Source organism: Lissotriton helveticus, chromosome 9, assembly GCF_964261635.1.
Source record: "Lissotriton helveticus chromosome 9, aLisHel1.1, whole genome shotgun sequence".
NCBI lineage: Eukaryota > Metazoa > Chordata > Amphibia > Caudata > Salamandridae > Lissotriton > Lissotriton helveticus.
The window spans coordinates 446,789,261-447,077,618 of record NC_136070.1 but is presented as its reverse complement, the minus strand read 5'-3'; positions in this window follow the sequence as shown (position 1 = coordinate 447,077,618).

Below are 288,358 nucleotides of genomic sequence, written 5' to 3'. Positions count from 1 at the left end.
TCACCCTCACACCCTCACCCTCACACCCCCTCACCCTCACACCCCTCACCCTCACACCCCTCACATACCCTCACACACCCTCACTCATCCTCACACACCCTCACTCATCCTCACACCCCCTCACTCACCCTCACACCCCCTCACCCTCTCACCCTCACTCACCCTCACACCCCCTCACCCTCACACCCCCTCACTCTCACACACCCTCACCCCCTCACCCCCTCTCACCCTCACACACCCTCACTCACTCTCACACCCTCACCCTCACACCCCCTCACCCTCTCACCCTCACACACCATCACCCTCAAAAACCCTCACACACCCTCACCCCACTCACCCTCACTCACCCTCACACACACACTCACACACACACCCTCACATACCCTCACCAGCATAGCATAACAAAACATAGCATAGCATAACGAAACACAGCATAGCATAGCATGCCAAACAAAAGCATAGGATAGCAAAAGCACAGCATAACAAAACAAAGCATAGGATAGCAAAACAAAACATGGCATAACAAAACAAAACATAGCATAGCAAAACACAACATAGCATAGTATAACAAAACACAACAAAACATAGCATAGCATAACAAAACATAGCATAACAAAAAAAGCATAACATAACAAAGCATAGCAAAACAAAACATAATAGTAAAACAACCATACATAGCATAGCATAACATAACACAACAAAACATAGCAGAACAAAACATAGCATAACATAACATAAAACAAAGCATAGCATAACAAAACATAGCATAACAAAACATAGCAAAACACAGCAAAACATAGAATAGCATAACAAAACAAACCATAGCATAACATAACAAAGAATAGCAAAACAAAACATAGCATAGTAAAACAAAACATAGCATAGCATAACATAACACAACAAAACAGCAGAACAAAACAGCATAACATAACAAAACATAACATAACATAACATAAAACAAAGCATAGCATAACAAAACATAGCATAACAAAACATAGCAAAACACAACAAAATATAGCACAGCATAACTAAACAAAACAAAACATAGCATACATAACAAAACACAGCATTGCAAAGCATAGCAAAACATAGCATAGCATAGCATAAGAAAACAACAAAACATAGCATAGCATAACAAAACACAACATAACATAGCATAACAAAACAAAGCTTAGCATAACAAAACATAGTATAACAAAGCATAGCATAACAAAGCATAGCATAATAAAACACAACAAAACATAGCATAGCATAACAAATCATAGCAAAACACAACAAAGCATAGCATAACAAAACAAAGCATAGGATAGCAAAACTAAACATAGCATAGCATAACATAACAAAACAAAGCATAGGATAGCAAAACAAAACATAGCATAGCATAACAAAACATAGCATAACATAACAAAACATAGCGTAACAAAACACAACAACACATAGCAGAACAAAAAATAGCATAACATAACTTAAAACAAAGCATAGCATAACAAAACAGCAAAACACAACAACACATAGCATAGCATAACAACACACAACAAAACATAGCATACATAACAAAACATCGCACTGCAAAGCATAGCAAAACCTAGCATAGCATAACAAAACACAACAAAACATAGCATAGCATAACAAAATACAACATAGCATAGCATAACAAAACACAACATAGCATAGCCTAACAAAACAACGCTTGGCATAGCATAAAAAACATAGCATAACAAAGCATAGCATAACAAAGCATAGCATAACAAAGCATAGCATAACAAAGCATAGCATAACAAAACATAGCATAGCAAAACAAAGCATAGCATAATAAAATGAAACAAAACATAGCATAGCATAGCAAAAAATAGCATCACAAAGCATAGCATATCAAAACACTACAAAACATAGCATAGCATACCAAACACAACAAAACATAGCATAGCATAACAAAACAAAGCATAGGATAGCAAAACTAAACAGAGCATAGCATAACAAAACAAAGCATAGGATGGCAAAACAAAACATAGCATAGCATAACAAAACATTGCATAACATGACAAAACATAGCATAACACAATACAACAACACATAGCATAACAAAACATAGCAAAACACAACAAAACATAGCAAAGCTTAACAAAACACAACAAAACATAGCACAGCAAAACAAAACATACAATAGCATAGCAAAACATAGCATATCAAACACAACAAAACATAGCATAGCATAACAAAACATAGCATAGCAAAACAAAGCATAGCATAATAAAACACAACATATAGCATAGCATAACAAAACAGCATAGCATAACAAAACATAGCATAGCAAAACATAGCATAGCATAACAAAGCATAGCATAGCATAACAAAACATAGCATAGCATAACAAAACATAGCATAGCATAACAAAACATAGCATAACAAAACATAGCATAGCAAAACAAAGCATAGCATAGCAAAACATAACAAAGCATAGCATAACAAAGCATAGCATAACAAACACAACAAAACATAGCATAGCATAACAAAACAAAGCATAGGATAGCAAAACATAGCATAACATAATAAAACAAAGCATAACAAAACATAGCATAGCAAAACACAACACAGCATTGCATGGCATAACAAAACACAACAAAACATAATAGTAAAACAACAAAACATAGCATAGCATAACATAACACAACAAAACATAGCAGAACAAAACATAGCATAACATAAAACAAAGCATAGCATAACAAAACATAGCATAACAAAACATAGCAAAACACAGCAAAACATAGAATAGCATAACAAAACAAACCATAGCATAACAAAGAATAGCACAACAAAACATAGCATAGTAAAACAAAACATAGCATAGCATAACATAACACAACAAAACAGCAGAACAAAACAGCATAACAAAACATACCATAACATAACATAAAACGAAGCATAGCATAACAAAACCTAGCATAACAAAACATAGCCAAACACAACAAAATATAGCATAGCATAACTAAACACAACAAAACATAGCATACATAACAAAACACAGCATTGCAAAGCATAGCAAAACATAGCATAGAATAAGAAAACACAACAAAACATAGCATAGCATAACAAAACAAACCATAGCATAACATAACAAAGAACAGCAAAACAAAACATAGCATAGTAAAACAAAACATAGCATAGCATAACATAACACAACAAAACAGCAGAACAAAACAGCATAACATAACAAAACATAACATAACATAAAATAAAGCATAGCATAACAAAACATAGCATAACAAAACATAGCAAAACAACAAAATATAGCATAGCATAACTAAACACAACAAAACATAGCATACATAACAAAACACAGCATTGCAAAGCATAGCAAAACATAGCATAGCATAGCATAAGAAAACACAACAAAACATAGCATAGCATAACAAAACACAACATAGCATAGCATAACAAAACACAGCTTAGCATAACAAAACATAGTATAACAAAGCATAGCATAGCATAACAAAACATAGCATAGCAAAACAAAGCATAGCATAATAAAACACAACAAAACATAGCATAGCATAACAAATCATAGCAAAACACAACAAAGCATAGCATAACAAAACAAAGCATAGGATAGCAAAACTAAACATAGCATAGCATAACATAACAAAACAAAGCATAGGATAGCAAAACAAAACATAGCATAGCATAACAAAACATAGCATAACATAACAAAACATAGCGTAACAAAACACAACAACACATAGCAGAACAAAACATAGCATAACATAACTTAAAACAAAGCATAGCATACCAAAACACCAAAACACAACAAAACATAGCATAGCATAGCATAACAACACACAACAAAACATAGCATACATAACAAAACATCGCATTGCAAAGCATAGCAAAACCTAGCATAGCATAACAAAACACAACAAAACATAGCATAGCATAACAAAATACAACATAGCATAGCATAACAAAACACAACATAGCATAGCCTAACAAAACAATTGCTTGGCATAGCATAAAAAAACATAGCATAACAAAGCACAGCATAACAAAGCATAGCATAACAAAACATAGCATAGCAAAACAAAGCATAGCATAATAAAACAAAACATAGCATAGCATAGCAAAAAATAGCATAACAAAGCATAGCATATCAAAACACAACAAAACATAGCATAGCATAACAAAACAAAGCATAGGATAGCAAAACTAAACAGAGCATAGCATAGCAAAACAAAGCATAGGATGGCAAAACAAAACATAGCATAGCATAACAAAACATTGCATAACATGACAAAACATAGCATAACAAAACACAACAACACATAGCATAACAAAACATAGCAAAACACAACGAAACATAGCATAGCTTAACAAAACACAACAAAACATAGCACAGCAAAACAAAACATATAATAGCATAGCAAAACATAGCATATCAAACACAACAAAACATAGCATAGCATAACAAAACATAGCATAACAAAACAAAGCATAGCATAATAAAACACAACATATAGCATAGCATAACAAAACATAGCATAGCATACCAAAGCATAGCATAGCAAAACATAGCATAGCATAGCATAACAAAACATAGCATAGCATAACAAAACATAGCATAACAAATAATAGCATAACAAAACATAGCATAGCATAGCAAAACACAACATAACATAGCATAGCATAACAAAGCATAGCATAGCATAACAAAGCATAGCATAGCATAACACACACAACAAAACATAGCATAGCATAACAAAACAAAGCATAGGATAGGATAGTAAAACATAGCATAGCATAATAAAACAAAGCATAGCAAAACACAACAAAGCATAGCATAGCATAACAAAACACAACAAAACATAGCATAGCATAACAAAACAAAGCATAACATAACAAAGCATAGCAAAACAAAACATATAATAGTAAAATAACAAAACATAGCATAGCATAACATAACACAACAAAACATAGCAGAACAAAACATAGCATAACATAACATAAAACAAAGCATAGCATAACAAAACATAGCAAAACACAGCAAAACATAGAATAGCATAACAAAACAAACCATAGCATAACAAAGAATAGCAAAACCAAACATAGCATAGTAAAACAAAACATAGCATAGCATAACATAACACAACAAAACAGCAGAACAAAACAGCATAACATAACAAAACATAGCATAACATAACATAAAACAAAGCATAGCATAACAAATCATAGCATAACAAAACATAGCAAAACACAACAGAATATAGCATAGCATAACTAAACAAAACATAGCATACATAACAAAACACAGCATTGCAAAGCATAGCAAAACATAGCATAGCATAAGAAAACACAACAAAACATAGCATAGCATAACAAAACACAACATAGCATAGCATAACAAAACAAAGCTTAGCATAACAAAACATAGTATAACAAAGCATAGCATAGCATAACAAAACATAGCATAACAAAACATAGCATAGCAAAACAAAGCATAGCATAATAAAACACAACAAAACATAGCATTGCATAACAAATCATAGCAAAACACAGCATTGCAAAGCATAGCAAAACATAGCATAGCATAGCATAAGAAAACACAACAAAACATAGCATAGCATAACAAAACACAACATAGCATAGCATAACAAAACAAAGCTTAGCATAACAAAACATAGTATAACAAAGCATAGCATAGCATAACAAAACATAGCATAGCAAAACAAAGCATAGCATAATAAAACACAACAAAACATAGCATAGCATAACAAATCATAGCAAAACACAACAAAGCATAGCATAACAAAACAAAGTATTGGATAGCAAAACTAAACATAGCATAGCATAACATAACAAAACAAAGCATAGGATAGCAAAACAAAACATAGCATAGCATAACAAAACATAGCATAACATAATAAAACATAGCATAACAAAACACAACAACACATAGCAGAACAAAACATAGCATAACATAACTTAAAACAAAGCTTAGCATAACAAAACAGCAAAACACAACAAAACATAGCATAGCATAACAACACACAACAAAACATAGCATACATAACAAAACATCGCATTGCAGAGCATAGCAAAACCTAGCATAGCATAACAAAACATAGCATAGCATAACAAAATACAACATAGCATAGCATAACTAAACACAACATAGCATAGCCTAACAAAACAACGCTTGGCATAGCATAATAAAACATAGCATAACAAAGCATAGCATAACAAAGCATAGCATAACAAAGCATAGCATAACAAAGCAAAGCATAGCAAAACAAAGCATAGCATAATAAAACACAACAAAACATAGAATAGCAAAAAATACCATAACAAAGCATAGCATATCAAAACACAACAAAACATAGCATAACAAAACACAACAAAACATAGCATAGCATAACAAAACAAAGCATAGGATAGCAAAACTAAACAGAGCATAGCATAACAAAACAAAGCATAGGATAGCAAAACAAAACATAGCATAGCATAACAAAACATTGCATAACATGACAAAACATAGCATAACAAAACACAACAACACATAGCATAACAAAACATAGCAAAACACAACAAAACATAGCATAGCGTAACAAAACACAACAAAACATAGCACAGCATAATAAAACACAACATATAGCATAGCATAACAAAACATAGCATAACAAAGCATAGCAAAGCATAGCATAGCATAACAAAGCATAGCATAGCATAACAAATCATAGCATAACAAAACATAGCATAGCATAACAAAACATAGCATAACAAAACATATCATAACAAAACATAGCATAGCAAAACAAATCATAGCAAAACACAACATAACATAGCATAGCATAACAAAGCATAGCATAGCATAACAAACACAACAAAACATAGCATAGCATAACAAAACAAAGCATAGGATAGCAAAGCATAGCATAATAAAACAAAGCATAACAAAACATTGCATAGCATAACAAAACATAGCATAACATAACAAAACATAGCATAGCAAAACAAAACACAACACATAGCATAACAAAACATAGCAAAACACAACAAAACATAGCATGGCTTAACAAAACACAACACAACAAAACATAACAAAACATAGCATAACAAAACAAAACATATCATAGCCTAGCAAAACATAGCATAGCATACCAAACACAACAAAACATAGCATAGTATTACAAAACATAGCATAGCAAAACAAAGCATAACACACACAACCACACACACACAACCACGCACACACAACCACAACCCAACCACACACACAACCACAACCACACACAACCACACACACAACTATCTATCTATCTATCTATCTATCTATCTATCGCCCTCACTCTATCTATCTATCTCCCTCACTCTGTCTATCGATCTATCACCCTCACTCTATCTGTCTATCTATCTATCGCCCTCACTCTATCTGTCTATCTATTGCCCTCACTCTATCTATCTATCGCCCTCACTCTATCTATCTATCGGCCTCACTCTATCTATCTATCGGCCTCACTCTATCTATTTATCGGCCTCACTCTATCTATCTAATCGCCCTCTATCTATCTATCTATCTATATATCTATCTATCTATCTATCTATCTATCTATCTATCTATCTATCGCCTTCACTCTATCTATCGCCCTCACTCTATCGCCCTAACTCTATCTATCTATCTATCTATCGCCCTAACTCTATCTATATATCTATCGCCCTCACTCTATCTATCTATCTATCGATCTATCTAACACCTTCACTCTATCTAACACCTTCACTCTATCTAACACCTTCACTCTATCTAACACCTTCACTCTATCTATCACCCTCACTCTATCTATCGCCCTCACTCTATCTATCGCCCTCACTATCTATCTATCGCCCTCACTCTATCTATCTATCTGTCTATCTATCTATCTATCTATCTATCTATCTATCTATCGGCCTCAGTCTATCTATCTATCGCCCTCACTCTATCTTGCTATTGCCCTCACTCTATCTATCTATCGCCCTCACTATCTATCTATCACCCTCACTCTATCTATCTATCTATCTATCTATCTATCGCCCTCACTCTATCGCCCTCACTCTATCTATCGCCCTCACTCTAACTATCTATCTATTGCCCTCACGCTATCTATCTATCGCCCTCACTCTATCTACCTATTGGCCTCACTCTATCTATCTATCGCCCTCACTCTATCTGTCTATCGCCCTCACTCTATCTATCTATCTATCGGCCTCACTCTATCTATCTATCTAATTGCCCTCACTCTATCTATCTATCTATCTATCTATCGCCTTCACTCTATCTATCGCCCTCACTCTATCTATCGCCCTAACTCTATCTATCTATCTATCGCCCTAACTCTATCTATCTAATCGCCCTCACTCTATCTATCTATCTATCTATCTATCTATCTATCTATCTATCTATCTATCTATCTATCTATCTATCTATCGCCTTCACTCTATCTATCGCCCTCACTCTATCTATCGCCCTCACTCTATCTATCAATGTATCTATCTATCTATCTATCGGCCTCACTCTATCAATCTATCTATCGTCCTCACTCTATCTATCTATCTATCTATTGCCCTCACTATCTAGCTATCGCCCTCACTCTATCTATCTATCGATCTATCTAACACCTTCACTCTAACACCTTCACTCTATCTAACACCTTCACTCTATCTATCGCCCTCACTCTATCTATCTCCCTCACTATCTATCTTTCTCCCTCACTCTATCTGTCTATCGATCTATCACCCTCACTCTATCTGTCTATCAATCTATCGCCCTCACTCTATCTGTCTATCTATCGCCCTCACTCTATCTATCGGCCTCACTCTATCTATCTAATCGCCCTCACTCTATCTATCAATGTATCTATCTATCTATCTATCGGCCTCACTCTATCAATCTATCTATCGTCCTCACTCTATCTATCTATCTATCTATTGCCCTCACTATCTAGCTATCGCCCTCACTCTATCTATCTATCGATCTATCTAACACCTTCACTCTAACACCTTCACTCTATCTAACACCTTCACTCTATCTATCACCCTCACTCCATCTATCTATCTATTGCCCTCACTATCTATCTATCACCCTCACTCTATCTATCTATCTATTGCCCTCACTATCTATCGCCCTCACTCTATCTATCTATCTATCTATCTATCTATCTATCTATCTATCACCTACACTCTATCTATCGCCCTCACTCTATCTATCGCCCTAACTCTATCTATCTATCTATCGCCCTCACTCTATCTATATATCTATCTATCTATCTGTCTATCTATCTATCTATCTATCTATCTATCTATCTATCTATCTATCTATCTATCGGCCCCACTCTATCTATCTATCTATCTATCTATCTATCTATCTATCTATCTATCTCCCTCACTCTATCTATCTATCTATCTATCTATCGCCCTCACTCTATCGCCCTCACTCTATCGCCCTCACTCTGTCTATCGCCCTCACTCTGTCTATCGCCCTCACTCTGTCTATCGCCCTCACTCTGTCTATCGCCCTCACTCTGTCTATCTATCTATCTATCTATCTCTCTTTCTATCTATCGCCCTCACTCTATCGCCCTCACTCTATCTATCTATCTATTGCCCTCACGCTATCTATCTATCGCCCTCACTCTATCTACCTATCGCCCTCACTCTATCTATCTATCTCGCTCACTCAATCTCTCTATCGCCCTCACTCTATCGCCCTCCCTCTATCTATCTATCGCCCTCACTCTATCTATCTATCGCCCTCACTCTATCTATCTCCCTCACTATCTATCTTTCTCCCTCACTCTATCTGTCTATCGATCTATCACCCTCACTCTATCTGTCTATCAATCTATCGCCCTCACTCTATCTGTCTATCTATCGCCCTCACTCTATCTATCGGCCTCACTCTATCTATCTAATCGCCCTCACTCTATCTATCTATCTATCTATCTATCTATCTATCTATCTATCTATCTATCGCCTTCACTCTATCTATCGCCCTCACTCTATCTATCGCCCTAACTCTATCTATCTATCTATCGCCCTCACTCTATCTTGCTATCGCCCTCACTCTATCTATCTATTGCCCTCACTATCTATCTATCACCCTCACTCCATCTATCTATCTATTGCCCTCACTATCTATCTATCACCCTCACTCTATCTATCTATCTATTGCCCTCACTATCTATCGCCCTCACTCTATCTATCTATCTATCTATCTATCTATCTATCTATCTATCACCTACACTCTATCTATCGCCCTCACTCTATCTATCGCCCTAACTCTATCTATCTATCTATCGCCCTCACTCTATCTATCTATCTATCTATCTATCTATCTGTCTATCTATCTATCTATCTATCTATCTATCTATCTATCTATCTATCGGCCCCACTCTATCTATCTATCTATCTATCTATCTATCTATCTCCCTCACTCTATCTATCTATCTATCTATCTATCGCCCTCACTCTATCGCCCTCACTCTATCGCCCTCACTCTGTCTATCGCCCTCACTCTGTCTATCGCCCTCACTCTGTCTATCGCCCTCACTCTGTCTATCGCCCTCACTCTGTCTATCTATCTATCTATCTATCTCTCTTTCTATCTATCGCCCTCACTCTATCGCCCTCACTCTATCTATCTATCTATTGCCCTCACGCTATCTATCTATCGCCCTCACTCTATCTACCTATCGCCCTCACTCTATCTATCTATCTCGCTCACTCAATCTCTCTATCGCCCTCACTCTATCGCCCTCCCTCTATCTATCTATCGCCCTCACTCTATCTATCTATCGCCCTCACTCTATCTATCTATCCCACTCACTCTATCTATCGCATCACCACAGCATCACTCAGCACCACCACAGCATCACTAAGGGGCACAACAACATCACTATGCGCTACCACAGGATCATTAAATGCCACATATTGTTCACAAAAGTTATTTACAAAAGTTTAAGCTATTGCCATTATAAATTACAATAACTTTTATTTAAGTATTAATTATTAAAAAAATTAAAAGCCATTGTTATTTGTAATATCAATACATCTAAGTCACATGAATACAACACATATTGCATTACAAATGCTATAGGTGTCACAAATTATAACTATTGGCATTGTAAATGACAAAGCTATTATTTTTGCTATTTTCAAAACCAACACATAAATAAAAAATGTGTCATTTACAATACCAATAGCTCAAACTTTCCTAATGCGAGACCTTACGCATTGCAAATGCTTGTTTTTTAAAGGCACTGCTGTCTTTTTGAACTAGGGGGCTCCTAGACACAAACATCCCGCAAGGTCTGAACAGCTGCCCTAAATAAAATCTAACATACAGATTCCTAAAAGCAGGAGTGTTCAAGTCAGAAAAAAATTGCTAATACACAGCTATGATCTCAGACTTGAAGTAGGTCACCATGTGTTCTCTGCACGCTGCCTTTGTTTCTAATCATGCTCTTCCCTGGGATCCAGATTCCGCCTTCAGCTCACTAAGCTCCTCCCTCCTCACCTGCTAGCGTGGATTGTTATATAATACCACTGCATCATGTTCAGATATATTAAAGCCAGGAATGTTGAGGTAACTGGCACAGCTGACACCTAAAAGAGCATTTTGGAAAATAGATACCATTGGTGTTAGACATAATTTAAGCCAAATAGGAAAAAGGCTTACAGGCCATGGCTAGTGCCCCAGCTCAGATTTTAACATAAACATCAAACAAGAAAGTGCATGCATCTGTTTCCCTGCACTGCGATGGGGATCATGCTGCGGTGCCCCCAAACCCCTACTTTATAAAAGTCTGCAGCTCCTTATTCACCTTCCCCTTGTCTTTTATTCTGGACCCCGTAATTGTACAACATGTTCTGCATTGATTGGTTCGGGATCATCAGGCTCTCCCCTTATGCCCAGGTGATCAGGGCTATTTGTAGACATCTTTGAGCCCCAACAAGTCTCCAGCTCTCGCGATACCGTTGTGTTTTTTATTTGCTGCTTTTTCTACAGCAGCAAATAAAATAAAATAAAATACATTTTGTAGCAAGATGTCTACAAGTATGCTATCAGGACTCAAAACCATGTCTGGCACATGTATCATCTCCTGGGCCGAAATTGGGGGTCCTTATCTGTGTTGATATGTGCTGCTTCGGGTGACTTTCACATTTCCAGCTGCGCCTTTATCTGTGGACAAACCCGAGGTATTGAGTTGAGATATAATGGTTATTATATGTCTTCATGTCCCCCTTATAGGGAATGAGTTATGTCCCTTGTTAACGCGGGTATTTTTAGCCTCACCTAAGAGATTTCTTGGTTTCTGTTTGCTACAGTATTATCATAGAGCCCATCCATTGAGGGCTCCTGACATTTTGTGACTCTCTGGGGAAGTCACTGCTACACATTTTAGATTTGTATCAGATGAACTTTCAGCACGCAATAGTAGGCCCCTATCAGGGGACTCTGGGCCAATAGCACAGTTTGTCTAGCGCCCCCACTCTAGATAAGTACCTACGGGCAGATTTACTAGTAATGTGGCAAAGCGTGTTGTTAAGCCAAGAAGGCTAACGAAACGCTCAGTCACTTTAGAACTGCAGGGCTGCACCATATTTACAAAAATATGGTGCAGCCTTGTGTTTCCCCCTGCACTGGTGCTAACTTTAGCTGCCTGGCGCTAACACAAGCACCCTCTCACCATAGTGCAAGGGAGTCTGCGTTGTGGCGGAAGATTGTCTATGTGCAGGAAGGTGTCCCTTCCTGCACATAAACAATATTTAAATGGTGTTTTGTAACTTCTATGTGTGCTGCTCAATGCAGCACACACAGAAGTGCAAAACGTCTTTTTTTTTTTTTAAATGATTGTTTATGTTCAGGAAGTGACACCTTCCTGCACATAAACAATGATTGGCGTTTTGCTGTTTCGATGTGTGCTGCACAACGCAGCACACATGGAAACAGAAAATACAAGGATAAATTAAAATGTCTCCTCTTTTCTCGAAGGGTAAGACCAGGTTTTACCTGTGGTCTTAATTTTGGCACTGCCCCATATTTACGCCACCCTTGTAAATATGGGGCAGAATCAAAATCAATGGGTGTTGCAGTGGAACGCCCACAGCAACACCCATTGCCCTCCCCTTTCAAGCTAGGTATAGTGTGAAATGGGGCCTTATTTACAATGCAGCGTTAAGCCACATTAAGTGACTTAACACTGCCTTGTAAATAAGGCAAAGCCCCTATCGCCACCACAATGTCCTGAAAAGTGACGTTGTGGTGGCGATAGGGGCTTGTAAATATGCATCCTAGTGTCTTATGAATCTTATACCACAGCTATTTTTGTAGTCCCCACATAAGCCTAATGGGCTTTTCTCTCCTCCCGTTGCACCAGAGGCCGTTGTTCCATGAGTGGCCCCACCTGGGTTGCTTGGCATCCAGGGCTATCTTTGTTGGTAATATACTCTCTCCCTACACCTCATCTTCATTTGAATCTTCTTTGGCATCCATTTTCTACTCCATTGCCTTCTCCAGTTGGTGCTGCAAAGCCTCCCCTTACGCATCCATTCTATGAACTAGTTCATGCTTTTGAAACTCTATCTCCTCCTGTTGCAATTTAAAGCCAAAAGCATGTACTTTCAAAACAATAATTAATTAATGCAGGTGAAATATCACCTGCTAACCATCATCCCAATAGTCGTTCACAATATGGGTCCACTCCAATATGGCCCTTCCTCCATCTTTCTCTCATTAGACTTCTCATCAGCTGGGTCAGCCATTGTCCCAATTAGAACTAAGTCTAGTACTGGTGGTGACGAAGGGGGTGCACCATCATTTTCACTTCATGAACCATTGCTGCTGCTGCTGATATGCGTGCTGCGGATGATACCCCTTATAATGGTGTCTCTGATGGTCGTGATCCTAGCCATGCTACAGACTCTAAAGGAGCATTTAAAAGGAGTGAAAACAAGACATACCTGCTGCATTCTCATATTTTCCTAAGTCTCAGTTTGCTTCTTAAGTCTTGCTCCTCCAGCACATTATTTTACTCCGAAGGTATACTTCTTTACACTCAACCTTCATTTCCTTAGCTTTCAAAGGTCAGATCACAGAAATCAGTGATAAGGAAAATAAAGGTCAGATCACAGAAATCAGTGACAAGGAAAATAAAGGTCAGATCACAGAAATCAATGATAAGGAAAATACATTGTTAATATGTTGCAAATATAGGGCACTGTTAGGAGATTGGCAGAGTGGGTTGCAGTGGTGACAGCGTACCCTCTCCACCAAACTGAATGTCTGTGGCCTCAATCAGAGTCAGGCAGACCTTCAGTGTGTTGACAGCGGAGACGACTCCATCTCCACCTCTAAAACATACACCACTAACGGTCCAACAGAGTAATGGCCGTCAGCGGTTTGGCCCATTGTCTGCCCCCTATTTTGAGTGGGCGGACAAAATGCATGTTTTTACTTTCTGTCACCACCAGGTAAAACCTGGCGGTAAGAAGCAGTAAAAACTGCACAATGACCTCTGCGGTCATGGGGGAAAACTTCCCTGGCGAGGGAGTCAATGCTTATTTATTTTCAAAAACAAAATCCCACTTTGGGGTTTTGTTTTTGAAGACAAACAATATTGAGAGTTTGAAGTGTGGCTCCATCAGCTGCCAGAGCTGTCTGTCAAACTTTTAATGCAGTTACAGGGGTTCCTGGATATACAAGAGGTGTCCCCTGGGCCAGCAGACATGTCTAAATTTGGCGAGAGAAGTACCCTTGCCATGAGGGGAGTAAAGTAATCTCCATGGTGAGCAGGGTTGGATTGAGATCAAAAATCGGCCTGGGCACACCAAAAAAAGTAGCCCACATTTGCGCATTGCCTTTCTACACCTTTCTGAAAAACACTGCTTCAGCAAAGTGTTATGAAAAGAAGGGGATGGGGTCATGTTTTATGAACTACACTTAGATAAAAATAATTGTACAGAATAGTTCACACTGCTGAGCCACACATGAATGCAAGTAAGGCCACTTTTGCTCAGGTCCCCTGCCCCGTTCAATCAGCATATATTAATGGGCCGGCCCAGCGAGAGAAAGGGAGTGATACCTCCGCCCATCTGCCTCTAGAAAGGCCTCTCAGGCACCCACTGGGCCGCTGGCGGAATCCTAACAGCACAGACAGCCCCAAGCTGCCCAAAAAAGCAGCCCACAGCCAGGACTCGGCTACCGGCCCTTCGGCCATTTCCCGAGTGCTCACATTACCAATCCGACCCTGATGGCGACGGTATATAATCTGTCTGCCAACGTGTAAATCAGGCTCTTAATCCACAGCCTTCAAACCAAATACATGGCCATGAGAAAGGTGAAGAAGAAACTCTTCACGTCAAGTAAGTCTGTATCCACTCTAGTAAGGCCATGCAAGGGAATGGTCAAACATTCCAAACAAAATCGAGCATATGGAATAAATACCCAACTTTCTTTTCCAACCCTTCCCTCAAACCCTAGTCTGGGCAAGATCCCACCTCATCTACCTTTATTTTTTTGGTTCACAATATACATGGTTTTGCAGGAGGAAATGGTTTGTGCGGAGGCCTGAGTTTATCACCTACCTCTAATCAGTAATCAGGGCATCAGTGTTTTGAGTTCAGAGATATACAACCTATTTTTTAATAAACTCATAAGAACACTTAGCAGATGCGAAGAACTAATTTTTGAGATAGTTTTAGCAGATGAACTTATTTACAATAAACACATTTGTGAAGCAGTTGCAAAGACATCACAGCTAAACCGGGTCCAACCTGTAAAGAGGAGCAAACGCCATTCTAACTTCTTTATCTGCCATCTGAGGCCGACCTGCTAAACAGGAATGACAGACGAGAGGACTGGCTGACGCGCAGCCAAGTGTCGGTGCAGGAATGCGCTATGCGAGGCACGCCCGCCACTCCTAGAGGGCGGATAGCCATGTCATAACTACCAGCAGTGTGGCGTGAGGGTGGCAACATCTTATTCGTCAGAAAAAACATTTGTCCGGAGAAAACTGAATACATTATCTTAATTATCCCTTGAAGGGATGCGCGCACGCAGGTGAGCAGTAAACATGCAGAAAGCAGCAGTAGACAGTATGGTCGGTGAGCGAAAATGTGTGCTACTTTTACTCCTGGCTATAGTCGAAAATATATTTTACCCTTAATTTGTAAATTTCGAACTGTTGATTTTTATACGGCAGTTTGTGCCACATTTTTCTGTTCTAAGCGTTGTAAATAACACTACATAGTGTATTGGTACTTAATCTAATGGTTCCAGAACGGTAAGACTCAGTTGGCCTTACCAGGAGTCAAACTCTTGACCTGCAGGTTACACCACGTCAGTATCACCCACTTAACTCGCTAAGCTACCCTGCTGGCATTTTGTGCTCTTTCCCTTTGAGGTAGATGACGTGTCTCACATCTTTAGTGACAGTAAGTATGGTGTAGCTGCTCATAACAGCTACAGGCGGGCCCAGCGGCCTGCACAGCGACCCCACAGCCTTCACCGGGATACCATTGCCCATGCAACACCTCCACTGTCTTCACAAACCTTCTTCTGCCAAAAACGTCCCGTTGTCAAGCCAACGATCCCACTGCCCGTCCAAGGATCCTACAGACTGTACAAGGATGCACTGCCCAACCAAAGACCATACTGCCCTCACAGTTACCCACTGCCTGCAGAATTACTCCCTGGCCTCAGTGGGTACCCAGCAGCCTGCATCCCCGCTCTGCTGCAGGCACCACATCTCAGATACCCTTCAACTACCCCTCAAACTGCATCATTACTTCCCTTCATGTGAAACTCCCACACTGCTTGCACACTTACCTCACCAGCCGTTTCCACTCCTGGTAAAGGCTGGTGACCTCCCCAGACATTCTCTAAATAATATTATGCATCCTGTAAGTTGTACCCGAAGCTCTTGCTTGCTTATGCCCATGGACATCATTACAAGGTGATTAGTCTTCACAATTTCCATAATCCCCATTCACCTGGTAACTCTAGTTACCAGCACAACTGGGACATTGTACCAGTTTATAAAGTTGACAGCTGAATCGGATCTGCAGTAACTTCGCAAATCTGTGCCGCTTCATTCCGAGACCTCCTGAAGGCACTTTAATGGCAGGGAAATGAAGAATGACTGAGGACCAGAATTGCCAGTTCATTCGTCAATCACCCATCTCTAATTGGAACCCTAGGTTCCAACTTGTTATTTCCCAAAACTCCACCCCCAATGTTATCTTGGATCCTAGCGTCGGTAGCTCCATGGGGTCAATAGATTCAGTAAAGAAACACTTCCCTGCAGTTGAAGCTACATCATGGCCAAACGCTGGCAGTATTTGAGACAATGCAGTCCAGTCTCCAGTATGATCTCACAGCCCTGCCAAACACTGACAGTATTTCAGATGACAGAGTCCATCTTCCTCCATGATCTCACAGCCCTGCCAAACACTGAGGGGCATATTTACAAGGTCATATTGTCACTTTTAGTGACATTCCTGTGGCGATAAACCCTTTGTCTTATTTAAATGGCAATGTTAAGCCACTTAACGTGTCTTAACGCCCCCTTGTAAATATAAAGCCCCTTTTCATGCTACACTTAGCGTGAAAGGGGAGGGCAATGGGTGTTGTGGTGGATGTTCCACTGCAACACCCATTGATTTTGACGCTGCCCCCTATTTACAAGGGAGGCTAAGTAGGTGGCAGTGCCAAAATTAAGATCAGGGAAAACCTGGTCTTAACATGGCGAAACGAGGAGACATTTTTATTTCTCTCGGTTCTTGCGGTTTCTGTGTACTCCATTCTGCAGCACACATAGAAACAGCAAATTGCCATGAATGATTGTTTATGTGCAGGAAAGTACACCTTCCTGCTCATAAACAATCATTCCCTCAATGCAGGCACCCTTTCACTCTGGTGCAAGGGTGCCTGCGTTGACACTAGGCAGCTGAATTTTGCACCAGCGCAGGAAGAAACGCAGGGGTGCACCCTTTTATTGTAAATAGGGTGTATCCCTGCGTTTCTAAAGTTATGGAGTGCAGCGTTAGCAATTTTAGAGCTATCCCACGCTCCACCACTTTCTTATACATATGCCCCTCACAGTATTTCAGACAATGCAGTCCAGAATGCTCATGAATTTCACAGCATTTTAGATGACAGAGTCCACCTTACTCCCTGATCTCACAGCATGGGCTAACACTGACAGTTTCATGCAATGGAGTCCAGCCTCCTCCGGGATCTCACAGCATAGCCAAGCAGGACAGTATTTCAGAGGATGGCTTCCAGCCTGCTGCCATGTCACAGCATGGCCAAACTCTGACAGTATTTCAGAGTCCATCTTCCTGCATGATCTCACAGCACGGCCAAACACTGACAGTGTTCCATACAATGGTGTCCAGCCTGCTCCCATCTCACAGCATGGCCAAACACTGACAGTATTACAGATGATGGCGTCTAGCCTCCTCCAGAATCAAACAGCATGGCCAAACACTGACAGTGTTTAGAGGGAGCAAGAGTTTGCAATTGGAGCATAAAATATAAAGCTGCAGTGCCTGAAATCAAGGCAAGCGTCGATCCCTGGGAACAAGACACAAGGAGAAGGTGAGTAATTAAAAAACTGACACACACAGGCACTAATGTTCCTTTTGTGACTTTCTATTACTTTACCTTACTACAAAAATCATTGCTTTTATATTTTAATGTGATTTTTTTTAAACAAAATATTTGTATTCTGTCAAAGAAATGTGTTTTTCTATTTACACGGGTTTCTTAGTGCACAGCCTACTTCAAATGACCAGTGAGCAACGATATCCGAGGGAGCAGAAAGGTACCAAATAGTGCAGAGCAGATGTCAGATGCCCATGTGCACACAGCTTGCTGTCAGTGCCTCTCATAAACCCTAGTTGCAAGCCTCCTGCTCACCTCCCACAAGAGGACGGCGGATTGTTACAAAGTAACCACTCTGATTTTAAAGTGGCAATAGACCAAAAGAAAAGAAGACGACAACTACCCAGGGTGTGCTTAGCGTATTCACCAATCTCATAACCACTTGAGCAGACTTTGTATACTCGTGCATTCAAGGAGAATATGTGCCATTTTAGTATCGAAGGAATGCTTTTCCTACCAGAGACATCTGCCAAGGCTGCATTGAGGGGTTACACTTTGTAAATCCACACATGGAATGTCCACAAACTTGTGATGTAAAAGTATCAAAAGAGTTCATTTGATCTTGGGTTTTGGCATGGTATGTTTCATGTAGATTTGTCAAGTAGAGGCGAGTGGAAATAAAGGGAGGGTCAGTAAAGTGTTGTTTCAGTTTTTAAATCCAATAGGAATATTAGCTCTTCTTTATAGGAAACAATAGCTGAACTGAAGTACACACAATGTGACATAAAATTAGAAATTTACTATGGGACGTGTCTTTACTTGATTGGGTGTAAATTCATTCAGCAGTTTTTTGAGAAATTACCATTACAAAAATGTGCTGTGTGTGCTTGAGAGGGTTTAAAAGTTAGTGATATAATTACAGTTTCAGTTTTTTTCCATTTGTCCATAATGTTAGCTCTATTTGACAAATGTGCATGGAACTTGTGGGCACATTTAAAAGGGGGTCAAAAAGTATCCGTTTGCTAAGAAACGTGACTGCATTTTACAAACCATATGAAATGTGGCAGACGTTTAGCATGTGTAATTTTCTGTGGGTTTGGCAAGTTTAGTGCACATCAATTAAGTGAGCTAAAGGGGCAGTAGAAATATTTTCATGGATTAATACATTTGGTACTGTTTACTGAATATACATGAAGTTTGGCACGCTGTAAGCAACTTAAGCCCAGTTCAGGAATTTCAGGTTTCATGCAGGTCTGCAACAGCAAGCAAAATTGAAGGGAGGGGATAAAAAAAATCTTTGATCTGCTAATAATCTCGCTTCAGCTTTACAGATCTGCACAACAATTGGCAGACACTATGCTTAACTTACTCTTGGTATTTACGGGCCCTTGCGTCACTTTTGCGCCGCCGGTGCATCACTTTTTGTGACGCACCAGTGGTGTAAAAAATGGGCCAAGTTGCGCCATTTTTACAAAGTGACGCATCTAGGTAGATGGGTCACTTTGTAAACCACTGCGCCATATTATACTTGTGCCAGGTATAATGCATGCAGGAGGGCGTTCCGACGCAAGAAAGGGTCGTAGAAGTGACGCAGTGAAATCTATGAGATTACACTGCGCCACTTCTAGGACCCTAATGCGTCAATATCTCATGCCTGCCTCATGGTAGGCGTAACTTTGACGCAGGCACATTTAACATAGGACTTGCCCATGTGTAATGACCCACTGCTCGAGTTGCGTCACTTTTGTGACACTCTCCAACAATGCGTCATTTTTGCACCTACATATACATCAGAAATACTGACGTATCTGTAACTCCTTGCAACGTGATGCGTCATACTGTAAATATGACGCATCATTGATGTCGCAAGGAGGGTGCAATGAAAAGTGATGCATCGCTGTTTTCTTGCAGCGATACGTCACCTTTCATAAATGAGGGCCCTAATGCTTAAATTAACTTGACATTAGCCCAAGATTTTTTTTTTGATTAGCAGAAACCAACATCCACTATACACGCTGACATTACTACTTGCAGTGTGATCACTGGCTGTGAGCATCTCAGCCGCCCTAGCACCAATCACAACAAGAGAAGTACTGTTGAAAAAAATAGATGCTACCCTTTTCTGTGGTACATCTCCCTACTGGATCACTCCTTGGGGATCACTGCAGGAGGCTAGACTATGAGTTGGGTCGGCGAAGCGTGTTGATTGTGGAATTTTAACCCCAATTTACCCTCTGCGGGTAAAAGCCTACAGGACACCACTGATAGATTTATTTTAGAAAAAAGTATGGGGTGGGGGCCAGCCTATTCTGACATCAAGCAGCACCCACCGCCCTCAGATTCATAACAGCCTTTCTGCCCACCCCAGGAGAAAACACATTGGAAATGCAGTTTTTATAAGATTTAATGCAAAGGGGGGGGGGGGGGGCTAACCCTTCCTGACATCGGGCTGCATCGCCCCAGTGCCCAGGCAAACTTTCTGCCCTCCAGTGGGCTGATGAGAATCGGGGATTAGCTCCTAATCTGCCTTCTCCATTGAGTAGAAAGCACACTTGTTTTATTGAAGAAATAGAGAGGCAATTTGACCATCCTGACACCTGGACCACTATCCCCACCCCTGGATGACTACAGTCTTTCTGCTCTCTTGGGGGTATGAAGATTTGGGTATGTACCCTCATTTTGCTCTCCAGGTGTCAAAAAGCCTGATAGACATAAGGGCCATTTTACAGAAAGTATCTCAGGGTGTTTGCATCCTTTTCCTTAGGTCCCGTGGCACTTTGCCTTTATGCCAGAGCTATATCACAGACATGGGTACAGATGCAACAATCTGTGGGGAAGCACATTGCCTGTGTGCCACATAGAGGTGGCGCACCCTCAAGATTTCCCCTGAGAGTGCCCATTGGGAGGCAGCTTTGGAGACCAAGGGACTCCCCGGTACCTCCCTGTTCATAGAAAGGCCAGTTCACTTCCAGTGAACGATGGAGACACGGTTTAAATCTGTAGCCATACCTCTCACTAATGCACTCTCCTCAACTCAGAAACAAACTCTCAGAGCTCATGCCTGTGCCAAAGACACTGTTCCAGACTGCTCCAGGCACACCTGATTACGTACCAAACAGTGGCAACATATCTAATGTTTTATTTGGGTCCAGAATTATTATCATTTTTTTTTTAACTGGGTGGAGGCTTGTCCATCCTGGCATCGGGCCGCACCACTCTCCCCTGGAGCACATCAAGTCTTTTTGCCTCCCCTCCGCCACGGGCCCTTGATCCCAAATACTGCAGTCATCCCGATGGCAAGTAAGAGGACACTTGGATTTCTTTGGGCATAGTGTTGACATATGGACCAGAAGAGAGATTTTAGCCTAGTCCACTTTTTTGCCTCCACTGGGTGAAAAATGACTTTCTGGTGCTCAAGGTTAAGGCCCAATGCCAAGATGAGCTGAAGCTTCACAACATTCCTCTAGCAACACCATGCTGGCTTTCTGCTCCCAAGGGCAAGAAGATTTGGGATGATCCCACCAGTCTTACCCTAAGGTGGCAGAAACACTGATTGATGCCCGGGTCTGAATTCCAGTACCAGGATGGACAAGCCCTACACCACTTTCTGCTTCACACTTTTCTCGGTGGGCTCTCTCACCCTCCCCCACAACCAAGGATGGGGATAAATATCCCAACCATCCCATTCAAGGTGGAGGAAAGCCCACCAGACTATTAGAGAAAAAAGTGAGAAAAGAAATGGGTTGGGGCTCTGGACTTTCTATGCACTGAGTCCCAGAGAGTATATTTACCCCCCTCCCTCCCCGAGGAGGCAGAATCGGATTTGTCCTGTCTGCCAGTCTATATAATGAAATCACGCCCCAAAAAACCCTTATTTCCTCTCATTTGTAATGGGTAATAGCTTCTGTATTCAGGCTCTTGGTCAGCTGGCAGCCAGGGAACCCTACTATTGATGGCCATTTCTGAAACCAAGAACCTCATCAGAATCCAGGATGGTGTGGCTTTTATGGATCCCACCACATTTTCTTACCCAGAATGGCCCTGCAAAAGTCAAAACATGGATGTCCAAACCTCAATCGTTATCATATTAATATGACAGAAAACTCTGACACTACAAGCCAGTGGCCAAAGTCTTACCACTCTGCGTTCTCTCACTTCTCCTGATTGAAACACTGCCCCCATCTGTAGATGATGTGATGCATGTCAGAGAAACAAACTTAAATTGTAACTCATAGGCAGCAAACCAGCTTCGCATTTACCAGTTTCTGTTACGAGCAATAGGTGCACTCACATCAGTGGGATATTATTTTTATTGAGACAAGTATGAGAATTCTGGGTAGTGGGACTTTTGTTGATCTCCACGGACACCGGAACTTTGCCGGATATAAATGTGATTTTAGCCAAAGTTTGACTTTTGCAGAGCATTCTGTGTCAGAAAACATAGTGAGATCCATACAAGACACACTACCATGGACTTGCGAGGAATGTCCTGGGATGGTTAGGTTTTTCGTGGGCGGGCTAATACCACAGCAATCCTCATTGACAGAATGAGTGAATTTCCACTTAAAATCTTGATGTTTCCATGTTGTGTTTTGGGGATTCTCATATACAGTCGAAAGGCCTACCCAAACAAGTGGGGTACTGTTTTAATCAAGAGTGTGGGAACTCTGGCTGGAAGGACTTTTGTAGATCCCATCAGATTCTGGAAATTTCTCTCAAGGAATTGTGATGAAAATCTGTAATTTTTGCCACAGTTTTGTGCTTGCAGACTATTTTAAGTAAGCAAACCAATTGATGTCCATGCAAGCCACATAACCCTGAATGTCTAGTTTTCATAAATGTCTGGGCAGCGTAAGTTCCCTTGGGTGCCAGCTGATTGTGGACCCTAATACCGCAGCAACCAACATCCTAATAATGACTACATTTCAAAAGAAAAATATTAGCGTTTCCATGTTGCCTTTTGCTACCTTTCCTGTCATAGGCAAAAGGCTCACCCTCACAAATTGGGTACAGCAGGTTTTTTCAAGTAAATTGTGGGAATGCTCGGTGGTATGAATTTTGTAGATTCTACAATGTTCCCTCTCAATAATATGAGGTACATCTGTGATTTCAGCCAAAGTGAGATGTTTTAGGACATTCAGAAAACATAGTGGGATTCATGCAAGTTCCACAATTTTGGCTTCCCATCAGTGTCTAGTTTTCAGAAATGGCTTGGGTTGATAGGTTTCTAAGGGTGCCAGCTAAGCCCAGGCTGAAATACTGCAACTAACCACATTCTCTTTTTTATTTAAACAGAATGTTCTTGGCATTTATAATAAGTTAAACAAACATTACAGGACTTTATCCTTAACCCCCGCCACCCCCTCTCACATCATATATCACTGCGTTACTGCCGTGGCCTCCACTCCCAGTTCCTGATTCACAAAGTACTTTTCATATCTGCTACTACAGATACTCTATTCCGGGCCTACAATTTCAGAAGTTACTTATGTAGCTTTTGCATGCTTTCTTTCCCTGATTCATCAGTAATATCCGGATCTTTTAGACAATCCAATACATGATCCCATGCTTGTACCCTGTTAATTGATACTCTCCCTTTTCTCATTTCTCCATGCAACAATGCACTCTTGTAGCCTCCCCACCGATTCAGCTCCTCCTTCCATTTCTCAACCCCTTAGGGGCCTAACCTCCTTCCAATGCATTGTTATCTTCCATCTGGCAAGTACCAAGGCCAAGGAAATAAAACCTGTAGTGTTTTTATGCCTAGCAGATCTAGGAAATCCCCCTAGAAGGCAGACCAAGGGCAAACATTTAATAATTCTTTGGGTCACCTCACTAATATAGGACACTACCTTTCTCCAAAAGCCCACCAATGGTGAACATGACCACATCATGTGAAGTATCTCTGCTCCTTGTTCACAGCTAACCACATTGTCACAACAAGTGAATTTCAAAGGAACAATCTTGATGTTTCTTTGTTGCGTTTTGCGGTCCTAATAGTTGCTGTAATAGGTCTACCCACACAAGTTGAATTTCTCTTCATTTTTGGCGAACAAAAATTCCCTGGTACAAGGGGAAAAGGTTCACATTTACCACATGCTCTGAGCTGGAATAAATGTGAACTTGGGGGCAGGAGCTTGGAGGAGGTGGAGGAAGGGAGATTGTGAGGGAAGAGAGAAAAGGTGGCCCAGTAGGGAGGAACATTACATGCTCCTATCTGACCAAAAATGATGTTCAAGCAGGGAGAGCAACAGGCTTTGCTGCTATTGTAACCAAATCTGTGTGCAATTTCACTCGCTGAAATTATCGGCCAGTAAAACCAGGTCTGATGTTCCCACACCAGGGAAAACTGGATTTTGGAACACTTTGTGGGTCATTATCAGGCAAAATAGCATCCCACCTGGCATACCAAGGTCCTAAATGTATAACAAAAAGACTTGAGGCCTGATTCTCAAAGGTAAACTTACACATTTGTGTAAGTTTAAGCTTTTCGGTATTCAGAAGACTGCATTTTAATCATAGGTTTGCGAGTGAGGAGACTTTTCAGTCAGGCAGGGAACTCTGCACATAAAAAGATAGGCCAAGGCCAGGCATGTGGATGCTGCCTCTGACTGATTTTTGTCTGCCTCTGATTGTCACTAGTGAGTTATATATATCAGCTTCTTGGTGCAGCCACTGTACTAGATTAGTTCTGTCTTTGTGCAGTGCCTCACTTGTTTCACCATGTTTTTCTCAGCTGTCTCTTAAATGAACTAAGTAGTTTATTGCCTCAATCGGATAAAATCATAGCAATGTATGCACCTGTACATAAATGCAGTTATACTAAAACGACACCTCAAAAACCTAACATTAGTTCTTTGACTGCACTGGTCTACAAAAACAAAAATTGTGTTATTCAAGTCAAGGCACTCAAACTGCACAATACAAATATAAGAGCAACTGTAGCCTGCACTCTTTAAATAAAAGTGAACCAGTTTATTCGAATTCATAACATAAAATTATAGCAAGGAAAGCGTTTAGTCTTGCTCGGGCACTGCTTTGGAGAGGAAAAGTCTATATATATTTTGCACTTTAATTCATCTTTTCGCTACGTTGACAATAAACTTGCATACACAGGCAATGAATTGTAGGTCTGCGCCCTCTTGACAAGCCCATAATGCCTCAGTAACCATCCTTACTGATAGTTGACTGAAATGTTAGGTGCTCTGTACAAGACCACAATGTTATGATGCAGACGTGTAGCAACATTAGTCATTCTGTGTTAACACATCACCCTTAAGGTACTGGGCAAACAAATCAACACTTCATCATCAATATTACAGTGCAGCAGATGCACAACGCCAGTTGGTGTGGGAATGGGATTTTAGAGCTAACATGGTAGTTAATATTTTTTATGTTCCAGTTGTATTTGATTGTAATACTCGATTGTTTGTATCTGATATTGCAAACTGTTGTCTCCTGTGTAAACTGCACACAATTACTTGATAACAACTCTCCTTTGTATTGATGCATCCACCTCAATAGCCTGTATAACTGTCTTATGCCTGTCACTTCTAAGTCGATTCTACAGATAATGTACTTGATGTTAACAGCCTGTACACTACACTACTGCCAGCACAGTTGTACTGATATTACTATACTTGCCATCTCATAATGTACCACAGTCAGCCGCTATTGCTAACGTATTGTGCACACCCAAAAAAAAATCAAAAAAGATTTAAACAAAAAAATATATATTACAGTGTAGTATGATTGTTGTAGCCCAATCTCAATACATGTGTAACAAATCAAATTGGCCACATTACACAACGATGATGATTCTCAGCTTTTTAACAATCACATGTACTTCCATTAGGACTCTCATGACTGTTAATTTGGATTCCTCCAACCTCAAGACCTTCTTTCAGGTCTTCCACTCCAGACATGTTGAAGATGGTCATAATTGGTTCTCCCCACAGCTTGAGGTAGAGCTGTGGTGGAGTACTAGCACCAGTTGCCATTTTCACCGCTTGTTCTCGGCAACTCACTTAAGTATCTTGCATTTCAAGGTTTAGAACCTTTTTGAATGTTCTCTACATCATGTGGATATGTTGATTCAGTATTGATTTTGACCATTAACTCCTTCAGAAAGCATGTTTTTCTTTGTTTTTTTGGTGGTATCTTCAGCATAAGATGGCACAGTAGACGTTCATAGAGTCATACTACCTCTTAGGCCAAGCCTTCCCACTCAGGATCTGTAAACTTGTACTTCTTTTCCCTACCTGGGTCCATGTTGAAAAAACTTGGCAGGTGTGATGACTGAGTGATATCAGAGGATGGCATTGGATTTGTTTCAAAGCGCTTAGTCCACCCAAAATGTCTGTACACTCCCACACAGGAAGAAATTGTTAGTGTACTTTTAAAGTGTCCTAAGGTCCTTTTGAGTATAGTTTTGGCTGTTTCTGTTCTCTATGGATTAATGTCCACACACCAGGAACTTCCAATGCCTGAAAATGGCCACTTCTTAATGTTTTGTGTTTATGCTATTCATCCAGTGAGGTATTCAGGACATACGCTAAATAACACATTCAGTAATTATCACATGTGACAAATAGCACATGTGATAATAGCTCGTGGTATTTAACACGTACTAAATAACAATTCTGTAGTGCATGGTAAGAATCTCATAATTAGTGTTATTTATTAACACGTGTTATTTACCTAACCCTGTGTTATCTGCATTTATTCTATATGCAAGTTTGCCGGTATTTACCGTGTTAGACTTGGCACCATTGGCGTGAGTCGCCCTTCCATATTTGCTGTTGCCTCCTGTATTTTTGCTGGTCTAGATGCTTTGGGGACTTTTCCACTGCTGTTCAGTGCCAAAGTGCAAGTGCTTCTGTTTGTAAATTATTGTTATGGATTAGTGATTCCATGATTGGTTATTTGATTTACTTGTCAGACCATAGTACAGTGCACCATGTGTGCCCAGGGCCTGTAAATCAAATGCTGCTGGTGGGCTTGCAGCACTGATTGCGCCACCCACAGAAGCAGTCTGCAAAATGTGACTCAGGCCTGCCATTGCAGAGCCTGTGTGCAGTTTGGGTCTGCCATGTCGACTTGGCAAGTGCACACACTTGGCAGTCCCCAAACCTTCCCTTTCTGCATGTTAATCACCCCTAAAGTAGGCCGAAGGTACCCCTGTGGGCAGGGTGCATTGTATGTGAAAGGTAGGACATGCCCTGATGTGTGTGGGATGTCCTGATAGTGAAATACTGCCAATTTTGTTTTTCCCTATTGCATGTCTATCTGCTCCCATGGACCAGAATGGGCACTTTGTTTATAACATCTTATAAACATAACTGACCCTGGGAGCAAGATAGGAAAATAAAGTTTAGTATGCCTGAACTCAGAATGTCAAAGTGCATCTTTTAGTGTGGGTGATTGTTACATTCTGTGTTTGAAAATACCACTTTTAGAAAGCAGGTATTTTCTTGCCTAACCATCCAGTGTGCCTCTGCTAGGTTTGTGTTTTGCATGTCTGGCTTGTGAGTGACGGGGCTGGAGGAGGGCAGCGGCTCCGGCAGTCTGATGATTCAGGGCTGGGCTGAATGGACCTGGTTTGAATTTAGAGTAGGGGGAGGAGATTTCCATTCACCTGCCTGGTCCAGGTCTGCGTTCAACAATGCTGTCTCCCCCCTCCTGCCAGGAAGCTGCACCAGTGAGGACAGAACTGGTTTTGGCTGGGTACAGACACCCTTTGCCTTCAGAGAACAAAGGATTTGTGTGTTTAAAAAGTGGGACCCAGACCCCAGAACTTTAGATCACTGCTGGGAAATCAAGAGGAACCTTTGATAAGGAGAAGAACCGGAGAAGCTGAGGAAGATTACTACCCCTGTGCTGTTAGCTGTTTGGGGTTGGCCTGCAGTGATTACTTGTTGACAAGGGAAGGAGAAAAAAGACTTTGCTGTTTGCTTAGTCATCTTGAAGAAGATCTCCAAGGGCTTGAAACTGAGCTTGCCTCCTGTTCTGAAGTCTCAGGGACACAAACACTTCACCACCAGCTCCCCTGAATTTCCTTGCTGGGAATTCCAACCTGCACAGAGGTGCCTGCTGCTGTTTAGAACTTCTAAAGGCTGTTTCTTGTTGGGAGCTGGAAGATCGACCTAACAAGACGAAGCGTGTTGCATCCCCACCGATTCCCGACCCATGGCCGAGCTATGGGGAAGAAGCGTGCCGCATCCGCATTGGGTTCCGACGCCTTGCCGAGCAACCAGGAAGAAGCGCATCGCATCCACACCGAGTCCTGATGCATGGCCGGGAAGATCGTTGCAGCACCAGCCGTGTGGCTGCAAACGTTCACACATCGTACTGGATCATCGCATTGCATCGAGCTGCCATTTTGTCACATTGCACCGGATCGTCGCCACACATCGAGGTGCCATCTTGTTGCATCGTAACCAGAATGCAGTAAGAAACAGACGCATCGCCTCCTTTTCAGTAAGGAACAGACGCATCGCCTCTCCTGCGCTGCAGTAAGGAACAGACGCATTGCCTCCCCCGAAGCAAGGAACTGATGCATCACCTTCCCTGTGACCCTTTTGTTTATTTTGCGTGATGCATCTAATGTTCTTTGTGGGAAAAGTGTTGCATTTACAACTTGCATTGCACTGAACTATTTCTACCATTTAAGAACCTTATTTTTGATACTGTATTGTGGATTTTTGCAGTTTGGTTTTGTTTAGATAAAGATTACTTATTTTTCTAAACTGGTTTGTTGTCCATTTGCTGTGTTTTCACTGTATTACTGTATGTGTTCACTAATGCTTTACAGACTGCCTCTGAGATAAGCCTGTCTGCTCATGCCAAGCTACCAAGGGGGTGAGGAGAGGTTATTTTAGGAGTATATCCCCTTTTACCTGACTAGGAGCAAGGGTCCCTATTTGGACAAAGGTACCTTCCTCTGCCAACTAAAGCCCACCATTTCTAACATACCAGCAAACACATGCAGTCCTGCCAAGTACCGCACATCGCCGCACTTAAATACATTGTCACGTATAGCCCCTCAGCTGTCATTTAAGCTAACACTGCCTAAAACTAAACTGGAGTGGTAGCAGGCAGCGTGTCGTGACATGTGCCCGCTGCTCCAACAGGCCTGGGGCTCGCTGGTAGAGCTAGCAGCTGCTGCTGCAGGTATTGCTACAATGTATTTCATGAAAAAGATTGATTCCCGCGGGTGACGTCACAACCTGCTGCCGGAGTTGTGGGAGGCTGGCTAGTGGTATTTGTGGCAAATTATGGCGCTTGCAGAAGCGCTGCCTGCTGGCACCAACCGCTGCATCCTGGCTAAAATCAATGACCCCTCACTGACAGCACCGCTGACAATTCATTTACCAATGGAGACCGTTCTCACCACCGAAAGGCAAGCCAGGCCGTTCATCGTTCTTGACTCAATCCCTGCAGAAGTTGGTTGCACTCATGCTTCCGATTCATGCCATATCTGTTCCAGTGCCAACGACAATGAAATGTATCCTGAGGAATGGCGTTAGGCTTCACAGCAATGAGGTCACGTGGTGTGCCAAATTATATCAATGTGAATAAAACCATAAGAGTTAGTTTATGCTTTGCTCACCCGAAAGTGCTAACATGGACTGTGCACGTTGTAAACACAGGAAGCTGCAATGTCCTTACTGAGCTGCATCCATAAAAAGTTATTAGTACAGAAACACAAAAAGCATGATCAGTGGTCCACTGCAGGTATCAGGTTTGTTCTCCTCACTGCTGAATATATGATCTTAGAGGCATGCTTTCCTGAATTAAGTTAGAAAAAAATGTGTTCTGTGGATATTTAAAGACTTTTTAATTCAGGAAATACTAAATAGCTGGATAGGGGTTAAATGTATTTATCCGCAGTGAGGTGCTCTTCTCGCACTTTGAAAAGTACGGAGGATGCTGGCGTCGCATGTAAAGAAATACAGCTGCATATTCATTTTAAGTAAGTGTGTGCCTAGGGCTATATAAGGCGCTCTGAGACCCATAGGGTATTGTGACAGTGTGCGCTATAGAAAGTAGCAAAGATAAATAAACATGTAACTTGGAGACAACCTCAGAATGCTAAACTCAAACACCATGAGGCCTGCTGCACTAGATAGCCCAAAGCCTGGCTGCTGAGCAGTGAAAGCCTAAAACTGGTACGAGCAGCCAGACAGGGTCTTGTACATGCAGAGTTTGAGCAATGTTTTGAGGCCAAATCTGAGGCGTGCTGCACACAGAATTTAAGGCCTGGACGCGCAGTGTATATAGCTATAGACGGGCGGGGGAATCGCATGCATCTACAGGAGCAACCTCGTTGTCACTGTAGGTCCCTCCCCCTCCCTCTCCTCCTGCGAACTCATCTGCCTTGATATTACTAGCGAGGGAAAACCTGTGTGCTCCCTTCATGTTATCTACCGCCCACCCAGAGACAACCTCACCTTCTCCCAACAACTCATGGACACGATATCCACCAACGCCGGTCGACAGATCAATCAAATCTACTTGGGAGACTTCAACCTCCACTGGAACGACCAGAAAGACGCTGTGGTGAATAGCCTTAAGACGTTCCTCAACGCGCTTGACCTCACCCAAATCTGCAACCGTCCAACACATGAAAAAGGCTTTTTCCTTGACCTTATCATCACCAAAGAAGACTCTACCCAGCTGGAGGCAATCGAACCCTGTGACTGGTCAGACCACCACATCATCACCTTCTTCATCAACGAAAAGGTCAAACTTAACCCGGCTCAACCTGCCAAAACCAAGATCTGGAAGAGGGATTTGAGGAATCTTAACCCAAACTCCTTGCCTGCCCACACAGGCAGTCTCCTTCTTCCCCCGACGGGCGTCTCTGATGTGCATTCACTGACCGACTTCTACCTAGACACTATGTCTGCAATAATCAATGAAGCCGCACCCCTGCAAATGAAGAGAGTCGCCACCAAGAACTCGAACCCTTGGTATGATGGTAGACTCAATGAAGACAGACGTGCTATGCGCATGGCAGAGCGCACGTGGAGAGCTGACCCCTCAGCACTGCACCTTCGAGCGCTTAAGAGTAAAAGAAACGCTTACTTCAGAAAAATCAAACGCTCGAAATCAGTCTTCTTTAGCCAACAGCTGGATCAAGCAAAAAACCGACCAAGAAAACTGTTCGAGTTAGTAAAAACCCAAACCAAGACGCAACCTCGGCAACCTAACAGCTCAACAAAGGATATTCCAAGTTGCGAAGACTTTTCTGCTTTCTTCAAGCAAAAGACCGACGATATAAGAAGTGATCTCCTCAAGGATGTAAGTCGATACTCCTGCTCCATATGCATAACTAACACTCAACCTAAAAACAACGCCTCATGGACGTCCTTCGACACCTATACTGAAGAATCAATTCACAAGCTGCTCGGCACCTTGAAACCCGCCAATCACCTCACAGACCCCCTACCTGCCAACGCTGTTAAAGCCCTCACCCCCCTGTTCCTCCCACTCTGGACTAAAATCATCAACTGTTCCTTGCAACAAGGACTCATCCCAGACTCCCTCAAGATAGGGCAAGTCACGCCTATACTCAAGAAACCCACAGCTGACCCGGCCGACCTAAACAATTACCGACCCATCACCAATATCCCCACTCTGGCCAAATTGCTAGAAAAATGTGTACAACTCCAACTGACAAAACACATTGAGCAGTTTGACCTCCTCAACCCTCACCAATCTGGATTCAGAGCAAAACATAGCACGGAAACGGCTATGACTCACATAATTGATGACGCCCTCCAAATCCTTGATCACAATGAGTCCTGCCTCCTCATCCTCCTCGACCTCTCCTCAGCATTTGATACGGTCAAACACGAGAATCTACTGGAGCTGTTAAACACCAGAATGGGCATATCCGGGACTGTTCTCAAATGGTTCACTTCCTTTCTGCACAACAGGTCTCAAAAGTTTAAGATCAACAACGCATTGTCCTCGCCTGTACCCGTAACACTAGGAGTCCCGAAAGGCTCCTCCCTATCCCCCACATTGTTCAACCTCGTCATGGAACCACTCACCACCTTGCTTCAAGCATCAAATGTACACTTCCATATGTACGCTGATGACACTCAGCTCTACCTCAAGCTTCAATCCCCTGAAGACATCAAACTTTTGAATGCCACACTAAGAAACACCCAGACATGGCTGGCCGACAATCACCTTAAACTAAATGCTCTGAAAACTGAGTTCCTTCTGATCTCACCTCCTGCGAAAAAGGCCATCACCCAAACATGGCTCAACCATCTAACCGCTCTAAATGTCCAGCCCACCATCGTGGACTCGGCGAAATCCCTTGGCATCACACTTGACTCCAATCTCGACATGCAGCAGCATATTAGCAAAGCAGCCAAGGGAGCCAACTTCCAAATCAACACACTGAGAAAACTCAAACCCTTCCTACCACCCAAAGACTTCCGAATTGTTGTACAAGCCCTAGTCATTCATCGCATAGACTACGGAATTATGGCTCTCAGCGGGCTCCCCCTAACAACAACGGCGCCCCTACGAGCCTCCTTGAACGCGGCCGCGAGACTCATCACTGGTTCAAGAAAACACTCGCATATATCCCCTGACTTAAAAGCCCTGAACTGGCTGCCTTTTGAAGCCAGAGTTCAGCTGAAAATTGCCTGTATGACACATTCGGCCTTACACCACAAGTCACCCAACTACCTCACTCACAAGCTGACTATATCAGGAGGCTCAAGATCCAACAGAAGCACAAAGAATCTCCTCCTGAAACCTCATAGATTCCGGAAGGAAAAAACATACAAACGCTCCTTCTCAGGGATGGCACCTAGGATCTGGAATGCACTCCTGCCAGAAACTAGGCTTATCCCCTCCTCTGTACTCTTCAAGAAAGAGGTAAAAGCCATCCTTATGGCTAAGTTCACCTGAACCCTATTGCTACCGGAACAATGACAGTACATGGCTCCTATATTATCGGCTACCTGAATGCTTAACTATGTTAGACTCTTTTATGGCTGCTACTGGACCAAATTCACTGCACGGATGCCATATTATTGGTTTCCTGATTGTTTATTAAGGCTGTACACTATGACTTGATTGCTTTACTAACTTGCATTCCACTCACTACTGCCTACTATGTTCTCAACAGTGTGTTTACTCACCCTCTGGGGTGCTATAATCTTATTCGAGTCGACATTGCACTGCTTCTATATTATTGCTTATTGATTGTTATTATTGTGCATACTCTTGTGCGATTTCTACCCTAATTAGCAAATCACTCCCTACCGAATTCTATACTGTTGTCAACAGTTTGTCTATCCTACCTACTGTTTCTGTAAAGCGCTCTGATATCTGCAAAGATCTTGTTCGCGCTATATAAAACTTTAAAAATAAATAAATAAATAAATAAATAGCTTGAAGATTGCTACATACTGACATCCAGCCGCATGTAGGCCGAGTCTCAGTGGCGGCTCCTTGAGGGAGTGCTGCGGGGCTGGCGGGGGAGGGGCAGGGTGGAGGGTAGTAAACTTCAGAATACAGCCGAACACAGTTAGGTAAATATATAAATAAATACAACTAATTAAATTACGTGTGCTGCAACGCCGTTTAGCAGAAGTACAGAAGGAGTCATGAGGGGTGCAGAAAGACGGAAGAGGAGGTCAGAAAGAAGCAGCAGAGGTGCTGAAAGAGGCACAAAGGGTGCAGAAAGAGGCAAGAGAAGTGCAGAAAGAAGCAACTGAGGTACAAAAAGAGGCATGAGTGGTGCAGAAAGAGGAAAAAGAGGTGTAGAAAGAGGCTAGAGAGTTGTACAAACAGGGAATACAGATGCAGAAAGAGGGAAGAGGGGTACAGAAAGAAGCAACAGAGGTGTAGAAAGAACCAAATAAAGTGCAGAAAGTGCCAACTGAGATGCAGAAACTGGCGACAAAGGTACAGAAAGAGGGAAGACGAGTGCAGAGAGAGACAACAGGGGTGCAGAAAGAGGCAATAGATGTGCAGAAAAACCGACATAGGTGCAGAAGGAGGCAAGAGAATTCCAGAAAGAGGCAAGAGATTTGCTGAAACAGGCAAAAAGCTTCAGAAAGAGGGAACAGAGGTGCAGACAGAGGCAAGAGAGGTGCAGAAACAGGTAAAAGGGGTGCAATATCTCCCAAAAGGTTCTGTTTTAAAAATTGATCCTGCTCACAAACAGCAGCGGTTTCTTCATGAGGGTGGGAGAGCGTCGCCCCCCGCACGCTACGAGCCACACTATGGGGCTAATTAGGATGACGGGTGGACTTTTGTCCCCCCGCCACCCTAGCTGTGCTGATACCGGCCGCCAGACGTGCGGCGGTCCCGCACCACTGATTAGGATGCAACCGCCACCCTGGCGGTCACATTCCGTATTTTCAACATTGCGGTAGGTCGCAATGGTGAAAAGGCATGATGTGCATTCCCATGCACATTGTGGCAGGCACCATACGGTGCCTGCCACCTTGTACATGGGAATGCAGGGGGGTACCATGGGTACCCCTCAAATGCACCCCCCACCTCCCCAATCCACCCTGGGGGCCCGCAATGGGCCCACAAAGCACATCCCCGCGCTGCCATGGAAAGGCCTTTTCAAACAGGCATCATAATGGATCATCATATGGATGGCGGTGCCTTCCAGGCGCCCCCAACATATTATGCCCCAGCTCTGCCCAGCTGGCAATCATAACAATTGCCGGGAGAAAAGCGGCAGACGGACTTTCCGTTGGCCGCGATACCCCTGCCATAATAATATGACAGAGGGCAATTCAGGTGGAGATGGTGATCAGCCCGACATCATAATCACCTCCTAAGTGTTAAAAATAAAATGGCAGTGAATTGATTTCATTGCCATTTTATTTTTCTAAAAGGCGCACCACAGCTGTCAGCCTCCACCGAGCCAGGAGTAATGGGAGGGTGTCCTCTGCTGCCAATTGGCAGCATTGAGGACTGGTGCAATGGTGTGGCTGGATGCTCCAAATTGCATATCACTTTGGACGGCAGACTTGCGCTGGCCAAAATAACATGAGCACTTTGAAGCAATGCACAAAACTGTCTTAGACAGCTGAGTGGAGACCAAGCACAGACCTCCAGGGTGTAAAGGAGCGTCTAGCCAGCCAGCTCCATCCAATCCTGGTGCTGCTCTCATGCTGATTAACAGCATGATAGCAGTATCTGGATGGCTTAGGGAAGTTAGCTCTCTGACTCCTGCTCGGAGCAAGAGACTGAAAAGGATGCAGCTTGAGTAAGTAACATTAATTTTATTAATAATGTTACTGTAACGCATGCCATGTTACTGTAACGCATGCCAGGATTTAGTGTATATTTATTGTGCATGTTTGTTTTATTTATATCTTTTGTGAAGCGGTAAGGCACTTCGTTCGTCTCACCACTTTCAAAGGATACCGGCCACCACTGCTCACAAGTCCCTCAATACTAGGCCAAGAGTGTAAACTGACCTAGACCCTTTTTGTTGTCTTTTTGAAATTTCAGGTTTAAAGAACTAATTGTAAGAAAGACCAGGCACAGGTTTCGAGACATTCTACTAGGAATGTTTCTCCTAAATACATATTGTTTATTACAATGATACCAAAGTTTAAAATATTGTTTACTATAGTACTGATTTCTATTATGTTGTTTTATTGTATTATTTTATATTATTATTTCATTATTTATTTTAATGTGAAATTGATTTCTAATTATTTTCAATTGAAGATTTTTTTGGCTTTTATTTGTTTTCAGGTTTAATCAGGGAAGCCTTTTTTCACTGGTTGCCGCAACCTACCTGCCCGCCATTGGACCTGAGAGCTTAACCACCTGGATCCTACATAAGCCACAGACGAATTCAACCAGAACACAACTAAGGCCTATGCCTGGCTGTACCTGCGGTAGGAGTCGTCAATCATTTGCAGTAAGTGTTCTTGATGAATTTACTCTCTGTGCACACTAGCTACTATGTACTGTGTTCTTGTAGTTCGCTTCTTAATCCACCAATAGGCTGGTTGTGACTTGGTGACTAGCATTGGGGGCCCCTATTGATTTTTAACTGGTGAGCAAGAAAGGGGAAACGGCCCAACCATGACAAGCAGCAAGCTCAGCCCAAGATATTGCCCCCTTCCCTTCCGCAAACTTCAATTGATCGGATGCTTCAGAGGGCACTAGGAGTAGTGGTTACTGAAATAGAACTCACAGAAAGACGCCTGTCTCTAACCCTAGATCTCCGATGTTCCCCTACTGCCTTTGTTCCACCTCTAACCACTGCTGCTCTGGAAACCATCCCTCCGCTGTCCTGCAAGCTGCATGTAGGGAAACTGGAGCTGTACCGAAATCATGCATACGGAAGGGGGGCGAGGGCAAAGGTACAGTCAAGAACAACAAAGTTAAGCAAACAGCAAGAGCTGGGGTAAAGAGGAAAACATCTAATGACTGGTCTTCCGTAAGCATAGAGCCACCGAGGACCCGAGGAGCCAGATTAGAATCATTGTAAGAGACAAGCTTGCTCCCCTGGTGGCACACTTAGATAAGATTGCCGATCTGTGTGCAACCAGGGTTGGAAATTCTTATGAAAGGCCCGCCTCAGCAAGTGCAAGTGGAATAAATTTTGCTTGCCAGATAAACAATGTCAGCGTATTGACTGTAGTAAACACTGATCTATCCTCTGGGAAAGAAACCAACATGATTTGGGGCAAAGATGGAATTGACTGGAAGGTTAAGAAGGGGGAACTGGCACTACTAAACAAGGACGCTATGAAACATAGCATGCATACAGATGGGCCTCAGAACAGCAGCGAAGGAGGGGTCAGGGAGCTGTCCAAAGGCTGGGGATGACCTACCTATGATAAATCTACCCCTTGCATCATCGCTGTATGTTATTGTATTGGTGGGTGTACCGGAAATTAAATTAATGTAGGTCAAAGGGAAACACAGTTAGAACTAAAAAATAAATGCCTGTTTTGGTTGGTTAGACACCAGCAGTTTGCTTATGCAAATGCAGGAGAAATCCTTATGACCCGCAGGTTCAGCTGGGTGGATAATAGACCAAAAGACATGTGAGGGGATTGTGCAGTGATCAATTTAAAAAACCCTACGATTGTTCAGCACCTCGTATGCATGAATTGTTCTGCCCAAGATGTAAACACGTTGATCAGGTCCTACCGCTAACCTATTTTTATTCACCAAACCAATCAATTCTAACGAGGGCACGTAAGAGCTTTGTTGGACTTGGCCCTTTTTGCAGGGTCATCCCTTAACTTTTGGCCCCCCTCTTGTATTTTGTCTGACCTGTTTTTGTTGGTTTTATGACTCTGGGCACTTTACCACTGCTAATTAGTGGTAAAGTGCATATGCTCTCCCTATTGTAAGTTGATGTATGGATTAGTGATTCTATGATTGGCTGGTTTGGTTTACTTGTCAGACCCTAGTACAGTGCACTGCGTGTGCCCAGGGCTTGTAGACCAAATGCTGCTAGTGGGCTTGCAGCACTGGTTGTGCCACCCACAGAAGCAGCCTGTAAAAGTGTGTCTCAGGTCTTCCACTGCAGAGCCTGTGTGCAGTCTGGTACTGCCATGTTAACTGGGCAAGTGCACCCACTTGCCAGTCCCTAAACCTCCCCTTTTCTTCATATCAGTCACCCCTATGGTAGGCTCAAGGGTAGGGTGCATTGTAAGTATAAGGTAGGACATGCCCTTGTGTGTGTGGCATGTCCTAATAGTGAATCACATCCATTTTCGTTTTTTACTATTTCAAGGCTATCTGTTCTCCATAGGCTAGAATGGGCAGTTAGATTATTACATTTTATAATCCTAACTGACTCAGGGAACATGGTAGAAATACAAGTTTAGTATGCCTGAACTCAGAATGATAAAATACATCTTTTAGTGAAGTTGGTTTTAACATTCTGTGTTTCAAAATAACACTTTTAGAAAGTAGGTATTTTCTTGTCTAACCTTCCAAGCCTGCCTCTGCTAGGTTGTGTATTCCTTGTCTGGAGTTTGAGTGACAGGGCTGGGGGATTCCAGGAGACAGGGTGAGTCCGCCCAGAGGTGAATAGAGAGATCTGCATCTAGATGGGAGGGAGGAGTTGTACCTGGGACCTGAATAGGACAGTGCCTGCCCCCCACGGTGCTGGCTCCACCCCCTGTGGTGCATCTGATGTCTCTGCTCTGCACTGTGAAAGGAGAGAAGGAATCATGTCAACAAAGTGCCCCAGGGCTGTGCTTTCTCTCCACAATGCTGGCTCCACCTCCTGTGGGGCATCTGATTTGTCTGCTCGGCACTGTGAAAGGAAAGAAGAAGTCATGTAAACAGAGTTCTCCAGAACTGGTTTGGACTGGGCAAAGGCACCTCTGCCCTCAGAGGACAAAGGATTTTGGTGTATAAGTATTGGGACCCTAATCCCAAGAATTTAGATCAATTTTGGACTACAAGAAGAAACCTTTGCTGAGGAGTGGAACCAGATGAAACTGAGGAGAGCCTACCCCTAATCTGAAGTGCTGCTTGGGGGATTGGCCTGCAATGGTTGCCTGACAGCCAAAAAAAGGGGAAAGAACTTTGGGTGCTTTATTTTCAACTTGTAAAGGATCTCCAAGGGCTTGGAAAAGAGCTTGCCTCCTGCTGAAGTCTCAGGGCCAACAGACTTCAAACCCCAGCTCTCCAGAGTTCTTTGTAAGTGCTTGCTGCTGTTTTTGGGCCTTCTGAGGGACTGGGTGTCGCAAGGAGCTAAGGCGCGACTTAATAAGGAAGAAGCGTATCGCTGTCGCTGCTGCTGCCGTCGCATCGTGAATGTCGGCACTGTAGCTGTCGTATTGCACCGCAACGAGAGAAGCGTCTCGCAACAAAGAGGAAGCGTGTCGCCGTCGCTGCTGCTGCCGTGGCATCGTGAATGTCAACGCTGTAGCTGTCATATTGCACCGCATCATGAGAAGTGTCTCGCACGAGGAAGAAGCGTGTCGCCGTCGCTGTTGCTGCTGTCGCATCTTGAATGTCGGCGCTGTAGCTGTCGTATTGCACCGCATCGAGAAAAGGGCCTCACATCCCCGGAGAAGCGCGCCGCCATCAGAGCTGCTGCCGTCACATCGTGGATGTCACTTCTGTAGTTGTCGCATTGTGCGGAAGCTTCTCACAATGTCGGAGAAGAGTGTCGCAGCCGAGGCTATTGCTGTCACATCGCTGAACAAGGGTGTCGCCGCTGCAGCTGACGCATCGAATCGAGACTTCTCGCATCATCGGAGACGCGTGCCACATCTGGAAGATCTTCATGTCTTTATTTCTTTGCACCGGAACTTTGCCACATTTCCATCGCTGCAACATTGCTTGTTATGGAAGCGCTACACATCGTAAGGTACATTGACACAAAGTTTCGCATTTTAATAACTGAACTGAACTAAGCTAAAACTACCATTTTTAAGTATAGTATTGTGGATTTTTGTCGTTTGTGGTCTTGTGTTTAAGTCTATATAAAGAATACTTATTTTTGATATAAACCTTGTGTGGTGTCCATTTGTAGTGTTGCCACTGGGTTACTGTAGGTGGTCACAAATGCTTTCCACACTGCCTCTGAGATAAGCCTGTCTGCTCATGCCAAGCTACCAAGGGGGTGAGCAGGGGTTATTTTGTGAGTGTTCCCCATTACCCTGACTAGAGGAAAGGGTCCCTATTTGTCACAAGTACCTACCTGTGCCAACTAGAGACCCCCACATCTAACAAGCATGTTGCAAGATGAGTGGTACCCAATTCAACCGTAAATAGGACAGTGGTACCAACCACCTGACCCCTACTATTCAATCTACCTGTAGCAAACAGATTTGGGGTTTTGGAAGAGGTAGATTGACTAATGGCAAAACATGTCTCTGACCAGGTGTTCTTTCAGCAAGGGGTCCAAATGGACCTGGATACTTCGACTAACGGGAAGTGTAGTGTGGCTATCACACCTAGGGCAGGGGTGGATTCAAGGAAGTTGGAAATGGAAACAATCTTAAGAGGTAGGGATGAGGGAGCCGCAAGGGCTAGGGCTTTGAGCTTGATCCCAAGCAATAACTCAAAGAGTGTATTCCCAAGATCCTCGAACCCCCACCCCCATTCCCAGGCTGCTCCACTAGGTTCATCAGAAGCCCCCAAGTCCACTGGCTAACCCTGCACAGCAGGAAACAGGCCAGACTAGGTCAAAGAGTGCACATCCAAATTCCCTGGACCCCCACTCTCACTTTCAGTCTTCAGTACTAGGATTACTAGAAGCCCCAAGTTCACTAGCTAGCACTGTACACCAGGAAGAAGGCTAGACCAAGTTATTGGGAAATTGCTTCAGTGCTTATACTAGGGAAGAACCGCCCCCAAATCTCCACTCTCACTTCTAGGCTGATGCATTAGGATCACCAGAAGCCCCAAGTTCACTAGCCAATACTGCACATCAGGAAGGAGGCCTAACCAGGTCACAGGGTAATTGCCCAATTATCAACATCAGAGAAGAAATTCCCCCTGGTACCGACATCCAGGCTGTTATCCCAGCAAAACCTAATGAACTGACCTAGCTGAGGATACTATCCTGGAATGTGGCTGGTCTCAAAAGTAAACTAAACTGCCCAGACTGGGGGGTTTTCGTGGACCAATTTGATGTATGCATGTTTCAGGAAACCTGGGCAATGGAGGAGGTACTGTGCACAGGGTTTGCTGCTTTTAGAATAGCACATCAAGGGGAAAGGGAAGACCATCTTGGGGCCTGTGCATCTGGGAAGGCTCCCAATTGGGTTGCACGGCCAAGCAGCTGGAGGCATCCTCCGACGATATCCAGGGTATCCTACTTACTTTTATGACAAATATTAGGTTAGTACCGGTAACTGTCTATTTCAGGCCTGTGAGGCATAGCCAAGACTCCATGACCCTAGACCAATTAGCCCGTTTAATCCCCACTCTCAACAAAAATGCTGTCATGGTTATAGGGGGCGATTTTAACTGCCAGTTTGAACCCCTGATTGATTCTAATGGTACACCTTCCCTCGAAGAAGATTTGTTATGGGCCATCCCTGAGCCTAACATCCTACCCATCAGGGCATGGAAACCACTGGCCCGCCAGATAAAACTGTTCACCTTAAATTATGCTCCAAGAGTCTGTAATGGCTGCACAAAATCTTATTCTCTAGGGAAACAAGCTTTCAACAGGGTTGGTCAATTCTCCATTTTAGATTACATCATGGTAGAAACTAGAATGTGGAGTAGGGTTGTTGACTTTGCTGTTTTGCCCTGATATGATAGCGATCATAAAGCTTTGACTGTGGAGCTGGAGCTGCCAGTCCTGGGAAAAAAATTCCAATATAAACCCACGAGTGGATGACGGATTATTGTTTACCAACAACAGGAGGAAAATTAGATGGGCGGCGATTTAACAATCGCCCAAACGGTTGGCTTCCCTGTATGAAACCATTATCCTGACCCTACTGGAAATAGAAACATATATACAAGTAGATGGTACTTTGACCTCTTTAACTGGAGTTGCTAAGAACCATGAAACTCTGGTATCTAATCTGGCAGACTTGTTTTGGCCAGTGGGCTCTAGGATGGGGGGGACAAAGGCAAAGCTGTCTTGGTTTGGTGATCGCTGTCGGGCGGCTAAGCGAACCCTGATAGATGCCATCAAATCTAAGGATAGGACCCAAATTAAACTTATGAGGGCATCCTATAAAGAGAGTACTAGCACAACCTCCATACATTGGGCCCTGAGCTAACATTGACTGAAGTATTCAGTACCACACACAGAAGAGAGGGAGGAGGGGAAATTCCTACTTCGATCTCCTCTAAGGCTCACACAAAAAGAAGTAGGAGTGAGAAAATCGCTTAAAGAGTTTTTTTGGCAAAGTCAATATGTTGGAAAAACTGCCCACACCCACAAAATTGTGACATGCTTCATCATTGGGCTGCTAAACACACCCCTGCACAGACCAACGCATGGGATGGAGTAATCGCCCTCCTTGACAACCTCGCCAACCTCATACTGAAGCAGCTCACACCACCCTCACCCACAGATCCAGACACACCCTCGACCCCATCTTCGCAGAAGGGACATACATCCACTTCAGCCACACCATGCAGCCCCTCTGGACAGACCATCACTGTGTACACTTCACCTTCAACACCACCACCGCACCAAAAACCCACCCGCGCCCACCACAAAGGAACCGGAGCAAGATCACAGAGGAACACCTCAACACCGCCGTCCTCCACGACCCCCTCCGCCACGACAGACGCCAACTCCACAGCCAAAGAACTTCACTGCTGGATGTCCAGCTCAGCCAACAAGCTCACACCCCTCCATCACCCAGTCAAACAATGCCCCCTGAAGGCCACATGGTTCACCAACGATGCCACGAAGCCAGGCGCTCCTGCAGACGCCTTGAGAAACTCTGGCGGAACGGGAAAACCACTGAAGACCAGAACAACTACAGGAACGCCCTGAATGAATACCACCAGCGCATAAGAGTCACTAAGCGGAACTTCATCAAGAACAAAATCCACACCAATGCAAATAACGCTAAAGAACTCTTCGATTCGATTAGCTTTATTCGATTTTAGTTAAAATCATAAAAGCAGCAACAATACAAAAAAATACACACCTTAACATTTCATTACGAAATTAATATCCACTTTTAAAAAACAGAATTAAATAAATATGACGGATCAGCTAATCAATAACAGCTCTAAAAGAAACAAGAAGGGTTATGCATAAAGAGCAGCAAAATAACTAATGTACAGGGGAAAAAACAACGGGCGAACCTATGTCGGCACTTTACTTGTTATTTGCAATTTGATTATCAGAAAATACAATTTGTACGCCATGGTTCGAATCTTTTAAAGGCTAAATGATTAGTGGCACTAGGTGCACGGGGTCCCCTACCCCAGGGGTGATATTTCTTATCCATTAATCTGGGTATCGGATTGTATGGGATACTTGGGTAAAAGTCATACAAGTCACAAATACAAATGGGGCCATCTCCTTCGTTGGGCAGGCAAGATCGTAAGTATGGGGTGGTGTTCTGGTTCTTGAATTTGATTAACACCAGGCCCCCAGAGGTGTTTTTGGGCAACATACCTAACCACCCCACCCTCCTGACGCTCAGGATACCACCGTCTAAATCAGGTGGCAAGGGTCTATTGTTCTGTAACCAAAAAATAGCCTTATTTAGCAGGTCCTGGTATGTTTCCTGTTTTCCCTGGCAAAGTGAGGGAACCTCAGAGAGGACAGTCACATATGGGGCGGCTTCAGGGGGTAAGCTAATATGTGGCGGTTTTACTGGAACGGCTCTGGCCACTGTGTAATTAATTAGCGGAGGTTTCGGTGCCACTTTTGCACCTGTTGCGGTTGGCAGATTAAGAGGCAATATGTTGGTTTGGGCATTCTTACTTGTAGTTGACTTAGACTTTACAGGGGTAATGGGAGGATTAGGATACGCAGGTATTGCCGACATAATGGTTGGTGAGGAATTCCTTTTGATTTGTTTCTCAATGGTAGTTAGCCTGTCCCCCAGGTCATTAAGTTTTGTTACCAAAGGTGATAAGAGAGATAAAAACAGTTGCTCGAGCTGTGCCAGCAAAGTCAGTTGGAGGGGCGGTACTGGTTCAACAATTTTGGCCGCGTCCATATCCGCCATTGGTGTGGTTGGATTAGAGGGGGAAGAAGTGGGGCTGGTGCATAACTTTAGAGTTTTTGGTTGATTCTCGTAGACATTTGGCCCATCATGCTTCCTTTTAATATTGGGACCTCGAGACAGTGCAAAAGAATCAATTTTGTTGTTGTTTAGAGGTAAGGGTAGCTCCCGTGAAGTGCCATTTAAATAATCAGATTTAATGCTCATAGTTGGGTGGGGTGATGCAACCAGAACATAGTTGGTGCTGCACAGGGCATTGAGCTCCTCCCAAACGGACATATTTAGTAATCAAAACCCCCCGAAAAAGCGACAATAGGCAGTACAGCGCAAGTCAGTACAAAAAGTGCGTCTCTATACCTTGTCCAGCGGGTAGGTCAGGTGGAGTGGCCCGTCCCGACCTCTTTTGGCCTCTGAGGGCCTTAGAGGGCCCGCCCTTTGCCCGGGCTTAGCCCGGCGAAGTCCCGCGCGCGTCCCGCGACGCGGGGGCTCTCGGTGCACTAAGAGCACCTCCGGGGGCGGGACTAGGTGTTCGCGACTTCCGGTCGCAATAGGGCCACTGGGGGATGTAGTCCCCGGTCCTCGTCGGGCTGTCTGGCAAGATGGGCGGTATGGCGCTGTGAGGCTGCTGCGAGGCTGCTGCCCACGACAGGAGAAGAGCGCTGCTCCCTGGCTCTCCCCCGGTACACCCAGTACACCCAGGTCAGTTGTGCAGAGTTCCCCACTCCCCCGGGGCTCTCGGTGCACTAAGAGCACCTCCGGGGGCGGGACTAGGCGTGCGCGACTTCCGGTCGCAATGAGGCCGCTGGGGGATGTAGTCCCCGGTCCTCGTAGGGCTGTCTGGCAGGATGGGCGGCATGGCGCTGTGAGGCTGCTGCGAGGCTGCTGCCCACGATGGGAGAAGAGCGCTGCTCCCTGGCTCTCCCCCGGTACACCCAGGACACCCAGGTCAGTTGTGCAGAGTCCCCACTCTTCAACATCATACAGCAGTTCACCAAACCCCCCTGCTAAGCCACGGACATCACATCATCCCAGGACCTCTCCAACAAGCTCAGCTCCTACTTCCACCTGAAAATCAAGGCCCTCTAGGACAACTTAAGCGAACAGACTCCGGACACCACCCCCCTCCCCACCACCAACAACCAGCTGACCATCACCACCTGCAAAGCTACTACCACTGAAGACACCACCGCAACCATGAAGAAACACCCGCTCAGGAGCCCCCATGGACCACTGCCCACCTCACATCTACCAGAGATGCTGGGGCCATAGCACCCGAACTAGGCCATATCATTAACGCCTTCTTCAAATCCGGCATCTTCCCCACGACTGGAAGTGGGCAGAGGTCAAACCCCTTCTCAAGAAGTGCTCAGCCGACCCGATGGGCCTGAAAAACTACCGGCCCATCTTTCTCCTCCCCTTCGCTGCAAAAGTCACCAAGAGATTCATAAACGCCCAACTGACTGCCTTCATTGAAGAGAACGCCATCCTATACCCCTACCAGTTCGGATTACACTGCACCCACAGCACCAAGACTGCCCTCCTCAATACCACCAATAACATCTGCATGCTACTCAAACAGGGCCACACTGCGGTCCTCATCCTACTAGACCTCTCCGCAGCCTTTGACACCATCTCACTTTGACTCTCGCAGCCAGACTCCACAACGCCGGGATACGAGGAACCGCCTGCAACTGGATCCAATCCTTTCTCTCCGGCAGAACCCAGAGGACCAGCCTCCCACCCGTCCTCTCTGGACCCACAGAGATCAACTGCAGAGTACCCCAAGGATCCTCGCTCGGCCCCATGCTCTTCAACATCTACATGGTCCCCCTCGCGGCCATCATCAGACAGCATGGGCTAAGTGTAGTATGCTACGCCAACGATATCCAGCTCATCCGCTCCCTCACTAAGAACCCCAAAGACACCAGACTCTGCTTCCAGGAATGAATGAAGGACGTCGCAGTCTGGATGAACAACAGCTGCCTGAAGCTCAACCCAGAGAAGACAGAGGTTCTCGTCCTTGGACCCTCCACCACCGCTCGGGACAACGCATGGTGGCCTTCCGCCCTTGGGAGCTCACCCACCCCATTAGACCACGCAAGGAACCTCGGCATTACCCTAAATTCCTCCCTCACCATGACCCACCAGATCAACTCCGACACCTCCACTAACTTCAACTGCCTCCGCCTCCTCTACAAGACTTTCAAATGCTTCCCCCCGAATGGAGAAAGACTGCCACCCACTCACTCATAACCAGCAGACTGGACTATGGCAATGCCCTCTATGCCGGAATCAACAGAACTCTCCTACACAAGCTCCAAACAATCCAGAACACCGCAGCCAGACTCGTCCTCGGAACCCCATGTCACAAACATGACACAACACCTACAAGACCTCCATTGGCTCCCTATCAAGAAGAGCGTAACCTTCAAACTACTCACCCACTCCTACAAATTCCTCCACAACATCGGACCCAAATACCTGAACGAGAGAGTCTCCTTCCACATACTCAAAAGGAGCCTCCGCCCCTCCGACCTCGATCTGGCAGAAACCCCATGCATTCACAGAAATAGAGCAGGCAGAGGAGCCTTCTCCTATGTTACAGTCAAGGCCTGGAACGAGCTCCCAGTCAACATCAGATGCTCCCCTACCCTGCACACCTTCAGGAAGGACCTCAAGATCTGACTCTTCCACTGAACCGGAGCTGCACCCTCCCTCCCCAGAGCAGTGAGACCCTCACGGGTGAGTAGCGCACTTTATAAAACCCTGATTGATTGATTGATTGACTTATCCGTAATCAAGGTGAAACAAACACACCTGTAGGAACACGTCTCAAAAATACTTTAAAATAACTATTTGCTGGTGCAAGTGTCCATTATCATGATGTATGCCTGTCCCTAAATTTAAACACTATGTTAACCAGTGTATGCACTTAACAAAGTAAACATTACATATTTTGTATTTCCTGCCATCATGGTAAAGATAAATATGTACTTCAGATTTTAGTCAGAACTATTTCTAGGAATCAATCAATTGCAAAGGAAAATTAATGCCAGGACAAACTTGGTGAAAAAAACTAGAGATTTATTTAAAACAATGAAATATATCTCTGAAAATATTAAAGAAGTAAATGGCTGTCCATGATTTTCAAAAAGTACTGTGCACTGTTGTGCTTTGGCACAAAACTTGCCTCTTAATTCACTGCCAAGGGGAACATCTTCAGGAAGGGACATCTAGTAGGCAGATCAGGCACATCAAGGTCTTACTTTGGGAGGATGGGTTTGAGAGGAGTTGTCTTGCGTTTGGAGGGGTTGTTTTGAATTTGGGAGGGGTAGTTCTGGTTTTGGGAGGAGTGGTTGGATTTTAAAGGGGTTAAGGCGAGGGAAAACAACAAACTCTCCCAAGGAAAATAGGTAAGATATTTGGCAAGGATTTGGGTTTGGGAGGTAGAGGAAGTGGCAGTGGCTGAAGTGCATGTGTCTGTTGAGGATGCCGGTGCCTGTATATTTCGTGTATGCCATGTACATTTCAGGGTGTGTTGCTTCCTAGGTGTCAATCAATCAATCAATCAAAGGCATTTATAAAGCGCACTACTCACCCGGAGGGTCTCAAGGCGCTTGGGGAGGGGGGGTCCGCTACTGCTCGAACAGCCAGGTCTTGAGCTTCTTCCTGAAGGAGAGGTGGTCTTGGGTCAGGCGCAGAACGGTCGGGAGGGAGTTCCAGGTCTTGGCGGCCAGGTAGGAGAAGGACCTTCCTCCTGTTGTCGTTCTTCGGATGCGGGGGACGGCGGCGAGGGCATGACTGGTAGATCGGAGATGGCGTTTGGGAGCGTAGAAGTTGAGGCGGTTGTTGAGGTAACTCGGGCCTTGGTCGTGTAGGGCTTTGTGCGCGTGGGTGAGGAGACGGAAGGTGATTCTCTTGTTGACGGGGAGCCAGTGAAGGTCTCTCAGGTGTCCGGAGATGTGGCTGCGTCGGGGGATGTTGAGGACGAGTCTGGCTGAGGCGTTCTGGATCCGCTGGAGTCTCTTCTGGAGCTTGGCGGTGGTTCCGGCGTAGAGGGCGTTGCCGTAGTCCAGTCGGCTGGTGACGAGGGCCTGGGTGACCGTCTTCCTGGTCTCGATGGGGATCCACCGGAAGATCTTCCGTAGCATGCGTAGGACGTTGAAGCATGACGAGGAGACGGCGTTGACTTGTCTGGTCATGGAGTGGGAGGAGTCCAGGATGAAGCCCAGGTTGCGTGCGTGGTCTGTAGGTTTGGGTGCGGTGCCCAAGGCGGGGGGCCACCAGGAGTCGTCCCAGGCGGAGGGCGAGGAGCCCAGGATGAGGACTTCCGTCTTGTCTGAGTTCAGTTTCAGGCGGCTGGTCGTCATCCACTCGGCTACGTCTTTCATCCCTTCGTGTAGGTTGGTTCTGGCGGCGTCGGGGTCGTTGGTCAGGGAGAGGATCAGCTGGGTGTCGTCGGCATAGGAGATGATGTTGAGGTTGTGTTGGTGTGCGATGGCCGCAAGGGGGCTCATCTAGACGTTGAAGAGGGTGGGGCTGAGCGAGGACCCTTGGGGGACGCCGCAGATGACTTTGGTGGCCTCTGACTTGTACGGTGGTAGGCGGACTCTCTGTGTCCTTCCGTCGAGGAAGGAGATGATCCATTCCAGTGCCTTCTCCTGGATTCCGACGTTGCTGAGGCGCTGCACTAGGGTGCGGTGACAGACAGTGTCGAATGCTGCGGAGAGGTCTAGGAGGATGAGGGCCGCTGTTTCTCCGTTGTCCAGCAGGGCTCGGATGTCATCGGTGGCAGCGATGAGGGCGGTCTCGGTGCTGTGGTTGGCTCAGAAGCCAGACTGAGAGGGGTCGAGGGATCCCTTCGTCTCGAGGAAGGCGGCCAGCTGCTTGTTGACGGTCTTTTCGATGACTTTGGCTGGAAACGGGAGGAGCGAGATGGGGCGGTAGTTCTTGAGTTCGGTGGGGTCCGCTGTTGGTTTCTTTAGTAGAGCGCTGAGTTCGGCGTGCTTCCAGCTCTCAGGGAAGGTGGCGGTGTCGAAGGAGGTGTTGATGATGTCCCGCAGGTGGGGTGCGATGACGGCGTCGGCCTTGTTGAAGACGTGGTGAGGGCAGGGGTCGGTCGGAGATCCGGAGTGGATAGAGTTCATCGAGCGGATGGTGTCTTCTGTGTTGATCGGGGTCCAGGCGCTGAGGGTGGTGGTGGGGGGCGTTGGTGGGGTCGTTGGGAGCGTTGGTTGTGTGCTGAAGCTGTTGTGTATGTCGGCGATCTTGTTGTGGAAGTAGGAGGCGAGGGAGTTGCAGAGGTCTTGCGATGGGGTGATGTCGTTGGATCCAGCGTTGGGGTTGGAGAGCTCTTTCACGATGTTGAAGAGTTCCTTGCAGTTGTGTGCGTTGTTGTCCAGCCGGTCTTTGAATGCTGTTTTCTTGGTGGCGTGGATCAGTTGGTGGTGCATTCGGGTGGCGATCTTGAGGGTGGTCATGTTGTCCGGTGTTGGCTCCCTTCTCCAGGCTTTCTCGAGGGCTCGGCAGTTCTTCTTGGAGCTCTTGAGTTCGTCTGTGAACCATGGGGCCTTCTTGCTGCCGGGTCTGCTGGGCGGGGTCTTCAGTGGGGCGAGTTCGTTCGCGCAGTTGCTGATCCACTTTGTTAGGTTGTCGGCGGCCTGGCTTGGGTTCGCTGAGCTGGCGGGAGGGTGCTGGCTCAGGGAAGCGGCGAGCTGGTCGGCTGTGATCTTGTTCCAGCTTCTTCGTGCAACCTGTTGCTGGTGGTGGTGGATCGTGGTTCTTCTGAAGGTGAAGTGGATGCAGCTGTGGTCCGTCCAGTGGAGTCCGGTGGCATGGCTAAAGGCGATGTCTTTGCTGGATGAGAAGACGGCGTCGAGTGTGTGTCCGGCGAGGTGGGTGGGGGTCGTCACCAGCTGCTTGAGTCCGAGGGTGGCGAGGTTGTCAAGCAGGGTGGTGGTGTTGCGGTCATTGTCGTTCTCCAGGTGGAAGTTGATGTCCCCCAAGAGGATGTAGTCGGCGGAGGGGAGGGCGTGTGGGCTGATGAAGTCGGCGATGTCTTCGCTGAATGGTGTGCGTGGTCCCGGGGGTCGGTAGATCAGGGTGACTCTGAGGGTGGTCTTGGGGTCGGTGTGGATCTGGAAGTGCAGGTGTTCGGCGATTGTCAGGGTGTCGTCGGTGTTGGTCGTGATGCGGATGGTGTCCCTGTGGATGATGGCGATGCCTCCTCCAGTCTGGTTGTCGCGGTCTTTCCGGGTGATCTTGTATCCGTCCGGGATGGCGATGGCGATGTCGGGCGCTGAGGAGTCGTTCATCCAGGTTTCCGTGAGGAAGGCAACGTCAGGAGCTGTGGTGTCGAGGAGGTTCCAGAGTTCGATGGCGTGTCTGTGGACGGAGCGGGTGTTGAGCAGGATGCACTTGAGGTGGTTGCTGCTGGTGTTCGGCTTGGTCGGTGCTGGTTTAGTGCAGGTCCGGATGCAGGCGAACTTGCAGGCGTGGCAGCTGAAGGGTCCGTGGGTGCGTCTCGGGGTGGCTCGGTAGCATCCCGGGATTCGGCCGGTGTTGAGTGCGTTGAGGGTGGCGGCGTCGTACGTTCGGCGGGTGGGGTGGCCTCTGCGGGGGCCAGGGGTCTTGGCACTGGGCGCGGTCCAGGCGCGGACGGGCGCAGACGGGCTTACCTTTGGCGCGCCTTCGGCGCACAATCGGCGCGCCCGCTGCGCGTGCACGCTGCGCGTTCGCCACTCTGCCATATGAGGAGAGTGGGGGGGCGGAGCGAGGGAGGGGCAGCTGGGAGGGGGAGCGGGGTGGCGAATGGGGAGGGCGAGCGAGGGAAGGGTGCGGGGCCGGAGGGGGGCAGCGGCGGGGAGGTGGCGGGAAACGCGGCCGGGGCTGGGCGAGAAGAGGGGGGGGAGCCCAGGGGGCTAGGGCAAACGGCGGGAAAAGACGAGAAAAGGCGGCGAAGCAAGCTGGTGGCAGGGGGCACAGGAGATCCGCGAACCAAGCAGATCCGGCGGTCGGGGCACAGCAGAGGGCACAGCTGGTGGCAGGAGGCGCAGGAGACCCGTGGATCAAGCGGATCCGGCGGTCGGGGCTTCAGTAGAGATGCACAGGGCACAGCTCAGGGCAGAGGCGGCACCAGGGGACGGGCTCTCTCGCGAGGAGTGTGCTCGGGGGGTGACCTGCCCGGAGGGTCAGAGGTGTCTGTTGGTTGGGTGAGTGTGGTCATTTGTGTTTTGTGGGTGTGCTTTCTAATGTATGTGTGTGTGTGTGGATTGGTGTGCTGTGGTGGTGCTGGGTGTGCTTGTGGTGCATGTGGGTGTGGTGGTAGTTTCAGTGTCTGTGGGTGTGCTGGTGGTGGGGAGGTGCATGTGGGTGTGGTGGTGGTGCGGCATCTGGGTGTAGTGGTGTTGGTGGTGGTGCATGTGTGTGTGGTGTCTGTGGTGGTGATGGTGGTGCATATGGGTGTGGTGGTGGGTGCGGTGTCTGGGTGTGCTAGTGGTGTGGGTGATGCATGTGTGTGTGGTAGTGGCTGTGGTGTATGTGTGTATGATGGTGGGTGCAGTGTCTCTGGGTGTGTTAGTAGTAGTGCATGTGGGTGTGATGGTGGGTGTGGTGTCTGCATTTTTGGGTGTGTGCCTGTGTTTTTTGCTGTCTCAGGGTTTATGTGTGTGTATGCTGCTTTGTGTGGGTTGAAGTGGGTGATTGCAAAGGTGTGAGTGTGCTTGGGACAGGGCTGGGAATAGGGATTTTGGATGGGGAGGGCAGGAGGCAGGCACAAGGCTGGGATATTTAGAAGGCTGCAGTCAGTGGGGAGACCAGACCTTGAAAAACTGCTGTAGGCTAGATATACCTATATGAACACCTTCCAGATAAGCTACCATCTGTTGCATATGGCAGCTAAGCCCCTGGATGGCATTCAGGAGTGCAGTCTGGCCTACAGCGATGCTGCAGAGAAGGTCAATAGTCTCCTCACTCAGTGCAGCTGGGGGGGCCAGGGACAGGGAGTGAGGTGCCTGCAATTAAAGAACACCCAGCACTTTTAGGGGGGCAGGATTTGCCAACTGGGGAGCAAGAGGGAGGGTTGAGATGGTTATCTGGGTGGCGGACAAGGATGAAGGTGTAACTGGAGCAGTACGGTCTGCCACGACTAGGGACTGGTCACTTGTGGAGGCCTCTGACGCCGATGTTGAGCCGGTGGCTTCCATGCTTGGTATCAGTGGTCTCACCAGCTAAGACACAGTGGCCAGCTGCTTCCCCACCTACGCCTTCGCCTTCTGCGGATGATACAGACAAGACATATACAATAGTTTTATTGTAGCTGTGTGAATAGAACTGTTCAATAAGTTTGAATACAAAACATTTTCCTAGTTTCCATATTGCACGAGCTAAAAGGCTCACAAATGTTGCTTCTTTACATCATCATCTCATGCATGTAGGAAATATGTTTTGAAACCGTTTGGTCACAGTTTTGTAATTCCCTATGATAGCTGCTACATCATATATGATCTTGTCTCTTAATAGGTATTCATTTCTCTAAAAGAACTGTTGAACACCTCTGAATGATTGCTATTTGTTCTCCAGACTAGTGAACTTATGTCACCAATAATGATATACACCAAAAAAAACTTTGGACACTGTGTGTAAAAGGTAAAAAAAAAAGCTGCCTTAATGACATACACTAAAAGTAAATAATGAATCCATGTGTGTCAACAAACACTGCAATGTTGTACCAATATTTGTATAAACTGAAAGCATGTCTCCTTTGTTTGGCCGTTTCACAATGGTAACACTTACCTCAAATAACTCAAGTATAGTTCTAATGTACAACATTTTATATGGTTTAAGTAGTGAAGTAGCTTATCGGTGTATCATACACTATGGGGTCATTACAATGGCGGGCCAATCGTCACCGACCTAACGGCGGTGGCGATCCACCCGCCATAATACACCGCCCGCAGGTCATTTACCCCCAGCCATATTATGATGGCGGGGGTACCGCAGCGGACGGAAAGTCCGTCCGCTGCTTTTCCACCGGTCAATTTGTCGACCGGCAGAAAAAGGACACAATATGGTGGCGGTGTCTTGCAGACACCTTCGTTCATATTATGATGGCAGCGGAAATAGGCCTTTGCCATGGAAAGGCATGCAGTCTTTGCAATTGGGGGGTATGTTGCGGGCCCCCATGTTGTTGGGGGTACACATGGAGGGTGCTGGATGTGACCGCCAATGTGGTGGTCGCATCCTAATCTGCATGCCGGGACCACCTCACCTCTGGCGGGCGGTCCCGATTAATAAGCCCCTAAGTATTTACCTATGCTGCTGAAGACATTTAGACATATTGTTATTGTGGATTGGGAAATGACTTCAATAGCATAAGTAAATACATAGGGACTGATACATTTCTAATCTGCTTTAGTACAGAGAAACTACTTATTCAAATTTGACTCCAAAATATCTCAAAGTATTTCAAGGTTGCCTCACAATTGTGAAATTGTTAAACAAGGTACAGTGGCTTTCACCTTAGGCAAAACAAGTGGTACCACATCATAGTAAATATGACATACACCGATTTAAATATGATACCCACATCAAAGAATCAAATGCGGTTCACAATATGAAACAGATCACACCTTGATGCATTTCACTATTTTCCAAATAAGGTATAAATTGGGCCGGAATACGACTCTTCAAGATGAGATACTCCAAAATATATGTGATGGAACATGCATTCTGCCAAAATACCTTCAACTATCCCATTTTTCTCCATCATTGAGTTCCCATCTGGACACAAAAAAGGACATTGAGAAATGGTTTGGGGTATGTGTTACTCTCTCACCATTGTATACACATTCCTGTATGTGCTTCTACAAAATGGTATGCCTATCAAAAGTATTTGTACAAAAACACACTGGCTTACATACACATTTGTGAAGGAGTAAGTCATCATGCAAATCTCTTGATTGTAACATGTATGAAAGAGTATATCTGACGTAAAACACAATTGGGATATGTGTAGACTCCAAAATGTAGCAATTAATTCTGATGTGACAAGTGACTTTGGCTCACATGCTCACTCTTGTTTGTGTTAAATCCCAACTTACCAATGTGACGTTTGAAAAATCCACTCTATCATAAGTGCATAGTATGCTATTTCACATGTAATAGGTCTACCAATACAACATCCACAATGGGGAAGGAGCATCACACCTGACAAATCAAAGACTAGTAGCCTATTTGATACAACTCTCCCTCATGACACCAAACTACCTGATGTACATGTGTAGTTTGGGCAGCCATGTGTCTGCACAGGAATTAGGTGGGATCCTTTCCAACAAATTAACAGACAAAGCACATAATCATAAACATTGTACAAAATGTACACCTTCAAGAACTCTTCTTGTGCATTCAACATGGGCCTCCCTTAATGTTAATGGGGAAAGTCCTGGCTTTAACAAAAAATTTGTTATGTAACACATGGAACTCAAATAAGAACTTACCCCTTTGATGCTGCTGTTCGGATCTCAACTGCCCATCAGTCTGGGGATAGGCACCACAAGAATGCAAGCCATTAGAGGGGTCAGGGTGCCGTGCATGGGCTTCCCATCTTGGGAGAACTGCCGGAGCTGGACCTTGGCTGACTTTCTGGTCCAGTGTCATAGGTCCTTCCACCTCTTCCTGTAGTGGAGCCTGTGCAGCTTGAAGACCCCCAGGGTCTGCACCTTCCTGGTGATGGCCTTCCAGATATCCCGCTTCTAATGGGCATTGACCTGTATGGATTCAAGAAATTAAAGAAAAAAAGAATGACTTTGTGACATTTTATTTGTCTGCAGTGATGTAACACATTTTACTACATCTATCACAAGCAAGACCCATAAGTTACCATACAATGTGTATTTTCACATGCTAACCAACGCAAATATAATAATACAAACCTTTGTAGTGACCTGTTGACTAACCCTCGTCACTTGTCATGTCCTAAACTCACTAATCCAGGCCAGTGACATAATGTAGCCCAAGGGGCTCCTACATTTTCTGTGATGTGAGGTACTCCAGATCAGTGTAAAACATTGTGATCTACTGAAAGCTAAACAACTTGTGCATTGATACCAGACACCCTCACAGCTAGTGTGATTGACTTGATACCTAAAGTCCATAAAGCCAGATACTATGTTTGAACCACAAACCGTGACTGAGGGCACGATGGAAGGGCTGCTGTGTCAGTAAGATTGTGCTCTTTGGGGATGTATGAAAATGTGTACATATGAATGGAATATAATTGTACGGGTGCCAGAGTCTGTGTATATGTACTTGTAGCACAGATCATAGCTTTTGCCATATGTGACTCAGCTACCTGGATGACTCAATTTAAAACTGCAGAGAAATATTCTAACAAACATTTCATATCATGGAACATTTTTATGCACTTTAAAATTTTCACTTGTAAAAAAGAGCTGTATCTTGCATAAATACTTATGGCACAGTAAATAATGGCCACTGTGAGTAAGGGACCTGCAGTTTGGAAATTAAACACTTTGAAATCAGTGTAAAATGAAATTAAGTGTTAGCTCAAGAAGTTAGGTAACTCTCCATTTCAACGTTCGTCCATTTAAAAGTACGCAGGGGCATATTTTTGCTTACACCTCCAAATTTGAGTTGACAAGGAAATATTGTTATTAGAGATATGCCTCTGTACTTCAATTGTTTGCAGCTGTGACTCACCCCAGCCTAGCTCATGATTCTGAATGACCACTGCTCATTGTCAGGCACTCCTATCTGTAGCCTGATGATCATGATGCCAAATAAACACAGCCTTCCCTTAACTTGTATATGAAAAATTCATCTTGCACCCATCTAATAACTGACCTCAAGGCTGTATGCTGCTTTGAAGGGGTCTGGGGGCTACTGGTAGCTCCTAATCAATTGTTTGGAGACCCCTGGATTTGTGGGCTGATACAAATAGCAAACATCATTTTCATTTGGTTTGTACAGAAAACATAAATATGTACAGTTGTAAAGACGATATAATGTGTTTTCTAATGTACATGATAAGAGATTTCTATATTTCAGGAGGGGCGTGGTTTGGGCGCCGATGGCGGAGGCGGCGTGAGCAGCTAGCTCCGTGCCTGATCCCGCCAAATATCCTGAGAATTGCCTAAGGTGCAGTTATTACGACAGGAACGGACGTCGGAACGAGTCTGGAGGCCTTTCTGCCCACCGGGACGCGGCCTGGTATGTCGGGGCACCCCTAAAACTACAGTTTCGGTGCAGCAGGCGAAACCGGCAGAGCGGCATCAAGATGGCCGCCGGGCTCGCTGGGAGGAGCTAGCCCGCAGCCCATTGTTCACTGCCTGTTGGAGTTGGCGCTGGGGGAACGATTGCGGAGGGAGCGCGGCAGGCAATCCGCCGCTCCGCACAGAAATGGGTGGGGGCCGCTGGTTGGAGCAGATAGCAAACCGCCACAGAAGCGAAACGGCCGAGAGGACGGAAGATCTAAGATGGCGCCCGCGCTGGTGGTGGCCTGGGCTCCGTGGCCCTGACCCAGTAGCGCTGAAGTGTCCGCGGCGGCCCAGGAGCAGGACAGCGGTGCAGCCCGCGGTAACGCTGAGGGCGCTAGAGAGGACCTGCGGTTAGGAGCGGCTTTGTGGCACTGCGGGAGCTGCGGCAGCAACGTGCAACTACGAGGCTCCTGACACAGACGCTTGGAGACCAGAAGGGAGCCGGACTGTGAGGCGGGTGCAGCAGAGCTCCAGGGCCGGGTATACGGTGCTGTGGCAATTGAAGGTCCTTTCCTAGGGCCACCGGTGAGTGCGGTGCTGCGGGCCTGATCTTGGCGCTGCGGAGGTGGTGGCGGGATCGGGCTCGTAGCGCTGGCCAGCCGGGGGCCGGGGAGGGCAGAATGGAGCGCCTCACAGAGGGAGCAACCGCGGTGACGCCTGGGAGAGGCAGCGGCGGGCTGTGGGGAGCGGCCTCAATGGAGCACGACCGCAGAATGCACTGGTATGCACAGAGGACCTGTCAGTGACCGGCTGGGGAGCACCGCGCTGCTGCCCCGGAGACGAGGTGAAAGCACAGTACAGTGCAGTTCAACAGGCGCTGTTACGAGGGGCTGGAGTCCTTCACTGGGGAGTCGAGGGGGGCGCCCCGGGAGCGGAGTGGCAATTGATACGGCCGGTACCCAGGAGGGAGATGACGGGGCCGGAGTGACAGTGTTGGCCGGCTAGGAACTGCGTGCCTGGGAGCTCCTGAGAGAACCAAGAGAAGAGGCAGAGGAGTATGCAACCCCGTGCACAGGGAGAAGAGGAGAGGCTATAGGGGGTTCACTTGGTGTTGTGGTTCTCCGGTGGAACGCGCAGATCTCGACCCTGATCTGTAACTTGGGGAAGTTGGCATGGGCCTTGACGCGCTGGACGAAGTTGGCTGGCAAGGAGGGGTACCGCGTGTCTATAAGGAATGAAACCCAAAGGCAGGAAAGAAGAGACAATGGACCCCGCGGGAGGACACGGAGACGACGGGGAAGTCATGACTGCGACCTCGGAACAAAGACTGAACAAGCGCCTTGATCAAATCCTGGATGCCATAGCGGCGACAAAAGAGTCCCTCCATCAGGACATTTCTCAGGTGGCGACAGGGCTGGGGCTCTTGAAAGCGGATCACTTGAAGTTAGTGGACAGGGTCAAAGACACTGAATCGCTTCTTCAGGACCTCAAACCAGCGGTGGTCACGGTAGAACGCAAATTGGAGGATGCCCTGAGGAGATTGGAAACACTGGAAAAGAAGGCTGAGGATGCTGAAAGTCGTAACCGACGCAACAACGTTCGGGTTGTAGGCTTGCTTGAAAATAAGGAGGGGACAGACATGGTTGCTTACCTGGAAAATTGGTTCAAGACTGTTGTGGCCCCAGAGGGACTCTCTCCTTTCTTTACACTCGAGAGGGCTCATAGCGTCCCAGCCAAGCCGCCTGCACCGGGCCGACCCCCCCACCCTGTGGTGGCCAGAGTCCTTCACTATAAAGACAGGGATTTATTGATCCAAAATGCACACTCGACGGGTCCCTTCCAGATAGATAATAGCGCTGTGACAATCTTCCCGAACTATACTCAGGAAATACAGCGGCGTAAGGCTTCGTACTTGTCTGTTAAGAAAGAGCTTCGGGAGGAAGGCATACAATATTCACTGCTGTTCCCAGCAAAACTGAGAGTGATACTGGACGGGTCGCGCAGTTTTTCCTGACACCTGAAGACGCTTGGTCCTGGCTCGAAAGATATAGGGCAGAAACTGATCGCAGGGGCAGGGGTGAGGGGGGAGTACCCAAGCCGGTGCGGATGCGCCAATCACAGCACCTCCGCAAGAAAAACAAAGCACAACGGGCATTGCAACATGCACAGATGGAGGCTGAGAAACAGGGGGCCCTGGCGGCTACAGCGGCGATCACTGGTTCTCAGCGGGAGGACTCGACCAAAGGGACGGAGTCCGAGGGGGACGGGAGACAATCTGGTACAGAGGTGTCGGAGGACGAGAGCACCAAAGGCCCAGAGGTGACACCTAGAGCAGCTGACAATCTATAAATACCTTATCTCTGCCCAGGACTCACTGCTGATGAACTGAGCGTGGGGGTACCAGAGAGTCCGGTACCAGCTGTGAATTTCGTAACTGTGCCTTATTATTGTGGGATGTTGAGGGCGGGGGGCTGGCGCGGGAGCTGCCACCTGTCGGAGCCGGATCACCAACCCCATTGCCCTTAAGGCACCCTGTAGTGGCTACTGCAGGATAGTATTGTGTGAGTTGTTAGGGCAGTTTGGATGGGGACTGATAATGTGTTATTGGGACCTGTTCTGGGGGGGTGGACAGTGGAAGTTTGTGGGGATGTTTTGTGTTTAGGGGTTGGCAATGCTGGTGTGGGCAAACGACCTATGAGGGAGGGGGAAGACTGGGAAAGCTGCAATGGGGACATTACCTGATTTGAAGTGTATCACGTGGAACGTTCGCGGATTATATACCATGTCATGGCGTTACAAGGTGCATGCATATCTGATAAGGAGAGGAGTCCAGATAGCGTTGCTGCAGGAGACCCATCTCACTAAACAAGAATGTATTGCGCTGCAAAGGAGGTGGAGAGGTCAGGTGTTTGGCACTGCTTATTCTGCGTTTGCCAGAGGAGTGTTAATATGGGTGAGGGCTGGGACCCCGTTCCAAGTAGCACACACTGTGATAGATTCTGAGGGTAGATATGTGGCGGTAGCAGGGAGATTGCATGACACAGAGGTGGTATTATGTAGCGTATATGCACCAAACACAGACCAACCCCGATTTTTGAATGTCATATCTGGAAAACTGGCACATCTTTTATCAGGTCAAGTGATTATGGGTGGGGATTTTAATCACAGATGTAACACTAGATAGGTCACACCCTCCGTTGGCGGAATCCCAGGTCCGCAAGATTGCGGGGAAGAGGATGGAGTGGCAGAGCGGATGGGGGTTGACTGACGTATGGAGAGTGTACCACCCTGAGGATAAAAAAAAAAAAAAGAGATTTCTATATTTCACATGTAATTGAAACATATACATAGATATATCTCTACAAGCGCATCAAATGGAATCAGGGCTTTAAACACTCAACCCATACTAATGTTGTTGTTTTCTAAAATTGTAGGGTGCTTACAAAGCCCCAACATCATTGTCCTATATAAGGAACAAAATACATGACACTTCACATCAATCACTCCACTTAACTTCACTCAGGAACTCAAAGGGACATTGTAGCCTGTATTAATGGAAAAAACAGGTAGATTCACAAATATATATCAAACATGTACCTGTTACTCTGGTGAGTCATAGAGCTGGCTGTACAGGGAGAGGACCTCATTTGCCAGCACACCAGCTCTGATTACAGATGTCCTGATGGCGATGGCAAACACCTGCCATTTTAGAAGGTCAAATATTGTATTTGTGACTGTTAAGTGCACCACCACCACTCAAAATGGTGGCTAGTTTGTTTACATATTCAAACTTTGACGGACACTCGTATTTTAAAAAAAAACGTTTATATGTAGTGCGTTACTGTGATTAAATGCGATAGTTGCACAGTGGTGTTTACACCTCTTTTGACGGTATTTTAGATGAAAATGTTTTAAAAAAAGAATGTGTAAATAATATATTTAAAATGTATTATTTACATCTTCTTTCATATTTAAAATATTGACAGCTATAAAATGGCATTTCTGAAGTAAAAATTGCAAAAACAAATGTGAGATTAAAATATGATGTGATCTCTATATATACAACATGACAATTGTGTTAATAATCAAAAATAAATTTGTGGGAAGTGTTTAAGAATGTTCACAATTTTTCCAATGCAGACATTTGAATCGTGGGAGAGTGAGGAAACAGTCTCAAATGTAATGCCCATTTCTAGACCTTGCCACCATGGAAGAGCTGGATTTATCAAAAAGTTCAGATTGAGTAGGTAAACTGGATTGATGTCATCAGCTGGAGCCTGATCTTCTGCCTCACAACAGAAATCCTACATCTATTACACCAATTGTCAAACTAATGGCAGTACTTCATTTTGGGGCCACATGATCATTCCATTACACTGTGGCAGTATCTGGTGGATTGTCACAACAAACTTTCAGTGTTGTGCTGCAGGAAGTTCTTTCATCAATGATGAGACACAGCAACAACTTCATCCAGTTTTCACGCCATGAGGATTTTGCAAACGTGAAGGGCGATTTCTATGGTTTGGGTCACCTACCGCATGAGGTTGGAGCAATTTATGGCACACATATTGCTTTAGTGCCACCACACACCCCTTTGGGTGTGCATATGTTATAATGAGATAACTTGCACAGTGATTAAATGGAAGTATTGAAGATTGCATTGGACTTGTTTTATGTTGAATGTTGGCACCAAGCTAATATATGCTGCTTGAATTGCTGTAACCACATATGGTACTCAACACAAAGCATATTGATCTCTCTTCACATTGCCAAAATGCTCATATTGTGTTATGTGTCTGAAGCTGTTGATGTGTTTCATCATTTTTAGAAGGACTCATTGTAGCACATCACTTAAAGCCAGCCGCGGCCGGTGCAGGTAAGAGCGGTGAGGCAAGGGGGGGAGGTGACATAAGACGACGAGGGAGAATAATATTTTTTTTAAAAACCACATACCTTGCGTCCGCCGCATCGTCAAGTCGGCAATGTGGCGAGCACAAGATAAGTGTTTTTATTTTATTTATTTAATTCTCCCTCGTGTCATATGTCAACTCCAATGAGTTGTTGTAAGCCAAAAATGTAGCAACCTAAAAGGGAAAAGGAAACCAATATCATGAATATACGATTCTGTGGTTTTGCAATTATTTACACTAACAGTTTAAATTTCATCCAAAACAACTTCATTTAAAGGTATGAAGATGTCCTGAAATGTAAAACATTGCATGATATGTACCAACCATTCACACAACACAGTAGAGAGGAGAATTGGGAAATTAACCAATGCAAGGCCTAGCAGTCTACAAAACAAACATTTACACAAATTAGAAGGATGTTTAGCATTAGTCATCATTTTTACAGTGCAGAGTAAATGTTTCACATATACCTCTTATATTTAACATACAAATTGACATACCGCGGAGTTTTTTGCTCAACAAAATTTGATTTGTGAAACTAATGGCATCAATGCAATCACATGACAAGAAATGGACAACATACCAAACTTCAAGACATGCAATTTTCAAAAGAGAGTTTGATCTACAAATGCCACTTTACCATATGTGAAAAAAAGTTTGAAAAGGGAGATTGAGCAAAATTAGATTGCAATATGGTTTTAACAAAACCGAAAGCAAGGCATCATGGTTGTTGTAGTTATTTCAATGATACATCACACCACTTGCAAAATTTAACTTGAACGTAGCTAGTGAAAATCTGTGGTACAAAGAGAACAGACATTTACTATTTGAAATACATATATGTTATTTGGTGAACAAACACTTACAAGCAGCATAAAGTCATGTGAAATGTAATGGAGATTGAAACCTGTTATCTTACATACAACACAATACATTCAAACAAATACGCCAAACAAGATGGTATTGATATATTTAGGCGTGTATGTTAAAAAACATTTCCAAAAACACATTAGCAGCAGCTAACCTCAAAGCAAACATGATATTTAAGTTTAATGACACTTTCAAAAGTCTAACTTGCCAGTCTCCACTCCACCAAAGATTCATGTCAAGCCTTCAGGATGTAGGATCTGCAAGACCTTCTCCTCCAGAGAAGGAGTTGTAAGGAGACTCTGGGAGAACCACCACCAGTCCTCTGGCCCTCTAAGTGATGCTTGGAGGCCAGGGACCCCCCGACTGGTTGTTCCATCTCTTCCTAATTTACACCTGTGTGCACAGGTTGTTTGCTACAGTATTCACTCTGTCAACTATTCCGGTCCACATTTGTATTTTCTGAGCTATGGTTGTATTTTGGACTGGGCTCCAAACAATTGTTGTCCTATTCTAATAATTTCATCCACCGTGACTGGCACTTCTCCTTTTGCTAAATGGGGATTTCTCCTTCCTGCCCTCATAAAAAAAAGAAGTAATAAAATACATTTTTAGACCCACGAGAGAATAAATGAAAGAAGAAAAAAGGGTTCAAGAAACAGAGGAAGCAAAAACAAAAACCTGACTTCACTGACAAAAGTTCTTTTTGTCTATGTTGTGCTGCAGTAGGGTGGCAAAGGATCATGGTCTGAATTTGAGTGTGTTTTATATGGTGGTATGCAAGTGAAAACAATTAGCCAAAACACATCAGATGTGTGATGCTAGAATCCATCCAAACATCACAGGAATATTAGAATGTTGAGCGCATCCCATGACAATCACTCTGTTGGCAATCCGCTGCTAGAACAACACCAGCACAACAGTGAATTCTAAATAGGTGTGAAGAATAGCAAATAGCACTAACTAGAGTGGGAATAGTAAATTCTAACCCTCAGAGGTCAAAGCTTTCCCTACTGTTGCACTCATTGGAGTGAGAATAGTAAATTACACCCCTCCGCAATCCAACACTTTCCCTAGTGGTGCACTGACTGGAGTGGGAATAGTAACTTTTACCCCTCTGTAATCCAACACTTTACCGACTATTAAAGTTATTGTAGTTGGACTAATACATTTTACCCCTCCACAATACAGCACTTTCCCTACTGTTGCACTGACTGGAGTGGGAATAATACATTTTACTCCTTCGCAATCCAACACTTTCCCTACTGTTGCACTCATTGGAGTGAGAATAGTAAATTTAACTCCTCCACAATCCAACACTTTCCCTACCATTACATTGATTGGAGTGGGAATGGTAAATTGTACCCCTCCGCAACCCAACACTTTCCCTTTTGTTGCATTGACTGGAGTGGCAATAGTAAATTTGACCCCTCCACAATGCAACACTTTCCCTACTGTTGCATTAACTGGAGTGGGAATAGTACATTTTACCCTTTCGCAACCAACACTTTCATAACTGTTGCACTGAATGGAGTGGGAATAGTACATTTTAGCCCTCCGCAATCCAACACTTTCCCTACTGTTGCACTCATTGGAGTGGGAATAGTAAATTTGACCCCTCGCAATCCATTAATCATTAATCACTCCTTAGCTGACTCCAAAGTCGACAAGGGAGGAGCATTAGTAATCATGAATGCCATCACGTATGAAACAAAAGTCATGGAACAGATACTGGATGCAACCACCTACATGAGGCTTGACAAAAATCCCACTACTGAATACATGAGAACGCTGAAAGAAGTCATTGAAAGGGCATATAAAGAAGGAGTGATTAATGAAAGAACAAAGAATTTCCTACTGAAACAGAACCCAAAGAGTCCGACTTTTTATATGATACCAAAGGTTCAGAAGAACTTAAGGGACACACCGTTAAGACCGATAGTATCTACACGAGGGAGTTTGCATGAAGAAATTGGGCAATATCTAGATAAACATTTGCAACCAGCGGTTAAGAACATGCGAACCTAAGTAAAAGATATGACTGATTTTCTTTTGAAACTACAAGCAGTTGAGTTTAAACAAGAGGAAAGTCTAGTATTGTGCACAGCTGACGTGAAGTCACTCTACACCTCAATCCCTCATTCCTTAGGTATAGAGGCAATGGAACAGGCCATAATGTCTACGACTTTGGATATATCTATGCAAACATTCTTGATGGAGCTCATATTATTTACCTTATACCAAAGTTATTTTAAATACAAAGAAGATTTGTACCTACAACTCGTGGGTACTTCCATGGGCAATTGCGCTGCACCAGTGTATGCGAATATATTCATGAAACAATATGAGGAGGAAAACATTTTAACAAAACTGAAATGGCTTGAGAACACAAAATTAATAGTGAGATACATTAATGATATCTTTTTAATATGGAAGAATTCAATGGAAATGTTGGAAGAGGCACTAATGCAACTGAATTTAAGTGATGAACATATCCAATTAACATGGGAAATTTCAAAAGAGAAAGTCACATTTTTAGACGTGAAAGTCACTCTCACAGACAAAGGATTGGAAACTGATATATTTAAAAAAAACTACAGATAAAAATAACACACTTCACTATATCAGTTTTCATCAAATGTCACTTGAACAGCATCTTCCGACCTCTCAGATGACAAGGGTAAAAAGAATCACATTGGATCCCATTAAAGCAATACAAAGAACAGAAGAAATGGGCACAAGGTTCAGCATTAGAGGATGTCCAGAGAGCGTGATTGAAGCAGCAAAACAACAGGTTCATGGAATGAAGAGAACTGACCTTTTGCAGGAACAGAAAAAAACAGAGAATACCAGGATGGTAATTGCATCAAAATTTTCAACTTCAAGTACGAATTTCAAAAAAATAATAAAGAAACATTGGTCCATTCTTAACTTGGAGCCGGATTTCAATTCAATATTTGACTCACCACCTTTGTTTGCCCATACTAGGAGCAAGAATATAGAAGAAATTCTTAAACATAAAACAATAACAACTACACCATTCAAGGGAACAAGACCGTGTTTAAACTGCGGCAATTGTAACAACATCATAAAAGGGCACACAATAACACATCCTATAAGGGATATAACATAAAACTCAAGGTCTCTGCTACATGTGACACGGCTAATGTAATTTATCTATTGAAGAGCCCATGTGGGAAGGTATACGTGGGGTAAACTTATAGAAAAATAAAGACACGCATCAATGAACATAAATCGAACATACGCACACGGAACATGAAATCTACTGTGTAAACACACTTTACCGAGGAACATCATAATATCTCACAATTGAAGTTTTTGATATTAGAGACTGTAGAAAAGACAGAAGGGAGAGACAACAATAAGTACTTGTTGCAACGAGAGAACGTCTGGATACATAAAATGAACTCTAGTAAGCCGAATGGTCTCAATGACCGTATAGAGTTTGCATGCTACCTATAACTGAACTGATAACAGTAATTAATAAATGTTTGTAATTGTATAGAACCTATGGTCCACTTGGTGATGACCTGTGTACATTTATCATCTTATGTAAGAGGATTACCATGAGCAGTCAACACAATGGTTGGAATGCACACATAGTTCACACACTTAGGACATTCAGTTTTGTTTTATGAGCTGGTCTTTTTGAAACCATTCTTTTTTAATCCGTTTTTTTGGCACTTCATTGTACTTTGTCTTTTTACTCCGTTTTTAACAACGTTTATTTCTATACCTGTTAATATTGAGCAGAGAGGTTATTTGATCACTCCGTGAATTCCTCCACTGGGGTATCGATTGGGAACGGCGGCTGTTTTTTTTAGCATCACCCCGTAGAAGTCTGTTTACTAGTTCACTTGCATGTGACCTATAGCGTGTGTTTAATACGGGAAGGTTTCAAGGCAGAAACACGGAAGCACTGCCAGCGTTTGTTTGCGGAGATGGGAAAACTGGCTCTTATACATATTCAGTGAGTTTATTAAGCGGATTCACAACTCGATTGTAATGGTTTGTTTACATTGTACGAAAATGATGTTTTTACATTCTGATTACAGAATCACGATTTAAGGAATCGAGGCACGGCAGGTAAGTTTTGACGTTGTGTCATTTTCTTTCGGAAAACGCGAGCACTTATCTGCTTCGCTAATACTGCACAGTGGCACAAATTTCACAAACACGTGTATTTTTTCACAAAATACACACAGGGTTGTTCGACTCTGAATTACTTCAAACAATGTTTTTTTTGAGGATGCTAATCACGAGTAAAATGATTTGACAGCAGGGTTGTTTCTCTTTTGAATTTGTGACATGTTTTTGACAATCCATACCTGATGTTGTATGAATAGTTATACTGTCATTTTTTAATTATAGTGATGCTCCCCAAGGAAGGGCTTTATGCCCAAAATGCATAGGAGCAAAGTAAATCATACATGCAATTTGTGGAGTTCTAGTTTTTGGGAACCTACAGGAGTGCCCAGGGGGATGCAACTAATGGCTAATTAGAAGCACTAATAACAGTTTACGGACAGACGTCCAGGATGGAAGACGTCACTCGTCGAGCACCCAAATCACTGACAGAACTTTTTTCAAAAATAATCCTTCCACAACTTTAAGGCTGTGCACAAATAATAGTAAAATCCAATACTACAACATCTATTATTTTTGCTGTAAGTAGGTTTTTGATGAGGGTCTGGTTTAGGCGACAGCAGTTTTTGTCCCAGGCTAGCCGAGAGGTTTTAGTTCAATCTGAGTTGCAATCTTAGATAGCATGAAACAATTGTTATTGCTGGAACCCCTATTCAGGATTGCATGACCTTCTGAGGCACCCAGCACTTTATGGATATGAAAGTATGCTATTGACATGTTTTATTTATAGGAGTATGTTTGCTGGCCCGGGTGTACAATTCTGGCTATTTTATTAATCCTGATAGCTTTTTATTTACTGTGCATGGCCCGAATCAAGTGATGGAATTTTTATATTGCTGCAACCGTCTTGAACTTTTTAAAAAATATGACTTATTTGGTCAGTCAGGCTCTGACAATTGGGGGTACAAGTTGTATTGAGTTCACTGAATGTATAGGGGCCAAAGTACATGATCATCCTGCAATTCCCCCGAATCTTGTATTGTGTATCTATTTGGGCTGTTATAAACTTACGTACTGTATGCATTTATTAATATGCGTGTTAATGGTGTTTTTATTATGGTTGTTATATTTTCTATTATTGTTTGTATGTATTTTATTGATATGCACTTTAATGGTTGCAGGACCAAAGCTAAGTATGATGATGATGAAACTGAATACCCTCGATGTCTGTGGAGTTTAAGTGTCGAAATTTAGGGTGAGTGGCTAAGAGATTGACTATATTCCCCCTGTTCAGGATGTCTTTGACCCTTCGGAGATATACTTCGAATGCACAATTGTTGTTGTAGTGGCAATCGGTGGTGAGGAATTGTTTTGGGTTGAGACCATGGTTACAGTTGGCAGGGGTGTTACTGAGGTCTCCTGTTGCATGCTTGTTATCCAATTGTTCTGTTGTTTACTTGAGTGTCGATGCATGCTTTCAGGCAACTCACTGATCCAGTTTAGAGCTTGCCAGGATTTGTTTCCCAGAGGGTTGGTCCCGTTTAAAGCTTGGCCAGATTTATTTCTCTGAGTGGGCAGCCAGGACCTTGTTTAATGATTGATAGTTAATGCGCTGGAGATCATTAGACTGGGGTCTTGGGGAGTGATGGAAGTTTGAGCTATAATCTCTGTGGTGTCCAAAGGGTGTTTCTTAACAGTAACTTGTAAAGTAGTGAAGTTCATGGGTTGCTCAATGGTGCTTTCGATGCGAGATCTAAAGTGTGTCTGGCGTGTGGTTGGGCTCTTGTCTTACAGGGGGAAGAGGCTCCTTATCTTGGCCGCATAGTCTTCTGCTTTCTTGATTTTGTTATGTTTTTTGTTTTGTTTTCTTAGATGTTTTTTCCCGCTTAGTTAGTTGATCAGCAGGGGAGCTAGAGGTGCTGCTGAGCATGTTTCCTGCTGTGCGTTATGAGTTGAGTTCTGGAATTGCTTGTCGACTTCCATCTAAGGTCATATGAAGTTTCAATGTATTATTAATTGGGGGGCTTGGCCACAAGGGTGCAGGATGGACTTCTACTTTGAGGTCTTTCATGTTATTCAAGTGTCACCTTGATTGAGGCAGCAGCATGGGTAATGACCTTTGTCTCAATGGTGCTGGACGTGAATAATTTGTTGGTGTTGTGAGTAACCTTATGCTTGTCAAATAGTTTAACTACCTGGAATAGATCACTGACTATCACTGGTAAGGAGTATAATTTGTCTAACAAGATGGCACAGACACAGTCTTGAGAGTTTTGTTTGTTGTTGCTCGATGATGTAGGATTACTAGAGTTTTGGGGGTTTGATGTAAAACTGCTATCTGTGGTGTTCAGACACTCAGAGCATGAATCAATGGATGATGTATACTGAGCTAGTACCTCTAACAGGGAAAATTGGATATTAAATGTGTTCGGTTGATACTCCAGTGCTCTTACTGTAGCTTCTAAGGTGCTTAACAGTTGTTGCCAAGTCCTTATATCAAGAGGTGAATTTAAGCTTCCATTTTTGGTATGGTGATTCAACGCGAAGGCCGCTAATAAATGATGGTTAATGCAAGAGAGAGGTTAGAGAGGTAGAAATGGGGTCGTTCTCAGGGGAAACTAGTGACTTAATCGTGGGCTGGTTTGAATTTATGAAGCAAACTTCGGTTTGTTGTGAACAGACTCAGATTGCAAGAAAGGGTGTTCAGATGATGAACCAACCTCGGGTGAAGCGACCTCGGGAATGACAATTTGGATGCAGTTTCTTGGTGCCTCTGGAGTTTTAAGAGGGCGTTGAGTCAGCACTTGATTTCAAGGGTAAGTGAGATGCCTGAACCATTTGAAAAACAGTTTGTGCTGGTGTTTGAGAGATTGGAGAGAATCTGGGTAATTGCTGCTCTGTTAGTTCATTCGAGGATGCTTGGCAGGGATGGGAGGAGGATTGCAGGTCAGTTACGTTTGGACTGTTTATTATGTGAGCCTGTTGGGTCTGTTGTATTAACTCTGGTGTTGTATTGATGAGTAGATTGGGGGCTTTTTCCAGAGTGCCTAATTGTAGGATCATTGGTGTTTAAAGAATCAGAAGTACTTCTCTGATAGGTCCCTTGCTCACTTTGCCACTGGATTAAAGCTAACAGTGCCATCTATCATCTCCTTGTGTTTTGCGATGGGTAAAGAATGACGCTTTCATCTTTCATGTAGGTGAATTTTGATAACTTGTTTTCTGAAGTTTGGACCATAAATCAAATACACTACAGTCATGCCCTTAGAGCTGTGATAACAAAGGGTTGTCCTTTTAATAGTGTAGGAGAAGTAGCCGTTTGGGGTTTGTCTTCTGACTTTGGTGTCTGGGCATTGGTTGGGGCACATTGGTGCCCCTTTTTTTTTACGTTGCCGCAGGTGGGGGGGTCCCTTTTGTTCTCCCTGGCCTCATTATTTTGAAGGAATGTTCGAATACTTATTTCACTGTCACTGGATTGAGGGCGCTTGTTGACTTCCCTTGCAGAGTCTATGATAGGAAAATGAAGCACGTTTGCACTTTGTACTTTTATACACTGTATTGTGGTGCCTAGCTAGCGGGATGTACCTAGCAGTAGAGTAAAACCTCTTCAGGGGGGATTGCCTACGTTGCACCATTGCTATATAGCCTTGTATCTCGGCCAGATGACAAATGACAGCTGGGTGGCAGACTGGTGTTAGACGGACCTCTGTGCTGAGGCATGGGTCAGCAGACAGGCTAGCTGGCTGTAGGGGAGAGTGGGGGTCTCCTAGATGCCTGGCTGGGCCGCTTCTGTGGAGGGAATCGGGGCACTCTGTGGTGACCAACCTACTGGTCACCACACTTACCCTTTGCTGTGGGCTATGAAATTTCAGCTGTGGAGTTTAAGTTGTAGGTTTCAGATGTAGGTTGAGTTGGACTTCTTACCTACTTGATGCACATGAGTCTTTGGATCTTGAATTCACGGAGGCTTTTAAAACAAATTGCCCCTACACCTGGCCTGCAACGGATTGGCCTGTTTGAACAGTTTAAGAAGTTCTGAAGGGTGCTGCACCATGCTGCGCCATTTGTTGGTTTGTTGAGGGGAGCTGCTTAATACTGCACAAGGCGGTGTGGGCACTATCAAAAGTCCTCAAGGACCATTGCGGAGAGTTCGGAGGCAAATGAGTGAGCAGGCTGCGTGAGGTAGGAGCAGGATGAGCCGGGGGGCTGAGAGCATGAGCGGGATTGGGGGATGAAGGACAAGCTCCTCGTCGGGGCAAGCCGCACCGGCCTAATGCCGGCCGCCTCCGTCCCGAGGGAAGCACCGCAGGCCTACCCTTACCTCCGCACTGGTTGGAGACCGTCTCCCTCTCCTACATAATGCTGAAACGCTGCTCCACACCTGCCTCTCCCGAAGAGACGACCACCGCCGGCAGAAAGCGGACAAAGCTGTGATAAAAGGCAAGTGGAGACACCGAGAAACAAGGCAGCCTCCCACGGCTCAGCTGTATTTCTTTCAATATTTTTGTACTTACCATTATAAGTATAGGATGACGATATTAATGATATTGATATTTGGTCACAATTTTTTGGTATTGGGATATTTTTATAAGGGATATTTTGTGAACCACATTCAACACCTTTGGTGTAGTTATTTATTATTGTATTTTTTTTTATGTTTTGATTTCAGTATTCATTTTACTGTGGCCACACATGTCTTATGCAGAGATGCCTGTAGCTTGGCCTGCTACTCACAGAAGGATCATCCTAGCACTCCCTTATTTTATTCCTCTGGCTGTTTTTTTTAGCCTCGTTTTATCTCATATTTCTGTCAACACTTGAGACACTTTTCCCTTCGTCATGAGATGGGAGCAGACTCTCCACTTTCAAGGAAAAGCCTCAGTCAATGAACCTAAAGCGTACAAGGACAAATGCTCAACAACCATTGCTAGGAGGACAAAGTGGTTAACTACTGTTTGATTCGTCTAAAGAAATGTAACAAAACAAGCTATCAACTAAGGTGGATACTCATTACAGTGCAGTCTTTCCAGATGACCAAGATGGACATTCCGATCAAAACGATATATTACTATGTCCTTTTTTAGTTATCGAAAATCATATTCTAAATCCATCAAGCGTGGATATGGGAGCAGGTATGTACTGTCAGCTTAGACACATGAACTGATAAAAATAGGATCTCTCAAAACTGAACCAGCAACACACATTACAGTTCGCTGGTGTCAAGATTTAAAAAAATGTGGGTGTGTTTGCGTGCTAACAAAGAACAGTCTTTCGATTGCATGCAAGTCAAAGTTTCAGGCACTTTGGAATAAGAATAAGGGATTGGTTTATAGTTTGGCGGGATGGCTGGGCTGTCACAACTTGGCAGTGCTACTTGCCCACCAAACGTACAGATCTCATGTCTGTTGTAGAATCAGGGAAACCAAACAATCACCACACGAGCAGTGAGAAAACTAACAGTGAGCCTGAGTTTATTTTGTTTGTTTTTGTTTTGCTCAGAGAACCTTTCACTTTGGGGGCTTGCTTCATTAAAATTACTTTTGATCTGGCAAAACAAATACGACAACCAATCGGCATTCAGCTCTGCTTTTAGTGTACCCACTGAACCACAAATTCAGAGGAGGCATAGAGAGCCCCCAGGTGAATCTCTTTTGAGAAGAATGTCAAAGTTTCCATCGCCTGGATGGGCTTGTGGGGCGGTCACCTCCCTTTAAATGAGCAATCTAAATCCTTAGAGTTGCATGCATCACTGCAATGATGTGAGGTTGTGGGAATCGTTGCCTATTCAACATGAACATAATTCTAGTTCGAAAGAATTGAGCATGAATGGCTCCAAACTGTAGAGATCCTGCATAATGCGCTGGATATTAAATTAGCTGCTACACTGTACTGTTTCTGGTGTTTGCTTGACCGTCACATTCTCTTCCTTGGATGTTTATTGTCGCTGTGCTTACGAAATCATGTTTCTATATCGAACTAATCTTTAGAATTCTTTTGGGAGGCAAAAGTATGATTTTGTCACTGGTCGCTCAGGACAACAGAACAAAGAATGACAGGAAAAACAATGGAGGAATGGTACACAAAAAAACAGCAAAGCAAAATAGTAATGAAGATAATGCCACCTTGAGCAGCAGGATGGAGTGAGACTAGTCTACAAACAGCCTCAAGGAACACAAATCGGTCCCTCTCTTCCTGGAGGCAGTTAGGAACAATAAGTGGGGTGCACCTCCTCATCTCCTCGTCCTATGATTGTTTTGCAAGAATGCAACCTGCATTTTTTATGCAAGAAGCAGAAGAGTGGGTATTCTTCGGTTACTGCACAACATTGATTGTGGCACATGTAAATAGTTACACGGAAGAGAGCTGATTGTTATATTTCTGGCGTGGACTTGATGACTGCTCTGGTAGGAGGTGTTTGTAGTAAAATGATGAGACAGTTAAGGGGTAGAAAAAAAAGGCATAAGAATTCTTCAAGAGGGCATGATGGTCTGGTTTGGGCCAGGAATGGAAAAGGCTGGTGGCCAGCAAGCGGATATTGCGGCTACAGGAGGTGGGCTAATTTGTTTAGTTGATGTGGAAGTTGTATAAGAGCAATTACTTTCTATAGGAGCAATCAACAATGATATGTATATTAGTTTGCTGTTTGTAAAGTGTAAATTTGCAATTGTATTTGAAATAATGGAGCTTTTACTCATTTAGGCTCTGTTTTCTTGGGTCTTTCACAATGATATTTAACTATTACACACAAAGCTGGATCCAAGGGAGGGCTCAAACTATAGACATTGACAAGGCTCACCATTAAAGAACTTGTACAAAATGTAAACAAGGCTCATCACAACAACAACAAAAACAGGGTTTTCCTGTTTCCAATCAGAACGAGGAAAGTCATTCAGAGTCTTCTTATAAGTGCCCAGTTATTCCAATGCGTTACCGGGTCCAACTGAATCTTAATGCAGGCCCAATGCTTTCCTACTGGAGATTTCAATGGTGAAAGCAGGCAAAATCTCCATGAGGAAAACTGGCAGAAAATGATGGGTTTTCGGGAAATATGGAAGATTCCCCCATCACTACCTAATTTCTCAAGGAGAGCTCATGGTTCTCTGGTATTTCCCAACCTCAGGATATATTAAAACCCATGGTATAGGTAACTCTGGGAGTGTGGTATTACCATCTGAAAATCCAGGGCACTTGTCAAAGGCCCCTTACCCTTGCAGTATTATATAATATAGATGCAAAAGTACAGGTCTCACTCTCTGCAAACCACGGATGCACTGTTGGGACCACAAATTACATATTAATATGAAAGTTGTGCTTTCCCTTTCTTAATCTAAGCTTCCTTTTTCCTTTCTACGTAAAGATTGCTCAATAAGGAACAAGGAACAAGGCAAGCAACTTGAAAAGAAATCATATTTTTTGTATTTGTACATTCAAATCACCGTTCCTTCTCACCAGGTATCATGGGACGGATCACTGACATAATATCAAATTCACAAATATAGAATTACTAAAATATAGAATGCAAAAATATCGAATTCGTATCTACAAACAGGTAAGTACAAAAATATTGAATCACAAATATAGTTTTAAAAAATATAGTTAGTCAAAATATCGATTTTATTTAAATGTCTTAAAAATAATTTAAAATTAATGAAATCTTAAAAATAATTAACTAAAATATACTTAAACATACTTAAATAACCTTAACATTATTAAATAATTAATTTAAGTTATAAAAACGAATACAATTTTATTTTTCAAAACATATATACATATTAACATAATATTAATAAAAAATATACAATATTTTTACCGTAGGATAGCGGGAGGGTAAAATTTACTATTACCACTCCAGTAAGTACAACAGTAGGGAAAGCGTTGGATAGCGTAGGGGTAAAAATTACTATTCCCACTCCAGTGAGTGCAACAGTAGGGAAAGCGTTGGCTAGCGTAGGGGTAAAAATTACTATTCCCACTCCAGAGAGTGCAACAGTAGGGAAAGCGTTGGAGAGCGTAGGGGTAAAAATTACTATTCCCACTCCAGAGAGTGCAACAGTAGGGAAAGCGTTGGATAGCGTAGGGGTAGAAATTACTATTCCCACTCCAGTGAGTGCAACAGTAGGGATAGAGTTGGATAGCGTAGGGGTAAAAATTACTATGCCCACTCCAGTGAGTGCAACAGTAGGAAAAGCCTTGGATAGCGTAGGGGTAAAAATTACCATTCCCACTCCAGTGAGTGCAACAGTAGGGAAAGCGTTGGATAGCGTAGAGGTAAAAATTACTATTCCCACTCCAATGAGTGCAACAGTAGGGAAAGTAAATACTTCATATATTAATAAAAAAAAATATTAATACCAATAAAAAGTTATTTAAAAGTAATTACCAATTTAATATAATATAATACTTAATCAATTAAAAATACAAATAAAAATTAATTATTACAATTCATTACCTATTCATACAAATTAATTACAAATTAACAATTAAATAATTAGCTATTGAAAATTAATTAACAATTAATTCAAAATAAATACCAATAAATAAATTAAAATATGTAATTAATTACAATTAAATTACTTCCCACCCTATTCCCCTATAAACCCACAACCCACTACGGAAAATAAATTAATAACATTAACATAATTATCAATTAATCAATTAAGTAAAATTAATTGCCAATTCAAATTTAATTAATTACCAATTAAAAATTCATTAACAATTAATTCAAAATAAATACCAATATATAAATGTAAATATTTAATTAATTATAATTAAATTACTTCCCACTCTATTCCCCTATAAACCCACAACCCGCTACAGAATTAAATTACGCAAAAATTAAATAACATAAAATTCATCACTTAAAATAAATTATAAAATAAATATACAATTTTCACACATATACTAATATACAAAACACTTTATTATAAAAATTCGATATATTTAATACCTATATTATATACTTCGATATTTTGACTTTCTATATTTATCAAAATCGATAATAAATTACTTACCTTAAATTAGATATTTTTGTTGACTATATTCTGTCCATTCGATATTTTGTCCATTCTATATTTTGACTTCGATATTAGTGCTATTCTATATTTTTGATTCGATATTTTGTCTGTATACCCTTGGCACAATGGCGAGCTGAAGATCATTAGATAAAAAACTTCTCTTACATATAGGTTATCTACTGAAACTATATCGATCGCTTATGTATATCTTTGAAAATGAGATCCTTGAGCTAAAGAAAACACCTCATGCATCAAGGACATTTTATCTGTTGGTCTTGGAAATGGTCCCACTTTGCTGCTTTATTACCTGAATTCATGATAGCAGTGCAGCCATGCTACCAATGCATCATAGACATTTTTCTCTAGAGCAGTTCCCATTGTGTACGCAGGTTCCTCTACAGTGGAAAAATGCCCAAGGCACAGGTGGAGGCCCACAGGTGGGCCGGCTCTGCTCCCACCAGTCACTGTCACACTTTTGTGAATAGGCCCGAAATGTCCCACTCCATATTAGGAAACCTTAAAAGAGGCCACAGTTCTTTCCTTCTGTGGCAATTGTGCATGGGTATTCCTATGTTATTCTCGTTTTACATCCATTTTAGAGTAATCTGTGAGTTTCAGAAGGGCTGGTCTGACAGGTCAGTGTGTGAAACGTTTTTTGACTGTTTGTAGCCCAGTTTTATGGTTTGGTGGGCCGATTTTTACTGTTGATTTCCCAGATATTGCTACAAACATTGCCTGCAGCACGCACAAATGCACATCGTCTCCCATTCCTTGCAAAACACCTATTCAGCGTGTCTTTACACGTTCAAAACTGCCCGATTTGCAAACTCGGACCCTTTTTTAGCTGTCTGATTTGCTAATGGGGGACCACTTTTATTTTGGTGGCCGAACCTATTTTCTGTCCCAGTCCGACGCTGCACAGGCATTTAAGAGCACGTAAAAGAGTACTCCAATAGTACTTCTCCCAGTACTGATATATGGTGTTGGGAATAAGTCCCCATATATGCTCACTTGATTCTTGCACTACCACTAATCTTCTGTAAAATAGACACAAATATTGTTTTCATGCTAGTTTATTCTGTATTTTGTGCGAATCTGTGAATCAGATGCAAGAACATTAGTGGTGAGTTGCTATTGCTCCCGATTTCGTAACAAGTTTGCCCCCATTAAAACTATGGTCCCACAGTAATTAATACAAGATGACACCTTGAGCTCCATTCTCAAAACTATGTGCATGTCTAAGTCAGACTACCAAGTGAAAATAGCCTAATTTATGGGGGCAAAAGCACTTTCGAAAAAATGGTTTCACACTCGTAAGGAGATCCCTCACACAGTGTTTTAAGTGAATGCATGTGTGACTAGAGGCATGGAGTTAGTGTTACAGGGTGAGAATATCCTGTGATTTAGTGAATTCCCACAAATTCAACCCATTCCTACCATATAAAAGGTCTCCTATCAAACACATGAATAAATGCCTAGCTGGAGTAAGCAGGAAAGGGGAAATTCTGCAAAAGCTGGTGAGGGTGTAGGGGAAGGAGTTTCTCCATGGGGAAAAATATTCGCCCCAACGGAGTGAAAAGACAAAATATTATCGGCAATAGCATTTGGCACGCGCTACCCATTTTTTAGTACGAAAATATATCCATGTGGATTTTCATGAGGGAAAATGGAATATGCCTGGAAAGCTGTCATTTTCAAAGAAAGACAGACGTGTCCATCCATGTGAAACCAGAAACCCGGAGGTGCATATTTCCGACTTTTTGGGGAATTAGACCCAGATTGTGTCGTTAGGTGACTGACAGTTTTCAGGTGGAAGAAAGGAGGTGTGTACTGTGTGTATTTTTAAATGGGATAACGTTAGTCATCACAGCTTGGCGGTGTTTGATGAGATGTGACACCACTGCATTTGTCTTTTAAAATCAATTGATTTGACGGTGAAGTCAACGGGAAATATGCAAAAGTTATTAAAACACCTTTCAAAATTGTAAAATTTAAAGCTGTGGATGTACTCAAAGGTAACCTAATTGCATATTAAATAAATAGATTTTTAAAAAGTCACTTGCTCTTGCAGCGTGTATGCAGAGAAACAACTCGCAAGTAAAGGAACCGATTAAAAATAGCTGCTGTAATTTAGAACAGTCTGTTACAGCCAACAATAGGACACAAGAATGCCAAACTTGCAGTACAATTTTTTTTTGCACTTTGCTCCACCCTTGACAAGACATTCCTTAACTGAACGGACTTCATTCTTTCCCACCCGTGCTGCTGAAACAAAACACAAAGGTAGCCAAGCAACTCTGATGTCTCCTCTGGAGGGACGTAAGGAGCTCTCTGTGGACAACCATCACACCACTGACACCACAGTTCGAAGGAATTAAATTATATAAATCAACTGCCTACACTGTACAGAGAGTTTGTTGTTAATCCTCAAGTATTTTTTTTAAAACATTGTATTTATTGATTCTGCTCAATATCACATTAAAACACACACATATATATATATATGTATATATATATCCAAATCCAGCCCGTCTCCAATGTGCTTGCCGCACAGTAAGGCACGCAGACAACGAAATTAGCACGTCGAGGCAAGTTGTTCTTAAAGCTGCTAAATTTTATTTTACAACATGTGGATAAAAGCTGTCATCAGACGCGTTTCGGGCACGTCCGTGCCCTTGCTCATATATATATATATATATATATATATATATATATATATATATATATATATATTACCTACTGGCGGTCGCCAGTAGGTATATATAGTTAGGATTTTTTCTCTATGGGATTTTTGAAAATTCTATGTCTAATAACTTTGGCGTTTGTGGACGGAATTGGCTGAAATTTTCAGGAAAATGGCACATTTTGTTTCTGAGCAGCCCTTGAAAATTTGGGGGGGGTTCGTCCAGTGGGGGCCGAGAAAAAAGGGGGGTCCCAAAACGTGTTTTTAACATTGAGTTTTCCATAGGGCGGTTGGCCTCACTTTCAGCCCGAACGGCTGAATGGATTTGCACGAAACTTGGCAAAATTGTAGGGACTGGTAGCCCGATGTGCCTTTTGTAGGTCTCAATATATGTGCTCCAGTGGATTTTGAGAAATTAACGTTTAAAAAAAGATATATATCTGTAACAGCGGACCGGTTAGCGCTCTGGTTCGCGGACTTTTCGCGCAACGGAGCTTTGTGAAGCGAAGCTGATTGGTTCTCCGGCGTCTGTCAACATTCCAAACAGTCCGTAGCGGCCGCCATCTTGTCTCTCGGTAGGATCGAGAGACAAGAGGAGGTCAAAACAAAGGGGGAAATAACTATAAGGGGGCATAGTAGATCCTCGCTGACCCCCTAGGTTTGATGTGGAGGTTTTAAAAGGGCCCCGCGGGGCAAAAAAAAATAATAAAAATAATAATTGAACGGCTGAATGGATTTGCACGAAACTTGGCAAAATATTAGGGACTGGTAGCCCGATGTGCCTTTGCTAGGTCTCAATATATGTGCTCCAGTGGATTTTGAGAAATTAACGTTCAAAAAAAGATATATATCTGTAACAGCGCTCCGCTTCGCGTAACGGAGGTTTGCGAAGCTGATTGGTCATTCTGTCACTGGGCTATAGTTGGGCTACATCTGGCTGATATTTGGGCTACATTTGTTTTTTTGTGTGTCTGGCGGCCATCTTTGGGCTACATTGGGCTACATTGGGCTTCATTGGGCTACATTCGGCTAATTAGCAAATAGCTCATCGCAAACTAGGAATGGTAAAGAATCGCTATTTATTCCTTAAAGTTCGCTATTTAGGAAATGCAAATACCTTTGATGATACATATGGCGGTTCATCTCTAACAAGATAAGAAGCATAGGGATAGATTTATGATGACTGGCGCATCACCAGGGATGTGTTAGTCATTCTGTGCCGCTGTTCCGTCACCTATGGTGTGCTGCATTTACAATGCGGCGCATCACGGGGCAAAAACAGCACAGATGCGTGATGTATCTGTGCCGTAAAGGTGGCGCATTGCTGGAGTTGTATCGCAAGTGTGATGAAGGTCCAGCAAGGGTCGGGGGTGCCCCTGTCGCAGGGTTTCTGTTCTCACACAGAACTGTGGACAGAGGATTGGAACCTCGGCGAATTAGGGTGTCCCAAAACTCACGTTAGTAATCAAAAACTATTTAGCAAGCTAGGTACAGTGTCACATTGGATATAACAAACTCTCAATGTTTAGACAATCCAGAATATGAACTTATAGTACCTCAGGATACGTGGAACTCATGAACAGTCGGTCGTTATATATTTCTTAGAAACCAGAACATGGAGTTAAGAAGAACACATGTGTATTTGAAATGTTTATTTACTAATGCCGTCTTCTCAGGCGTAGTACCTTAGATAATAAAAGTACACATATTATCAGTAGCAAAATTACCAGCATAGTTACTAGTACATAAAAAGTGAATGGTGATAGTATGTTAACATGCTGTAAATGAATAAGAGTTAGCAACACTTATAAGCAGCCGCGGGCCGTGGAGGGAGTTACGGTGAGGCAGGGAGGCGGGGAGGGGGAGAAGCAGGGTGGAGAATACAAGTACACATATTATCAGTAGCAAAATTACCAGCATAGTTACTAGTACATAAAAAGCGAATGGTGACAGTATGTTAACATGCTGTAAATGAATAAGAGTTAGCAACACTTATAAGCAGCCGCGGGCCGTGGAGGGAGTTACGGTGGGGCAGGGAGGCGGGGAGGGGGAGGGGCAAGGTAGAGAGGGCTCCACCCTGCTTCTTCCCCTCCCCGCCTCCCTGCCTCACCGTAACTCCCTCCACGGCCCGCGGCTGCTTATATCTCACCCTCCCTAATACACATATTATATTATTTGCTAAGAAGGTCTCTTTGTGTTGGTTTAGGGCGTGCCCATACTTTAGTGTCTTAGATTTGAAGGAATCACATCAGCATACACCAGCTCTCTCTTTATGTGAACCGCATCAACTGTTGTGTATGTGTGTTCGGCAAAGCAATATAAAACCCGCCTCATGCCCAGAATTGGCAGAAGTTGCACTTATGTTATGAGTATGAAGTCGTGGAGATCAGACCTCATAACAATTCTGTATCGTGTTGTTCTTGAAACTTTAGCACTCGCTGTACAGATATAGTTTAACAAGCAAAGCAGATAGTAGAGCAATAACATATTATTCTCATGTAAACCACGATGAACTACTAGGTTGAAAGCTAAAGCAACAACTAAATGTCGTGTGCAGAAGTTGCAAAAAAGGAAAAATGGCGTTTAAACCGGTAATGAGCCCATGCTAACTTAACACGGTGTAAAGATATCCAGGACCTAGATGACACCTCCTCATGATCCGGAAACGAACTGAATAAGATAATAGAAGTGCCATCTCATGAGAGCAGATTGCAAGTTTATATGTGGACGGTCCGCAAGGTAAAGCATTAAAAACTAGGAAAATTCAATGCTAAAGAAAAATAAAACAGCCAAGTACTTTATCGAGTCTTAAGCCAATAGGCAAGGTAAATAATAAAAACTTGACAATTAAGTCAATGAATTGTCAATGAAATGCTAGTACTCAGCATATGAAACATGAAAAAGGTCTATGACATAACTGTGTATGCAAAATAAGCTGCAACAGCCTCCAACAGGAAGTCACCGTCTTCATCCGAAAACAGTTCAGCCATCCAATTTAAAAGCGGAAAAGAACATACGTGCTCTCCCAGCACCGGATCCTCTATCACCATCAGAGGACAGCTCGGTGGGTTTTCAAGAAAGCTGTGTTCCAAGAAAGACTGTGCTGCCGCCAGTAAATTCCAGGGACCAAGTAGTCCATGCATCAATGCCACAGCCATAATCCTTTCGCCAGGACAAATCAACTCGTGAGTAATGATAGGAGTCATCAGCTGATTAAAGTCGACGTCAGGAGAAACCGGTCCGCAGAGACACAAATCAATGGCCCAATCGAAATCACAGGTCAGGCAGTGAAATACAGGCTGGACACAGGTGAAGTAGGAGAACCGAAAAGATAATCCATATGCCGTGCTTAATATCGCCAACGGCATTGTGCCATAATATTCTAGCATGCGATTGCGGAACAGTGTCAGCAGCTGCAGGGTCGGAGGTTGCATAGGAGGGACATCCATATTTAAAAATGTAAAAAAGTACAAGAGCGTCCGCTGGTAATGCAAGTAAAAATGCAATCCACGAACCAGAGTGGAGAAAATGGAATGAAAGGGAGCAGGGATGACTCCAAAGATTTTCTCAAATGAAGTCACGAGACCACTGGTAACAACTTTAAAAAAGTGTGCCAGGGATTTTGTGGAGGATGCGTTAAAGATAGTCGGAAACATGTTGCTGAAATTGAAAGGCAAACCTGTGTACGGGTGTTCGCTATGTGAAGTACGAAAGTTTCACGGGCCGAACTCAAGGCCACCTCTCTCTGAGACAAAAGAGCTCTTATTCTTGTCATGCCGTTGAAACGTGTCCCAAGGTTGGTATTTGTGGCCAGATTGAAAACTCCCTATGTTCATGTGTGGGAGGAAATAGAACATTTCTGCAGCAAATAACCCGTTCACTTACTGTTACGATAAAAGGAATACTTTTAATTAACTCAGAACAATCTTCATTATTGAGCATCAAATAACTACCATTTTCCAACAACTTGAACGTGGGGATGATAGCAGGAACTGGCGTGCCTTGCATCACGCAAGCCATATTTGGTCGCTGTTTGTTGCATGAATCGTGTAACTGTATGTGCCTACACATTAGTGAATGATCTGGCGTCTCAGTGCATTCCTCTCCATTCAGATAAACTTCTTGATCATCTTTGAAACATCTGTATGTGTATGGAAGTTACCAGACCTCATGAACAAAAGCACTACCTAAAGGTTCATAAAGACCTATTGGTATATATTTCATACAATTTGAAAACTTATATAAAGCAAAAGGCAGCGTTATTAAACCGTCGATAAGGCATGGTGCCAAAAAACCCGCAATCCTCTGCTGATGATGTCACTGAGCATGTCATGAATGATGTAATATGTGACATCATCAGTAGTGGATTATGGGTAATAGTATCTCTAGTTTACTCCCCTATAGCTGTCTTTCTTTTAACATAAGTGTGTGTTTCCTTCCCTTATACTTACTGTTTTTGGTTCGCTTCCAGTTCGCGTACCAGCGAGCGAACTAGGAAGCGAACTAAGAGAAATAGAGGTTGGCACAGTTCCAAATATTGTACCAATTTTTTAATAACGGGGAGGTAGTTCTGAAAAGAACTTTTTTTTTTATTTTTCTGAACATTTTTTTACTGTAAGGTTCCCGATTCGCGAAGCGGGAACGAAGAAAAAAAAATATTTAAAAAAATAATTATTCATAAACATATAAAATATATTTTTGGATTTAAAGAAGAATAAATTTTACAGCTACAGATATTAGCTGTTAAAAAACCAATGAAATTCACTGAAAAAACCATAGGTTATAGACCATATATAGTTAGGAATTAGCATTTACAAAACCTTGAAAATTCACTGAAAAAACCATAGGTTATAGACCATATATAGTTAGGAATTAGCATTTACTAAACCTTATTTTACTCACACAAAACCATTGAAATTCCATATATAGTTAGTTGCACTAACTATATATCGCGCACCCGCAATCCACTGCTGATCATGTCACATATTACATCATTCATGACATGGTCAGTGACATCACTGATGACATCACTGATGACATCTCAAATGACATCACTGATGACATCTCACTTGATATCAATGATCACATCACTGATGATATCATTCATGTGATAATACAATGCATCTCCTCACACTCTAATATAACCTCCGTTACACCCAGTGTTAAATAGAGAGTATCATTTTTGAAACCATTGACACACCAATACTAGTTACTACATACGCACTCACTGATTCCTATGTCTACACACACATTCACTCATACAATCATTCATACATACAATCACTCATCTTTACAACACTATCATATGCACTCATACACCTATACAGACACTCACACTCTGCCACTCATCCATGGAGTTACTCACACACCTAGTCAGTCCTGAAAAGAATCAATCACACTTCCATTTTCTCATCTATACAGTTAAACACAGAACACCTTACATTTTTGAAACATATACTAACACATAGTTACTCTCTTATAGAATCACTGATACAAGTACACATTGATCTGCACAGAGTCACACACCTCCCAGCCAGCCATACACACACTCAGTCTCCCATACAAATACTTGTGCAACCAATCAATAACCCATATAGCTACTTATATAGCTACTGATCAACACGTGCAGCAGCTTGCACAACAACAGACATACTGATGCACACTTTTAGACAGTTTAGTCACTAACCCGTGCATTCAGTAAGACGCATTTAATCACTCACTCATACAGTCAATCACGCACCTACTAAAACCTTCATTCAGACACTTATACATCCACTCATTCTTCAATATGTAAAACATATTTAAACTTTACAGAAACACATAATCACTGGATGTTGTCATCAGTGATGTCATCAGTGATGTCACTGACCATGTCATGAATGATGTAATATGTGACATGATCAGCAGTGGATTGCGGGTGCGCGATATATAGTTAGTGCAACTAACTATATATGGAATTTCAATGGTTTTGTGTGAGTAAAATAAGGTTTAGTAAATGCTAATTCCTAACTATATATGGTCTATAACCTATGGTTTTTTCAGTGAATTTTCAAGGTTTTGTAAATGCTAATTCCTAACTATATATGGTCTATAACCTATGGTTTTTTCAGTGAATATATATATATATATATATATATATACATATATATATATATATATATATATAATTTATTTAATTATTTATATATATATATATATATATATATATATATATATTCTCTGAAATAAATGAAGGTTATAGTAATGTTATATTTAAGTGAATTTCTCAGTGACAGCATCAACTTTTTGAACTAAACCTCTACCACAGACAGTTGAGAGATACAATCAAAAATACCTTAGCCTCACTCATCAAATCAAGCTCCAATGACAGCAAAGAACTCTTCAGCATTGTCAAAGAATTCTCCAACCCCTCAGCTGCAACAAATAACATTACTACCACACAGGAACTCTGTGGCAACCTTGCAAACTTCTTCCACAACAGGTTTGCCAACACTTATTCAAGCAACACAACAACCCCAATGCCACCACGCACATCCGACTAACCGAATTGAGCCAGTTCACGCCACAGGACACCGCCTCCATCATGAACTAGGCCCACTCAGGAGCCTCAACCAACCATTGCCCTCACCAAATCTTCAACCTAAGCAAAGCCAAAGGAAACCATGTACTAACCACCTTGTATAACTCCTCAATTGCCATGGGCACCTTCCCTGAGCACTGTAAACATGCAGAAATCAATGCCCTACTAAATAAACCATCTGCAGACACCAGCAAACTCAGCTACTACTAACCGATCTCCATGTTCCTGGCCAAAGTATTAGAAAAACTCATCAGCCAATAACTCTCCTCACTCTGGAATGAAACCTCCCAATTGACTTCCCAATCCAGATTGTGCAACAGCCACAGCACCAATACAGCCCTCATTGCACCTACTAATGACATCCAAGCCCTACGACCAAGGAGAGACTGCGGCTCTGATCCTCCTAGACCACTAAGCAGCCTTCAATTTGGTCTCCCGCACACACTCATCGCAAGGTTGCAAAACATAGGCATCCAACGATCCACTCTCAGATGGATCGTCTCTTTCCTCACTGGGAGAACACAAAAACTCTGCCTTCCCCCCTTCACCTTTGAACCCATGGAAGTAATCTGTGGAGTATCCCAAGGATCCCAGCTCAGCCCCACCCGCTTCTAAATTTATATGACACCTCTGGCCAGCATTGCCAAAACCCACAAACTCAATATCATATCCTACGTGGACGGCATACAACTCCTCCTCTCCCTCTTCGAAGACACCACCAAGACCAACTTTCACAACTGCATAACAGACATCGCCAGCTGGATGAAGAACAACTGCCTAAATCTCAACTCAAAAAGACAGAACTACTGGTTTTTAGAAAGAAAAGCTCCCTATGGGACACATCCTGGTGGCCCACAGAACTCAGCCCTACCCCTAGCCCTACTGGCCATGCTAGGAACCTAGGCATCATTCTGGACAACAAGCTAACCATGACAACACAGTTCAACTCCATCTCCTCCTTCTGCTTCCTCATTCTCTGCATGCTTGGTAAGATATTCAAATGGATACCCCAAAGCTCAAGCCTCACTATCACCCAGGCCCTCATCTCCAGCTGACAAGACTACAGCAATTCTCTCTATGCATGGATCGAAGCTCACCTTCTCTGATGACTAGAGACTATTAATAACCCCACAGTCAGACTCATCGTGGATCTCCCTAGACGAATCCACATCACCCCTTACTACAGGGATCACCACTGGCTCCCTGTACAGAAAATATGCCCATGCATAAACGGCCCTACACAACAGTAGACTTGCCTACTTGAACCACTGCCTGCACTTTCATCAGCCCACCAGACACCTCTACATCCCTTTTTCTAACCCTCACCACCGCATCTATCAAGGCAAATGCGGAGGTCGCTCCTTCTCCAACTTAGCAGCAAAGACATGGAATGCACTACCCTTTCATCTACGGACCTCGCATTACTTTCAGAGTTCTGAAAGGTACTGAAGACCTGGCTATTCAGCTAATCAAATGGACCCTGCCAACCCCTGGATACCCTCGCCGGTGTCAAGAAGCATTCTACAAATCTACAGATTGAGTGATTGATTGATTGGTAAAACTAAAAAAAGCAGCTGAAATTCAGCAGTTATAGTTAGCAGCGCCCCTACCATGCATTGCTAATGAGCCTCACATAGGGCATCACTCATTCCATTTTCTATCACATAATTTGACTAAGTATAAACTCTGAATTTCTGTCTTTTTTTTGTTCAAAACTTTAACACTGTCACTGAGAAATCCACCTAACCATAATGTTACTTTAATCTTACTTTTTTTCAGAGAACTGCTAACAAAAACAGTGGCTTTAGCACACCTAAGTATAATGTTACTTTAACCTTTAGTTTTTGGGTAAATTTCTAATTTAGTTTTTAAGATTTTTATTTTTAAAGTGTATGTATGGTAGAATAACTTATTAATATATCCTGTGTGTGGACATTATTCCAAAAGGGAATTGCTTTCATATTGTAACTTATCAGGACAAAGTACACACTTTGTAAAATGTTTCTAAAAAAGTATGTTTGAGAGTAAAACAAAGTAATACAACAATATTTGTGGTGGAAATGTCTATCTCCTCATTTCGTCTGATTCTCATATTGAGATATTTTCCAAACAAGTCCATTATTATTGTAATAGCTATTACAATATTAATGGACTTGCTTGGAAAATAGCCTTTTCATAGCCCTTGTATGTGTTTTTAAATTAAAGTCGTAATTACAATTCAGAAAGAGAGTAATCATTTTTTTAATATTGTATTGCATTACGTTTCATTATATAAATCTATTTTTTTAAGGGTGTGATTACTCACTATGGTTCTATATTTCGTTTTAATTAATCTACTGTTTAGAGTTCTTTTCCATGTGTTCTGTAATAATTTAATATTAGTCTGTAAAATGAGAGTCATTAAAATATGGTTGTAATATTCTTTTTTTTTTTAAAGTTGGTAACTCTTGTGAGTCGCTCATGAGAGTCGAACACACAATCCCCTGCATGGATTCCAAGGGGGATGTACTTTCTGGTCAAATCTCGCAACTCTCTTGTGAGATCGTACATTTGGGATTAAGTTAAGAACAGTGTTTTCCTGTAATTCTGAACAAAGTAACAGATTACAGAAGTTGATTATGCTAGTAAAATTGATTATGATTTGTTCCATTGAATATATAAAGCAATAATATTTTTACAATCTCATGAGACACTCGTAGGAGTCGAACAGACAATCCCCAGTGTGGATTTCAAGTGGATTGTGCCTCCTGTTTGGCTCTCGCAATCGACCGCGAGATCATGCATTTGGAATTAGGTTAATAACAGTGGAATCTTGTCATTATGAACAAATTAGGATATTAGAGATGATGACTAGCTTGGAAAAATTATTATGAATTGTGCCATGAAATATATAACAATACTCCAATACTGATAACTTGTTTATCCTTTTTAACACATCACATTGAAACCAAACAAAGTGACCACTAGACCTTTTTCATCTCAGTTTTTGAATCTATTAAAGTTTATTCATCCACAAAATCATTTGAATGGGTTATTAAAGATCGTTAAAAGTATTCAACATGCCAAATTATTCCCAAACATCACATTTCAACATCTTTCTCACACTACCAGTCATAAATTTTGCAAACTTACTGTTTTCATTTTTGCGCCGTTTCTCCAAACTTACTACATTCACTCCAGCAGCCATACAACCATTCTTTCTAAAATACAACCACACTCTACAGATAACAGCACTTTTTACACAAAAATATTTTCGACAAAAAGTCCTAAGGTGCATGAATTTAACAAATAATGCAAGAATCGAGGATAATTCACACAATTTATAAACACTCAATAGATCAAACACAACAGGTCCACGCGTTTCAAACACCCAAATTCAATTAACAGCGTTCGCCTCATAACCGACAAGCTGCAAAAAGAACAAAAACAAACAACTCACAGTTACTTTGTACCCTAAAGTGCAACCTCCTTCCTCCCTCTCTAGCCCCCACCGGGGGCTCCAGGCCTCCCTTGATTTCTTAAAATAGATCAGCCGATCAATATATCTACTGGAGAAATGATTCATTATCTGAAAAAACGAATATATGGCACCTACTGAGTACCTCCACTATTAAATTGGCTCATTATAATACAACAGAGTTCTGGCAAAAAAATCACTTACTCTTGAACCAGAGGTAGGCAGCTTTTAAACGGTGATTTTGTATGAAAAAACCTTCTTAGTTTGCATCAGACCACAACATATTCCTGTAACAGAAGGAGAGATCTCTAAGTTTAGGAAACTCTCACACTTGTTTGATATCAATATCGGGTCGAATGGCAACCATTCCCTAAGTTTGCAGCACTTACTTCCCGAAGAGTTCCACAATTACGCTCCCCTTCTGCAAAAGCGGATAATTTTCTTTGTGTCCATTCTGCAAAAAGACGGGAGGATTCTACATAAGACCTTTTTGCTAACAGGGTTTGTGAGGTAACCAGAACCTCAAGATGTCTGATTGCACCGTACCTTTGTCGCTCAGGGAATTGGCCTCTTCGTGCTCCATGGTGAAAGTTCAGCCAGGGGAGCAGAAATAACCAATATAGCCTGAGTATCACAGGGATGTGGAGACACCTGAGGTCAATGTATATACAAAGGCTTGCACAGGCAGAGTTGACTCATACTATTGAGCTAGACAGCTCTACAGGGGATTCAATCTTATTTGCTCCAGGAGTAACTCTGCCTGCACTGGTTCTAAGTGCACAAGTGGATAATAACCCTGCTTTTTTTAATAAAGCGCTTTTTTGTTGCTTGTGTAAGCAGATCATTTTTTCATAAAAGACAAGCATGTCTGCCTAGGAGAAGCTTGTCCAAGAGCAAAAGTGCCCCCCTAGGCAGTAGTTGTTGTTATTATTAGTTTTTTAACAGATTTTCTCCTTTTTGTTTCAAGTAGTATGTTTTTGTTGTACCCTTTAAAAAATAAATTAAATACCCAAAAAAGTAAAAGGTTTTCAAAACACAAACATTTTTTTATAGTTGTTGAACACTGTTAACAAAATGTCTCTTTTCAGTGCTAACCTATAGTTTCATGATCTATGTTGTTTGTACTATGTCTCCCTTTATTTCCCTTCTCTAAAGCTCTCACAAGAGCCAGGGAGGCCATCCCTCACATGCAGTCCCATGGGGCAGTGCTTCCTGGTTTGCATTTGCGTGCCTCTCTCAAGAGCGTACTTTTTATAATGGACTTTGCATTTACACTGAATATATCCTGATGTAGTAAGGTATAATTTACATACACCAGAAGAGTCACTGTGTGTTTAGTTTAATGAAATGAAATCCATTATATAAATTGTGAAGAAAACAAAATCACTTAGATTTCTGAAAATAAAACACTTGTCTTATCTGCATGAGATGAACATTGATACATAGCACACATTCATATATTTACTTTAAGTCAATTTATTGTTATTAGAAAAGGTTAAATCACTAAATTTTTCACAATCCCCGAGTCTCGTAAGATCATAAACTTTTGTTTAGAGGAAGAATGTAAACTTTCCTTTATTACAGTACTTATGTCTTATAGTAGGGTATGGGGAGAAAGTAGATTCTCAAATGAGACCTTTACACAGTATACCAGTGCACAGTAGGGTGTAAGGAGATGCTGTGCTCTCAATGACACCTCTCCACAGCCTAACCACTGTGTATAGTATACCACAGGGAGAGACGGGCCTTTCTAATGAGACCTTGCATGAAGGTGACCAGTATGTAGAGTAGGGTGTAAAGAGACACTGCCTCTCTACTCATACATTTCCCGAGGCTCAGTAGTGTGCATAGTAGGGTGGGGAGGGTACACACCTCACATGTAAGACCTTAGTATTCCATAGTAAGTATAACAAGTACTCACCTCTCCACTGAGACCTCTACCCAGGAAAAAAACATATATATTAGGTTGTGGGAATGTATTTGACTGTACAGTCACAACTCTCCCCAGGATGACAGGCATATGCAGAAGTGTATAGGGAAACATTGTCCTCTCCACTAACACCCATGTCCAGGACAACATGAATGAGCAGTACAGTGTGGAAAAGCAGTGTATCTCTACTGACACCTCTCCATACAGCAACAGGGATATGCAGTGGTTTCTGAGAAGGGAGTGACCTATCCGCGAACTGATTTTACCGGGTGTTTGTAATAGGCTTTCAGAAAAAGTTATCTCTCGCATACCTGCTCCCATGCTGACAGGTATGCATAGTAGGCTGTAGAGAGGAACTGCCCTGTTTGCTTACACATCTTTCTTGTATGATAGGTCTGCATAGTAGTGTGGAGAGAGACTTGCCTCTCTCCTGTAACCTGTGTCTTGGATAATCTCTGTGCAAAATGGGGTGTGAAAAGCCACTCACCCTCTGTTCATAGCTCTCCCCAAGATGGCAGATGTAGAAGTAAGGTGTGGGGATGAAAGTACCTCTATGATGACAAGTCTGTCTTGCATACAACTATACAGACTATGCTATGCAAACACACTGGCCTGTCAGTTGAAATATCTCCCCAGAGTAACATATGTGCAAAGTAGGCTGTGGGTAGAGACTGTTCTCTCTGCACATACCTCTCTTCATAGTGATGATTGTCCATAGTAATGTATAAAATGGAGTATCCTATCGGTTGATAACTGCCAGTTTTAGTCAATATTGCAATACTATAATAAAATGTACATTTGTAATAAGTGTTAAACAAAGAAATCAAACGTAACTTTAAATGTTTTTATTACTACAAGAAAACAATATAACAACAATAAAAAACTACAACAACTATATTAATAAACTATATCAACAACTAGAAAGCAAACAAAACAAACAATTTTAATGCCCATCAGCAGGCGGTAATGTCTCCTCCCTTCTTTGTTTCATTTGTGTACTGGATTTTGGTGTAGGTAGCACTGCTTTTTCTGTCTTTTAGCCACCATAGCCTGCTACAGAGTCTTCAGTTTCCTACTGTTTCATAAAAGGGTAAGTGGCAAAATTGTGTCAGCTAAATAGCATATCTACAAATTACAGCTTTTAGAAGTAGTTCACAAGGCACAGCTAATGCGGAGTTAGCTTGTTCTGCTGAACAGGACAATAGTTGAGGTGCTTCCACATGCGCTTTCACATGCTTCCAACTTGAATAGATGGCAAAGCCATCCTGGTTTTATTAGATATCTTGGCCTCTTTTGATATGGTCTTTCATTCCAGGCTACTTGCCAGCTGTCAGACAAATGCAAAAAGAGCGATTGATGGACATAATGCAGAACAATGTCATACATTCACCTCAGGCTGATGACAGCTGATTAGCCAGAAACCTGTCCCAGGATGCTTATTTCCGGTCCAGGGAAGACATGGCTTGGCAGTGGGGGCTGGACTGTTCACATGAGGCACAGGGTCAGACTGATTTGCATATGGCCATGTCTGAACTGGGGTGGCGTTGTGAGCTAAAGAATGATGATGGATTAAACCCAGACCAGTTGACTGGGGTGAGTGCTTGCAATGTTCAACACTCCGTCCATCATCCCCTTTGGATTTGCTTTGTTCGCCCTAAGTTGGCAGGGTATGCCCAGATGTGGGTCTCTTGCTCACTTTGCCACTGGATTTAAGCTAGCCTAACTGATGACAGCTTATTAGCCAGAAACCGGTCCCAGGATGCTTGTTTCCGATCCAGGGAAGACATGGCTTGGCAGTTCGTGCTTAACTGTTCCCATAACGGTGCAAAAGGGGGTGGTGATGGACGGAGCATCTGAACCAATCAAACACTCACACCCAGTCAAAATATCTGGGTTTAATCCATCACCGTTCTTTAGCCCAATCTGCCACCCCAGTTCAGACATGGCCATATGCAAATCAGTCTGACCCTGTGCCTCATGGGAACAGTCCAGCCCGAACTGCCAAGCCATGCCTTCCCTGGACCCGAAACAAGCTTCCGAGGACCGGTTTCTGGCAATACAGCCGTCTTCAGCCCGGCTTGCTTGAATCCAGTGGCAAAGTGAGCAAGGGACTCACGTCTGAGCATACCCTGCCACACTTATGGCGGCCAAAGCGGTACAAAAGGGGGTGGTGATGGACGGAGCATCTGAACCAATCAAACACTCACACCCAGTCAAAAGATCTGGGTTTAATCCATCACCGTTCTTTAGCCCACTCTGCCACCCCAGTTCAGACATGGCCATATGCAAATCAGTCTGACCCTGTGCCTCATGGGAACAGTCCAGCCCGAACTGCCAAGCCATGCCTTCCCTGGACCAGAAACAAGCTTCCGAGGACCGGTTTATGGCATTACAGCCATCCTTTTTTTCTGACTTTTATTTTCCTTGTAGCATCGGGGCACTCCTCTGAATAGCCATGCACTTTAGAAATCCCTTCATTCATTCATACACTGTGCCTGAAGAGGTACTTAATGCGGAACAGCACAATAATCTTGTTTGTCTGAACAAGGCTCTTTTTTGCTGCTCATGTAAGCTGATAATTTTTGCCTCAGAGACAAGTTTTCATTTTCCTCCTAAAAAAAGACAAAATAACCAAAAACATAATAGTTACATACTGATCAATATTTTATAACAGTGATACATCACTATACCGTTCAAGCATTACTTCATTTTTCACACACAATCACATAATCACTAATATACCAGACAAGCATTATTCCTTTCTAATGGAAAATTCCACACCCTCAACCACTCTCTTTTCATATTTTTGCAAGTAAATACCAACATGCCATGAACTCTGCTTCCATACCAGTTTATAAAGTAACACATTCATCTTCACACACATTTGCTAACACTAACCACAGTGTTTCACAGTAGAAATAGCAATAGCACCACTTAAACACCTCATAGGACTACAGTATATGTACAGTGAGGTTCATAAAAACACTAGGGCTTGTATTAACACATTCCATAATCTTTCTTTTATAGATTGAGAAACACTGCTTCCCTTACAAGTAGTTACAGTGTAAACACTTGGGGCCATACATATCATTCCAAATTGCGATCGCAAATGCCGAAATTATGAGAATTTCGGCATTTGCGATCACAATTTGTGTCAGTGGTATGTATGAAAGCAAAACTGCAACGCAAAATAAGGAATCACAAAATTTGCGATTCCTTATTTTGCGATTGCATTTAAGGAATCGCAAATTGCTATTCCTTAAATGCAAAGTAAGAAGCACAGAAAAAGTGCAATTTTGCCTTAAGGAATCGCAAATTACCACCAATTTCAAGTTGGTGGTAATTTGCGATTTCTTTGAAAAATGCACTTTTTTGCATTTTTCAAAGTGCCATGTGGCGCACATACATGCCCTTAGTGCATGTATGTGTGCCACATGTGCACACATGCACATTTCAGGGGTGCAACAGGGTGCCCTTTTGACACCCTGGCACCCTTGAAATTGCATTCTCAATTTGCGATTCTCTAATTGAGAATCGCAAATTGAGAATGTCTTCCCATTCATTCCTATGGGCCTCTAGGCCCATAGGAATGAATGGGGAGGTATTCCTTAATTTCGAATTGCAATTTGCGATTCGCAATTAAGGAATATGTAGGATTTGCAAATCCTACATACACAGCATTTTGCGATTCTCATATATATGGCCCATCACAATCTGCTATACTTGCTGATATCTCTCTACATTCTAATGTCTGCCTCTCAAAATTAAAAAGAGAAATCTACAAACAGCTTTTGACTCAGTAAACATTGTGTAGAATAAGTTTACCAGAAGTAGAACACTTACTGACATTTCACAACAAAGTTTATAAAATACATTATTTAATACCTGAACTTGAAGTTCTTTCTTTAATACACATGAACACACCAATCTCTTTCAGCTCCACATACATTTACATCTGCTGAGCACAACTTAAACTGACTCCTCCAAAGCACCAAGGAGAAACTGAAATTGATCTGTCTCTGGGTCTCCACCTAATCACATCAAAGCATTTATTCAACAATGTAATAAGAATGGTAACCATTGGTTGAGCATTGGGCATTTTTTTATGTCTCCTCATGCAATCTGTGAGATCGTGAAACACCTTGTGACTGGCCCAGTAATCTTTCATTCGGGTCTCGCAAGAGCACCCTACTCTCACAAGACTCTTGTGGGATCACAACACAATTGTAGAGAGATAGTAGTTTATGGGAAGCACTAGCCTCTCCACTAAAAACCCTCTGTTGGATAATGGGTGTGCATACTGGAGTATAAGGAGGGACTACCCTCTGCTTTCAAACCTCTCTCTCAAATAACAATTATGCCTAGTAGGGTGTGTGCAGGGACTGGCCTATACGTTGAGACCCCTCTCTTGCATAACAGGTGTACTAGTAGGGTGTGTCATAGGACTGACCTCTCCTTTCAGATTTCTCTCTCAGATGATGGGTGAGCATAGTAGGATGTGTAGATGGAGTAAACTATCCTTTGAGACCTCTCTCTCAGATGAGGGGTGTGCTTAATAGTTAGTGGGGAGGTACTCCCTTTCCTATCAGACCTCTCTCTGAGATGACAAGTGAGTGCAGTAGTGAATGGAGAGGGACAGCCATCTCCTGCAAGACCTATCTCTCAAATGATGGGTGCGCATGGTAGGGTGTGTGGAGGGAGAATGGTCTCACCGGGTGTGCATAATATGGTGTGTGGATGGACTGGCCTTTCCTTTCACAGCTCTGACTCAGATGACGGGTGCTTGTAGTACTGTGTGGTGAATACCTGGTCTGTCTTTGCACACCTCTCAGATGACAGGTGTGAATACTAGTGCATGAGGAGGCTCTGGTCTCTCCTTTCAGACCACTGTCTCAGATGACGACTGTGCATAGTAGTGTGTGGAAATTGACAGGCCTGTCCTTTCAGCCTTCTCTTTCAGATGACAGGTGTGCATAATAGTGTATGGGGAAGGACTTGCCTCTCTGGTCAGACCTCTTGCTCAGATGATGGGTGTGTATAGTTGGTTGTCTTGAGAGAAACTTCCCTCCCCGCTGACACCGCTCTCTCAGATGACAGATGTGTGTAGTAGGGAGTGAAGATGTGATGTGATGTGATGTGAGAGGGGATTTCTATAGCGCACTATCACTCCGGGGAGCATCTTGGCGCTTTGACTTGTGTACTCAGAGATGGTAAAAGTTGCTATTCTCGCGATGCCGTTAAGATCCTAGACCAGTGTTTTACAGGTTGTGTCTGCCAGACTGTAAATCCATGTTTTAAGGGATTTTCTAAATTTACTTTCACAAGTGATTGCACGAATTTGATAAGGCAATTTATTCCAAGCTTTAGCCCCTCTGACTGCTAGAGTTTTTCCTCCTCTTGTAGCAAGTCTGAACTTTGGAACGACCATCAAATTAGCTGTTGACTAAGTTCTCGAGTGGTGTGATAGCGATTGAAATTTTTGAGCAGATATTGTGGGCCTTGTTTATGGAAGGCCCTAAAAGTAATTATTAGGACCTTGAACAGGATACGCTTTTGGATGGGGAGCCAGTGAAGCATATCCAGTGCTGCAGAGGCTGAAGTTTTTCTGGGCCATTTAGGTACTAGTCTTGCTGCAGCATGTTGGACCATTTGCAGCCTATGCAGGGATGCTTTATTTGCCTCTACATACAGACTGTTACAATAATCCAGCCTGGATGTAATTAGTGCCACTGCTACAGTTCGTCTGGCTGATAAGGGGAGAAGGTTAAAAAATGTCCTGAGGCCCTTTATTATATTGAAGCATGACCCTGCTACTTCTCTTGCCTGTTGTTTAAAGGGTAATGTCTCATCAAATTTAATTCCCAGGTTTGGCACAGCTGTGATGGTACTAGGCGGGGCCTCTGCCTCTATCGGCCAACAGGTCTGGGGGGAAAACAGATTGTTTTGACCAAAAGGTAAAATTTCTGTTTTTGCAGTATTGTATCTCAAGTGATTATTATTCATCCAATCAAAAGTTGCCTTCAGACAATCCCTCAAAGAGCACTCAGCAATCGCCGGGTCCTCATCTAAGATTAGGACTAATTGGGTGTCATCGGCGTATGCTATTGAGCTGATGTTAAAGGAAGAAATGAGCTCAATCAGGGGGACCATGTAGAGATTAATTTTGAGAGTTTTACTAAGGGGTTCAGGGGTTTATGGAGGGACAAGCGCCCACCCACAAAAGCGTAAGACCATTGCAATTTACAAGCTCCACTTCTAAAATTTTTACAGCCATAAGATAAGCATTCCAAAACAGTAGCAAATTAAATCTTGTTCAGAGCTTGAGTAAGTCCAGCAACATACATGGCCAACCACTGGTATTGCAACACACTCCCATAGAAAATAATTGGGAATAGGGACTTAACATAGAACCCAATAGAATATAATGTCAACATATATTAATTAATCTAAACTTGTCATAAATATATATATTTATTTTAATGTTAAAAAATAAAATATAAAGTATAAATACACATTATTTTGCATGTTAAATATTTTAATTACCTTTTGTAAATTTAAATATAAACGGCTATTTATTTATTTTTAAATTAACTAAACTAATTAAAAATCATTTTATACATATCTTTAGGTAAGAAATGAATCAATATCAAAGCACTCATAGGCAGTCCAAGAAAATATATATTCTGTTCATTAAAAGTAAGCATTCTGTGAATTGGGTCCAATTCGATCTTTATTTTGCAATGTTTAGCAAGATACAGTATGCACGTCATCACACAACAGCCGACACTCGTTTCATCACACAGGTGACTTCACCAATGCTGTAAAATCATATAATACAATGTCAGGCAGCATACTCTGTAATTGTGGCAGGGACACAAACAAAAATATATTTCAAAGATTGTAAAAAGAAAATTCCCAGAAAGTTCCCACACCATAACAGCATGCAAATTAATCAACAAAGTGACACCAGAAAGGATCAGGACATCGCACATGCACATCATACGTGCACATACAAGATAAGCATTTCATGCCATAAAGAACAAAGATGAAAAACTTCTAGGGCCCCTGTGGCTGGGCCCATTAAATAGTGCTTTAGCAACGTGAAAACAAACAAAGGGGCTTAAGTGGCTAAAAAGCTGGATCCCAAGAAGGTAACCAAAAGAAAAGAGCTAGAAAGCACTGGGAACCAACCTGAGATGATTATGCTCAGGTCCAGAAAGCGTAGATCTACCCTCTTAAATAAAGTAAAGGTCAGGGAACAATATTTCCATATGTTAGGAACTGCCTGGGACCAAGTATGGTTGACAGCAAAAATAGAGGCCTAAAATAGATGTATAAACTGGTGAACAATGTAGCCCTGGTAAGTATTAATACAAAAAATGAAGACACTAGTATGTAAAATGCACTTGTGTATTACACAAGACCTAAGCAGTAACGAACTCTGAAACGGGTAGAGTTGAAGGGGCAGTTTTTCAAGTTAAATCCTTCCAATGAAGTAGGAACCTTGATCTGAAGTGGCACTCCAAGTAAGAAGATATCCTTGCACGTATAATTTGAATGAACAGGACATATATCTCAGCTAGAGTCTTAACTATAGCGCACCCCTAGGATATTCCCTAATTGAATTGTCAACAAATAACTAGTGACCTACCAGCAAGTTTATTTTTGGAATAATGTCAGTCCTGTGTAGTTTAAGATGCCTAGTTAAAATTGGGGTGACCTGTCTTAAGTATGAGTGGTCAAAACAAAAAGCAAAGTGTCAAAACTGTCCAAAAATAAATATATTACCAGAGCAGCATACAGTACTTATCTTCAAAACGCAGATGTACACATAGAGTGCTTAATGATTTCTAATAACAGTAAGGTGAAACAGGAGAAATATGAATTATGATAAACTCCCACATATGAGATATGTGGTAAAAATATATGCATAGCACATACTCAAAGAAAGATGCCTCAACCTATACAGCTAAAGGAGCACAATTGGTAGTGCCTCAAAGAGAGGGATTCATAGGTTCAAATTGACAACATATCTGTGATCGCAATTAAAGGCTTATACAAGACATCAATGATGTTGAGTAAAGTAGAGCAGCAATAAGTACATTTTGTGTAAAATTAACAATTATTGGGCTTTATTTTTGTACAAAATTATCCACGTTGAAAGTTCTCAGTCGTAAGACCATATGGAAAGTATAACAGTCTATTTGTCTCGTAAATTAAAAAAGAGATGTGGTATTTTTTTTTATACATGATACCTGTGGTCAGAATTAAAGGTTGAAACCAAGACATAGAAGACTTTGGGTAAAGTAATGTGACACCAAGTAGACAATAGATGCTGTATGTAAACGCAGTGAAAATCGCAGACAATTAGTGGGGCTAATTGTTGTAATCATGTGTATGTTCAAACAGTGTTGCATCTCTTGTTTGAAGACCCCGCTCCAGTGAGGTACACATGTATAAGGAGTTAACATCCAGAGTTACAAATTTGAAGTTCTAGCCAAATCCATATCTTCAAGTTTGCTAAGCAAGTCTTTAGTGTGTATAATGCTAGATTATGAACAAATGAGTGGAGAAAGGCATCAATTTATTCTAAAATGCGTTCGGTGGGTGAACCAATGCCTGAGATTATAAGCCGGCAGGGGGGCAAATCCGTTTATTTGTGCATTATGGGGAGTGTGTAAATGCATGGATCCCATGGAGCTGGACTTAACCTATATTTGTATTCAATGTCATTGATCAAGCACAGGTCACACCAGTGAGTGAGTTTTTGCTCAGTATTTTTTTATATCTCTCAGTGGACTGTTGGGAAGTTTGATGTAACCTCGTACATCAGAAAGTTGTCTGTCAATTTCTTTTATATAGACCGAGTCTTGAATGATGACTATATTACCCCCTTTGTCTGTCGCTTTGATAATAACATTAGAGGCAATAGATAGGGTGTGAAGGGCTTTACATTCCTCTCTTGTTTAGATTCTCATTTTTGGGAATGTGCAATCTGTCCTGTCTATCCTCCAAGTTATGTAGATCCTGTATTACAGCACAATAGAAAAATATCTATCATGTTGGCAGCTGGTAGTTTCGGTACAACACTGGACATGGCTTTCAAGCCACTGTCAGATAATAGGTCTAACATAGCAGGTAGGTGTCTACCCATGTCATCCAGAGAGAGTAAAACCTGTAGGACTTCTATGTCTTTGATTGTTCTTTGACATTCAGGTGGGGGAGCATAGCTGAAATTGTATGTTTTCCTCAATTTCTTTTTTTATTTTATATGAGGTACACATTTATATTCATCTACATTTATTTGAACAAAATGTGACATAGCGGTTGAGCAAAAGCTGGGTCTTTTCATTTCACAAACTTTGAAATATATTTTCTCTCATGTCCCTACCCCAATTACAGAGTATGTTGTCCGATATTGTATCATATGATTTGACAGCCTTAAAGAAATCACCTGTGTGGCGAAACATGTGTCAGCTGTTGTTTTGATGAGGTACATAGTGTATCTTGCTGAATACTGCAGAATAAAGATCGAATTGGACTCAATTCACAGAATCCTAACTTTAATTAACATGGTATAAATTTTTTCAGACTGCATATGAGTGCTTTGGTATCAATTCATTTCTACTTTGTGTAGTGGATCTTTGGACCCAGTGCTTTCTGACACCTCTGGCAGTAGGCTGTCTGATATATGATAGCACCAACAACTTTAAAGCTGATGTTTTTGTATACTTACAAATACTCTACGACTAGACGATGTAGGGTCTACTGCTGTGTGCACTAAAAGGCTATCCAATTTAATAACGTACTAAAGAGTTATATGCTACAGGAACATGCTCAACCTCATAGGGGCACACCGTCCAAACCCCTGGTATACTCTACACAAATTCAAAATATAGAAGGAGCATGAAAATATAACATGAATTGTTATGATTCCAATTTCACATTTTCATTAAGTAATCAGTTCCAAGAAGCAATCCTCCAAGCGAAAGTTGTAAAGTTCATTTTCTTTATTCTGAAACATATGTCGATGTTAGTCAGTTTCCAGAAGGAGCATTATTATTTACTATACAAAGTTAACAGCCAACATGTTTCGTCCCCATCCGGGACATCATCAGGGCTATATTTAAGGGAAAAAAACATAAAGTCACCATATAATAGTCAATTAGTATACACTGTACACTTAAAATAATAGATAGACCATTTAATATTTGTACCTAATCGTAAAATTACAAATATACATTGAACAGATGCCACTCTGCCTATTGAACAATCTAAAAATATTTTTAGACAGCAACATATATCATAAAAAAATTATAATCATGACTTTAGCATGGAGAAACCATCAGTGTTCAATTAAAAAATATTGAAACATTAACATGTCAAGTAGTTCTTGTATTACAAGTCATATATCTCATCAAACAACAAGATCTTGTAACCATTCAACCTTAATATACGAAAAAGGAGTATTCAGAAAACAACTTGGCACCTCCAATTATAGGGGGAACTACCCCAGCAACAAAGGCAGCCGTAAAGACCTCCCCCAAACTATCAGGAACAGCAAGCTCCAAATTAAAAATGGAACAAGCAATAAAGGGTGGCCCAGTTGGCCCTTCCTCCCTTAACACGGGGTGGTGGAAGAAAGGGATAAGCTTTGAATCAGGAGACAGAGTGGGCCCTGTAAAACAGCCACCCCGTTCCCCAGTTGGGGAGGGAAATGGTCCAGCACCACGCTACCCCTTCAAATAGCCTCCGACGGGACTCCAGACAGTCAATTCTGTTTATCCCAGAATATAAATCTAAAGGTCGGGGCGATATCCTCAACATAGGCAACATTCTTCGAATACTAACTGCCATTAGCAATTTGGCAGGGATTGGTTCACAAGACTTAGCATCTGTTCAATTCGAAACATTTAAAAATCTTTCTGACCAGGAGGCTACAAAAATAACCTGGGTAAATCAGGAAATAACAGAGAAAATCCTTTAAGAGGAGCGCCAACTGCAAGCCTGGGGGATTCGCTTACAAGCTCACTGCGAAGCGGGATATCCAGAAACCCTTCTCCGACTGCACCAAGACCCTCCTGTCGACAAGACAAAAAAAATCGATTCCGGACCCTGTAACTCTGTGCTTAAAGGAGCACGAAGCTCTTCCGTTGAGTCCACACAACACAGCGGAGCAGCCGCCCTGAAGGAACGGGACGAAAGAGGAAGGGAACTAGCAATCGACTGGTTATGGATTTAAAAAACTATAAACTGCAGACTTGAGGCTCAATGACAGAGTGCAGAAAAAGTAATAAGCAACTCGAAACTTAAATTCTGCTCCTGGAACATAAACGGTTTTGGTGTGAAAACTTCTGACAAAGGATTATTGATGTATCTCCAACAATTTGACATAATCCTACTACAAGAAACATGGTTGGAAGAGCCTTTTCACTTACAAGGATTCACATCATACCATCTCCCTGGGACCAGAAGCTCAAAATTTGGGCACTTGAAAGGCGGTCTCACAACCCATGCTTCAATCAAATCCATAACATCGGTGAAGGAGCTAACAAGCAAAAACACTGCAACAAACGGAATAAAAACAATAAAGATAGAAATATCAAGCCCCAGAAATAAAGAGCACTTAATACTCCTCAAAACACCTACATTCACCCCATATTAAAAAAAAACTGCGCAAATTCTCTGGTAGCCGAATTAACAAAACTCATTACCGAAGAACCATCTTCAAATTACATCGTTTCAGGGGACTTCAACATGTCCCTTACAGGGGGTATCTCAACCTGGACTGTCCGGCAGGAGAGCGTCATGCAGCATGGGGCATCCCATGCCAGGACAATTGCAGATGGGGCAAGCCATCCAAAATTTCAAGGGATCTTCTGACCGAGTTGATGAACCTGTCTTTGGTAGCATTAAACGGCCATTTTGCGGGAGACCGCCCTCAAGCCGCCACTTTCCACACAACCCTCTCCAATACTACAATAGATTACACTTTCACTTCTCTATCTCTCTTCAGTCTAATAAAAGGGTTTAGGATTGGAACGCCGGATTAAAGTGACCATCTACCTTAAGAGTTTATACTTGATGCTCACGGAACGGCACCCACCTATCCAATGGAGGATCCAAACTTAACGATCACAGTAAACCACCAGCGAATCAAATGCAACATGCGTGATCCAGAAAAACTTCAGGCCCTTTGTAAAAAAAGATGGGAGGAAAGCAAGAAGCTGAGCACGAGCTGTTAATGGCATGGGAGAACTTCATGGGAAGCTTCGACCCAATTAAGTCCAAAAATAAGTCAACAGAAGTAACAGAAAAATTAAAGAATGACGGGGTCGCCTTACGCAAGTCGGCAAGTAGCGAAAGACTTTACCTCTCAAGACATCAGGACGCAGAACTAAGGGAGCTAAAAAACAATATAAACGGGGCATTGCGCAGTCTCCGTATACACGGCCCAGTTGACAACATCTAGTCCGAATTAAGGAGGCTTAAGGCCAAAGAAAAAAAATCATCTGGCTCACCAAAAAAGAAAGCGCCGAATCAACATGGGCAAAATTGACATATGACGCAAAAAACAATAACAGCGCCAGGTGTTGGTAGACCGTCAGAATCTTAGAGAACCCATCAGCTCCAGGAATCAACTCGTATATAACGAGGATATTTGGGCAAAATACCTACTGAGCCACTTTAATACAGACGTCGGCGAAATCGCGGAAGACTCATTGGTGCGCCAAAGCGACCAACAGCATTTCAGATTCGAAGGATCGGATCTGCCCATCTCTTTTTCAACCAAGCAGCTCGCGGTTAGAATCATGAAATGTCGGAAAGACGGAGCCCCTGGGCCCAATGGCCTACCGCCAATCATATATAAGCAGGACCTGAACTACTGGGCTGAAGCTCTACTACCCCTGTACAACAACATCCTGGAACTCGCGAGAATTCCCGACTCCTAGAAAGGGTCAATCATTTCACCGATACACAAAAAGGGCGCCATGATCAACCCAAACACTATAGGCTCATTGCTCCAATAGATATAGAAGCCAAATTCTACGCAGGGCTTTTATTAAATGAACTTACGGTATGGGCTCAGGAAAAAACCCTAATTCCCATCAACCAAACCGGCTTTCAGGGAGGCCTGGGGACCACAAAAAACATTCTTGCCCTTTCTCTCTTGATAGACGCCACCAAAAACATCAACAAGCCGCTATTTGTCTGTTTTATTGATTACAAAGCCGCTTTTGATAGCGACGATAGGGGGATACTCTGGGCCAAACTTGCAAGGTGGGGAATTCCTACAAATCTCCTGATTCAGCTAATTTTGCTCCACTCTGAAACGTGGGTCCAGATTAAAGTTCGAGCAGGAGATACCCTGTCTAGGAGAATACCAACTACCAAAGGGCTGAAGCAGGGCTGCGTTCTGGCCCCAACCCTGTTCAACCTTTTCGTCTCAGACCTCACCACCGAGCTGGACAAGTGCAACCACCATGCCCTGAACCAGGGGGGCCTAACCCTATCAAACCTCCTGTATGCAGATGACCTGCTTCTAATCAGTTGTACTCCAGTCGGCCTCCAGCATTTGATAAATACCACAAGTATCTTCGCCGACAAGAACGGGCTGAATATAAATCTGGAAAAATCCAAAGTGATGGTATTAAATCAATGGACTAACAAACGCTATCCACGATGGACAATGGGGGAGTAATCTTTGAGAGAAACGACTCATTCACTAAACAGAAACAAACCATCAAAGGTAGAGGGATCGCACTGGCAGTTGCATTAAAAAACATCAAGCAAAAAATAACTGGCCCTAGTCTTCTTCCATTATTAGAAGTGCTTCGAGCGCCACTGCTCCCTACGATCACTTACGGCAGTGAACCAATGAGAGGAAGAGACGAGGTTACCTTGGACAATGTGGTCGCCAAGGCGTTTAGAATAATATTCAATCTTCCTCAATTTACTTCACCAACCCAAATAAGGCTAGAGTTCGGGCTTCCAAAGCTGCAAATCTCACGGAAGGGTGCCTACGCCAAGTGCTGGTTCAAAATAAAGAGAGCCGAGAGCACACTGAACTCATACCTGTGGAAGGAAATTACAAGGAAAAACGACAGTCCAGCTATGAGTTACCTTCAATCAGCAATCAGGCTGCTAGCTCTACTAGACCTAGGGGATTCCAGCTCATCCCAAAATGTTTTCAAGGCCCTGGTAAATAAATCAGTAAAGATTGCATCTCTCGTAGAAGACAAAGCTGCCCTCAGTAGGAGGGCCCACGGCTGGTTCGTAATTCAGAGTTACTTGGCGACAAAGCCCCAATCATACTTAGGAACAGATTTTTCAAGAATCACAAAAGAAAGGTTCTTGCTTCTGAGGCTGGGAATTCTACCTGCAAAAGGCCACCTTCCACTGTGGAAATTCACAGACACTTCAAACCACTGTAGATTGTGCGGAGACCTCAATGAAGACGAAATACACCTATTATGCATCTGCAATGGCTTGGGAGCGGAACGAAGATAGCTTTTAAAGCCGCTCCTGATCGCAAGCCAGGTTCGATCATACAGGGAGGCGGTAAAGGCCTGTTTTGCAGGCAGCAACATCCGGATGGCCTGTAGCCTTGTCCAGTTCATGAGTGCAGCAAATGTAAAGTTAAGCCTGGAAGCACTCCAACAAACTGGTCTTCAGCCCACGTCTATTGGTTTATGAGGGGAGTACAGCTACATTGACCTTAAGGACCTCGTCTGGCAACTCTGTCTATTGCCATGGTCCCTATGCTCTCCTGCAGCCACCTCGGGCCGGCAGCTAGCTCAGCCGCATAACATTTTCATACCCATTTTTTTCACGGGGCGCAACGACCCAGAAGAGCTAGCGTCACGTCGAACTACATTCCGGTACCGGCAAAAACTGTCTGTCACCCGTCCAGTAATATTTCAAAACATCTTCAAGATCCAATTTTTTACAATGAACTTCAAAGGAATTGGGACTACACAGGTGCCCCCCCTGATTAGCACTATGTCTAATGTTGTAGTTCGCCCCATCTGATCCCTGCACTGGCTGTCTAGCACACTAGTTTTTATTCTCTTGCAATTTTATGGAACTACTGTACATTTGCAATTTTTAGCATTATTTAATGTAGTTGTTTTTTGATCACATGTTTTACTTGTTTGCAAAGGTTTTAACTAATCATGCAATAAAGCGATTATATATTATTATTAGAGGTCAAATGATAAATAGGACTTGCTACACCAAAATTCAAGAAAAGCTTTTGGGTTTGAAAGATCCATCTCTTGAAAAGGCTGTATTAATTGCTTGTAGAATCGAGAACACATCTCGTTATGTCAAAGAATTGAATCAAGATGTGAAGAAAAGTGAAGCTGAATGTGATTATAAAGCAGTTAATGCAGTACGGTATTCTGAAAAAAAATCCAAAAATACAGAGTTCAAGGGAAGGGAGGTCAATGAAGAGCGTAAAGGATCAGGTAGTAAAAAATGTTTCCGATGTGGAAGCTTTCGGCATGTGGGCGAGTCCAATGTTTGTCTTGCCTTTAGGTCCAGATGCTTTAAGTGTAAATGATTTGGGCATTTTTCAAGAATGTGTAAAGATGGTGCATTTCACAGGAAACATAATGTGAATCTAGTGTAAAACTGTGGTACTAGGTATGTACATTCTAGTTCGGATACTGATGAGGAGGTTGAAGAGATGGTGGTCAGTGAAGTGGAGGAAATTCTCAAAGGTGGTAATTCTGTAACAAATCCGTATAATGCACCTGAATGTGTGGTAGTTATGATCGGAGTTCAGATACACATGGGGGCTGATTTGTGTTCTCCATACACTCTGATTGACAAAACTGTGTAGAAAAGTATTGGGGCACCTGTTTTGATTTGTACTAGGATTGAACCAGAGGGGTATTGTGGAATCAAATTGCCTATTTTAGGGTGTTTTAATACTGATTTGAAATACAAGAGTAGATGTTTTAGTGGTAGGGTGTATGTTGTTGAAAAAGGCAAAACGCTTCTAGGATGGAGAGAAAGAAATCATTGGGTATTATATTGGATTCCAATCACCCCGACCAGGTGTTGTTAATGACTCCTAAAGGGGAAGAAAAGTGGAGTAGGCAATTTCCTGGTTTATTTTGTGATGATTTGGGTTGTTTAAAAAAATGTGAACACCGAATTGTTTTAAAACAATGGTCTGTACCTAAGGTTCATAAGGTGAGCAATGTACCTTTAGCGCTACATGGTCAACTCAAAGGGGAATTGAAACATTTATGTAAGGCTGGTGTCATTGAGCCCATTGAAGCATCAGAATGGCTTTGTCCAATTGTTTTGGCAACGAAGACTAATGGAAAACTGTGCATGTGTGTAGACTTAAGGGATCTGAACAGTTGCATTTGGGTTGATCTGCTTCACCTGCCCCTTATACGTGAAATCTTAATGACTGTAAGAGGAGCAAAATATTTTTCAACATTAGACCTCTCCAGTGCATATCATCAGATACGATTGCATGCAGAGTCTAAGCATCTAATATCATTCATTACTCCTGAAGGGGCCTACCAAATTGTGCGCATGCCTTTTGGCTTGGCATCAGCGTCATCCGTTTTTCAGAGAGTTATGCAATCTACACTAAAGGGGTTATCTAAGGTATTATGTTTTCAAAATGACATATTGGTGTGGGGTAAAAACAAGGAAGAGCATGCTATGGGATTACAGGATGTTTTGTCAAGACTGGAGAGAGCTGGTTTGACAATTGCTTTGGAAAAGTGCAATTTTGAATGAATGAAGTTGACTACCTGGGGCATACTTTGGCGTGTGACGGAATTAAACCAAAATTGAAACTAGTGGAAGCTATCGACAATGCACCTTCACCACAAAACAAGGATCGATTGAGATCATTTCTTGGCTAGCTTAAATCTATGCTCATTTTGCCAGGAAGTTTGCTGAAAAAGTGCATATTCTACGAGAATTGTTGAAAAAAGGTGTGCAGTTCATGTGGAGGGATACGTGTCAAGCTGCATTTGTGAACATAAAAAAATCCATCAGTGAAGCTTTGGTATTAAAACCGTTTAATCACAATGATAAAACTATAATTGTTACTGATGCCAGCGCTTACGGTTTAGGTGCTGTGTTGATGCAGGAGTGTAGTGGGCATGAAAGGGCTGTCGCATTCCCGTCCCATACTCTGAAAGGTGCAGAGCCCACGTATTCCACCATTGGAAAAGAAGCTGTACCGTGTTGGTGGGGTGTACAACATTTTTGCACATTTGTGTGGGGAAATCAATTTGAGTTGCAGTCTGACCACAAACATTGATAGACTTATTTGCCACTAAAGGTGCTGGCAGAGCCACACCTCACATAGCCAAGTGGTTATACAAGCTGCAAGAGTATACATTCAACATGTGCTATGTGCCTGGAAGTAAGAATTTAAGTGCAGACTATTTATCACGGTTACCTCTGGATTGTAAGGAAGTGGTGGAAGATGAAAAGTGGGTTGTGGCAGAAGTTAATAAAACGTGTAAAGAAGCTATTTGGGAGAATGAGTGGAACAAAAGTTGTTGGAAGATCGACTTTTGAATTTAGTGGCGGAGTTGATTCTAAGTGGGACTGATGTAAGTGGAAAAGAAAAGGAGAATATTAACGAATATGCTACTGTTTGGAGTGAACTGTCTGTGTTGAAGGGTATTGTGAGAAGGAATGACAGAATAATGGTTCCTGAAGGTTTACGTTTTCAAATGTTGGAACTGTTAAATGTGGGTCATGGTGGAATTCCTGCCATGAAATGTAAGGCAACTGTTGATTTTTGGTTGCCAGGAATGGATGGGGCGATTGACAGATTTGTGAGAAATTGTGTACCTTGTACTTGTAGTGACAAATCTCACACTGTTATGGAATCTCCGATTGTTTCATCTACGTTTCCCAAGCGGGCATGTAAAAAACTAGCAATTGATATTTGTGGGCCTTTTTTCATTGTCGTGGACAGGAGAGCAGATTTACTTTGGTAATAATTGATTCTTTTTCAAAGTGGCCGGAAGTGGCTTTCATGAGGGAGGTCAATGGGTGTCATGTTATTCCATTTTGTGAAGAGATTTTTAGGCGAGAAGGATTTACATCTGGTGACTTCACAGCCTTTTTGAAAATGGAGATTTAGCAAAATTGCACTGCTGTGTATCATCTAAGGGAACATGGTTTAGTTGAAAGGTTTAATCGTGTTCTTATGGAGTGTGTAAAATTGGCGTGGAAAAGAGAGATAAAAAACATGTTGTGGAACTACAGGAATAGTCCACATTCAGTCACTGGTGAAACTCCATTCTTTCTTTTAAAAAGAAGAGTATCTTGCATCACAGTAGTTCCTACATGGATGAAAAGAACAGCAAGGGAGAAAGTGAATTTGGAGCAATTGGAGAATAGCGTGTATAAATATCAAGATCGTTATGTGCACATGTACAATGATAAGATACCTAAATCTAGAGTTTTTAAGGACGGAGAGTGGGTCAGAACTTTGAGGGAAAACCATAAAAAGAGGTTTTCCAGATTGTCCTGTCCTAAGGTGGGCAATGATGTTAAAGGGTCAAAAGTGTTGGTGGATTTCTTGCTTAATGTACAATCTAAAGACGGAAGTGGGTCAATTTCTGGTCTACACAGTAACAAGGATTTTCCTGTGCGTAGTAGAAGAATGCCCAAGTATTTGAAGGATTATGTTGTTACCTAACACTGTTGTTTATTGTGTTCAATGCTTTAAGTTTGTAATGTTTACTATGTTGTAATTATCTCTTCAACATTTGTATGATGTTTTTATTTCCTGTGCATTTTTTGTATGTTTCTTTCTTTAAATTTCTGTATAAAAAAGGGAGATATGTTGTCATCCTTTTGCGGATGTCATATGGCGATGGTTGCCATCTGACATCAGATAGAATCTCCACTGTGTTCTGCTGGTGATAGTTGGAGGATCTTGCCTGGAGTTGATGGTGTTTGCTTACTTGAATAAAGCATCTCCTTTAACCACATGAAGCGTCATCTTCTTTTTAACACTAATGTTGCTGTCTTTAATCTCTGGGGCTTTAGGAAGTATGTTTATTACCTGAAAAGGTTCTCTAGCAGAGTTCTTGGATTGTTCTACTAGCTGCATAAAATAGGTAGACTTTTCCTTGGTAATGGCTGCCTTATAATTGGCCAGGGAGCGTTTATAAATTAGTTTGTCAGAGGAGTTGTAGTTAGATCTCCATTTTCTTTTGAGCTTTGTGCACTTTTGTTTTTTAAGACGAAGAGTGTCTGTGAACCAAGGTGCAGATTGTTTAAATTTGTGTTTGATACCGCAATTTTTTGGAACAGCTTTAAAAATGGCGGAGTTAAGCCAATTGCTGTAATCAGCTGTGGCCTGATTCGAATCGAACAGCTGGGCAGGGTTAGTCTGAGACAGGTGTTGTCTTGTCCCAGAATGTCGAAATTAGTTCTAGACCAGAGATAGAATGGCAAGTGGCTGGGATCTACATTCCTGCTTTGAGTAGGAAGTGAGACAGTCAGTTCAAAGATAAAACTCATAATATATCCATGATAAAAAATAAAAAATAAAGTGACAACTGCTAAGCACAACACATATCTGACCAGTAATTCCTCTTCTGCACCATATTATTCTGAGCCCACCAAGCAGGAGTTGGGTGTACCATGTGGACATGTATTTACTAGCCCATATTCCTGAGTGTTTTTCCACATTCAGCCATCTTTCCGATCACTGTTTCTTGCTGCTTCCAGTAGAAAAATTCTGTGCACAGAAACACAGGGGATTTACACCTGATGAAATTCGGAATCAGGCATGGAGGTTTATCTACCAGTGAAACTACTCTCTCAGACTCGTGATCGAACCCTTAGAGTGCGAAACAAAATATGGATGTAATACTACAGTGATAACTGTGATGTTCACTATTCCCTTCAGATTTTTGCACACATGAATGGAAATTAAGTTGCATGTGTTCACTACTTGTTTCGAATGGCACGATCCCGGTGGATACAATTGGTAGTATTTCTGTGATTTAGCATGGAAATACAGCATCATGTATTCGTCATTACTGCATCACTCTCCCATCCTGTTTATGACCTCAAAACAGTGATAATGGCTGTGGGAGTTGTAGAATTACCTCCTGCTTTTAACATTGTGTTTAAGAGAGGCCCATAAAAAATAGGGCATTTGCAGATGCAACTTTGGACCATCAGTCAATTCTGCATTCTCAATTAAGTAGCAAAAGCCTGCAAAAAACCTATGTAGTGAATTGTAGAGGTGTGGTATAACTGTTACTCCTCCCAATACTTTCTGCACTTGTAGTAATACAATGGAGCAGAAAAAATGCACTAAATGTGTTAACAGTATTACAAATGGTACTACTGCTTCTTGAATCAGACTAGGATATTCAAGAGTAACTCACATCTAAAACTGGAGTAAGACTCAAACATCTTTGTGATTTGGGTTCATAAAGTTACTACGATTCTAAAAAACTGCTGTGGCATCCCTGCAGGGTTCCAGCTTGGTGTACAGGGAAATGTAGCATTATTGATTGAATATGGGTGAATACAGCGTTCTTGCCCCCACACAGTTATTTACAGGTCAGTCACCAAATTGCAGCTCGTGGGAGGGTGATTCACAGGAGCCGAGATGCGGATTGATTCATTTTAGCATCAATGTGATTTTTTTTGTCGGTTTTTAAAGGTACTAACTACAACCAGAAGGTTGCAGTGAATAAAACGGTGTTTTGGTTTGAAATGTCAAATTTGCCCAATTATGTTCTGGCCATGTACATACGCTCACATTGACTTGCATGATTTTGAGTGTTTTGTACATCGAGGGAAGCTTATACATAAACGCTCCGGATTACCGTATCCTAGAGTATCTTCTGCGCCTAGACACCCTCGGGTATTAGCTGCGCAATAAAAATCTTATAAATAAATAAAAAAAAAAATAAGTATTTCAGTTAAAATACTTACCCGGGTGAATTTCACATGGAGGGTTAAACCCATCACCACGTCATTTGCTTATAAGTTTGGTCACTTGGAAATTGACATTTTTAGATGTTTTATCAAGGTGCCGCCATGGAATTCAGATTGTAATTAGGGTCTCACGTTTTTAAATGTTCTTTATGCCCAAAACAAGGAGCAAGTGCATTAAATACATGCGTGCACCTATTCAGAATGGCCATGTGTTCTGCTTTAAACAAGAAAAAAACGGATAAAAAGCCGACTAAAAAGACCAATCCCAGTTTGTAAAAGTGAAAACTGTAATTGCCTTTGCTATACGCCCAGCCACAAATTAGGAAAAACAATGTCAAAATTAACTATGGGGCTTATTTACAAGCCCCTTGCGCCGCTGGTGCGTCACTTTTATAACACTACGTGGTGCAGTGTGCAGACCCATAACTACGAGGCCAAGCAAAGCCATGGGGCTTTTCATGGCCTAATAGATATGTTATAAGGCAAGTCTGCGTTGCCTTACACTGTGTCAGGGAGGCATTCTTGGAGGCTCCCACACAACACCCATGGGTTTTGATGCATTCCCAGATTTACAAGGATTTATAAACCTAGAAATGCGTCAAAACTGTGCACCTCCCCAGGGCGTGCATAAGAAGGAGAAATATCATTATTTCTCCTCATTTTTTTCTCTTTCCATGTATGCTGCATTCTGGATTTTTTTTCTGCAGGAAGGTATCCCTTCCTGCACAAAAACAATCCTGCCAACAACGCAGTCACCAAGTGCCTGCATTGACGCTAGGTGCCAAATTGTGCACTGGCGTTGGTTGAAAGGACAGGAACGCACAGTTTCTTGTAAATGCGGTGCATTCCTGCCCTTTTGATTTGATGTAGGGCGGCCAGAATGGTTCTTAACCCCTTTGATGCTTGTGACGGAAGGGTTCCATCATGAGCGCCGGTTGGGCTGTGCTTATGACGGAACCGTTCCGTCACGGCCCCGCCCGTTTTTTAAAACCTTCAGAACAGCGCGAAAATTCGCGCCGCGCTGAAGGTGTTAATCTTCCCAGACTCTCCTCAGCCTCCTCAGCCAGAAAGATCCTACACTGGCTTCCCATCCAGTCCAGGATCTCGTTTAAGATCCTGTGTCTCGCCCATGGGGCTCTGTATGGGTCAGGATCCGAGGGCATTAGATCCCTCTTACATGCTTACTCTCCCTGTAGAACCCTTCGATCTTCCAGTAAAAATCTTCTGACAATCCCTCGATTTCGCAAAGTGAGGTGGGGAGGGAGAGCCTTCGCTTCCCTGGCGCCTAGGTTGTGGAATACTCTTCCACCTGATTTGTCCGGACAACCCTCTATTATGCTTTTTCGCAAAGCACTTAAAACCTGGCTCTTTGTAGAGGCGTACCTGTAATTCCTGCTCTAGAAAAATTTACCAGCTGCCTGATCTTTCAGGCGCCTTGATGCCCCTGGGCTAAGTTGCGCATTATAAGACCCCCATTCATTCATTATAAGACCCCCATTCATTCATTCATTCATTCAGCTCAGCAAGAAGACTTGTTGCGCTACCCTATGCCAAATTATTGTAAATTAGGCCCTAACTCCGCATGCAGGTGCAAACCAGCTCATGCTCTTTAGTATCCAGCACAAAAGCTGTTTAGCACTGAAAAGGGGCATATTTAACAGTGTCAAAACTGTTTTGCATCGTTACTGGGCAGGTCAACACAGACACCCATAGGTTTTCATGCAACGCCCAATCTACATCAGACTGAGTTTTGCATCAAAAACTCACGCCTCCTTGAATCAGCTGTAAAAACAAAAGGTAGAAGTGTTCATCTTTCAAAAAAAACGTTTGCCTATGAATACAAATGTATAGGACGAGTATGCCTCCAATACAAATCCTATGCTAGCCAGTGCAAGATCTCCTCTACTGAGAGGCTGTGCATCGCATAAGGCAGCCTGTTTGTGCACCAGAGCAAGCAGCAGGTTGGTATCTTTAGAAATGGAGCTTCACTGTATTTTTCCCCTAGCGCAACTCAGATCAGCAACTTTGATGTCTTGCATGAAAAATGTGTAAAACTGGGCCCTGTAAGCAAGGATGGGAGTAACACGTTAAGGACAGGGGTGCCAAAGCAATGCTTAAATTCACAAAAATATGGCCAGGGTATAAAGGGTTTTCTTAAAAGCCAAATACCAAAGCTGCCTTGTCTCCATTCCACTTACTCTTTCTTGTACCACCCTACACTTATCCTACCACACCCAACTCCTGCAGATTCCTGTTCAATCCCGCCTTCTCCTTTTGCCACTGTTTTCCTATCTTTTTCTTCCTCTTTTTTTCTCTCCTTTCTACATCTCTGTCTCTTGTCTGGGCTAAAGTCTGATGAGCAAAATAAGTACTGGTTCCCAATAATACAGCTCAAATTAAGCACTCACTCGTCTTCCCCCACCCCACCCCGCCACGCCTGTTCGCTCAGTTTCTATATCCATGCCTCACCAAGGCATAGTGGGGGAGAATGAAAAATAGCAGCATCCCACACTTAAGTTCTTGGTGGTTCTGAAGTGTGAATTTCTGACAGTTACCACAGAGCTACCAATACATACTCCCTTGGGGAGGGAATATCGGCGGATTGCTGACACAAGGCAGTGCTTAATTTGAGCCAGTGGTTGCCGGTGAGGGGCACCAGCACTTATTTTTCTGCACAAGGCATTTACTGCGAGCAAAAGACACATATCAGAAAGACGGAGGAAGAGAGAGATGGAAAAGCATCACTAAGGGAGAAACTGAGCTGAAGGGGCAGGGAGTGGCTGTAAATGGATTAAAGAGGCCCGAGATGGCTTTAGGATTACACTGCCTCAGTATTCTGTGTTCGCACATTTAATTGCAGCAGCCGCGTGTTTCAGAGGAGAGATTTGAGCACCGGCACATTTTTATTGACAAATTAAGTACTGGACAAAAGAGCTTCGCTACTGCTAATAAATAGGCTGAGACAGTATTATTTACCATGTTTGTGGCATCACAACAGCAAAAATCACGCTTCATTATCCACCCCCTCTCTGCGGGCAGGAAGGCAAGCCCATACAATAAAGTATGATTTGTTGGGAGGAAATAGTTGCATTAAATAATGGAATACGTGTGTGCTCAAGTTTAAAGCGCACAAAGCAGAAATGACAGTCCAACTCAACGCAAGGGAGTGGCAGCCGAGCAAGAATCTCAACAATAAACTCCTGTGAAATTCCTCAGGCAGTAAAAGGGTGTGTGACTGCTCAAGAAAAAGTCAACCAACTGCCTGACTTGCAAGTTTGGCTGGCGTGATTGTCAGGTGCCTTCATTCTGTGCAAGGGTCAGCTCTCTGCGGGTAAAAGGCCTCGAGAAGTTGAGGTTTTTTTTATGTCACCATTTTGTTCAAAGAAGCTATCATTTCTTGTGCACCCGGCACCTCCACGTTTCGAAGAATTAGGCTCCGGATTGTTTTGCGTTGAACTACAGTATTTCTTAGAAAAAGATCTTTAAAAACGTTCCCAGCCATCGCTGTGATTTGCTCCTAAAACAAAGTCTTCAATGATTTTAAAGGTCGTCCTTTTATTTATATTTATCTTTTTTTGCGGTAAGCCCTGTTGCAGTCGTTGCACACTTTCTCTAAGAGGTATGGTACCTTAAAGGCCTAGGATGAGAGCTTGCCTTACATGGGGAAGGCACTTCAGAGGCAGTTGGCCATCAAGCTCATCAGACCCGAAAGTAGTGTTGGGAAACCTCCCTGATACCAACCAACCAGGCACTCTGAGTGCCAGGCAGACCTGCTACTACCAGAAATCCACCATGCTTGTAATCCCAAAACTATCTTTCCAGTGCCTGGTCTGAGAAGGCAGAACTCAAGTCTCGTGGGCCTGCAGCAGACCAGCAAGGCATGCCAGGTGTTATGCTTTGGGCATACCAAACTCTTTGCCATCCATTGCAAAAAAGGTCACCATCATGCCCAACAACATTTAGCTTGCCAACCATATCCAGCTGGAGAGAGCGGGGAACGCCATTTAAGATTCTCTAAGGGTAGCAGACGCCACCCAGACCATCAGCTTACTACCCCTGCCACTGCCCTCTGGTTCAAAGCATATAGGGGTAGTGTTCACCACAAAAGCAGAAACAACACAGAGCTGTCAGACAGGGCTTCCAGTTCTACCCCATCACAGATCACACTGTAAAGTATCAGTATCACGCTGTCATTCAGAGAAATGAGGTGCACAACAGAGATTGGAGAAAAGGAAGAGGAAGATGTATGAGCCCAGGGTCCTTGAATTAGCACAGGTGCAGTAACTTAACAATATCATTGTTCATTCATTGGCTCCTGGGAGCTTGTCTTTCATCTCAGTCTCCTGGCGTCGCGACAGCCCTTGAGCTGGACCCCCACCGAGGTCAGTAAGATTAATGGTCTATGAGAGCATAGAGAGAGACCAGAGGAACCAATAGGAAGCGTGGATTCTAGTCGAGAGTGAAGAGCAAAGAAGCCATTTTGGAGGACCCACAGAAAACCTTAAACATCTAATGTAATTAGGATGTATTATTGACTTCATATATGTCGATGGTTTGATGATTTTAATATTATATCGAGAACATTTAAAATGTACTGTAATTTGAAAGAATATTCAAAATAGTCAGCACTCACATGCATGTATAATGTGCAAGTGTCTGTCAGCTGCTGAATTTGCAAGACACCAAGCCAGTAGAGGAGGCAAGAAGGGCAGCTCACTCCAGGATTGTTAGTTCAGCATTTAAGCTGAAAATATGTTTCTATTCATAATTGGAACTTTCGGCCCGATTCACAGAACTAACTCAAAACAAAATCCTAAACTTACTACCATTTTGGTATTCACAGAAGGCACTTACTCATTTCGGTATTCACAGAAGTTAGGAGTCCTAACTTTAGGACTCCTAAATGCCTTCTGTAAATACTGAAAGTCTTAAAGTTAGGATTTTTCTCAGTTTTGGAGTAGTAAAGTTAGGACTCCTAACTTTAGGACTCCTAAATGCCTTCTGTGAATACCGAAAGTTTTAAAGTTAGGATTTTTCTCATTTTAGGAGTAGTAAAGTTAGGACTCCTAACTTTAGGACTCCTAAATGCCTTCTGTGAAAACCGAAAGTCTTAAAGTTAGGATTTTTGTCAGTTTAGGAGTAGTAAAGTTAGGACTCCTAACTTTAGGACTCCTAAATGCCTTCTGTTAATACCGAAAGTCTTAAAGTTTGCATATTTCTCAGCTTAGGTGTAGTAAAGTTAGGACTCCTAACTTTAGGACTCCTAAACTGAGAAAAATCCTAACTTCACAACTTTCGGTATTCACAGAAGGCATTTAGGAGTCCTAAAGTTAGGACTCTTAACTTCTGTGAATACCGAAATGAGTAAGTGCCTTCTGTGAATGCCAAAATGAGTAAGTGCCTTCTGTGAATACCAAAATGGTAGTAAGCTTAGGATTTTGTCTTAAGTTAGTTCTGTAAATCGGGTCCACTGTGTTTAATACTTCCAGGGAGCCAGCAAATGCTCTTCAGCAGGAGATTCAGTGTTTTCTGCCCATTTCTTGTATGCCCTCTTTCCCATGCACATTGAGTCAGCAGAGGTAGCGGAAGTCAGGGTTGGATTGGAAATGAAAATCGGCCCGGGCACACACAAAAAAAAATCGCCACACCTTTGCATAAACAGTCACTCCTCATATCACTGCGTTGGTGTAATCTTATTAAAAAAAATTAGGAGGAGGGGTAAAAAACTGCACGCGTTAGTTTAGACTGGTTAAACAAGTGAGGCCACTTCTACTCAGGCCCCCTGCCCCCGCTCAGTATGTGCAGACATTAATGGGCCAGCCCGAGGGACAAAGGGAGTGACACCTCTGCCTGGTGCTAACCGGAGGTAATGAGCGCCCATCTGCCCCTAAAAAGGCCACTCAGACACCCACTGGGCCGCTGACTGTATCAGAAGAACAGAGACAGCGCTCAAATAGCCCCCCAGACTGCTAAAAAAAACAGCCCACAGCAGCTCTCGGACACCGCCCCCTCGGGCATTGCCCGAATGCCCGCGTTGTGGTAAATAAATAATTAAATACCTGTTCTATTTTTGACTGGATACGATATAAACAGATAGCTCAATAAATAAGAGTCAAGATTCGAGGTAGCTGGAGTTTGCAGGTTTTAATATAGCATAAAGGACAGGAGCAGGACAACCTGCATGGGAAAAGGATGACAGGGCCCAGCAGGGGGGCCCGACAGCTGCCGGGCAGGATCTGGAATGAGCGCGCTAACTTTAATAACAGTACATAACATATATATACTAAAACAATTACATTGCATTCGGTACAGTAGGCGTAGCAGTAGGCGGAGTTTGTAGCAGTCGCGAAAGATAAGGCATAAAGTGGGTGTAACAAGAGGCGTGTACAGGGCGTATTCATAGACATGTGATGTAAACGTAACAGAATATGTCATAAATGGGGCGGAAACGTGGAGGGAGCTACCTGAGGAGCCGGGACCTTTAACCTAGTGGTGCGCGCAAACTGGCAATGACGTGTTACTAGGGAGAACTGGGGGCTATGACTTCTGCACTACAAGAGGAGACTAAAGTCTGGAGTGTCAGAGCGACATGTACCTAAAGACTATCTAGTATCTGATGTTTAGAGAACGTGTTGATAGAATCCAAAAGTTATCAGGGTAAAGGCTAACAGACTCTAAGACTGGTGCATGCATTATTCTACATGTAGTGCGTGTTGAGGAATATTCTATGAACATTAATACAGTATTTCTCTTACATGGAGACATAAAGGCTAGACCATGACGGAAACTATTGATGCGATTCAGTAGCTTAGGAATGCAGAGAAGGAGGGCTGGACTGATAACTAGAATCATAACATATTCTTGGCAGACTGGCAGGCAGAGCCAGGCCGAGCCGGGCACTGTGAGGCAGGAAGTAAGTGAAGGGTCAGGGATACAGGTGGGGGCTGTATCGCTCCTCAGCGAGGGTTCAGGAGACAGGAGCTGAATCTGGTGTCCGGGCCCTTTTGAGGCCTAGAAACGGGGACTTTATTCTGAATTAACGTGCACACTGTGAAACGTGGCAACATAGGTTTACATAGGCCTAATACTCGTAGCTTTCACGAGAACTGGAAACTAGCATACTAGAGTTGGACACAACTAGAATTGTGTCTTGAATCGATCATAAGGGAATACATATGCATATCGATCATGCACATATAACATAGGATGGGGAACACGTAGGGACACAGAACATGGCAAAATTTACTTTTCCACATTCCCTCCTTGTCACTACGTTTTCCATCAGGAAACATCAATATTCATGATACCATCTATCATTTCATACAGCATCATTTGCTCGTCTCGAATTGTCTTGGAACGGGACTTAGGACTAGGAATACAAGAGGTAGCACAAATGCCGCAAATCGCAGGGCCACATTGTATACAGAGGCAGCAACTGAAAATGATCATTACTGCAATACCTAGGAATGACAATATTTTCCATCCCCATGCAGAAATTATACTCCAGAGCCAACCGGACCATGTCCAGGTGCCTGGATTCTGGTGTAACTGATGGGCAATTTTATGAAGTCTGGTTATAGCTGAATAAACAGACGGCGCGTTATTAGGAATGAAAATGCAGCAACTAGATCCGATGACTCTACATGCTCCTCCTCTATCGGCCAGTATGACGTCAAGAACGAGACGATTTTGGAGCACGACAAATCTCATAGCAGATTGCTCTTCGGTTAAGTTACCTAGAGCAGAAGTAGTCTCATTCACTACTGCTTCAAGGGTTCTGGTTAACCTACGTATTAACTTACTATTCTGGACAGGTCCTATAAAGAAAAAGAAACCTTTATTAAAGTCTTGATATTGTTCTAGAGTAGTTTCAGTTTGATCGACTATTGGGGACTCGATCTCCCTTCTAGGTCTGACGTGTACTAGATGTGTGTTTCTATGATAATCAGATGGGGCTAGAAAAACTGGTGGCAGTAGGAAGGCAATGTAACAGGTTCCATCCCAATCGAGGGGCAGACGAACATATGCGGTCTGACCACAAACAAAATAAGAATGACGTGAGGCTTTGAAAATAGATTTCCCACTGTCACTATACTCGACAGTAGTAGTACAATCACTATGTCCTACATGTGCGGAACCATTCTTTCTGACACATAATTCGCCTTTGACTGGTAGTACTGAAATAGCAGGTAAGTCTGGAGTAGTATCAGACTGAACATTCAGGACCATAAAATTCGAAGAATAATTACCTAAATTGTAAACTTCATTTTCTAGATCTAACCCTGTTCTATGGGAGAGACCTTGCTTGTCTGGAAAACATGTTCTATTCAGAAGGGACATATCATTTGAGGATGACGTTAACATGGACCATGCTCCACACGAACCATTATATGAAAACGGATAAGGAAAGAGTGGCAGAACTCCCTTCGGTGTCTGGAAAGGGGGGAGTCGACCACACACCCAACAATTAGTAGCATTGCTGGTCTGGTGTGAATAGTGTAACATTCTAATGAATGTATTATTTCTCATAGCAAGACGATAGGATAGCTCGTGAGGAGGCAGATCACTAAATGTGTGCTCTACTGTAGCATTAGAAAACTTATTTACATGAGAACTTGGAAAACATAAGTGCAATGCATAACTTGTGCAGGTAACCATGAGACTTAGAAACAATATGAAACTTAGAAAAACGATACATCTGATAGAGTTTTGACTAACTCTCTCACTATGGGGGTCTATCTCATACATGTCAGATACCTGTCTAACCGCTTCACCCGAGGGGGACTTAGACAATTAAACTGGCTGACTTATTTTACTAGACCGGAGCTTACTTTTATACTCCTGCTGCGGAGTTTCCTCTAACAGGGGAGGCTTGGAATCATAGTCACTTTTTAGGCAGTCCTTAGAAATGGAACAGTCCAATGTTTTTATGCGACATCCATGGAATTTCTTGACGTGGGACAGGTGCACCCAGCCCTTGCGGCCTTCCAGCTTCACGGCCGTGCGGGTGGTCAGAAGGACAAGTTGAGGTTGTTTCCAGCGGGGCTCCAGCGGACTTGAACGATCAAAGTTCCGGACAAGTACAAGATTTCCTGGAATGATTTCATGCGGTTTCACCTCGGTATTGTCTGGAAATGCAGCGGCAACCTGTGAACGACAAGAGTGTAGGGCAGACATCAAGGAAGCTAGGTAATCTGTCAGCATATTACTGGAAACATCTGTAATACTTCGGGGTCTAGGTGTACCCCACATGTTCGGGGGGCGGCCGAATACGACCTCATAAGGGGATAGACCTGATCTGGAATGTGCGACCATGCGCATATAAAATAGGGCGACTGGCAGAGCTACTAGCCAGTCTACACCTTTCTCTTTACGCACTTTGGCAATGCGGATTTTCAGAGTCTGGTTATGTCTCTCTACGAGACCGGCTGCTTCAGGATGGCGTACACAATAAAACTTCCACTGGTACCCTAACAGAAGGGACACATGCTTCATTAGTTCAGATGAGAATGGCTGGCCGTTGTCTGAATACACGACCCTAGGGAGTCCATAACGAGGAAAGAATTCACGAACCAACTGCTTGGCAGTGGTCGCGGCTGTGTAATCTGGGACTGGATATGCCTCTGTCCACCTGGACAAAGCGCATATAACTACAAGGACATACTTGAAACCTCGACATCGCTCCATCTGAATATAATCCATTTGGAGGACTTCAAAAGGGTGGTCAGGAGGCTGGAATCCCCCTTGTTCCACCGGGACACTTTTACCTGGATTGAACTGACAACATATCATACAGGTACGGACTTTCTGCTTGGCTGCAGCTCGTAAATGCTTGTTGAACCAAATGTTCTGGATACTGTCTAACATGGCTTTTTCTCCTAAATGTGCAGGACTATGCGCGGTATTGATAATGACTTGAACCATTGAGTCGGGGAGAAACCATGTGGCTTTTCCCTTCGTCAACCATCCCTGATCTGTCTGGACCCCTCCTTGTTCGGACCATTTCTTGATTTCTTCGGGAGTAGCATGTAACTGGATATCTATGACATCTTGAGTAGGGTCCTTAACTGTCATACAAGTAGTCGGATCTGGAGTGTGTGTCTGTGTCGTGTTAACTGGAATGTCTGGAGTCTGAGCTGTGAGCTTGGCTGTTCGGTCTGCTAGATCATTACCTTGGGAAATGATATCAGTGATTTTCGTATGTGCTTTGCACTTCATGATAGCGATAGCTGTCGGTAAATGTATTGCATCTAACAGAGCTTGAATAAGAAGACCATGCTGAATCTTGGTTCCGTGAGAAGTCATAAAACCTCTTTCTTGCCAGAGCACTCCAAAGTCGTGTACGACTCCGAATGCATAACGTGAATCTGTGTATATGTTAACTTTCAGGTTCTTGGCACGTATGCAGGCTTGGGTCAGAGCGACTAGCTCTGCTGCTTGAGCGGACAGGGTGTCAATACGATGTGTCTCTATAACTTCAGTCTCAGTAGTCACTGCATACGCGGCTACTAGTTCTCCTGTACTTGTTCTCATACATGAACCATCCACATAAAGTGTCAGGTCGGGATCTGGTAATGGAATATCTGTCAAGTCTTGTCTTGGCTTTGTCATAGTGTTAACAACTTCCACACAATCATGTGTGGCAGGATTTGAAGTAACTGACGGTAACAGTGTAGCGGGATTTAGAACGTTGCAGCGTCTGATTTCTATGTGTGGCTGGAACAGTGTCAGTTCATAACCTGTTAAACGTGCGATTGTCAAGTGCTGAGTCTGTGTTCGGTTTAAAAGAACTTCCACAGAGTGTGGAACTTGTACTGTCAGGGAATGTCCTAATACTATAGAATCACTTTGTCTGATAGCTAGTGCTGTGGCTGCAACTGACTTGAGGCACGCAGGCAAAGCCTGGGCTACTGGATCTAATGTGCTCGAAAAATAAGCACAGGGCTTGTACTGTCCGGCTTGATCTTGTGTGAGAACAGATAATGCAGTACCATCACGTTCTGTGACAAAAAGTGTAAAAGGCTTACTGTAGTTCGGTGTTGCTAGAACAGGAGCTTGGCATAAGGCTTTCTTTAATTCATTAAAAGCAAGTGTATGTTCAGATGTCCAAGGGAGGACAGTCGATACGGCTGCCTCCTGTGTCGTTAACTGTATCAGTGGCTTGGCTAGAAATGCATACTGAGGAATCCATTGTCTGCAATAAGAAGTGAGGCCGATAAAAGCTCGTACCTCTTTCTGTGTCCTGGGCTGAGGAAGACTCGCTATTAACTGGATACGGTCAGGTGTCAACTGCCTACCCCTCTTGGACAGTAAGTGGCCTAAATAGACCACTTGCTGGACACAGAATTGAAGCTTCGAAGGGGACACCTTGTGCCCCATCTCGGCTAGGAAATACAGAACTGTAAGTGACGCACGCTCGCAGTCACGTTCAGAACGGGCTGTGATCAGTAGATCATCGACATACTGGAGTAGGGCAGTGTCAGTTGGCATGTGAATATTGTCTAGTTGTCTCTTAAGTGCTTGACTGTAAATACTAGGACTTTCTGTGAAACCTTGAGGAGCTCGTGTGAATTTATAGCTCCTTCCATTTAAACAGAATCCGAAAAGGAACTGGCTGTCTGGATGAATTGGGACACTGAAAAATGCATTCTTGAGGTCTATGACGGTGAAAAACGTGGCTTCAGAATCAATGGCTGTCAATAGGGAAGAAATATCTGGGACTACTGGATACTGGGGTATGATACATTTATTAAGTTCTCGAAGGTCAATCACTAATCGATATACTGGAGGTGCATTTGGATCAGTACGTTTCATGACTGGAATGATAGGAGAATTACATATATTGGAGTCAGTTTCTACAACCACTCCTTGAGCAATGAGCTCGTCAATAATTTTGGATAAGGCTGCTACAGCCTCAGGTGGCAATCTGTACTGTCTGATTCGTGGTAACACTACACCTGGCTTGAGAGTCACCCGATGGGGTGTGATTTGCATAAAACCAACATCAGTTGGACCTTGTGCCCATAGATGCTGCGGTACATTCAGTAATCTTGGATCAAAATCTCGTAATACATAGTGACCTTTAAAATCCCTTAAAAACATACGTATTCCTTCTGGGGAACAGCAAATAACTGCACCTAATTCTTTCAGTGTCTTAATGCCTAACACATTTTCTGGACATGACTTCGTAAGTAACAAATCAGTAGTTCGGGACAATGGACCAACTTCTAGAGTAACTGGCTTTGAAATCTCGTTAACAATAGGCTTTCCTGAAAATCCAAGGGAAACATTTCTAGAGCCTGAGAGCGGAGCCCCTGGAACCTCGTCATGACTGATAGTAGTCCTACTTGCCCCTGTATCAATCAGAAACTTTCTGTCTTTCCCTAATACTTGACTGTGAACATAGGGACCCTCTTGATCTACAGGTATCTCGATGAGAGGCAAGCCTACCTCCCTCTCTAGGCTGTTTCATGAGTACTGTTGATACTCTGGATACTCGGACTGTGCATACTGGTACATCTGCTGTGTAACATGCTGTGTTGCAGCAATAGGCTGCGGTGCTGTAACTGTCTGTTGTGCCTTCTGTGGTGACTGAGAAGTCTGTGAAACTTGTTCTTGTCTAGGCGGACGTGGTCTTTCTTTAGTCTTACCGGTAGCTATGTTGTGTTTCAGAACTGCACACTCGTTTATAAAATTACCTGGCTGTTTACAATAATTGCAGGTCCCTTTAACGGGAACTGCAGGATGACTGGCTTGATTCATACCCCTCTTCTGACTGTCCTGTGGAACAGATTGTGCAACTAATACTTTCATTTTCGTGTCTTTCATACGTTTCCTTTCATGATCTTGCTCTTCCCTGATTCTATTCTGGTGATACTGAAGCATCTGAAGCATTTGGGACGGAGTATTAGCTTGCCAGGTACTTTCGACTTTCAAAACTCGATTTTTAACTTGTGGACTTGAATTCTCGACTAGTTTGGTAACAAAAAGATGAGGGTATGACTCACTACTCGTCTTCAAACCACTGTTAATACTAAAACATTTTTCAAATCTAGAATAAAAATCACTAGTATCTTCGTCTGGTTTCTGTTTACAGGCTGAGATTGCATCCCAGTCTTCCTTTTTCGTGGCTAGTAATCTTGGCAAAACTTGTATCAATAGCTCAGGTAATTCTTTACATTTGTCTCCTAGACCGGTACCTGGTACACGTGTATTTTCTTCAGCTTCTAGAGCTGCCCAATCTATCTTTTTCTCTCCCACCTCCCATTCTTTTTCTTTGAGTTTTTCATATATGCCCGCAGGCAACAGGACCTTTAACATTTTAATGATATCTGGATATGTGTATTCTCCCATACGGAGCATGTCTTTTAATTCACGGTGGAACCCTGCTGGATCTTTATCGTGACAGGGAATTAACTTTTTCATCTCTAAGAGTTCCATCTTTGTAATCGGGGTGTAAACAAATACTCGTTGCATTTCACCACCCGCTGTTCTAACTGGGTGTACTTCTCGTAACGGATGCTGTCTATCTATGTAAAACGGTTTACTTTCTGGAGGTGAGACGTGAACAAAATGCGGATTCAGAAACGTTCGGTATTTGTGGCGCTGTTCTAGAATGATACTAATTAAATCGGTACCTAGACCTTTCCATCTATACTGTAGTAGCTCGTTTAGAACATCATGTAACGGACCTGGATCGGAATGCTGACCCTCATACAGTGTTATGAGGTGATGGATCATATACATACCCACCAGTCGCTGCTCGGCTGGGGGCAGTTTCAGAAACATTTGTGCCACTATTTCGTCTGGAAAAGTGGTAGAATCAGTAGTCCATCGGACTGCTGATCGGGCTAGTTCTTGTTCATGCATGGTACTTAGTTCACTATAACCGATTCGTGATTTCAGAATGTGATCGGTAGCTTGAAATACTTGCTCAAGAGAACCTTGTTCTGGTGCTGGAAGAGAGAAAACTTTCTTGTGTTCTAGACGTGAATGTCGGTCGGAAAGTCTAGTTCTACCTACATACGCTATTCTGGAAGGATTCTCGTCGTCTACCTCTTCGGTAGGAGAGTCGTCTTCTTTCTCGCTTACTTGTGCTGCTTTGCGTTTCTCGTGTAACCTTATTATTTCCTTACGAATTTTCTTGTACATACTCTCTATACTACTGAGTGTCTTGTGTCTTCCCTCGGCTATATGATCACTCCATTTTGTCAGAACTCTCATTTCGGTCGGATCTTTAGTCGGATAATCTTGTTCCCTTATTAGACAATTAATTAGAAACTTTAATAGCATGAGCTGGGTCTCAGCTTTCCTTAGAGACATGATTTCGCCAATACTTTCTGGATCGTCTCCTGTACGGATGAAACGATATATTCTGTCTAAATCTTCTTTCATATTCGGTAGGGTGTCCAAATACTCGGTCACCCGTCTTACGCGCAATGAATATATAACCATACTATTATCGCCTGGGACTGGATCATAACGGCATTCGGTAAGAGCTCGCTTGATATCTGCAACGGACTGATGTTTGGGCGTACGCTGTAACGCACGTTCATGTAACTCGACTAACATTACACGTTTGTGTGGCGGCGGGGTACCAGGAGGACCTCCCCCCGCGGCCCCTAAACTGGAATCGTCGACTGATACTCTTCGTGCTGGCAGAGTGACCGATGTAGCAGGTACTTGTACTGTAGGCTGGACCGGGGGTACCGTAACAGGTGCTGTAACAGGTGCCCCGGTGGCTGGAGGAACAGAAATTACATTATTTACGGGAGCAGGCGGAACAGGATTTGCATATTCTGGGACTGTATCGTCCAAATAGGACGAGAGAAAAATATCAGCTGCGGTCGGTTTATGACGTAGCTTGGTTGGAACTAATGATGGCGGGAAATTACTGGATGCCTCCGGGGTTGCCTTTGGCAAGCCCTCGGCAAGAAGAGGGTACATACCCTTAATAAGGGCATTCCTCTGTCTGTCTGACTGTTCGGCTTCAACTCGTTCACCTATTTCGATTAATTCCCTTTCCTGGGCTCTTTCTGAGGATTCTCTACTTAATTCTGACTTTCTGATTTCTTTTTCAGTTCTTTTATGAGATTCTTTGCGCCATAACTCGATGGCATCTTTCTGGGACTGTCTGGCTTTCTTTTTCCATAATGCTTCTTCTACTCGCATGATGCACTCGGCATCCCACGTACCTGATACGGGCCATCCATACTTCTCCTCTAATTCCTTGGTGTACTCCACCCATAAATCTAGATATAATATGGCACTTATGCCATGCTTATGATACATAAAATGACCTGGACTGTCCCTAGGTGGGACAGGAACTGCTTCCTCGAGCAGACCTTTTCTAGTTCTTAACTGACGTAGCTTCGTGAACAGAGGCATGACTTAAACTGGAGTCCGGACACAATACAATACACGATAAAAACACAATAATAATAACTGAAACAAATCACTCATACCACGACATTGAAAACACATGGAATAACATTTAAAATGACAGTTCGGACAAAATACTACCTGGAATACTGAAAACAGAGCACATGAATTTCTCGAGAACAGAACTTACTGGAACAGAAACTTACTAGAATGACTAGATGTACTGCTAAAACAGTACGAAACTTACCGGCCTCATAAAGAGACACGTCAGGACCCGCATCCACCTAGGTGGACACTTCGTGTTGGATTTGCGTACCCAAACCCACTGACCAGAGACAAATTAATTGACCCTGTCTAGATACTACCCCAGCAACGGTACTCACCGGGCAGCAAGAACGGAAGGCCTCGGACTGGACTGGACTGCTACGACGACGGACTACGAACTTCGGACTTCAGTTACGGGTGGGCCTCCGGATACCTCGGACCTTGGACTCTCGGCTTGGGCTCTGGTCGGGACTCGCCGCGTTCCTCCACCGCCTCGTCTGGATGCTGGACCGCAACCTCCGTCTCCTCCGTGGGCCTGAGGGATACTTGAAGCAGAAATATCTGCACGTGCACGGTATGGTTCCGTCACGGCTGCAGAGGGTCAGGGGGCTGGCGTGGCTTCTCCGGCGCGTGGGGAAAGGGCAAGTCCCTATTCGGGCGCCATTATGTGGTAAATAAATAATTAAATACCTGTTCTATTTTTGACTGGATACGATATAAACAGATAGCTCAATAAATAAGAGTCAAGATTCGAGGTAGCTGGAGTTTGCAGGTTTTAATATAGCATAAAGGACAGGAGCAGGACAACCTGCATGGGAAAAGGATGACAGGGCCCAGCAGGGGGGCCCGACAGCTGCCGGGCAGGATCTGGAATGAGCGCGCTAACTTTAATAACAGTACATAACATATATATACTAAAACAATTACATTGCATTCGGTACAGTAGGCGTAGCAGTAGGCGGAGTTTGTAGCAGTCGCGAAAGATAAGGCATAAAGTGGGTGTAACAAGAGGCGTATACATAGACATGTGATGTAAACGTAACAGAATATGTCATAACTGGGGCGGAAACATGGAGGGGGCTACCTGAGGAGCCGGGACCTTTAACCTAGTGGTGCGCGCAAACTGGCAATGACGTGTTACTAGGGAGAACTGGGGGCTATGACTTCTGCACTAGAAGAGGAGACTAAAGTCTGGAGTGTCAGAGCGACATGTACCTAAAGACTATCTAGTATCTGATGTTTAGAGAACGTGTTGATAGAATCCAAAAGTTATCAGGGTAAAGGCTAACAGACTCTAAGACTGGTGCATGCATTATTCTACATGTAGTGCGTGTTGAGGAATATTCTATGAACATTAATACAGTATTTCTCTTACATGGAGACATAAAGGCTAGACCATGACGGAAACTATTGATGCGATTCAGTAGCTTAGGAATGCAGAGAAGGAGGGCTGGACTGATAACTAGAATCATAACATATTCTTGGCAGACTGGCAGGCAGAGCCAGGCCGAGCCGGGCACTGTGAGGCAGGAAGTAAGTGAAGGGTCAGGGATACAGGTGGGGGCTGTATCGCTCCTCAGCGAGGGTTCAGGAGACAGGAGCTGAATCTGGTGTCCGGGCCCTTTTGAGGCCTAGAAACGAGGACTTTATTCTGAATTAACGTGCACACTGTGAAACGTGGCAACATAGGTTTACATAGGCCTAATACTCGTAGCTTTCACGAGAACTGGAAACTAGCATACTAGAGTTGGACACAACTAGAATTGTGTCTTGAATCGATCATAAGGGAATACATATGCATATCGATCATGCACATATAACATAGGATGGGGAACACGTAGGGACACAGAACATGGCAAAATTTACTTTTCCACAGCGTTACCAATCCGACGCTGGCGGAAGTAATATAGAGAGCGCTCCAACTCTTTGTGATATCACAGGAAATGACATCACTTGATCCTAATGACATCTCAGGAAGTGGCATCACATGGCCTTTGACTGTTATGTTGTGATAATACAAGAAGTGACATCAAGCTGCATTGAAACACCAGAAATTACACGATGTGGCACATTAGATCAAATACTATCCTAAATGAAGTAAAAACAATTGACATTTCCTTGGAGCACCTGCAAACACCAGAAAATAAACTCTATTGAATATAACGATTCAAGAGGTCTTTATTCGATTTACATCATAAAAGACAAACACATAATAATAAAAAACAGTTCATACGCTATTACATAAAAGATAATAAATACGTTACATATTAAAACCATGTTAAAAAAGTATTAAATTTTTAGACAATGATGTACCGGAAGACCCCTTACTACATAAAAACAATGCTACATTGGGACTAAGAGTCATAAAAACATATACAATGGGAACTTCATTTACCAAGGTAGCAAATACGAATTGACCATGCCCAGCTCACAAATTTTGCTGCACCAATGGCGATAGGGGGGGAAGTATCAGTTTTGAGAATCCTAATCGCGGCAACAGCAGATCTAGTACCTAGTAAGCGGCAGACTGGTAAAAGCCATACTTTTCTGGGTAACAGGTACTTAGGGCAGCCGAAGAAAAGGTGTTCAATATTCTCTACTGCTGTTACACAGAAGGGACACTTATCGCTACCACCAGTTAACCAGGAGTGCGTAAGCCCCCGCAAGGGTAACGAGCCTACTCGTAATTGGTGATACAGTTTGCGATCATTTGGCTTAGTAATTAAGTCCCAGTATGCTTCATATTTAGGGACATCCTTTACAACCAAGAATTCCAATGTCATGGTAGGACCAACAACCATAGTGGATCTCCTCTCAGCGATCCAGTGCCAATAAATATCTTTAAGTGCCTTTTTAGATGGAAAGGTCGCATGCGCTGGATCAACCCACAATTCCTCCAGGCTCAAATTTTTCAAAAGCATCCTGAGGTGAGAGAACCAGGGAACCCTATGGGACCCTTCAAGCCCCCTCACCTCAACGATAGCCTCAGCAAACAGAGTTAATTCAGGTGTAGTCCACAGACGACGCCAGAACGCCAGTGGTCTGTACCGTACCACATCCTCGATGGATTTAACACCTAGGTCAAGCTGCAGGGGTAAGCAAGGTGTTGATTGTGGGAGACCAGTTGCCATTCTGAGGCACCTATTCTGAGCCACCCTCAAAGTGGATAAATCACTATACCCCCAAAGTTCTGCCCCGTAGGTAGTTGCAGGGATTATCTTGGAGCCATAAATTTTTACCAACGGTGCCAGGGGTTTAGTGAGCCATTTTGCATGCTCCTTCAGTAAGGCTCCCCCAAGTTGGGCATGTTTCAGGGTCATAACATCCAATTGGGGTTTCCAGCTCATGTTCTCACTTAATGTGACACCTAGATATGTAAAAACCTCCGTTTGGTCCAGAATGGCTCCGCTCATTGACACCTTGGCCTTCACAGCCTTGGGGCCTCGCAGAACCATAAATTTGGTCTTATTGACGTTCACCTCTAACTCGTGCTCGCTGCAGAAACACTCAAAACGGGCCAGTGCGGACTGGAGGCCCTGCCTCGTTTTAGAGATAATAAGAGTGTCGTCCGCGAACATGAGGAGGGGGATTTTCCTTCCAGCAAGGGAGGGCGCGTCCGTTGGATAGTTAGAAAAATATTTAGTCACCCCATTAATAAACAAGGAAAAAAGTGTGTGGGCCAACACACACCCTTGTCTAACCCCCTTGGCAACTTTAAAACTGTCAGTGACCTCCCCTGGACCACCCCATCTTACTTTGGCATAGGTGTTTGAGTGCAGATTAATCAGTAGCGCCACCAACTCTTTGGGCATGCCCAGATCCAACAAGACTTCCCAGAGCTTAGTCCTGGGCACTAGGTCGAATGCAGACCTGAGGTCCACAAATGCCGCAAACAACAAACCTCCCCCAAGATAGACCACCTTCCAATAAAGTAACATAAATCTAAAAACTTGCTCTAAAGTCCCCATATGTTGCTGAAAACCCACATGGAGAGGGCTTAAAACATCGTAATCAGAGATCCAAGTCTGGATCCTACCCAAAAGAAGGCGAGCCACAATCTTTTGTACCGCATCAATAAGGCTAATAGGTCGATAATCAGCCGTTACCGAGCGATCACCCTTCTTGTGAATAGGGAGGATCTCCGCCCCTAACCATGAGTCAGGGACTTTCGCACCCCTTGCCAGAGCATTGGCTAAAAGAACAATGTATGGGACCCAGAGGTCCTGTTTCTGCTTAAACATATCAGCTGGTATGCAGTCAGGTCCTGGTGCTTTACCCCCAGGGATAACCCTTAACACTGCTCTCACTTCTGAGGTTCCGTGACAATTTTAAGTGATGTTTTCGACTCGCACGAATATGGTCGAGTCTGGTATCTAAGAACCGCAAATGACGAGTTTAGTAAGTGTGCGCAGTTTTCGCTGTGCTACCTTAAACCGTTCATTTGATATGTGAGTTTTTCATCTGTACCCACGGGTTCCATCTTAGATACGGCATCCATTTTGTCTCTTGCCCTCAAGTAGCCAGCGAACGGACACTGTCCGCTTCGTCACCCTGGGACTCTCAGGATATTTGTGGAAGACACATGTACTTTGTAAATATCTTTTACGATGAGGGGGATGATACTGTAAGGCAGATGGCCCCGCTCGAGGCTCATCTTGCCGTCCGGTTTATTGTCTCAGCCGTGCATCTCATTAGGCACGTCCCTTTGATGCCTGTATCTCGTGTTTCCCGATACCTCCCCTTTTACACCCTTTTCAATTTCCCCACTGTCTCCATCTCCCTCTGCACCTGTCTTTGTCCCTATTTCGATCTGTTTTTACTGCCGATTGGAATTCACTAATGTTGGGAAGATGGGTTTTTACAGTTGGGAACCGCCAAATGTTTCCGCACTTATGTTCCGGACCTTATGTGTACCAAAGTGACCAAAGCGACCCCTCTGGGGGATAATTATGGGAACCAGGTTGTAAACTTTTGTGTACCATGTTGTCCTATGAGTTAATTTTGTATAAAAGGAGCGATCCACAGAACCAATTTGAAGCAGTCTCCCCAAGTTGCACGTGTTGTACTTGTCGTGACTTCTGTGTTCCCTGCAGTAATAAACCTTGAATCTCTGACGCCGAAGGAAGTGTCCCGTGTCTCTGTAGTTTGTGCGCCGAAACAGGTATCCCATGAAGGTTATAGGTGTTGTTCCCTGGCACCGCTGGTACTGTTAAAAAGTCCAGTCCTTCAGTTGGCGCCCAACGTGGGGCGACTTCAGCGGTACCGGTCCGGTCCAAAGCCTGATGATCGTGAGGAACTTCGTGTGAAATCTCCGAGGGAAGGTGCACCCCGCTTCATCGATCCTGTTGTCGAAATAAGTGGCCCGAAGTTTTTCCCCGCGAAGATTCCCGCCTCCTGACGGCTGCGACGGACCGATGCCCTGACTGTCGACCTGTCTTCGACGCCCGGCGTAGACCTTATGTACAAGCGAGACGATAGACGGGCCTTCCTGGTGACGCCATTGAAGTTCTGAGTTAAGTATTTGTGGGTCGCTCCCAGTCCTTAGTGGTTGTTCTAGCTTTTTGAAAGCTTTGTGGTTAGCCTTTAAGGCTTTGTGGTAATAGCTCTCCGAGCTTTGTAATAGCCTTAAAGCTTTGTTGTATTGCATGGTTCCATTGCATTTGTGGTTCTTAGTATTGGTTCTTAGTATTATTTGACAGTTGCAATTGCCAAAAACCGAGGGTTTTGACTTACACGAGGTTTTATTGCTTCGGTAATCCTTGAAGTTTGATACTAGGTTAGTGTGCACGATGCCTAGCCATAGTGGTTTGTTTCGTATTTTCAAATGTTGCGCAATGGATTCCCGGTTGGAGGACTCATGTCCGATACCTCCAGTTGGAACTCCTATTCATGATCTTTATAGTCGACACGGTGTGGGTCCCATAATCTATAATGATTACTGGATCCGCTATACAAGGAAAGACGGTGACCTTAGATGGCCACCACACGGAACTTTTGAACTTTCGATTTTAGATAATCTTGAGGCTAAATTATTTTTAAAGAAAGCTAGGCCAGCTATGTTTGATTCCTTTCGGATATGGCGTAAAGAGGCCAAACAGAAAGAAATCAAACAACTTAAAAAGGATAAAAAGCAAGAGTTTGTTCCGATAATGCAAGCTATAAAAGAATGTAGACAAGACAAAGAAGAAAAAGATATGGAAATCGCTACTAGATTGCATCACATGAAAATAGATAAATGTTACCCAGTCTTACCGAATAATCTAGAAAAGAAAGAAGAAGATTTAAAGGAAGATTCCTTGCTATCATACTTGATGAAATCACCACCTCCTTATGTACAGGGTGCTATTGCTCCTGTAGCTCCTCCTATAGCTCCTCCTGTTGTTCCTCTTGTTGCTCCAGCGGCTGCGGGCCAGCCCGCTGTTAACCCTACGTTTGTTCCACCACCTGTCCTCGTTCCTACTGCTCCTGTACCTGTACCTTTGCAGACTGTTGTTTCTGCTACTCCGACTATCTTGTCCGTTCCTACTATGCCTTCCTTCACCTCTAGTGTTGTTGCTCCTGTTTTTCTTTCCCCATCTGTTCGTAAGCGTGTACCTAACTCTGTTGCTACCCTTTATTCACCTCTTCCTGGTCCGTTATTTTCGTCGGATTCCTCTGATACTCCTCAGAGACGGAGTCAGATCCCTAGTGGTAGGGAGAAAGAGACGTTAGTAACAATGGCACATAGGTGGATAAGACATCCTGCTAATTACACTTCGCGTGTAGTATTTGATACGTTTTCTCAGTTTAATGAGCCAACGCAGAGATTCGTATTTGAGGAGATGTGTAACTTTTTGAGAGAAGAATGGTACAATAATGATGTAGATGATGTACCGCCCGACATAATTGAACTCCAGAGTCACTTTTCGAACGGTATGATTATAGGAGACGATGTACGACGTGCAGTGGAACGCTTATTAGCATTCAGACCCACAGCACATTCTCGGGTGTCATCAGATGATACCACTGAGAATTGGAAAGCGGTTCCTGGTCAGTATCCTATGAGAGAGGTTCCGCCGCTATGGGTACCTGGTGACCCCGGTGCAAACCCTCCGGTGTTACCACATTTTCGAAGGGTGTGGATACATCTTCCATGGAAACGATCGGAAGTTTTGCAAGTGAAGCAATCCTTACCCGATCCGCGTAAAAATCCGGCTGGTTATTATAAGGAGTTATCACAACTGATAGAGGCTTCTATTATGAATATTGCCGACATCGACATGTTGTTTGGCAATGTTGTACCGCAACCAGTTTGGGCTAAAATTCGTCAAGCCAATCACGCAGCTGAATTAGGGGGTGATTGGGCTGCACTGCTAGCAGCTGATGCATTACAAGTTGGTGGGGCTAAACCTGAACAGTTGATCTTGGATTTGCCTCAGAAAATCATTACGCTCATGAAAACTCTCATGCCAGCGATGAAGGTGAACTGGGATAAGTTATCAGCTTGTAAGCAAAAGAAAGACGAGAGTGTCTCAGATTTCTTTACTAGGTTTGAGGAAGCGTTTGTTGACCACAGCGGCCAGGACATGGGCGCTGAGGGAGGTCAGCGGTTATTCGTTGACAAATTTGTGTCAAATTTGCTGCCTGAGCTATGCAACAAATTAAAGAATTCAGAAAGTGCGTGGGCAGTTTCAACCCCTGCGCAAATATTAGCAACGGCTCAGTATTATGAGAATAGGGAAAAGGAAGAAAGTGATCGTGTAGAAAAGAAAACTAAGGAGCTCAAAACGAAGGTTTTGTTGCAGCAAGCATACCCTCCACGATCAAATCAAAATGATGCACAACAGCAGTATCGACCACGAGCACAGCTTGATAGAACACAGCCGCGCTCTGACAACTTTGATCCCAGATCTTCACTTGGGTACAATCAGTGCGCATATTGTAGGAAAGAGGGACACCTAAAATATGATTGTCTTGCTTTACGGGACCGTCTGAATGGTGTGTCGACACGAGGAAATCGTGGCGGTGGTCCTCAGCAGGCACCACGTGGTAGAGGTCGTGGTTCATCCCACAATCAGATTGATCGTCATCAAAATCAATCGGATGCCAGTAATTATTTCGACCAGCGAAATGCGGGGTCAATTCGATCTGCACAGTATAATGTTGATGACTATTATATAGACCACGAGACTGTTGTAAATGACCACTACTAGGACAGCCAACGACAAAGAGAGGGAGTAGTGTCAGTTCCGGTCGATCAGAGTGGGCCTTACGTTGCAGTGACTACATCGGGTGTAGTTGAGCCTTTTCTGTTAGACACTGGTGCGACGAAAAGTTCCATCATGCATTCAAAACTCCCTGGCGCACCTTTGTCTGGCTTAACGAATGTTTCCGTTGGATTCTCTGGCGCCCCTGTTAGTAACCCAGTCTCTAACCCTTTGCCTCTTATGATTGGACCACGTGAGCTAACGGCTCCACTGATTCTATCTACAGGTTGTGGTGAAAATCTTTTAGGCCTGGATTTGTTGAAGCGATTATATGCAACATTGTATTGTTCCCCCGAAGGAGTGGAGCTTACATTGGGAAGGAGAGTGATCTCTCCCATGTATTTATCGGTTGATAAATTCCCACCGGAATTGAATTCCCTCCCTGCGTCTTTATGGGCCACAGGTCCCAATGACGTGGGCCTGTTAGACATTCCACCCTATGTGATTCAATTGAAACCAAATGCGCGATTACCGCGTTTACCTCAATATCGTATTTCTCTTGAGGGCGAACGAGCGCTGTTAGAAATCGTTCATGATCTCATTGGAAAAGGTGTTGTTGAAGAAACTCGTGGAAACGTGTGCAATAGCCCTGTATTGCCAATTCTGAAACGAACTGACCCAACTAAATCTCCTGTGTATCGTTTTGTTATAGATTTGAGAGAGGTAAACAAAATAGTGGTTCCGCAATTTCCTGTGGTCCCTGACATTACGGCTTTGTTAACAATGATTCCGGCATCTGCCTCCTGGTTCACAGTGATCGATCTAAAGAATGCTTTCTTTAGCATTCCGATTGCAGAGGAAAGCAGAGACCTGTTCGGATTCTCATTAGGAGGTCGCAGTTTTAGGCTAAAACGCGCTCCACAGGGTTACTGTGAGAGTCCATCAATCTACAGCCAAGCACTTAAAGGTCAGCTTGATGCCTTTGTATTACCTAAAGGTGCAGCTTTGATTCAATACGTTGACGATCTTTTAGTGGCAGCTGATACAGAAGCTATTTGCAAAACGGCTACAGTATCATTATTGCACTATCTGCATGACTTGCACCACAAGGTATCACCTCCAAAGCTACAGTATTGTTGCCAAGAAGTTACCTATTTAGGTCACTTATTGTCAAGAGAAGGGAGAAGGTTGACCCCAGAGAGAATTGCAGCGATTTCCCGAATGACTGTGCCAAAAACCCAGAGAGATGTTCGTGCCTTTTTAGGTATTACGTCCTACTGCAGACAATGGATTCCAAATTTTTCATTGTTGGCGAAACCATTGATAGCCCTTACGTGCAAGGATGTTTCATCCCCAGTACCTTGGTCTGAAGAATGTCAGAAAAGTTTTTCTGAATTGCGTGATGCGCTGTGTTCGGCTCCTGTGTTGGGTACCCCTGACTACAGTAAGCCGTTTACACTATACGTTCACGAGAGGGATGGTTGCGCGTTGAGTGTTTTGACACAATCTTTTGGTGGTAAGCAACGCCCATGTGCCTACTTTTCTTCGACTTTAGACCCAGTAGCAAGGGCTTTGCCAAGTTGCTTAAGAGCAACAGCGGCAGCTGCGGCGTCCATTCGACAGTCTGCAGGTCTAGTCATGGATAATATACTCACGGTAATGGTTCCGCATGCAGTCGACACTCTATTGAACCGAACGAAAACTCAACATCTGACAAGTGCAAGATTGTCCGGATATGAGTTGACGTTGCTGGCCAGCCATATACGGATAAAACGATGTAATGTGTTGAATCCAGCAACATTGCTGCCGATCGACGCAGAATCAAGTGGTGAAGCAGTACATGACTGCTATCTCAAAACTGAAGAGGAAACCAAGGGTCGCATTGACCTAAAAGATACTCCATTGACAAATCCCGATGGTACTTTGTATGTGGATGGTTCTTGTTTCAAGTTGCCGAACGGTGATGTGACGACCGCGTATGCTGTAGTTACATTGAGAACGATTGTGGAAAGTGCAAGATTAAATCAAAATTCGGCTCAGGCTGCTGAGCTAATTGCTTTGACGAGAGCGTGTGTATTGTCTAAAGATAAACGGGTGAATGTGTTTACAGATAGCCAGTATGCATTTGGTGTGGCACATAGTTTTGGACGACTGTGGAGAGAGAGAGGATTCCTTACGTCACATGGTACGAAGATTCAGCATGGCCAGCTTGTAAATGATCTTTTGGATGCACTTACGTTGCCTAAGCAAGTGGCGATTGTTAAATGTAGTGCGCATCGTAAAGTGATGGATGATGTTGGTCGTGGTAATGCGTTTGCGGATGAGACTGCTAAAGAGACTGCCCGGAACATTAGCACTCGAATGTTTGTGACGAGTTCGGTTAGGTGGCCTGCAGAATCAAGTATGTGTGAAAACACTATCGAGAGTGTGAAAGCAATTCAGAATGAGGCCACCGAAACTGAAAAGACGAAGTGGAAAGAAAGTACGGGAAAGTTGGATGCGAATGGTTGTTGGACTGACTTATCGGAACAGAAAAGATGGATGTTGCCTGATGCGTATGTGCTGGCTATTGTGACTATGGCACACGGGTTAGCACATATTAGCGCGAAAGGTATCTGTAAATTGCTGTTTCCTGTGTGGAAGAATGATGGTATTACGAAATGTGCTGAACGTTTGGTTAAGAATTGTATGGTGTGTTTGATGCACAATCCTGGTAAGGGCACTCCCACTCCACCTGGTCATTTTGCCCCTCCTGCGTACCCTTTCGAAGTTATCCAGTTGGACTTTATCCACATGGAGAGATGTAATAATTTGAAGTATGTGCTGGTTGTGGTGTGTGCATTTTCTAGGTGGATTGAGGCCTACCCCCTTAAGGATAATACGGCTTTATCCACGGCAAAAATTTTACTCAAAGAGTATTTTTCCCGCTACGGAATGCCTCGGGTTGTATGGTCAGACAACGGAAGTGAGTTTGTTGGGAGCGTGATGAAGAGTGTGTGTCGCGGGTTAGGGATCGTACAGAAATTTCATAGTGCCAATCATCCTCAGTCAGCCGGTTTGGTTGAAGGGTACAATGGCACCCTTAAACTAAAACTAGCAAAGATTCAGGCTACGACAGGTCTTTCGTGGCCTGACGCTTTACCCTTAGCATTACTGTCAACAAGGACAACTGTACACTCCCGAGTAGGGCTCAGTCCCTATGAAATAGTGTTCGGTCGTCCTGCCAATGTTTGGGGGGTCCCTAGACCGGGTGCCTTTTGTGAACTTGAGTATCCAATGTTAATCGATTATCTTCATGACTTGACTGCTAAACTGAGGTTAATTCACCAACAGGTTCACGAAGCATTGCCAACACAGACGGAGGGTCCAGGCCACCAGCTCCAGCCCGGAGATTGGGTGGTAACGCGCAATTTTTCGCGCAAGAACAATTTGGATCCCAGGTTCACTGGACCCTATCAGGTCCTCCTTGCCACGAGAACTGCAGTTCGTCTTGAGGGGCGGAAAAATTGGGTGCATGCCACCCATACCAAGAAAGTCCCCATTCCGTTGCCAGCAGACTCGTGGGTAAGGAAAGGCATTGCATCAACTGAAACCGAAGGATTGCCGGCGTTGGTACCTTTCAGCGACGCGCAACCTGTCGGAGAATCCTCAGTGCAGCAAAAAGGCATTATTGAACACTTGTCAACAGAAAACTCAAGACCAGAACATTCAGCTGATCAACAGGGCGTTGTCCCTTCAACGGATCTTTTGTTTAACGAACAGACACGTCCTGGGAAAACCCGATATTTTTTAAGATCCAGCACTAAAGACTAATAAAAAACCCCGTTCTGTCCCTTGACAAGTGCATTATCCCGTTTTCCATGATCAGTTTGAACACTCATACCATTGTAATTATTTTGTATATATTCATTGAGCTTCGTTCCTTACACTTTTTGTTTCCACAGCTGAGAGACATTTGTTTTTATACATATATATATATATATATTTGTGAAATAAAGGCCGTAGGGCCGCGCGTGTACTTCCTCCTGGTTAGTAGGTCTTGACGCTAGGTTAAAGACCGTCGATTCCTGGGAACTCCTAGGAATTGACTATTGCTACACAGAACGAAGTGCGTCAAGAAACGTTGCGGACGGTCATAGGGAATGGCATTTTTGAAGCTGATGGACTTGGAAAAAGCTCAAGCACAAAGATTCAAGCTGCAGCAACTCAGTCGTACTAAATGTTTTGTGTTCCAAATATTTGTACTGTTTGTGACTGTTTCTGCGTTATTTGCGGGTGGGGTGTATTACACAATGACTTACTTTTTGCCTTCCACTATACCTACTCCTACCCCTGACCTTAAACTCATCTCCACTGACTCTCCTCATTCTTTTCACATCTTACCTGAACACGAGCAGGCTAGACGTGCAGAATTCCGCAACAATTCCTTTATTCAACTCCTTCATCAGCATCAGTTAGTGGTTAACACTACTAATTGTTGGGTGTGTGGGTTGATGCCACATACTACGGATAAGGGAATTCCATATCTGGTGTTACCGTATAGCTCCCAAGGGTCTGCTCGAGCATTTCAAACAATGTTTCGAAGCGCACTGGGTTTCCACCCCATTCGAGAACCACGTTCCCCTTACTCTGGTCCTACCTCGTACCAAAAATCTTTGTCTATAGCAATAGAGGATTTAGATAGCGATATCTATGATCCCTCGCTTATCCCTGAAGAAGAGGTACAAGCCTATAGGGTCCTGATTAGAGGCGAATATAGTGTGTTCACTGGTGAAAAACAGCTTAAAAGCTCGCCTCCGATATGGGTCGTACCCCACATTGGTAATTTTTGTTTAATAGGTCGCGGCCGTAGATCGAAAGCCCGACTTGGAGAGAGTGCTTGCACTGAAAATTATATATTGCCAATGGTCTCGTCCCCTGTGTTTTTGGCTGCCAAGGGTACATACTTTATTTGTCATGATCGTGCATATGCATGGTTGCCCTCTGACTTCATGGGCTCATGTTTTATCGCAAACTTGTTGCCTCCGACGTTTACTGTAGATGCAGATTATCACAAAACTAGAGTTGTGAGGGGCGTAATTAGCGAAGAGGATACTGCCGGTCAAGAGGCAGGAGACTTTTTCAAGGGTTTCCTCCCATTCTGGGGACCTATGGTTAATAGTAGGAACCTAAGACAGTTGACTCGAGTGGTAGAATCGACAGCTAATATTACTGCCAGTGCCCTTGGTAATATAACCACAGAACTTCAGGCGGATAGACTTATGACGTTACAAAACCGTATGGTGTTAGATGTGATCTTAGCAGATCGAGGTGGGGTATGTAAGGTGATCCATTCGAGCTGCTGTATTTTCATTCCTGATAACGCCCCGACTGTCTATCAAGCCATCTCGAAGTTGCATAAGATTTCCGAATCCATACACGTGGATGTAGGGGATTGGACGCTACTTGGATGGTTTTGGGGCCTGATGTCGACTTGGGGTTGGAAAATTCTGACGATCATTGGAGTCGTTGTAGTGTTCCTGTTCACGTGTTGCCTTTGCGTGCAGTGCGGTCCTGCCTTATGTGGCCTCTGTGCTACAACGTGTATGAGACAGCCACCTGTTACCAAAGGGTCTCGAGTGGACAGAGCTATGCTACAACAACATCTCGAGGGTCTGATGAATATCGAATATGATTCCGACTAGTGCTTGCCTACATGAGGGCAAAAGGAGCGTCTGAGGTTCCGTGACAATTTTAAGTGATGTTTTCGACTCGCACGAATATGGTCGAGTCTGGTATCTAAGAACCGCAAATGACGAGTTTAGTAAGTGTGCGCAGTTTTCGCTGTGCTACCTTAAACCGTTCATTTGATATGTGAGTTTTTCATCTGTACCCACGGGTTCCATCTTAGATACGGCATCCATTTTGTCTCTTGCCCTCAAGTAGCCAGCGAACGGACACTGTCCGCTTCGTCACCCTGGGACTCTCAGGATATTTGTGGAAGACACATGTACTTTGTAAATATCTTTTACGATGAGGGGGATGATACTGTAAGGCAGATGGCCCCGCTCGAGGCTCATCTTGCCGTCCGGTTTATTGTCTCAGCCGTGCATCTCATTAGGCACGTCCCTTTGATGCCTGTATCTCGTGTTTCCCGATACCTCCCCTTTTACACCCTTTTCAATTTCCCCACTGTCTCCATCTCCCTCTGCACCTGTCTTTGTCCCTATTTCGATCTGTTTTTACTGCCGATTGGAATTCACTAATGTTGGGAAGATGGGTTTTTACAGTTGGGAACCGCCAAATGTTTCCGCACTTATGTTCCGGACCTTATGTGTACCAAAGTGACCAAAGCGACCCCTCTGGGGGATAATTATGGGAACCAGGTTGTAAACTTTTGTGTACCATGTTGTCCTATGAGTTAATTTTGTATAAAAGGAGCGATCCACAGAACCAATTTGAAGCAGTCTCCCCAAGTTGCACGTGTTGTACTTGTCGTGACTTCTGTGTTCCCTGCAGTAATAAACCTTGAATCTCTGACGCCGAAGGAAGTGTCCCGTGTCTCTGTAGTTTGTGCGCCGAAACAGGTATCCCATGAAGGTTATAGGTGTTGTTCCCTGGCACCGCTGGTACTGTTAAAAAGTCCAGTCCTTCACTTCAGTAGGCGTGAAGACCAAGGCTTCATTGGAAGTAATGGGCAACAAAATTGCAGAACTAGTGACATTCGCTTTGAATTGATTCCCATAGTATTCGACCCATTCCCTTGGCTCGACACAATTTGAGGGGGATCTATCCTGTGGGAAATTGCCCCATTTAAGCTGCCGCCAGAATTTAGTCATGTTATTACTCTGGCAAGCCTCCAACAGTTCCTTCCAACGGGTCTCATCCCAGTTCTTCTTGGCGGTGGCCTGCACAGCTTTGTAGGTGGCCCTGCAACTTCGGATTAGGCTATGGTCTCTTAACTTTAAAGCCGCATGCAGCGCCTTTTGCGATTCCCTGCAAGCACTATAAAACCAGGTTAAGGGCTTCAGCTTGTTTCTTCTAGGGCCAATGGATTTAATAAAATATAATTATTCCAAATCATATGAAATTGTTACCAAACAAGGCCAGGATAAAGTGATAAAAGTGCATATGGAATTCAAAATTAATATGCAAAGCTGTCGATAAATACTGTTCTCACTTGTAAAATATGTGTACTAGGTAGACAGTGGCAGCAAATCACAACAAAAGTAGAATCCGAAATTCTTTGTTACTAGTGGTAATGATTGTTTAAAGTATGGCGGTGACACTTTGCAGTGCACATGCAGTAATCGGCTTCTATGCAGTGCACGGCATGTATAATCAGGTGAAACAAAAGTTGGAGCAGAAGGGGCCAGATCTTCTTGTGTCTCAGGACTAGTAAGAAACCATGCAAACATCTTTCGTTAATGTCCATTCATCTTCTCCTGAAAATATAACTTAAGTAATAGAATGGAAAGGAGCTGGGTGCACATGTTAATATGAATTTATTAAATGAAATTAGAAAAAATCTATGGCTGGCTTGCTTATACCACAGCCTCCCACAGACAACACCTTCTGGTAGGTCGCTCCCCCCTCCGCTGCAGCACCACCAACTCCTGTGCCAGCCTTGCCACCTCTCCTCTGCTCCCTGCGGCTCCCCTCACCGCCTCCACTGCCGCCTTCACTCCCTGAGTGCCTGTGCCCTTACCCCTTGCTTCCCTGTACCCCGTCTGCCTGTGACCCTTTTCTCCGTGTGCCCCGTCTGCCTGCCAGTCTTGCCTGGTGCCCCCTGCCACCGAGCGGGCCTGCCCGGTTCCCTGGCCTCGCTCTTCCTCCGCCGTTTCTTTGCCGTTTTTCCAGCCGTTTTCCTTCCCGCCGCTGCCTCCCCTGCGGCCCGCCCCCCCCTGTGCCCATTCGCTGCCCTCTTTTCCGCCTCCCAGCTGACCCTCCCTCCCCACCTCTCCCTTATATGGCGGCCGCTGTGCGGCCACGCCGAATGCGCGCCTAAGGCAAGCCCGTCTGCGCCCATCTGCGCCTGGACCATGCCCAGCGCCAGAATCCCTGGCCCCCATGCTAGCGACGAAGCAAGACTCCACTACGAAGCCAACACCCTCGCCGCACTCAACCATGGACGGCCCTCCAACTTCTACAAAGCCACCCCCAAGCGCACCCACGGCCCTTTCACCTGCCGAAACTGCACCTTCACCTGCACCAACGACGCCAAAGTACCAACAGCAACGGGATCCAACCAACTGCGATGCATCCTGCTCAACACCTGCTCCGCACGCAAGCACGCCGTCGAGCTCTGGGACCTACTCACCACCACCTCACCAGACATCGCCTTCCTGATCGAGACCTAGCTGAACGAAACCTCCGCCCCAGACATCGCAATGGCCATCCCCGACGGATACAAGATCTCCCGCAGAGACCGCGCCAATGGAGTCGGAGGAGGAATCGCCATCATCCACAAGAACACCTTCAAGGTCTCCACTAACACCGACGACACACTCACCACCGCCGAACACATGCACTTCAAGATCCACACTGACCCCAAGACCACACTCAGAGGCACCCTCGTCTACACACCACCTGGCCCACGCCCCCAATTCTGCAACTCCATCGCCGACTTCATCAGCACGCACGCATTGACCTCCGCTAACTACATCCTGCTCGGCGACCTGAACTTCCACCTGGAAAACTACAACAACAGCAACTCCTCGACCCTGGTCGACAATCTCGCCACCCTCGGACTGAAACAGATCGTCACAACCCTGACCCACACCGCCGGCCACACGCTCGATGCCATCTTCTCCTCCAGCCCACACGTCTCCTTCGGCCACGCCTCCGAGCTCACCTGGACCGACCATCACTGCATCCCCTTCACCTTCCAGAAACCCGTCACTCACCACCACACCCCACAGATCCCCCGCCGACGCTGGGGCAAAGTAACCAAGGAATTGCTGGAAGATCACCTCGCAATCAACTCACCGACCAGCCCCACTGACCCAGAGGAGGGGGCCCGCACCCTCAGACTCTGGATGGAAAACTGCTCCAACACCGTAGCACGGGTGCGACTACCCGCCAACAGAGACACCAGCAAGAGAGCCAGCTGGTTCACCCCGGAGCTCCTGGCTTCCAATTTCTTTCTCCACAAATTGGTACTACTTGCTCCGAAAAATGAAACTGGCTTCTAGTGGAGCAGCTTCAAATCATGACAAGATAAACAAGCTTTTTAACCAATATAGTGTTGCATTCTGTGTAATGTAGTTTTGCTTATCATCATTGCTACTATGGTGAGTTGGCTAAATTTGCCACAATGCCTGAAGGTATCAATCATTACAGCTGTCTATGCTTACCATAAATAGGTTGCTGAACTTAGTATACCGGTAAGCATGTGGAGACTGTGGTTTGTTCTGCCAAGGAACAAAGGGGCATATTAAGAAAGAAATGACACAGGATGGCGCTGCAAGCAATTTGGCAGTGCCGCGCTGCGTTATTTAAAAATGCAGGGATGCGCTGTATTTACAAGAATACATCGCACCCCAATGTTTTACCTTGCGCAGACGCTGAAAAAGCTGCCTATCGCCATCGCAGACACACTTGCGTAATGGTGCAAGGGGGTCGGCATTGTAAGGGTGATTGTTGATGTGCAGGAAGGTGCCCCCTTCTGCACATAAACAATAATTGAAGGAGATTTGCTGCTTCTATGTGTGCTGCAGAATGCACTCACCTTAGATCAAGTCCTCTGCAGGATAATGGTGGTGTTCTGAAAGCTGGGCTTTCAAGTGATGGAACAGATTCGCCCGCTGCCCTGTGGATCTGTGACTAGCAGAGGACTGTTAGCGAGCTGGGCACATTCTGCATTTGAAAGAAGGACCACGACTCTGCAATGGAGTCAATCACAGGCACCACTCTCTCAGACAGTGTGTGAAGTAGGGAACAGAAATGTCTGAACTACAAGGGGAATTGCAATAGCTGTGCAGCAATTGCAGTAGCACAGGGGTCCAGAGGGACACTTGGGTATGATTACTTCTGAACTTTACCATCCATACAGCAGTTAAAAGGCCAGTTTTGCTTGCATGCCCCCGGGCCCTTAGCACAATGGCTTCATCACTGGTAAAATGTTGTGTTTTGAAAAATGTAATGCTACAGCAACGCAAACTAAACATGCACTGTTGTAAATAGAAACAAAGTAAATGAAAGCACCACTGAGGGTGGCTATTTACAAGAATTGTGACAATACATAAAGTTTGCACAATGACAGCAGGGGACTGCACACCTGAAAACCGAACTCTGTCCTGTACAGACCAGTCTGGAGTGGAGCTGCACACCAACAGTAAGAGCTACCCGGCCAAACATGCCCATTATTGGGTTGGAGCAGTCTGTGGCCTGGGAGGCCCTAGGAGTATGTTGCTGGGTGACACCCCCGCTGTTCAGGCTGAATTGTAATTGTTACAAGTTGCAACAGCTATAATCTCAGCTACCAGCTTCCAGGAGCAGCTCCCGTTTCTGAATTCTGGAGCATTTTGTTGAATAAAAAGTTCATCTATTCCTCTTGCTGTCTTTGCCCCTCAGAGGCCAGGGTGCAAAAGAAAGCTCAAACACAGGTTTCTTCTTATGTTTCTCTTTATTTTCCTCCCATCCCCAGCACAACCGTCCTATCTACATTCCATCATCTCACTCCCCTCTCTGCATTCCAGATGATGTCACCCACATAGCTGACATTCCACCCCTCACTAACATTCCAACCTTCATAACTCTACATCATTTCCCCCTTGTAATAACATTTTAATAAACAAAGTATTGTTAATACCTAAATTCTTAATATGATCATCAAGCCTAGAAAATGTCAACCACATAACAATTCAACTGGTAAGATAAATATGTATAATGAAAATGCCAATCACATGCAACACCTGTGTATTATACAAACTGGTTGTACATCTCCATGCACCAGACCAACTACCTTCACTGAGCGCTGTTGATTTTACACACGTTTCCAAAATTCCGCGTAGTCCCAGCACATTAAACCACCACATTACACTTCACTTCTTTAACTTTAAGAGGTTCAGAGTATTTACTTTCACCCTTCTGGACAATTACTCCCTTCCTGACAACCACCCAAACTCCTTCCTTCATCTACAAACTCTTCACATTTCGTTTCATATTGTAATGCTTCTTCGCCTTATCTTGAAGAGCCCGTCCTTTAATTTCACCACAGGCAACCCACACATTTTCTGTTTTATTCAACAAGACAGGACACTCTTTCCTTCCGAGCTCTCTCCCTTTCAGAGACACGAACGGGGACACACCAGTCACTTAATGGGGAGTCGTCCTGTGTGCCCACACCATTTTACTCAGTTCTTTCATTCATGGAAGCTGGTTAATCGAGAGCTGTATGTTTTCCATGACCAACCGATTAACCCTTTCCACCAATTCGTTGGCTTGTGGTCTAAACATAGTAACCTTCTTATGATTTTGAATCCACCCAGTACAGCATACAGCATGTCAGCCTCCTTCATCCATTGGTTGTCTTGCACTGTGAGTGACAGCTTATTTTCTGGTCACGTGCTCAGCTGCCTGAAAAGGAGTGTGCTTCGATGTGAGGGCTACTGTGACTGGGTTGCCAAAACACCCATCATTTTTATTTGTTTACCACGTTCATTGCATGTTACATGTGTATTCAAAAAATACCTTTTTCCGTTGACAAGGTCAGACATATTAATTTGGCCAATGATTGTTTTCCTGGGTATAGGGGAAGGAGGAGTTTTCTCACAAAAGAAGCTGTTTTGAGGTAAAAGGTACATACAATGTTAGGGCATATGCGCACCTTAACCCTGACCACATACAGTGAATGTTGTGCCTGCATGAAACCCACTACTTAGTGATTGTTTATATTTAAATCAGCTGTTTACATATACTTTCGTGAATATACACTGAATCGTTGTCTATCCCCAAAAATTTGTACATTTCTGATTACTGGAATTGTAAGCCCAGTAATCGGAAAATTACTCATAAATGTACTCCTTTTTATGGTCTGACTTGACAGTGAAGCTGTGTCCAGAAATTTATGTGAGTCTCACTAGAGAGGGGCTTTGGACATTTCCACATGTTGGGAGCCATGAGTGCGTATTTACATTGGGCAGAAGCTGTCTGCTTCAACAAAAAAGTGCTTGTCCTCCACACAGCTGGGATAATTTGTTTATTTATCCAACTTCCGAAATTTCAGGGGCACACACATGTCATTGGACTGTTATTAAAGTGTCTTAGATAACTAGATGCTTTATGTTGTTTTTCTCTGTCAGCAACACAGATAGGAGAAGGACAGTCATTAACCTACATGAATTTTTAGATCTGGTTTGATAGTGCAACTGTCACCTGACCTTTTAACCTGCACCAGTATTATTCTACAGTTCAAAATATATCTAATCACATGCTATGTACTTGTAATGCTGCATATTACCATACAACATTCCTTTGAAGCCAGACCTATTAGCATTGCCAATGCTTGTTTAATGAGTCGCTGAGGTTAACAGGAGTTGAAGCTTTACTTTTCGCTAAGTATGCACTTTCAAGATTTCTTGAGCATGGGGGGACCTTAGCTGCCAAAAGGGCTCCCAAAGTCTCTGAGGAAGTTTTCAAGCAATCATAGTGCCCACACCGTCAGCGCTTACTCCGCCCTACACACATTACACTTACATACCAAGGAAACTCATGAGACATATTTGTGGGAAAGCAGTGATGCAGGTTTATTTCGCACAACAGGTATCAGATAGGTGGGTCATCTTACAGGCGATCCAATGCGGCAGCCCCTCGCTGACCCGCATGCCTAAGGAGCCATCTTGCACGGCGAGGCGATGCTCTGACGGTGCAGTACATTATCACTTTATTTCGTTACACTCCCGCCCCCCCTGTCAGGGCGGGGAGATGAGGCACACCCCCGGTCGGTTCAGGCCCCCCGACCGCCCGAAGGACTAACGGGGCGCCGACGCTGTTTCCTGGAACCCCCTCGGCTCCAGGTTCTTGGCTCAGGCACCCTTACTGTCCCAGGCAGAGGTATTTAGACTGTATCCTTCTGCCGCAGAGGTACCCCTACTGTCCATCTGCTTCCAGATCGCCCTGTGACTCCGCCTGCAACATAAAGCATGACCATTAAGGGATACACAACAGCGCCCGCCGCTCTGCAGCTGGGTCAGGGTTCAGGGTGGGAACAGCGCAGAGCAGCCCAGGGAACCAGACGCGGGAAGGAGAGGCCGAGCAAAGTTGCTGGGCCTACTATATATCCCCGGGAACGCCTCCCCCGTCCCCAGGAGAGCCCTCCCTATTGGCTGTGGCGAGGAGGGCAGCTCAGGGGGGTGGCGCGCTGCAGGCTCCGCTCGCCCGACGTGTGGGATTAAGGCGCTGTCCCGCCCATGCTCCCCTTCGTGTCGCGCGGCCAGCGGCATAGTGCCCACACCGTCAGCGCTTACTCCGCCCTACGCACATTACACTTACATACCAAGGTAACTCATGAGACATATTTGTGGGAAAGCAGTGATGCAGGTTTATTTCGCACAACAGGTATCAGATAGGTGGGTCATCTTACAGGCGATCCAATGCGGCAGCCCCTCGCTGACCCGCATGCCTAAGGAGCCATCTTGCACGGCGAGGCGATGCTCTGACGGTGAAGTACATTATCACTTTATTTCGTTACACTCCCGCCCCCCCTGTCAGGGCGGGGAGATGAGGCACACCCCCGGTCGGTTCAGGCCCCCCGACCGCCTGAAGGACTAACGGGGCGCCGACGCTGTTTCCTGGAACCCACTCGGCTCCAGGTTCTTGGCTTAGGCACCCTTACTGTGCCAGGCAGAGGTATTTAGACTGTATCCTTCTGCTGCAGAGGTACCCCTACTGTCCATCTGCTTCCAGATCGCCCTGTACTCCACCACAGCTCTGGAGGAGGCTTCCGTCGATGACAGAGCCCCCCACCCACCTAGCTACTTTCGGTCGCTGTTTGGTGCACCTCTATCATAGTACCCTTCACCACACCACTTATGGATATTTTTTAGGTCGGTTCATAGGACACGCCCTTGGTTACATAAGCCGCACCTCTAACGGGGAATGCTTAGCTACGGTTTTAGGCCACGCCCCTAGTTACATAAGCCACACCTCTTACAGGCACATAGTGGTTGCCTTCACTTTTCGTCTGCCATGGGGCAAGCCGCTAACGAGTCCACATTCTGATGTGTGGTGGGTTTGGACTCATTCCCAGAATATTGGTGTAAGGTTCCTATTTACGGACTGCGCTTGTGCCCCTGCAGCAAGCATAATGCACTCCTAATTCTCTTCTAGGCGAACATCAAGCTTTACACTGTTAACCTGAAGCTAGGAGGTTATACATGTTTTCGATGTTGAGAATGTGTGCTAAAGCAATCCCATTATATGTGTAATGCACTGTATTGGCATTGGCTGTACAGTAATTTAGGGCTGACATGCCATTTATTGCACTTGTTACCTCGTGTTCGGGTATATGTTTGGCCCTATTCACTATAAGGCAAGGTATTCACAATTGTGACCCTTCATTCTAATTCTACTTATTCCTCCCGGTTGTCACTCCCATCCTTCAGTAGTATTTCGCAGTGGAATTCCCACACTAGGGATAGGTCTGTGTGCTTAAAGGTGTGTTCGGCTTGAAGCTGTATGAACCAATATACAGAAGTACATATTTACCACACATTTAAACGTACTTCCAATTAAATCGCTATCTTTATCATTTCATAAAGAATCTTGCGGTTAATGTGAAATTTTTGTGTGCAGATACTACCGTTATCGCTTGTACTGGGAAATGCTGTGTGTACACCTTTTCAACATACCCTAAAGAGTCATTACCTGATACTCTTACAGTGCCCGCACATATCTATAGAGTGAACAAGTCGTAGGCATGCCTTCTTGAGTCCCTGCGGAGTATCTGCCATTTATTGCAGCATTGTACTGTTTTGAAACATGCGCCCGCCATTTCCTCTTGTAACACACTGTTTGCTGCTTCTCACATGTTGTTTGCTTTTGCTGCTTGCATAATGCCACCATCGCCTACATTACGTTTGTTCTAGGCCTCAGTGTCTAGCACATATTGCAGTATTTTACCTCCACTTGTACTGTGTCTCTCTTGCAACCTGCACACTTATCACTTAACCTTCTGTAATGCACTGCTTGCTCCCTCATGTATTTTCAAATAGTAGAAGTCTTAGCAATTGTGTTACTGACATTGGTATAAATTATACCAAACTTAACTTTATGATGCCTTTAAAACATGAATAATTACAAAACAGTGAGCGACCCAATAAACCCTTGAGGGCTTGGGTAATTGAATAGAAAGGTAAGAGTGCCGTCAAGGGAATTTGTTTAAGTAATATTTAGTAATTCAAAAAAAATGACTTGGTAGGATTAACAAAAAATCCCAATATGAACTTGATTCATCAACAAAAATTAAACCAACACAAAATATTACACATAAAACATGAAGGACGAACACAAAGGTGTATGTGAAAAAAGAATTTATCAAAATATTAAATGGTCAATGCTTTGATATACAGCTGAAAATATTTAGGTTTGCAGGTACATAACAAATTAATTGTGAAAAGACTCAACAAAACCTAAATACACCTATCTAAAATCAATATGAAATAAAACAAGAAATAGATGAGGTGGAAGTCGACGTTTCGGTCTCCTAAACGATACTTTGTAAGACCATCTTCAGGACAGAAGTCATATGTGTACTGTATAAAAGACCAGCGTAATCTGAAAATATAAATATTTACAATTACACATCCATAATTAATATGTACAAATTGCTAACACCTTTGTGGACACACAATTAACACTAACTAAACACAATTATAACAAACGTAAACAAATTGTAAATGTTCATTAAGATACTATTACATAGATGTTATAATTTATCATCAAAACAACTCATTGTGCATGGTTGTCTGGGTGGTTTTCTGAGATTTCATATATTGCATATTTTCACACACCCCTAGATAAACTTGTATCCAAGCGAAAATTCGCGTTTATATGAATCAATTGTTGAAAGTATATTTCGGTATTTCATTGATATATCTAACCATGCAAAAAATTGGCATCACATACAGTTTGCACTTTACTAAGAATTTGAGACAGAGGCAAAGGCTTTCGTCTAATAGAGGTTCACATTTAAAGCCTAGAACCGGTTCTAATTATTTCTCTCTATTTAGGGTACAATTTTCAAACCATGGACTGAATTAATACGGATGTCGCAATAGCAACTAATGGATGTACCTTAATCAATTTGATGATAAAGTGGTGCCTTCTGAGTGGAGGCGATCTGTTCTTTACCGCTCCTAGATAGGGATCGTATATTGGGTCAAAAACATAGCTATGGAGATAGTTTACCGACATAGCGATCCAACCGTTGCATTTAATTAGGGTCAAAGTCATGAAAATTTATGACCAGCTGTTATTTAATAGAGAGACCTCATTTTCACTGACTAAATTGACGATATTATAGGCATTTGTGAGTAAAGACATACCTATTATTTTACGTAGACAAGCTTCTTAATGGATTCGGTAAAGACATGGGTTTGTGTTCATATGCAGATAATGAATATCAGGTCGGACGTGCAAGAATCTAAAACGAAATACCAGTATAAGGTAATTTTTGGTATATAGCAAATAGTTACGTTCGTATAATATATGGCGGAAATCAAGGGGAGCATACCTAGCGTTTTGATATGATGAGCTACCCGGTAACTTTTCAATGCAGTTTCTGGTGGCAGTTATGGCGATTCAGCAGTCTTTTTTTAAAAAGGAATCTGGCCAATGCTACAGCGTCAGTTGTAGTCAAGAGGAATCAGGAAAGTATTCGCTCTAGAACGGAAAGAAAAATCCTATCAGTTTACAGGGTCTGAGTCCAAGGAACTCTGACCTAGAGACGCCTGAATTACGTAAGCTTACCTCGTATTTCTATGCACATCGGTCATAGCATGGGAGTCAGAATGCAGCGAGTGTATGTGCGTCGAGTTCGTTCAATTTAAAGCCGGTTTGGAGTGCAAAATAGGACTATAGATTGGCCGCCATGTTGGATAGGGAAAACAACTTCATGGAACGTCTTGAACACATGAGACGAAATATTAAGGCAATGAATTCGATCGTAATGTGAGAGCATTTATAAACGAACCGAATGACCACATTTTTTGGAAGTAGCTGGGGCCATAAAACACTAATTGAGTGAGGGCCTAAATAGGTCACTGTTTGGTCAGCACGGGGGCCGCCATCTTGGAAGGGGGTATTCTGGTGTATATCAGATATGGGGCAAATGGAAACTTGCTCAGCTGACATCCGCAATTAATTCAAACCATTTACAGTAATGTGAATTCACAATTGCAAGCATATAAACATATAAACACATAGGTCAATGTAAGGTTGCCTGACAAACAATAGATTCATATAAAAAATAACCATGACACATAGTTTGCAAGTATTTTGTATAGATATGGCCATACTCATCCTGAAGGAATCTAAGGGTTTTCTTTGAGATGATAAGGTCAAGCAAGCCAAAGCATGCCATTCACTCGCCGAATTCAAGCCACATTTAACAGTGTTGGTGAGGCAAATAAGTTTACCCTCTCTTAATGAGAGAACTTTATCAATGTTGTTTTGGCGTTTATTCGGTTTGATAACCTCCAAAACCCACCATGTCATCTCAGTTTCTTTATGACCGAATCGAATATAGTGTTCAACTAGAGGTGCATTTTCTTTTTTACACCTAATCCGCAATTGGTGTTGCAAGATACGTTTCTTTATGGGCTGAATAGTTTTGCCCAAATAATGTAACAAGCATGGACATTGAATGCAGTACACAACATTTGCAGTGTTGCAATTTGAAAAGGTCTTAGCTGTAAACGTAATGTCATTGATCCTGCAGGTTTTGACAGTCTTTGTGGTGGCACAGGCTGCACAGTTATTACATTTGTGGTGACCTACTAGTGGAACTATTTGTCTCATATTGTCCACGGTGTTGTCCAGAGAGGTATCTTGGTAGGCATGAATTAGCCTATCTTGCAGATTTGTGACCCTTTTAAATGCAAACAAAGGTTTTTGCACAAATTCAGGAATGGATTGTAGTAATTTCCATTGTTTGGATATGATTCTCTTTATTGCATTAGACTGCGTACCGAAGGTGGATACACACACAATGTTTGGATTATTCTTTCGTTCTTTGCTCGTTAATAAGGCATCACGGTCGTTGTACCAGGCCCTCTTCATTGATTTTCTGAGGAGTCTGGATGGATAGCCTCGACTCTGTAATTTGTCTTTTAGTTTTCTCGCTTCACAAAAGTAATCATCCTTAAATGTACAATTTCGACGCAGACGGAGGAACTGCCCGAAGGGCAGTCCATCCTTCAACGCCTGAGGGTGGTGACTTGTGTAGCGCAGGAGGGTATTCCTGGCCGTTTTTTTAGTGAACAAAGTAGTATATAGATGATGTTCAGAGTCTACTTTAATGTTAATATCCAGGAATGGCATCTCATCTGTACTATGGTCCAATGTGAACTGTAAATTGGTATTCCTGGTATTTAGCCATAGATGGAATTCAGTAAGTGAGTCAACAGTGCCGTGCCAGACCATAAACACATCATCTATATAGCGTAGCCACTTATAGATGTTAGCAATAAATGGATTAGTGGACTGCCATATAAATTTATCCTCAAAAGAGGCTACATAGATGTTCGCTATGTCCGGGGCAAAAATTGCCCCCATGGCCACACCCTTCTGTTGTTGGTAGAAGGTGTTCTGATAGAGGAAAAAATTCTCACATAAAGGAATTCTAACACATTCCAATATAAAAGATGTTGGGACGACATGAGGACTTGGTCGTGACTCCAGAAGTACATTTAGGATATCCAATACCTCCATTTGGGGGATATTGGTATACAAACTTTCTATGTCCATAGAAACTAGTATATCGGTGGCTGGATCGAACTGAAATTTCTCTATTTCATTAATTACAGCAGTGGTGTCTCTGATATAGGTTGACCGCTCAATTGCAAAGGGCCTGATAAAATGGTCAGAATATTGAGCGAGAGGCTTCAAGATAGAATTACAGCCGGAAACAATTGGGCGGCCTGGTGGGTTGTGCAAATCTTTATGCACTTTCGGGAGCATATAGATCACAGGAACTGTGGGTGTTTTATTCACTAGGAATGCCGCTTCTTTATCATTAAGCCAGCCACCCTCGAGACCCAATTTACTTAGGGCCATAATTTCTGTGGTGAGCCTTTGAGTAGGATTGCAAGTTAGTTTCTTGTAATGGCTCACAACAGATAGTTGTCTTAACATTCCTGCATCATATTTTGATTTCTCCCATAAGACAATCCCCCCGCCCTTATCAGCTGGTTTAAATAGGGCTTGTGGTAAATTTTGAAGATTTTGAAGGGCCTGTTGTTGATCTTTGGGTAAATTAGATTTAAATTTACATGGATTCTTAAAGAGATGTTCAACCTCAATAAGGGTGGCATTCTCAAAGGTAATAACATCCTTATTGACCATTGTATTTGATGGATAAAATGTTGACGGGTTTCTCAATCCTGAGAAACCATTTTTTGGATCAGAGACATGATTTGCAAAGAAGTTTTTTAGTCTGACTGTACGGAAGAAACGGTACAGTTCGAGTTTGGTTTGGAACAAGTCATTCTTGTATGTAGGCACAAAACTCAATCCATTAGAGAGAACTGCCACCTCTTTTTCTGAAAGATTGTATGTGGACAGATTGAAAATGGGTATAGTAAGATCCTCATTTACCATTCGTAGTAATGGTTCCGTGTTTGTCTGAAACCCGGGGTGTATTGCTTGCGAACCCATCCCCGCTTCTGCTGTTGAGGTCTCCCTGGTAGTCTGGAGCCTCGAGAGTCCTGTCCTAAAAAAGACTGATGGGATGTAGATGGTTGTTGATCGTTCTGGCGGAAGTTGGAATTGAGTGATCTATCACTACCAGAGTCAGAGCCTGTGTCAGAGAAGGTTGTTCATTTCGTCTGTTGCTGATTGTGGCCCTGAGAGGTATAAAAGTCCTTTCTTAAATAGGGATAGGTTCTCTCTTTGTTGTATCTCCTGATGTCACTTTGGAGTTTCTCGTTTTTTTTATGGGAGTTAAACTCCTCAAACTCCTTCACAGTCTGTTGGATTTTGTCAAGGAGAAGTTTGCTGTTACTTATTGTGCTATCTCCTGAAATTTTCTTCTCTAAAGACTCTATCTCTTTAGTTAAGATTTGGATTTGACGTAATGCTGTTTCTATACTGAGGACCATCCAGGTCCGTGAGCATCGATTTGCAGAAAAGCTAAACCCAATTTTAAATTCTTCGTCGTCTACGAATATGATGGGGATATTTCGTATTTGTAGCCCTGCCGGAATGATGTTGGCGTTAAGGCAGTCAGTTAAGAACTTCGCATGCAACTCAGTGCGTACGAGTTTCTTTTTCAGTCTTTCTAATTGATTTAAATCTGGCTCACAAGGTAGATTAGTAGCCGGACCTTTGTTTCCTAATAGAGAGGGGCCAGAGGCAACCTTGAGAATATACTCATCTGAGTAGACTAGTGTTTCAGCCTCAGACATTGATTATAAACAAACTTTGAGAACAACCACTGGTTAAAGCGGCTCACAACAAGCTACTGCCTGTGCAAGAGTAATTACAAAACAGTGAGCGACCCAATAAACCCTTGAGGGCTTGGGTAATTGAATAGAAAGGTAAGAGTGCCGTCAAGAGAATTTGCTTAAGTAATATTTAGTAATTAAAAAAAAATGACTTGGTAGGATTAACTAAAAATCCCAATATGAACTTGATTCATCAACAAAAATTAAACCAACACAAAATATTACACATAAAACATGAAGGACGAACACAAAGGTGTATTTGAAAAAAGAATTTATCAAAATATGAAATGGTCAATGCTTTGATATACAGCTGAAAATATTTAGGTTTGCAGGTACATAACAAATTAATTGTGAAAAGACTCAACAAAACCTAAATACACCTAACTAAAATCAATATGAAATAAAACAAGAAATAGATGAGGTGGAAGTCGACGTTTCGGTCTCCTAAACGATACTTTGTAAGACCATCTTCAGGACAGAAGTCATATGTGTACTGTATAAAAGACCAGCGTAATCTGAAAATATAAATATTTACAATTACACATCCATAATTAATATGTACAAATTGCTAACACCTTTGTGGACACACAATTAACACTAACTAAACACAATTATAACAAACGTAAACAAATTGTAAATGTTCATTAAGATACTATTACATAGATGTTATAATTTATCATCAAAACAACTCATTGTGCATGGTTGTCTGGGTGGTTTTCTGAGATTTCATATATTGCATATTTTCACACACCCCTAGATAAACTTGTATCCAAGCGAAAATTTGCGTTTATATGAATCAATTGTTGAAAGTATATTTCGGTATTTCATTGATATATCTAACCATGCAAAAAATTGGCATCACATACAGTTTGCACTTTACTAAGAATTTGAGACAGAGGCAAAGGCTTTCGTCTAATAGAGGTTCACATTTAAAGCCTAGAACCGGTTCAAATTATTTCTCTCTATTTAGGGTACAATTTTCAAACCATGGACTGAATTAATACGGATGTCGCAATAGCAACTAATGGATGTACCTTAATCAATTTGATGATAAAGTGGTGCCTTCTGAGTGGAGGCGATCTGTTCTTTACCGCTCCTAGATAGGGATCGTATATTGGGTCAAAAACATAGCTATGGAGATAGTTTACCGACATAGCGATCCAACCGTTGCATTTAATTAGGGTCAAAGTCATGAAAATTTATGACCAGCTGTTATTTAATAGAGAGACCTCATTTTCACTGACTAAATTGACGATATTATAGGCATTTGTGAGTAAAGACATACCTATTATTTTACGTAGACAAGCTTCTTAATGGATTCGGTAAAGACATGGGTTTGTGTTCATATGCAGATAATGAATATCAGGTCGGACGTGCAAGAATCTAAAACGAAATACCAGTATAAGGTAATTTTCGGTATATAGCAAATAGTTACGTTCGTATAATATATGGCGGAAATTCATGACTTTGACCCTAATTAAATGCAACGGTTGGATCGCTATGTCGGTAAACTATCGCCATAGCTATGTTTTTGACCCAATATACGATCCCTATCTAGGAGCGGTAATGAATAGATCGCCTCCACTCAGAAGGCACCACTTTATCATCAAATTGATTAAGGTACATCCATTAGTTGCTATTGCGACATCCGTATTAATTCAGTCCATGGTTTGAAAATTGTATCCTAAATAGAGAGAAATAATTTGAACCGGTTCTAGGCTTTAAATGTGAACCTCTATTAGACGAAAGCCTTTGCCTCTGTCTCAAATTCTTAGTAAAGTGCAAACTGTATGTGATGCCAATTTTTTGCATGGTTAGATATATCAATGAAATACCGAAATATACTTTCAACAATTGATTCATATAAACGCGAATTTTTGCTTGGATACAAGTTTATCTAGGGGTGTGTGAAAATATGCAATATATGAAATCTCAGAAAACCACCCAGACAACCATGCACAATGAGTTGTTTTGATGATAAATTATAACATCTATGTAATAGTATCTTAATGAACATTTACAATTTGTTTACGTTTGTTATAATTGTGTTTAGTTAGTGTTAATTGTGTGTCCACAAAGGTGTTAGCAATTTGTACATATTAATTATGGATGTGTAATTGTAAATATTTATATTTTCAGATTACGCTGGTCTTTTATACAGTACACATATGACTTCTGTCCTGAAGATGGTCTTACAAAGTATCGTTTAGGAGACCGAAACGTCGACTTCCACCTCATCTATTTCTTGTTTTATTTCATATTGATTTTAGATAGGTGTATTTAGGTTTTGTTGAGTCTTTTCACAATTAATTTGTTATGTACCTGCAAACCTAAATATTTTCAGCTGTATATCAAAGCATTGACCATTTAATATTTTGATAAATTCTTTTTTCAAATACACCTTTGTGTTCGTCCTTCATGTTTTATGTGTAATATTTTGTGTTGGTTTAATTTTTGTTGATGAATCAAGTTCATATTGGGATTTTTAGTTAATCCTACCAAGTCATTTTTTTTGAATTACTAAATATTACTTAAACAAATTCCCTTGACGGCACTCTTACCTTTCTATTCAATTACCCAAGCCCTCAAGGGTTTATTGGGTCGCTCACTGTTTTGTAATTACTCTTGCACAGGCAGTAGCTTGTTGTGAGCCGCTTTAACCAGTAGTTGTTCTCAAAGTTTGTTTATAATCAATGTCTGAGGCTGAAACACTAGTCTACTCAGATGAGTATATTCTCAAGGTTGCCTCTGGCCCCTCTCTATTAGGAAACAAAGGTCCGGCTACTAATCTACCTTGTGAGCCAGATTTAAATCAATTAGAAAGACTGAAAAAGAAACTCGTACGCACTGAGTTGCATGCAAAGTTCTTAACTGACTGCCTTAACGCCAACATCATTCCGGCAGGGCTACAAATACGAAATATCCCCATCATATTCGTAGACGACGAAGAATTTAAAATTGGGTTTAGCTTTTCTGCAAATCGATGCTCACGGACCTGGATGGTCCTCAGTATAGAAACAGCATTACGTCAAATCCAAATCTTAACTAAAGAGATAGAGTCTTTAGAGAAGAAAATTTCAGGAGATAGCACAATAAGTAACAGCAAACTTCTCCTTGACAAAATCCAACAGACTGTGAAGGAGTTTGAGGAGTTTAACTCCCATAAAAAAAACGAGAAACTCCAAAGTGACATCAGGAGATACAACAAAGAGAGAACCTATCCCTATTTAAGAAAGGACTTTTATACCTCTCAGGGCCACAATCAGCAACAGACGAAATGAACAACCTTCTCTGACACAGGCTCTGACTCTGGTAGTGATAGATCACTCAATTCCAACTTCCGCCAGAACGATCAACAACCATCTACATCCCATCAGTCTTTTTTAGGACAGGACTCTCGAGGCTCCAGACCACCAGGGAGACCTCAACAGCAGAAGCGGGGATGGGTTCGCAAGCAATACACCCCGGGTTTCAGACAAACACGGAACCATTACTACGAATGGTAAATGAGGATCTTACTATACCCATTTTCAATCTGTCCACATACAATCTTTCAGAAAAAGAGGTGGCAGTTCTCTCTAATGGATTGAGTTTTGTGCCTACATACAAGAATGACTTGTTCCAAACCAAACTCGAACTGTACCGTTTCTTCCGTACAGTCAGACTAAAAAACTTCTTTGCAAATCATGTCTCTGATCCAAAAAATGGTTTCTCAGGATTGAGAAACCCGTCAACATTTTATCCATCAAGTACAATGGTCAATAAGGATGTTATTACCTTTGAGAATGCCACCCTTATTGAGGTTGAACATCTCTTTAAGAATCCATGTACATTTAAATCTAATTTACCCAAAGATCAACAACAGGCCCTTCAAAATCTTCAAAATTTACCACAAGCCCTATTTAAACCAGCTGATAAGGGCGGGGGATTGTCTTATGGGAGAAATCAAAATATGATGCAGAAATGTTAAGACAACTATCTGTTGTGAGCCATTACAAGAAACTAACTTGCAATCCTACTCAAAGGCTCACCACAGAAATTATGGCCCTAAGTAAATTGGGTCTCGAGGGTGGCTGGCTTAATGATAAAGAAGCGGCATTCCTAGTGAATAAAACACCCACAGTTCCTGTGATCTATATGCTCCCGAAAGTGCATAAAGATTTGCACAACCCACCAGGCCGCCCAATTGTTTCCGGCTGTAATTCTATCTTGAAGCCTCTCGCTCAATATTCTGACCATTTTATCAGGCCCTTTGCAATTGAGCGGTCAACCTATATCAGAGACACCACGGCTGTAATTAATGAAATAGAGAAATTTCAGTTCGATCCAGCCACCGATATACTAGTTTCTATGGACATAGAAAGTTTGTATACCAATATCCCCCAAATGGAGGTATTGGATATCCTAAATGTACTTCTGGAGTCACGACCAAGTCCTCATGTCGTCCCAACATCTTTTATATTGGAATGTGTTAGAATTCCTTTATGTGAGAATTTTTTCCTCTATCAGAACACCTTCTACCAACAACAGAAGGGTGTGGCCATGGGGGCAATTTTTGCCCCGGACATAGCGAACATCTATGTAGCCTCTTTTGAGGATAAATTTATATGGCAGTCCACTAATCCATTTATTGCTAACATCTATAAGTGGCTACGCTATATAGATGATGTGTTTATGGTCTGGCACGGCACTGTTGACTCACTTACTGAATTCCATCTATGGCTAAATACCAGGAATACCAATTTACAGTTCACATTGGACCATAGTACAGATGAGATGCCATTCCTGGATATTAACATTAAAGTAGACTCTGAACATCATCTATATACTACTTTGTTCACTAAAAAAACGGCCAGGAATACCCTCCTGCGCTACACAAGTCACCACCCTCAGGCGTTGAAGGATGGACTGCCCTTCGGGCAGTTCCTCCGTCTGCGTCGAAATTGTACATTTAAGGATGATTACTTTTGTGAAGCGAGAAAACTAAAAGACAAATTACAGAGTCGAGGCTATCCATCCAGACTCCTCAGAAAATCAATGAAGAGGGCCTGGTACAACGACCGTGATGCCTTATTAACGAGCAAAGAACGAAAGAATAATCCAAACATTGTGTGTGTATCCACCTTCGGTACGCAGTCTAATGCAATAAAGAGAATCATATCCAAACAATGGAAATTACTACAATCCATTCCTGAATTTGTGCAAAAACCTTTGTTTGCATTTAAAAGGGGCACAAATCTGCAAGATAGGCTAATTCATGCCTACCAAGATACCTCTCTGGACAACACCGTGGACAATATGAGACAAATAGTTCCACTAGTAGGTCACCACAAATGTAATAACTGTGCAGCCTGTGCCACCACAAAGACTGTTAAAACCTGCAGGATCAATGACATTACGTTTACAGCTAAGACCTTTTCAAATTGCAACACTGCAAATGTTGTGTACTGCATTCAATGTCCATGCTTGTTACATTATTTGGGCAAAACTATTCAGCCCATAAAGAAACGTATCTTGCAACACCAATCACGGATCAGGTGTAAAAAAGAAAATGCACCTCTAGTTGAACACTATATTCGATTCGGTCATAAAGAAACTGAGATGACATGGTGGGTTTTGGAGGTTATCAAACCGAATAAACGCCAAAACAACATTGATAAAGTTCTCTCATTAAGAGAGGGTAAACTTATTTGCCTCACCAACACTGTTAAATGTGGCTTGAATTCGGCGAGTGAATGGCATGCTTTGGCTTGCTTGACCTAATCATCTCAAAGAAAACCCTTAGATTCCTTCAGGATGAGTATGGCCATATCTATACAAAATACTTGCAAACTATGTGTCATGGTTATTTTTTATATGAATCTATTGTTTGTCAGGCAACCTTACATTGACCTATGTGTTTATATGTTTATATGCTTGCAATTGTGAATTCACATTACTGTAAATGGTTTGAATTAATTGCGGATGTCAGCTGAGCAAGTTTCCATTTGCCCCATATCTGATATACACCAGAATACCCCCTTCCAAGATGGCGGCCCCCGTGCTGACCAAACAGTGACCTATTTAGGCCCTCACTCAATTAGTGTTTTATGGCCCCAGCTACTTCCAAAAAATGTGGTCATTCGGTTTGTTTATAAATGCTCTCACATTACGATCGAATTCATTGCCTTAATATTTCGTCTCATGTGTTCAAGACGTTCCATGAAGTTGTTTTCCCTATCCAACATGGCGGCCAATCTATAGTCCTATTTTGCACTCCAAACCGGCTTTAAATTGAACGAACTCGGCGCACATACACTCGCTGCATTCTGACTCCCATGCTATGACCGATGTGCATAGAAATACGAGGTAAGCTTACGTAATTCAGGCGTCTCTAGGCCAGAGTTCCTTGGACTCAGACCCTGTAAACTGATAGGATTTTTCTTTCCGTTCTAGAGCGAATACTTTCCTGATTCCTCTTGACTACAACTGACGCTGTAGCATTGGCCAGATTCCTTTTTAAAAAAAGACTGCTGAATCGCCATAACTGCCACCAGACACTGCATTGAAAAGTTACCGGGTAGCTCATAATATCAAAACGCTAGGTATGCTCCCCTTGATTTCCGCCATATATTATACGAACGTAACTATTTGCTATATACCGAAAATTACCTTATACTGGTATTTCGTTTTAGATTCTTGCACGTCCGACCTGATATTCATTATCTGCATATGAGCACAAACCCATGTCTTTACCGAATCCATTAAGAAGCTTGTCTACGTAAAATAATAGGTATGTCTTTACTCACAAATGCCTATAATATCGTCAATTTAGTCAGTGAAAATGAGGTCTCTCTATTAAATAACAGCTGGTCATAAATGTTCATGACTTTGACCCTAATTAAATGCAACGGTTGGATCGCTATGTCGGTAAACTATCTCCCAGCTATGTTTTTGACCCAATATACGATCCCTATCTAGGAGCGGTAAAGAACAGATCGCCTCCACTCAGAAGGCACCACTTTATCATCAAATTGATTAAGGTACATCCATTAGTTGCTATTGCGACATCGTATTAATTCAGTCCATGATTTGAAAATTGTACCCTAAATAGAGAGAAATAATTTGAACCGGTTCTAGGCTTTAAATGTGAACCTCTATTAGACGAAAGCCTTTGCCTCTGTCTCAAATTCTTAGTAAAGTGCAAACTGTATGTGATGCCAATTTTTAGCATGGTTAGATATATCAATGAAATACCGAAATATACTTTCAACAATTGATTCATATAAACGCGAATTTTCGCTTGGATACAAGTTTATCTAGGGGTGTGTGAAAATATGCAATATATGAAATCTCAGAAAACCACCCAGACAACCATGCACAATGAGTTGTTTTGATGATAAATTATAACATCTATGTAATAGTATCTTAATGAACATTTACAATTTGTTTACGTTTGTTATAATTGTGTTTAGTTAGTGTTAATTGTGTGTCCACAAAGGTGTTAGCAATTTGTACATATTAATTATGGATGTGTAATTGTAAATATTTATATTTTCAGATTACGCTGGTCTTTTATACAGTACACATATGACTTCTGTCCTGAAGATGGTCTTACAAAGTATCGTTTAGGAGACCGAAACGTCGACTTCCACCTCATCTATTTCTTGTTTTATTTCATATTGATTTTAGATAGGTGTATTTAGGTTTTGTTGAGTCTTTTCACAATTAATTTGTTATGTACCTGCAAACCTAAATATTTTCAGCTGTATATCAAAGCATTGGCCATTTAATATTTTGATAAATTCTTTTTTCAAATACACCTTTGTGTTCGTCCTTCATGTTTTATGTGTAATATTTTGTGTTGGTTTAATTTTTGTTGATCAATCAAGTTCATATTGGGATTTTTAGTTAATCCTACCAAGTCATTTTTTTTTAATTACTAAATATTACTTAAACAAATTCCCTTGACGGCACTCTTACCTTTAAAACATGAAGACACCTTTGAGTCATAATGGTTTCCCGGTGGATGTTGTGATGCTTTCAGTGGCATTGGACCCGGCTAAAATAAGGGCAAAATATACTTCGGGGATAGAGTGCTATTTCTGAATGTTGGCACGTTTTGTTGGATGATATTGCATTAATATGTCAAAACATCCGAAATGGACACTCCTGAGAGTGATGTGGTTTACTGCATAATACTGCAGTGCCTTTTAGGATTACATGTGTGAGTTAAACACATTGGATTTATGCCTGCAGAATTAAGAAACCTGCAATCACCCTTAAAATTATGTTTCCACGTGCCCTACCCATAGCTGTCCGTTGTCTCCAATAAACGTTATGGCTACGTTCACCCACCAGATCTATTAGGTTTTATTGCTTGAAGTTAAATTCGCATAGTTGAACTTCGCAGCAGATAGATTAATTGGAAGGGAAGTGTAAAAGAAGCTGCGATGGTTTACGGTTCATCGTTCTATACTATAAACTATCGAATAATGTTCTGAAAACCTTTTGCAGCTGGCGCGTTATAGCTACCACTATTTATTAAGTCCGTACATTGAGCTGTTACGACTACTCAGTGGGTGCATTTATCAGTTTTGAACCTGTGGGTAGACGCTTGAAACCCCAGAGGGCTCTCTCCTCTCCATCACGAATCACGATAATGTTTGTAACCTGAGTACCATTAATATATGTAGTACCAATCGCGGAAAGCATTTGCATCCCTTTGGGGTGGAGAACGGCGACTGGGAACCTTGGGAGGAGGGAGAAAACACTTTCGACTTTTCTGGCATCAGGTAGCAGAAACCGGATCCGGTATCTGGCGTAACATCCCCTCCCGGTCTTCGGCTTGATGCACACTATCATCAAGTTTAAATACCAGACCTATACTCGACAGCTGGACAACATTAATTGAGATGGGAATCTCTTTTATTTGACTTTCTGAACTACTTCAACCTATGGTCTACTCACTGCTACGGAGGCTAACCACCACACCTGGGACCTCACAAACAGCAGGCTATCTTCCTTTAATCATTTTTTATGCTCTACCTGAAATTTTGGAATTTGACTGAATTCGTCGAATACTGGCACGTAATTAAATTGTGCAGACACTCTGACCTAGACAGACAGGTCATCTTTTAAGCCCTGATGAGTCGCAGTATTTTGTTCTTACGCGACGAAACACGTGTCGGCTGGCTTCTGGAACCAATAAATATACATCTGATGCTACAAATACAATTCAGGATTGCATTTGTCTTAATTGAGCTCTATACTTTGATTTCTGTTGCATTTTGACTATCATAAGGCTAAACTGTACTCTTTGTGTGCGAGGGCATTGCAGTTATTTATAACCCAGAATAATGTCCACGCTGTGCTGCTGCTTATTTTTTGTCTTGCTATTGAAGCCGACCGTGTCATGTATGACTAAACTAGTAAGCGCAAACAATTGCATCAGAATTCACATTCTTGCGCGCCTCAGGACTCAAAATGCCTTCTAGTGCTCGGGAGCAGTTTATTTTTAGGCTCTAGGAACGGAACAGGGGGGCTTTGCAAGGATTGGTGGCGTATCCTTTATGAAACATTTCGCACTTGCCTATAAAGTACAAGTAAACCCTGAGAAAAAGCAGCGTTTATGTGCGCTCAATATTTCGTCACATTTCGTCACTTTAACTGCATCCCACTCAAGTCTTTCCCAACTTGTTTCACACAAGCGCACTGCAGCCATGAAAGGCAACAATGATATATTACGAAGGCCAGTTTTAATGTTCACCCTCTGTACTCTGGAGTAATGAAGCTCCTTATGCTCAGAGCAAAGAAATTCCTGGCACGTTTAATACAAGAAATGTTGAATTCTAAGGCCAACACGTCAGCTAGCCGTCTCTCAGGCTTACACATGAATGGGGTGACTAGCCGCGGTCTTGCCTACACAGCAGGGCTGAACAATGCTAGCTCTGGGGGACCTAGCCACAAGAAAATGATTGAAATTGCCACCAGGATCGGGTCCAAACCGAATACAGGCACTACACGGCAATCTGAACATTTATGGTTGCTGTAAAACTAAAATAAACTCGTAAATGAACAAATTAATCCACTTAGCATTGTGCATACTTGTGGCAGAATCGCGAATATTGGTGATCTGCCGTGTTCTATGCTCTATATCAGAGAAGCAAAACTCGGCTCGGGGAGATGGAGTGAAATGCCGGGAATTGCAGGATGTCACGGGCTACCTGTCCCATACTGCGTGAAAGATAGGCGAGCTGGCCTGAGCAGCCAACCGCTAATAGTTGATGCGGCATTATCCGCCTGTCTTTATTTCGTGCATATTAGCCAGGCGCACAAAGAGCGACGCATTGGCATCTCTGTCCCTCCCACAATAATAAACTGTGTCACTTGTAAAGCACCTCAGTTATCAGCAGTCCAGCAATGCGAGTACAGTGGCCTAATCCAGAGAGAACATGTCTGGCGGCTTCTGACATCATTCTATCTTAGCTTAGACCAAGCATCAGCTGCTAACCGAGGAAAACAAATGGCCCGTCTGGCTGTGTTAATGATCACTCGATGTGTCAACACCCCACCGCCACATATTTATAAGACAAGAGCTGGGGGAGAGAGCAAGCCGCTGAACTCATGAATCGAATCCAAGAGCATGCCGTCGCAAAACACCTCAAATGTACTTGTAATGCTGCACATTACCATACAACATTACTTTGAAGCCAGACCTATTAGCATTGCCAATGCTTGTTTAATGAGTCGCTGAGGTTAACAGGAGTTGAAGCTTTACTTTTCGCTAAGTATGCACTTTCAAGATTTCTTGAGCATGGGGGGACCTTAGCTGCCAAAAGGGCTCCCAAAGTCTCTGAGGAAGTTTTCAAGCAATCATACCTGACTTTACAGCGGATTTGATTCTAGAAGGCAGAAACAGATTCTTGCAAAATAGAATACACATGCTCCTTTTGAAACCTTCACAGGCGTTCTTTTTGCTGAGTAACAGAATAATGATGATGGCAATTATCTGCCATCATATTTAGAATGATAAAAGAAGCCTTTCAGGTCTTTTTTTTCCTTTATCTAATTTTATATGGTGTTAGCACCCAGAAGGTTTCAATATTGGTTGGTATTTCGTAATGTTTATCTGAGAATAACATTGAAATACAAATAAAAAATGAACACATACTTATTTCAGCTGCTTCAAGCATAGACGTCAAATTGAAAGTATATCTTCCCTTTCTATTGCACTTATATTTTGCCCACTTTAGTCGAATGAAACTAGACTATTAGCAGATATTGCTTGTAATGAAATATTGAGAGGAATACATTTAAAGTAAGTCTTCCTTTTCCATCATGGTCACATGCACAGCAGTGAATATTTATTATGTGGAACCTATATGGTGACCTATTGAGATCAAGGCTCCTCATAGCTGAAACAAGTTGATCTGACCACTTGGGAAATAAACTAGCAGCATGAACATTGCCTGTGTATCAGTGTTTTCTTTTATGAAGGAAAGACCACATTAGTTTTGAAAAGCGAGACAGATGTTCCACATAGATGTGCACCAGCCAGTCAGAAGCAAACTGGCAATCCTCAACAACATGCAGAGGAGATACATAGAAGATCAATATATATACATACATAAATTGTAAAAAAAATTGTAAATTGATACTTGTATAGCGCACTACTCACCCGCAAGGGTCTCAAGGCGCTTGTACGAATACCGCTGTGGAACCCATCCTGGTTTTCCCTGTGAGGCGTCCACTCCTGGGCACCCCCAAGGTGGAGGCCAGGCATCCTTAACGTTGTGGGGGCTGTTGTGGAGATTAAGCAAGCTATTGCCCAGAGTTGCAGAGTGGGATTCCATGATTGGAATAGGCACCGAGGCGAGAATTATCAGGTCCGTGGAATTTTGAGCCCAAGACCCGCCGAGGCGGGGTATTGAACCCTGGTCCCGGACCAGACCTCTGCATCAGGGTCTGCCGCTCTAACAATTAACCTACTGGCGGTGTAAAAAGGGGCGTGGCCTAATTACACCTCTCTGCAAGGCAGCCCCCTGGCGCGTTTGCAGTGGGTGAACTAATGCATACTGGTGCATACTGGAGGTTCCTGGTGGGCTAGTTGGCCCCCAGGGACCCCCAGTATGCAAGGGGAATTAATTCCCCCTCTGCAAACGTGCTAGGGGGCTGCATTGCAGAGAGGTGTAATGAGGGCACGCCCCTTTTTACACCTTCCTGCAACGCAGCCCCCTAGCGCATACTGGAGGCTCTTGGTGGGCTAGTTGGCCCCCAGGGACCCTCAGTATGCAAGGGGACATTATCCCCCAACTTAGAACATGCTACGGAGCGTGTTTGCACAGTGGTGAGGGTAGGGGGCAGGGCTTGAGGTGATATGTGTACAAACATGCCCTGTGGTGCGTTTTAAGTTGGGGAATTAATTCCTCTTCAATCCAGAGGTCCCCTAGGGGCCAACTAGTCCAACAGGTACCTCCAGTAAGTGCCACGGAGCTGCGTTGCAGAGTGTTGTAAAAAGGGGGCATGCCCTCTGAACACCTCTCTGCAACACAGCTCCCTGGCGCATACTGGAGGGACCTGGTGGGCTAGTTGACTCACCGGGGACCTCAGGATTGAAGAGAATTCCCCAACCTAAAACGCGCCACAGGGCGTGTTTGCACACATGTCAACTCAGGCCCCGCCCCCTTCCTTCACTATTGAGCACAATATTCCTCTAAAATCTGCGGAACTTCGAATTCCGATTTACTCAACTGTTATCACGAGAGACGTCAGTGCTGCATCTTTGAGCCCAGTACGGACCCTGAAAAGTAAATCTAAGCATCCTTACCGGTAACTTGTATTTCCTTCCATAGGAATCTATTGTGTGGTTTTCACCAGAAAAGTTTCGAAGTGTCTACTTTTGAAACATACAAACATTCCTCTAAAATAAGCCGAACTACGAATTCCGATTTACTCACCTCTTATCAGGGTAGAGACCTCAGTGCTGCATCTTTCAGCCCACTACTGATCCTGAAAAGTAATTCTAACCATACTTACAGTAACTTGAATTTCCTTCCATAGGCTAATATTGACTGGTTTCACTTGGAAATTCTTCTAACTGTGGAGTTTTGGAACTTTAAAAAATTCCTCTAAAATCAGTCGAACTACGAATTCCGATTTACTCACCTGTTATCAGGAGAGACCTCAGTGCTGCATCTTTCAGCTCACTACTGTCCCTGAAAAGTAATTTTAGCCATACTTACCAGTAACTTGAATTTCCTTCCATAGGATATCATTGTGTGCTATATAAAATATATATAAATTTAAAAAAATATAAAATAAAAAATACAATTATTATAATTTCAATATTTTTTTAAATTTTGTTTTCCAATTTATATTAAAAATATGTAAAGTAATTAGGAAAAATAAAATAATCTAAAAATAAATACTTTAAAACAATGTAGTAAATCGGTATAAAAAAATATAACAATTAATACATTTAAAAATTATCATTTACAAAACCTTGGAAATTCTCTGAAAAAAACATAGGTTTCAGCCACGTTATAGTTAGGAATTAGCATCAGTGATGCCATGAGTGATGTCACTGACCATTTCATGAGTGATGTAATATGTGACGTCATCAGGAGTGCATTGCGGGCGCGCGAGTTATAGTTAGCTGAACTAACTATAACAGGGAAATTTCAATGGTTTTGTATGAGTGAAATGTTCAGCTAACTCTCCAGGCGGGTACGGTGACGTGTTAGTGCCCCATGTAAATATCTTAGCTTCTCAATCCTCCCAGTTTCGCATTAAGAAAGACAGCACTCACGAGGGAATTAAAATTCAGGCGTCGTTTATTTCTCAACAGACAGAGGCGTTTCGGAGATAACTCCTTCCTCTGTGTCAACTCTATGAGCATTACGCAGCGCCATTTAAACCAATTAACATGTTTTTGGGGAACACAAAGAGGGGACAAGCGCAACGCTACATAGCGCACGCCATCTTGGAAACATTTCATATTTAAATAAAGGCATTTATCGCTGTTTATAAGCTTTAGTAAGCCAGTTCCTATAATTTACAGTGATATATTCATACCAACGATAAAATTGGTGGCATGGACAAAGATATTATTGATCTTGCCGTGGATCGGCTTGGGCAACGTAAATTAGGTTGCTAAGACCCTCGATCTTCTGTAAGTATAAAAACATCAGTTGGTTCAAACAATATTCATAGTAATTCATGTATCCGTGACATAATTCATGTTGCTAACATTTGATCAGAAAAAGGGGGCTGGAGAAACCATCTATGGCATCCGCCATCTTGGAAATGCAAACCAATCAGTTACTCGTTTGTAACCCAAGCTAAACATTTACAGAATGGGGCTGTTTATTAGGGAAAATGTCCTGGACCTAGATGAATATCTTTTCTTGAGGACAACCAACCAAAATTTACCCACCTTTTATCACCTACCCAAGGTGCCCAAAAACAAAGACAACCCACCTGGATGACCTATAGTCTCCTCCATAGGCAGCCTGACTGAAAACCTTTAGAAGTACCCAGACCACTATCTCTTAGAGGCCGTTTTAGGTTTAAAATCTTACATCAGAGACACTACTGACTTCATCAGTCACATCGAAAAAGTGGACTGGCAACCTACCTTTTGCTTAATCATCTTGGACATTACAAGCCTCTACACATATATTGATCATGTACAGGGTTTAGAGACAGTGGAGTATTTCTTAAGGAAACGTCAACTGAAATTTCCTTTACATAATCAAATGCTGCTAGAACTGGTCAAGTACTGCCTCTTCAATAATATCTTTCTTTTTCAGGGAGAAATTTTCAGGCAGGTCTCCGGGACGGCAATGGGCACCTGCTTCGCTCCGAGCTACGCAAATTTATTTGTGGGCTGGTGGGAGGAGCAGGTGGCCTGGGCCCCCGGGAATGAGGAGTGGTCCAAAAAAATTGTGTCGTGGTTTAGATATATCGACGACTTATTCCTGATATGGAATGGACCACCAAATGAGGCAGAAGAGTATGTTGCACTACTTAATGACAACAATGTTAATCTTAGGTTCACAGGGCAAATTAGTTTGGTGGCAGCAAACTATTTGGATCTGAAGATAGAGATACAGGATGGCAAGATCAATACTGCTCTATTTAGGAAACCGACTGCTCGAAATAGTATTTTATACGCCTTAAGCAGTCATCCACGGAACCTGATTAACAGTATCCCCTATGGGGAGTTTCTAAGATTAAAATGCAACTGCTCCAAAAAATGTGACTTTGATCTAGCAGCTACAGAGAGTTTCAGTAGGTTTGTAGCAAGGGGTTACAGAGAAGCTTTTGGAAAGTACCTTAAAAAAGTGGACTTATTATCCAGAGATGATCTCTTTAAACCTAAACAACAGAAAAAGGGAAATGATGGCAGGTTTAGGTTAATAACTACTTTCTCCCAAGACGTGGGCAGGTTAAGGCAAATTATGAAAAAACACTGGCACGTATTAAAAACAGACACCATAATTGGTGCAGACCACTAATTACCTTTAGGAAGGCACGATCTCTCAGAGATGACTTGGTACATAGTCACTTGGACCCAGTGCCGGCTAGACAAGGCACATTACAAGAAATGAGAGGGGTCTTTCCCTGCGGAAAATGTAAAGCTTGCGCTTTTAGCAAGAGAACCCTATCATATGAAGTAAAGGGTCTGAAACAAGGAAGGAGAATTAATACATTTTTGACCTGCCAAACTACCTTTGCTGTTTACTGCTTGAGGTGTCCCTGTGGACTTAGCTACATAGGGAGCACTATCAATTGTGTAAAACTGAGAGTCGTACAGCATGTGCGTGCCATCGTGAAAAAAGATTTTTCTTACCCGGTGGCACGACATTTCTCCATCAAACATAGGAGCAACAGGGATCTGTTGGAGCATTTCTGCTTAAACTGTGTACCCTATAGCCCTAGAGGAGGGGATAGAATGTTAAAGCTAAGAAGGCTGGAATCCAGATATATAGTAGATTTACAGACTAAATGTCCTGGAGGATTGAACAGCGGGGAGGAATTAGCGGTGCCCCTGGGGAACTAATCTTCCTTGCTGTTTTGCATATAAAAGGAACTATCTGATTGTATTTATTTGAGGATGTCTTTTCTGAATCTTTTCTGAATTTTTCTGAAATTGTTTTCTGAATTTCCTATATATAGTGGGGACCAATTATGTTTCAGACTTTACATAGCCGATCATCAACTACATAACTAAGACCCCATAGGGGTTTCTTTCTGAAGATTGAGAAATTGATGATTGGGGAATAGAGAGGAATTTCGTCTCATTGGGACATTTTCCCTAATAAACAGCCCCATTCTGTTAATGTTTAGCTTAGGTTGCAAACGAGTAACTGATTGGTTTGCATTTCCAAGATGGCGGGATGCCATAGATGGTTTTTCCGGCCCCCTTTTTTTGATTGAATGTCAGTAACATGAATTATGTCACGGATATATGAATTACTATGAATATTGTTTGAACCAACTGATGTTTTTATACTTACGGAACATCGAGGATTTTAGCAACCTAATTTAGGTTGCCCAAACCAATCCACGGCAAGATCAATAATATCGCTGTCCATGCCACTAATTTTACGGTTGGTAGTGGAAGAGGTGTGGCACAGCGGCCATGGTGCTTGACTCCGGACCACTGGGTTCATGGTTCAATCCCTGGCGCCGGCGACAGGTCAGCCCAGCACCATGTGACTCTGGGCAATAGCTCGCTTAATCTTCCCGAGTGCCCCCAGCTCCGGGAAACCACTTCGGAGGTAGCTGTGCGCTTTACAAATTCAAGGTTATTTTTTTTTGTATGAATATATCACTGTAAATTATAAGAACTGGTGTAATAAGGCTTATAAACAGCGATAAATGCATTTATTTAAATATGAAATGTTTCCAAGATGTTCACCAAAAACATGCTAATTGGTTTAAATGGCGCCGTGCAATGCTCATAGAGTTGACACCGAGGAAGGAGTTATCTCTGAAACGAGTCTATCTGTTGCGAAATAAACATCGCCTGATTTTGAATTCCCCCGTGAGTGCTGTCTTCCTTCATGCGAAACTGGGAGGATTGAGAAGCTAAGATATATATATATATATAGAGAGAGAGATTTTGCCGACTCCAACTTCCACACAGGCAATGAAGAAAGGCACGAACTCCACTTGAGGATTGGCAAATAGATTTATTCTTCACATAGGGTAGCCATTACGTGTTTCAACTGTCCTTGCAGCCTTGATCACATACTGAAATGCGTTTTGCCTGTCTTTTTTAATACCACTTATTATACTTATTCTTCAATGCAGATTGCTATATATATAATACATATTTAAATATGGAACCAAACCACATTCATTGGATGATTTCATCATTGATGTCATCAGTGATGTCATTTGAGATGTCATCAGTGATGTCATCAGTGATGTTACTGACCATGTCATGAATGATGTAATATGTGACATCATCAGCAGTGGATTGCGGGCACGCGAGTTATACGGAGGAATTTCAATAGTTTTGTACGCGTGAAATGTCCATCTAACTATAAAGCCCATGAATCCTATGGTTTTTTCAGTGAATTTCTAAAGTTTTTTAAATGCTAATTCCTAACTATAACGTGCCTGAAACCTATGGGTTTTTAGAGAATTTTAAAGGTTTTTTTAAATGCTAATTTCTAACTATGCCTACGGAGATAGGACATGTGAAGACAAAATAAAAAATGCACAGAAAGAAAAAAAATGCAGAAAGAAGCAACAGAAGTCAACAAAGAGGAAGAAAAGTGCAGGAAGAAAGAAAAGGTGCAGAAAGAACAAACAGAAGAGCAGAAAGAAGCCTTGTTGCAAAATCATCTTGTACCCTCAACTTTTTCAGACAGGTACTGGTGGTAACTGACTCTGACTAACCAGTCCTAGAGCCAGTGCTATGTTAAAAGACACTAAGAATACAGTGAAAACACCTACATACACTAGGGAACACTGTGCGTTGGGGTCTCCCTGTGATTAGCATTTTTGTTGGCCCTGGGGGTCCTTGTGGGACCCCCTAAGCAGGCATAGGGGGTCAGGGTGTTTCTACCCTGCCCCCTTTTCTCTGCTTCAAGATGGCTGCCAACACTTCCTGGTTTGGAATGTTGACAGCCAATTAGCATACAGCTTGCCATCGTGAGGGTGCGCAAATTCTGCGCGGCCACAGATATATATGTGGTTTTACTTTGAATTTTCTCAGTAACTACTGAATGAATTTACACCATTTAACAAAAAGGCATGACTCTGAACCAAGGGCTACCTATTTGCCAAATTTGGTGTAATTCCGTCCAGCAGTTCGAGCTGTAGCTGCCGCTAAAGTTTCCTATGGGAAATTGCATGGGGACTCCCCTTTTTTCTCGGTCTCGCTTGATGAATCACCTGGAACGATCACATTCTCAGCTGGAAGAATTTGAAAACAATGTTGTTCTGTGGCTTCGATTTATTGATGACATCTTTTTCATCTGGGAGGGGGACCAAGAATCAGCTGGCAGATTTATTTAAAAACTGAATGACAATTCATACAATCTTATATTTACCGAACACATCAGTAAGACAACCATTGAATTTTTAGATGTGATCGTAGAAGTAGAAGATCAGACTATACAAACTGAACTGTTTCGCAAGAAAACTGCAGGGAACAACATATTGAGTGCATCCAGTGCTCATCCCTATTACCTGGTTTACAGTATCCCCTCTGGGGAGTTGTCACGGGCGAAACGGAATTGCAGCACAGAGGCTAAATACACAGCTGAAAAAGAGATCATGTGCGAACACTTTAGGGAGAGGGGATATAGCTATAAAACCATATCTCAAGCTAACAGAAGAGTTGAGGAAACTACCAGGAATGAATTGTTGCACCCAATAAGGCCAGAGACTGGGGCTGAAAACTTGAGATTCATTAGCACCTTCTCGGGTCAGGCACATGACTTACGGAGAATACTCGACAAACACTGACATGTCCTTTTAGCAGATGTAAATCTCAAAAAACATTTGACCCCCAACCCCCAGATAACTTTCAAAAAGAGCTGTTCCCTACGGGATGAGCTCAGCAGAAATGTAATCACTAGTAAAACCAAGGTTGGAGGGATGGGATGCCCGGGCTTTCGCGGTTGTAGATACTGCAAAGCTTGCAGCAACAGGAAAGACTGTACAAAACTTAAGCTAGCTAATTCTCAAAGGGAATTTGAAATTAGAAAATCATTAACATGCAACACTGTTTACTGCGTATATGCTTTGATATGCCCCTGCAGAAAACTGTACATTGGCAGCACTATTCATCGCGCCAAACACAGAGTATTGGAACATGTCTGAGCCATACGGCACAATACCAGACAGTACCATGTGGCTAGACATTTCTTTGATCACCACCTTCAGGATGAGAAGTTGCTCAGAATGGTGGTAATTGATATAGTACCTGACAATGCGAGGGGAGGAAATCGTGAACTCACATTGAGAAAACTTGAGTCCAAATACATTATAGATTTTGACACAATGACGCCGAAAGGCGATAATTCGAGTGAGGAACTGGCTGTTCACTTACAAAACTGATGGTTATGTGTGTATAGAACTTTGGAATTGTTATAGCCATTAATGTCCTTTTTGAATTTCATTACTGGATTTTAACCTATTTTTATTTTATTTTATGGAATAGGTACTGTTTTTTGTTGAATTCCTGGCAGACAACTAAAGAGCATATTAGATGTTGAGCTAATCGGCTATGACATGCCCACTTGGGCAGGATATGGACATTATTTATAAATTGTAAAAAACCTTGAGACATCTAGTGCATCAGTCTAAAGATTGTTGGCAACCGGCCCACTTGGGCAGAATGCCAAAAAGGTGAAAAGGAAATTTTTGCCTTTTGAAAAAGTGGTCTTTGTATATTTTATTGTATTGTAATAACGATCAATTCAAGAATTATGTGCATTGACGTATTAAGGGTTTCATATTTTGATTTAAAAAATCTCCTTGGCATATTATTTGCACTGGACTTTATATTGTATAACCAATGTTTTGTTTACATGCTAAGATGGCCACCACAGTATTGTACTGAGAAACCAGCTTTGTTCAGCAGTAACTTTTCTCTTTCTTTTCCTTTCGTTGTTTATAATGGCTGAAATGAATTATGATTGTCAAGAGCGTGATCAAGGTGAAAGCTGATACGCGTTGTTTTTTGGAGCCTTTAAATTCTAATTGTTCACCGTGTCTGGGTGTCCGATCTTTTCGTTCTTGAATCAAGGAGGAAGGTGATTGGATATATATATATATATATATATATATATTTTTTTTTTCATTGAAAAGAACATAGGTTTCAGGGGCGTTATAGTTAGTTGGACATTTCATTCGTACAAAACCATAGAAATTCCCCTGTTCTAGTTAGTTCAGCTAACTATAACTTGCGCGCCCGCAATGCACTGCTGATAACGTCACATATTGCATCACTCATGACATGGTCAGTGACATCACTCATGACATTACTGATGACATCACTGATAACATCACTGATGGCATCATCCAGTGAATGTGTGTTTTTCTCAAAATTAAATATGTTTTATATATGTATATCTCAAGGTCGATGGAAGAATACATGGGTATATAAGTGTCTAAATGGATGATTTGTTTGTAAAATTGATTGTATAACTGACTGATTAAGTGTATCTTGGGGAATACATGGGTTAGTGAGTAATGTTTAAATATGTAAATATCTGATCAGTCTCTCACTTTGTGTATAAGTGGCTGCATGGGTTGGTGAGTAGCTACATGAGTGTCTATATGGGTTATTAGTTGTTTTAGTATCAGTAGGAGTGTCTGAGTGTGTGTAAGACTGTGTGGGTGAATGAGTGTGTGTATGGTGTGTTAGTGAGTGAATGACTGTCTCAATAGTTTATTTATGAGTATGTACATATGTTTTAAACTAGTATATGTGAGTATTGGTGTATATAAGTGAATATATGTGAGAGTGAGAGATTGGAAGAGTTCCTGTATAAATAAGTATGTGTTCCTTTAAGTGATTGTTTAAGAGAGTAAGCATGTGTAAGTTTGTGTAGAAGTAAGTGTGGTGGTATGTGTATAACTGTATATGCAAGTAAATGGATGTTTGATACTTTGTTTGCATGTATGACTATTTGTGTGAGTAACTCAATGGATGAGTGGTGGTATGTAACAGGATGTATAGGTGTATGAGTACATATGATGAGTGAGTACATGTATGAGTGAATGTATAGGCCTTATGGTGAATGAGTGGATGTGTTTGTAGATCTTTGAATTACTGAATAGGTGTGTTGTAACTGGTATTGGTATGTCCATTGTTTTGAAAATGTTTGTTTGCAATTTTGAGTGTGTGTATCAAAGGTTAGATTAGGGTGAGAGGAGGTTTGCCACTCTATCACAAGGATGATGTCATCAGTGATGTCATTTGAGATGTCATCAGTGATGTCATGAGAGATGTCACTGACCATGCCACGAGTGATGTAATATGTGACATCATCAGCAGTGCATTGCGGACGTGCAAGTTATAGTTAGCTGAACTAACTATAACAGGGGAATTTCTATGGTTTTGTACGAGTGAAATGTCCAACTAACTATAACGTGCCAGAAACCTATGTTTTTTTAAGTGAATTTCTAGGGTTTTTTAAATGCTAGTTTCTAACTATGCCTACAGAGGTAGGACATGTGAAGAAAGAATAATGCACAGAAAGAAGCAAAAAAAAGGCATAAAGAAGCAACAGAAGTCCACAAAGACGAAGAAAAGTGCAGGAAGAAGAAAGACGTGCAGAAAGAACAGAGGAGTAGAAAGAGGCCTTGTTGCAAAATCATCTCGTGCCCTCAACTTTTTCAGACGGGTACTGACGGTAACTGAGTCTGACTAACCAGACGTAGAACCACTGCTATGCTAAAAGACACTTAGAATACAGTGAAAACACCTACATTCACTAGGGAACACTATGTGTTGGGGTACCCCTGTGATTAGCATGACCTCCTCGGTAAGGCCCTAGTACATAATAGGGCAGGGTGGATTAAAACTACCTCTAAGTCAGAGGTGCAGAAGGCCCACCCCCTCCCTTCACCACTGTGCAAATGCACAATGTCGCGCGTTTTAGGCTGGGGCATTAAGTCCCCTTGAATCTTGAGGGTCCCTGGGGTCCAAGTAGCCCACCAGGTACCTCGGGTAAGCGAAACAGAGCTGCGTTGCAGAGAGGTGTAAAAAGGTACGTGGCCTGGACCACCTCTCTGCAACGCAGGCCTCTGGCGGTTACTAGAGGTACCTGGTGGGCTAGTTGGACCCCAGGGGCCCTCAGGAATGAAGGGTAGGTAATGCCCCAACTTAAATCGCGCCACAGGGCGTGTTTGCGCACATGTCACCTCAGGCCCCGCCCCCTCCCTTTACCACTGTGCAAACGCGCCCCGTGGTGCATTTTAAGTTGGGGGATTAAGTTCCCTTGAATCCTGAGGGTCCCTGGGGTCCAACTAGCCCACCAGGTACCTCCAGTAAGGGCCACAGAGGTGCGTTGCAGAGAGGTGTAAAAAGGTGCGTGGCCTGGACCACCTCTCTGCAACGCAGGCCTCTGGCAGTTACTAGAGGTACCTGATGGGCTAGTTGACCCCCAGGGGCCCTCAGGATTGAAGGGGAATTAATTTCCCAACCTAAAACGCGCCACAGGGCGCGTTTGCAGACTGTTGCTGGGAGGGGGCCGGGGCGGGGCCTCGGCGATGCAGTCTTTTTTTTTGTTAATAAGGGGAGCAGTGTGGCCCTCCTCCTTTTCCTATTTTATGTGCCCTGGGGACCAAATCCCCCAGGGCCTGACCCCTATTTCTTTTATTTATTTCAGAAATGGGAGGGGTCAGCGTGGCCCCCCTCCTGAGGCCCTATCTGACCCTGGTGACCCCATCCCCCGGGGCATGGCCAGTGTTTATTTAAAAAAATATATATTTGGAAGGGGGCTGCGTGGCCCCCCCTCCTTAGGCCATGTATGGCCCCGGGGATTCGTCAAGCGGGGGCCAAGAAAAAAGGGGGGTCCCAAAACGTATTTTCCCCATGCAATTTCCCATAGGATAATTTTTTTTTTATAAACCCGGCAGGTGCTTGTAGGGTGCGCGGACTGTGTCGTAAAATAAATAAAATAAAACAGAGTTTTTTTTAATAATTAGTCCCCGGGGGGTTAAATACCGGGGGCAAAATTATTTGACATTATGTGGGGCCCAGAGGGCCCCCCCCAGCCTCGGGGATCGTCATCCCCGGGCTAAAAAGAAAAACAGAAAGTTTCACGATGATTCATCAAGTGGGAGCCGAGAAAAAAGGGGGGTCCCAAAATGAGTTTTCCCCATGCAATTTCCAATAGGACATTTAGCCGCAGCTACAGCCCGAACTGCTGAACCGAATTACACCAAATTTGGCAAAGATGTAGTCCTTGGTTCAGACTCATGTCTTTTGCTTATTTGGTGTAAATCCGTTCAGTAGTTCCTGCGAAAATGACAGTTAAAAGTACATATATATCTATGGGTGCGGTGGATCCGCGTACTATCCGTGTACCCTACGCACAGCCTACAATCACCCTGCCGTGCACGAGCTGAGTGCTAATTGGCTGACAACTGTCAAAATCAGGACGTGTTGGCAGCCATCTTGTGCCTCGGTAGAACCGAGGCAAACGAAAACAAAGAAAAAAACATCGCAAAACACGAAAAGGTGGCAGGATAGACACACCCTGACCCCTTAGGCCTGTTCAGGGGGTCCCACAAGGACCCCCAGGGCCCAAAAATGATTTTTTTTAAATGTATATCGCAGGATGCGCGTAGTATCCGCGCATCCTAGCAATATAAAAAAAAAAGAACCGTGGTCTCCCACTGTAAATGTGTTAATTTGCCCCCAGGGGGCCAAATCCCGGGGGCTTTATTGAAAAAATAGTGTGGGGGGTCCCAATCCCCCCACACTGCCCCGGGGACTGCCACCCCCAGTGCTTCTTCAAAGTGGGTGGTCCCCTCCTCAATTTTAATGTAAGCGGGGGGCTCACGTGGCTCCCCAGCAGCCCCGGGGACCGCCACCCCCGGGGCTATTTTGAAATGGGTGGGGGGCTCACGGCCCCCCCCAGACCTGGGGACCACCACTCCCGGGGCTTAAGAAAATTAGGTGGGGGCTCTGAGGCCCCCCCAGCCCCGGGGACCGCCACCCCCGGGGCCTCTAAAAAATGTGGGAGGGGGAGGGAACCTGCTCTCTCTTCCAAATAGGAAAGCAGATTGCTTTTCTATATGGGGAGCAGCATGTTAGCTGCTCCCCATATGGAAAAGCAATGCCGGCTCCCGCAGGATACGGGGAGCCAGCTGGGACCATTGGGGATTTGGGGACCCCCCACGGTCCCCGGGGCTATTAGTGGCCTGGGAGGAGGGCTACGCGGCCCCTCCCCAAATTAATAATATTTTTTTAATATAAAAAAGGGCCAGCCCTGGGGGATGGGGTCCCCGGGGCCAAAAGTGGCAACAGAAGGGGGGCAAGGCCGCCCCCTCCTAATAACATTTTTTTTTTTTTTTTAAAAGACCCATGCCCCGGGGGATGGGTCCCCGGGGCAGACTATGGCCGCAGGAGGGGTGCCACAGGGCCCGATTAAAAAAAATTAATTAAAAAGAAAACAAATTGGGGGCAGGCCCTGGGGGATGGAGTCCCCAGGGCCAAAAAAATTGAAAAATCAGGAGTGCTACACAGCCCCCCTTCTTCAAAAAAAAATATTTGTAAAAAAGGGATCACGGCCGGACGCCACGCCCCCTTATTGCACCACTCTGCAAACGTCCCCCCTGGCACGTTTGCAGAGGGGGAACAAATTCCCCTTGAAGACTGGCGGTCCCTGGGGGCCAACTAGCCCACCAGGTACCTCCAGTAAGTGCCAGGGGGCTGAGTTGCAGAGAGGTGTTCTGAGGCCGAATCCCTTTTTACACCTCTCTGCAAATCAGCTCTGTGGTGCTTACTGGAGGTAGCTGGTGGGCTATTTGCACCCCAGGGACTTTCAAGATTCAAGGGGAGTTCATCGCCCAACTTAAAACGCACCATGGGGCGCGTTTGCACAGTTGTGAAGGGAGGGGGAGGGGCCTGAGTTCACATGTGTGTAAACACGTCCTGTGGCGCGGTTTAAGTTGGGGAATGAATTCCTTGTCAATACTGAGGGTCCCTGGGGCCAACTAGCCCACCAGGTACCTCCAGTAAGCGCCATAGAGCTGCGTTGCAGAGTGTTGTAAAAAGGGGCGTGGCCTCAGAACACCTCTCTGCAATGCAGCCCCACGGCGCATACTAGAGGTACCTGGTGGGTAAGTTGACCCCCAGGGGACCTCAGGATTCAAGGGCACTTAATCCTGCAACTTAAAACGCGCCACAGGGCATGTTTGCACACATGTCACGTCAGGCCCCGCCCCCTTCCTGTACCTTGTACAAATATTCCTGTAAAATCAGCCGAACTACGAATTCCGATTCACTCACCTGTTACCTGGAGAGAACCCACCCTGGCATCTTTTAGCCCAGCACAGACCCTGAAAAGTAATTCCAAGCGTACTTACAGTAACTTATATGTGTTTATTTTTGAAACGTACAAATATTCCTTTAAAATCAGCCGAACTACGAATTCCGATTTACTCACCTGTTATCAGGAGTGACCTCAGTGCTGCTTCTTTTAGCCCAGCACTGACCCTGCAAAGTAATTCTAACCATACTTACCAGTAACTTGCATTTCCTTCCGTAGGAATTCATTGTCTGGTTTTCACCAGAAAAGTTTCGGAGTGTCTATTTTCACAAACTAAATATATTCCTACAAAATCGCCTGTATGACTTCAACACATTCTTTCAACTGTTTACAGGAGATGCACCAGTGCTTGATCTAGGATCCACCACTGAGTAAGAAAAAGTAACAATAACACTGCTTACCTGCTAAGTGAATTTCCTTCCATAGGGTAACATTGAGTGGTTTCACTTGGAAATTCTTCTAAGTGTGGAGTTTTGGAACTTTAAAATATTCACCTAAAATCAGCCAAACAACAAATTCCGATTTACTCACCTGTTATCAGGAGAGACCTCAGTGCTGCATCTTTGAGCCCAGTACTGATCCTGAAAAGTAATTCTAACCATACTTACCAGTAACTTGAATTTCCTTCCATAGGCTAACATTGACTGGTTTCACTTGGAAATTTTTCTGTGTGGACTTTTGGAATTTTAAAATATTCACCTAAAATCAGCCGAACAACGAATTCCGATTTACTCACCTGTTATCAGGAGAGACCTCAGTGCTGCATCTTTGAGCCCAGTACTGATCCTGAAAAGTAATTCTAACCATACTTACCAGTAAGTTGAATTTCCTTCCATAGGCTAACATTGACTGGTTTCACTTGGAAATTCTTCTAAGTGTGGAGTTTTTGAACTTTATAAAATTCCTATAAAATCAGCAGAACTACGAATTTCCGATTTAGTCACCTGTTATCAGGAGTGACCTCAGTGCTGCTTCTTTGAGCCCAGTACTGATCCTGAAAAGTAATTCTAACCGTACTTACCAGTAACTTGTATTTCCTTCCATAGGAATCCATTGTCTGGTTTTCACCAGAAAAGTTTCTAAGTGTCTATTTTCATGAACTAAAAATATTCCTTACAAATTGCCTGAATGACTTAAATGCATTCTTTCAACTGTTTACAGGACATGCACCCGTGCTGGATCCAGGACCCACCACTGAGTAAGAAAAAGTAATCTTAACACTACTTACCTACTAAGTGAATTTCCTCCAATAGGATAACATTGGTGATTCTATGTGAAAAAGTTTCTAATTGTCAACTTTTAAAATACAATAATATTCCTTAAAAATCACTACTGTAACGAAAATGCTTTTACTCAACTGTTTACAGGAGATGTCCCAGGACTGAATCTAGGATCCAGTCCTGTGGTTAGAAAAGTAATCCAAAAAGTAACTAATTGCATTTAACTAGAAATTCACATTGATCTCAATGTTGCATTGTGTCTGAAATTGTGTTGGGCATTACAACAACTGTAACTACTGTACTTAGAAGACTATTGCCTATTTACAAAGTATTTAAACTAAAGTAATTCATTCTGAGAAAGTATATTTTGTAATGTAATGTAAAATGTAATTATAATGTAATTAAAAAAAAATCTAAATATAAATTGTTTAAAAAAATGTAGAAAATCAGTATAAAAAAAAATAACAATTAATACATTTAAAAATTGTCATTTACAAAACCTTTGAAATTCACTGAAAAAAACATAGGTTTCGGACATGTTATAGTTAGGAATTAGCATTTAAAAAACCTTTGAAATTGAAGTTATGCTACTGTATGATAAGGTGTATCAGTTTGTCACGTCAGTGATGTCATCAGTGATGTCATTTGAGATGTCATCAGTGATGTCATCAGTGATGTCACTGACCATGTCATGAATAATGTAATATGTGACATCATCAGCAGTAGATTGCGGGCGCGCGAGTTATAGTTAGTACAACTAACTATAACGGGGGAATTTCAATTGTTTTATACGAGTGAAATGTCTACCCCTAACTATAACACCCCTAAAATGTATGTTTTTTCAGTGAATATATATATATGTATATATATATATATATATATATATATATATATATATTCACTGAAAAAACCATAGGTTATAGACCATATATAGTTAGGAATTAGCATTTACAAAACCTTGAAAATTCACTGCAAAAAGCATAGGTTAGAGACCATATATAGTTAGCTGGACATTTTATTGACATAAAACCAATGAAATTCCATATATAGTTAGTTGCACTAACTATATATCGCGCACCCGCAATCCACTGCTGATGATGTCACATATTACATCATTCATGACATGGTCAGTGACATCACTGATGACATCACTGATAACAACATCCAGTGATTTTTTGTTTCTATAAAGTTTAAATATGTCTTACATATTGAAGAATGAGTGGATGTGTAAGTGTCTGGACGAAGGATTTAGTAGGTGCATGACTGACTGTATGAGTGAGTGATTAAATGTGTCTCACTGAGTGCATGGGTTAGTGACTAAACTGTCTTAATTTGTGCATCATTATGTCTGTTGTTCTGTAAACTGCTGCATGTGTTGATCAGTAGCTATATGAGTAACTATATGGGTTATTGATTGATTGCCCAAGTATTTGTATGGGAGACTGAGTGTGTGTGTGGCTAGCTGGGAGGTGTGTGACTCTGTGCAGATCAATCTGTACTTGTATCAATGATTGTATAAGAAGGTAAGTATGTGTTAGTATATGTTTGAAAATGTAAGGTGCTCTATGTTTAACTGTATAGACAAGAAAATGGAAGTCTCATTGATTCTTTACAGGACTGACTAGGTGTGTGAGTAACTCCATGGATGAGTGGCAGACTGTGAGTGTCTGTATAGGTGTATGAGTGCATATGATAGTGTTGTAAAGATGAGTGATTGTATGTATGAATGATTGTATGGGTGAATGAGTGAAGGTGTGTGTAGACGTAGCAATCAGTGAGTGCGTATGTAGTAACTAGTATTGGTGTGTCAATGGTTTCAAAAATTATACTCTTTTTAACACTGGGTGAAACAGAGGTTATATTAAAATGTGAGGAGATGCATTGTATTGTCACATGAATGATATCATCAGTGATGTGGTCATTGATGTCAAATGAGATGTCATCAGTGATGTCATCAGTGATGTCATTTGAGATGTCATCAGTGATGGCATCAGTGATGTCACTGACCATGTCATGAATGATGTAATATGTGACATCATCAGCAGTGGATTGCGGGTGCGCGATATATAGTTAGTGCAACTAACTATATATGGAATTTCATTGGTTTTATGTCAATAAAATGTCCAGCTAACTATATATGGTCTCTAACCTATGCTTTTTGCAGTGAATTTTCAAGGTTTTGTAAATGCTAATTCCTAACTATATATGGTCTATAACCTATGGTTTTTTCAGTGAATTTTCAAGGTTTTGTAAATGCTAATTCCTAACTATATATGGTCTATAACCTATGGTTTTTTCAGTGAATTTCAATGGTTTTTTAATAGCAAATATCATAAGCTGTCGAATGTCAAGTACGTGGTAAGTAAAAACATTTTCGTGTTTATGCACACTGATCTGCTTTGAATGCTGCCCCCCACCCCTCATTTCTATTAGGAGTACTCTCTCTTTGCAGATAGTGAAGGGTAGTTAACGCAGCCCTTTGCCCCCTTTGTAATCCGTCGTGCCTGCTTCTCTCTCCATTTGATTGATTGTTCTCTTTGGTTCATTCTCTATTTACAAACAAGCACAGAGTCGCAATACTCTGTTTAGTCTTTGCAGATAGCGAAAAATCGTGTAAAAAAACAAAAGGAATCGAACAAAATCAGTAGGCCACTAATGGGATCTCTTTTTGACCTCGCTAAAATAGAAACATTAGGAACAACCTGTTGAAAATAGCAATGCGTATGTACATAAGCGGCGTTCATTTGTGTTCACAGTACCCCTTGTTGATTGTTTCAATCGAGCATTGAATTGTTCGAAGTTGGTTCTCTTAAGGATCTTCTCTGCCTGCAAACGAGGAAGAATAGGAATATTCTCTCTCCCTTTGCAGATAGTGAAGGGTAGGTAACGCAAGCCTTTAACACGTCGTACCTATTTCATTCCTCATTGATTGATTGATTGTCCGAACATTGACTGTTTGGGAATTAGTTCTTTTTGGAGGTATTCCCTGTTTGCAAATAAACGTAGGAAAATCTTTGCAAGTAGTGAAAGGGTACGTAATGCGGACCTTTCTCCCCCGTTGTAATCTGTCATGCCTATCTACTCCCCACTGATTGATGCACCTGTTTCACCCAGACCATTTACTAGAGATACGTCATCTGGCCCGACCAGAGAGCACCCCTAGTGAAAAGGACATATGCAATAATAACGAAGTGATCACTGTATCCTGTTAACAGAAACTTTAGCATGAAACAACCTGGAAAGAAAAGAATAGGAAAACGAAAATCAGTAGGCCACTGATGAACATGAACTTTTATTAAACAACGAACAAAGAAACGATAACATAACATAATGATAAAACCTATTAATGTCCTAGAAACAAGAAAACGTTAAAATATGCCAGTGGTGAGAGACCAGAAAAACAGTAAGAGAAACCAAATCACCCCTCGCTGTCCCACCGCCTGCCACGCCAAAAAAATCGATAGACTAGGGAAAATGCAAGTCAGTAGAACATCTGCCCCCACTCTGCAAACTTCCAAGGTGGGGCAGGGTTGCGGCTACGCCCAGCCGGGAGCAGCCCATATAAGGCAGGTCCTGCTGCCACGCCTCGGCCAGGAGATCCTAACGTAGGGTGTAGCCGGAGGAGAGGCCGAGGCCAGCGGGACCCGGCCAGGGGATTGCCTTTACAACGCTGAACAGTTGCAGGGGGGGGAATGTCTCCTCGACCCTCCCCTCTCTCTCCCAGTCCGGCCGCGGTGGCCCTTGAGAGTTGCAGATACTCCCGCCACATGCTCTTCCGGTCCGGCCACCAACGGTCGGGGGGCCGAGGACGACGGGATCCGGCTGCAGCCGATAAACCAAGAAACCCGTTCATGGGGCCAGAGCCAGGGGCGTCCGGCCGACATCTACCGGAAGCCCGGCCCGAAGACGGACGGGACACTTCTTCTTTCTTGAATAATGGCTGCGACAACACTGGGGGGGGATGTCTTGCACATGCCTCCGACCCCCCCCCCCTCGTCCTCATCGCCTGGTCCGGCCATAACAAATCTCAAGCGAGACGCCGTGGGGTGCACTGGGAGGGAGAGACGGTGCGAACAGGCCTCTCCCGCCTCCCCAGGTGGAGGCTTCCCAGCTGCACCCTCAGCGCTCCAGGCGCCCGGAAAAGCGTTCTTCCACTGTGGCCATGCTGCAACGTCTCGCCCGGCAGGGTGGAGCCCGTCCGCTCATTTGACCCCGCGATCGCCAGTAGCTACCAAACTCTCAAAATGGCGGTCGACCTGGCAAGAGCGGGCCCAGCATAAAGAAATGGCCCGGTCACTGCTTGACTCCACCACCGTAGTCCTCCACGACCTTGAAGATTCTAGAGGAGCCGCGGGAGTCTCCGACCCCCGATGGGGAATGACTGCCATGATCGCCCGTGGAGTGACGAAACTGTATCCGCGGGACGTCGGCGCTCCCATGCTGGCGCCAGCCTCACTTTGAATTACTAGAATCCTGCAGACCTCAGTTCCGGTGAAAGCACAGTGTGACCCGGTAGGAAAAATTGTTGCACCCCCTCCCCTTTTTCACTGATAGTTCAAACCACCGATCCTTTCCTTTGCCCTTTTATCGGAACTTTGGACTGCCTCCCCCTCTTTTACATTTTCTAGAGAAAACAAAACATTAACCACTACATTAGCATAGCAGTTGACACCAGAACTGTTTTCAAATTTAAAACCAACAACATCTTCAACAAAATCCTTTTTGTTTCTGCTGTGACCCTGCTACAGCACAGGCATTGTCCCCAGCAGTAATTCTGCGATGCCGGTAAGAATAGCTGTGGTGCCTACTGGACTCACTCACCCCCGCGGCGCCCCACGCCGTTATTTGCTGGGCGGCAACTTACTAGACATCACTTTCGTGCCATCTAGATTTCAGCGCGTTCTGCTGCCTTGGAACTATTCGCACAACAGACCGCTACTGACAAGAATATTTCATTATTGGTGCTGTCAATTTCAATAAATCTATTGGATAATTCAAAAGAAATTGCCACGGTCTCTTCGTTGTTTAAATGTTTTTACTGTTTTTGTTTTGTTGTATATATTTATATGTTATTAAAGTTTTATATTCCTACTACTTTGTTGGAGTGCTACATATTTTTAATGTGACACATAATTGTAAAAACTTTGATGTACCAAGAGTCATTCCTGGAATCTTCCGCTTCAGGCTCGGTCCCCTCCCCAATCACAATACAGGATGGTTTTCAGATAGTAGGAACACGTGTGGTGTGACGGATCTCATCGGGTGTGTGTCTTGATCTACTATAACTCCTTTGAAGAGGGGTGATTCTTTACAGCTGGGGCCATAAACTACATCTGCAGGGCTAGCTGATAGCCTGGACAATCGGACACAGAGGAAGAGGAGTGTCAGAGGGTGCGGTAGTGAATAGGGCGAAAGGGAGGTGTCGGGCGGGCACAGAGTGTGATTCTCAGGGAAGAGCAGCGCAGATGGGGGGAGGTTTATTGCCCATGCATAAGACAGAGAGCGGGGGTGACCAGTGCCTGGGGAAGATGCTTGCGAGGGTGAGGAGCCATGCTACGAATCGACAGCGTGCAGAGAGTGGGTCTGGTCAAGACATCTAAAATGGCTGCCGTGCACCACAAAAGTGTGGCATTTCAAAAAAGGCAAGATGGCGCAAACAATGTTTTTCAACACTTCCTCATTTCCTTCGAATCGAACGTTAACAGACGTTGGGGCATATTACCAAAGTTAAGCGATATTTATCGCTAACGATGCTTACCAACGAATTTTTTACCGCTAAGCATCCTCAGAAATTATCGAAGATAAACCTTGCTATTATCAAGGTTTATCGCAAATGCGATAATAAACGGCCGCAATGCATCAATATCGCTAAAAACTCAGCGATATTCATGCATTACCGAGCTAATGCTCTTAGCCATGTTATCCACCTCCCATTGGATAACATGGCTAAGAATTGCTCAGGGCAGGTGTTACTTTTTGGAGATATTCGCGCTTAGCGCGAATATCTCCAAAAGGAGATAGATATCTTGCATGTTGTAATGCAAGTTATTGTGGTATATGGAACTCATACCATAATCTCTCAGGAAAGCAGAAACTGATCCTTTTGGGACCGCCTAAAAAGGCCTAGGGGGTGAGGAGTACTCTACTTTGCCCCCTTTTCACGTTCCGAACTATTTTATTTTACTCTCTTCTGTAATTACACAAAATAGCAGCGATAAGATGCATCGGAGACACACAGGGGCATATTACCAACAACTAGCGAAAATTTTTGTCTCTAACTTGTTTAGAGACAAAAATTATCGCCGCACATCGGCGATTTTTATCGCAGATAAACCTTGCTATTAGCAAGGTTTATCGCAAATGCGATAAAAAACGGCCGCAATGCATGAATATCGCTGAAAAGTCAGCGATATTCATGCATTATCGAGCAAATGCTCTTAGCCATGTTATCCACCTCCCATTGGATAACATGGTGAAGAACTGCTCAGGGCAGGTGTTAGCTTTTGGAGATATTCGCGCTTAGCGCGAATATCTCCAAAAGTTGGTAATAGGAGATAGCGATGTTAGCGACTGTTTCCAGTCGCTAACATCTTGGCACGCCCACTTTGCATGTCATTAGTGATAAATATCACTGACATGCAAAGCGGGGCCCAAGATGGTCGCTATCTCCTATTAGCTGTCACTAACTGGTGTTAGCGACAGCTTGGTGATAGGGAGATAATTTTATCTCCGCTTTCTTGGCTTTTAAAGCCAAAAAAGCGGAGATAAACCCCCTTGATAATATGCCCCACAGTGAGAGAAAGGAGGCCGGAGATGAAGAAGAGATGTCAAATACACATTGGAGATAATATAGTGGCAGAAGGGAAGTAAATATGAGTAAACTTACCATGTAACATAAAAATGTTGCACTCTATACTATAAGTTTCATTTTATACTACAATCACTTCGCTACAACCTCATAAATTAAAAATAAAAATGAATAATGTCTCAAACAATTTTTGATTTCTAAATATAAATTTATTCTTCAGAATTTTCTAAATTTGAAAGAACTAGTAACATGTCCTCATCAGCAATGTCCTCATGAAAAGTCTGCAATGATGATTCTTGTAACTCTATGGTCTCCAAACATTCGATAAATTCGCCATCAAGAGATTGATCAAAAAAATCATTCAAGTCATCTCCTCCTTGTGACAATATTTCATTATTGGTGCTGTCAATTTCAATCAATGTAGTGGAATCATTCAAGTCATCTCCTCGTGACAATATTTCATTATTGGTGCTCTCAATTTCAATCAATGTAGTGGAATCATTCAAGTCATCTCCTCCTTGTGACAATATTTCATTATTGGTGCTGTCCATTTCAATCAATCTAATGGAATCATACAAGTCATCTCCTCCTTGTGACAATATTTCATTATTGGTGCTCTCAATTTCAATCAATGTAGTGGAATCATTCAAGTCATCTCCTTGTGCCAATATTTCATTATTGGTGCTGTCCATTTCAATCAATCTAATGGAATCATACAAGTCATCTCCTCCTTGTGACAATATTTCATTATTGGTGCTCTCAATTTCAATCAATGTAGTGGACAATTCAAAAGAAATTGCCACGGTCTCTTCATTGTGAGCCATTTTATTTTGAAATTGCTTGCTGTAAATTGCAGAAAAAAATAATCACTTTCATTTATCGTTTTTAGTAATACATAATATAAAACTAACTTTATCAAGTATTTAGTATAACAGAAGGACTGCAAATAAATAACAGAAAACATTTTTCAAATTATCTTCAAGTGTACAACATAGTTCCCCTTACAAATTAACAACTCACCTTTTTAAAAGTAGGAGAAGTGTTAGTACTGTGTAAATCAAACACCAGAAATTCACCACCAAAAATTCCTCACAAATGTACCTCAGACAGTAGTATCACAAAATGGCTGTGGTTTCCTCTCATTTGACATATATACATAACCAATTAACTTTCATCACACACAAATACAAAACCAAACTAACATTTTAATTGGTTCTAAATTTCAACACTTTCAAATGTGTTTTCCCCATGCAATTTTCCATAGGACATTTACATACGTCTACAGCCTGAATGGCTGAACGGAATTACACCAAACTTGGCAAAATGGTACATCAAACCTAAGAGGTCAGGAAGGATCTACTATGCCCCCTTATGGTCATTTCCCCCTTCGCTTTGGCCTCCTCTTGTCTCTCAATCCTACCGAGAGACAAGATGGCGGCCGCTACGGACTGTTTGGAATGTTGACAGACGCCGGAGAACCAATCAGCTTCGCAAAGCTCCGTAACGCGAAAAGTACGCGAAGCGGAGCGCTGTTACAGATATATATCTTTTTTTGAACGTTAATTTCTCAAAATCCACTGGAGCACATATATTGAGACCTAGCAAAGGCACATCGGGCTACCAGTCCCTAATATTTTGCCAAGTTTCGTGCAAATCCATTCAGCCGTTCGATTATTATTATTTTTTTTTTTTTTGCCCCGCGGGGCCCTTTTAAAACCTCCACATCAAACGTAGGGGGTCAGCGAGGATCTACTATTCCCCCTTATGGTCATTTGCCCCTTCGCTTTGGCCTCCTCTTGTCTCTCGATCCTACCGAGAGACAAGATGGCGGCCGCTACGGACTGTTTGGAATGTTGACAGACGCCGGAGAAACAATCAGCTTCGCTTCACAAAGCTCCGTTGTGCGAAAAGTACGCGTCCTGGAGCGCTGCCCGGTCCGCTGTTACAGATATATATCTTTTTTTAAACGTTAATTTCTCAAAATCCACTGTAGCACATATATTGAGACCTACAAAAGGCACATCGGGCTACCAGTCCCTACAATTTTGCCAAGTTTCGTGCAAATCCATTCAGCCGTTCGGGCTAAAAGTGAGGCCAACCGCCCTATGGAAAACTCAATGTTAAAAACACGTTTTGGGACCCCCCTTTTTTCTCAGCCCCCCCTTGACGAACCCCCCCCAAATTTTCAAGGGCTGCTCAGAAACAAAATGTGCCATTTTCCTGAAAATTTCAGCCAATTCCGTCCACAAACGCCAAAGTTATTAGACATAGAATTTTCAAAAATCCCATAGAGAAAAAATCCTAACTATATATACCTACTGGCGACCGCCAGTAGGTAATATATATATATATTCACTGAAAAAACCATAGGTTATAGACCATATATAGTTAGGAATTAGCATTTAGAAAACCTTATTTTACTCACACAAAACCATTGAAATTCCATATATAGTTAGTTGCACTAACTATATATCGCGCACCCGCAATCCACTGCTGATGATGTCACATATTACATCATTCATGACATGGTCAGTGACATCACTGATGACATCACTGATGACATCACTGATGACATCTCAAATGACATCACTGATGACAACATCCAGTGATTATGTGTTTCTGTAAAGTTTAAATATGTTTTACATATTGAAGAATGAGTGGATGTATAAGTGTCTGAATGAAGGTTTTAGTAGGTGCGTGATTGACTGTATGAGTGAGTGATTAAATGCGTCTTACTAAATGCACGGGTTAGTGACTAAACTGTCTGAAAGTGTGCATCAGCATGTCTGTTGTTGTGCAAGCTGCTGCATGTGTTGATCAGTAGCTATATAAGTAGCTATATGGGTTATTGATTGGTTGCACAAGTATTTGTATGGGAGACTGAGTGTGTGTATGGCTGGCTGGGAGGTGTGTGACTCTGTGCAGATCAATGTGTACTTGTATCAGTGATTCTATAAGAGAGTAAGTATGTGTTAGTATATGTTTGAAAATGTAAGGTACTCTATGTTTAACTGTGTAGATTAGAAAATGGAACTGTGATTGATTCTTTACAGGACTGACTAGGTGTGTGAGTAACTCCATGGATGAGTGGCAGAGTGTGAGTGTCTGTATAGGTGTATGAGTTCATATGATAGTGTTGTAAAGATGAGTGATTGTATGTATGAATGATTGTATGGGTGAATGAGTGAATGTGTGTGTAGACGTAGGAATCAGTGAGTGCGTATGTAGTAACTAGTATTGGTGTGTCAATGGTTTCAAAAATTATACTCTGTATTTAACACTGGGTGTAACAGAGGTTATATTAAAGTGTGAGGAGATGCATTGTATTGTCACATTAATGATATCATCATTGATGTGACCATTGATGTCAAATGAGATATCATCAGTGATGTCATTTGAGATGTCATCAGTGATGTCATCAGTGATGTCACTGACCATGTCATGAATGATGTAATATGTGACATCATCAGCAGTGGATTGCGGGTGCGCGATATATAGTTAGTGCAACTAACTATATATGGAATTTCAATGGTTTTGTGTGAGTAAAATAAGGTTTTCTAAATGCTAATTCCTAACTATATATGGTCTATAACCTATGGTTTTTTCAGTGAATTTTCAAGGTTTTGTAAATGCTAATTCCTAACTATATATGGTCTATAACCTATGGTTTTTTCTGTGAATTTCATTGGTTTTTTAACAGCTAATATCTGTAGCTGTAAAATGTATTCTTCTTTAAATCCAAAAATATATTTTATATGTTTATGAATAATTTTTTTTTTAAATATTTTTTTTTCTACGTTCCCGCTTCGCGAATCGGGAAGCTTCCCGTTAGCTGACCTTGATGCCGCGAAATAGACCGCGAGCCGGTAAACGTTTCTTTACCGCAAGTGCCGCGTTAGAAAACAACATCGTGACGCCTCCCGTCCGCATGACGTTCCACGTTGTCGCGTGATACGTCATATGACGTGCTACGTTAGCGAACTGGTACGCGAAGCGAGTCGCAAAGCGCAGGTTTCTGGAAGCAAACCGTGAGGCCCTGCAAAGCGCTTAACGTAAACACAGCAAGTCATGTGACTTGGTAATAACACTTTTCATTGGTTCATTTCACTTTTGGTTTCCTAATGATGTAAGACTAGGTCATATAATCTAAAATGAACACTTTTGATTGGTTGAGAACTCTTGTTTTTCCCAAATGATGAAAATCCCTCCTTCTTTCCTCACTCTGACTTTCATCATTGTGAGAGAAAGACCCTTTGTGATCACTGAGCAATGGCTTCTTTAGTAGCTTCAGCTGGTGCTTCCCCACCACCTCCACCACATCCAAGGAAGAGTGGACCACCTGCTCAAGTTATAATTCAACAAGAAGAGGAAGAAGAGGAACAGGACGACGAGCACGAAGAGAGGCAGTTTTTGCCTGAGCAGCCCAAGACGTCTCACCGGAAAGAAAACTTCATTTGGCAATTTTTTTAAATTCCCAAAGGTCAGAAAAAAGTAAATGCAAGATACGTAACTTGCCTTATATGTCAAGATAGACTGTCCAGAGGAACCGAGAAAAAATACAGTTTCGGAAACTACACAATGCATCGCCATATGACTAGGTGGCATCCTAACAACTACAGTGCTGCACAGTTTCGGAACGACCTAGATAATCTCCCTATTATGGCCAGAAGATCTGTTGTACCGGAAGTAACGGGACCAGAGGGCAGGGAGATGGTGCCAAATATACAAATGAAATTTGGTGAAGTAAAACACATCTGCGTATTTTGCGATGGATTCATTTCCTACGGAGAAAGAAGCATCACTCTGATCAACAGAGCTATTGACTATCATATGCAAGTTTGTACGAAACGCCCAAAATAATAAATACTTCTTTTTTTGTTTTGTTGCTCCTGTTGAGCCCTTTACAATGAATCGTTTTCATTGCCCCCTCCAAGAAAAACCCAAAAAAATATAAAACTGTTCAGAAAAATTCAAAAAAAGTAAAAAAGTGTTCCGAAAAATAATAAAAAAAATATAAAACAACAAAAACAATAAAAAAAAAAGTTCTTTTCAGAACTACCTCCCCGTTATTAAAAAATTGGTACAATATTTGGAACTGTGCCAACCTCTATTTCTCTTAGTTCGCTTCCCAGTTCGCTCGCCGGTACGCGAACCGGAAGCGAACCAAAAACAGTAAGTATAAGGGAAGGAAACAGACACTTATGTTAAAAGAAAGACAGCTATAGGGGAGTAAACTAGAGATACTATTACCCGTAATCCACTGCTGATGATGTCACATATTACATCATTCATGACATGCTCAGTGACATCATCAGCAGAGGATTGCGGGTTTTTTGGCAATGTGCCTTATCCACGGTTTAATAACGCTGCCTTTTGCTTTATATAAGTTTTCAAATTGTATGAAATATATACCAATAGGTCGTTATGAACCTTTAGGTAGTGCTTTTCTTCATGAGGTCTGGTCGCTTCCATACACATACAGATGTTTCAAAGATGATCAAGAAGTTTATCTGAATGGAGAGGAATGCACTGAGACGCCAGATCATTCACTAATGTGTAGGCACATACAGTTACACGGTTCATGCAACAAACACCGACCAAATATGGCTTGCGTGTTGCAAGGCACGCCAGTTCCTGCTATCATCCCCACATTCAAGTTGTTGGAAAATGGTAGTTATTTGATGCTCAATAATGAAGATTGTTCTGAGTTAATTAAAAGTATTCCTTTTATCGTAACAGTAAGTGAACGGGTTATTTGCTGCAGAAATGTTCTATTTCCTCCCACACATGAACATAGGGAGTTTTCAATCTGGCCACAAATACCAACCTTGGGACAGATTTCAACGGCATGGCAAGAATAAGAGCTCTTTTGTCTCAGAGAGAGGTGGCCTTGAGTTCGGCCCGTGAAACTTTCGTGCTTCACATAGCGAACACCCGTACAGAGGTGCAGACCCTTTTTCAATTAAGATTTGCCTTTCAATTTCAGCAAGATGGTTCCGACTATCTTTAACGCATCCTCCACAAAGTCCCTGGCGCACTTTTTTAAAGTTGTTACCAGTGGTCTCGTGACTTCATTTGAGAAAATCTTTGGAGTCATCCCTGCTTCCTTTCATTATATTTTCTCCACTCTGCTTCGTGGATTGGCATTTTTACTTGCATTACCAGCGGACGCTCTTGTGCTTTTTTACATTTTTAAATATGGATGTCCCTCCTATGCAACCTCCCACCCTGCAGATGCTGACACTGTTCCGCAATCGCATGCTAGAATATTATGGCACAATGCCGTTGGCGATATTAAGCACGGCATATGGATTATCTTTTCGATTCTCCTACTTCACCTGTGTCCAGCCTGTATTTCACTGCCTGACCTGTGATTTCGATTGGGCCATTGATTTGTGTCTCTGCGGACCGGTTTCTCCTGACGTCGACTTTAATCAGCTGATGACTCCTATCATTACTCACGAGTTGGTTTGTCCTGGCGAAAGGATTATGGCTGTGGCATTGATGCATGGACTACTTGGTCCCTGGAATTTACTGGCGGCAGCACAGTCTTTCTTGGAACAGAGCTTTCTTGAAAACCCACCGAGCTGTCCTCTGATGGTGATAGAGGATCCGGTGCTGGGAGAGCACGTATGTTCTTTTCCGCTTTTAAATTGGATGGCTGAACTGTTTTCGGATGAAGACGGTTGACTTCCTATTGGAGGCTGTTGCAGCTTATTTTGCATACACAGTTATGTCATAGACCTTTTTCATGTTTGATATGCTGAGTACTAGCATTTCATTGACAATTCATTGACTTATTTGTCAAGTTTTTATTATTTACCTTGCCTATTGGCTTAAGACTCGATAAAGTACTTGGCTGTTTTATTTTTCTTTAGCATTAAATTTTCCTAGTTTTTAATGCTTTACCTTGCGGACCGTCCACATATAAACTTGCAATCTACTCTCATGAGATGGCACTTCTATTATTCTATTCAGTTCGTTTCCGGATCATGGGGAGGTGTCATCTAGGTCCTGGATATCTTTACACCGTGTTAAGTTAGCATGGGCTCATTACCGGTTTAAACGCCATTTTTCCTTTTTTGCAACTTCTGCACACGACACTTAGTTGTTGCTTTAGCTTTCCACCTAGTAGTTCATCGTGGTTTACATGAGAATAATATGTTATTGCTCTACTATCTGCTTTGCTTGTTAAACTATATCTGTACAGCGAGTGCTAAAGTTTCAAGAACAACACGATACAGAATTGTTATGAGGTCTGATCTCCACGACTTCATACTCATAACATAAGTGCAACTTCTGCCAATTCTGGGCATGAGGCGGGTTTTATATTGCTTTGCCGAACACACATACACAACAGTTGATGCGGTTCACATGAAGAGAGAGCTGGTGTATGCTGATGTGATTCCTTCAAATCTAAGACACTAAAGTATGGGCACGCCCTAAACCAACACAAAGAGACCTTCTTAGCAAATAATATAATATGTGTATTAGGGAGGGTGAGATATAAGCAGCCGCGGGCCGTGGAGGGAGTTACGGTGAGGCAGGGAGGCGGGGAGGGGGAGAAGCAGGGTGGAGCCCTCTCTACCTTGCCCCTCCCCCTCCCCGCCTCCCTGCCCCACCGTAACTCCCTCCACGGCCCGCGGCTGCTTATAAGTGTTGCTAACTCTTATTCATTTACAGCATGTTAACATACTGTCACCATTCGCTTTTTATGTACTAGTAACTATGCTGGTAATTTTGCTACTGATAATATGTGTACTTGTATTCTCCACCCTGCTTCTCCCCCTCCCCGCCTCCCTGCCTCACCGTAACTCCCTCCACGGCCCGCAGCTGCTTATAAGTGTTGCTAACTCTTATTCATTTACAGCATGTTAACATACTGTCACCATTCGCTTTTTATGTACTACTGACTATGCTGGTAATTTTGCTACTGATAATATGTGTACTTGTATAATCTAAGATACTACGCCTCAGAAGACGGCATTAGTAAATAAACATTTCAAATACACATGTGTTCTTCTTAACTCCATGTTCTGGTTTCTAAGAAATATATAACGACCGACTGTTCATGAGTTCCACGTATCCTGAGGTACTATAAGTTCATATTCTGGATTGTCTAAACATTGAGAGTTTGTTATATCCAATGTGACACTGTACCTAGCTTGCTAAGGAGTTTTTGATTACTAACGTGAGTTTTGGGACACCCTAATTCGCCGAGGTTCCAATCCTCTGTCCACAGTTCTGTGTGAGAACAGAAACCCTGCGACAGGGGCACCCCCGACCCTTGCTGGAGCTTCATCACACTTGCGACACAACTCCAGCAATGCGCCACCTTTACGGCACAGATACATCACGCATCTGTGCTGTTTTTGCCCCATGATGCGCCGCATTGTAAATGCAGCACACCATAGGTGACGGAACAGCGGCACAGAATGACTAACACATCCCTGGTGATGCGCCAGTCATCATAAATGTATCCCTATGCTTCTTATCTTGTTAGAGATGAACCGCCATATGTATCATCAAAGTTTTTTGCATTTCCTAAATAGCGAACTTTAAGGAATAAATAGCGATTCTTTACCATTCCTAGTTTGCGATTAGCTATTTGCTAATTACAAATTACCCATTCATTTCCTTCATTTCCATAGGGCGGTTGGACTCACTTTTAGCTCGAACGGCTGAATGGATTTGCACGAAACTTGGCAAAATTGTAGGGACTGGTAGCCCGATGTGCCTTTGCTATGTCTCAAGATATATGCTCCAGTGGATTTTACGAAAATTAACTTTGAAAAATATATATTGGGCTACATTGGCCTATATATATGTTGGAGCCCAAATGTAGCCCAATGTAGCCCAATGAAGCCCGATGTAGCCCAATGTAGCCCAAAGATGGCCGCCAGACACACAAAAAAACAAATGTAGCCCAAATATCAGCCAGATGTAGCCCAACTATAGCCCAGTGACAGAATGACCAATCCGCTTCGCAAACCTCCGTTACGCGAAGCGGAGCGCTGTTACAGATATATATCTTTTTTTGAACGTTAATTTCTCAAAATCCACTGGAGCACATATATTGAGACCTAGCAAAGGCACATCGGGCTACCAGTCCCTACAATTTTGCCAAGTTTCGTGCAAATCCATTCAGCCGTTCGATTATTATTATTATTTATTTTTTTTGCCCCGCGGGGCCCTTTTAAAACCTCCACATCAAACCTAGGGGGTCAGCGAGGATCTACTATTCCCCCTTATGGTCATTTGCCCCTTCGCTTTGGCCTCCTCTTGTCTCTCGATCCTACCGAGAGACAAGATGGCGGCCGCTACGGACTGTTTGGAATGTTGACAGACGCCAGAGAACCAATCAGCTTCGCTTCACAAAGCTCCGTTGCGCGAAAAGTACGCGTCCTGGTCTGCTGCCCGGTCCGCTGTTACAGATATATATCTTTTTTTAAACGTTAATTTCTCAAAATCCACTGGAGCACATATATTGAGACCTACAAAAGGCACATCGGGCTACCAGTCCCTACAATTTTGCCAAGTTTCGTGCAAATCCATTCAGCCGTTCGGGCTAAAAGTGAGGCCAACCGCCCTATGGAAAACTCAATGTTAAAAACACGTTTTGGGACCCCCCTTTTTTCTCGGCCCCCACTGGACGAACCCCCCCCAAATTTTCAAGGGCTGCTCAGAAACAAAATGTGCCATTTTCCTGAAAATTTCAGCCAATTCCGTCCACAAACGCCAAAGTTATTAGACATAGAATTTTCAAAAAACCCATAGAGAAAAAATCCTAACTATATATACCTACTGGCGACCGCCAGTAGGTAATATATATATATATATTACCTACTGGCGGTCGCCAGTAGGTAGTTATAGTTAGGACCTACTTTCCATAGGAAATCCACAACATTCTATTTGGAATAACGTTGGCGCTGGGGACGAATCTTTGTGAAATTCCCCAAGAAAATGGCCCGCTTGGCTCCGCTCCTTCCCTGAAAGTTTGGGGGTGATATGTCAAGTGGGGGCAGAGAAAAAAGGGGGGTCCCAAAACGTGTTTTCCCCATGCAATTTTCCATAGGGACCTTTAGCCAGGGCTACAGCCCGAATGGTTGAACAGAATTAAACCAAATTCGGCAGAGAGGTAGAGCTCGGTTCGCAGATTGTGCATTTTGTTAAATGGTGTAAATCCGTTAAGTAGTTCCTGAGAAAATCAAAAGTAAAATCATAGTGCTATCTATAGACGAAGTACTGTATGCGTGCGGAAATCTGTACAATTACGAGCACGAGCTGCATGTTGATTGGATGTCAACTGTCTGTCAACACTCCAAACCAGGAAGTGTTGGCAGCCATCTTGTGCCTCGGTAGAACCAGAACAAGAAAACAGGAAAAGAAAGTTGAAAAATAAGGAAAAGGGGCAGGGTAGAAACATCCTGACCCTCTAGGCCTGCTCATGGGGTCCCATATGGATCTTTAAGCCCAAATTTATTTATTTTTTTTAATAAAAAAATCGCGGGGTAGGAAAAGGAAAAAAAAATAGAAGTCCGTTTTATTCTTAATTAGCCCCTGGGGGGGCCAAATCCCGGGGCATTTTTTTCCCGGGGAAAGCCACCCCCTGGGGTTTTATTTTGAAATATGCGGGGGGCTCACGGTCCCCCTCCCCCCGCAGCCCCGGGGACCACCACCCCCTTGGGGCTTTTTTAAAAATATATTTTTTTTTTAAGTATGTTTTCAGCTCCCCCTCCCTCTCCCCCCGTACATTTCCCGGGGACCGCCACCTTCCTGGGGCAGTAATATGTAAAATGACCTTCCAGCCCGAAGACCTGCACTCCCCGGAGCTTTTTAATTGTGGGAGGGAATCGCGCGCCCCCCCCCCTCCTGGAACCCTTGATGGCCCTGGGGACCACCACCTCCCAGGGCCGGCTCCTGCAGTGTCTCGGGGCGCCTACCCCCAGGACACTGCTGTTTGCTATGGTAGGGCGGGAGCATCGCGGCTCCCACTTTACCACAGCAAACCGCTTTCTGTAGCAGTCCAGGAAAACATTGAAGGTTTGAGTGTACGTTTATTTATGAAGGTACTTCCACCCAAGCGCGAAGCGTCCCTCCGATGAGAAGCCAAACGGTGACTAATTCACATCGGTGGAGCTCCCACCGAAAGAACCCACCGCGCGTGGATGCACATTTTAAAACACAGCATAACACACGCGCAACATGCACGTGAACCATTTACAGAATAGCATCGCGCTGTCACCGCATGATGCATTCTAACCATTACACTTTCCTATTTGAAAGAGAGAGCAAGATAATCTGCTCTCTCTTTCAAGTAGGAAAGCAGATTGTTTTTCGTCAGAGAGAGCAGCATGTAAACTGCTCTCTCTGACAAAGCAATGCCGGCTCTTGAAGGACGCGGGGAGCCGTCTGGGATCGTGGGGGCATTGGGGCTAAAAAAAACAGTTCTTTTTGAGAACTAACTTGACTGGTCAAAAAAAGAGCTATATTTCTATGATAGGATGTAAAACTTTCCGGGTTTTTTTGTGCACCAGTTGTACTCTATGCATGCGCAGCCTCATTTCCAATTCCATGTTTCTTTCTTTTTCTTCAAGTTCCCCAAGCAAAGCTGTCCTCATTTCAGGTATTAAATTTGCAGCTTTCTTTTCCCAGGCTGTGTGTGTCATCCGCTGCTATACTTTTGTAATATATTAATAATCATATTCTATCTCTATTTATTTGAAACGTATTGCAGAGGCGCCAAACGTTGATTACATACTCCGTCCACCGCCATTTTAGTAGTTTTCCTCCGTTATTTTTATTATACCTGTTACTTTCATTTTACCCTCTGCCTATCTTCTCTGTGATCGATGAGATTTCCTGCCACAGACACCACGGTGTTTGTCCTTGGCCTCTGATGTTATCAGACTTGGTCACACGCATACCTAAAAACTAATTTGAAGCACGTAAGCCACAGCCATTCCAACGCTTGTCCATCACCACAAAGCCGTTATCATGCTTATGCCTTTATCATGCGTGGTAAATGTATACTAGTTGTAAAAGCATGCGTGGTAAAGCCATATGCGTGCTAATGAATTTGTGGTGACGGTCACACGTGGTTATGACCACGTTGTAATGGCTGTTTCCCCCAGGACACTGCAGGAACCGGGTCTGGGTGTGGCGGACTCCAGGGTATCAGGCGGTGAGCCACGCAGCCTCCCTCACACAATATAGAAATCTCCGGGGGTGGTCATTTTTGTGGTTTAAGGGGCGTCATTGAGGCCCACACAGTTAATTTTGTAGGGGGGGTAGGTTTGCACGCAAAAATGTCGCAAGAGGATTGTAAATGTGGTACACATTGTTTTGCTTTACTTTGATTTCCTTTCTATGTTGTAGTGCATCCAGAGAAAATATAACTTATTGTACAGCCAGTACTTTTCAACCCTACTGTCAAACATCTTACTAAAGTACTTCAAATTATAAATATTATTTTTGTTGTGGACCGTCCTCCCCCAAACAAGTATATAGTTTTTTAAATTAACTGTTAGTAAAACAACAATAACTGTAAACGTAACTTAAAGATAATGTAATAAACAACTAGAAAAATAATTTTAATGAAACAGTATTATAAATAAATTGTGATATGGACTCCAAAAGACGTTGGGTAGGTAATCTACAAAACAAAAAAGAAAAAAGAGTTTAAAGTTATGTAGATGTGACTAAATAAGGTGAAGCATTACAAGTGAAGGTAACACTACGATTTTACGGGTGCAGTGTGCCTAGTACATTTCACTTCTGTTATAGTCTGGCGTTCAAGTGGTGTCTATGTGGAAGTGCCTACTGCGTTACTGACACAAAAGTGGCACAAAGGGATTGTAAATACGCCGACTTATTTCAAATGCATTGCAATGGAGGCATTGTATATCTAGGGAGCTGTGCTTACCTTGTATAAACACTGCGGACACTGGAGTTCACAACTTCAATTCAACTCTGCTTCTACACGTCAAAGTAGACAGCAGTGTCTATAACTTTAAAATAGAAAGAGAAATGATGTCACAGAGAGTGAGAGAGAGAAAGAGAGAGAAAACAACATTAAAACAGTCTCGCAGAGTCTGGAGTTGAGATTTATTCTTGAAAAGTCAGACGCAGATTTACAAGCTCCTTGCGCCACTTTTCCCATGTTAAAAGTGACACAATAAGCTTGTAGATCTGTTTCTCAAACTGTTGTAACCTATCTGTTGTCACTGCTCAGAGGTAATTATAAATTTCTACACAGTCAAGCTGCTGCACACCACCCACTCTCTCCTTTCACAAATAATTTGTTTTTGTTTCGGAAACAAAATTCTTTGCTCACCTAGTGCCATTGGCATGATTGAAAGAGGGTGCTCTACGTGTCGAAGAAGCCTTCACTGTAATCAAGAGAGTTCACCACTTCAACTCAGATAAGGTTGTATACAGCAGACATACAGCAGACTGGAGATAGCAGCGTCCAAAACTTTAAAAAAGAAAGAGAAACAATGTGAGAGAGTAAGAAAGAGAGAAAAAAGGACATTAAAACATGGGAGAGACACACACGACAGGGGGGGGTGCCTGAAGCCAGAGGCGCAACCACAGTCAAAAATATCGGGGGGATAGAAAAAAAATTGGGGGGGGTTAACTTCAAGCAAAAAGAAGATTGGAGCTGCAGGGGCTGTAAGCGGGGGGGACATCAAAGCCTCATTAACAAACAAAATGTCTTTAAAAGACCTGCGAAGTACTCATGTGCGACTGTGTGTGGACCCAGGAAGCTATCTCATCCTAGCTGAAGCCTGTTAGCCCAATGTGTGTTTTGCGCGCCTGCTGCATACCACACATTCTCTCTTTTCACAGATAACTTGTCGTTACAAACTGTGAAGCTGTAAAGGTTTCGATTTCGATCGTAACACGTATAAGGTATTATTATCTACATACGTTGGAGAGTTTACAAAAGTGTTACTCGGTAAAATGTGTTCTTTCCATTTTCATGATTAAAAACATGTAAATAGAAGATATAAAAAAAATATCGTTATCATTAGAAGAAAAAAAAGGATTAATATTTGTTATTATTATACTTTTTAATTTAAAAAATGTTAGCATTTGTAAATCGTAAACCTACCCACGGAAAGGTGTGCTGGCGCTTCGGGCGTTGGGAAGATTAATCCATACTAATATAATAAAGAGAGAGCCCAAACCTTTGAGGCGGGTAATCTCAGGAACCACAGCACCAATCACAACACCCAATACATCGTTGGAAAGGGAAGTTGCAGCAGAAGGACATAGGATATGCAGACGCCCACCATCTACATTCAAAAGGTAAAAGAACCGTGCCAGCAAAGTAGTCCCTTGTGGGCGTGTCTGCGTTGTGCTGTGGGCGTGACAAACGCTGGGGGCGTGGGGTACGTTCCGCCCTTCATGCCATGTCTCATATTGTGTGCTGGGGGCGTGTGCTGGGGGTGTGGGCGTGTGCGGGGCGCGGGATTACGGAAAGAAAAGCGAGCGTTGTGCCCAATATTTCATTGTTTTTTCTTCCCAGGTTCTGCACATTCCAGCTTCGGGTGTCCACCCTGCTCCCTTTAAATACCCCTGCACCCCATAATCATAACCCACCCTTACTCCTTAAAATACCCCAACACCCTTAAACACTAACCCATCTTAACCCTATAAATATACCCTGTACCCCAAAACCCAAACCTATCCCTAAACCCTAAAAATACCCCTGTACCCCAAAACCCAAACCTAGCCCTGAACCCTATAAATACCCCTGTGCCTCAAAACCTAAACCTACCCCTGAACCCTAAAAATACCCCTGTACCCCAAAACCCAAACCTAGCCCTGAACCCTAAAAATACCCCTGTACCCCAAAACCTAAACCTACCCCTGAACCCTAAAATATCCACGTACCCCAAAACCCAAACCTAGCCCTGAACCCTTAAAATACCCATGTACCCTAAAACCCAAACCTACCCCTGAACCCTAAAAATACCCCTGTACCCCAAAATCCAAACCTAGCCCTGAACCATAAAAATAACCGTGTACCCCAAAACCCAAACCTACCCCTGAACCCTAAAATACCCCTGTACCTCAAAACCCAAACCTAGCCCTGAACCCTAAAAATACCCCTGTACCCAAAACCCAAACCTAGCCCTGAACCATTAAAATTCCCCTGTACCCCAAAACCCAAACCTACCCCTGAACCCTAAAAATACCCCTATACCCCAAAACCCAAACCTATCCCTACACCCTAAAACTACCCCTGTACCCCAAAACCCATACCTATCCCTACACCCTAAAACTACCCCTGTACCCCATAACCCAAAACTATATCTGAACCCTTAAAATACCCAAACACCCCAAAACATATACCTCAGTACCCCAAAACATATACCCCTATACCCATACTTACCTTATCCAAACATTTTAAAAAAAACATGCTTTTACCATTCATGCATTTACAACTAATTTCGTTGTAAATGTATGCGTGGTAAAAGCATATAAAATGTAATGCCATGCGTTATAATGGCACTGCGGAGTCATGGTACTTTTGTAATGAAAGTATGCGGAGTGATTGTATGCGGAAAGAAAGTTGCGGAATAATGGGTGTTTACCCTCCCCCGTTAAGTACATTGGTGGCATGGCGGCCCACATCTCCAGCAACATACTCATATTTTTTCACCAGCGATTTGAAAAATGCACAGGTCTCTCTCATTGATGGCCAGCACCGACATACACTTTTAGACACACCTCCCGCCACAAGTTCTAGAATTGCGAACTTTAGAGCTGGGGAGCTACGTTCGAATCTCGGCATCAGCTCAACATCCTGTGATTCCAGGCAAATCGCTTTGTCTCCCCGTGCCTACCACAAATGAATGTGTTCTTCTGTGATGTAAATTGTGCTCGTGCCATGTTGTCGAAATCGCGCTATATAATATTGCAAGGAAAAATAAAGTAGGGAAACTCGAGTTCACACACTACTGAACGCGCAATCTTAAGTGCATCAGCAGTGCACTGTGAATCGGAGTGTTTCACCGGCCTGTCACAGATAAGAAATGCTATCAAAACGAAATCCTACAAAACAATATACTACTGGCCGAATCCTGCTGAATCCGTTTTTTTCCCTCCCTCCCTACCCTTTTTCCTTCCCCCCCTCCCCCCCTTCCTCTCCCAGCGCCAGGAAGCCGCTTGGCCACAGTGCGCTTAATTAAGTTCCTTTTTCATTTCATTTCATTCATTTCATTTCATTTACTGGCCGGCAGCAATTCATACCCGGACAACGTCGGGAAGGGCTGCTAGTAAATAATAAATGACTTTTTCTATGCACCTGCAAACTTGGCTTTTAAACTTTCAATTGCCCAGTCTGTATCTTTACACTTCCTCCAAACATTCTGCTACTGCTATTTTAGTATTGTAGTGAGCCAGTATGTGTTTATCTATACACTGTTTTAACAGTGAAGCAGTTATACATTCAGCTCAACACTCTCCTTGGACAACTGTAATCATCCAGTCAGTATCAAAGTAGTCATGGAGCAAAGTAGGCCTTAGGCCATGGACTGTTTTAAACTCCTATAGACTATGCTTGCAGTCTTCTATGCACCTGCAAACTTGCCTTTTATATGTTCAATTTCCCAGTCTCTATCCTTACACTTCTAGCAAACACTCTGTCACTCCTGTTATAGTTTTGTAGAGACTCATTAAACAGTGTGTACTAATCCATTCACTATATTAAACACTAATGGGTAGATGTACAATAACTGCCATATCCCCAGGGATATGCCAGTTATTGTGCACTGTGACATCATCACTATGGACGTGCCGTATTTAGAATGTGGTGCACTATGGGGCAAAAACGGTACAAATATGTGACGTATCTGTGCCGTGAAGGCGGCGCATTGCTTAAGTTGCGTTGCAAGTGCAACGCATTTCTAGCAATGCTCGGGGGCTCTATGCTCACAATGCTGAGTCAATCCTTTCACCTGGTTTGAGCAAGTGCAGGGTTTTGACGCAAAATGAAATGAAATTTATAAAGCGCAACTGTCACTCCTAACGGAGTCTCCTGGCGCTAACTACAACCGATCAGATGGATGACTGAAACCTAAATAAGCTTTTGGCAGTATTCCACGGATAGCCCATAAATCCATGTTTTTAACTGTTTTCTAAACTGCCCCTCTTGTTTAAAGGCCCTCAGTTCATTGGGCATGCTATTCCAAGCTTTGGCTCCCAGAACAGTCGCTGTCCTTCCGCCTCGGGTGATTAGCTTAAACGTTGGGACGCTAAGCAGGTTAGCCGTGGTTGACCTTAGTGTTCTTGTCGTGATATATGGCTTAAATCTTGCTGAAAGATATCCCGGACCTAGCTTGTGGAAGGCTCTAAATGTTATCAGGATCAGTTTGAACAGAATTCTCTTATAAACCGGTAGCCAATGGAGGGTATTTAATGCAGGTGTGGCCTAGGCTCTGCATGGCAGACCCAACACCAATCTGGCTGCTGCATTCTGGACTACCTGTAGTCTCCTTAGGATGGTTTTATTGATTCACACAAGGAGACTATTACAGTAGTCCAGTCTTGATGATATCAGGGCCACTGTCTTTCTAGCCCCCAGGGGAATTAGATTGAAGAACTTTCTCAAGGTTTTTATAAACCCAAAACAAGTCCCGGTCAGTTTCAGGACATGAGGCTTAAAAGAAAGACCTGAGTCAAACCAGACACCTAGGTTTCTAGCCACTTCCACAGTTGATGGCGGTGCTGTTGTGTCTTCTGGCCACCAATCCTTTGGATGGAAAGGATTGTCTTTCCCAATTGGTAAAATTTCTGTGTTGTGTTGGTATTACAGCAGAGGTGGTTTTCTCTCATCCACTGCATCCCAGCCGTCAGACAGTTTTTAAAATTTTCCTCTGCCTTGGTGTTGGTCTTATCCAATGAGAGGATCAATAGGGTATCGTCGGCGTACGAAGTTATCTCGATCCTGTAGTTGGATATCAATGAGACGAGTGGGGCCATATATACATTAAGCAACAGAGGACTCAAAGAAGCCCCCTACGGCACCCCTGTAGAAATGACTTGTACTGGTGACCTGAATGATCCCAGCGCGATTGATTGTGTCCTGTTAGTCAAGAACATGAGTTCAAAAGTGACAAAGTGAAATCTTGTTTATTTCACTCAGCCACTTTTAGGAGGTGTTCCTGCGCCGGAACGCCCCCCCCATCCCCCTGCTTCAAATCATTATAGAATATGCATTCACTGTTGTATACAATAGCAAACTTGCCTTTTATATCTTCAATTACCCAGTGTGTATCGTTACACTTTCAACAAACACTCATACACTACTGTTTCAGTATTTTAATGAACCGTACAGCAGTATATGCTTATCTATACACTGTTGTAAAAGTAAAGTTGCTATACATTCAGCCACACACCTTCCTTGCAGAATTGTAATCATTCAGCCAGTACCCAAGTACTCATGGTGGAAAGTGTGCCTTAGGGTACGGACTGCTTCAAACACCTATAGACTATGCATGCAGTGTTCTATGCACCAGCAAGCTTGTCTTGTATACCTTCAATTCCCCAGTCTGTATCTTTACACTTTCACCAAACACTCTCACACTACTGTTCCAATATTGTAGCGAGCCATTCAGCAGTATGTGTTTATCTATATACTGTGGTAAAACTGAGGCTGTTATAAATTCAATCAGGCTCTTTCCTAGCAGAACTGTAATTATCCACTCACTACCTAAGTACTCATGCATTAAAATAGGCCTTAGGCCATAGACTGCTTCAAACCCCTATAGACTATGCATGCAATTTTCTATGTACTTGCAAATTTGTCTTTTAACCTTAAATTCCCCAGTTTGTATCCTTACACTTCCACCAAACACTCTGTCACTGCTGTTTTAGTTTTGTAGTGACTCATTCATCGGTATGTAGTAATCCATTCACTACATTAAAACACTAATGGATGTCATCAGTGATGTCATGAGTGATGTCACTGACCATGTCATGAGTGATGTAATATGTGACATCATCAGCAGTGCATTGCGGGTGCGCGAGTTATAGTTAGCTGGGAATTTCAATGGTTTTGTATGAGTGAAATGTCCACCTAACTATAACATGTGTGAAACCTATGGTTTTTTCAGTGAATTTCTAAGGTTTTTTAAATGCTAATTCCTAACTATAACGCGCCTGAAACCTATGCTTTTTTCAGTGAATATATATATATATATATATATATATATATATATATTTTACCTACTGGCGTTTGCCAGTAGGTAGTTATAGTTAGGACCATGTTTCCATAGGAAAAGTATTTTTTCAGGTGTTTATAACTTTGGCGTCGTTTGACGAATCTTTACGAAATGTTCCAAACAGTTCCTCCTTTTAGATCAATTCCTATTTTGAAAGTTTGGGGGCGATTGGTCAAGGGGGGGCTGAGAAAAAGGGGGGTCCTAAAACGTGTTTTCTCAATGCAATTTCCATAGGAAACATTAGAAAAAGCTACAGGTCAAACTGCTGAATGGAATTACGCCACATTTGGCAGGGAGAAAGGTCTTGGTCCAGAAAGCACGCTTATGTTTAAATGCGGTAAATCCGTTCAGTAGTTTCTGAGAAATTTCAAATTTTATAGATATCAATATTTGAGAATTCTGACATCTGATTGGCTGAGGCGTTACGAGCACGAGCGTACGGCTCATTGACTGTGAACTGTTGAAACTAAGAAGTGTTGGAAGCCATTTTGTGACTGAGTTAAAAGGCGTAGGGGAGAAAGAGAATAATTGTATAAGAGGGTGTAGTGGGAACACTGTGGTCTTCGTTTAAGCAGTCTGTACGGTGCAGAGGCAGGGAGTTTGAATATTGCATAGGCTCTGGAAATCCCATCGGGAAAACAATGCACCGTATTGTGGCAAGCAGTAAGGTTGCGTTGGTTCTGGAAATCCCGTTAGGAAAACAATGCGCGTATTGCTGCAAGCAGTAAGGTTGTGTAGGCTCTGGAAATCACGTCAGGAAAACAATGCGCCTTATTACTGCAAGCAGTAATGTTGCGTAGGCTCTGCAAATCCCGTCAGGAAAACAATGCACCATATTGTGGCAAGCAGTGTGTAGGTTGCACACACAGGTAGTGTAAATGTTGCGTAGGCTGTGGAAATCACATCCGCAAACAACAGTGCATGGTATTGCGGCAATGTTCAGTAAGCAGTGGAAATCATAATGGGAAACTAACAATGTGCTGTATTGCAGCTTTCCTTTAATATAATGCGCAGTAATGTTTATTTATAATGCAGTGTTCACTTTTTATCTCGGAGAGTGTCACTTTGTTAGACAAATTTAATATTATGTGGGAGGGCGGGTTCTGTTCCTGTGCGCGGAACAAAATTAACGTTTAATTGGCTGAGGTAATGTAATGTGTATACTTGTAAAGCGCACTGTTGCCAGCCTGCGTCCTGGCGCTGTATACCGCTGGGGAACCCATCCTGGCTTTCCCTGTGGGATGGTCCCTGCTGGGAATCCCCAAGGTGGAGCCAGGCATCCCCGGCGTTGATGGGGCCGTTGTGGAGATTAGGCAAGCTAATGCCCAGAGTTGCCGAGTGCGACCCCTGGTTAGAGTAGGCACCGAGGCGAGAATTATCGAGTACGCTGACCCTGGTCCACAACCCTGCCGCATCGGGAATCGAACCCTGGTCCCGGGCCGACTTCTGCTTACGGGTCTGCCGCCTCTAACCAGTGAGCCACACCACTCCAACAAAGAGCTCAATGTTCATTGGCTGCGAACAATTAAAAGTAGAAGTGTTGGCAGCCATTCCCTCCCCCTCCGCGGAGAATCAGGGATATCTGATTGGGTAATGTGTTCCAAGTAGGACTTTCCCAAGCTTAGTGTTCATTGGCTGCGAACAATTAAAAGTAGAAGTGTTGCCAGCCATTCCCTCCCCCTGTGCGCAGTAGCAAGGACATCTGATTGGCTGACGTGTTCCAAGCAGGACCTTCCCAAGCTTAATTTTCATTGGCTGTAAACCATTGAAAGTTAAGTGTTGCCAGCCATTCCTTCCCCCTCCGCGGAGCATCAGGGATATCTGATTGGGTAAAGTCTTCCAAGCAGGACTTTGCCAAGCTTAATGTTCATTGGCTGAAAAAAATTAAAAGTAGAAGTGTTGCCAGCCATTCCCTCCCAATGCGTGGAGTAGCAGGGACATCTGATTGGCTGACGTGTTCCAAGCAGGACGTTCCCAAGCTTAATGTTCATTGGCTGTGAAGCATTAAAAGTAGACATGTTGGGAGCGATTCCCTACCCCTCTGCAGAATGCCATGGACATTTTATTGGCTAAAGTGTTCCGAGTACAAGTTTGCTCATTATTGGCTGGGAACTGTTCACTGTTATGAACCATTTTTGTGATGCACTTCGATGGAGTACAGGAAAACAAAATAGTACCGGGGAGTGTAGGAACACTATTAACTCTGTACAGTGGTCACAAGGTGGTGGACAGGGATTGTGAAGGTAAACATTGTTTTTTATATATTTTAAGGGTCATTTATATAATTGCCGTGGGGTGTACAAATCATGGCGGAAAAATAACAGAGTGTGTTGCAGTCTCCTTTTTATTAAGTTTGCGTGTGTGATACTTTGCAGGAGCACTATTTACTTATAATGTGGTGTTTACTTTTCTGACGGGGAGGTGTGGTTGCGCAGCAAAAATTTCAGTCCAGGTTTGAAACAGTTTTTATTAAGCAATTACAAATAAACTTTCTTCGGAAACTGAAGCTGTATATATCAAAGGGGTGAAAAATAAAAACGCAATTCATAAAATATCACTTAAGCGTGGCCACACCCTCCCTTTTTTTTGCTAAAATTTGTAAAAGTGTTGCCCCATATTTTTGATAATATAAGATGGCATGAGCTACTTTTAGATAAAGTAGAAAAGAAGTGCTACAAGAAACACTCCAGCACTACATCATCTCAGGTCACAAGAACAATAACAAGTAAAAAACTGTTAAACACAAATGACTTTATAATACATATAATTATCATTTTTTACAATTTTTATTCTGTAGAATTCGTGAACAGTCTGTTGTAGTGCTTAGAGGTCGCTCACTGCTCCGTTAAAAAATCACATACTCTTTTAAGACTACATAGGATAGTAGTATAATAATATACACTACTGGTCCTATATATTCGATAGGGAGAAGGTGAATAGGAACCGCAACTGAGAAAAATAGAAATGACAAAATATCATTCAGAAATGTAAGGTTTATGAAAGGTATTCACTAAGAAACTATCTATGCAAACTATCTTTTTATAGACTGCAATTTCGAAAAATATTCTCACTGTAAAAATATCTGATCAAGTAAGTTATACAGTTCAGTAAGCTGTATTTCAGATGGTTTACTCCTGGTGCCGACAAATCTCCAATTCCTGTTCTGTGAAAATATGACACTCTATTGCAATATAGAGATTGTCACTGATGCCCCACAAAAAGGAAAATGAAAATAAAGACATGAATACAAAACAAGATCAATAACGAAATACTTTCCAGGGGTGAATATGTTCTGAGCTTCTTTCCTCCGGGACTTCGAAATCTTTCATCTTCGCAGTGACGGGCCATAAACTCCTCTGAGATCATAATGACTGTGAATATTATAATATACATATTCACACTATATAATCCCAAGGGGGAAACAGAGTTGGATATCAGAAGTTTGGTCATGAACTCCTCTGAGATCACAATGACTGTTAATAATATAATATGCATATTCACAGTATGGGATCCCAAGGGGGAAATAGAGTAACAACCAGAAGCTGGTGACTTTAAGTATAAATTCTTAGCGTTTGCGACGAAGGGTCACCAACACCTCTGAGGTCAAGTACAGTATCAATATTATAATATACAAAGTCACAGTATATGAGCTCAAAGGAGCCAGAAAAGGAGCTGTATTCTTTCTGTTTCTGAAAACAAGCTGCTGACGTTACAGAAAAAAAGACAAAAACAACCAATAACACTTTTTTCTAAATACAAATGTTTAAATATTGACAAATAGCAACGTATTATAAATATCTACCATGCCATATTCAAATAACTTACAACTCTGGAATATGTTTTATTGCCGCAAAACAAGATTCTGATGCTAGAAAAGGGAACCTGCATCATAGAATAGACACGGGTAAATAACTCGCAAAAACAAAACTAACCAAACAACGGGTGTGGTTTATGTGCTTTTTGGTTATTAAGTAGTCTATGGAAGGAAGATGCGGCTCCGCCCACTTAGATGTCACGTTTTACAGTTCACACGTGCTCACATTTTAACCGTTTAACTTGTGCACGATGGAAAAGTTACAAAATGTAAAGCTGTAAAGATTTTGATTTCGATCCTTACACATAGAAGGTCCTTAATATGTACATACGTTACGTTGGAGAGCTTAAAAACTGTTACCCGGCAAACTGTGTCATTTCCATTCTCATGTCTAAAAACATCTATTAATTGCCGTAATTCTAAATAGAAGACGTAAAAAGTATCCTTCAGAATAGAAAAAAAAATATGTGCTAATATTTCTCATCACTATGGTTTTCAATTAAAGAAATACCAGCATTTGTAAAGCGTACAGCTACCCCCGGAAAGGTGTGTCGGCGCTCGGGGGCCTCAGGAAGATTAAGCAAGATGTTGCCCACAGTGACATAGTGGTGGGCTAACGTGCCACTGGAGCCGGGAATCGAACTGTGAACGCTGTTATCGAAGTCAGGTATCATAGCTGCTGCGTCACACTTTTTTTCCACACTTATATGTTAATTACTGCTAATTAAGTTTTAAACATTGTTAAATTATGACTTATAACAGACTACTGTTACAGTTAGTTTCTCACTACAAAAAGTATGCACGTCTTTTTAAAATTTACTTAAAAACAATATAGGTTTCAGGTACATTGTAGTTTCAAATTAGCATTTCTAAAACCTTTGAAATTCACTGAAAAAAACATAGGTTTTACAGACGTTATAGTTAGAAATTAGCATTTAAAAAACCTTTGAAATTCACTGAAAAATCATAGGTTTCAGGGACGTTATAGTTAGCTGGACATTTCACTCATATAAAACCATAGAAATTCCACTGTTATAGTTAGTTCAGGTAACTATAACTCACGCCCTCGCAATTCACTGCTCATGACTTCACATATTACATCATTCATGCCATGGTCAGTGACATCACTGATGACATCTCAAATGACATCACTTTTGACATCATCCACGTGAATGCACCTCCTGACACCTGAATATAACCTTTGAAACACCCACTCTAAAATACAGACTACCATTTTTGAAACCATCGAGACACCAATACCAGTTACTATATAGGCACTCACTGATTCCTAGGTCTACATACACATCCACTCATTCACCTATTCAATCACTTATACATGCAATCACTCATCAATACAACACTATCATATGCACTCATATACCTATTCAGACACTCACACACCACCACTCATCCATGGAGTTACTCACACACAGTGTCAGTCATGCAAAGAATCAATCACTTTTCCATTTACTCACCTACACAGTTATACACACCAACTCACTAATTTATACAGATAGTAACGCATACTTACTCTCTTATATAATCACTGATACAAGTACACATTCATCCATACAGCTACTCTCACAATCACTCACTCGCACATATAGTTATTTATATACATCATCACTTACATATACTGTCTTTTACACTTTTACATATGTAGTTACACACACATGTACCACTGAGACATCAATTCACTCACCAACATATTTATTTATTTTATTTATTTGTGTATTTTCTAAAGGGCGCAGCTACCCGCCCGTTCCCAGCTGAGTTTTGGCCCCCTGAAACTCTGGAAAAACCACAGCCGGTCACCACCGTTCGCAATCTGGGTGTTATGATAGACAACAAGCTCACCATGGAAGCCCAGGTTGCGAAAACAGTGCTTACCTGCACTGCCTTGATTCGCTCACTCCGCAAGATCTTCCCACTCCTTCCCTTACAGGCTCGGGCCTTAATTGCCAGATGCACCATTCTCAGTCGCCTTGACTATTGTAATGCGCTGTTGTTTGAGGCTCCGTCTGCGCTGTTAGACAGACTCCAAAGAGTTCAATCAACTGCTGCCAAACTGGCCCTGGGATGGCCTAGGAGATCCTCGGCCACTGCGGCAATGGCTGAGCTTCACTGGCTCCCTATGAAACAGCGAGTTGCTTTTAAATCTCTCTGCCTTGTTTTTAAAGCTCTGCACGGAGTTGGGCCCGCTCCTCTGCAATCTCTGTTTGAATGGTACATTCCAACCAGAGCCCTTAGATCCACAACAGCCTGTCTGGTTAAAGTTCCAAGATTTAAAAAAGTCAGGACAGGAGGAAGATCTTTCAGGGTTACTGCATCAAAACTCTGGAACAGCTTGTCTCTGGATGTTCGTCAAATAACAGAACTTCTCCCTTTTAGGAAACGGATCAAAACCTGGCTGTATCCAAAATGTTAAACGCCAATTACTCAACTGTTTGTCTCCCACTGCATCCTTCTAAAAGAGTTGTTCTCAGCGCCAGGATACCTTCAAGGTGACAGTTGCGCTTTACAAATGTTTTAAATAAATAAATAATAAATACCCCAATGGGGTGTCCCTGCGCTGATGAGTAGAATAGCTATTAAGTCCCCTGCAGGAACAGCCTAATTAAACAGAAAAGTTTTGAGGGATCTTCGGAATTCAAATTCCGTCGGGCACAAACAGAGATGGAACGGCAATTTTTTCCACAAAAGGGAGGCACATACCTGGAAGGTTTTACCTCCAGCTCGAGTTTTTTTGAATCTCGGGGTGACCAGCAACAACTTGGAGTTCGAGCGGAGAGCTCTAGAGTGGCTGTATGGAGGAAGGCTAGACTTGAGGTAAGCTGATCCTAAACCTTGAGTGGCCAGATATGCCAGGGTCATGGCTTTAAAATCAATTCTTTTAGTGATAGGGAGCCAATGTAGGTTCTGTAAATGGGGGGAGATGTGTTGTTTAAGAGAAATGCCGGCGACCAAACAGGCAGCGGCATTTTGGACTATCTGCAGTCTGTGGCATAGTCCAGCTTTTAAGCCCAGAAGAAGTCCATTTGCATAGTCCAAGTGTGATGTTATTAGTACATGGACAATGGTTTTGCGGGTAGTGCTGGCCAGATAGTTAATGAACTTTCTCATCATTCTGATTTTACAGAAGCATGCAGCAGACACCGACTGGATTTGGTTATCAAAAGACAGGTGATTGTCCCATCTGACACCCATGTTTCTAACCGTTTCCTTAGGCAGAGGAGCTGGACACAAGTCACCCGGCCACCAGATATTAGAGGCTAGGGGGGAAGGTTGATTAAAAAACAGGACCTCAGTCTTTCCCGCGTTGAGTCTAAGGAAATTGAGGTCCATCCAAGTAGCAATATTCCTGAGGCATGACTTGAGGGGATCAAAGGTGGAGGAGGAAACCTCATTAAACGAAAAAAGGAGCTGAATGTCATCCGCATAAGAAGTTGAACATACCCATACACACAGTCACCCACCCATACAGCTGTTTCCACATGCACTCTTGAACCCATACACCCAGTGAATCAACAACTCACACATCTATGCACAGAGTCAAACACCTCCAACCCACCCACACACATACTCAGTCTTGCATACAAATACTCGGGCAAACAATCAATAACCCATATAGACACACATGTAGCTACTGACCAACCCATGTACCAGCTTACACAGCAACAGACAGACGGATACAAACATTCGCCCAGTTCAGTCCCTAACCCATTCATTCAGTAAGACACGTTAAATCAGTCAGACACCTCCTAAATCCTCCATCCAGACAATTATATACCCACTCATTCTTCAATACATCTTGGAATATAAATAAAACATATTTACACTTTACAGAAACACACAGTCACTGAATGATGTAATCAGTGATGTAATTTGAAATGTCATCAGTGATGTCATCAGTGATGTCACTGACCATGCCATGAATGATGTAATATGTGACTTCATGAGCAGTGCATTGTGGGGGCACGAGTTATGGTTAGCTGAACTAACTATAACGGTGGAATTTCTATGGTTTTGTACAAGTGAATTTTCCAGCTAACTATAACGTCCCTGAAACCTATGGTTTTTTCAGTGAATTTCAAAGGTTTTTAAAATGCTAATTTATAACTATAACGTCTGTAAAACCTACGTTTTTTCAGTGAATATGTATATATATGTATATGTATATATATATATATATATATATATATATATATATATATCCAACAAGTTTTGCCCCTCATGGACGCCAGCGCACTCCTTGCAGCACGGTGCGTTTTTTCCGACAGGGTCAAGTCGGTCAAAATTGCATCAAGGATCCAAAAAGGAAAATAAAAACGCACTCGCTTGTGTTTCTTTTTTTCAGTAATTACAGCGGCTTTATTTCGACCAAAACCCAACGCGTTTCACCTTTACAAAAGGCTTGTTCACGGGATGTTGAGCCCCGGTGTGAGTCCTTCTTTTATTTTGCATATACACAGTTACTTCCTGGTTTGCAAAAAAGTGCATTTTGGTTAATATAGTTTTTAGTGACTAAAGTGGTGTTGAGCAAAAATTATGACAATACTTGTGCTCAGTTTTAGTGCTCACAAATGGAAAATAAAAGGTGCTCTTTATTTTAAAAAACGACAAAACCCACTAAAGGGAACAAATAAGGACATTCTGCTTTTCTATAGCCAAATAAAGAGCAACATCCCATGAACAAGGCTTTTGTAAAGGTGAAACGCGTTGGGTTTTAGCCGAAATAAAGCCGCTGTAATTACTGAAAAAAAAGAAACACAAGCGAGTGCGTTTTTATTTTCCTTGTTGGATCCTTGATGCAATATATATATATATATATGCACGAAAAATCCAAAACGCCACCTCCAATCCCAACTCGGATCGGCGAAGCAAAGCAGGAGACGCTCCAAGGTTGTCCACCTTTGAGTAGCACACGAGCAGCAGCTTGATTTATGTGTAGGTGAGGACAGGGATCCGCTTGTAGATACCGCTCCGTAATGGATCTGCCCGACGCGTTTCAAAGCTCCATATGCTTCTCTTCAGGGGCTGTAACGGAAGCGGTGTGCACAACCGCTAACCCACTTCTCCATTTTCCATATGACACACCCACCAATGGGAGGCTCAAATTAGACTGTGTATTATGGGAAGTGTGGTGCGGAAAGCACATAATCAAGTCCTGTATGGACCCCCCAAGTGGGCCCGTCCTCGATCCCGTGTACGGCTGCTGTTTCACTTCCGTGACCCCCAAGGATGACGGGGTGGTGCATACTCCGCGGCTGGACGGCCGCGTATAAATTGTCGCTCCAAGGTTGTCCACCTTTGAGTAGCACACGAGCAGCAGCTTGATTTATGTGTAGGTGAGGATGGGGATCCGCTTGTAGATGCCGCTCCGTAATGGATCTGTCCGACGTGTTTTGAAACTCCATATACTTCTCTTCAGGGGCTTTAACGGAAGCGGTGTGCGCAACCGCTAACCCACGTCTCCATTTTCCATATGACACACCCACCAATGGGAGGCTCAAATGAGACTGTGTATTATGGGAAGTGGGGTGCGGAAAGCACATAATCATGTCCTGTATGGACCCTTCAAGTGGGCCCGTCCTCGATCCCGTGTACGGCTGCTGTTTCACTTCCGTGACCCCCAAGGATGACGGGGTGGTGCATACTCCGCGGCTGGACGGCCGCGTATAAATTGTCGCTCCAAGGTTGTCCACCTTTGAGTAGCACACGAGCAGCAGCTTGATTTATGTGTAGGTGAGGACGGGGATCCGCTTGTAGAAGCCGCTCCGTAATGGATCGTCCCGACGCGTTTCGTAGCTCCATATGCTTCTCTTCCGGGGCTTTAACGGAAATGGTGTGCGCAACCGCTAACCCACTTCTACATTTTCCATATGACACACCCACCAATGGGAGGCTCAAATGAGACTGTGTATTATGGGAGGTGTGGTGCGGAAAGCACATAATCAAGTCCTGTATGGACCCCGCAAGTGGGCCCGTCCTCGATCCCGTGTACGGCTGCTGTTTCACTTCCGTAACCCCTAAGGACGACGGGTGGTGCATACTCCGCGGCTGGACGGCCGCGTATATATTGTCGCTCCAAGGTTGCCCACCTTTGAGTAGTACACAAGCAGCAGCTTGATTTATGTGTAGGTGAGGACGGGGATCCGCTTGTAGATGCCGCTCCGTAATGGATCTGCCCGACCCGTTTTGAAGCTCCATATGCATCTCTTCAGGGGCTTTAACGGAAGCGGTGTGCGCAACCGCTAACCCACTTCTCCATTTTCCATATGACACACCCATATATATATACACATATTACCTACTGGCGGTCGCCAGTAGGTAGTTATAGTTAGGACCTATTATGCATAGGAAATCTGCAACATTCTATTCCCAATAACTCTGGCGCCGATTGATGAATCTTTGCGAAATTTTCCAAACTTTTGCCCAGCTCAGTTCCACTCCTTCCCTGAAAGTGTGGGGGTGATTTGTCAAGCGGGGCCAAGAAAAAAGGGGGTCCCAAAACATGTTTTCCCCATGCAATTTCCCATAGGATCATTTTTTTTTTTTAAAGCCGGCAGGTGCTTGTAGGGTGCGCGGACTGTGTTGTAAAATAAATCAAATAATACAGAGTTTTTTTAATATTTAGCCCCCGGGGGGTTAAATACCGGGGGCAAAATTATTTAATATTAAGTGGGGCCCAGAGGGCCCCCCCCCCAGCCTCGGGGATCATCACCCCCGGGGCTTAAAAAAAAATGGTAGAGGGAGGGGTCAAAGGTCCTCAAAGCCACGGGGACCACCACCCCTGTGGCTTTATGTATTGTTGGAGGGGGACTGCATTACCCCCCTCCTGGAGCACTTGAGGGCAGTGTTACCTCCCGGGCTACAAAAAAAACATGGCTGGGGGGGCTGCAAGATCTCCAAAGCCCCGGGCACCACCACTCCCTGGGACTTGATGTATTGTGGGAGGGCCGGCACCTGCAGTTTACTGGGGTGTCCATCCTGCCCTCCCATAGCAAGGAAATCTGTCTTCTCTTTCAAAATCTAAATCAGATTGCTTTTCCAGATGGGGAGCTCCATGTTAGTAACTCCCCTTGTGGAAAAGTAATGTCGGCTCCCAAATGCGTAGAATTTGTGTACCAAAGGCGCTGGAGTCGCGCACTCTACAGATTATGAATCCAGCTTCCAGCGCGGGCACACCAAGGGGCCGTACTGAGTGCTGTGCTTGGTGCGTGACTTTACCATAAAAAATAGCCTCTAACAGTATTCTCCAATATTCCCGGGGACCGTATCTCCCGGGTCTTATAAAAAATGTTGGCACCGTGGGGGGAGCCACAATGCCCCCACAGTCCCACCGGCTTCCCTCGTTCTTCGGGAGCCGGCATTGCTTTTCTGCATGGGGAGATGCTAACTTGCATGTGGTAATGCAATCTGGTTTGGATTTTGAAAGTGAGAATAGATTTCACTGCTGTGTCTTTCAAAATGCAAACTAAGTTTGCTTTGGGAGGGCGGAAGGTGCGAGACTCCTGCCCTCTCATAGCAAACAGTAGTGTCCCGGGTGTAGGCACCCTGGGACACTGCAGGAGCCGGCCCTGGGCATTGCGGTCCTCAGGGCCCTAAATGGCTCCAAAAGGGGAGCCACACAGCCTGCCTCCCACAATACACAAATCCCCGGGGGAGCAGTGGTTCCCGGGGCTTGAGGGGGGTCGTTGAGGCCCACACACTTCTAATTTTGCAGGGGGGACCTTGTACGTGAAAGTGGCACAAGGGGGTTGTAAATCTGGTACACAGTGTTTTGTTTTACTGTGCTTTCCTTTCTGTAATGTAGAGGATCCGGGGTAAATATAACGGTTTCTGTACAGCCAGTATCTTTCAACCTAACGGCTTTCTGCCTGTTACCATAGTAACAGTTCATGGAACACTTACGTGAGCACAGAGGTTAGAAGTTCACCACACTATGTTGCTAATGGAAAAAGTTACTGTGCTGGAATTTCAAAACTTTTCCATAGGAACCGTTAGTCATAGCTATAGACTCTGGTAAAGATCTGGTAAAGAGTTAGCCTCAGATTTATACTTCAAATTATCAATATAATTTCTATTGGGGACCCCCCAAAAAAAGAAGGCGTATATACTTTTTAATTAACTTTTATTGAAACAACAATAAATAACTGGAAACGTAACTTAAATATAACAATATAATAAATAACTAGAAACATAACTTTCACAAAACAATATAATAAACAAAATGTGATATGGACTCCAATAGAAGTACGGTAGGTAATCTGAAAAACAAAAATGAAGATAAGTGTTTAAAATTAGATCGATGTGACTAAATGAGGTCAAACATTACAAGTCAAGGTAAGACTTGGCGATATTTGCTTATTTTTACGTCTGCAGTGTGCCTGATACATTTCACTTGTCTTATAGGCCCGCGTTCAAGAGGTGTCTGTATGGAAGTGCCTACCGCGTCAGATGTACACTATAGATCAACAGGTATTTAAAATGATTCGGAGATGAGACAGAATTAGGTGTGAGATCAAGTCATTATCCAGCACAATATTCTTTAGGGCTTATTTACAAGACTTGCGCCACTTTTGTGTTACTTGTCCCATGTTGAAAGTGATGCAAAAGTGGCGCAAGGGGCTTGTAAATAAGCTCTTTTAATTCTAATGCATTTAATCGGAGGGATTGTATATTTAGGCCTCTCTGCTTATCTTGTGTAAACACTGTGACCAACAGAGTTCACAACTTGAACTCAGCTTTGGGTCTACACGTCAGAGTGGACAGCAGTGTCCATAACCTTAAAAGAGAAAGAGAAACGATGTGAGAGAGGGAAAGAGAGAAAAAATGACATTAAAATTGTGAGAGAGCGAAAGTTATAGGTGGAGCAGTTAATATTGGAGAAAATACTCATAGCTCACCTTTTGCCTCCGTTGTGTGTCCAAGCACGTGCTGGTTCATAGTGCACCCTCCAGTTTAGTGATCTAAAAGATAGTTATAGAGTTAGTAATAGCATAGTACATACAAATGCACACATATATATATATTTTTTTTTATTTGTGCACTAAGGATACTATATTACAACAAGTTCCACTGTAAGGAGGTGTCTGTGCGCTGTTTTTTTCCAAAGTAGTATATCCCATGCATTCCCACTGCATAGCGGTGAGTTCTCAATATTGGGTATCTAGACTGTTGCACCCCATTGACTCGTAGAGTCCGGAGGTGAGTGTTTTTCTTGGGAAATCAGAGGCAGATTTAGAAGCTCCATGAGCCACTTTTCCCATGTTAAAAGTGACACAAAAGTGGCGCAAGGGGCTCGTTCATCTGCCCCTCAAACCTATCTATTCTGACTGCCCAAAGGTAATTGTACATTTCTACGCAGTGAATCTGCTGCACACTACCCACTCTCTCCTTTCACAGATGACTTGTCATTGTTTCAGAAACAAGCTTCTTTGTTCACCTTGTGCCATTGGCGTGATTCGAAGAGGGTGCACTACGTGTCAAAGCAGCCTTCTCAGAAGTTGTTACGATGGCCATGCATCATCGCAGAATCCTCGAACATTGAGTTTTAGAGGTGTTGGGGAGATGCAGATTTGTGTAACACAACCTGTAAGATAAAAAGGAAGTTAACATTGTGTGTCATTTTTTTATCAAAGGAGAGAGGAAGTGAGAGAGTGACTGCAAAGAATATTCACATCTCAGCTTTCTGTTACCGGTGTGTTTATCACCACGTGCCGGGACATAATGCACCCTAAAGCTCTACATCTAATAGATAGTAAAAGAAAGATGTTGTGATTGGTATTTGTTACTTTCTTAATGTGGAGTTGAATAACATCACCCTTTCACACACCTTTCGTCTCACATTTAAAAACAACTACTTGTATAGTTTATATTCTGGACGTTTGACTGATTATAAAAACGTTCCTGCTATTGGAAAAAAAAATACATGCAATATGATACGCTATATAGGACTGCATATGACGAAATAGCTGCGTCACTTTTTTGTATCCAGTCTGCTGCAGCCCATTGACTCCCTCCGATGCGCACCCAGGCCTTACTGCTCACCTTTTTGTGGACAGGACACCTTCTACATCATGCAGTCCCGCTCTGCCTCCAAGAAGTCTCACATATGGTGCTGAGTCTTGATATTGCTATGGCTAACGACATACTCGTGCTCCCATCATCATCATCGCAGGTTCTTCACCCGCTCATTCCTTCCGGTACAACTAACTCAGTAACCAAAGAGGAACACTGCACTGGTAAGAATGTCTTTTGGCAACTGAATTTTACCTTAATAAGGCCACGTGGCGATTATTTATGGTGCACTGAGTTAGTGGTACGTCTGGTGCTCATCGTGTGCTCACCCTGCGATGATGCGTGGTTCTAGCGGTCTGTACTCAAAGCATTGACTGTTGCATACTGGACTGCATGAACTTTGAGGGAAAAGAAAAATATCATTGATGGTTATCAATTGCTCTGCAAACTAGGTCTACTGATTGCTCACCATAACAAATTAAACAACTGCATTTCACGCAGTGCATTCTAACTTTCTCAAAATGGGGACGTATGTCTGGTGTCGATGTTAAAGGTGATGCCCCAGAGGTACTTGGTTTTGCCGGTGGTGGAGGTACATTTTGGCACAGTGTTCTACATTCTTTGTGAGCATAGTTCACAGGATGCAGGGATTAAATGTTGAGTTTCCTACTTTCTATAGTGTAGATACAAAGGTGAATTCAAGTTGTAAACCCTGCTGTCCAGAGTGTACATCGAAAATGTATGCAGCGTGCATTTCATTATTCAACTAAATCTATAAGTGATATAAAAAAAATTTGAAGGAAGCATACTAAAGGGATATTGTGTAGGGTGTGATAGGTGTTATACTTAGTTTGGTTTCCACTGAGTTAGTGGTACCCAAAACAACAAGGTTCTGTGGAGCCTGCGATGATGTGTGGACTGGGCAGGACGTACTGATAGTAATGTTTTTTGTCTTGTGAATTCTGGCTTAGTAAGGCCAAGTGGCAATTTTGTGTAAGTTTGAGGGACGTTACTTTATTTGGTAGTGCACTTTATACATAATGAATGAAGAACCAGTTAAATTCTGCCTGAATACGGCCATGTGGTGATGAATTATGGTGCACTGAGTTAGTAGTACCTTTGGGACTGGGCGTATACGTAACCTGCGATGGTGCGTGGTCCGGGTAGGCCGCACTGGGGATAATGTTTTTTGACTACAGAATTTTGCCTTAATAAAGGCTTGTGGTGATTACTTATGGTGTACTGAGTTAGTGGTATGTCTGGTGTTTAGCGTGTGCACACCCTGCGATGATGCGTGGTCTGAAAGGGCTGCTCTCAAAGAATTGAATGTTGTATACTGGACTGTATGTACTTTGAGGGGGGAAAAAAGTGCTATTGATGGTTATGAATTCTTCACTAACAAAATTACCAGAATCAGATGATTCTTCCAGTGGTGTAGCCATTTTTGTCTCCCCCCAAAAAAATTCAGGTTTCCAATGAAGACAAAATGTGAGGTTCAAATTGTGACCTATGCTATCCACAGTGTAGACTATCATTAAGTGTACCTTTGCACTTGCAGCGTGAAATTTATTATTCAAGTAAATCTATATGTGATATAAAAAAAATTGTTAAGGAAGCATAATGAAGGGATATTGTATAGGTTTTGCTAAATGTTATACTTAGTTTGGTATTGTAGTTGTCACGATCCGCTGTCATGCCACTGTCACGCATTTACCGGCAAGGCGCTGCCCGTCCTTGCGCGATGCGGGGAATACTGGCGAGTCACGCATTACCAGAAGTAAAAGCCTGGTCGGAGAAGCCCGCGCTGCCGATTATTGTGCTTCAGAGGTCGTGGTTGGTATTGAAGCTATGGCGCTAAGACTATCCTGGTAACTTCTTTTGTCCTGACGTGCATCCCACTCTGGATTTGGGTGCAGGCTGTGAGAACATTATTTTGAGCGGAATCCACTCCTTATGGTATACCCGGTACTTTTCTTGAACTCCATATAGGAGTCAGGGTATGCTCTGGATATTGTGAAGAGGCTTTATCTTAGTCCTTGGATTGCATCTCCCAGTTGGCCGAGTCGCGCATTCCGCCGTCTCGATGCGGGGAGAGAAAGGATCCTGAGTTACGATACTATTCGAGTTTGTGTTGCAAAGAGCCTTTTCTTGTTTATGCTCGCATCGAGACAGTGTTGGTTTGAGTTATTCACCACGAAGATCGTTTTGGGCTCAACTTTATTCAATTGCATACCCATAGATTGTATGGAGCGTTGGGTTATATTTTGGCTCCTAACAAACTGTGGAACAGGCGAAGTTAAGGAGTATTAACCTCGTCTGTCATTATATATGATTTTCCACATAACCTTTTATATCCTGTTAATATAGGAGAGAGGAGCTAAGGGGGTACTGTCAGTGGGTTTGGCTACACATGAAGGAGCATTCTCCTAGGTATGTTTGTGTATGAAAACCGCATGATTTCACAACAGATATAGGTGTTTAAAACTCCAACACCTTCTCTTGTTTTCCTATTATAGTTAACCAAAGTCCTGGTTCCACCCTACTCTCTCCCTATATGAGGCATCAGTATTTTTCTTTACAGGTAGGACTGTGGGGGGTATAGTACAGTGAAGCAAGAGAGGGGAGGAACATAGAATGTATTAAGACAGGTGAACCTTATTGTTGTGTTCTGAATACCTTCTATTGTCATTTCAGGTCTCCCTCCCTGCTGTCCCCTTCCTTTCCTTCCCTTGCTTGACTATCCTGGTGGTCTGTGTAGTTACACTTCAGACTCTGGGGCCGTCGAGAGGTGGAACCCCCATAGCATCGGCACAATCCTGAAGATAACGGAAGACGGAGCCTGACAGTAGTCTGCAAAAAATAAATCAACAGTGTCATTAATTGTGAGCTCTGATGACCGCAGTGTAGGCAGGAGGCAGCGGTTAGCAAGAGCCCACGACTACTGATACCAAAACTCATCAGGTTGCCCTGCATAGAATTGCCATCACAAATTGGTAATCTTTCCTTTTTGATCATGGGAAGTAGGTTCAGCGCATACACCCCTCCAAACAGAAGTGCCATACGCATTTCGGGTTCGATACCCTTAATTATTGGCTGTATGCTGAAAGTTCAAACTGCTTTATGGACTCCTCACTTTGGCCCCGCCTTGGTAGGACTTCATTGCAGGTAAGCTTTCTGGGTCATGTAGTCCTGAAGTTCTCATAGTGAGCCACGCCACGCTGATGTTGGGAGCATGAGACACTGCGTCCCACGAGATGTGCTCATGGCGCTTCGTGAACTAAGTAAACACACTTATGAATATTCAGCTTACCATAGTTACCATTTCTATTGTTGATTCGGATTGGATGAATAGGATATACAATCTGTAAAAGAACTTCATTAATTTGAGGTATCACGGATTTCTTCACCATCTGCGTACTATTGAGAACAGACTACAAAACGCAGTACGTTTTTTCATTGCCCATAGGAAGGCCTATTCAGGGTGAAACGCGTTGGCTGCATCGGTACTTTGGCTTTTTTGATTCAAGCAACTATTTAAAAAACTTGACAAGCGTCACTGAAGAGTCCGGATAGATCTTGTTTTGTCGAGCGTTTGTGCTTTTCTACTTCTGTGTTGCCTCTCTGTGCTTTCTTTCTTGTATTACAGTAGGGAGGTTGGTTAGTGCAGCGTTAATTTTCCCTTGCTGCCATTTTTCTCTTTTGTTCTAGCCTGAAATATGCTGGTGTACATCTCTGTCAGGTTCGCAGAGAGTGATGCACACAACAAAGTAATACCAAGCTGTAAACATGGGCATGTTTGAGTGGGTAGGAACAAAAATGTGGACTATTGCCTCAAAAATGGGAGTTGCTAGAAAGAAAAATAGAGGCAATTGGAACACCAGGCACATCCATTGACAAACCTACAAAGGTGTACATCAGCCAGCAGAAATGTCAATTCACAAAGGAAATGCCCATGCAAGTAGTCCCAGAAACCAAGCAGACTCAAAGCTACCATCTAGCCATTAAATCACAACCCCACACACCTGCTATTGATTGGAGTGGCAAAATCATCACACAAAATCAATGAGGACAGGGATTAACACTGCCATGACAGCCGAAACACACAAGAAGGCCAACGGAACAATGAAAGGAAAAGCAAAAAAATGTATTGGAAGCCCATGTAATGAAAATAATCTGACAATCAAGCAAGCAGAACAAAAGGGACATGGCTTCACATATGAATCTATAAACAGTAATGTGATGTCAACACATATAAAACTCTGAAAAATGCAAACACTCTTAACAGAAATGTAGAATCAGAAAAACCTAACCCACACTGACCAATCAAAGGAGGGGCATTTTGAAAACACCTGAATCACACCCCACCACAGCTGTCATTTATTAACCCACCAATCAAACTGATACAGGTCTGTAACCTATTTAAACAAGCCTCTCTCACAACACCTTTTCAATATGTCAGCATCAGTGTTTGTTGCACTGCACTTGATCCAGAGGAACAACTAATTGAGGACTGGAAAGAAGATAGATAGGCTAGGATTCACACTCTTTGTCCGCCATTTCCATACATGTAGTATACTTAGGGTATAATATAACATGAACATTTTTATGATGCTGAGTCAAAAGGCTAGCAGTGCGTAGATATTTACTACTTAAATGTTCCCCATTCATGGAGCGAACAGCTCCAGCCCAGCTCCACATCTGTAAGCTCTGACTTTTCCATGAGGTATATCCTCAACAAGTTGCTCTTCTTGAATACTGCCATTTTGTTACCACTTGTGGTTACCTTCCACCCATCCACTGTAACTCACCAATCCACTGCTCCTTTGAAAGTTGAGTGCTCCACCTATCCAACTAGTCCTGCTCCACATTTGCAATTAAGCTACATCTTTCCTCTTGGCGTAAAGCTCCCACAAAATTCATAACGTCACCGGTCATTCTCCTTGAAACAGTAGTTGAAGTGGTCAGGCCGAGGGTCCAGGTACACTATGACTATTTTCATTAATGCAGTGTATTCGAACTGTGCATCTCAACGGCAGATGGGCCACTCCTGCGCTGTTGTAGATGTCTTTGCTTGATCCAACAACCAAATTTCTTGTTGAACAAGAATACAAATTCATTTGAACAGAACAGAGAAAGGACTGCAAGGAATCAAAAGTAATCAAAAAACATCCAATACTAGATTAATTGGATATGTCTGCAAAACTTGCCCCTTCCAATTATCTGGCATATTTCCATCTACATTAAGTCTCTGTCCATTTCTCTGTAAGGTCACCTCTGTGGCTCAAAACAGCTCAGCAGCCTGCCCAAAAGATGATGGTAATCTCTCAACAGCATTATCTTAACTGTGCATCTAAATGAAACCCACTGCATCAGTCTAAGCTGAGAATTTCTGTCGATCAGGAACATGTTCAACTGGAAATCTTATGTCCAGGTACTTATCAACAAATATTTTTTTGTTCAACCAATACAGGCAATGGGGAAGTGGGCAGTAGGCAACCTATCTGCCATAGGAACAGTCGATATATGCAAATGACCGGGGCAAGGACCCCAACACTGGGACAGAAAAAGGCACCGCATGAGCAGGGGAAGCACTTTACCACTATGGGGCCGATTACGATGCCGTAGGAAACGGCTCCGACCCTCGGTCTGAGCTGTTCCTACGGCATCATAATCGTCTGTTTAGATTCTTTTCTGACTGACCCATTTGGATGGAGTCCGTCTGAATGGAATCCAAACCGGATTTCTGAATGGTGTCCGATGGGCTCAGCGAGCCCGTCTGCCATTCAGAAAGCCTCCTGTAATCCCAAGGGGGGCTCTTTCAGCCATTGGGATTTCAATGTCCGATTCTGACAGCCTTTCCGACCCAGAAAGGCTGTTGGCATTCAACTTTGGGAGCCCGAGCAGGGCCCCCATGGGTGCACGGCCTCTGGATGGTGGCCAAGGGGGGCACCTATAGTGCCCCCCTGTTGATTCCTGTACCCAGTGGCAGGTACCTTGAGGTGCCTGCCACAGGTGCAGGGATGAACTTTGAGAGCATGCATTCCGGTCAGAATGCATGCTCCCATTGTAAGGAATGCATGCTCCTTTTGAAAAGAATAGGACTGCGACCGAACAGTGTTTGGTCGCATCCTAATTGCTGGTTTGGGACCGCCGACAGGCGATCGGTCGTTCCCACAACCTAATCGATGTTGGACGGACTCAGGTCCGTCCGACATCGAAATCGGCCCCTAGGTTTGAACCATTTAAGCTCAGGTCCGATTGTGCTCCTACATTAATCAGAAGATGGAGGAAGTTAGTGTCTACTAAAGTGTCAACAAGTTCTCTTCCTCAGGTCTCTTCTCTTTCGTTCCATAATGTGACCACAGGTTGCAAAAGCATATTAGCAGAAGATTAACTGCTTTCAGTAAGTGCAAAAAAAATTGTAATTAAAACTTACACCTGTCATCTAGCCCTCACCGTCACCTTCTGCGACAGCGTCGAATGCCTATTGAACACCATCGCCCTCACCCTTTGCTTTCTGCTTCCAGCACAGATGAAAGCAGTGCAAACTTGGAACAAGTCTTGCATTGGTTTTTTTGTCTTCTATTTTTAGTTGCTGCTTTTTTTTTGCTTGTGTCATGCAAAAAAAACCTCTAATTTACAAATATGTTGACTTCTTGCTGCATACAAAAGAACAAATTTTTTTTTTTTTGGAGAGTTTTATATAGCGCGAACTTGAACCGAACCGAATCAGTTATCAGAGCGCTTTACATAGCACCAGTTACGTTACATGAGGACACACTTTCATTTTTTAGGCACGGGGAGATTAAGTGATTTGCCCAGAATCACAGGGGGGTTTTGGCGTCGTTACCGAGACTCGAACCGAGTTCCCCAGGTCCGAGGTCGAGCGCCTTAGCCGTTAGGCCAACCCTAATTGAACTGTGAAGAAAGACTTCCAAAACAGATGGTCTCTTAACAAAACAGTTTTCGTAAGAAAGGGACAAATCATACTGAAACAGAGAAAGGTCATTGGTCAGGATTTCAATTTTTTTATTATATAACATGACATAGTTTAGCCTTACCGAGATAAATTAATACGCAAACGATCTACTGCATTACGTTTACCTCATGTTAAGGTTGAAACACTCTTCACGTGTGACGTTCATTCATTTTTAGTAAATGACACTTCTCGTATAACAAGAAGTGCCAAAATTCCTTTCTTGACTGGTTAAATCTGGTTTTAAAGTCGTGCGGTAGACTGCAGCCGAAGAAGGTAAATGGACATCATGAGAACATGCATACCAGAAAACAGGTTCACCGGATGTCAGTCATGTTAACGTGAAATGGGTATTTTTTGTAAAAGGAGAATGCACGAGCTTCTGTAGAAAAAACCCCGTATATTTGTGTGTTCAATTAAATTATGTACATTTGTCCTGGGACATAATTTAATGTATTTTGAGGTCCCACTCGGTAAAGTTGCTGTTTCTGTTTGTTTGGATAGACCAAGACAAATTTCATTATTTATTGAAACTTCAGGCAATCGATTAAAAGTTCTCCAGAGCATATTTTTTGGTGTACGTTTAAAACGATGTGAAGAGCAAAACGCCTTACAGAGAATTTGAAAAAGGTATTTTCTGCTCTATTGCATAATTCTAGGCTGTGAGTGCATTGTTTAGAAGTTAACTTACAAGTAATTCTTTAGACCAGTGTTGTCTGTCTATTTTGGGTGGGCCGGGAAATTCCGAACAATAAATAAAGATACCTTCAAATTCTGTATCTAGTCACATTTGCTGAGCTTCAAAAACAAAGGTCAAATGTCATGCTATGTCTTCTGACAACCAGCTGTTTATTTTTTCAATATAGGGATAAAAGGTAGGCGAATTCCGAAAGTTTTTTGTTCTAAAAATTGACTCGTGGCTCTAAAACGTTTGGGAAGCACTCCTTTAGACAGTAACCCAATAAGTTATCAACTAGTGACCAAAGTTGAGAAATTAGATTCAGGAAGGGTCCAATTCACAAACGAATTATCCTTTGTAATTTGAACTCACTTATACCAATGACGTGATTTACGAATGCAGGCCATTCACAAAAGGTTGCACTGCACTGTGAAATCTAGTTACTCATGTCCAATATTATCCCCACAATGGAACAATTGAGTACTATTAGTAAATCCCACCTATTCTGGAATTGATCATAAAGTTACTGCTAATAAAGACAGGAGTAAACCCCCTTTTAAGGTAAAAAAAAATTGAAAGGAACACCTCCCACAATTGGTGTGGCTGTAGGGTACTGATTATACCACTGAAAAAAACACTTTCTCTCTCAAGAAGAAAAAAAGTGTCATAACACAAATACAAAGGCTTTTTACCCTATGTGTTATTATTTGCTTTGAATAGTTCCAAATGCAAATTTGCTAATGTTTTCCAAGAATATGCCTGGAAGCCTAATCCATTTTCGAAATCCGAACCAGGAGAGTGGGTTTGTCACGTGATTCAGTGGATACCAGGTACCCATGGTATCCAGTACTTAATGGAGGCTCAGATGATTCTTCATTCTATCTTTATGTATCTCACAGTGGAAGATACACTGGTGGAGGTCGCACATTTATCTTGAAACTAACGGATAAACAAACATAGAAGGACCACTCAAGGAGTTAAGCCTAAGCTTGTCCCCTCCTTTTTGAGGCAGCATATGCTTTATTGTAGACTCTTGACTATGTTAAGGTGGTGGGACGCTAATCAGATAAAATTGGAGGATAGAAGGAAAATAGAATGATTTACCCTGGGATAGCATTTATGGCCTTCAAGAACAACCTTCATTTTATCTGAAAACAATGCAGTTTTTGAGACTTCTGGAGTCTCGTTCACCCCACAGCCCACCAATACCTGCCATTTCGTCCCACAAGAAAGCAAACTGCACTACAAGTTGAAATAGTTAATATAGAGATTTGAAATTCATTCTTTTATTTTGCTTGGCATAAAATTATATGTATGGTGGAAGAAACTTCTTCCATTCCCAAAGAAAGAAACAAAAAGGCACCCTATGTCAATTGCATAGGGTTACACTTTGTAGCTATGGCATATTTTTAATATGATGAATGATCCAAAGCAAAAGGCTACAAGGAAGACTGCAAACTTAGGGAAGCGCAATCTACCACAATAATGAAGTTCAAATATCGACCTGCACTTATATTGATTTTAGAATATTGACTATCAACATATCGTCAAATTAAATCTACACTTCCATAAGTTTACTTATCTTTGTGATTTGCTGGTTGTCAGTATTCTGTAGAAAGTATATGTAAAAACTGGTATTCTTAACATCGATAGAGTGACAGAACCTTAGGGAACCATGGAATATGAGAGACAAGAAGCACACAGAAAAAAGCAAGTGCAGCTGATGCTGGAGCTTCCCAAGGGTTGTCCACATGAACACTAAATCAGATCTCTTCTTGCATATAAATTCATTTTTAACTTATTTCAGTTTTAATCTTTTTAGAGTTCCTGGGGCTGCGGTTCATGAGCAACTCTGAGTGAAATTATGCGTTACATATTGATATATATATATAGAAAGACAATCACATGTTAATGGATAAATATTGATCAGAATCTTATGATTTGTATGAACTTAGGACTTTATTGAGTCATTAAATAGTTACTGAATCTTGTTATATTCACAAATAGTTTAATCACAATAATAATATTACAGTACATGAATGTCTATATCAGGAAGCATATAAATAGTTCAGTTATAAGAGCTTTATTTCGATAAAAGACATATCTTAAAAGCATAAATACACAATTTGTTCCATAAGGTTAAAAAACATTATTAACACCCTTGTCAACCAGTGCAAAGTTCCAATAATTGTATAATACAAAAAATAGAAACCATCTTACAGGCTTTGCGTAAAATTAGTTAGCTGGGACATGGGGATTCAATTCATTAATACAAATTTTAAAAAAGTAGATTAAATAATAACTTTAAGCCTTTGAGATCTGACGGACCAAGCCCAACTTAAAAACTTTGCGATGCCGCATACATATAAAGTACGGGTATCGGATTTAAGAATGCGTAGTGCCACAGAGTGTTGCCTTGTTCCCAGTTCTTTACAGAGAGGCTTGAGCCAGCGCCTCCTTGGCAGTTGATACAATGGGCATGCAAACAGAACATGAGCTATTGATTCCACCATCGTGGTGCAAAAGGGACAATTAGGTAAGGTCTGCCGAGGTGGGGCCCATCGGGCAGTAAACTCACAGATCGGTAGGATACCAACCCTGAACTTAAAGTAAAGTGCCAGATCAAAGGGTTTCTGGATAATATCCAGGTAGGGTTCACAAAAAAACACATCTTTGATCTCCATGAAGCTTTCGGTAAACCTGCCTAGGTTAGGGTCAGAACGTTGTTTGGACGCCACCCAGTTCCAGTAGATTTTCTTTAGTGCTGTTTTGGGGGGGGGCTGATTTAGTTACCCAGGCATCCTTAAGGCCCAAGTCACATAGGAGTGTTTTAGCGTACTTGAGCCAGCTGATTTTGTGCCATCCTAACATGGACATGACTTCTGACAAGCCCTCGGCATACTTGGTTAATTCTGGGGCGCGCCATAGGCGAGCCCATAGTAAAAGTGGTCGAAGTTTGGCGAGGTCGGATATTGCATGGCAACCCAGATCCAAGAGCAAGGGGATCATAGGCGTGCTCTGGGGGAGCGCCAGTAAGTCCCTAAGGAACTTGTTTTCCGATCTCGTCAAAAGGTCCACATTAACCAATCCCCATAACTCTGCACCATACAGGGCAGAAGTCACTCCCTTGGCCTTGTATATGGTCATCACAGGGGCAATAGGCTTCGAAGTTGTAGAGCGCTGTTCTCGGAGAATGGTCCCACCTATTCTTTTGTGGCACAATAACATTTTCTGTAGGTGGGATGCCCACTGCATATTGTCAGAGATACGAATGCCCAGGTAATCAAAAACAGTAACCCTCTCCAACTGGACATGGTTCAGGACAGGAGTCCTAATGTGTCTTTTAGGTGGATTTATTATCAGGTATTTTGTTTTATTTGTATTTATCACTAGGCCTCGCATGGTACAAAATACTTGAAAGCTATCTAGGAGGGTCAGCAGGCCAACAGGGGATTTAGAGATGAGCAGAGTATCGCCGGCATATAAATAGTATGAAAAAAGTATTTATCAGACGTTAACTGCTAGAAACATTGTACTTTTGTCATCAAGATATAGTGGGTGAAATGGGGCGATTTACAGACCACTGACTCCTTGAATGTGTGGAAAAGGCCACTTTATTGAAACAAGTGTGTATCACATACACCTCCTCGGCCTCTGGCCATACAGAACTAAAACCTCACCATACATTAAAAACACCTACATTCCTCCCCCTCCTCCCCTAATGCCACCCCCATATGCATACCCTTCAAACTTTAACATTATAACCTACTGTACATTCTTGGATTGTCTTACTTTAAACCTCCCCTTCTACTTAACAGTGAGCTAATGAACCTATGTTCTACTTGTTATTCCTATGACGTACCATTTTAACTCCCGAACATCCGGTGTGGGCTTGTTGAGACCCTCCCTTTCAACCCACCTAGCATATACTAACAAAAATAACCTTAAGCGAAGGCCTGCAAACTTATGGGCCAACTGCTACTTTATAGCACTTGTCTCAATCGGCAACCAATACAAAATCTTCCCTTATGCACCTGTTGCAACCAGCCGTCCCAGTTCCTGACCATCAAAGCCAACCTATTATTTTATCCCAAAACGATAGAAAATAGGGGGATGGGCAGGAGGGACAAACATTCTACTAGGTGTAAAAGAGCTGCCACCGTGTACAACAACCAGCAAAATGGTGGCTGCCAGCCCAAAATGCAGCCCTATAAATATCTTGGGCTACATCCTTTACTGGATGTAGCCCCAAACCAGCACAGTCATCTAGACTGCACTCGGTTTTCCCAATAGTCCTAGGGGCCAGACCTCCGTTCGGTCAGCTGTTCCCCAAAGCCCTATTGAATGAAATTTGGCACATTACAGACCACTGACTCCTTGTATGTGTGCAAAAGGTGGCATTATTAACCCATAAACCTCCTCTGTCTATGGCCTTACAGAACTAAAACCTCACTATTCATTAAAACACCGACATCCCCCTCCCCTAATCTCACCCTTGTATACATACTTTTCAAACTTTAACATTATAACCTACTGTACATTCTCTGATTGTCTTTCCTTAAATGTTCCCTCCTGCTTAACAGTGAACTAATTAACCTGTGCTCAACTTGTTATTACGATGCCGTAATAGTTTACCTCCCAGACTTCTGACGTAGGCTTGTTGAGACCCTTCCTTTCTTCCCACCTAGCCTATATTAACCTTAAGTGAAGGCGTGCAAACTTGTGGGCCAACCGCTTTCAGAAAAAGGCACCAAACAGACTTTTTCTGCCCCCATAACAAGACACAATTCACTCCTCTATCAGCAAGGTCCTGTCCAAAAACTCCCTCAGTTCCAACAGATAAAATCTCATCCCATACTCTGACCGATTCACACCATTGTCCCTGAAAAACTCAACTTCCTTGCAGCGTATGTCAACATGCTGAACCCTGCCTATGCCTTCCTCCTTGCTTTATCTATGGCTGACGGCTTGGCCCCACCTCTCCAACATCTTCTAGGTATAAACTCTGTCCATCATATAAAACAGCCTAACCATTGAAATTGTATCTTTCTCAAATCCAGTTTTTTAGACCGTAAGAGTGCCAAACGTTTCTCATCCACTATGTTCTCCCCTAATTAAATTATCAGAATATCTGTGCAAGTATTACCCTGCATAACCATATTAAGCTGTGGTAACAACTCTTTCACCTCATTCCATCCCTACCAAACCAGTTATTCGTCAACGATCTGTGTTGAAAGATCAAATTCCTACCCCATGCACTCCTCCCTGCTGCCCTGGCTGTCCATTTTATGAAAGAATGTCCGACAATCCACAATGACAAGCCAGCAGCCAATGGGCCTGGACCTCTGAAAACAGTCTGATGACCACTTACCCAGGACAATTATCAGCTGCCTAAACCACCCCCTCTTACTTGCCATTGTTGCTGCCCCAATCCGGAAAGAATGAGTGCCAAAGTCTGTAGGCACCAGCTCCAGCTTCGCTACTGCCTTGCTCAAGACTGCTAACAATTGAAAACAAGTGACCTGATCCCCTTGTTAGTGTTGAAACACAACTCCTTCCAATGTTCCTGCCTGTGCTCTAAGCTTTGTCCCCCATGCCACATGGCAAACCTCCTCTTCTTGAAACTGCGAAATGACTGACTGCCTTTTCGATGTCAGATCCGTCTTTGATCTCAGCAAACATATTTCAGGGCATTCTGCCAGCAACTAGCATCTTCCCATGCAAACCCTACTGTACCCCAACCCCCTAAGAGTTCTGACACTCTGAAGGCTCACCCTTAGATGTCACCAAGGACCAGACTGCTAGTTTACACAGCCTGTGTGTTCTACTGTCCATAACTGAGGCTGCATCTGAGTTCTGTCTCTGTCCATCTCCATGGCTAGAGCCATGGAACATCTCCAACTACGAATGAGACAAAGCATCTGCAATGTCATTGTCTACACCAGGAATGTGCTTGGCTTTAAACAAAATGTCCTGTTTCAAACATTCCAGCACGAAAACTCTCAACAACTTGAGAACCTGATTGTCTTTTGCTGATTGTCTGTTAGCTACCTGAACAACAGCCATGTTATCTTTCTGAAAGAATGCTTTCTTATGTTGCAAAAAATGTCCACACAGTGTGACAGCTACCACTAGTGGAAAGAACTCCAGAAAAACTATGCTCCTTCCCACTCGTTCAGGCCATAACTCCACACACAGGTGACCCTGCCAATACAATCCAAAATCTATGCCGCCTGAGTCATTGAAATAAATCTGAACATCCGAAGCAAAAGATTGTGGTGCTGCAATCGGAATTCCATGGAAGGAATCCAAAAGACTTCACCACATCCACAGATCTTCTTTAACCCCTGCAGATACTCTCACATGATGGTGAGGGAGGGAAAGCCCTGATAGCGCCAAACCCAACATCCTGCAGAATGTCCTGCTTATCCATACAACCTTACAGGCAAATTGACCTAAAATCACCTGTACTTCTCAGACTGTGACCTAATGTTTTGGAAGCATTGTGTCTAACAGTACCTGCATCTTCAATTTTTTGTCCAATGGAAGGCGTGCTATCATGGTAACCAAAACCAACTCAATTCCTAGATATGGTTGTCACTGGACCCACATTTTTTTCTGGGGCTAAAGGAATGCACTTGTCATCCAGGAAAATAACAAGCAGCCACTGGCAGTCTGCGGAATCGACTTGGTGACCAAGAAAAAGTCATTGGGATGATGTGTCACCTTCTCATGACCATTTGCTTGTGTGAACAGACACTGTACAAAAGTGCTGAAGTGTTTGAAGAGCGTGCATGAAATTAAATACTCCATGGGGCGAGCTTGTTCATGTCCCATGAACTTCCAAATTGAATATCTAGCAATTGAAAATCATCTGGGTGGACTGGCAGCAACCTAAAGGCTATTTTATGTCGCATTTCGCCATATAAGCTCCTGCTGCTGCCTGCATCACCATGGCCACTGCCACGTCCACTGAGGAATAAGATAGAGATGCTAACTCTTCCTGTATGAAGTCATTGATTGCTTGGCCCTCCAACCATGACAGATGCTGGATAAGCTTAAATTGTCCTGCCTCCTTCTTGGGTACCACCCCTATCGGGAAATTATCAAATCTTCCATTGGCTGACTGGGAAAAGGCCCTGTTATTGTCCCTTCTTGTAACTTCTTATGTAGTTTGTCCAGCACCACCTGTGGGTGTGCCTTAATGGATTTTGAATTATCCGCTCACCGTTTCACCCTCAGACAAGTGTAACCGAGCATGAAACCCCATGTGAAATCCTCTTGCAAAATGTGGATGTCCTCCCTGTTTGGGTAGGAACATAGTCAAAATCTAAGTGAATCCAAATTAACCACTGCACCCATGAGTCTTTTGAGCTCCTCCCGATAAACTCCTGACGTTGCTGCTCCTACTTCCCCAGAGGTCTGGTGCCATTGTGAAGTGTGGGCACCCTGCTGTTACTGGGCACCTCCCCAGAGTTAGCATAGCAGTTAACAAGGGGGTGCCACTCTGCACACTTGGAGCTCTTGTGTCTGAATCGACAGTACTTCCTGAATGTGCACATTCCCTTACTTAAATCCCAACTGGCTCTTTGAGTTTATCCCAGGGCCTCATTGGACGCTCCAACCCCTCCCCGGGTGGGACAGGCCTCATAGGGCTGATATACTATGGGTAAGCCACTTGCTTTGTATATGGTTTTGCCAAATTTTGCAGAGCCCATTGTTTGTTGCCACATGTCCATGACCAACTTGCCCCATCACGCTTCGGGGTTCCAAGGCATGCGTGCCCTGAACTCCTCATCGTATTGAGCCAAGGCATTGTTCCCAAAGAGATTTGGGCCTTATGTATCACGTTGATGTACTTAAATAACGCTATACTTCTCTCTGGGTATTTCTCACAGTAGATGCTGGCATATATCAGGAACGCCGCCATCAAATTCTCAATGGTTATGGGTACTCTCTGGCGATTCTCTAGTACTCCTCTTCCTTAGAGCCTTCCTTTGCCAGAAGTTCTCTATGCAAGAGCTTGAACATCTCCAAGTACTCACCTTTCCAAATTCTCTCCTTGTTGCCAACATTAAATGAGCCCCTAGTGGCTGTTTAACCCCCATGTAGAGAAGTTTCCTGGTTTTAATTTCCTTACTCTCTTTTGCTCTTGCCTCTTATGCCTTCCTCTTATCCCCTTGTCTATCTCCTTCCCCTAAACCTGTAGACTCATCCTTCTCCTGCTCTACACTTACGGGTGTCCCCCCATATCCTTATGTTCCTCTTTCCCATCAACCTCTACCTTCCTTGGAGTCTCTACTCCTTCTCCTTTTGTGTCCTTTGTGCCTACCCTTGTGTATCTGACATGCCAACCCTTCCATAGTCGTGCTTCCTGACCCCACATCCACGCCTGTTGACACTATGCCCGCTACCTTGGTCACATTGGCATTCTTACCAGCCTTTAAGGTTGGTACCCTCTCTGAAGCCTGCTGCCTTGTCAGTGGGCTTTGATGCTTTGCCCCTTGTGCCATTATTGCCTATGCGTGCTCCCCATTCAGAACCTGAAAAATCACACTAGATGCAGGATTAGCAGTACCCACCTCTGCACTTCTGGTGGCACCGAGAGGTCCTGCACCTTCGTGTCCACAATTTCTGCTTCCTTGAGACTGCTGTCATCATAGTCCTGCACCTCATAGAGCCATGTGAGCCCTTCAGGGTCAGCCCCCATTCCCACCAGACTGTGGCTGCTGCCTCCCCTTCACGGTCTACCATGTACCATCTCCTGAGAGGCTGTTGCATGCCCTCTCAGGCGTTCCGCTGATGCGGGCCGTTTGGACCCATGGTGATCCTGAATGATGGAGGCTCTTCTGCAGCGATTGCTATGGCAAGGCCTCCCAAGTCTTTCTAGCGCCACTGAAGGCAGAGTCCTATGACACAGTCCGGCTGACCATTCTCAGCCACACCATCTCTACTCCCTCCGGCAGATGAGCTGCACTGTACTCTCCTAACTCTGCTACCTTGTGCAGTTTGAACATCTGCAACTAAGATGATAAGCCTGGTGTGCAGCGGCCTGTAACAACTGCCTGCGGATCCAAATCTTTGCCCTCCCCGAAATGCAGCCCTGACCTAGCCCTCTTCTCCTCTTTTGGCCCTTTTTCTCATGCTTAGCAAGTTAGCATACACCGTCTGAGGTTTCTGTGAAGTGATCCCATCCCTACTTCTGCTTCCTCCTCATCACTCCATTCCAGCATGGCTACTACAATTGCTAATGCCGTATTGCGTTGCAATCCCCCCAGCTCTACAGGTCCCCCCTGTCTGCCCATCTCTCCCTCCATCCCTCCCCCTTGTCTACTGAACTTGAAAGCTGCTCGCCTCTTTGATCTACCACTGCCTCAAGGGTATGTCAACCCCATGTTGCCTGCATCTTATGCCTACGTGCCCCCCTTTTACTCCCTTCCTCATTAGCACCATAATCAAAAAGTTGCTGGTCATAACCCCACCCTTCTTCTGCCTGCTACAGAAAAAATCCCTCTTCGACATAACCACCCTGGGGGAGCCCACTCCACAGGACCTCCTCATCATCTCCACCTCCCCTCTCATGGTTCTGAGGCAAGTCAAAGCCCCCAGCCTGCCCTGCCTCTCCCCCAGACTGGGACATTCCTCCCAAAGCACCTGTACTAGCTGAGACAAGACCCTCCCCTTACCCCCCAACTGCACCAAACCGGCAGACGTCTGCCTACCGCCACAGCTCCATGGTGACTTCGATGCCTGCTTTGCCAGTGCTCTAGTGCGGCCTTCTGCCCTTAGAAGACCCCTCGGGATTGCCACTATTCTCCTGCAGCCCCTCTCTCGCCCACCCCCACTTCTTTCAATCCTGGGGCCGCTCACGTGTTGGCGGGTGGCCCCTGACACTCACCTGTGCTGATGCAGGGCCCCTTGGTGGCGAGCACAACAAAATGGTGGAAGCCACCCCACTGGATGCCATCCTTACTGGCCACACCGACTGCAAGGTCTAACCTGTGATGGGCAGTAGATCCAAGCGCCCAGCCTCTTTAAGCAGCCGGAGCGCTTCTCTAATTCGCTCGACCGGCATGTCGTGGAATACAAATTCCTCCTAATTTACTACTGCAAATGACTCTCTACTCCGAGTCTAAACGCACCTAACTACACACAAATTGTCCTAGCTCTAAAGGGGCTGCCACATGTACACCCAACAAAATGGTTGGTGGCAGCCCAAAATGGATCCCTATAAAAATATCTTGGGCTACATCCTTTACCGGATTTAGCCCAAAACCAGCACAGTCATCTAGACTGCACCTTGTTCCCCCAGTACCCCCTGGGGACACACCTCCCTTTGGTCGGCTGTCCCCCAAATCTCTATTCTGAATAATCTAAAGAAGAAACTGTCCAAATGCAAATTGTTGAGACTAAACACGGTTCCATTTTACAGCTTGTTCCAATTTAGATGAATAAGCTAAAACAGTATACCTTTAAATTCGAATTTAGCTATCACTTATCAACACTATGCATGTCAAAATGATGCATGATTCCGGTTTCCAGTAATTCTGGTTGCCCTTAGAAGATGAATTAACTTCAAAAGCTGTATTGTCACCGCAAAAAGAGGAATGTACTTTCGTTTGGTTGTCTCTTGAAAACAACTGCCATATTGGGATGAAATATCAAACTGACAGGAGATTTTACATTACTCACCAGCTTTTTAAAACTTACCCCCAGATGCATCAAGCATCCATTTTGCGATTCCTTATTAGCAAAAAATAAGGAATCGCTAATAAGGAATAGCAAAATGCTATGCAAGAAGAAATCGTTCAAAAAATAGCGATTTCTTAAAATTCCTTAATTGCGACTCGCAAATTGTGAGTCGCAATTAAGGAATACCTCCCCATTCATTCCTATGGGCCTAGAGGCCCATAGGAATGAATGGGAAGACATTCTCAATTTGCAAATCGCAATTAGCGAATGGAAAATTGAGAATGCAATTTCAAGGGTGCAGGGGTGTTTAAAGAACACCCTGTGGCAACCCTTAAATTGATCTGCGCACATATATTGCGCACACACATGCCCTTAGGGCATGTGTGTGCGCAACATGAAACTTTGAAAAATGCACAAAAGTGCATTTTTCAAAGTTTTTGCAAATTACCATGAAGTTGAACTTCATGGTAATTTGCTACTCATATTAGCGAAATCGCAATTTTTTTTACTTTGATGCATTGAATTTAAGGAATCTCAATTTGAGATTCCTTAAATGCAAGTAATCGCAATTTAGCGAATTCTTAATTTGCGATTTTTGCATTTGGGATGATGCATCCCAAATGCAAAAATACCGGTCGCAAAGGGGCAGATTCCCAGAATCTGCCCCTTTGCGACCGGTATTTTTGCGAGCGGATTTTACCTTGATGCATCTGGGCCTTAGATTTTTCAGTGAAAGGAAAAGTATTTGCCAAAGCTTATACAGATGTGAATTAAATCATGGCTGCTCCTCTTGAAGCCATTTTCAATACACAAATCATAACTCGCAAACCAACTGCAATGCTTCTGTCCTCGCCTTTAATAAAACTGGCGCAGCTGCAAATTATATAAATCAGCTTGCATTTCAAATTATATATCACATTACACTCACCTCTTACAAAAGGATGCCTATAAATGTAGTATTATTTATTGGTGTGAGTATGTGCTGTCATTTAATTTTGTTTCCATTTTAAGTGTTGTTTATTGGCTTAAATATTGTAAGGTCCTGAGCGTTACATTAGGTGTGCGAGTTATGTTTAGTGTGGCTGTTGTGTGAGTTACGTATTGTGGTCCTAACCATAATTTGGAATGGCCAATGGCAAAGCCACACACGTACCTGCCATGGGTGGCCAACTCCTGCTGCACATAGTCGTTGGCATTGCACAGCAGTGGTTGGCTGTTGGGCCTCTCCTCCATCTAGCCCTTCTTTCTTTTTGCTTGAATTTACTTTTGGAACTTCATGTCCTGTGACAAATTTAATGTTTTACTATTGATCAGAGGGGGGTCACTTTGAGGCCCCACCATATTAACAGTCCAGACACGCCTAAAATGTATCCTTTTAATGCTTAACAGGAGCATCCCATCGAACGCTGAGAAACTATTGAATAGATTTACAAGCACAATCCTGAGAGGCTACCTTACATGTTTCCCATTTAGTTTCTTTCTTGGGAATTCAAGGATTTTCTTCCAACACACATATCTCTTAAAGCTAAGCAGCAGAAAAAATAATGCAGAAGGGAGATGGCCTGACGAAAGAAAGTCTCCCTTGGCCAATCAAAACACTCTATTTGTTCGAATTTGTGCTCGCAGGACTCCTGTGAGAGTCCCTCGAACTCAACCATACAGATATACAAATGTTTTTGAAACTTGATTCCTCAAAAAATACTAAACTGATATATATAAAATCACAAAAAGCATGCTTTCTGGACCAAGATCTAGGTTCCTGCCAAATTTGGTGCAATTCCGTTGAGCAGTTTTCGAGGTATCGCATTCCAATAAAGTCTATGGAAAATGCAGGCGGATTTTGCATTTTGGGAGCCCTCCTTTGTCTCAGTCCCAATTTGACAGATCCCCTCAAAGCTTTCCTTGAAGAAACTAATCAAAAAGAGCACTTTTTGAGAGAGTTTCTTAAAGATTTGTCAAATGGCGCCAAAGTTATTATTAAACAAAAAAAGACCTTCACTATGAATGAATTTGAATTTAAAATATTTGTATAGCGCAGCGTACACCAAACGGTTTCTTGGCGCTTAAAACACCAACCTATTAACTACCCAGTGGCAACCTGCTATGTGTGTGTGTGTGTGTGTGGGTGTGTGTGTGTGTGTGTGTGTGTGTGCATGTGCGTGTGCATGTGTGTGCGTGTGTGTGTGTGTATATACGTATATTAATATACAGAGAGAGAGATTTTAGTGGCACTAATCAATGTGTAGTTCTAGGTAAGTCAGAGTTTCCACAGAAATAGTGTGTCTTGGTAATAACTCTGCAGACAATGGGCAAATCTGCCCAAAAGTTTATCCACCTCAGTTCAATACTGGAAGTTTCTGGGTGTAATGGGGGCCAACAAAAAAGGATCCTAAAATATTGATTTAACATGTTATTTTTAGGGAATGATTGGGTAACAATACAGAAAAATTGGCTGAAGCAAAAGATACCAAATTTGGCAGAAAGTTAGAACTTTACTTAGAGTTCTTTTCATTATTTGGAGTAAATTCAGCCCACTGTTTGAGAAATTTGCATTAAAAGAAATGCTCGGGAACAATTGCCCACCGATGCAAACATATCATCTATCAAGAATATAACTGTAGAACGTTGATGGAGCAAGGATTCGCACGTAAAGCGACTTGCTTGTATTTAAGAACCTCGAATAACAGTTTTAATAAATGACCAACATGTTTGTCCTACTAAACTTACATGTTCCCCTACATACCGGGTGTCCGAGAGAAGCTTGCTTATGTGTTTACTAATATTAATACGCTTGCATCTAAAATGGCCGCTGCTACGCAGGAATTTAGACTGCGCATGCGTCGGTCATACCCATGTGACGTGACATATTCATTGTCTTGGTGGGAAACTGTTCGCATCTGCGCACTAGAGCTAGGATGGCTGCTTTGTGTTCTCACATGCGAGAAGCTTGCACTGCTGCTTTTGCTAAGCTGTTCGTTTTGCTTAATCCTAATGCTGTAGTTTATTATAAAGTAATGGGTATAGAGTAGAGATTCATGGTATACAGTGTACTTATTTTATTCTGTGTTCTAAAATTGTTTCCTTTACTTTTCATGTATCGTATTCTTTGGGCCTGGGAGGTGCTATTTACACCATTTTGAAAATCCTTTCTGCTCATGACAGTCCACAGAGAGAAGATGAACTCTGTGTTATTGAACTCAAGCCGGATGGCAGCCACAGCCTAGATGTGCCTGGGAACTCCTTCCTGACCCCACTGAGAAGAAGTCAAAAGACTACAATGTATTTGTCAATAGACTGTTCATTGTTATATGAAATGAAGACATCATGAGAACCTGAATTCAATGGGCGGGAACATTAACTTGAATAGGAGACGGCGAAATTCTAAAATATTAGGTGGTGTGATAACCTGTCCTCTTCATTTGTCCAATCAAAATTGGGGATTCTTACACTTGCAACATTTGGGGGGTGGTACACTGACCTGGAAAATAGTATAACTAGCGTAGGTTTAGCTAGAGAAATTGTCCGACTTGTCTGAATAGCTGACCTGTCACTGACCCAACACACTCAATAGCTGATCGAGAACAGAGGTGCTGCGAAGCACTCTGTCAAAAGACTAGCTGACCCAATCGGGGTTTTGACTGATAGCTGCAGGCGTTGCAACTGAACTGCCGGTGCTGGTCTCAACTTTCGGTGGTCCGGTTCTGATCCAAATCTGGCTTTCCTGTCCTGATTCTGACCTGCACTTGCTGGCCTACTGGCGTTTGCAACTTTCGGGGTTTCTGTCCTTACCTGACCCGTGGCCAGGGGTGGTCTTCACACTGTTCTAGGTAAATATAAATCTGTGTGGGTAATAAATAGTATATTTTCGTCCTTTTCTTACCCTCCCTTTAAGTTTGCTAAAGTCTTAATTTCATATGTTCCTTTTCTTTCCCCTTCCTTTATCATAAATGATAAATCGTAAACCTTGCCTACCCTATAGTTGGATGTTAAGTACTGTTCAAGACTAAATAGATGATCCTATTCTTTACCCTCCCTTTAAGGAAAGCTGAAGTGGTTATCCTGAATTATTAGCGTGTTCCATTTTTCTTACCTTCCCTATAGCTACATGGTTAATTCATTTTCGTCATTATAATTTGTGCTCCCTCTTCTTACCCACCCTTGAAAATGATTAAACTGTGACTTAAGCATGTCCCTCATTTTTCCCATCCTTTAGAAGATATCATTTCAAGTCCGATTTCTATAAGTTCATTTCAGTATGTTCCTTGTTCCTACCTTCCCTTTAAAATTCTAAATGGTTGGCATAATATATCTTTTGCATAGTTATACACTTTTCATGATTCTGGTTATTGATAGCTTGCTTGCTGTAAACCGTTGGCTTATGACTTTCGATGAAGTTTAGATAAAGGTTTTCAAAACTTCTCGAGTCTGTGGTTATTATATGAGTGCATATTATTGTATTGCTACCATACCCATTATGCTAAACTCCCTGATCCCATAGGTCCACGGATACCAGGGACCAGGAGTGTAAGTCAAGGGTATAAGACCTAGAAAGTACAATATCTGATAGTCAGTGCCCAGGTTACCTGATCTGAGAAATTGCGATTCATTTGTTTATGGGCCTAGGTTAGTAGTTTGGTAAATTATAGACGGGTGACCTGCGCGCTCTATCAACGTCTTAGTGGATTCTGGCTTTAGGTATCTAAATTCTGGTGACACCACACATTACCTGCCTTGTCCGAGCTCAATTTGAATGTAGAATTAGATTTAAAGCTCTTTGCGGCCTGTTGAAGGGATAATGATGCAAGGCGCAGGTTATCTACAAAGTCTGGTGCAAATCACCTGCCAACCATGAGTATTAGGTTGACCAATTTGCATGTCAGCAGCCAAAGTTCAAGCATTAAAAACACTGAATCAGGGGGCGTGGCCGACTGCCGAACATGGCGGCTGCCTTTTAGTGGAGCTCCGGACCCGGGCTCATAAATCCTGTTGTTTTACTGGCACACGCTGTACCTGGCAATTTACCACAATGTGTCCTGGCTCGGAGGAGCGGTGCTGATGACAAGCCCTGCTCTAAGCCCAGCCGCTGCCCGACATCGGCGTTTTTACTGAGACCCAGAGCCTTTCCACTGCTGGGTAAGGAGAAGCGGGCCTGGTGACAGGAGCCCGCTCGCACAAGTGGGAATTCATTGACAGCCTTGTAGGTGGCTGTCCTGCGGCGGAGCCTTAGCGGGAAGTGTCAGAGGTGCAAAAAGTGCGGGACTGGTGACTGTGTACCCGGCGGGACGAGCCAGGTGCGGACGTCGGAGATAACCACGCCTTGAAAGTAGTCCCCGGGACTGGATCTACGCAAGTCCCAGGGATGAGCTAGGGCCTGCGACCAACGCATCAGAATGGGATACGGCCTTGGGTGTACCTGACCTTGTGACTGAACCTCTCTGCTGCTGGGCAGTTGCAAGAAGCCCCCCTGATGAGGAGACGGGTGCATTGGTGGTGGAACCCTGTGGATATAAGAACTGCGTCACCGGCCCAGAGACGGGCCTATATACTAATTGAAGGGAGGCACCATAGTACACTGCACAAGACACCCTGATGAGGCGGGGGAGGGGTGCATGTTTACACGGTGGCATATATATGACTTTAGGAGAGGGGAGCCTGCAGAATGTCTGCTTAGCCCCCCCCCCATGAGAGGGCGGAGCCTTAAGTGCCACTGAGCTTAGAAGGCCCTGACAAGCGTCCACTGTGGAACATTTACACCTGGGCATATCGCACTGCTTGGAGGAGTACCGGAGAAGGTTGGGGTCTCCATGTAGATCATCACTGTAGCACAACATGGCTAGTGTTGCTCCCAGGGATATATGAGGCCCACCTGAGGATTGTGCGAGACTGCTCCAACAACACTGCAGTGCGCCAGGCATTCTGCCTGTTATTGCTCCCTGGTGTGGGGGGGTGCTGATTGACCCACACTTTTGGACCAGCCGTGATGGGCCGCAATAGAGTAAAGCAGCAAGACACTGGGCCTAGCACCGACCCTGCGATGACGCAGGTTGACCTTAGCGGGGCGTCGCAGCTGCCCAGCTGCATACTGCCTACAGCCGAAGCAGAACCTATGGATAAATTAGATCTCATCCTGCAAGTGGTCAGGGACTCCAGGAAGGCTATCGAACACCAAATTGGTGCCCTCATGACTGGACTCACACTGCTCAAGGCAGACCATGCCAAGCTGTCCGACAACGTGAAGGATAACACCACGGCGGTGGCTGATCTGTCCCCACAACTAGCCCAGAACACGACTCACATACAGCAACTCCAGAGGCAAGTTAATACCCTGCTGGATCATGTGGAAGACGCAGAAGGGAGGACGCGACGGAACAACGTTCGAGTCATTGGGCTGCCAGAGCGCTGCGAGGGAAGGGACCCGGCCACGTAAATGGAACAGTGGTTTTTTGACTATGTTACTTCGGAGTGCCTTTCCGCTCAATATTGTGTGGAACGTGCGCATAGAATACCTACTGGTCAGCCCAAACCGGGAACGCCGCCACGGCCCCCCATCGTCCGCCTGCTAAATTATAGGGACAGAAACACGTTACTGCAAAAAGCATGGGAACTGGATCAACTTTGAGAATAGCAGAATATCACTGTACCCGCACTATACGCTTATGGTACAGAGACAGCGCTCCTCTTACATGGCCGTTAAAAGAAAACTGAGAGACTTGAACCTTAAATATGCCTTACTCTTCCGGGCCCGACTGAAGTTTATCTAGGAGCGCAAGATGCATTTTTTTGAAAGCCCAGAGGACGCCGACAAATGGTTGGAGGTAATGGACCCCAAAGGGTCCGGGGACAATGCCTCTGAAAGCACCCAACATAGCTCCAGTCGAACGGAACAAAGTGGCATCCGGCGGAGCACGCGAATACGCAGGAACTCTCGACAGCCTAATCCGATGTCACAGCAACAGCAGCAGAGCAAGGAGCAGGCACTCATTGCAGCCGCTACTTTTCTACAGCCTACGCTCATAGAGGACTCGGCCTCCTCTGGCGAAGATTTGAACGTGTCGGACTCTGAGGGTAGCGTGGCCCTGTTCCCTACAGTGACTCCTCAGACTGCGGTTGGACTGGTTAGATGACTCTTGTATGGTACTGCTGCTTGAGGACTGGCTTTAGACGCTGACATAATATCCTTTTTTGCTAGATTTATGTTGCAGCGTTGTGTGTCTATACTTTCTCGAGCCCTGGGTTCCGTGAGGACGGAGCTCATTGACAAAATGGTGCGCGGCCCGTGCTCTGTGAGCGGCGTTGGCAATGTCCCCCACTCTGCGAATGCTGTTGTAGTACAGGGCATAGTTCTGTTTGCGATGTTTTGTTTTATGGTCCAGTATAGTTGTTTGACCGGACCAAGTATTGGGGGATTTTGGAGTGGGATGCAGTCTTATCCTTTTACTAGTTATGAGACGGCTTGTCACCAATACATATACAGGACTACATTGTTATTTCAATGCACACACACAGTCAGTATAACATAGTAACATGGAATGTTGGGGGAATGGGTTTGATACAGAAACGCCATAGGATACATGCTTAACTGCTGAGGAGACAGGCGCAAATAGTGTATTTACAAGAATCCCACATTTTGAATCAGGAGGCTGTGAAGCTCTGCAAGAAGTTGAGGGGGCAGGTTTACACTACTAACTATTCTGGGTATGCACAAGGTGTCACCATATGGATACGGCATGGGGTGTCCTTTAAAATCCCTGGAACAGCGAATCGACAAGCAGGGGTGCAATATTTTTGTACGGGTGTCACTCGATGGCCAACTAATAGTGTTGGGTAGCATATATGCACCAAATATTGAGCAGGAACGATTCTTAACTACCCTGAACTTAGCACTAGCTGGATGGGAGGCGCACCCCTGGATCATTGGTGGGGACTGTAACACGGTCATGGACATCACACTAGATAGATCCCATCCCCCCCCGAATGGTGCGGGCATGATTATGTAGGTGAAGGCGCTCTGTGGTTGGGCTACGGGTTGAGCTCTGTGCGATGTGTGGAGGTTGCGACATCCGACGCACAGGGAATACTCATTTTATTCTCCGGTTCACATGCTGCACACAAGGATAGATAGGATTTACTGCTCCAACATAATTGTGATGCAGGTTACACACACCACGTATCTCGCAAAGACCTTCTCGGATCATAATCCACTAGAGTTAACGATCACATGGGGCAGGATACCTACTCCAGTACCAACCTGGAGATTATGGCCACAATTACTAGAGGACACAGTGTTCCGTTCTGCCATGGCCGAGACCCTCACGCACTATTTTACTGAAAATAGTAACACTGCTTCTTATGGCCTAATTGAGTGGGACGCCTTTAAGGTGGTTATACGGGGGAGGGCCTTCAGCACGACTGTTGGAGCCAGGCAGGAGGTTCATAAGTCCCTCATAGAAACAGAACGCAAGATGAATAGGTTAGAGCAGGAGGCAGCGCAGGATAGGGAGAAGCAGGCGCCACTTCAGGAAGCCCGTATTCAACACGCAGAACTGCTAGAATCCCTCTGACTCATAGATTACCAGCGCTATACGCAGAGAAGTCACACTGAGGCAGACAAATCAGGGGCGCTGCTGGCTAACTTATTGAGAGATGACCCCCCCAGCCATTATGATTGGGGAAGTCATTACCCCGGAGGGCGGTACATCCTATACCCTAAATGACATTAACACATCTTTTTGCCAATACTACGCCACGCTATACAGCAAACCTGCAGATAATGCAGGCCCACAAATAGACGACTTCTTACATACGTTACCGTGCCTACAACCGACTCCAGCTGCCTTGAAAGACCTTTCAGGCCCGATGACCAAAGATGAAATTAAAGCAGCAATCAAAGGGCTCCCCCGCAATAAAACTCCTGGACTGGACGGGTTGCCCGCAGAATTTTATGACACTTACATAGATTCCCTTCTGCCCCACCTGGAACTTTTGTATAACACGGCGCTTGAGAAGGGTACATTGCCACCCAAAACCGTACAAGCACTTGTGGTCACACTCCCAAAGCCGGGAAGGGACCTTACTTACCAAAGTGCGCTTGTGCGACAGCAGTTCCTGCACCGTGCTGCCTAAAATAATATTAGTGCCTGCAATTGTATATTCTATTTGCGCCTCCGCCTTTGACATCGCGCTCGCCTCCATTGTGCCCCAGTGTTGTTTTAAGACTGCCTGCTTGCTGCCATTTTGCTTGTTGTTGTCCTGCCTCCTTCCCCTGATCTACACCCCGCCTCCCTGCTGACCCTCCCTCGCCCCTCCCCTTCCACTATCCATATTTGACAGATGCAATCACGCGCAGCGATAACGCGCAGCGGATGCGCCCCATGCGCGCCGAAGGTCCGCCAAAGGTAAGCCCGTCTACGCCCGTCCGCGCCTGGACCGCGCCCAGCGCCAGACCCGCTGGTCCTCGCAAATTCCCCTCCACCCGCATAACGTATGACGCCGCCACCCTCCTAGCCCTTAACCCCAGACGCACACCTCTATGCTACGAAGCTGCCCCGGGACGTACCCACGGTCCTTTCGCCTGCCACTCCTGCAAATTTACCAGCATCAAGACCCATACCACTTCCACTAACCCCAAACACAGCTCCGACTCCAACCACCTGAAGTGCATCCTGCTGAACACCCGCTCGGTCCACAGACACGCCACCGAACTCTGGGATCTACTTGACACTACATCACTGGAGGTCGCCTTCCTTACTGAAACATGGATGAACGCTTCATCAACACCCGACATCGCCATAGCCATCCCGGACAATTACAAGATCATCCGAAAAGACCGCACCGTCCAAACAGGAGGAGGCATCGCCATCGTCCATAAGAACACCATCAAAATCACGACCAGCTCCGACGATAACCTCACAACCGCCGAACACCTCCACTTCCAGATCCACACCGACCCTAGGACCACACTCAGAGGCACCCTCATCTATTGACCTCCAGGAACCCGTAAACAATTCAGCGAAGACATCACTGACTTCATCAGTCCACATGCCCTCGCCTCCGAGAACTACATACTACTAGGAGACCTCAACTTCCACCTGGAAAAGAAAAACGACTGCAACACCACCACCCTTCTTGACAACCTGGCCAATCTCGGTCTCAAACAACTCGTTGACACCCCCACCCACGCAGCCGGACATATGCTCGACCCAATCTTCACCTCCAGCAAACACATCTCCTTCGATCGCACCACAGCACTCCATTGGACTGACCACAGTTGTGTTCACTTCAGCTACAAAACCACCTCGACCCACAACCCCCCACAACCTATCCCCCAAAGAAAATGGAACAAAATCTCCACCGACCAACTCCTCACATCGCTCAACCAAAAGCCACCCGCCCTCCCATCGGACCCAAACCAAGCTGCCATCAAATTCAAACAATGGATCACTCACAGCGCTAACGAACTAGCACCCTTGAAAAACCATCACACCAAACAGGACAGCAAAAAGGTCCCCTGGTTCAACGATGACCTTAAGAAATCCAAAAAGCTATGCCGTACTCTCGAGAAAACATGGAGAAAAAACCCAACCACCGACAACATGACCACTTTCAAGGCAGCCACCCGCAAACACCACCAGCTGATTCGATCCACCAAGAAATCAGCATTCAAGGATCGACTCGACAACAACGCCCATAACAGCAAGGAACTATTCAACATCGTCAAAGAATTCACCAACCCCACCGCAGCCTCAAACGACATCACTCCCTCCCAAGACCTCTGCGATTCGTTATCCTCCTTCTTCTACAACAAAATTGCCGACATACATAACAGCTTTGAAAACAGTCCCAACGAACAATCCTCTCCACCCCCCTCAGAACCTAAACCGCCCTCTAACAACCTCAGCACCTGGAACCCAATCACCACTGAAGACACCATCCGCCTAATGAATTCCATCCACTCCGGCTCGCCAACCGACCCGTGTCCCCACCACATCTTCAACAAAGCAGACTCCATCATCGCACCCCATCTCCGTGATGTCATCAACTGCTCCTTCATCTCTGCCACCTTCCCAGAAAGCTGGAAACATGCCAAAGTCAGCACCCTCCTGAAGAAACCCACAGCAGACCCCTCTGAACTTAAAAACTACCGCCCCATATCCCTCCTCCCATTCCCGGCCAAAGTCATTGAGAAAGCCGTCAATAGACAACTCGCCGCCTTCCTCGAATCCAACAACTCCCTCGATCCCTCACAGTCCGGCTTTCGAGCCAAACACAGTACCGAGACCGCCCTCATCGCAGCAACAGACGACATCCGAACATTACTAGACAACGGAGAAACAGTGGCCCTCATTTTACTCGACCTCTCCGCCGCCTTCGACACGGTCTGCCACAGCACCCTCATACAACGCCTCAGCAACATCGGCATCAAAGGAAAAGCCTTGGACTGGATCATCTCGTTCCTAGCTGGAAGAACTCAGATAGTCCGACTTCCCCCATTCAAATCAGAGGCCACCGAAGTCATCTGCGGTGTACCACAAGGATCATCACTCAGTCCCACCCTCTTCAACGTTTACATGAACCCCCTCGCTTCCATCGCGCGTCAACACAACCTTAACATCATCTCCTACGCTGACGACACCCAGCTGATCCTCTCCCTCACCAAAGACCCCAACACCGCCAAAAACAATCTTCACGAAGGCATGAAAGAAGTAGCCGTATGGATGAAAAACAGCCGCCTTAAACTCAACTCAGACAAAACGGAAGTACTCATCCTAGGATCATCCCCCTCTGCCTGGGACAACTCTTGGTGGCCTTCGGATCTGGGCTCAGCACCCATACCCACAGACCACGCACGCAACCTTGGCTTCATCCTAGACTCCTCACTCTCGATGTCCAAACAAGTCAACGCCGTCTCATCCTCCTGCTTCAACGTACTTCGTATGCTCAAAAAAATCTTCCATTGGATCCCCGCTGAAACAAGAAAGACTGTCACCCACGCACTGGTTACGAGTCGACTAGACTACGGAAACACCCTCTACACCGGAATTACAGCCAAATTACAGAAAAAACTCCAACGCATCCAAAACGCATCAGCAAGACTCATTTTGGACATCCCTCGCCAAGATCACATCACCGGCCACCTGAAAGACCTCCACTGGCTTCCCGTCAACAAGAGAATAACATTCCGTCTCCTCACCCACGCACACAAGGCCCTCTACAAACTAGGGCCTGAATGCCTCAACAATCGACTATCCTTCTACACACCCACCCGCCAACTAAGATCCTCCAATCAAGGCCTCGCCGCAGTTCCGCGCATCCAAAGATCCACCAAGGGAGGTAGATCCTTCTCTTACTTGGCGGCCAAGACCTGGAACTCACTCCCCACTCACCTCCGCCTTACACAGAACCACATCTCCTTCAGAAAAGAACTTAAAACCTGGTTATTCGATAAATAATGAACCCCTCCCCAAGCGCCTTGAGACCCTCTGGGTGAGTAGTGCGCTATGTAAATTCCTGAACTTGAACTTGAACTTACTGACATGGCGAGCTATCGTTCATTGTCGCTATTGGCAACCAAGTATAAGATTCTTAGTAAGGCCCTGGCAAACAGACTCCTGCCCCTCCTGAATAATCTGATACACATAGACCAAACAGTTTTTTTGCCAGCCCGGAGCACGTCATTGAATACTAGGAGACTGCACTACCTCATGTCGGCCACCCCAACACACTACACTCACGCTGGGTGTGTATACCTAGACCTCCGCCAAGCGTTTGACACACTAAATTGGGAACACATGTTCAAAGCGCTGGCAAAATTCGGGCTGCCGGAGGATTATCTTAAATGGCTGCGCCTGTTGTATCACGCCCCCACTGCTCGTGTCCGTACTAGGGGCCATATCTCAGCCGAGTATCCGATATTTCGGGGGACGAGACAGGGATGTCCGCTCTCGCCGCTCCTATTTATACTGGCATTGGAGCCCCTGGCTATCAAGTTGTGGTTGAATGTGCCAGAAATGGGAATTCCAGTTGGGCCTACCATGCACCTTTTTTCGGCATACGCGGATGACATTATCATATACCTTTGAGATCTCAGGTCAGATTTGACACCTATAACAGAGATATTTACCGTGTTTGAACGTATATAGGGACTGGCTATTAATCCAACAAAATCACGCGCCTTCTTCTTTCGGGAGCAGGCATTGACCACGGCTATTTCATTCGGGCCCACGGCGCTACAGGTTGGCATGCATACATTTAAATATTTGGGCATACATGTTTATCGAAATCCCACTGATCTGTTAGACGGTAACTTACACAGAGCAATTAGAGCCCTACGCTCTAGCATTGCCTTTTGGATTACGTTGCCACTGTCAGTAATGGGTAGAGTGACTATAATAAAAATGGTGGTCCTCCCGCGCTTGATTTATTATTTTATGAATCTGCCGGTGCTTCTCCCACAGCGTACTTTTAAACTCTTAAATACCATGCTTATAGACCTCATTTGGGGGACTGGCAGGCGAAGGATAAGTCTCAAGAAGCTCCAACTGGGAACGGACAAAGGGGGACTCGGAGTTCCAGACCTCAGGGCATACTATTACGCATGCCAATTGCAATGGTTTTCCTTCTGGACTGCCGGAAACGCAATTTGCAAGAAATAGGGTACACCGAGCGGGATATCTGCAAACTTCCACAACAGCTTCCTACCTTGTTAAGTACAGCGCTGCAATGCTGGAAAGTAGCACTTCACTACACGCATACACACCCGGCCTCTGAAGGCAACATCCCCTTGGTGGGGATACCACTGACGGCTGGACGTATAACACGGCGTGCCATCGCTCCCTGGACTGATGCAGGAGTCAGCACAGTGTCGAACTTGCTCCACAAGGGGCATTTACTAGACTATGGTAATTTTGGTAGGGAGATGGGAGTGCCCAACCATCTGTACATATTGCATGCAGCTGTCACACAGTACGTGAAAACGCACTGGGCCCCACATCGACAGGAACCAGCCACACACAAATTGGTCAAGCTGCTATACTACATGGGAAGGGGTAGGCACTTAGTAAAATGGCTACATGTTGGGATACGTGCACACGCGGGGATAACCCTCACCCAGTTACGAAATACATGGTCGGAAGACATAGGGCGGGTCATAGAAGATAAAGAGTGGGGGGAAATTGTAGAACACCCTAGAAAACTTACAAGACATGCAAAATTTAAATGTATTCAATCCATGGTATTGCATAGGGCCTACCTTGCCCCTCAGAGGTTGGACAAAATGTTTCCGCAAACACAACATCATTGTCCTAAGTAACCCATATATTGTGGTCCTGTCCTCACCTGAGGGGATTTTGGGACTCGGTTAGAAGACGTGTATCTGAAGCCATACAGAGGTATATACCCTGCACTATGGAGGAATGTATCCTGGGCCTTCATAAGTCCCCCTCGAAACACAAGGTACAAATCAGGTTTGTGAACCTGTTGTTGATCCTGGCAATACGAGCCATCACGATGTGGTGGAAAACATGTTATTAGTGCTAGCGAGACCAAAAGTAGTTGGCTAGTTGTGGATAGTACTATACTCTACATCAAAACTGTTGTTGGTTCAGTGGCAAGGATCCCTGCTGGGCTCTGACCGTCCAGAAGCCCTACGATACTAATTCATGGAGACAAAGGACTGGAGGGAGGGGGAGGGGAATCTAGTTGGGGAAGTTAAGTTTATTATAGCGGATTCTGACATGTTGGGATGAGAGATGCATACCCGGATGGGTAGTCACGAATAACTGGGTGCAGTTTTGAGTACGTTCCTGTTGTTTCTGTAATTTTTCCGTAGGATGAGCAGTTAATATGTACTGATGCTATTGGCATTCTGGTATATTGCACAATTGTATTACTATGACGGATACAAATTCTATACCAACAGTGTAGACTATAATTTTCCGACTACCTATGGAAGGGTGTATGTTGTATTGGGTAAAAGGAAAAACTGCTAATTAACTATGTTTACAAAAAAAAAACACTGAGGCAGTTCCCTCATCAATCAATGTGAAAGGCTTTAGAATGCTCTCAATCCAATCCTATCAGTAGCTAAAGGCCTCCTCACCTTCAGGTATGTAGGCACTTAAAGACCAAATGATAACAGCAAGCCTTTTACTAATAAGGAACTTCAGATGACATATGAACAATGATGATAACCGGGGCACCTTTCTAGCTCAGATCTGCTGGACAGTGCTCTTCTGCCCCCTCTGCCTCAAAAACCTCCTGTGCAACTGTTGAAGTGTAAAGCTTAGAAAAATATTAATTATATGCTTACTCAGTAATGAAGCTTTCTTTGCCGATAGGAGAGATGGAATTTAGGGTGTCCAAACTCCACGTTCGCTTTCCAATGTGGATGATTAATTGACAGCCACCTCACAAAATAGAGATCAAATTTAAGTACAACACTCTCCAAACAATGCTGTAAAAGTAAAGGATAACAACAGGAAGTCCTAACGTCCTATAGAAGTCGAGTTAGGATTATGCAGACTAAAATCTCTGCAACAGCAATACAAAACAAAAGAAGTAACACCTAATGTTCTGTCAGAGCTGGATGATTCTCCCTACAACACATTAAGTCATTAGGAAACAGCACAGTTTAAATGTTAGAATCAACAGGACTCAATAATAGACTCGGGCAGATAACTAATTAATTTAGTTTGATTTAAAACTTTATTTGGTTCAGAGATAAAAGTTCATAAAAGTACATAAAAAAGAATTATCATAAAAATTAATGAATTCACAAAAATAATAAAATAAAGATAAAACCAGCTTGAAACCCACACAAAAAACACAATATGATGATGGACGGAGTGCTGAAACACTCACCCTCAGTCACAGATCTGGGATAAATCCATCATTGTCCCTCTGCTCACTCAGCCACCCCAGTTTGGACCATCCATATGCAAATCAGTCATGATCCTGCTCTAATGGGAACAGTCCAGTCCAAACTGCCAAGCCAAGTCCTTCCCAGACCGTAAAGACATGTCCTGGGACCAGTTTCGGGGTATCACCCCTCATCAGCCATGCTAGCTTGCATCCAGTGGCAAAGTGAGCATGGGACCCACATCTGGGCATACCCTGGCCACTTAAGGCAAACAAGACCTCCAGTTGGGGACGGAGGGGTCACCTAAGATGCCATCTGTAAATCCCAGCATATTGTGGCAGGCACCTTTAGGTACCTGCCATGAGGTGCAGCGATTAACAGCATCTCCCTCTCTATGGGAGCTTGTGCTACGGCCGGTTTACATTGTACTCAAGCCCTATATCTCAAGCAAACTCTATCTAATTGATATGAATTTAACAATAGTAACTATAAATGTACCTTGACAAAGTAGCAGTAGACTACTTAATGGATGCAATATTTATGTTGGTTCAACATTTTAACATTGAAATACAATCCTCGGGGACCATTGTCACCTTCCACCCCAAATAACAATGTAAAACGTATCAATATGTATTGCTGCCTTATCCTAACGTAGCATGTGCTTAGCCACCCACATGCATGGGATGAAGTTGAACATGCCATGGCAGGTTTAGCCAGATTCATCCCTTTTCCACACATTTGAATCAGTCAGGATGGAGCTGGATGGTGCACATTAGTTACAGGAGTATTCAAAACCGGCATGCTTGACTTACATCTAGTCCAGACTGACTCTGATATGTCTGTATGCTTATGCTAAAAGAAGATGTAGAACTAGGGAATATTTGGTCTCCCAAATCACTCGAACAGTACCTTTCTGCTGTCCATGGTTCTCCAACATTCAACAGGCCCCTACAGCCTTTTATCATAGAGTTTAGGTCTTTTGTAACACTCACTCACTCACTCACTCACAAACACACAGATACTCAATCACTCTCTGCCTCTCTTTCTCTTTAGCTGCATGTTAACAAAGTGCCACTTTCCAGACCTCTTTTTGTTGAGTAGGCAGCCCTTCTGAACAGCAACTTGTTACAACATTAGCCACGCCATGAAGACAACAAATGCCTTGAGTAAATTTTCCAAGCACGTTGCCAGGTAACTCACCACTATCAAAGGCTGCAATAGCATGTGTTTAAACTATCAGTGTTAATTTACGGCATTGTTTTCAGGCACACACCCTGATCACTTAATGGTAGGGTATTTCATGTTTCTGTCCATTATCACAGCTCACTTAGAGGACGTTTCTTACAGACACAATTGCCCAACCATTTCAACATATCATTATGAAGGTACAAGAACCTTAAATAAAATGAATCCCTGCCTCAACAAGCTTAATATACACTTTTTCCTGACGGCTAATGTTGATGCACACGCCTAGTTATCTACAGCATACATGACAACATTTTAGACCAGGAAAGTGGGAGTTTTGGGGAAAAAAACAAATCGAGGGAATGTATTTTCCCTATTGACTTCTATTTGGCAATGTCGTCCGGCATACATTTTTAGAAAATGAATGTTTTGTAAGAAATATTGTTGTATTTTTAAAACGATCAATTCAATGCAGGAAACAACTATGAACATTTTCTTACTCTTAACCCCTTTACCGTGGCGGCAATTCTGTTGCGGTGCAGCGGCTTTGATCAGTGGGCGGGGCCGCGTCCGCCAACGGACGTACGCAGCACTACGGAGGTAGTGAGCGTGACGGCCGTTGCCTGACAGAAGCACGCAACGGGTTAAAATATCCTTGTGGGACATTTCGTTAATTTTGAGATATGAGGCAATGTTGTCTGGCCCTCTTTGCATTGAAGATTTTAGACAATGAACGTTTTGTAAGAAAAGTCACCTTATCCCTTAAATCCATGATCAGATGCAGGAAATCTCTTTGAACGTGGTCCCTCAATGATATACGTACTCAGGTCTTACCCTTTTAAGTATTCACAAACTTGTAAATCATGTTTTAACTTTTCTTTATAAAATCACTTTTACAATCATTGTACAACATTGGCAGTATGAAACTATGAATTTGGTCCCTCCAAGAAATATGTGCTCAGGTCTTAATTTTTTATATATTCACAAATCTGTAAATCACGTTTTAACTTTTCTCTAACAAATTATTTCTATAGTTATTGTGTAATATAGGCAATATAAAATTATAAAACTGCTTTCATGTTTTTAATTTAACTTTTAATGACTATTATGTAATATTTGCGATATGGTATTGTGAAATTTGTGCTTTGATGGTTTTTTTGTGTACAAAAATTGAAAACTGAATAAATCTAAATTTGATTTGATTTGACTTTTATTAAAGCAGAGTCAAATCAAATCAAATCAAATATAACTTTATTTGATTGTTAGAAAGCAATCATAAAAGTATACATAAAAACAGTTCATTAAAATCTTCAAGAAAAAATACAGTTTATAATTTATTTTTGGCATACAAAAAGCTCGTTGATTGCAGGGGATTCAAGTCCATAATATCATGAATTTTAAAGTGCATTTAAGTAATCATACTTTTCCTACTGCGCATCACATTTTCCAAATATAATGTAGTTGTTGCGACACACAGATGATTGTCAAGACATTGAATATTAAGCATGGCCACACGACATTGACGGTGGCCCATTTCTCTCAAGAATGGTAGTAAAACATTATGTCTTAACACATCATAAAATTTACAGAAAAGAAAAACATGAATAGTACTCTGAGGTGAAATGTCATCACAGGGACAGGGAGGTAGATCGTGCGTCCAGTTATTTACTGTAGGGAAACTAAACAATCTATGGAAAGTACCAAATCTAAAGCGAGACAATAAAAATCTTTCATAATTATCTAGCACTTTGATTAAATAGGGCTGAATATTAAAAGTCGTTAATATCATTTGATGTTGCAGAACAGAAGGTTTTAAGACCTCAGTTGTGACACTTAAAGAATCCAGGAAAGCTAAACCCTCCTTTTTCAAGTCTTTACGCGAGATAGCTGAGATAGTAGTAGGATTTAAAAAATAATCCACTTTTCCAATGTCTTTTAAAAAGTTACAAACATAGCTCAGCCACGGTATCCTCATGGCTCTCTCTAATTTTAGAATATCTGTCAAGATATCTCTATTAAGCTGTGTTGCTTCTTGCGTCCATAGCCTGTGCCATAGTAGTACAGGCTCCAGCTTGATTAGATCAGATATGAAAGCAAGACCCAGTTCTGCATGACAATTGTAATTGGGGGTGCTTTTGGGAACCGCAAGGATAAACTTTAAGAAGGAATTTTCCACCACCTGGATAGGCGTGGGGTCGGCAAAACCCCATACCCCACTGCCATAGGTAGCACAAGCCACACATTTAGCTTTATAGATCTTAATTAGCTCTACAGGTGGTCTAGTGCATAATTTCTTTGAGAAGGTCTTGAGAGCGGCCGTCAGTTGAGTGATAGCAAATTTTTTAGCTGACAAAGCCTGCGACCACGACTCACTCTGAATGAAGAGTATCCCAAGGTAGGAAAACTGCTTGGTAGATTCAAGCTTCTGTCCTGCTATAAATATGGCCCGCTTAGGTTTACAGTGCCTGCCGCAGTACATAGTAAAAGTTTTGGTTGTATTAACTTTTAAACCCAGCTCATTCATGAAGTGGAAAAAGCCACACGCTGTAATCCCACTTGAGTACGTGACATAAGAACAGCGTCGTCAGCATACAAAAGCGATGGGATTGGGCGGCCGGCTACGTATTGGGGATCCAAACTATTATTGCACAGAGCTTTTTCCAATCCGTTTATGTACAAATTAAAAAGGAAAGGGGCCAGGACACAGCCCTGTCTGACCCCACTCCTAATTGGAATTTTGTCGGTGCGTTCCCCCTTTAGGCCAAAGCGAACGCGGGCTGAAGCATCGCTATAAAAACGTTTAAGATAATAAATAATATTGTCTTCAACCCCAAGTTGTCCCAGTAAGATCCATAGTTTGGAGTCGATCACGCAGTCAAATGCGGCCGAGAGGTCAACGAAGGCCAAGAACAGGTTACCCTTCTTGGCCCTTGTGTACTTCCCGACCAGCATTAGTAGGTTTAAACCCTGTTCCACTGTCCCCAAACCAGAGCGGAAGCCATACTGGAGATCAGATAAAATAGAGTTTTCTTCTGCCCACACCAAAAGCCGGTCCAGAATTATTTGTCCCGCTATTTTGGCAAAGGAATCTAAGAGGGAAATGGGCCTGTAACAACCCGGATCTTGTCTGTCCCCCTTTTTATAAATAGGAACTATTACAGATTCCACCCAAGTGGGCAGAAAGTCGGCAACACAGCTGGCATTTAGCACCTGGACCAGAAGAGGGCCCCACAGAGAAGAGGTAGTCTTAAAGATATCTATGGGGGGGCGCGGACTCCACGGCTCCGGTGGTTCCGGAGACTGCTTTACCGGCACCGGAGCTGGAATGATTCTTGCCCTGCCTGCATTACCTCTGCTGTGTACCTGCCTTTGTTGTGTGGTTCCTGAAGGCCCTGCAACTCTTTCCGTTGTGACTTTTTTGTCTTGATGCTGGGGACATTTGGATACTGGTTGGTACCTTGCACTGGGCATTTGGGTTGTCTGGGCTCCGGGAGCTGGGAGGTGTGGGTGGCGGTTCTCTTCCCGCATTGCTAGCTTAGCGAAGGAGATGTGACCGGGTCGCATTATAGTTTTGTTGGGTCTTTCGGGGAGCTGGGAGGGTGGGTGGGGGGGGTTGGGCTGATGTGTATGAGTGTGGGTGTTGTGTGTGGTATGGGGTGGCTGTGCACGTCCTGGCACTGGCATGGGAAGGGCGGGGTGGCGGTTTTGGTTGTTGCTATCCTATTGCTCGCGGGTGGGGGGGTTGAGGGGGTTCCTGCAGAAGGTTTGAATGTTGGGATTGTTGGGGGGTGGGAAAGGGGATGTGATAACGATGGCTTTGGCATTCTGCACATGTTGATTCCGATTGATGGGGTGCTGGTACTACGTGACGCATCCCTAGAATTCTGTGTTGCGAGGGCCTACTGGAGACGGCCGGGGTTGTGCTTGCGATGTGGCCCGATTGGGCATGATTGTTGGTCATGGGATTTAAATTCTTAACGTGGAATGTGCGTGGCTTGGGTACGTGCACTAAGAGACACAGGGTCCTTACCTTTCTCAAACGCCATGGGATTTCAGTTGCTTGTTTGCAGGAGACCCACCTAGATGAGGACGGTGCGCAGAGGCTGGCCAAGAAGTGGCGAGGCCAGATCTTCCACTCCTCCTATTCTACATATGCTAGGGGGGTATTAATTTGGGTGGCCCCGGGGGTTCCCTGTGAGGTTCAATATATTGATGCGGATGTGGAAGGCAGGTACATATTGGCGAAACTCAGGCTGGACGATAAAGTCCTCCTGCTCCTTAATACATACGCACCGAATGTCGATGACCCGACCTTCTTTTCCCAGATGCAGGATCTGGTGGCCCCAAGCCTAGACGCACCCTTCCTTTGGTTTGGAGATTTCAATTGCGTGCTACATCATGAGCTGGACCGTCATCCGCCTAGGGTGGGCACTAAGCCCCGCATGACGGCGCGGCTGCGGGAAGTGATGTGTAATATAGGGGCAGTGGATGTGTGGCGTACCTGCCACCCGGCACAGAAGCTTTATACATGCTACACCCCGACGCATAATACGCATAGCAGGCTAGACCGAGTGCTGGCGGCCAACCTCCCTTCCTATCTTACCTTAACGGTTACGCACCAGACCAGATACCTATCAGATCATGCTCCGGTCACGTGCCTGACACAGTGGCCTGATCGCACGGAGCGTCCGCGAACCTGGAGGCTGCCGTCTGACCTGCTTCAGGATCCAGTGGCCCGGGACCATGTGGCGTCGTCGCTCTCCGACTACCTTGACCTCAACTGGGCGGACAGGGACTTGTCCTATTCCACCAAATGGGAAGCACTGAAAGCGGTCGTGCGTGGGGCGTGCATGGGGCTGTCATATGGGGTCAGGAAACAACTGCTTGCTGACTTGCAGGCTGCGGAAGCTGAGCTTCTGCACACTCAAACCCGGTCTGATCCAGACATGTCGGACCTGCGGGCGGAGGGACTTGCCTTGGCGTCGATTCACGACATACTCACGCGGCTCGATAAATTCACACTGGGCCAATATAGGCAGAGACTGCACCGCGAGGGGGATAAGTCTGGACGCTTATTGGCCTGGATACTTCGCCGTGAGTTTGCGGCCGAACGTATAGTGGCCCTGCGGACACCCAGTGGAGGAATGGCACACTCGGAGGCGGGTGTACTCGCGGTCCTGCGGGACCATTTGCGCTCGGTGTATGAGGTTGACCCATCCATTTCTGAGGATGGCTATCACTTATACCTTGAGGACCTCGGTCTGCAGACCCTGCCGGAGGCAGCGGCGAAGGAACTGGATGTCAAGATATCGTTGAGTGAGGTCGCCGCGGCAATAGCCGCCCTCCCCCGGGCCAAGGCCCCTGGCGGGGATGGGTTCCCTGCGGAGTTTTATCAGGAGTTCGGGCATACCCTAGCCCCCCTCCTCCTACAGGTCTATAATGAGGCCTTGCGTGTGGGCACCCTCCCACCTACCTTGAACCAGGGTGAGGTATGCATGATTTTGAAGCCGGGCGGTGATAAAACAGACCCCACGGCCTACCGCCCTATCACCCTGATAAATTCAGACGCTAAAGTCCTCACCAAGCTGCTGGCCACTCGCCTTGCCCCACACGTCGCCCAACTCGTCCACCAGGACCAGTGTGGTTTTGTCCCGGGGCGTAATACGGCAATGAATCTGCGTCGCCTAACTCACATATTACATGAGGTCCGGGGGCGGGAGGTCCCCCATGTCTTGGTTTCCGTTGACCTGGCTAAAGCCTTCGATACAGTGCATTGGGGTTATCTGATGCATGTCCTATTGAAGATGGGATTTGGGCCGAGTTTTCGCGACTGGATCCGGGTGCTCTACGGAGCGCCCCGGGCCAGGGTGCGCCTGGGGTCAGCCCGCTCTGAGGAGTGGACTCTGGGGAGGGGTACTCGGCAGGGTTGCCCCCTGTCCCCCCTCCTGTTCGCTCTCGCAATCGAGCCCCTGGCCGTCTCTGCCCGCAGGGACCTGCATGACTGGGGTATTGTGGTGGGGGACACTACTAATGTCATCTCCCTCTACGCCGATGATGCACTATTCTACCTGACCTCCCTGCTAGAGGCTCTCCCCGCTTTACTGCGGCTTTTGGACCGCTTTGGCGCGGCCTCTGGGCTCCGCATGAATGTCAATAAGTCCCTAGTATTCCCCCTGACTCCTACCGTTCCCGATTTGGACGCGGATTCTCGCTACCTGGGCCTCCGGTGTGAACGCATGGCGTTCCGGTACCTGGGTATTCAGGTGGCCGCCTCCGACGACGCCCTCTTGACTCATAATATAGACAAAATACTCGCTGGCCTCCGGAAGTCCATTGATTTTTGGAATACACTCCCGCTCTCCCTCATGGGGCGTCTGGCAGTTGCCAAGATGGTGATGCTCCCCAGAGTACTCTATGTGCTACAAAATACCTTATGCCCGTTGCCTCCCCGAATCTTTCGCACGCTGAACTCACTGCTCACCTCCCTCCTGTGGGCGGGTGGTCGTAGTAGGGTAGCGCTGCGCACGGTGACACAGTGCTGGGAGGAGGGTGGCCTAGAGGCCCCAAGGTTCGACTTGTACTACTATGCGGCGCAGCTTCTTCCGGCGGCCAGGTGGTTTGCTGACAACAAGAATTGGGAGTTGGCATTGTTGGCGGGTGTGGCCTCGGACAGGGACTTGCAGGAGGCTTTCATGCAAGGCCGGGGCGCCCCTGGTGCTCTGCCCTATGTCGTAAGGCACACGGCAAATATATGGCAGCGCTTCGTTGAGAGGGTTCTGCGAAGCGCGCCGTTCCACAGGGAGCTATCCATTTGGATCCTGGCCCCGATTCTCCAGATGGAGGCGAATATGTCCTTCCGGGAGTGGCGACTGGGCGGTTGCGATACCCTTGCAGATCTTTATCCGGACGACTGCTTTGTGTCCTTTGAGAGAGCAGTGGACTCCTTTGGACTCAGGGAGGGCCAGTACTTGCATTACGGTTGCCTTAGAGATGTGGCCAGAACGACGTGGCCTCAGTTCCCGGAGGCGCCCCAGCTTACTAATACCCTGGACGTTATATTATCCTGTGGTAGGGGTCGACGGTTAGTCTCCCTACTATACTCTGCTATGCGCAGGGACTCTACTCCCCCGGTGGCGCCAGCTTGGGGGGCTTGGGAAGTGGACTTAGGGATCGAATTGGACCCGGCCCAGAGGAAGCGAATTGGATTATTGACTCGTAAGGTTTCCTGCAATGCGCGCTTCAAACTAATTCATTTTAACTTTGTGCATCGCACTTATATGACACCTGTCTCCCTCCACCGCATTTCCTCAGATAGAAGCCATAATTGCCCTAGATGTGGTGCAGTAAGAGCGGGATTCCTTCATCTGGCCTGGGAATGCCCCTTGGTTCATGATTTCTGGCACGAGGTGGTGGGTCGCATTAGCCGGATTGCACATCTTCGGTTGCAACTTGACCCGCTTCATTGTCTACTGGCGTTAGTTCCCAAACCCAGGAGGAAGGGACTGTCTTACAAACTGCTTCAATTGCTTTTGGTTCTAGCGAGGAGACGGGTGGCCATTACCTGGATGGGCCAGAGGGCCCCTGAAATACCTCTATGGTTGCGAGATGCCAGGGAATGGGCCTTGGCGGAGGAGACGCATATGCAGCGCACTCGCAGAGACGTGAAGCTCCAGGAAGACCTGCTCGCCTGGAGAGTCATGTGTATCGAGGGGATGGGGGAGGTCAATTCGGACGCCACCAGCGCTGAGTTGTTTTCCACCGCTTCCTCGGAGTCTGATGAGGGGGGGGGGGTTGGGTGAGGGAGATCGGGAAGCGATGTAACAGACTCCTGGGCCATGCTTCCATTCCATTCCATGCTGGATATGTTTGGCTTTAGCCGTCATTCCCAACTGACCACAGTGTACTGTTCTGACCGCGGCCTCCTTGGCCCTGCATTTATCTCCTTCTGTGTTCGGATCAGTGCTAGAATTGCCACTCATGGGGGGGAGGGTTGTTAAGGTTTATAGTTATATAGTTTGGTATTGTATCATCAAAAAATGGCGTAGTCATTGATACTGTTTCACTGATATTTGATGCATGAGTGCACGTCCTTCTGCTTGATTATGGGTTCACCTTGTCGCCGCCCTGCCTCCGGGATGTGGGCTGTACATGGCTGTGTACTCACCGTGGACCTGGCCTACTTGTCCATATCCTGTCAACTGATTTGAGGACTGTATGCTATGTGCCTTGTTTGATACTTTCGCCGCAAAAATAAATAAAAAAAAAAAAAAAAAAGATATCTATGGGGACACCATCTGGGCCCGGGGCCTTACCACCCTGGCTTACACACAGGGCTTTTTCAACTTCCTCCAGGGTAAAACACAAGTTTCTAGAGGTGAGATATTCAGAGGGAGATGTCACAGATCTCACTTGTCCCTCGCCCTCATACACTCTAGAAAAGTGCCTAATCCAATCAGATTCAGGAATTGCTATTTCCAACTTCGGACCAACCTCTTTCCTAAGAAAGGGAGTTCGAATAAGTTTCCAAAAACCCGCACTATCATTCCTAGTGGAAGCAAGATGCAGAGCTTCCCAGGCTTCAGCTCTCAGCGTATTCTTCCTATCTTTTATTGCTATTTTATATTCCTTCCTAAGTCTGCCAACCTTCCCGACACACCTAGGTTTCTTATGTAATTCCTTCTTTAGGAGATCATAAGCCCTAGTACACTTTGAATCGAACCAACCTCCCTCCTGCTTATGGTTTTTAAATTGTCTCACAAGGGAGGACTTCATTTCGTTCGAAATGGTCGAGAAGAAGCAAGGAGCATTTCAGGCGGAGAGCCTACCCTTAAACAAGTCATTATTTCATGTAGATATTTACCAACCACTAATTTAATTATTTCTGTCTGGTTCACCATGGCCCATTTTAACGTATATCCATTAACGCTACCAATAGCTAGATTCACGTCCACGCTGTCCCTTTCTTTATGATTTATCAGAGTGGACGTTGTTGGCAGCTGGATGGCCACACAGAGCGGAAAGTGGTCACTTAATGCAATGTCAGAGACGTTAAAGGAATAGATTCTACCACCACATTTGTTAGAAACAATAGCATAATCAATGGTTGTAGTGCAACCCCTTCCGTTAAATGCTGAGAATGGGACAGATGGTAAAGTACAAAATTAATTTGCAAATCCTAAATGTAAATGGCCCAAGCCGTCTTCCTGTGTCATACCACACCTATTATCCTTCACCATACTACACAGAGTACAATTAAAATCCCCAAACAAAAGTATCATCAATTTATGTCCATACATTTTTTCCTGTAAAAACAGTGCTTTGGTCAATTTACTTAAGACAATAGGTACATCGCCAGAAGGAATATTGTTATATAGGTTAACAAGAGCAATCGGAGTATCAAAAGCCAAGACAAGTACTAAAAATTGAAAATAAATGTCTGTAGTAGGCTCAATTACTCTTACAAAGTCCAATTTGTTAGACAAGTAAATACTCAAACCACCCTTTGCTCTTCCATGTAAGACGGCGACAGCTGGAGTGTGAAAGGTCCTAAAACCGTTTAAAAGGACCAAATCAAAACTCCAGGTTTCTTGAAAACAGAGCATATCTTGTGTCTGAATGAAATCCCACCAAATTGGATTGGCAATTTTAGATCTAATACCGGCAATATTCCAAGAGGAAATTTTACACAACGATGGGACTAACAGGGGGATAACCGAGACGGCAGAGGTGGAACTAGTTGATAAAGAAGAGACCCTATGGTCACTTCCCACCTCTAATCCCCCATCCATAGTCACGGAGCCCCCTATGTGTCCCGGAGTCCCAGACGTAGTCGGGACTATACTAAACACTTTCCCCCCATCTACCATTATAGTTTCCCTGTTACCAAGATAGGGGATAGGATCAACTTCTACGTCTAAAGGATTGAGAGTAGTGGTGTCTACCTGTAGTCAGTTATTGTTTTCTAAGCCACTAAGAGTGTCAAAGGGATTAAATGTTGGGACACCATACCTTCTACCCAATAGTCCATCAAGATTTAAAGGTGGACAGGGGGAGCTAAACACCTAGGTGGTCGAGATGGACAGTAAAAATAACCGAGGGGAAGAATGTTAACAAAGTCTGGGTCAAGTGTCCCAGTACAACCTCTCTCGATTAAAGTACGTACCAATTGTGGTGACCGGCATGATAGAATTACACAGTCACCCCTCAGTGTTTTATCTAAGGTGCCCAACCAGCTCACTCCTCTGGCCATCTTAAATTCTGAAAACAAATAGTTTTTAAGCCCAAACTTGGTAGATAGAAAATGAATAGATTTATTCCTTAAAGTCGACCAATGTTCAAAGGTATTTGGGGGTAATGGAGGTACATTGGCTAACACCACAGTATATGGTGTCGCTTCTGGGGGCAAGTTTAGAATGGGTAAACTTAAAATTGCACTTGTCTCAATTTTATCCTCAGTTCTTCTAGTTTGATTAGATGGTACATTGGAGACTGCAGTGGTTGAGACAGATAACCCAGGAGTATTAGTTCCAGTATCCCCCCTTGGTTTTTTATGCTCTAATCGACCATTGACCTTGGGATTTTTAGTTTGATCTTGAATTTGAGTTACTGGGACCGGTAAAATAGTATTGGGATTTACATTCGAACAAATAACAGTAGGTTGGGGTAGTATAGAAATTGATTTGTCCTGGGATGGCTTCTGGTTCATATCAAGCTTTCCCTCAATATTAGTCAACCTTGTTTCAATATTCCTAACCTTTAAGCAAATAGGTTCTAAAAGCGTTGTTAAAAGGGTTTCCATTCTTTCCCAGAAGGAATCCTCTGCTATTGGGACCCTAGCACTAGTTGATGGAAATACAATTTCTGGCTGGTTATTCACCTTATTTCCTCTTTTCCCATTGGGCTTTTCAACAACCTTTCTTTGTTTGTTGCTAGTGTTCCCTTTACCATTTTTTACAGCTTGACCTTCCTTAATGGCGTGCTTTGATTTACGTCTTGCCTTCTGCCTTCTGCCCTCTGGTCCTGACACACAGACTGTCACTATTATCGGTTAAGATAGAGACAGAAATTGGGCTTAAGGGTGTGCCACACCCCATCTTTTCTGGAGAATCCTCGTTCAGAGGAAGAGGACCGAGAGTTACATCACTAGTAAATATTGTGGGGGTCACAGATAGCCTTGTTAAAGAGGGCAAGGGTTTGGTGGAAGCAGGGGCCACCCCAAGAGATATCTCGTTTGTTGGTAAAGTGGGATGTACCCCGGGTAAAGCAATAAAAGATGGGGCTAAAATCCTGAGAGTTAGTGGTAAACATTGAAATGTTTGTAACAGGTAAGGGAGGAAGGGTACCAGCTGGAAGTGAAAGACGCCTTTCTATGCTTTCAATAGCAGAGGCAACCGCCCCAATGGTCTTCTGCAGCATTCTGTCGATAGCTGTCAGAGTAGGAAGCAGTGGATTAGAAACTACCCTTTGTTTTGCTATTGGGGCGGGTTGAATAGGAATATTCTTCCCCATTATTTAGCACTAAATGTGAATGAAATAAAATAGTGAGTAAATAAATATCCAAAACAAGATATCAGTGTCACCATACGCCAAAGAGATTAGCACATTAAGAAACAAATAAAAAGTGCACTTAAAACGAGCTCTTAATAAGACACAAATTAAACCCCAGTAAAATGATTGCTTTTTAGTCTAAAAGACACTATTTACTAGTCAGTGCCGTTCAACGTAAAAGGTATTAGGAACCTGTAGACAAAGTCCGGGAGGGGTGGCCCAGCCCGGCCTCTTCCGGCCCCAGACGGTCACAGACGGTCCCGCCCTTGTCCAGGGCTTCTCCCGGCGCGTCCCGCGCGCGTTCCCGCGACGCGGGGGGTGAGCGCAATTTAAAGCGCCTCCTGGTGCAGGAATTGTCGTGGGCGGCTTCAGCCGCTGAGGAGCCTGGGGGGCATAGTCCTCCACTCGGCAGCCGCAGAGATGGTATGCGGCGGCGGGAAGGCTGCAGGGCAAACGGGATGACCAGCGTCAAACAGGAACCAGCAGGTAAAGTTAGAAATGCCCCCAAAAGATTTCAGCGCCACCCGCTCCACCGGGGGTGAGCGCAATTTAAAGCGCCTCCGGGCGCGGGAATTGTCGTGGGCGGCCTCAGCCGCTGAGGAGCCTGGGGGGCATAGTCCTCCACTCGGCGGCCGCAGAGATGGTATGCGGCGGCGGGAAGGCTGCAGGGCAAACGGGACGACCAGCGCCAAACAGGAATCAGCAGGTAAAGTTAGAAATGCCCCCAAAAGATTTCAGCGCCACCCGCTCCACCGGGGGTGAGCGCAATTTAAAGCGCCTCCGGGCACGGGAATTGTCGTGGGCGGCTTCAACCGCTGAGAAGCCTGGGGGGCGTAGTCCTCTACTCGGTGGCCGCAGAGATGGTATGCTGCGGCGGGAAGGCTGTGGAGCAAACGGGACAACCAGCGTCAAACAGGAACCAGCAGGTAAAATTAGAAATGCCCCCAAAAGATTTCAGCGCCACGAAAGCAGAGTCAATTTCAGGCAGGAGAAGGTTCAAATAAAGCTATTTTTGGCTTATAAAATGGGAGTCTCTTGTCTGAACTGGCACTGTTGGCATATCTGCACAATATCTTAAAGAAACATAAACAATTTGGATTTCACATCAGATGAGGATCAGATGGGGTAGCCTGGGCTGTTGTTTAATACACTTCCCTCATCTACTGTTACCATATGATGGATCCTATGTGATACCCAGCAATTAGAAGCTTATTTACAAATGTATTTTGAAGCTTGAAAAGTAGTAGTCCTGTGCTACTCTTTAATGTAGCACCATGCCATTATGAATTGGCCTTAACACATCTAAAATGAGAATATAATGGGAATATTCAGGGAATATTCCTATTCAGTAAGAATAGAACAGGCTGTGATCTCTTTGCACTTTTATTATTAGGCATTTGGACATTTCGGGTGCGATTCACAAAGGTGTGTAAGAGTACGTAAGAGAGTACACCTGTAGTAATACTGCATGAACTTACAATTTTGTTAATTATCCCATTACAATGTAACTTTACTCTATAATGCTTGCACTATATACACAGCTAAATAGCTTGTCAACTTATCATAGCCAACCTATCAAATGGGTTCCACGAAGTAGGCACAATGGCCCAGTGCATTAGGCACTATCTGCTGACCGAGATATCGTGACTGGCAAGTCACAAATTTAAATCCTGAAAAGGGTAACTCAGACTTTCAAACATCTGAAGTCAGTAAGTCCAGGGAAGAGCTGGCTTGGCAGTACGGGCTGAACTGTTCCAATGAGGCACAGGGTCAAGACTGATTTGTATCTAGCTTGGTCTGAACTTAGATGGCGAAGTGAGCTAAAGAACGATGATGGATTCAACCCAGATCTGTGACTGGGAGTGAGTGTCTGAAAAGTTTCAGCGCTCTGTCTATCATCTCCTTGTGTTTGTCAGTAAGTTGAGCAACACCTGCTTCTTACAACACTTTCAAACAGGAAAGCTGCAGCAGTAAGTGCAGTAACAAAATCAATGTGTTTTATTTTTTAGCCTGCTATGAATTGTCCAGATCAAAACAAGTGTCTTGTGACCAGTGGGTATTGTGAAATGTCAGCTCACATTTGATATTTTCAGAACTCTAAAAATTACACTGAATACACCTTGTTGCTAAAAGAAAGTGATTGCTTTTTCTTTTCAAAACCACACTCACTAACATTAGTGCAGGCATCAAGAAGGCAATAACTCTGTCTAACATCTGGCCATCATAACTATGTTGCAACAAAACCAAATCTCCCTGAAGACGTTAGGAGAAATGACCACATATTTAGATATTGGCATATTTTATCATAATAGAAATGCAATTCAGAACATGTTTAAATGCAAATGATGTGCCCTTTTTAGAAACGTCTCACAAAAATGTGTGAATACACCTTAGTAGAACTAATAATTAAGTAAAAACAAAATATATTGCAGAGACAAACATAGAAGTGAAAGATATTATTAGAAATGCTTCCTTTATAATTGCATGGTCTACAACATTTGCACGAATCAACTATACTTTAGCCTGTGTAAGGACTAGGCCCGAGGCTTTCTTTGCGGTCTTTGCTCATGGTAAAGTGTTCTATTCTATGCAACAGCCTAACATTGATGTCATCTTAGAAATGTGCAGACTCTAATATTATGTTCATTTAGTTCCTCTCACTCCATGTTAGATAATTTCCACTAAGAATAATACAGAATAATAGACCTATTGAAACTGTAAAGAACAAATTGTGATTTAGACTTCTAAATGTTGCTTCAAATTAACTTGATATATGTTTTCATATTTGCTGATTAGCCTTTATTTCTGCATTGAAACGCATAGAACCACTTTAGCTTGGGTAAGAGGGTTCTCATGGGAACCTTTCCTCGTGTAACAATTTTGCTAGAAAATTGCATCAATCCAGATGACGAGAGTGCAGACTGTGGGAGCTGGAAGAAGATGCATCGTATGACTGACAGCACCACCTTACCAGCTGTTCTGATTGGACATTGAGCCAAGACGTCTTCGGAAACTGATACTTGCATCGAAAAGCTGTAATAATGATGTTCCTAGCTAGTTAGTTAACACACATCTATATTCCCTTTGCCCGTCCGATGGTCCTGCTGCTGGATTTCAACCCTGTCCAGAACTCTTTCTAAAGGAAAGTTGATTCCTTTTAGCTATTCCAGAAGTGACTGATTTTATTAATTAATGATTGATGCTACTGCACAGATCCCTGTTCTAAATATAGTTGCTACTTCAATTGTGGGGAACCCTGCTGAGTTTTGCAGACTACTCTTCATGAGAAGTTTATTTCTTAATTACCGCTCTTTTCTGGCTGAACTCTTTACAGGTTCTCATTTATAATAGGACCCCAAGCTAGTTTGCGGAGTTTCTTTATGGAACATGTCTTGATTGCTGATTTCTAATCTCTTCTTTTATTTCTGTAAATACTGAACGGAATAAAGATATTTGAGATTCTAAACTTATTGATAAAAATAAAGCCTTTAAAACTATCTTAACCTCTCGTCTGTTACTCATCGTAAATTATAAAGTCCATGATGTTTTTATGACTTTATTCCTTAGGGAGCTCTAATTCTCCTTACGGTGGAAAAGATCCATTGACCGCTCTGGAGCCTGACGGATTCCCCATGGTGCCATTTGTAAGTTGGTGAATGTAAGGCCCGAACCATCGTGGAGAGTCCCTTTTGTGCTCCAACTATTCTCACTCTGCGCATAAAAGGTGAAAGTTAGTTTGTGTGTGACAATAAATAATCTTTAGTTCAGTAAATCCTCTTCAGCTGGACCTCTTGATGGCGGTATCTGGCCTTGTGGGAACCTGTTCAGCTACAAACTTGAGCCTCATCCCACTGAAAGAATCTGAGCTCCAGGAAAACTTCTAAGTCAGAAGGTAAAAATCTTCACAAGGCCCGACAATGACCAACACCCAATCAACTAAGATAACCTCCTCAGCCTAAAGATATAGCTTTTCCCACTGTAATCTTTTCCTATCATCACTGACAGCTTCACCAAGACCTCATCCACCAGCTTCCTGTCAGCCTTGTGCCTTGTCTCACTGAGAGACTACCTTCTCAAGAAATGTTCTGAAATTTCTTCGAAGTCTGAAGGTAAGTCGAGACCGAGCCCAATCTACTCCTTGTATCCAACCCACACTCCATCGTGGTCAGCCTTATCTTTTGGCTTTGATCAGATACATGCAGTTGATGCTCTGATCATTAGGTGCTACTTTTCACTATAAACTCGATTCTACTGATTGATTTTAATTGTTATGGTGTCATTTTATTTATTAAAATGTACTCTAATCATAAATGGCCCGCAGGATGCACAGGCGGCCAAGATCCCCTCCCACCTGACTGCCACCCTCCCCACCTGTTCAATACCAGCTACGCTCTAGTCCCGCGACGCTCTCTCTGTCTCTTTCTCTTTTCTCTCTTCTCATGCTTCGCTTGTCTTGTTTCCTATCTCTGGACCTTTCCTGTTCTTGTTGGCCCCGGTTGGGCCGAACCATAGTAATGGGATGGGTGCCTGGTCACCCCCTTCTTTTGGCCTGAGGCTTAGGCCTTGTACACCTTGGTTAGGCAGGAGTGCCATTGTTTAGTCACACGGCCGGCCCTTTGAGGGTTGTAGGCAGAGCGCTGTATTAACCTATTCACATACTTGTGGCTTCCGCCTCTATTGCTATTTCTTACACGGCCGGCCTCGGCGAGAGGTTGTAGGCTTACCGCTGTGTTTAAGCGCCCTGCTATGGGTATTGTGTTAAAATAAAACAGACTTGAAACAATAAAATGTACTCTATTGTTCTATATTGGTGTCAGGATTTTCTTGCATTGTGTTTTCACTTTATTGCTGTTTGTGTGCTGCATAAATACTTTAAACATTGCCTCTAAGTTAACACTGACTGCTTTTATGGCTACCTATCAGAGGGTTGAGCACAGGTTCATATAGTGACTAGGATTATGGTTGTTGCCTGAGTGGGGTTTCCGAACTTTAGCTAATAACACAATTTCTTACATCATGACATGTTAGATTACATAATCGATAACATTTGTCTATTTTTTATATCGCTTTAATATTTTTCACATTTTGTTTGCAGTTTTTAACTACTGTTTTTATTCTTCTATGTGTTCTGTTTGTAGATACTATTCAATGGCCCTCCTTTATATTCTTCAATTGGCGTCACCACAGGCCACAACTTTATCACAATATCTGCAATATATTCCAAAATGATGAATGTTGTCATCATTTTCTTGCTCTTATTGTTGTAGCCCATCATCCAGAAAAGTTGGTTTTCCTTCTACTGCTTGCTATGTCTGCATTTCTGCACGCCAAGCACTATGATGTTTGAATTCACACCCATCAAGTGCTTTCACAATCCTGTGGTTCCCATTGAATACTTTCAGTCTTGTCTGTCTTCAGCAACTCCTGGCACAAAGTGCATGTAACCTCCTGTGCACTGAATTTTTTTCACTACCTGGAAGCTCGAAAACCTATCACACCAGTGACTCCTTCCCTTGGCTTGCTTATTGTGCTGCTGCAGAAGCGGTTGGTAGAACACTGATGCCTTCATCTTCACATGGTGTACTTTGCATATGGATGGTGGGTGATGCAGGTCTTGAGTTATATCTGAGGCCATGATGGCTTTGGTTTGCATTTCCTGGAAACGGTCTCTGTTAAACACCAATCCACTAATGGTGGTTAGCAAATTCATTTGAGGTTGCTTCTAAAGGGTGTCTGCTTTATTTTGAATAGCGTCTCCTGAATATCCAATGAAATGGCTGCATTCATTTTATTTTGAACTCTCATAAGGTATCATGGTACTCCTGTAGGGCCACAGAACCAGTGAGAGAGTCCCGCAGAGCTCCCACATATGGTTTCTTCTGCATGCCATTACAACGTGAGGATTACAACAAAAGTCGTTACAACGACTTTCGCTGGAGGGCGCTGGATAGTGGAATAGTTTCATTTTCTATTCCAACTCCAGCACACGTTGACAGTAGGGAAGGTGTTGAATAGAAAATTAAACTATTCCCTATCCAACAGCGCCCTCCAGCGAAAGTCGTTGAAACGGCTTTCGTTGTAATCCCCGCGTTGTAATGGCAGTGCGGTGTAATCCCCGCATTGTTATGGCTGTTCCCCGTTTCTTCCTGTTCCAGATCCCTCTCGAGTCCGGCAGGACTAGGAACTTTAACATTAAAATGTTCTGTTCACCATAATGGGGTAGGTTCAGTTAAACTACAAAGTTCCTAACAGGCCAACATAGGAAAGGTTTCTTAAAGGTTTATATGGAATTTCTGTGTTTTTATGTCCGCAGTACCAGAAAATTGTACCACAGTACCTGTGACAAACAGAGATACATAATTTCATCAGCTGATATCATTACTTTGATGTATAGACAGGAACCTCTCACCTTCCTACTCTTATGCAGGAGTGGCAGTTTTAAAATACTCACACCTTGTGCACTGTCTTGTGCTTTTTCTTTTCGTTTTTGGAAACACATTTGAAGAGCAAGACTCGGAACTGCACTTGGAGGAAGACCCACACTGACTCACAGTCCATCACTTGGAAGGAAGACTCCACAGAAATAGTGACCTGCACCCAGTGTGAGAAGCAATTTTCCCGAGGCATAAGGAAAAACATTCATTCGTTACCTCTGGGATGTTAAAATGTCTCTGTATTTGACACACCAGTGAGCTCAATGCTGCAGGGAGGAAGAGGCAGGAGGATGAAAGAGGCAGGAGGATGAAAGAACCTTAATATCAACTACTCAAGACAATACCTTCAGGCCTACCAATAGTGCTTCTCCTCAAGCTACAACCACTCTATGAGGCATATTGTGCTCATCTGCATGGATTGCAAACAATTTGTTTTGGCAGGACTCTCGACAGCACACAAACAGGTGTGCTAAAGGTGTGCTAAAGGTACACATGTTTTTCCTTCATTTTATCCAAGTTTTGATGCCCCTTTGATGCCCCTTTTTTCAAGGTTTTAGTTCCAACCCTAAAAAAGTTTTTTTGTAAGTTTTTTTAAAAAGTTTGAAAAAAGAAAAAACTGTTCTTGTTGGAAACACCTTTCGCAGATAAATGATGAGGAACCAATTCATTTTGTTTGTTATTTCTATCTATTAAAGTTAATATATTCTTATAGTCCGCAGGCTACAAAGACAATTAAAGCCCCCACTCTACTATTACAGGTCAAAGCTTAAAGTGAACACTTTTAAAAAGAAACTGGGATTTTAATGGCTACAAAAGCCTGCCACAGACGACTATAAAGGTATAAGAACATTCTGCTCTATTATAACAAAATGCCCTCTTATATACCTATATTCTGCCATAGCAGGACATGCTGACCATTAAAGGCCCCCTCCAGTGTAATTTGCCCAAGCCAAAAGCAAGCACTTATAACAAAAGAGTGGGTCTTTAATAGCCTTTAATAGCCCCTGAGCCCAACTCCCGGCAGGTGGCCAACCCATACTCGCACGGCTGAAGGCTGTGCAGAGGGAAGGGTTTTGCTGCAGAGTCTGGCCCCAGGCCAGGATCTGCACCAAACTTGCATGAGTGTGTGCAGTGTAGGGTTGGACAGACAGCCGGTGCCTAACCACCACAGTGCATGGACTTCAACCATGGCCTTGTGCTGTGGGGTTTGAGTGCAGGAAGTGACCTGTGGCCCAATCAGCCCTGTGCCCAACTCCTTGTAGCATCCAATCCTTTAATGGGCACCAGGCCCGGCCCTGCACTCAACTCCCATGGGAGTTTGCAGCATATGGTTGGACAGACAGCCTGTGACTAACCCCCAAAGCACATGGCCTTTGGCATGGCCTGTGGGTCAGCCCTGTACCCAACCCCCTTGCAGGTACCCAACCCTTCTGTGGGCACCCAAACTGCATGCACCCCCATCCCACATCTTTGATATTTATTGTTTTTCCAATTCATTTCACAATACCATGGTGCTCTCACTGTACCGCTAGTGTCATCTCATGGAACTGTGAGACCATACGAGCTTCAGAGTGTCCTATTATAGCAGATGCAACATTTTTCTTCATGTTGTGGCCATCCAGTCAAATGGCTTGGTTCCATATGACCAGTATCGGCACTATGGAACTGAAAAGACCGATGAGAATAAAAGGTCGTTTTTCCCATTAGAGCACTTTATTTTATTTTAATGTACGGTATCGCAGGGGCACTGCAGTACTCCAGTGGAACCAAACATGAAGATACACCTATACTTTTGCCCCTTTCAAAATGACCCTGAGAATCTCTTTAAATGCACAGTTCTCCAAAATGACTGAACAGATTTACACCAAAGCACACAAAGCATGCTTTCTGGGTAAAGATCCAACTTTCTGACAAATTTGGTGCAATTCCAGTAGCCATTTTCCTAAATCGCCTCCCAAAATATTTTGAGACTCCCCCTTTTCTCAGCCTCTACTTGACAGATCACCCAGAAAGTTTCCAGAAAGGAGCTGGGGTGGATGAGCCTTTTTTTTAAAAGGCTTCATGAAGACTCTTCAAATGCCACCAAGCTAATAAGCACAAAAAAATGCCCTTCCTATGGAAATTTTGACCACCGTATATTTGTGCAGTCATTTGAAGCCCAAACCCTTGACAGAAGCTAGAACATTTGCAAGAGTTGGGTCTTTATGAATTTTTAATAAATCTGTTTAGAATTTTGGAAGATATTAGCAAATTAATGATATTTGAAAATAAGAGGTGACCTTCCCAACTCCCGGCCCATTACTCACCTACTACTCATCAGCACGATCATTGAAAAAGCAGTCTATGCTCAACTCCAAGATCACGTCAATGATAAATTTCTCCTGCATAACTATCAGTCGGACTTCAGATCACGCTGCAGCATGGAGACTGATAGTTTACACATCGAAGATGATACCTTCTTGACCACTGATGAAGAGGAACCCTGCATCCTGATCTTACTGAACCTCTCTGCTACCTTCAACAGAGTAAAACATCCCACCTTTGAGTCTCAAATGGGGTTTACCAGCAATGTCCTTCACTGGTTCTCCTCCTACAGTCCAACCCATACTAGTTTGTTCACATGGGTGCCTCCAGGTGCCAAAAAATTCCTATCACCTGTGGAGCAGGTCTACCTTTACGTGTTTACTGCCATCCATTACATGGAGCCGCTTGGAGCTCCACTTACCAATAGCAGCATCAAGAATAACCCATATGCCAATGATACACAACTCAACTTGAAAGTATCCTCTGCTTTAGACATCCAATGCCTCAAACACTGCTTGCAAATCCTCCAGAGCTAGATGACCAGCACCTACCTGAAGCTTAACCTAACCAAGACAGAATTCCTGTTATTTGCAAAGAACAACAAACAAGCTACAGTACATACCTGGCTCAATTTTATGAATGTTGATGGCTTGGAACCCCGACTTTCACCGAATGCAAAGTCACTTGGATTCACTCTAGGCACCAACCTCTCCCTCAAGGAACACGTTGCCAAAAAAACAAAGATGGCCTGGTACCAGCTCTCTCTTCTAAGGAAAGTCAAATTTTCATCCAGAAAGCAACTTCAGAACTGCTGTTCATGCCCCCCTATTCTTGCATCTGGATTTTAGCAATGTCCTTCTCAATTGTCTCCCAGACTCCACAGTTGCACCCCCTTAAGGGCTTCCTACACGCTACCCTGCAGCATGTCTCATCCAGAGCCTGACGAAATATGATCACAGAAGATCCACACTGTTGGAACTTCATTGGAAACCTTTGTCGACCCTCACCATCTTACAGACAAGCTCACCATCTCTGGTGTTTTTTGGCAAACCACAGCCCAAAAACCTTTGCACTGCTGATTAAGAAATGTAAAGACAGTAGGCCCTTTCTATTGATTCCCCAGGTTTTGGAATAACATTCCCATATCCATCAGGACAGCCTCAATGCTGCTCCAATTGAGGAAAGAGTTGAAGACTCACCTCTTTGAAGAATACTACATCATGATGCTTTAACCAGTCATAATCCAACTTCTTCTCCCATTATTCATTGTTTATATAATCGTTTTTGACCATGTACAGTGGTCCACTGCCTTTTGACTAGGTTAGTGCTATAGAAATATCATATACATATGTGCATTAATCACCAATCCATGCTTGGAATAGACCATATTGTGTATATCTGTTTATATATGTGCCAAATGATACAAATATCAGTCCTCAGACCTAACTCTAATATTTTTAACAAGACTAATCATTTTCAGTCTCTGGACCTGCACACTTTGTCTTTGCACCGCTCCTCTTCTGATTTGCCAGGATTGTCTAAGAGTTTTCTCTCCACCACCTTTATTGTATCCTTTTTCCCTGCAAGAGGGCAATAGATGGTGCAGTGAAAATATTTTCCTGCAGCTCCAAAGCTCAAGCCACAAATAAATTTGCGTCCTGAGGAAATGAAAGCATACATCAGAGGGGTGGAGAATTACTCCACAAATCAAAATTTGACAGTCTGATACACTAATGTCTGTGTAACATATTTTAAGTGTTCACAGACATCCAGTGAAGATACAGTGCTGGTAATCACATGAAATTCAGAGACTGCACAGAAAGGCTGAAGATCCTTTTCTAGACTAAGATCCTCAGTTGAGGTACCTTATCGGTGACACCATGAGTAGCAACATTTCGTCAGAAATGTAGTGACTGGAATCACTATATGGCCTGTTTACAAAGGGAAATCTATATGCCTAGAACTCTGTAAATGCAAATTTCTGCGTAAGCTATGCAGAACTACAAATTGAAAAGAATATGGAAACACACTCACATGAGGAAAATCATGCACACCTGACAACCATTAACCCTAGAAGCACACAAATACATCAACACCCTGGGCTCTTCTCTCTTCTCCTTGTCCTTTGTTAATTTGTGGTGCCAGAGCATGCTACAACCTCCAGGACACAGCTGACTCGAAAGGAAGTGGAATGTCACTTAAAGGGAGAAAGAACCTTTTGTTGATTTGGTAGTGGATCACTGTAGGAAACTTCACGGTCTGCCTCCACACACTTTCTGTGGAGAGGAAAATGTGGCCATGTGGCGAGACATCACAGACTCTGTGAATGCTTTGTGGTAGAGGTAAGCACCATGGGGGATCTAAAACAAAATGCCAAGGTGAAATGAGGTGGGCGAAGAAAAATGTTTTCCAGGATACAAGGGACCAATATTATTCCTGGTGGCATACCTAGAATCTGCCTCAGTCTCACATAATTAATGAATGGATCCTCTCCACAATGCTCCCTTGCTATCTGGATTACCTGTTGCAGGGAAAAATAATCAGGTCAGGTAAGTGCAAATTACTTCTATCTTTCAGTTGGATGATGTTTCCACACTCATGCTACACTGTCCTCAAATAGCACACATCTAACCCCTTCACTTTTAGGCACCCATCTCACACACCACTCACACACAGCTTTACTCCCCTTCATGTATAGAAAAATAATATTAATTTAGATTTTGAACTTTCCTTTAACATTCATCTTTGGTGCCTTATTGGTGATACAGAAAGCAGCAAAATGTTCTCTTCTGGAAGGGCCTCAAGCAAAACCACCATCCTTACATTCCCTACCACCCACCTTGGTATGCCTCACTGCTATTGATATCACTCCAATACGTTTGAGAACTGCACAACTTTCATTGACATAGTGAACACTGTTATAAATGTATATTGTCTGCATATGCTGAGATTATGTACTTGTGGAATAGTTATACTGGAAGTTATTAGGATTCAAATTTGTTCATTCCTATCATGTAATTTTCTCCGTTGCAGGTCCTGTGTTATGTTATGTTAATGTTATGTTATGTTAATAAAAAATTTGTTGAGCGCACTCACACCGATTGGTTTCCTGGCGCTATCGAAAAACAGAGGACGTAACGAGTGCGTGCAGAGTTATTGATATGCTTGTTTTTAAAGCCAGGTCTTTAGTGCTTTCCTGAATGACATGAGGTCCGGACAGATCCGGATCTCAAGTGGAAGGCATTCCACAGGCGGGGGGCCAATGTTGCAAATCTGCAGCCGCCTAAACGCTTGCGCTTGAAAGACGGAATCTGTAAAAGACCCAGGTGAGCTGAGCGCAGATTACGAGATGGGAAATGCTTTGTGATAAGTCTATTGATGAATTTAGGACTTTTACAATGTAGAGATTTAAAAATCATGCCTGTTTTAAAGGTGCAGCGTTGGGCCACAGGAAGCCAGTGGAGTTTCATAAGCAATGGGGTTGCCGGTTGCCATCTAGGTTGGCTCAGGATCAGCCTAGCAGCGTAGTTCTGTACCATCTGAAGGTGTTTCGACAGATAGAGAGGCAAGCCCAGATAGATAGCGTTCGGGTAATCCAGGTGCGATAGCACAGTGGCGATCACCACCTGGATATCAGTCCCTCAACCACTTGCAACCACCTTCTCTGCTGCTCTGCCTGTGGCACCATGTGGACTGGCCTCAACTACCACACAGATAAGAGAATCTGATAATGCAACATCCATATCATTTGATAATATTCTATGCATTCTTTCTCTGCATAAGTGTGGGAATCTTGAAAATGCAACTCTAGAACACAATAAGAGCCCCATGATTCACATGTCTCCACTAAAGGTATGATGGGTGAAGTTGAAGGACTGATGTTTTTTTCTTTATGTCGCATAATACATTTTGTTACCAGATTTCCCTACTGAGCCTCCTACATTTGTCACATTACATAATTACAAGCCACCAGCCCTAACCACCTGGTCTCAATCCTATACCGCTCTGCACAGGCCCCATCTCCTGGTTTCCAGGTCTGAGCTCGTATGTGTTGGGAACAGTTGCTCTCTCTGATGAACAATGGCGTTACTGCTGTTTACAAACCGGTCGGATATCCTCCAGTAGTAGTCTCAGAATCATCCATTACAAGTTCCTTCAGTGGACATAATATATCCCTGTCAGGCTGCGCAGATTTAGTCTCAAACTGAGCGATCAGTGTGCCAGATGTGGGTTTGATGGCACAGATTATTTACACCTGGCATTTTCATGTGGGCCGGTACGTTCCTACTGGTTGGAGGTGCCGGAGGCCCTTTTTCTTACGACAGAGGGGAGGATATTACTGACTCCTCTTATGGCTATAGTGGGTACGTTAAGGATTTATCTGCTTCCTTCAGGAGATATGTCGCACTCACCTGGCTCCTTGCCAAGAGACGAGTCGCCTGTTGTTTGGGTAGAGGGAAGGCACCTAAGTTCAAAGATTGGATCGCAGTTCTCATATATTGAAATAAGCAATTGTCGTTATATGCTGAACGCCCACTCATTCCTCACATCCCAGAGATATCTGGCACCCCCTCAACATCTATCTGCAGTTGCAGACCACTGACCCTGCCCTGATAACATGACTCCCCCTCATCAAATACTTTTATCAAATTACACTGCAGCCTCTGTACGGTTGTGCCCTTTCTTGGTATGGCTTGGGGTCCAAAGTAGCCAGCAACCTTGAAATTTGCCTCTGTATGTTGATTACATCCTGCTATTTCTACCCTTATTCTTTGTGTGGTGAAGATTGAGGGAGGGAACAGGATTGTATGAAACATTTCTCAGTACATGGGGATGTGTAACAATACTAATGTACATGTACTGTAGCTCTGCCATCACTGTTTTATGTATTGACATATCTCAATAAAATCCAATTAAAAAATAGAATATGTAAATGACTCCTGCCATCCATTGAATCCACCGTTGTTCCAATTACCCGAAGCCATAGAGTGATTATAGAGTCTTGAGATGCTGTATAGCATACAATTCTTCTACGACCTTGACTACTCCCACCAACTCTGCAAGGGTCTCATATCACCTGCTGTTCAGCCCTCAGATGCCCAATGGCAGCCTGGAAAACAGTCCTGGTATCATACTAAGGGAGCAGGAATGTAGACATATGAGGGATCAGGGGCATCCAGGGTGAATCTCACCCCCAGCCGCTGTTCTTCTGGGTGAGCACTCATTGGAACAGAGGTATAACAGGGGGGGTGTAGCTGCAGGCCCTGTGTTGTGAGGGCCTATTCCTAGGACACCACTGAAGTTAATTTTTCCAGGTCAAGAGGCAACATACTGTCAGATTCCTTCTGGTATGTGGGACCCACATCTGCCATCTCCTCTGTGATCACCCCCACCTCCGCTCACAGTATATTTGCCTTCGACCTTGCCACTCTACACTAGGCATCCTCCACAGTGGTGGTGATTTCTTCATGTGCCCAGGAAGCAGCCACAGCCTGAGTCTGTCTACTCTTCTGGTTCTGTTGTTCACTGCTTCCTATTTTATTGCCCACTTAAAAGGAATGGTGAGGCAACAAAAGACTCATGAGTGCACATATACACTAATTCAAAAACATAAAGACACATAATGAAAGAATTACAATAGTCACCATGATTAAGACTGACATTGTCGAAACCCCAATTTCCTGTTCCAAGCAAGGTTGTTATTCCCAAAGGCCACTTTTAATAATGGGTGGTGATAGGATACAAAGTTGCAGCTGTAGCACACTTCCCTGCCCCTTAAAATGAATCTTTTGTCAGAGATCTATAAGTCTATAGTCCTATGTCTTGACTTACTGTATCAATGTCACGTTCACATTCCGTCATGATCACAGGAAAAGGAGCATGATTTGAGGTCAACCGGTGCTGACTGAAGGGTACAATGTGCATGGCTTTGAAGTGGACATGTAATGTAAGATACTTAGAAGTGCACATTGTTTGTACAGAACTTAAAAAACAACTTTTGTGTATATTACTGTCAGACTCCAATCACCTTTAAGCTGTAGATCTAAATTTTCTTGTGGGAACCACATGGAACCCACAGTTTTCCAACACTTCCAAGACTGTGCTTGTTGCTGATGGTGAATTAGGGGCAAGGCAGATAGGAATATAAAAGAAGACCCATGATAGATGTATGACATTTGGTTATTGGTTGAGGGAGAGGGAAGCCCCACTCAGGCAACAACCATAATTCTTGTCAGGATGAACCACGAAATTCACTAAATTAGCCTGTGCTTAACCTTCAGGTACCTTAGTACAAAGCAGTCATGCTTAACTTAGAGACAATGTGCAAAATATCTATGCATCACACAAACAATAATAAGGTAAAAACAAAACACAAGAAAAATCCCAAACCAATGTGGAAGGATAGAGTATATTTTAATAAATAAAATGATACTAGGACGTAAAAAATTCAATCTGTAGAACTGGAGATATTGCATATTAAAATTGTAGGTAAAAATAGCGCAAAAAGACACAAAGCTTCTACTGTGTTTACCAAGTCGCTCTCGACAGGGGCAAAGTCACAAGTTCTGGCTAAGCCATGAGAGAGTGCAGCCTGGAGACAGGTGACAGGTTAGTTCCACTGAGAGTTGTACCTTATGAACTTGATGTAAGGCTTCGTGTCCCCCTGCGTTGGTTCTGGTCTGAAGCTACAAGGTGCTGTAATGCCGAGTCCTGTGTCGAGTTGCGTAATGCTGAGTCAGTTCTGATCATGTGCTGAGAGGGCTTTGATGCAATGTATTGTGTTGAGTTGCATCACCCTACACCGGTTCTGATGTGGCCGCCGATTGGGAGATGCGAAGGCTGTGATGTGAAGTCCTGCAATGAGTTGCATTGCATTGCATCGCTTCTGATGTGGGTGCCAATTAGGAGCTGCAAGGGCAGCGATGCAAGGTCCTGCATCATGTTGCATTGTGCTGCATCAGTTCAGATGAAACCCACAGCTAGGACCTGGATATTCACATCTTGGCACTCAGGTTTGCACTCCAGCAGAAGCCAGAAAGGATTAGGTAGGTCAAAATGCAGGTCCAGTGGCAGTCGGTCAGCTGGGCAGGTGCAGGGAGGACTATGGAGCTTGTTAGGTTGCTGCTGGTCACTCAAGAGGTCAGTCAATTGACCCTTGGAGTCACTCTGGGTTTGCCTCGGATGAAGGTAAGCAGGTCCAATATCCCTTTTCAAACAGCAAGGCAGTCCTCAAGCAGCAGGGCAGTCTTCCGGCAGCAGGACAATCCTTCTTCTGTAACTTTCACAGGTCCAGGAGTGTTTTGGAGAGTGGCTCTTGAGTATGATATTTATACCTGGTACAAGCCTTTGTGTGGGGGATGCCCTGTCCTTCCCCCTCATCTGGTTCTAGAGCCCTGTCAATGCTCCAAACTGTCAGAGGGTGACAAAAGTCAGGGCAGGTCTGGTGTCAGGTTCCTTTATGTGTGCAGGATGCCAACCCCTTCGCAGTGTACGTGAGGCAGGGCACAGCTCCTCCCCCAGCAATCCTGCAAGGATGTCCCATCCTGTCCACACCTAAGCCCCCTTTGTGTTACTATCTGAAAGAAATGCACAAACCTCAAGAGTGGAACGATTCACAGGCATGTGACCCAGGATGCTGACAGAAATCACCAATGGTTGGGGCAAGAAAATTGTGACTTAAAATTGGACTGTAGCATTTTTGAATTACTGTTCAGTTGAGCCTAAACAGCATATTTCTATCTGCTCCCAGCCCAAAGCTATCACTTATTAAATGTAACAAGGTAACCTAGTGTTAGTCAATGGGAGAGATAGGTCATATAGGGGTCCCACAGGGCGCTAGTTTGAGTCCTGTTCTTTTTAATCTTTATATGGTCCCCCTGATTGAGCTGATTGCATCCTACCAGATTGAAGTCATATCGTACGCTGACGATACGCAGCTGATCCTAGTGCTGGATCGGGAGCTGCCTGGGGCTGAAGAAAATTTGATGAACTGTCTCACGGCTACATTTGAGTGGATGAATAACAATCACCTCAAGTGTAACTCAGGGAAGACAGAAATATTGCCCTTTGGACCCCAAAATCTGTTTTCCCCTAAACAATGGTGGCCTGAGGATGCAGAAGCTCCTCCCAATACTATTGCTTCTGCGCGAAATCTGGGTATTAAATTCGATGACCAACTTTCATTCAAACAGCAAGCGGTAGGCGTAGCTAGCTCATGTTTCCAGATCATCAAATCACTGAGGAAGTTTTTTGATCTTCTTCCTCTGGCAGCCAGGAAGACAGTAGCAGTAGCTCTTATAACATCTAGATTGGACTACTGCAACAGTCGTCTTTATGCAGGCACCAATAAAGCAGTGCTGCACAGGCTGCAGATGGTCCAGCATGCTGCTGCTCGCCTGGTACTTCGCTGGCCGAGAAGGTCATCTGCCTCGGCGGCGCTTAAGATCTTACACTGGCTGCCCATCCACAAGCGTGTCCTATTTAAGGTCCTTGTTATCACCTTCAGAGCGTTCCAGTCACAAGGCCCTAGATATCTGTTGAATGGCTTTAAACGCTATGTGCCAGCACGCTGCTTGAGGTCCGTCAATCAAAATCTTTTGGTGATCCCCAGATTCAGATTGGCCACCAAAGGGGGGAAATCTCTTTTTGTACTAGGATCAAGAGCTTGGAATAAATTGCCAGCTCAGTTTCGGCGTATAGTCAAGGAGAGCGACTTTAGGAAGTCTCTGAAGACATGGATCTTCTCACTCTCTGATGCGGCCTGCAGAGCATTAGTGTAAAGCTTGTAATGCGTGAAATTGCCCTCTGTCCACCAACCTATTGTAGCGGGGTTGGGTGTTGAGCGCCAAGATGCTCCTTGGAGCGATAGTAGCGCTATATAAATGTGTGCTTACATTACATACAACAGTGGAAACCAACTTTAAGAGTTTTCCCCTGTCAAGACATGTGAAACTTGCACATGCATATCCTACCTTTTAAATACAATGCATCCTGCCCATTGAGCCTTTGGGGACTCCCTCAGAAGTGACTTATAAGTATTAAAAAGGAAGGGTTAGGTTGACAAAAGGTTCATTTTCCCAGGTCCAAATAGAAATTTAGAACTATTAGAATAAAAATGTTTATGCTTACGCACTGCCCTATGTAAGTTAGCATTCGCTGCGCAATTTTCTTGTTGGGCGCCATTTTAGGTGGTTCGGAACTGATCTGGTTTATTTCTGAGAAATGCTCCACCTGGGTTTCGTTTCTGCACTCGAGTTTTGTTTTAGTAATGAATACACTGTTCTAATTAGCACATACCTTGCTATATTCCATATAGGTACCTCAATATAGGCTCAGGTAATATCACCTATATTCTTCTCTACATTATATACATAAGTGTTATTGGGGACTGACCTTTTACCTAGATACGACACTGCACACAGAACGCGGGATTTCCCTAGTAGCATCCTCATACTTTATGCACGAGGATTCTTGGAAACTCGGCAGGGCTCATCTCCTGCATAATAACTGTGTATTAAGTTAATTCCCTATGTCATCTTAGTCCGAAACTGGCACAGCAAGGTAGAACCCCGGGAAGACCTCTAGGTATAAAAACTTCACATCTTGCTGAGACCGAGAGAGGAGATCAGGACTGCCAAGCCGACATAATGACGCGAGACGCTGAAGCACCCTGCATGCAGATACTCCAGCTCGCAGTGGTCTGACATCCCTTGCGGGGTGTCCAACCAGAGACCAGGACGGGGTCCCACAGTCTCTTACTTCAGGTACTGGGGGTTGACTTTATCCTAGAGGGATTCTTGGCTTAACACCTACATACATGCGAGGTACACCTAGGTACATCTAGTTAGGGTAGCGTCGTAGGAGTACACATTTTATGGTAATTTTATTGTCATGTATTATATATTCTTGCCTGTATTCATGATTATATCAGAATGGTACAAATCTACCATAATTTTCAATTTCTTAGTGCTTTTAGTCATTTATATCTGCTACTGTCTAATGATCTTTACAGCACATGTATTCTTCACTAGAATAAAGACCAGTTGATAAATACTTATTGAAAACGTCCCTACCGATTATTCTGTGTATCTCTATGAGACTTAGGGCCAGATGTAGGTAACTCATTTTTACCGATTCTAAAATACCGAATTTTACCGAATCGGTATTTTAGAAAAGGGAAATGAGATGTAGGTAAACAATCGGTAAAAAATACCGATTCGGTAAAATTCGGAAACCCCGACCCGGCAATTACCGAATCGGTATTTACCGAATCTTCAAATACCGATTCGGTAAATTCAATTCATTCCTATGGGCCCGGATGCCCATAGGAATGAATTGAATTTACCGAATCGGTATTTACCGATTCGGTAAATACCGATTCAGTAAATACCGAGTCGGGGATACAAAATAACAGGCAGTTGATGTATCAACCAATCACGTGCCTCCACCCCGCCCCTCAGCCAACCAACAGAGCAATCTACCAATCCTGTGCATCCACCCCACCCCACAACCAGGAAGTGGCCACACCCATGCAGGTGCAGAGTACCTGTTCACACAGGAGAGCAGTTACACAGTGACAGGCTGTTGTGAAGCTGAGCTCTGCAGGACAAACAAATGGATTCCCAAGACTCCCAGAGGGAAGGTGCAGAGAGGAAGAGGAAGATGAAGTTCAGCACAGGTGAACTTCAGGTGCTAGTGGAGGAGGTTGTCAAGCACTACCCCAAAATCTTTGGAAAGCAGTCCCTGCAGGTAGCAGAGGCTGTGAAGAGGAACACCTGGCTGGGGATCCAAACCAAAGTCAATGCAA